This window comes from Lygodium microphyllum, chromosome 2, assembly GCF_053477565.2.
Source record: "Lygodium microphyllum isolate KBCC chromosome 2, Lygodium_microphyllum_v1.1.10, whole genome shotgun sequence".
NCBI lineage: Eukaryota > Viridiplantae > Streptophyta > Polypodiopsida > Schizaeales > Lygodiaceae > Lygodium > Lygodium microphyllum.
In genome coordinates this window covers 101,549,912-101,838,269 of record NC_141136.1, presented here as the reverse complement: position 1 = coordinate 101,838,269, position 288,358 = coordinate 101,549,912, and the positions used below count along the sequence as shown (strand labels likewise).

The 288,358-nt window shown below is 42.4% G+C and overlaps 2 protein-coding genes across 3 annotated transcripts; one reads left to right on the top strand and one right to left on the bottom strand.

Annotated features, from left to right (window-relative positions):
• Positions 1-80,545: 80,545 nt before the first annotated feature.
• Positions 80,546-257,402, top strand: LOC148040101 (uncharacterized). Of its 2 annotated transcripts, none has more exons than XM_087696621.1 (17): positions 80,546-80,698; positions 134,065-134,199; positions 162,199-162,279; positions 162,365-162,587; positions 163,009-163,140; positions 163,222-163,324; positions 163,443-163,548; positions 167,246-167,332; positions 185,747-185,926; positions 225,456-225,553; positions 225,690-225,801; positions 254,613-254,774; positions 254,881-255,009; positions 255,903-256,025; positions 256,112-256,300; positions 256,570-256,659; positions 256,925-257,402. In XM_087696621.1, the coding sequence occupies exons 1-17, from the start codon at positions 80,606-80,608 to the stop codon at positions 256,976-256,978; spliced, it is 2,097 nt and encodes a 698-aa protein (XP_087552747.1). In that variant the 5' UTR covers positions 80,546-80,605; the 3' UTR covers positions 256,979-257,402. The 2 variants fall into 2 exon arrangements, with proteins under 2 accessions (XP_087552747.1, XP_087552746.1); XM_087696620.1 differs by having other exon boundaries at positions 225,654-225,801.
• On the bottom strand, positions 198,862-208,095 carry LOC148040102 (uncharacterized). The gene is made up of 4 exons (XM_087689944.1): positions 208,000-208,095; positions 207,802-207,890; positions 205,525-205,730; positions 198,862-199,910 (listed from the first exon to the last, which is right to left on the bottom strand). Exons 1-4 carry the CDS (start codon positions 208,093-208,095, stop codon positions 198,862-198,864), a joined length of 1,440 nt encoding a protein of 479 aa, XP_087546070.1.
• Positions 257,403-288,358: the final 30,956 nt, after the last annotated feature.

Here is a 288,358-nt window from a genome sequence, read left to right as displayed (position 1 = left end):
GTGGTACTGAGTGATGTGAGCACATGTAATCACCTTATATACCCTAAATTCGAAAGTGAAACTTTTATTTCACATGTTGTATACCACTTGGAGGTTCATAGTCTTCTTAGCCTACATATTCTTGGTTCTATGTCTAATGGTGCATATTTGACCTACAAAGCTAGGACAACACGAGGGCCAGGCCTCAAGATTTTAGAACCCCCTCCTCTAGGTTCCACGCAATGTGAGGGGGGGCCACTACAAAATCTTCAGGCCTTGCCCTCATGTTGTGCAAGTCCAAGATTCCACACACTACAAGGTTGGGGGGGGGGGGGGGTTTCCAAAATCTCAATGCTTGTGTGTGATGATGTGGTACTGAGTGATGTGAGTGCATGTAATCACCTTATATAGCCTAAATTCAAAAGTGAAACTTTTATTTCACATGTTGTATACCACTTGGAGGTACATAGTCTTCCTTGCCTACATATTCTTGGTTCTATGTCTAATTGTGCATATTTGACCTATGAAGCTAGGACAACTCGAGGGCCATGCCTTGAGATTTTAGACCCCCCTCCTCTAGGGTCCACACAATGTGAGGGGGGGGGGGGGGGCACTACAAAATCTTTAGGCCTTTCCCTCATGTTGTGCAAGTCTAAGACCAACACACTACAAGGTTGGGGGGGGGGGGGGGGGGGTTGTGCACGACTTGAACCCACACAATGTGATGGGGGGACCAATGTAAAATCTTGAGGTGCCACTCATAAATTGTGTCCAGACCCACACAATGCAAGGGTGGGGCGTTGAGATTTTGTAGCGGGCTCTCCTTGCATTGTGTGGATCCATACCCTCTAGACTCACACAACACCAGGTGGAAGCCTTGATATTTTGTGTACCCAAGTAGACCGACCACTACTACTCCTCCCAAATCCTATGCACATATCTCTTCTATCACTCACATTAGAGGAGATTTGGACTTAAATTGGGCCTTTTAGATTTAGAGAGAGAATGCCCTCCAACCAATAAAGGGAGAGCTACTGTTATGGTACAAATGTGATTTTCTAATTTTCAAGTCCTTTATCTCATTTGAAAATATTTTCTAAATAAATAATTTTTAGATATTGGTTGGGACACAAATTTATGGAGGCATAGAAAGAAAAAGACACTGGTACAATTTAGAATACTGAATGGATGCATTTCTTGTTAGTCTTGCACAATCGTGTGGTCTCTTAATGGGTTTCTTAAAATTCTTGAATAATATACCAGTACAATTCCCCTCAATTGTAGTATCCCTATCTTTTTCCCAAAAATCTCAAATGGTCCAAAAAAGTGTATTTCCTCCCTCAAATTTGTAGAGGATTCATTATTCTCTCTTTTCATTCAACATCTTATTCTGTTTCATCTTTTGTTTCAATGGAAGCTTCAGATCCATGATGCCAACAAAAGTCAAACATTGGATATTTTTTGACTTTGTATGGTGTTGCAATCCCATGGATGTCTCATTTGCAAAAAAGCATGGCATTATCTATCATCCCATAAACTTTCTCACTAGGAATCTAGCCTCCAAGAAGTTTCCACATTGCAGGGAGTTGATGGGCATTGGGTGTTGAGGGTACCTCATGTGTATTTGTCTCATGTATTCTATTATTCTTTTACCTCCCTTAAAGGCACATTGGCCTCTTAAGTGGGAGGTTGTTGGGCTAAAGGCCAATGTGGCCTGCCATCCATCTTACTCAATAACCCTAATTGTATATGTACACACTCACTCTTTATTCTTTGAGGGATAAGGCAATAAGATATTGCTCACAAAAAATCTATTGGAGGCATCACAAACATAGTTCTCTCTCTCTCTCTCTCTCTCATTATCCTTGTAGCTCCATCGAGAACAATGAGACAAACTTATGGATATATTCCAACTTTTTTGGATCTCTTAGGTTTAGTAGTCAATAGAGATAAGATGGAGATTCTTTACTTGGGTTATGATGACCCACCATAATGGCTTTCAAGCTATGGGCTAAAGGCAATACAAAAAGGGGAAGGCAAATATTAGGTATTTCAATGGCTTCAAAATAAGGTTTCTTTGAAATTAAAGAGGCAGAGCCAAGAAGCAATTACTTTTGAGGAAAGGATTGTAGTACTAGATAAAATGCTAGTAGTAGTGTTCACTTTTATGGTAAACTTTTTAGCCTTTAGCAAATCTTATTGGAATGATATAGATAAGATTTTTAGGAGGTTCTTGTGATCTAGCAAGAAAGTCAAAGGTGGCACTCCATCTCATGGGATGTAATCACAATAGAGAAGAGAGAGGGTAGACTTGGAATCGAGCCGCTCCAAGTTAAGGCAAACAGATTGCTCTTGAGACTGTAGGATAGGCTATACCCAAATTAGCCATGGGCCATCATTAGTGGACATGTGATCTCCAATTGCTCAATAAAAGAAGGCCAATCGATTGGATTAAATTGGCATGGCATGAACCTCAACAGTGCAGTTAACATCAAAGTCAAAGTTTCAAAGATTTTTAATGGCTTGGTGAAAGTATGGAAAACAATAACTAGAGAAGTTGATTGGGCTCAATCTAATGATGGCGAGGGGGGTCCCTCACTTAAGTAATCAATGTGGATTCATGATAGAGCTTATGATAAAATTTTTGTGCTTATTGATGTCAACCCTAAAGTGTCTAAGAGCTTGAGTCAAGTCCAGTGGGTAGAAGAGGAGAAAATAGTTCACAAGTGGAGAGTGGATAACAAAGAAAAGTTTTGGCTAAGAGAGGTGATGACTAGGAAAAAGGACACATGGCCCATTTTCTACATAGTTAAACCCACATCATTGCTCAAATGTTTGAAGTCCAAAGTGAGTAAGAGATTGTTTAATCCTAGAAAGAGGAAGGATTTTAAATCTTACCAAGGCTATGTTTTTCTTAAAATCATGGATTATTGGAAGAAGAAGTATCCAAGAATGAAGAATCAAACTTGGAAGTGAAAGCTTATACAAGTATGGAAAGAGACACCATCTGGCAGACTCAACTTAACTTTATGGAAAGGCTTGACTAGTAAATTGGCCACATGAAAAAGGCTGCATAAGTCAAGGTCGCTATTGTCAATGCGCTTAGTTTTTCAAAAAGAGAAGGAAAATATCGTCACTTTATTCTTTATTCTTTTAGTGACAGTTTGAATAAAGGAAGGCTCGGTCACACATTGTGACTGTTGGAGTTCCCATTTCTTGTCTCTCTCTCTTTCTTGCTCTTGCTCTCTTGCCATAGCTCTCGCGTGCAAGCTTTGATCCTTCTCACCTTTCAACTGGTATTAGAGCTCGACTTCTCGACTCTTGAGCTTGGCTCGTGGCATTCTCAGCTTCCCATCGACTCCCCACTCGCATTGGGTCTCCTTCCCGGCAGCCATAGCTCATTCTCTTGAGCTCCCGTCACTCCTCGGCTTCTTCTTCCCGGCCTATTGAGGCATCATCAGGGCATTGACATTGACGTATTGCTTCATTATTTCAGAGATTTATTTCAGTCCACATGTCTAGGTAAACAGGGCAGCCACCATTGAAGCTTCCAATCTTCATATCTCTTTGCCACTGGTTGTGGGCTGCTAGAGGCTTGTTCCAAGGCCTCTTTAGCTCATGTTTGAGCCTCCAATCTCTCCAGACCTGCCACGTGGACCAACAGGAGCAGCATCATCATCACGCTGATCTGCGCCTGATTTTGGACAGATTTCATTCAGCCACACACTAGTTACTTCAGCTCCAGCTTGGCATTAAGCACTTGTTTGGGCTCCATTTCAGGTTTTTTTTGCACATGTATTGACACTTGGCATTGATCCTTTGAGATTAGGCATTGGTTTGGTGGCTAAAAACAATGTTTCAAGACTGTTATAAACAATCTATAGACATTTGATGCTAGTGCTACATTCACAGTTTATGCCTATGCTTGTTTGGGCATGATTACATAATCGGTTTGATGCCTATTGCATCCCGATTGATTGGGGGATTGAAGCTACATGTCATGCTATGATTTTGGCCTGATTGTGGGACTAGAAATACACAGTTTATAACATTAAATGCATGTTGAATACTCTTGGGCTGAAGCTATCTTTCATGCTTTGACATATGCCTATTGGTTTCGGGTGTATGTCTTGGGTTATGCTATGATGTATTGATCATCGAGGGACGACTTCGAGCTTGTCATTGGATCCGGATGCTTTTGGAAGCTTGAGCTTATTTCAGCCCGCACTTATTGATATCGATCTATGCTTGACAGTGGTCAGTGCTTTGACAGTTATATGCTCTTTGGGTACATGCTTACTCGAGGCCTACCACTTGATACATTTGTCTCGGCACAGTGTACCATGTACTTGTTGAGCTTTATTGCTCTCTGAAGACTTGGCTTGGATTCTCATTTGCTATTTTGGAATTTTGTATTGGATGTCATTTTGGTTGTCAAAGATCTTTATTGGGATGTATGTCTTGCTCATGGATGCTATCTACAGTTGCTTTGTAGCCGTCATGCTCTTGGGATGCTATTGAGGCATTGTCTTGGTTACATGTCTTTGGTACTTTGATTTGGTTTGATTGAGCTGTTGACCTCATTTATCCACCTTTTGTGCCAGTGGGAGCATCTTGTATGCTTGACCGACATTGAGCAGGAGGTTTATGCTATTTGAGCATTTTGCAAATACTTGAGACTTTGGGATCTCTTACACTTAAATGTTGCATGGTTCATGCATTGATATCTTGGAGTTGCTTTTGACATGAGCTTGGGATTTACACTCTTGTGAGCATACACCTACTGGTGTCAGGTCTTGCCAGTGTTATGTATACTTTGCCCTACTATCTAGGGGGTATGCCTACTCTGACGGATGCTTTGGTGACATGTTTGGGTGTTTGCTCAGGGTCTTGATGACTGTTTGGTGTTGATTTATGCCCGTTTATGGCTGGTCATGTCTTGGCTATCATTAATTGACTTGGTGCAGTGAGTTGGTCAGCAATTGACTCTCACAGTACCTTGCTGTCATTTATTAAAGCAAGCATATAACTCCGGACTGACATGGATTTTTCATGCTGAAATATTCTAAAATGATGTACTTTCACTAGTACTTGGTGGGCAACAGCTTTGGTTACACTTTTCTCGCTATTTTCTCTTGATTTTGGTGATTTTTTGGTCATTTTTTGCAGTAAACAACAAGCAATTTTGAACTGTCTGCAGTCTTCCAGCCTGCATTATGGCGAGTTCATCCACCGATCATGTTATTTTCAACATCACTAAGCTTGATGGTACAAATTACTCTTATTGGAAGAGCCAAGTTTGGCAGGTGTTGGTGCAGAAATCGCAGATCAAACCATTGAGGTTGAGCGGGGAGCCGCCTACAACTATGCTAGATGAGGAATGGGTTGAGCTTGATGAGTTATGCAAGTCCACTATTGTATTATCTCTCACAGAACATGTTTATTACAATGTATTTGAGGAAGAATAGAGTACATGGCAGTTGTGGGATAAAATCAAGAATCTCTATGATAAGAAAAGTCTAGCGAGTTAGATGTATTGGCTGAAGTAGCTTATGGATCTGCGCATGAATGAGAATGTGACTATGTCTGCTTACTTGAGCCAGTTCCATGCTATACTCAAGAACTTGACTTCGCAGGACATCACTTTTGCAGAGGATGTCACTCCTCTTTTCTTGCTCGGTACTCTTAATGAGTCATGTGATGTATTCCGCACTGCATTATGTGCCTCTGCTGCTACCTTGAAATTATCTGATGTTGAGAGTGCTCTTTTGTAGGAAGAGGTTAATCGTAAGAATTTGGATGCCTCTCGTGTGTCGCATGCTATGATAGTTAGAGGCATGAATGATGGATGGTAGTGGCAGTGGCCGTGGACGGGATTGTCAGAAATCTCGGTCCAAGTCTCATGGGAAGTCATGTAGCAAATCTCGTGGCAGGAATGCAGATGTTACTTGTCACCATTATGGGAAAAAGGGCCATATTAGGCCATAGTGCCATGAACTACGCAATGAAAGGTGCAAAGATAAGGGGAAAGACAAAGTGTAGGATAAGTCTTTTGATCGCAGCATAGTGCTTGCAAAGTCCAGTGTTAAAATTGAAGAGATCAATGTTATGAAGCCTGAGGATGTTGATGATGATTATATCCTTGCATCTTCTTCTAGTGCTTCGCAGATGACAGAGATACACTCTATGTATGCACAGTGTTGGCTCTTGGACTCAAGTGCGTCCTTTCATGTGACACCTTGCCGAGAGTGGTTTCATTCATACCGTACTGTTTCGGGTTCTGTGTGCTTGGGTGATGACAGGTCTCTTGATATTGTGGGCATTGGTGATGTTAGGCTGTAGTTTCCTTCTGGCAGCAGTTTTGTTATGCAGGATGTATGTCATGTACCTGCTTTGACACACAGTCTCATGTCAGCTAGACAGCTTGATGATGCAGGTTATCATGTATCTTTTGGAGACTCTGCATGGAAGATCACTTGTGGCAGACTTGTGATTGCGAGAGGTGCCAAGGCTGGCAGCCTCTATCCCTTGATTGTATCCGCTTCTTCCCTTGATTATGTTTTGTCTGTGGGTTCTATCCCACACGTATCTCTTTGGCATGCCCGTTTGGGCCATATGTCTTTGAAGGGAATGAAAATGCTTTCTGGTTTGCAGTACTTACCGCCCCTTGATTATGCATGCTTTGATTCATGTGAGCATTGTCTTTATAGCAGACAGACTAGGTCTACACATAAGAAGTCTGGTAGGCCACGCATGAGTGAGCCCTTGGCATTGGTACATTCGGATGTCTGTGGGCCCGTGCCTTGTTAGTATATGGGTGGTGCAAAGTATTTTGTTACTTTCATAGATGTTTTTTCACGGAAAGTTTGGGCTTATCCCATTAAGCTGAAATCCGATGTCTTGGTTGTGTTTCAGAGATGGCTTGCATTGGTTGAGAATCAGTTTGGGTATAGGCTAAAATGCCTAAGGACAGATAATGGGGGTGAGTATGTCTCATGTGCTTTTGAGCAGTTATGTGATGAGAGGGGTATTAAGCATCAGTTGACCGCCCTCTACACCCCCCTCGAGAATGGTTTGACTGAGCGGATGAATAGAACCATCCAGGAGTGTGTGCACATTATGCTTAGCCATGCAGGCCTACCATAGAGCTTTTGGGCTGAGGCAATTAGTACAACTGTGCATCTCATAAACATATCACCTTCTAGTGGTTTGGATTTCCAGGTTATAGAGGAGGTATGGACTGGAAAACCTCCATCTTATGCACATCTCTGTGTCTTTGGATGTGAGGCATTTTGCCATGTGCCTAGGGACAAGAGAAGTAAGTTGGATCCTAAGAGTGTCAAATGCATTTTCCTTGGTTATGGGGATGCATGCGAGATGGGTTACCGTCTATGGGATCCGTAGGCGCTGAAAGTCATCCGCAGTCATGATGTAGTCTTCCATGAAGACAAGATGCATAGGCAGCGTGAGAGAGTTGTTGAGATCCGCAGGGTCATATTTCAGGAGGAGCTGAGAGCTCCCATATAGCTAATTGGACAGCCTACAGCTGCAGCAGATGCTCATGATTAGGGTGCTGGACAAGCAGCTGGGCAGGCAGTAGAGCTTGCCATGAGACAATTTTCTAGAGACAGACATCCACCTGATAGATTTTAGCCCTTGATCCATTATGTCTTGGTTACAGATGCAGGAGAGCCTTTCACTTATGATGAGGCTATGCACATGGGTGACAGTCACTCTTGGGAGAGGGCTATGTAGTCTGAGATAGACTCTTTACATTAGAATGAGACTTGGGGTTTGGTTTCCTTGCCTAAGGGTAAGAAGGCTTTGCCATGCAAGTGGGTGTACAAGCTGAAAAGTACCCCTGGACACCCCAAGCCGGCATACAAGGCTAGATTGGTAGCAAAGGATTTTAAGCAGGAGCATGGTGTGGACTTTGATGAGATCTTTTCTCCTGTGGTTAAGATGACCACCCTGTGCTTAGTCTTGGCTTTGGTTGCTCAGCTTGACTTGGATTTATACCAGATGGATGTCAAGACGGCTTTCTTACATGGGGACTTGCATGATGAGATTTATATGGAGCAGCCTAAGGGCTTTGCAGAACCTGGCAGGGAGCACCTAGTGTGCAAATTGAAGAAAAGTATTTATGGCTTGAAGCAGGCACCTAGGGAGTGGTATCATAAGTTTGATGCCTTTATGCAGTCACAGGGCTACAACAGGAGTGCTATGGATCCGTGTCTTTACACGAAGAAAGCCCATGATGGTTCTTTATTGATTTTGGTACTCTATGTTGATGATATGCTGATAGGAGGGAAAGCTCATGATGAGCTAGATGTTCTTAAGGCTCAACTCAATAAGAGCTTTGAGGTGAAAGATTTGGGATAGGCCTCTCACATACTTGGTATACGCATTAGATGCGATAGGCATCAGGGACTCCTCTACTTGTCACAGAGGGAGTACATTCATAAAGTCCTTGAGTGCTTCCGCATGCAGGACATAAAGCCTATTGGCTATCCATTGCCTTCTTATGTGAAGGTATCACAGGCTGATTGTCCGCAGACAGATGAGCAGAGGGCCGAGATGGCCAAGATTCCCTATGCATCCGCAATGGGCAGTCTTATGTATGCCATGATAGCCACTCGTCTAGATATTGCCTTTGCAATTGGTGTTGTGGCACGCTATATGGCTACACCTGGCAAGAAGCATTGGGATGCCGTGAAGGGTATCATGAGGTACCTAAAGGGCACTGCAGATATGTGCATATGCTATGGTAGCCAGGATACAAGAGTCATGGGGTAGACTGACTCTGATTATGTAGGACATGCAGATAGTAGGAAGTCCACTTCCGGCTATGTATTCACCTATGTTGGAGGTGCTGTTTCTTGGATGTCCAGGGTTTAGAAATGCATGGCCCTTTCTACTACAGAGGTCGAGTATGTTGCAGCCATTGAGGCTTGCAAGGAGGCCATTTGGTTGGGTCATTTGGTTGCTGACCTTGGTATTGATGCTATCCCTACACTGCATTTGGATTCTATGAGTGCTATTTAGTTAGCCAAGAATCCAGTCTTCCATGCAAAGACGAAACACATTGAGGTGAGGTATCACTTCATACGTGGGGTCATTGAGGAAAAATCTGTTAACCTTGTCAAGATCTCGACTGACCAGAATCCTGTAGATTTGCTCACGAAAAGCCTCTCTATAGAGCGCTTTGCCTTCCTCAGGAGGTTGATGGGCATGGGATGAGATGACGTCTTTCCTCATCCTGTTGTACATGTGTACATGTTGTACTGTCTTTTTTCTTTTTTCTTTTCACTACTCACTAAGGAAGATTTGCCTTTAAGTGGGAGGTTGTTGGGGGTAAAGGCGCCTCCGCCTAGCCGCCCGTGTATTACTACACTGACAATCACCGCCACCACTGCACACTACAGGTGGCGGGTGTCACTTTATTCTTTATTCTTTTAGTGACAGTTTGAATAAAGGAAGGCCCGGTCACACATTGTGAGTGTTGGAGTTCCCATTTCTTGTCTCTCTCTCTTTCTTGCTCTTGCTCTCCCGCCATAGCTCTTGCGTGCAAGAACTCTATTCCCTTTGGGGATTGTCATGTTTTTCCTCTATCAGTGCCATAGCTTATAAAGAGGAGACTTTGATAGCCTTTAGAACTTTAGGGAAAAAGGACTTGATGTTTAGAGTTGTCCTCAAGTTTTTGAAGGAAAATAGCTAAACATGGCTTTGTGTCATTGCCCATTGTGGGATGATGTAAATATTTACTCCTACTAATACAAAATTGCATTACATTAAAAAAATAATTTGATTAGAGTGCAAGCTTGAGAAGTATATAAACACATGCAAGAGAGCTTTTGGATGATGGTATCTCAGATGCTTTCTCCATTCTCTTAGGTCACTATTTACATGGCACACATTCTAAACAAGTTAACATTGACATAATATCACAAAGACACAATAACCACCTTTTAAGGAAATGTATTGTGGAGAATGTGTGATTTCCCAACTAATATGAAAGTTTTATGTTCAAGGATTTTTTAAGTGTACAAAAGTATGCTTTAAGAGTCATACAAAAAATTATATTCTATACTAATAATTAATTCATGATTTCTACATAAATATGTTTTATGAGTTTAAAGAATGCTATAAGGGTAGTAAAATAATTAAAGTAGTGATTTATATGTTATATCTTCCAAAGAAGTTCATCATAATTAAAGAATGCTTTAAGTGTAGTAAAATAATGAAAGTAATGATTTATATGCCATATTTTCCAAGGAAGTTAATCATATTCTCAGTCATCATCCCATCTTGAAATATTTCTAAGTACTTCCCATGTATGGAGGGTTTAAATAATTAAAATAGTGATTTCTATGTCATATATTTCAAGGAATATAATCATCATTCTCAACTATCACAGAAACTACACCATCTATATCATCCATTTCTAAAAGCTTCCTATTCATCCTTATCATTAGAGCATTACTCTTTTGCAACATTATGAGTAGCTTGTCCAAGTGGATTATGCATGCTTGTGGATGCCATTTTTCTTGCCTAAGACACAATGCAAGTAGGATATTTAAGAAGTGCATATTAGCATACACATACACTACATTAGAAAACTATAATGCTTTGTCTCTTATATCTTTTAATATGTAGAGAATCAAATGATGTTCAATTTTTCTCACTGCTTCCAAACTAAGCATAAAAACTAACAAGGTTTTGGGGAAATCAAACAAGGACTTGACTCCTAAATCCTTGTAGATCGGCAAATCAACCATTCAAATATGGAGTGATGAGTTGTTGGTTTCAAAGAAGAATCAAAAGTTTTGCGTCAAACTATGTTAATTTGGATAGCATATTGATTTTCATAAGAATTTTGCTATAATTCACTAAGAATATTGCTATTTTTAGATTATTATATACTAGGATAGGTTCATTGGTCATGTAGTTGGCAAATAGAAGGGAGGTTCCTTGGAGGGCATTCTATTAGATGGAATACCTAGAAAATAATGTCGTTGGAAAAGTAGATATCTTTACAAATTTTTGATCAAGGCCCTGGTTTCCTCATATGACATGGCAAATACCAATCAATGTATGCATCCTTTGGCTTAATGTGTAGGATCAAGGATCCAAATTTTCTTGTAGAAAGTGGAAAAAGACACCTACTTAGAACTATATCAATTCCAATAATTGAGCAACATTCATTAGAAGAACTAGAGCCATAATCATTAAAACAATTACATGATGAAGCCGAGCCACCTTCAAAGAGGCCATAAGTAGAGAAGTAAGCTATTGTATTGTCACTTTGCTAAGAAACAATGTGAGATTTATTTTACTTTCTAAGGATCTTTATAAAAATTGATAAGCATTGTGTCAAGACTTCCACAAAACTCATCAAGGATTTCCTTGTGTATGGGCTTGTGAGGAACTGTTGGTTGTGGGCATCCAAGCCTTGTCTTTGTTTGGTTTGTACCATATAGTATGTTTCATTGCTACATTGGAAATTTCCGAATATTCTTTTCTTCATATATTGTTTTCTCAAATGACAAAATCATATGATTAGAACATGGGAAAATATTTGTAATGCAATGAGTCAGTACAAAAAGTTAAAATTTCTATTCCTTTCATTCTATTTCAATCAATTTCCTATTCTCACTACAAAAAGGTTAAATCATACAATTTTAACGTAGAAAAATATTTGCAATGCAGTGAGTCACTACAAAAAGGTAAAATCCCTATTCCTTTCATTCTATTTCAGTCAATTTACTATTGTCACTTGTATCTCATTGAAAGAAACAATTGTTTATTTCTACATTTGCATTTCACGACTATTTCCTAAGTGTAGTATGCCATTACTATGCTACAATGCTCATGAGGAAAAGTGGAAGCTCGGTGAATTGTGAGCCAAAAGAGAGGTGGCCCTTCCTCATAATGAAGATCTCGAAGGGATGCACAACCTAGCTTGGGAAAGAAAATTTACACACCCCCCAAATCTCGGAGTCCATGTAGGTGCCCATTGTGCTATGTTATACGATGGTAGTGATGTTGGTCTCATTTTGGCATCCCTATAGTTATCCTCAACACCATTACAAGATTTATAGTACTATTTACAAGGGTATGATAAATAGGTACATGCACTTGTAGGTGGTATTTATCCTTTATAGTTGAACGTGGATAAACATTGAATTTGAAATAAGAATTTAGACTTGTACATGTACTTGTAGGTGTTTTCTCCACTCTTGGAGTGGTATTATAGGTCATACACGTACCCTACATGTATACTTTAGGGTTTATTCAAAGTTTGGTGTGAATAGGGCATATACAAGTGTCTAAATTATTCTAGAGAAATAGCTAAATTCAGTTTCAAGATTAAAAAAATACATTGTAATGAAAAATACTATCCATAGGTGATTTGGGCACTTTATTACCAAGGGTTTAAGACAAAAATCACTTTTTTTGGACCTTGCAAATCAAAATATATTGCATATTTTCTGTTTGTTGGTCACTAAAACAACATAAGTATCATGGCTTAAAACAAGAAGAAAGACCCTATTTTGGAGACAATTCAAGAAGAGCTTAGGAATTATAACCAAGATCGTCACTCAGTCAAGATCTTGAAAAAGGAAAGTTAAGTGCTACAAATGGTTGGAGATTACATAAGGTTAATGCCCAAATGTCATAAAAGGTGAACCATGTTGTGTGATAAATGTCAATCATGCCTCATTAAATACAAATAGTTATCAACAAATATCTACTAATATCAAGGGTCTTAAGAATACAATTTTTTACCTCATCACCATGAACCTTGATTCCAAGTTAGACAAGTTCCTTGAAGTTCCCAGCATGGGACTTAATTCCAAGTCTGATAAGATGATAACCTTGTTGAGTGAAAGGTTGGTTCCTACATGAACCCCAATGTGCAAGATTCTCCTATTTTAGAAAATCCAACCCCAATAACTAATGCTAAGCAAATGGGAGTTAATTTTGAGATTGGGGATCCCTCCAAAGTCAAGGAATTTAGCCAGTCATATCAGTCAAAGTATAAGCAAAAGGGTCCTATTAATTCAAGATCTAATGACCAATTTGAAGGAATCCATGGAAGTCAAAGGCAAGATGAAAACTTTCATGGGTCTGACCCTTTTACAAATCTTTTTATGGGCAACATGGACAACAATCAAATACCCCTAGAAGAGTTGATTCTAATCATCAATATCCACATGAGGAAATACATAAAGAAAGAAGATTATCCCATGGGCACTCTAATGGACAACAACACATGTTTAGACATCAATACCCTCTTGGCAATGATCATGGAAATGGAGTAAATTCTTTTGGACAATAGTTGTCCCATGCTAATGTACATCCATATAGTCCACCACATGCTCAAGACAATACTTTTAATCATTTTGGACAACTACCTATGCCACACACTGATTTTGGAAAGAAATAAGTCTATGTTGAAGTAAATCAATCATTGCGATAGCCAACTCATGCTCAAGGATCATGGAGAAATGATATGAATAGGCCACATCATACAAGGATGTCTAACAATGCACCAAATGTCAAACATGGTCAACCCCACCATTGTGATAAGGAATATAGAGACAAGATTAACATTACCAACTTCAAAGAAGATAATCCATCACCTATGGAGCTTGAAGAGTGATTTGGTAAGCTAGAGATGTACTTTAATCTTTATCCATAGGGCTAAAGAAGCAAACATATGTTATGTATATAGCCTTTCATTTGGAGAGGTACGCTCATATGTGGTAGTGGTATATGATAAAAATAGGGCAAATATTTTTGAATTGGGATGCATTGAAAAGAACTATGATAAAAGTCTTCATCTCATCATTCAAAAAGGAAACATGAGAAATACAATTTTATTATTCACAACAAAAGGGGCAATCCATTAGAGAGCATTCCAACCACCCTCAATTTTCCCATATATGTAGATGGAGTTTTAGATGGAGCAAAGCTTAATAAATATGACTTTGGTCTTGATCCATTCGTCTTGATCCAGTCCTATCTTCTAAAGTTGGAGCTATGAATCCTACTTCAATACATGAAGCTATTTAGTCAATAGAAAGGTACATCTTGAAACATAGAAGTTTTTAGCCTAAAATAGGGGGGATGAGTATATAAAATAGCTTTTCCCATTGAGAGGGGTCTCCATCATTTCTTTGTGATACCTTTCTGATTATCCAATGCTCTTGCTACCTTCAAGGCTTTGATAAATAAGATACTACATCCTTTCCTTTACAAAACATCCATTGTATTTTTTGATGATATCTTGACTCATAGCAAGAACAAGGAGGAGCACTTGCAGCATTTTAGAGAAGTCTTTGAGCTTTTAAGATAGCCTAGATTATTTGCAAAAGAGTCCAAGTGCACTTTTATGGTGAAGGAAGTGCTTAGGCCATATTATTAGTGGGCCGTAGGGTATTACACTGGACTCTAAGAAAGTGCAATATATAAAGGATTCACTACTCCAATCAACACTACTTCATTACATGAATTTCTTGGGATATCTTATTTCTACCATTGGTTTATTTAGGATTATGCCTATGTTGTAGTGCCTCTTACCACGACATATTAGAGAAAAAAGCCTTCTTTTGTAATGCTATAATAAAGATGAGCTTCAATGAGCTGAAATCTCTACTTATTTGAGCATGTATTTTGGTTTGCCGAGACTTTTCTAAAGCATTTACTATATGTGCTTATGTAAGTGGTTGAGGCATTAGGATAATTTGGTTCAAAACGATGGATTTATTGCTTATGAAAGTCAAAAGTTGGATGAAAAGGAGAGGACCCTACATGTTTATGAGCAGGAGATGTTAGCAATACTCCATGTTGTCAAGAAGCGGTACCATTATCTTTATTGTAGTCATTTCAAAGTGAAAAGTGACCATTAGGTGTCGATGTACTTCCTCTCATAGCCTACAATATCCCCAAAGCAAAGAAGATGGTTGGACATCCTTCAAAATTATGATTTTGAGACCTCTTACATGGATGGAAAGGATAATATTGTTGACGCTCTTTTACGCATGTGGGTATGCTTATTATCAACCATCTCCAATATTACAAAGATTGGATTGATGATATTCAAAAAGAGTATTTGTTGGACGAGCATGCAGCCATTGTTATGTAGAAATTACAACAAGGAGATGAGGGTTCCCCAATTATAATCGGCATAATGGTCTTTTATGGTTCAAAAGTTGGGTATACTTGATTCCTTTGTCTAACTTCAAGCAAAAGATCCTTCAAGAGATGAACTCTTATCCAATGGTAGGGCATTTGGGCCTTTTCAAGACATTTGATAAGAGTCATAAGGGTTTCTATTGGAAAGGGTTTGCATAGATGATGAAGGATTTTGTTTCGTAGTGATTAGAGTATCAATAAAATAAGGATTTTTCTCTCTTGCCTAGTGGATTATTATAGGCATTACCCATTTCTATTGGAAAATGGACTAATATATCCATGGATTATATTATAGGACTTTCAACTACTAAACATGGTTGAAATAGTATTTTTGTTATTGTTGGCCGACTTATAAATTTTTGTCACTTTCTTCCAACTAAGACCCATAATTTAGCTCAACAAGTGGCATAGATCAACTTATGGAGGGAATTTTAAAATTGTATGGTATGCCCATGAAGATTATTTCTGACAGAGATTCCAAGTTTATGGGTAGCTTTTGGAAGAATGTTTAACTCTATGGGCATTGTACTCACTCCTAGTACCTCCTACCATCCCCAAATATATGGATAGATGGAGAGAGTGAATAAATGGCTTGAAGTTTATTTGAGACACTATTGCCATGATATGTAGCCTAGTTGGGACCATTGGCTTCACCTGGCCGAGTTTTGCTATGATAATACTAATCACTTGAGCATTAGGATGTCACCCTTCGAGGCTCTATATGGATATAAGATCTAAGTACCTCTAGTACTATTTCATGATGATATTAATCCTCAAGCTAAAGATGAACTTCTGCGCATGGAGTCTCTTATCAAACAATGCCAAGATCATATTAGAAAAGCCCAATCCATAATTAAGTCTTATGCGAATGATAAGAGAAGGCATGTGGATTTCCAAGTTGGAGATTGGGTATTTCTAAAAGTATCTAATCCTTATTATGCATCACTCAAAGGAGGTCACAATAAATTAGCCCATTACTTCTATAAACCATATAAAGTGCTTCAAAGGATTGCAGATCTTTCTTAAAGGCTTCAGCTACCCATTACTACCTCCATACGTGATGTTTTTCACATTTCTCATTTGCAGCTTGATGTTGGACCTAAAATTCAAGTGCTTTAGGAATTACCACCCATTAACGAGGACAGGTTAATCATCTATGAACTCGAAAATATTATTGGAAAGCATGTGAAGATTCTTTGCAATCATTCTCTTCTTGAATATCTCATCAAATGGAAGGGTTTACCATTGAAGAAGTCTATTTGACAGCCATCCACTTATTTTGATAATTTTCCATGGCTTATTCAAGTGGACTCTTGGATACAAGATAGGAAAAACATTTTATTGTATAAAATTTTTGTAGTGCAAATAATTGGCCTAAATTCATCAAATTTGATTTTTTAATGGACTATTATGGAGTGTCTTTTATCTTTAGACATCTCATTTTTTTGATTCAGAGTTGTGCAAAGTTGTGGCCATTTTTCTCTTGTAGCCCTATTTTGGATGCACTTGGACATTTTTATAGATTGCCATATTTATGACTCTTGATTTCTTGGAGAATACTTCACCATCCCTAATTTTATTCAATAGACTTCTTTGTATTCTAGATTTGATGAGATTCCATTGGTTCTATTATTTCATCCAAGCTTTGAGGACAAAGCTACTTCAAGAAGGGATTGCCTGTAATGAAAGAAATTTGCTTGCCAAGGATTATTTGGAGGACCGTTACAAATTAAAAGGGAGATAATTGTGCTTAGTGAGAGAGAAATGCAACAAAGAAAAGAACACATAGCTACGTGAGTTTTAAAAATGATATCCTCACTTGCAGCCTTGCATCCTTACTTGTACCATAGCCAAAACTTGAGTATAGTATTATTGTTTGAATATGCCACTTTGGTAAATCCTTTAATGAGCTTCGTCATCTTGGGACTCACTTGATGTGCATCCAGATTGATTCGATGTTAGTAGTGGTCATCTTTCATCGACCATGGACAGTTGGACATACAGTGAGTTCAAGACGAGGAGGGGAAAAGTGGAAAAGCATGGCCTCAGTTGCATATTATTACCACTATAGATAAAAACATGTGGTCAGTTCAACAATCCCATGGGCCACAAATGCATCACCATATAACCCACACACACACACACACACACTCTCTCTCTATATATATGTGTGTGTGTGTGTGTGTGTGTGTGTGTGTGTGTGTGTGTGTGTGTGTGTGTGTGTGTGTGTGTGTGTGTGTGTGTGTGTGTGTGTGTGTGTGTGTGTGTGTGTGTGTGTGTGTGTGTGTGTGTGTGTGTGTGTGTGTGTGTGTGTGTGTGTGTGTGTGTGTGTGTGTGTGTGTGTGTGTGTGTGTGTGTGTGTGTGTGTGTGTGTGTGTGTGTGTGTGTGTGTGTGTGTGTGTGTGTGTGTGTGTGTGTGTGTGTGTGTGTGTGTGTGCGTGCGCGCGCGCGCGCGAGTATGGCTCTTGATTGGACTTCGAATATAGCATAGCTAGCCAGAGAGAGACAGAGACAAATGCAAAGAGAGAGAGATGGCGACATGTTCATGGGGTGACTTGCTCCCATACAAGAAGGCAACATGAGCACAAGACCTAATATCTATTCTTTAGGTATGTGTGCATGCATGCCTAATAGACCTATGTGCCCTTCAAACGTGTGTCTTGAAGATCTAGGGCATATGCACACAGACCTAATATCTATTCTTCAGGTCTGTGTGCATGCATGCCTAATAGACCTACGTGCCCTTCAAGCATGTGTGCCTTGAAGATCTAGGGTGTACGTAGACACAATGAGGATGCATGTTATGTTGTAGCTTGAGTTTGACTCTCTTCCCCATAGCCAATGATAGGTGAACCTATATGCATTGTAACATGCATGAAATCAATTACATTACTAAAGAAGCCTTGAAGCAAAAGATCCTTAGTAGTAGCCACACAATTTTTAGCTAATCACCTAGTTATCATTTTGGACTCTAGCTAAAGGTTGATTAAACAATTTATACCTACCAATTGACATAGTGGATTACTCGAATGTGAATGAACAAGCTTCGTAGATAGGATCCAAAATAGCATTCCTTCAACCTCTTTCTACATGACTTACCCTTTTGGTTCAAATATTTACTCTTTGAATATGCCATACGCAATAGCAGCTACCACAACCGATCTAGCACAAATGGCAATGCTATAAGAAGCACCTTCAACAAAAGTAACATGTTTTTGTTTGATTTTGTCAATCAATGGATCAAGTGGATCATTATCCTATGTGGCTAGCTCTAGTCTTCTTGCTTGAAATTCCTTGCCCAAAAAAAGTGTGTAAGAAGTAAATTTTCACATGCAGGCTCATATCATATTGTTTGGAACCATACATATGATGACATAAAGATTTAATTCCATAGAGATTTAAGGCACAATGGAATGTTTATTCTTTGAAGAAACTCAACAACATAGATGAATATGCAAAATAACATAGGCTATGGTGGAAACAAATTTATGCAATTGAAAGATTGAGGAGTAACCTTATTGCCAGGTCAAGTATGCCAAAACTACAATAAAAATGCAAAGTTGCAAATCTAGATCTAGGACATGACTAGTAGACCTATGTCTCTTGCAGTCTATCAACCTTCTTGCTACATGTGAATCTATACTCCATAAAGAGAGAGAGGATTGACGCAGTAAGAGAGGGTGACAACGTAGGTAGCTTTAGATTCAGGAAGCATGGTTGTATTCGAACAAGAAAGAAGTATCAAATACATTGATGGCAATAGAGCCGTATTCATTGCTAGTCGACCACGAGAAAAATGTTGCAGCAACTTCTTCAAAACCAAAGTGATGTAAGGGGCTAAAATCACCCATATATTGATGAGTGTTGCATATTATTTTTTTAAAAAGGTCTCTATAATAACATAAAATCCATAAAACCTAGTAGCTAAAAAGAAGAAGATCCAATGCATTGGTTATGGTTTTGGTAAATGCATTGTACCATATTTCTTTCTTAATAAAAAAGATGTTTCTAATTAAACTATTTATAAGATTGGGACAAATTCATTGGTTATGGTTTCAATAAATGCATTTGCTATGTTTTTTATAAATTCACGGGTGTTGTTCAAATCATAAAGCCTACAATGGTGGAAACCCTGCTATAGCCACCATGGTGAGTTGAGATTGAGAAAGTGAGAAATATAGAACAAAAAAAGAAGATGGATTGTATAGTTTCATCAAGCTTTGTGATAGAGAGAGAGAGAGAGAGAGAGAGAGAGAGAGAGAGAGAGAGAGAGAGAGAGAGAGAGAGAGAGAGAGAGAGAGAGAGAGAGAGAGAGAGAGAGAGAGAGAGAGAGAGAGAGAGAGAGAGAGAGAGAGAGAGAGAGAGAGAGAGAGAGAGAGAGAGAGAGAGAGAGAGAGAGAGAGAGAGAGAGAGAGAGAGAGAGAGAGAGAGAGAGAGAGAGTGTGTGTGTGTGTGTGTTAACACTCCAACTCATGCCATGCACTTTAATGCAAAGAGCCTAAGGGGAGAGAGAAAGATACATATCCATGTTTGGAAGCACTATAGGAATCCCACAAAGGTTTGGTATTAGGTTTGAGAGATTGCTCAATTATAAGTTATATAGATGAGAGGAATAGATCTATGATTAGGAAGAAAGGTGATAAGAGGAAGATTTCTCTCAACAAACTCGCCAAGCATCCACTTGTTGAAAGGAACATTTATGCTAACGGTATACATGGTGATACTCACGTGACACTTTTGATTCGAAATTTCTAGATGCATAAGTTACTTAGAAATGTCATGGCCCTAACCTAGAACATTAGGATATGACAAATAAAAAATTGGACTATATATCTATTCTAAAATAGATTAAGGCTAACTTCATCACCATGCAAGAAATAAACCTTAGAAGTGAGGTAATGGATGTGGAGGTCTTAGGTAAAATAGCTTTTCTAACCTTAGGTTTTGAGGGAAAGGACTTATGATTATTGTTGTTAAGGATGAGCTCAAGTTCATGTTGGAGAAGATAAATGGGATAGCATACATGGTGGTTTTCAAAATATGCATACATGATGGTGAACCATTATTGATTGGCTCTAACATCTCTACAAAGAGTCACACAAGTGAATGCTACATCATTCCAAAAAAAAAATAAAAAAATCCATCCCATGCTACTTGCTTTCCCTTCACCATTTTTTTCCCTTACACAAGCATAAGAGTCCCACATGGAGGGCTACGCAATTGGATAAATTTATGTTTCCCACAATGACCTGTGAATTGTCCTTAAAGTCAATTTTCATGCTTTTTAGGCTATGCTCCTTTAGAATCATTGTCACATGCTCTTCTCCTTTATCTCCCTCTTCAAGATAAGCACTAGATTTCTTAAAGATAAGGACTATCGTGATTTGATTCTAGAAGCTAGCATGAGTAATCCAAAGGCTTGTTGGGTGGAAATAAAAATTGCTTCACTAAGATGAAGGAGTGCAACAAGGCACACATTGATGGGAGAAGGATAGTCTTGTGCAAGGCTACTAAGCACATGAGTAATCTTCTCAATACTCTTGTGCAAGGCTACTAAGCGCATGAGTGATCTTCTCAATACTCTTGCTTACTTTCATGTTCCTATTCTATTGTCATAGCTCCTATGGATGACTAAAGATAACATTAAGGATTGAGAAGATCCTAGAATTGATGGTAACAAAGTATAATTAAGGGTTACTTGGGACCTCAGTGGTGATGCCCTCACTAAAGTTTACTTTGATGTACTCAAAGACAAGTAAGAAAAGAAACCATTATCTTTATTGTAGATGATATCAATAAGATATTGGATTTGGGCTAAAGACATTGCTCGATTTTGCTAAAGACATTGCTCGATTGTTTTAGTCTCATACTAATTTTATAATTGGTAGTGAGTATGTGGTGTATGATTCTTGTATTGCTCAACTCAAATAATCCCTTGCATGCATGGGGGGGAAATTCCATGGAAGTTTTGCTCTTTTATTCGATCACCTTTTTTTATAGATGAGCTTAAGTTGGTAGCCTCAAAGATGAAGAAGGGAAAAGTTGAAGGGCATAATGCTCTCACTATCAATTTCTTTCAAGTGAATTGGAAGGTATATAGTAATGGTTTATGTAGTTTCCTCAATAATTGTGTTGTTCCTGAAGATATGCGTACACATCTAAATGAGGGGTTTAATCCAACTAATCTCCTAGTGCCTGAGAGGAGAAAAGTAAGCCACTAGAGTCCCCTAACTATGTCAAATGAGGTTCCAGTTTTAATGATGAAGGAATAGAGCAAAGCTTTTATATACGCTCAAAGTTGCCTTAATGCTTGAGAGAATAAGCTTGAGATGCTTAGAAATGCTTTAGAGATGAAGTATTTAGTTATTGTCTAAAATCTCAAACAAAGGAGAGAGATATCTTCATTACTAACCTCATGAGGCTTGAAAAAGGCTCAAATCTTGATGATCCATCATTCTAGAGTGTGGAAGCAACCATTTGAATCATGTTGTGAAGCATACAAGGGAGATTAAGCCTACTAAAGACTACATGTTCCAATTTGTAAAAAGCAGTGTGATTTGCACTAAGGCTTTAGTTGTATATGTGGCACATCGAATAATAGATATGGTTCTTATCTTCTAGCTAGTGACCTCATGAATAAAGCTCTATAGCCATTCTCAACATCAAGAAGCATGGGAAGAAGATTTGAGCTCCATGGAGCTTGAGAAAACTTGAAGAAGAAGAGAAAAGTATGGGTTTCCTCTCGCCAAGCATAATTATGTCCCTTCTAATTAATCATGGTCCTCCAAATAATCCTTACCAATAATTTTTTTTCATTACATCTCTCTATGCAAGGCAACATGGACGAGGGTGCTTGATAAAATAAGCATCCCCTCTCTCTCTCTCTCTCTCTCTCTCTCTCTCTCTCTCTCTCTCTCTCTCTCTCTCTCTCTCTCTCTCTCTCTCTCTCTCTCTCTCTCTCTCACTAAGGCACAATATCAGCTTGGAGGTTGGAAGGTGCGCATGAAATTAAAAAAGTATATCTCCTTTTCTCACTCTCTATCTAGCCTATTCTTCTAAGGTTGTGAAAAAATGTGAGCTATAGGAAAAATGGAGGCCTTGGCAAATATGTGCTACATGGGGCTACCATATGTGTTTTTGTGAGAGTCCTCTCTCTCTCTCTCTCTATGCATGTGTGGGGATAGCTTCGATGAGTTAGAGGTTGGAGGATGCACTGATATGAAAGTTTGGAGGGAATTTGGACAATGTATAAGAAAGGGGTACAGAGATCGAGATAGATGGACATGATTAGGACCTCCAAACAATAATGTAATAAATCCATTAGACATGGTTAATTTCATAGCCTCTAAAGAGAGAGAGAGAGAGAGAGAGAGAGAGAGAGAGAGAGAGAGAGAGAGAGAGAGAGAGAGAGAGAGAGAGAGAGAGAGAGAGAGAGAGAGAGAGAGAGAGAGAGCCTAAGTCCTTATGAGTAGAACATAATTGATATAATGGTTTTGTTAGCACATGCCCACACACATGCTCCTTACATGTGTAGAAGGAGAGGAGTCAATTGCCATTGTGTTTCACCCTAGTAGTCATGTCTATAACGGCTATACCTCTCATGATTAATACATGGAGGACTCTTGTAGATAGAGTTGACTTGGAGTCTAACCTTTGAATCCCTCTCTCTGTGTGAGGCCTTCTATCCATTCTAGATGGACGTTTATGCTGCTCAAAACCACACATTGCCATGCACTACTATAAAGCTTTGACCTTTGGTTCTCTCTCTTTGTGTGAAAGGCCTCTACTCCATTCTAGATATACCTTTATGCTTAAAACCAAACATTGCCACATGCTAATCTAGAGCTTTTCCAAAGGCTTCGATGATCCATTGTTGATAGACCTTAATACTCAATGTCATAGATTGCCATGCATTAGTATGAAGGTGAGAACCCATGCATGTGATTAATGTTGCCTACATTGATGATCCCCATATGATTTACACGTGCATTGCTCTTGAATGTGGTAGCAAACCTTTTGGTCGAGGGAAAAAGGTCATGTTGAATTATTGGACAGGTGACTATTAAAACTAGAAGTGGGAGATGGCTTAAAGCCCTTTTGGCAAGCCTTAGATTGTTCAATCTCTCATGCATCATATTATTTCATGTAAATTTCTAGGTGAATTTAAGATACAAGATGTTATAATTCAATTCTATAACGAAATTTGAGAGAAATAAAAAGTTGGAAATTACTTATTTCATTTCAATGGGTTTTATAGGTACACTCCTTAGGGTAGGCACAAATGAGTGTGTTTAGGGTTCAAATCCCCTTACGTTTAGATCAAAATGTGTATTCAAAAATAATAATTCTTTCTAGTTTCTGATAGTGCTAGTGTTTTCCCCATGCAATAAAGGTTAAGTTTCTATTCAATCTCATGGACAAATCTAGGGTCTTGATGCATGATGAAGCCGCATGTTCAATGATTTGATAGGGGCTTTATCAAGGAAGCCCCAAAGGGTTTTTTATGCATAATGAAAGCATGGGTTCAATGACATGATAGGGGCTTTATCAAGAAAGCCCCAAAGTTTGATGCAAGTGCAATGTAGACTATGTTTATGGCAATATCTAGGCATGTGAAGTCTCCCATTTGTATCATGTAGCCTAATCATACATTAATAATGCAAGGTATGATTAGGTTTAGGTGCATACTTTTGTAACTATAGAAAATACAAGCATGAATCTTGCTATCATATGTCTAATAGAGCATTTTAACTTCAATGTGCATAGTAAATATTGAAAAACACTCCTAATATTTATCTAAAAGCACCCCTAACAAGCACACCCAACAAATTGTTCAACCTAGGGTAATAAAAAATGATTAATAAAATGGAGTGAATATTCAACTTTGATACATTTTATGCAGCAGGAGGATTTTATATATACTCACATAGGTCTTATCAAGGAGTGTTAGGACTCTCAAGGAATGCTTTAGTTTCAAATTAAAATGATTTTAATTGATTATTTTATAGAGTTACAATTTGAACCATTAGAAGGTGTGTTCTTTTGGCATTGAGAAAAAAATATATTTTATAATTGATATTTGTTTCTTAGTATAGTTATTTTATCCCTTGTGAAGTATGGTATTGATCCTTTTTTTGTGAGATAAGGTAAGCAATCATGTGAGAAATGCAAAGCAAAAGAGGCATAGCCTTGCAAGCTTTGCAATGACGTCAAGGCGGGCCTCACCAAGTAGCGTTTCTTATTTCTCTTGTCATGCAAATGCTCATTAGAGCCATTGGAGTCATTGTGTTTTTTAGAGGTCAACAAGTCATCCTATGTAGAATCTCCTTTGAGCACTTTCTTGGACTCAGTGCTACTATCATTTTGAGCCTCAAAACTTGGGTGAGAGAGGTCTCTTGGGCTAGCCTCTGCCTTGCATGTATGAAAGGGGATGAAAAGCTATGCCTAAACAATCAATAGCAACAACAAATGCACTAATGACCATGTGCACTTAGGTGCTTGTACCAATCCTTCCTTTTGCTTCTCTTGCTTTGAGCTAAGCAAGAATCTCATTCTATTGGTGGATAAGTCAATTTTGCCTAATCAAATCTCAAAACAAGAATTTCATTCCATGGGTTGGTAGGTTAGGCTTTAATGATCTTTTCCATTTCAGCTTGCAAATCCTCATAAAGCCCTACAATCTCTTCGTTGTGTCTTTGCAGGTGTCTTATGGCTTCAGTTTCTTCGTCCAATCTTGCCCGCCATTCGGCTTCTACTTCGTCTTTAGCCTGCAGCTGTTCTTTGAGCTCACCGATCTCCCTTTGGGCCATGGCTATTTGGCGGGTTTTCTCAACTAGCTGAAATGTGGCCATGGCCTCCTTTTTTGTTTCTAGCTCTGCCAATGCTGTGATTTTTTTCTCTTCCTTGACTTTCTCTAGTTGAGAGAGAAGCTCCTTGACATATTCATCGTGCTCCACAGGTGGCATCTTTGTTGCAGGGACATAGGTTGTAGAGGTTGCCACATTTTGCTTCTTTGGGTCTTGTTTAGACTCGGCATCTACTATTGCCAGTCTTTTGGTTCCTACTAGAGGGGTCCCTTGTCCTGCTCCATGGCTCGTTTCCTTATTCACAAAGTATTGGACCTAGGCCATTAAGATGCTGGCATCCACATGGGTCGTAGAACTAGGTGTGGATATGGTGGTGGTAGTGGCAGGCACCAGTAGAGTAGGAATGGGGGTGATTGGGGCCTTGCCCTTGCCTTCTTGCATTGTAGAGGTGGCAAAGTTCCGGTACATGGGCAGTTGAGCTTAGCCCTTCATCTCTAAGCGGGCTCATGGGCTCCGGCTTGTCCTACCTGGACTGCTGCTCAATGGACCTGCACATTGCAAGGGCTATGTCTTCCTCCTCTTCTCAACTCCTTCTCCTCCTCTTCCTCCTTTCTCTTTCTTTCCTCCTCGGCCTTTTTGGAATCCCTGCGAGCCTCCGCTTTCTCTTTTTTCCTCCTCTCCTCTTCTTGCTTTTCCTATGTAATTTTCTTCTTCGTCTTCTTTGCCTCTCCCTGGCTAGATTGCTCTTCCTGTTCCCTATTTTCTTCATCCTGAGTTAGTGTCCTTTTGCTGGATTGTGCCTCTTGTTCCTGGTGATGTGGCAACCTTCTTGGTGTCTCATCAACTCCTTCTCCTCTTCCCTACCCTTGCTCCAAGGCTTCTTTAATGATGGCAGTAAGGACCCCACCGAATCCAATGGTTGAGACCTTTGAAGATGAAGCTTTCCTTTTAGCCTTGGTGGAAGGGGACTCTCCTCTGGCAGGCCGTCCTCCTATTGCCAAAGCCTTTTTCGAGGTCTCGATGGTCTTTCTCACAAAACCGTTGAGGTTCACCTCATCTAGCGACTGTGCTGCATTGCTCTCTAGCAAGGGGACATTAATGTGGCTCATGATTGTGTTATATCTCTGACTAGAGAACAATGCCTACACCATCTTGGCTTGGAGTTGGATTTCGAGGTCTGAAATATTTGCCAAGCTGATGTCATCATTGGTGTGGACCTTCACCTTGTCCATTCCCAGCATGGTGTATACATCTCTCTTTGGCTTTCTCTCTACTTTTTTTGCCAAGCACAATGCTCTTTCTACCAACTCCGGGTCAATTCAATCTGCACCCGACAAGTTTATTCTCCCTCTCGCACAGTCATGATGCCTTGGTTCCTATGAAAAGTTCGCAGAACTCTATGTAATGGATGTAATCCACCCCTTGGCCCACTGCTTCCATGTATTTCTGCAGGTTGCGCTGCTCAATAATCTGCCTCATGGGGCTCATTCTTCGATGGCTATATCCTCTAGGTTGAAGCTATGACGACGGAACTTAAACTGATTGAAAGCCCTCATCTCCACTGAGACGCCATATTTTGCCTGTTCTTCTTCCAAGAAAGGAAATATGCCAGTCTTTTCCTGGCCTACCATGATGGTTTCTTGTCATGAAGCCATATTCGCCATTAGTACTTTTCAAAAGAATTACTCCACAAAACAAGAGACTCCATGCTTCGTGACTTGAGATGCTTAAGCACATTATTAGATTTTTTTCTTCAAGCAATCCCTCCATTCAAAGATTTCATGACATTTTTCCTCAATTTACAAATTAATTTTTTATCTATATTGGGCATTGACTGAGGCTTTTTAGTTTTCCTTGCACATTTTATTCACATTACCTATTTGATTTTACCTTTTGATTTCACCTTACCCCCTCACCCCTTGAGAATGAGAAGGATCCTTTCTAGGATTAGAGGTTAAAGGGTTAAGAGCATTCAATGCGCCTGTGCACGGTGCTTCACTTTTGCATGAGCCAAGCATAGAATTTTGGATTATATTCCATTTTAGCATAGTGGTCCATGCCAATAGGTCCAATGCCTACGTGAGTGATATAGGTAAGGACATTCATTAGGAAGTCACTGGAGTCAATTCAGCTAGCAATGTGTAACTCATCCTCAGTTAGAATATGATCCAAAGACGGATGGGTCAGGAGGTGCTCTTCTAGGGGTTTGTTATGAATTGTTGTCAAAACCCTATAGGACATTGGAGCTACATAAGTGGGGTCATACTCTGAGGTTTTGATAGCACGTCTCTATCCAACATTAGTCATGATTTGATAGCCCTCAAATTCCCATTGAAGTCAAAGAGTGTACCATTTCCTCAAGAAGGAAGAGGCGTTGTCAAGTGAGTTGCTTCAACTCTTCGGTTTCTTGGTCGGTGGCGAATGCAATGCGCTTGCCATATGATGTGATGAGGCATCGTTTTTTTGCTTGAGAATGGAAAATCTCAATGGCGATTAACTCCTTAGCTGCTTTGGTAGTCTTAACGAAGAAAAATTGGGATTCTTCCCATGAGCAAGGTAGCATACACACCTCCATTGTGAAAGGCTCTTCCAAAAGGTCTAAGTCCAAGCAGTCATAGCTTTTAGCAAGTGATTGAAAAGTGGCATCTAAGAGTCTAAGGCAAGCAACCAAATCATCCCCTGTGTTCTCAGCAAAGTTTGCAAGGCCAAGGCTAGAATTGATCTCCATTCATAAGAGGGTCTAAGGGTTGCATGTGGCTGGGGCTTGAACTAGAGAGTTCAACAGTTGATTGTTGTGGCTCTAGTTGCTTTGACAGTTATGGTTTGGCCTCTTGTTCAATAGGTTGGTGGGCTGTGGTTGCTAAGGGTGCTTTTGAGATTTGAGGGGCACTAGTAGGTCCAAGCTGAGATAGTTTGTTACTAGTGGGCTGTAGTTTAGGCATATATATTGTTTTAGATAGATTCTACAACCCTCTCCTTAGACTTGACGGTGGGTTTTTCTATCGGTGGCTTTGCGGACTTTGAAGGAGTCGCGTAGCCCTTGTTGAAAGCAGTGACTATACGCATGTTGCCTATGGTGAAGTGAATGCACTGGGACTCGTAGTCAACATTGCAATGAGCTTACTTTTTAAACGTGCATCCTAATAGTGATTGCGTACCTACATCTTTAGTGTTTGGCAACACATAAAATATCATGGGCATGCTCTCGGACTTGATAGAGATTACTAGTTTGAACTTTCCCAAGAGTGCATATGATCAGCCCCCAAATGGGTTAAGTTTGGCATTAGTGGGCCATAACTATGGTTTGCCAAATTGGGTCCAATGCTCATGCGTTAGGACATTAAAGTTAGCTCCCTCATTGATCAGTGAGGATGGTCGTGTGTTTGGCAATGACCATTATGCTTAGGTAAGTTGGTTCTATTGTTTCCTCGTTCTCATCTTTAATCTTCATAATTGTGGCCACTCGTATGTTAAGAGGGGACTCCAGCATTGGAGGCTCATGTAATGGGTGCGTGGGAGGGTAGCACTTCTTGATGCGACTCCCATTGAAGAAGCCTATGCCCTCTCCTTCTAGGGTTTCGAGTTCCACATCACCAATTTTGTTGATGGCACGGACCGTGAAAGGCCCTAGCCCTTTGAACTTCATCTTCTATTTATGACCCTTGATAGAGTACAAGAGTATGAAGTCTCCCCATTCGAAATTTTGCTACTTGACATGCTTGTCAAACCAATTTCTGTGACTTGCCTTCTTGAATATTAGCCCATGCGTGGCTAGAAGTCGAGTTTTCGATAGGCGTTCTAGCTCAACTAGGCACTCTGTCCATGCCTCCTTTCCATCCCACCTCTCTTGATGAGCGATTCTCAGGCTAGGAAATGAAGAACTCTATAGATAGAATTGTTTCCATGAGTTTGCTAACATCCCAGTCGTCGCATGAAGTAGAGACTACTTCGTTCAAGACGTTTACTAGAATTTTATTCGTAGACTCAGTCTGGTCGTTAGCTTGAGGGTAGTACAATGATGAATTTTTATGAATGATTAGAAAGGTGGATAGGAGATGAGCGATCACTTCATTGATGAAGTGTGTGCCTTGGTTGCTAACAAGTTCAATGGGCAGTCAAATCTTGAGGTTACTTGCTCCCAAAGGAACTTGGCACTGGTCCAAGTATCATTCTTTCTTGTAGCTCGTGCTTCTACCCACTTCGTGAGATAGTCTATGGCAACAATAATGTATTTCACTTATGAGTATTGTGCGACAGGATTGATTGGCCCAATGAAGTTGATTCCCCATTTCTTGAATGGTTGCCTTGCAATGATTGGACTCAACTCCATTTTGTCCTTGAGAGCTAGTACCTTTGTCCTTTGGAACTCATCACACAGTGCTTTACGAATCGTGCTGCATCTCGAAAAAGAGTAGGCCCTAATGGCCTCTTCAAACACCCTCATAAGCGCGACTCACTATAAACTCGAGTTATCAGCCCAAGACCTTGTAGAGCTTTTCACTTCGTATTCCATTAATGAATACTATGGACACTGCTCTCTCGGTTGGTCTCTCACCGGTTGGGATTCTCTTGAAGAGACTCCTCACGTGGGTCACATAATCTTGGATATCTTTCTTATCCCTCTGCTTGACATTCATCAGCCGCACTAGCAGGTTGTCTGAGTACCTAGTCTTCGAGAATCTCTTAATGAAGAGATTCTTGAGGTCATTGAAGTCATTGCCCTCTGCAGCATCTAGACTGGTGTACTAAGTTCTTTCCTTGTCACCTAAGCATAAGTCTAAGGCTTACAATCGTCATGCTGAGCAAGATCAGTGAGGCTGTTGGCTTCATCGACCTACTCAAATTGCTCCACAAAGCTATAAGGGTCATTGTCTGGCTGGTATTTATATAATTGCTTCATGACTACATGGATTTTAGACTAGCTCTTGGAGCCCTGAGTAACCCCCTAATCCAGCAAGCAAAGAGGTTACCATTGTAGTGGCACTTCGCTCAATGGAAGCATTGTCTAACATTTGCTTCATGACAAGCTCATTTAGCGTAAGATCTCCTTCTAGCACTCTTTCCCTCTCGACATCAGGGCATGTCCTATTCCTGTTTGCTAGTGCTACCACCCGCTAAATTTCACACACCTTCGTGTTCTGTCACAAGCTCCTGGCTTGCTACTCTTGATTGTAGGTCACTAGGCTTTGCAAGGCTCTCATGGTGCTAGTCTCCTCTCCTCTCCTAGGTCTGCTATGACATCTTCGAAAGTCCTACCATGGTGAACTATTCGGGCCTATAGATCGTAATTGGTGACCAGCCACAGGATTTCTGTTAGGAGACCACAAAGGTCGAGCTCCTTATCCTGTCCGTGGTTAATGCTTGTCTCTGTCATGTTCGTGGTCTCATGCTCCAAGTTGTCGATGAGATTGATTAGGTCGAGTATATCCACTTCTTGGATGGAGTTTGTCCTTGCTGTGCCTGGCTTCTCTGTTGTGTTTTCAGCTGGAACCTACGCTTGGGGTTTCAATCACTCAGCTAAGTCTCAGGGTCGTCACCTACTAGTAGATTCCTTTAGGTTATTGCATCTGTGTGAGTTCCTTGTTAATTACGGGCAATTCTCAAATTATAGTTACTCAATGTGTGTGTGTGTGTGTGTGTGTACTCTTTTCTGTGTAGCGCAATTAGGCTTTCAGCTTTTATTAAGTGTACTTCAAGTGTTGGAAGACAATACGAGTGCAAAGAAAATATGACTATTCATCTTTCGCACTCTCTCTTGTGTTTATGGCTTGATGGGGCTCTAAGCTTGGTTCCTGGCCTTTCTTGCTGCTTGCTAGGGTCTCTGCCATATCGTTCAATTCGTTCAGGGTCAATTTGGGGTCTATTGGTTAGCCTATGGTCCTAAGCATGTCAAATTTGCTACTAAGTGCATCAGCATTGTTCTCGATCGTTCAATCACAATTTCTAGGTCTAAAACTACCTATAAGGCATTTGATGGATTCTCCTAGGTGCGGGTTGTGCTCTATGTTGTCCGGGACGTGTCAGATTCCCAAATTTGTCAATCGATATGTGTCCTATTTTGCAAATCGGATGTTCGATTTACTTGTGGTCTGTGATCCGATTTAGGTATATCTAATTGTTAAAATCAAACACATAGTGTCTGGTTATCAAAATCGGATTGGGTACATTTGATCAGACGGGGTGGCTAGTTCGCTTTGGATGTGTCTGATTTCACGAATCGGATGGGTTGAGAGTTCGATTAGTCGGGTAGTGAGTCCGATTCGCATCTCTCTGATTCTCGGAATGGGACAAGACATGGTGGTCCGATTGATGATGTGGCAGGGTCCAATATTAGTAGTCCAATTTTCAAATCGGACAAAGTCTTTGGTTCGAGCATCCAATTCCATGAAATCGGATGTCCAATTTTGGGAATTGGACACTAGTAAGAATATCCGATTCCACCGATTGGTCGAAACACGCGTTCAACTATGATTTGGTAAAAATCTCCCAACTCAGACAACGACCACTTGTTGCAAGAGCTTCCAGAACTCAACTATGGGTGTAGAATAAGGGTCTCATATACCTGAATCTCACAGTAAACTCTAGCATGCTCCGATCGATTCGATGTAAGCTCGTGGCTTGCAAGCTCTCTCTCTCTCTCTCTCTCTCTCTCTCTCTCTCAAAGCTAAGACTGCAAATGAGGCTTTCCCTTGCCTCCCGGGGTCTTAAACCATTGGTGGGCACTTTGGGCCTGTTTTACAACAGTAAAGCCCTAAGCTTCCCACTCCGATTTCTCGATCCTAACCTACTCTGATTGCAACAAAAATCAAAATAAAACTACTAAAATGATTTCTCCCACTCAACTAATCATTGAAAATAAAAAATGCTTGCTTGTAGCACATATTAAGACCCAAAATCTCCTATCTAACTCAAGCTCCAATTTGGGGATGAAACCCTTACTTCGATGCTCAATTTGAGCTACGCAAGCACTCAAGCTTGAATCAATGGTCGCAGCAATGGAACCAAAATGTAGTGGTGAGCTCAAGCTCAACTGCCAAGACCCATGGACCACTTATTATTTCAAGCATTTTAAGCAAGCACTATGGCTATCTCTCACCTAACTAGCCAATGTGCCTTTGATCTTGTCAGGGTGGTGTAGTGAGCTTACCTTGATGCCCAAATGAGTTATCTCCTCCCTCAAGCACTCCGGTAGCTCCACAATTCATGATGCAAGCTCAAGCATCCTCAAGCCTCTTCCTCCAAGCTCCATCCTCCATAGCCTATCAATGCCTAGTTTAGAACAAAGTGTCAATAGTACCATGTGTGCCCTATGAAGCACTGAACTCCCTTATAGTTGGTTGGTGGTACAAGTTGACAATAGCCCTGATATTTGAGAAGTCAATGATGGCAAATCCATTCTCTTGGACACCACATACCATTCTCTTGGACACCACATGCCCCAAGATGCATCCATGTTTCACCCAGAATTGGCACTTTAGGGGGTTTAAAGAGAGACTATATAGCCTACATCATCCAAAGACTGTGTGAAGCTTATCTAGGTGCTCTTCCTAGCTGGAGTGCATGCATAGATCATCAACAAATACTTCTAGATCTCGCCTAAGCATGTCCTTAAAGATGGTGCACATTAGACATTGAAAGGTAGTAAGAGCATTTATCAGCCCGAACAACATGACTATGTATGCAAACACTCCACACTGCATGGAGAATGCGATCTTTTGCTTGTCATTGGGGTGTGCTTGAACTTGGTTGTAACTTGAGAAGCGGCACAAGAAACTGTAGGCATCTTCTCCTACTACTCTCTCAAGCATGTGCTTCGTGTAAGGCAACGGGTAATTTTCTCTCTTTGTTGCGGCTTTGACTTTCTTGTTGTTTACACACACTTAGATTTTTCCATTCTTCTTAAGATGATCACAATGGGGGACACCCAATCTATGTGCTCAATCTTGTAGATGAATCATGCCTTAAATAGCCTATCAGTCTTCTCCTTTGCAGTGTGAGCATGCTTTGGATTCATTAGATAAGGTTGTTGCTTCATTGGAATTGCGTCACAGGAGTCATTGGGGATGTTATGTATTACAACCCTCAGATCTATTCCTTTAAGTTTGTCAAAAGGAACATGTGAATGAATCTACATACTCTCACAAGAGAGAAATAAGATTGGCCTCCTCTTGCTCGGTTGGGCCGTCATGTATAGCGAGACTTCTCCCCTTTCCTAGCCAAGACGACTTCCCTGAGTTTGGCGGGTCCTTCTATTGGTTCACTAGTTTGTCCTTGTCTTTTTGCGCCTAAAAATATCACTACCCTACCCCCTTTCTTGACTTTAGTCAAAAGCTTTGGTAGGACGTGGGGCTTCTTTTGATGTTCGACTTCCATCCCTTTTGGTTGTCCTCCCCTTCCCTCCTTTAACCAATAGCGCCTTAGCTGGACCAGCAAGTCCCCTTTGGTGCGTCTGGTTTTAGGTGGTTGGGGTGTCTATGGGTCACTCTTAGAGCTTACCTTTGATTTCAAGTTGAACTCACAACCCTTGCCAGAGAATGGAGTTTCCCCTGGTGGTTTCAACTCTGAAGCTAACTTCATCCTAAAAAGAGACATGACGCTTGGTTGGATTAGCCCTTCTTGTTAATAGTCCATCACACCTAAATGATCCAACCAAGTGCAATGGCCCTTAATTCTGAAGGCTCCTCTTTCGATTCTAAATGCATTGGGTCTCTACTCCTTGGAGTCTACTTTTATTTGTTTGATCACTCAGCTGTTAGTGTCGTACTCTATTGTCTTGACCTCTTCTTCGCTACTTCCATTCGAGGGATAACAGTCCCCATACTCACTATCTGAATTGCTTCTTCCTGACTACTCATCGTCATATATAGGTCTCTATTCTCGACTCTCCCTTTGTCCATGTGATCAATGCCCAATTGTATCTAAGGTTTAGGCTGTGCACTTTGGCCCATCACCATTTCGTTTTATCCATGAGATCTTGGAGCGACTTGAGACTAGCAGTTCGGTGACTAGATAGCTCCCGTGTTAGGTACTCAAGAATCCCCTAGAGCTCAAGTTTGTTAATTGGGACATGGAAAAGGGGTGGACATTTGTTGTCTGTTAGGGTTTCCAGCCATCATAAAGAGGGTTACTGATTTTAGGGTCTCACTCTCTAGAGGTTTGAGGTGCGGTAGCTTTATGGGACTCCTCCTCTTTTCATGCAGCTTGCTTATAATCTTCTTCCTCATCCGAAAATGGCAAGTTGATGGTGGCTAGTACATGCGTCTAGTCCCACTCATCTTTAAGCAAGGAATGTACTTCATCAATGGTCCACTTGAATTCCTAGCTCGAGTGTCTCCTTTCAAGATAGAGGAGATGGCATCTAAGTTGATCGATGTGGTCATCCAAGTATCCATTTCAACTCTCATTGCCTCCTTCTATTTGTTGCCTAGGAATATGAGGCCATTTCCCCAGTCCTCGATCACTGGCACATTTCTCATCCACGACCGGCCTTGCCCTGTGCGACAAAAAGTAAGGTGTATGCCTTTTGAACTAAGGGATAGACTATTCGAGGAGTTGACAAAACTATAGAAAGGTGGCATGATATTTCCAATTCAACACACAGAGTGGTGTTCATTGGACGTTATCATGAAGAAGAAGAATAATCAGATTTGGCTTTGTATAGATTTCAGAGAGCATAATAAGTAGACAGTTAAGGATTACTATCAGTTACCATTTATTGATCAAAATTTTAGATCAATTAGTAGGTAGGAAAATCTATTTACTTATGGATTGCTTTGCTAGATACAACCAAATGGCTATTGCAGAGGAAGATAAGCTAAAAATTGACTTTTATCACTGTCTTCGATACCTTGGCATATCATGTGATAGCCTTTGGGTTATATAATGTGCTAGATTCTTGGCAATGTACAACTGATAAGACTTTTGGTGACATCTCCCTAGAGGAGTTAAAAGTCTTCATTGATGATCTGGGGGCAGTCACCATAAGGGGGCAAGATGTCGTAGTCTACTCCCTTCTAAGACACTTGCTATCTTCAAGGGCTAGTCCTTCAATACTCCAAATGGCTTGACTTTCATGCCATTAGCTAGTGTGACATTAAACCTTGTGGTTTCCAGTGGCGGGTTACCCCAAACCTGTAGAACTGCATGGCTAAGTACACTGACTCCCGCTCCCATGTCGACAATCCCCTTTCTCGTGACATCTCGTAGTGCTACCACTATTTGAAAGGTGAGAAGGATCGAAGCTTGCACGCGAGCTATGGCGGGAGAGCAAGAACAAGAAAGAGAGAGACAAGAAATGGGAACTCCAACAGTCACAATGTGTGACTGGGCCTTCCCTTATTTACTAGTCACTAAAATGAATGTAAAGAATAAAGTGACGTGACGGGCGCCCGCCACTTGCAGTGTCCAGTGCGGGTACTGTCAGTGTAGTAATACACGGGGTGGCACGGCAGAGGAGCCTTTACCCCAACAACCTCCCACTTAAAGGCGAATCTGCCCTAGTGAGAGAGAAAAGAAAAGAAAAAGACAGTACAACTGTACATAGGTACAAGGGATGAGGAAAGGCAACATCTCATCCAATGCCCATCAATCTCCTGAGGAAGGCAAAGCGCTCAGTAGTGAGGCTTTTCGTGAGCAGATCTACAGGATTCTCGTCATTGGAGATCTTGACAAGGTCAACAGACTTGTCCTCCACGACACCACGTATGAAGTGATACCTCACCTCAATGTGTTTCGTCTTCGCATGGAAGACCGGATTCTTAGTCAACTGAATGGTACTCATAGAATCCGAATGCAGTGTAGGTATAGCATCAATCCCAAGGTCAGCAACTATGCGGCCTAGCCATATGGCCTCCTTGCAAGCCTCAGTGGTGGCTGCAACATACTCGGCCTCATTGGTAGACAAAGCCGTACACTTCTGAACCCTGGACATCCAAGAGACAACACCTCCAGCATAGGTGAATACATAGCCAGAAGTGGACTTCCTACTATCTGCATGTCCTGTATAATTGGAGTCAGTGTACCCCACGACCCCTGTATCCTGGCTGCCATAGCAAATACACATATCTGTTGTGCCCTTCAGGTACCTCATGATACCCTTTACGGCATCCCAATGTTTCCTGCCAGGTGTAGCCATATAGCATGCCACAACACCAACTGCAAAGGCAATATCTGGACGAGTGGCTATCATGGCATACATCAAACTACCCACGGTTGAAACATAAGGGATCTGGGCCATCTCAGCCCTCTGCTCATCTGTCTGCGGACAATCGACCTGTGATACCTTCACATAAGAAGGCAATGGACAGCCAATAGGGTTTACGTCTTGCATGCGGAAGCGCTCAAGGACTTTATGAATATACTCCCTCTGTGACAAGTAGAGGAGTCCCTGATGCCTGTCGCGTCTAATGCGCATACCAAGTATGTGAGAGGCATGTCCCAAATCCTTCATCTCAAAGCTCTTCTTTAGCTGAGATTTAAGAGCATCTAGCTCATCATGAGCTTTCCTTGCTATTAGCATATCATCCACATAGAGTACCAAAATAAGCAATGAACCATCACAGGCTTTCTTCGTGTAAAGACACGGATCCATAGCACTCCTGTGCTGTAGCCCTGTGACTGCATAAAGGCATCAAACTTATGATACCATTCCCTAGGTGCTTGCTTCAAGCCATAAAGACTTTTCTTCAACTTGCACACTAGGTGCTCCTTGCCAGGTTCTGCAAAGCCCTTAGGCTGCTCCATATAGATCTCATCATGCAAGTCCCCATGTAAGAAAGCCGTCTTGACATCCATCTGATATAGATCTAAGTCAAGTTGAGCAACCAAAGCCAAGACCAAGCGCAGGGTGGTCATCTTAACCACAGGAGAGAATAGCTCATCAAAGTCTACACCATGCTCCTGCTTAAAACCCTTTGCTACCAATCTAGCCTTGTATGCCAGCTTGGGGTGTCCAGGGGTACTTTTCAGCTTGTACACCCACTTGCATGGCAAAGCCTTCTTGCCCTTAGGCAAGGCAACCAAATCCCAAGTCTCATTTTTATGCAAGGAGTCAATCTCAGACTGCATAGCCCTCTCCCAGGAGTGACTGTCACCCGTGCGCATAGCCTCATCATAAGTGAAAGGCTCTCCTGCATTTGTAACCAAAACATAATGCATAGAGGGCTGAAATCTATCAGGTGGACGTCTGTCTCTAGCAGACCGTCATTGCAGGCTCTGCTGCCTGCCCAGCTGCCTGTCCAACACCTTGGCCATGAGCATCTGTTGCAGCTGTAGGCTGTCCAATTGGCTGTGCAGGAGCTCTAGGCTCCTCCTGAAAGATCACTCTGCAGATCTCAACCACCTTCTCAGGCTGCATGTGCATCTTGTCTTCATGGAAGACTACATCATGGCTGCGTACTATTTTCCGCGCCTGCGGATCCCATAGGCGATAGCCTATCTCTCCTGAATCACCATAACCAAGAAAGATGCATTTAATGCTCTTTGGATCCAACTTACTCCTCTTGTCCTTGGGCACATGGCAGAATGCCTCACATCCAAAGACACGGAGATGCGCATAAGAGGGTGGCTTACCAGCCCAAACTTCCTCTGCAACTTGCAAAGCCAATCCACTAGAAGGTGATCGGTTTATGACATGCACTGCCGTACTAACTGCCTCAGCCCAAAAGCTCTGTGGTAGGCCTGCATGACTAAGCATAGGGCGGACACGCTCCTGAATAGTCCTGTTCATGCACTCAGCCAAACCATTCTGGGCGGGGGTGTAAGGGGCAGTCAACTGATGCTTAATACCCTGTCATCACAAAACTGCTCAAAAGCATGTGAGACATATTCTCCCCCATTGTCAATCCTAAGGCATTTCAGCCTATACCCAGTCTAGTTCTCAACAAGAGCAAGCCAACGCTGAAAGATTGCTAAGACATTGGACTTTTGCTTTATGGGATAAGCCCACACTTTCCTAGAAAAATCATCAATGAAGGTAACAAAGTACTTCGTGCCACCCACCATAGACATACACGGCATGGGCCCACAAACATCTGAATGCACCAAAGCCAAGGGCTCACTCATGCATGGCCTACCCGATTTCTTATGCATAGACCTATTCTGCTTACCATAAAGACAATGATCACACGAGTCAAAACATACATAGTCCAAAGGCGAAAGATACTGCAAACCAGATAACATTTTCATTCCCTTCAAAGACATATGCCCCAAATAGGCATGCCAAAGTGATACATGTGGGATAGAGCCCACTGCCAAAACATAGTCTACAGAAGACCTAGATACAACAAGAGGATAGAGGCTGCTAGCCTTGGCGCCTCTAGTAAGCACAAGTCTGCCTCTGGTAATCTTCCAGCAGAATTTCCAAAACAGACATGAAACCCTACATCATCCAACTGTCCTGCAGACATAAGACTGCGCGTAAGCGCAGGTACATGACGTACATCCCTGAGCAAAAAGGAACTGCCAGTGGAAAACTGCAACTGAATATCTCCACAGCCCACAATATCAAGAGACCTGTCATCTCCAAGTCTGACTGATCCAGATACAGTATGGTAAGAGTGAAACCACTCACGGTAAGGTGTCACATGGAAGGACGCACCTGAATCCAATAACCAGCACTGTGCATACATACTAGGTGTCTCAGTCAAGTGTGAGGCATCAGAAGAACTAGCTGCAAGTATGAACTCATCACTACCATCGGAATCCTCGGTCTGCGTGACATTAATTTCTTCAATCTTGATGCTAGACTTCGCAGGTACTATGCTGCGATCAAAGGACTTCTCCTGCACTTTCTCTTTTCCCTTATCCTTGTGCTTCTCATTGCGCAACTCATGACACTATGGTCTGATATGGCCCTTTTTCCCACAATGATGACAAGTGACATTAGCATTGCGCCCACGCGACTTACTACGCGACTTTCCACGAGATTTAGACCAACCCTTCTGTGAGTCACGGCCATGGCCATGACCACGATCATTCCTATCATTCCTGCCTCTAACTGTCAAAGCATGTGAAACACGAGAGGCATCCAAGTTTTTGCAATTAACCTCTTCCTGCAAAAGAGCACTCTCAACATCATTCAGTTTCAGAGTAGCACTAGAGGCACATAGGGCAGTGTGGAATACATCCCATGACTCTTTCAAAGTCCCAAGCAAGAAAAGAGGAGTCACTTCCTCTCCAAAGGTGATATCCTACGAAGTCAAGTTCTTCAGTATAGCATGGAACTGGCCCAAGTGAGCAGACATAAGTCGCATTATCCTTCATGCGCAGATCCATAAGCTGCTTCAACCAGTACATCTGACTCGCCGGACTTTTCTTATCATAAAGATTCTTGATCTTATTCCATAGATCCCATGCACTCTGTGCTTCCTCAAATACATTATAATGTACCTGTTCAGTGAGAGACGATACAATCGTGGACTTGCATAGCTCATCAAGTTCAAGCTAGTCGTCATTGTCCATAGTTTCAGGTTGCTCCCCGCTCAACCGAAGTGGCTTAATCTGAGATTTCTGCACCAAGGCCTGCCAAATTTGACTCTTCCAATAAGAGTAGTTGGTACCATCCAACTTTGTGATGTTAAATATGGCATTATCAGTCGAAGAGGACGCCATAATGCAGGCTGGAAATGCACAAACAATGTAAAACTGTTGGCTGTTTTACTGCAAAAAATGCCCAAAATCCACAGAAATGAGCTCTAAATGGCAAGAAAAGTGTGCCAAAAGATGCTGCCCACTTAGTACTAGGTGCGGTACATCAAATTATGATATTTCAGCATAAAAATACTGCTCAGTCCACCAATAAATGCTTGTTGTAATAAATATCAGAATTGCAATAATGAGAGCAAACTGTCCCAAAACTGGATCTAATGTCAACTAAACAATGCTAGGTCCAAAGCCGGCATAAAAAGGACAAAGCAAAGCCAAATGACAGTGAAAATACATGAGCATAACACCCAGAGATGTCAAATAGCATCTGCCAGTAAGAGGCACACCCCTAGACAATCTAGGCAAAATGTACCTGCAACTGCCAAAACCTGACACAAATAGGTGTCTGCTCAAAAGAAAGCGGATCCAAAAGTGAGACTCAACTCATAAGCATCCTGTGAACCAAGACATATACTCAATGCAACATCCAATTGTCGGAGTATAATCCCAAAGTCTCAATACATTTGTAATTGCTCAATGACATAGACTGCTCCAATACATGTAACTGCTCCAATAGCATGTAATCCCTGCTCAAGGTCAAGTAAGCATGCAAGATGCTCCCACTGGCACAAAAGGCGTACAAATGAGCTCAAGGGCTCAAGCAACCCAAGACAAAGTACCAGTGACAACTGACCAAGTCAATGCGTCATACGCATCCCAAGAGTATGACATACATGAAGCAACTGATGGAAGCAACCAACGAGCAATACATAATCCCAAAATAAGATCTCTGTCAACTCAATGACATCCGATAGCAACCAAGTAAATGATCAAACTGAGTCAGAAATGCTCAAATACATCCAAGGCAAAGCTCCCAATGTTGGTAAAGCATAGGCGAACCAAGTAGCATATATCATGAACCAAAGCATGTAATGTATGAAGCCTAACTGTCAAGCATAGACATGAGGCATAAGCGGTCCAAGAGCATGCCAAGTCGGTCCAAATGCCAGTGAATACCAACCAAGACGGAGCTTATGCATAGCTCAAATACATTCCATAGATTCAAACATGAGCTCAAAGTCATCCCCAAATGTCAGATACATGATGGCAAATCCCAAAGCATACATTCGGTACCAATAGGTAAGTGACAAAGCATCCAAATTACCTTCAGCCCACTGTTATTACAACCAAGTTTGACTGTCAAAATTGAGAAATTTCAACCAATATTTCAGGCCAAAATCATGGCATAATCATGTGCATACATTCCCAAGGCATTCGGGCATCAAGTAGACCGCATACGGGCATCAAATATCACAACCGGAATGGAGTGTAAGCAACAAATGCTAATGCCAATGGTGCTGCCCTATTTTCAGCCTATTATGATAGTTTATGACAGTCCCAAATCTGAAGAAATCAGCCTCGAATGATCAAGACCAATTCCCAAAGCTTGAATGACATAAAACATGAAGTCTAATAGCCCTCTTGATCAAGGTAGAGAGCAAGAAGCAATGGCCAAGTGTGGAGCTGAAGTAGACGAGTGCTAACAGCCTGAAAAAAATGGCGCAATCTGCCCTGTTGGTGCTGAACTTGCTGTTGCTCCACATGGGCTGAAAGGGGGTAATGGGGGGCTCAAGAAGGGCCTATCAAAGGCCTATGACAAACCTCTTTGAGCCTTGATAAGTGTAAGGCACAATATGAGGGGAATAAGCTTCAAGGGTTTGAAGCCATGGCTGCCCTTGCTGTTTGCAACCTATAGACTGAAATAAAACCCTGAAAGAATGATCAAATACCTCAGTACCAATGCCTTGAAGGTGCCTCAATAGGCCGGGAAGGTGCTCGGGAAGCCGGGGAGTGACGGGAGCTCGGGGAGATCGGATATGGCTGCCGAGATGGAGATCCAATGCGTGAAGGGAGTCAATGCGAAGGTAGAGAAGCACCAAGTTGAGCTCGAGAAAGAGGAAGCCAAGCTCTGATACCAGTTGAAAGGTGAGAAGGATCAAAGCTTGCACGCGAGCTATGGCGGGAGAGCAAGAGCAAGAAAGAGAGAGACAAGAAATGGGAACTCCAACAGTCACAATGTGTGACCGGGCCTTCCTTTATTTACTAGTCACTAAAATAAATGTAAAGAATAAAGTGACATGACGGGCGCTCACCACCTGCAGTGTGTAGTGGCCGGTACTGTCAGTGTAGTAATACATGGGGCGGCACGGCGGAGGCGCTTTTACCCCAACACTATTGGTAGGACCACATGCATCTCCGTGCATTCCCACAAAGCATTCACACGCAAGGACTTAGGCACTGAGTTCAATGTAAGGTAGTGGATCTACATGGCAATATCATTCTCATGCAAGTCAGCTACTTGTGGTCCGTTAGATCCCTCTATCCATTGCTTTAATTCTTTCCATAATGAAGATATTTGCCTAAGCAAATCCCCCATTACCAACATTAGAGGAGCTTATAGCAATGTTGTAAGCAAGCCATTGGCCGTTTATCTCTCGTTTTGCCCTACACTCGCTTGCCACTGGTCTCTTGAGCCGCTTGCCTACCACTGGTGTCTAAGCCTTGTCGTCATGGTTCTAAATGAAGTGTGGGTGCATCTCTTGAGTTTATGTGTGTCGAAAAGATGCGCATGCTCACACTGTAGAACTCTTCGATCTCATCTTCGTAGATGCGCTTGGCATCTTTTAGATGCTCTTTGGCTTCTCTCACCCACCTCTTAACCTTGTTGACTATTTCCAATTGGCACTTTGGATCAAGGTATTCCCCAACCTTGGCACTCCCCTTCTCTATGGTTTTAGGTACTGAAGTCTCAGCCTCTACATTTTTCACTTGCTTCTCTCTTGTTAATGTGGCCACACTATCTGTTTTTAGCATCACTTTGGCATCGACCCTCTTTTTCTTTTGATGGTGGGCCTTCTTTCCTATTAAGGCTGCATCTAGTTTACTGGGTCTTGGCAATGAAATGCCATCCTGCTTCGTTTGTGCCCTAGTCATGATGTTCAATAAGATGGGAGTGGCCTCACCATCCATTATTTCGACTCCAACTAGCCCCAATGGATCCTAAGGTATGATGGCTGAGATAGTAGATGGTTCTTGCCTAGGACATCCGGCATATAAGTGAGTGATTCCACACTCAGGGCATCTCAAGTCAGTCTTTTCTTAGTTAGCTTGCCCCCGTTCGGGGCAACGATATGAGATATGTGAAAGGGATGCAGGAAACACGAGAGAGAAGAGCACACGCAATGTAGGTGCTATCAACAATGTTATGATAGCCTTATTGCACTTTCATATATATGTGAATAAAGAATATGGGCAGTCACTGTACACGGGCAGGCCCAAGGGCCTTTTACCCCAACAACCTCCCACTAAAAGGCCAATGGGCCAGGAAGTGAAAAAGCAAAACAAAAGAAAAGAGACAGGGTGAGGAATCATGACATCCCACCCAACGCCCAATCGAAAAGTGAGCTGTGCAATAAGTGTCGGGAATCTCCAAGTCCAAGACATCCTGGAGGCAAGTGATCTTGCAGCTCCATACAATAGAGCAATCCAGCACAACTCATGAGTGAAAGGCTATACATCATCATCATCAGAGTAGCGCATAGCATCAGTGTGGCACATACAAGACAGCGGAGAGCATCCAAACTCTCCAAAGTCAATCACTGAAAGAGGGTTAGCATCCCAGACACAAGCTAGACGGGGTCTCAAGATAGTATGCGGCCTCAACGAAGCGGAAGACTGACATACTATTGTAGAATTAGCCATAAAGCGCACTGAACATGCATCAAGAGGCCTGAGAGGTGTTTGCATCTCATAAAAGACAGCATGATAGCTGCGTACAACCTGCTGGGCATCTAAATCCCAAAACTTGTAAGCCGTAAAGTCACCATCTCCATAACCAAGAAGTATGCATCTGTATGACATAGGCTCATGTGGCACACTGGCAGATGCCTGGTAGCCAAACATCCTCAAGTGATCATAGGAGGGTCTCATGCCATTCCATGGGGTGTAATACCATCCAAGGTTAAGCATGGCATCCTGTTAACCAAATAGACTGCCGTCATAAGGGCCTCAACCCAAAAGCCACAAGACAACCCAGCTATGGTAAGCATAGAAGCAACCTTTGCCTGTAAGGTCAGGCACATGCCATGAGCAATCCCATAATACCGTGGGCACAAGAAATCAATGCCATACTGTTGACAAGAGATCTGAAAGCTGGGAGAGAGAACTTGACTCTCATAATCCATTTGCAAGCACCTAGGCATGCTACAAGCAGAATCCATAAACCTGTCAAGTATAACTGTAGCATCCTCAATCTGCACCAAGGGAAAAGCCCAAACATGGTGGGTAGCATGATCAACAAATGCCACAAAGTACGATACTGCACCAAGTGACTGGGAAGGCATAGGTCCATATACTGCACAAGGGACAAGATCTAGAGGAAGACACCTCATACGATCACCATAAGCCAAGGGGGCTCTACAAGGACCAAGAGTACAATCAGGGCAAACACCAAGATCTGTAATTGACATAGGAGGCAGCAATGAGTCGGAACGAGACAAGATGTCCATCTCTTTGTGGTGCATATGGCCTAGGTGATAATGCCATAACAATGCGTATGGTATCCGAATAACTCCAACCATAGAATCTCCCACATGAGAGACATGCACTAGGTAATGAGAACCAACTCGAGAACCTCTAGCCAAAACCAAGCAACCACAACAGATCTTCCATGACCTATCCTAAAGAGAAATAAAGTAACCTGGATCATGCAACTGACAGACAGAAATCAAGCTCTTACTGAGCATGGGAACATGTAAAACATCCATGAGTATAAGAGAAGTCCCATTAGGCAAAGCTATGTGTATGTCCCCTGTACCAACAATAGCATAAGTCTGCTCAAGGCCCAGATCAAGACATCCATCGACCTCCCTGTAAGAAGAGAACCATGCTCTATGAGGGGTAACATGACAAGATGCCATAGAGTTGAAAAACCAATCAAAGGTATGGACCTGATCATTGAGCAAGTAAACTGTAGGGAAACTACATGATAGGAGTGCATGCTCAACTGCATCATCATGGGTAACAACATGTACCTCACCACTAGTAAGATTGGTAACACCTGCTACCTCTGTTGTATCTCTGAGTCTCTGTTCATGTCGAGTCCGTCTCTGTCTCTTCTGCTCTCTAATATGTCTAAAGCATTTTCTTTGAACATGCCCAAGCTTCCCACAATGGAACCAAACAATATCTGAAGTAGAAGAACCTATAGAAGATGACAAGGAATCCAAGTCATCATGAATAGGGCTATCCATAGCATCCACGGAGCTCAAGCAATCGAGGGCTGTCCCAACATAGGGAACCTACTCATAAAGACAATCATCTACTAGTACAACAATGGTAGAAGCATGATGCAAATGCTCATGAAACCTCAATGGATGGGAGGACATAAAGGCATCAATCAAGGATGCAAAAGCTCCCACATGAAGAAGAGTCGTAGCCAATTGCATTACATAACCAACCAGAGTACGGTAAAGCATAAGACATATGTCATAAGAGCATATGATATTCAGCCATGAAATTAGCCCATAACCATATGCATACGCATAGCTTTGTAGTACATCATACCATGTAGGAACATCCAAGTCAAGTAAAGACTGACAAGTGGCAAAGAATCATGCAAGAGTCAAGCTCCAGGAGAAGCCCAAACATCTATACAACAACATCCAAATGAGTGGCTCTATAAGGTATACAATAGTAGACCATGTGCATAGACGGGTAAGCATACATAGATCCGCTCTCTAACATGGACGGGCAATAGTAGCCCAACTAGCATAGAAGCTAAACAATAGAGGAGCAAGAACTGTTTGCCAATCCGAAGCACTGTAAAGTCCACTGATCAACCAGATATCCCGCAAATCAAATGCAAAGGAGCAATTACAACTCAATAGGCAACTGCCAAAACAAAGGAGCACTTCACTGCTCAATACTTGTAAGTGCATCTAAGTAATAGCCAAGATCCATAATCAGAGCATCAAATCCCATATAGCATCCAAGGTTGTAATGGAAAAAGCCAAGTCATAACAGAAAAAGCCAAGTCAATGTCCAACTGCTCAAGGGAATACTCAAATGAATGTCGAGACGAGCTCAAACAACTGCCATCCACAGCCAAAGCATAAAGCATTCACAAAGACATCATAACTCGTACTAGGTAGCCTAAGCATAAACCATGTCATAAATGAAACGCCAGCTACAAAGAAGTGACAATCAAACCCAAATCGAGCTCTAATCTCAGTTGAAAGCATTCCGGAGCATAAACAAGACATGTGGCATAGTCCAAATACATCATGACATCATATCGAGTAGCCGGGAGCACCCCTTGACCAATAGGCATAACCCAACTGTAACATAAATAGCTTCAGCCCTGAATTTTCTAGTAGCAAATAACAGTCCAAAATTGAGAAAAATAATGCTCAAACCAAGCTCAAATCAAGTTCCAACTCACAGGCATACATTCTTGTATGTATAGGCACCAACCAGGCATAATCGGGCATCAAATGCCAAGACCTATAAGCATAAAATTGAAGTAATGGGTGGCTGCCCTGTTTTGGACAGATCTGGGACTGTTCAAAATAGTCAATGGCTGAGCTAAATCAGCTCCAAATGCGTCTCACATAAGAGGCATAACATCCACAAGTGATCCGGTATCAATAGACATCAGTAGAAGCATCACATAAGCCATAGGCATATAAATACATGATGTCTCAGACCTGAAATCTATTGTAGAATGTTTTTTCATTAGAATTTGGCGAATCAGACATCACCATCACGTCCGGAGTGTGCCAAAACCCCAACTTAGACTCTTACCTTGCCTAAATCGGGTTCTGAATGCCCGAGATATGACAAAAAGAGTGATTTTTAGGCCATTTTTGCAAATGTGCGCAACTAAAACGTGAGCATTCTCCTGTGCTTGAGGGGCCAAATCAAGGTGGGTAGGGGATAAGGAAGAGCCCAATGAAGGCCTACAATAGGTCTACATAAGCCTAGGACAAGTCCAAGCAAGAGATGAAGAGAACAAGCTTCAATGATGGAAGCTATGGCTGTCTCTTCATGAAGCCTTGTTGTTCATGTCAAAGAATGACTGAGAACTGAGTGAGAAGCAAGCTCTCACACCTCGTGTAGATGTCGGGGAACGCCGGGAAGTACTCACGAAGGACATACTCTAATATCAGTTGAAAGGAATATAGGAGACGCGAGAGAGAAGAGCACACGCAATGTAGGTGCTGTCAACAATGTTATGATAGCCTTATTGCACTTTCATATATATATGAATAAAGAATATGAGTGGTCACTGTACATGGGCAGGCCCAAGGGCCTTTTACCCCAACAATATGCCCTAGGTAGCCACAAGTCTAGTATGAGATTGGGTCCTGGCTCTACCCTTCTAGGCTTCTACCCCTTGCCTGACCTAATATCATCATCGATACTGGTCTAAAATCCATAAAGATGGGATTTTCCTCATCATTGTACGAGATGTAAGGGTTGACGTATGCCTTGTCCTCATTCGGCTCCTCGAGGTAATGTATTGGAGCATCACTTAGTGGATGGGTCATAAAGGGTCCAGGTAGTCTAAATATGCATGTATGGTTGATGTCCATTCTGGGGACAACCATCTTGGCATTATTAGGGCATTAGGAGAGCTAATGGAGCTCCCATTTCAAATTACAACGATCTATTCCCCAAGTAGTATGGTTGGATGTAAAGTTGCAGATATGGTAATTGCCTTGGTAATTGACAATGCCTGACATTGTGATTGGACCTACTACAGTTGGCACAAGGTCTAGATCTAGGATTTGTGCACTCAGCCAAAAGATGGTTCCCTCCATAATCGACACATTGCATGTGAGGTCCTGGAGGTCTTCTAATAATTTCTTGGAGATTGGCTAGTTGCATCTTTACGTCCACCAATTCTTGGCTCAAGTCAACACTTTTCCTTTTCTCTTGGTTACCCTAGCTAAATCTCTCGCTACTAGGTGGCAATAACTCTCTCTGAAGTTCCAGAGGCTACACTATCTCGGCTCATGGCTCTAGAGCTCCTCTCCTTGAGCAAATCGTCTACACGTATTGCTCCCTCAAAGACCCTAGTTAGCACATCCCTTTGTAGATTCGAGTTGCCTACCAAGGCCTTGTATAGCTCTTCACTTCTAATTCTATTTATGAAGACGGTAGAGACCCCTTGCTCACTAGGTCGCTCTATGGTTGGGATTCTTTTTAAGAGACTCCGCACATGGGTGAGGTAATCTCTAATGTCCTCCTTGTCCTTTTGACTGACATTCACCAGTTGAACGATGAGGTTGTCTAGATATCTTGCCCTAGAGAATCTCTTGGACGAAGAGACTCTTGAGAGTGAAAGTATTGCATTCGATGTCATCTAGACTAGTGCACCATGTCCGTCTATCTCCAAGACAAAGACCGATGGCTTGTGCACATTGAGTAGGGTCCCTTAGGTCGTTGGCCTCACACACCTACTCAAACTACTTTATGAAGCTATAGGGTCGTTGTCGGTTGCGTTGCCTGGCAACTAGAGTATCTTTGGTTGGTTCCCTACTGAATTTAGCACGATTCCTAGTCTTGCTAGCAATGAAGTTGCTAGGGCCTCTCCGCTCTACTCCTCTGTGCCCGTGTTGTCTATGAGTCGCTTAGTAAGAAACTCGCTCAATGTGAGGTCAGCTTGTAGCGCTCTTTCCCTCTCTGTATCGGGTCTTGTCCTATTCCAATTAACAATCACTAAAACTCGTTGGACCTCTCACATTTCTATTTCCTACCTCAAAATTTGAGCTTGTTGCTCTTGGTTGTGGGCAATTATGCCTTGCAATGCTGTCTTAGCCAATCTCCACTCTTCCTCAAGGTTAGCTATGATATCCTCAATTGGTCTACAATGATGCACCATGTTGGTTTGTAAGTCATAATGATTGATCATTTGTGGATGTCGACTGGGAATTCTCCCAAATCGAGCTAGTCACTATCATGGCTGGTGGAGCTTGGTCGTGACATCTTGTTGACCTCTTCGTCCTATAGGTTGTCGATCAAACTGGTTGACTGAGGTAAGGTTGAATCCCTAATTGCATCGATCTTCTTTCTTTTTTGTAGTTTGAGGGTCTTCTCCTACTAGTGCATTCATTCAGGTCCCTTGTCTTTTGTGTGAGTTCCTTATTATTAGTTCAGTCAGTCCTCAAATTTGACTACAATCAAGTGTCTATGGGGTGCTTCTTTTTGTGCGCAGTGCGAAATCAAGTTTTCTACTTTCTAAGTGCATATTAAGTGGTTTTTCAAGCAGTGAGTACTATGAGACAAAAACAATGTAACACAACACACTTTTCTAGTTCACTCCCTCAGATGGTCACTCAAATGGGTTCAGTGGGGTCTTTTAAAGCGTTTTGACGGATGGATTATTCGAGGGCTTGTTTGAGGTCGCTTCCTATGTAACTAAGTCTTGATCTTGAGGTCTAGAGGCTCTATGAGATGTTCAACATGTCTAGATGCCCACAAGGGTGTTGCCTTACCTCGAGTTGAGCTCCACCTAGCCTAGGGTGTGCTAGATTAGTCAGTTTTTAGGTTCTGGTTACTGTGTCCGATTCTCAAAGTATCCAAGCCTAGGCATGTTCGATTGTGAAAATCGAATGGTTCGTGTTCAGCTTGGGTGTCTGAAAATCTGACGATTCGTGTCCAGCCTAGGTGTCTGAATTGGTCCTCTGACTTGGCTGTTCGACTCGGACAGTCTGATCCTAGTTGTTCACGAGTTCATTTTGGAAACCGACTAATGTTGTCTGATCGGAGAAAGTATTGTGATGTCCGAGTCCAAGCATCCAACTCTGGAAATTGAACTCTCCGAGATGAGTGCCCGATTCCAGTGGCACAAAGGGCTCGTGAGGCACGATTTCACTTTGTCTGACCTTTGTAGTTAATGCCCAATGCTAGAAACTTCCAAAATCAATGCTTAGATGCAAAGGAAGGTTTGTGTATACTTGGAATAGCCAAAAACATCTGAATCGATGCACTCGATCTCTTCTTTGCCCTGGAGCTCCAACACACACACACACACACACACACACACACACACACACACACACACATTCTCTCCAACACTCACTTCCCCCTTTCCCCTTCCTTTGGGTTTTAGACCCCCTCTCCAACACTCCTTGCATGTCTTTTCGTCTTCTCTTCCAGATTACAACCCTGCTTTCCTTCGATTTAGATATGTTGTTACACAAAACCCTAATGTGGTTTTCTTTCTCTTCCCCTATTTTTTCCTACCTAAATGCCTACAAATCCCTACAAATCACAAGCAAATGCTAATGCTAACCAAGCCAACCAACTCATTCAAACTTTAAAAATCCAAAACACTTACTTGTAACAAAGATCAAATGCTTTTTCTTCCTACCTATCTACCTCAAGCACCAATTTGGGAGAAACCCTCCGATGCTTGATTTAGAGTGTGCAAGCACTCAAGGCTCAAATCCGTAGTCCTAGTAATGGAACCAAAATATGGAAGCTTTTGCTCAACCGCCAAGGCCCACTGAGTACTTATTGCTAAAGTGTTTCAAGACGAATGCTAACTACTACCTCTCATATAGCCATACATGCTCTCAAGCCTATGAGTGTAGTGAGCTTAGCTTAATGCTAATTGCTACCTCTCATATAGCGGTATACGGTCTCAAGCGTATGAGTGTAGTAAGCTCACCTTAATGCTTGATCGAGTACCCTCCTCTCTCATGCATATTGATAGCTCCATGATTTGTGATGCAAGCTCAATTCTCCTCCTTCAAGCTCCACACTGCATACCTATGCGTGCGAGACAAGAGAAGAGAAGAGAAGAAGAAGAGAGGAGAAGATGGAGAGCTTCTCCACCACGGTCCCTCACCCTCACATACTCACTCCCTTATGCTTTCACACACACTCTCTCTCAAGCATAAGCACAAGCAAGCAAGCAAGAAGAAGAAGAAGAAGAAGAAGAAGAAGAAGAAGAAGAAGAAGAAGAGCCACTTTTGCCACACACCAAGAATGAGCTTTTCTATTCACTTTTTGGCTTTTATACATGCCCTCATCCCCTTGGGCACCCATCCCCTTTTTTACATGATCGGCCATCTTGCCAAGGTCCTCTTTTTCTATTCCCTTCTACTTACATTATGCCTTCACCTATGCATGTCTACTCTTTACAACTTGCACAGGATGGAGCATGGCACCCTTTTACAAAAATTTGGGGGCGCTTTTACATTTTAAAATGCACCTTTGCATTCATCTTGACTTTCAAGGCTGCCCTTATACTTTTGGCCTTTTCTTCTCTTATTCTTCAGTCGAGCCACCCTTTTCCGCCTTGTTCCACATTTTTGGGTTTTCTTGAATTTTTTTTTGCTTCCTTTTTCTCTGTCTTGCGCTAGGGTTAACAACATAACATCTCAATTGTATCTTGTTATAGTTTTTAATATTCACATAGATAAACCTTGGTAATGTTTTGGGTATATCTTGGAGCAAGACCTTAGCATTGGATTTTCAAAATATTTTTCTTATGACAAGAAGAAACCATTATTTATTAAAAGAGAGAAATTTTTTTGTATTGGTTACCGTTAAGCTAAATACACAATAATCGAGACACTGGATGGAGGCATTCCTATGTCCACTCATTTGAACTCTCAAAGTTGGTTCCACGACTAAGCAATACAATCAAATGCCATCACTTCTTTGAATCTACCACCAAGTTCATTCATGATGAGATAAAAAGATAGAGCAAACGAAGGAGCAAAACAAGATAGAGAAAAACTTAACCTTGTTGGATTCCTCACTCTCTTGCAATCTCATAACCCCACACATAACTTTAAACTTAACCCTCTTACCATGGATGGGAAGAAGAAGAAGATAAGCAAGAAAATGATACATAGAGATTCTCTATCTCAAGTTCCTTACTCAAACAAAACTCTCATACTCTCTCTCCCTAACTATCAATAATGGTGATAAGATGATAGAATAAAAGAAGCGAATGAATGCTCAATAATTATATTGATAGAGCTTTTGTAGCATGGATGTATACAATGGGTGATTACAATAGAGACATCCTAACTATTAACCCTCAGACAAACAAGGTGAAAAATCAGAAAAATCTAAAGCAAAAGATAAAACCAAGGCAAAAGTGAAACGGGAGATGAAGCCACACCAGGGAAAATATGGAAACACAATAAGTGCAGAAAAGTCTTGAATCAAGGAGAAAGGCGCACAAGAAAAAGTGCAAGTCAATGGTTTTGTAAAAGAACGCAAGGTGCACCACAATTTATTTTAAGAGTGCCGGCATGCAAATTGTAAAGGTAGATGGACGGTAGGAAGGAAGCTAAGAAGATAGGAGGACAATGGAAAAAAGGGCCTAGGCTATGGTCAGCCATGTAAGAAGGGGATGATTGCCCAAATGGGATTTAGGGATTGTATATAAAGTTCAAAAGATGAATGAGAGCTCATTCTTGTGTGTGGCCAAAAGTGGCTCTCTTCTTCTTATTCTTCTTCTTCTTGCTTGCTTGAGCTTGTGCTTGAGAGAGGGAGTGTAAGAGTGTGAGGGAGTGAGTGCATGAGGGTGAGGGACCATGGTAGAGAAGCTCTCCATCTTCTCCTCTCTTCTTCTCTTCTCTTCTCTTCTTTTGTCTTGCTCGTGACAATGGAGCTTGGAGCGTGGAGCTTGAGGATGGAGCTTGCTTGAAGATTTCGCTTGGATCGTGGAGCTACCGGAGAGCTCGAGAGAGGAGGCAACTCGATCGGGCATGTAGGTAAGCTCACTATAGTCATAGAGATAGACAGCGTGTCGGCTAAGTGAGAGGTAGTCATTAGTGCTTGGCTTGGAACGCTTGAAACTGTAAGTGGTCCCTGGGTCTCGACGGTTGATCGCCCCTACATTTTGGTTTCGTTGTTGGGACAAACATTTCCAAGCTTGAGTGCTTGTGCACTTCAAATCAAGCATCAAAGTAAGGGTTTCATCCCCGAACCAGAGCTTGAGATAGATAGGACATTTAGGCATGTTAATCGTAAAAAACAAGTAAGTATTTTTGGGTTTGGATGTGTGGATGAGTAAGTTAAAGAAGTATGAATGTATTTGGTGATTTTTTAATTGCATTAGATAGGATATGATTAAAACAATGTGAGCACACAATAGGGTTTTGGTGCTATATAATAGGTTGAAATAAGGAAAGGAAGGGCAAAAAACAAAACCCTAGGTTAAATACCGGTAAGAGAAGCAAGATTAAGGTGAATGAAGACTGGGCAATACAATAAGAGGCCAGGAGTGGCAAGGAAGATTTCATTTCGCATTAGAGAGAGAGAGAGACATGCTGATCACAGAGGACATCACACGCTTTGATTCTGGTATTTTCGAGTGATCCAGGTACGTAAGGATCTTCTTTATATGCCATTGATGTGATCGGGAAGGTATGACAGGGACTGTGACGAGTGTTAGGAGAAATCAGCCCAAAATCATCGCGTTGCATGCCATAGGGTTTGCAATCAGACCAATGTATCTTGGTCCTGACTCCCAAAGTTGGACAGTCGGACCGTTAGACTGGGAGCGTTGGACCATCCAACTCCATGTCGGACTGCCACCCTAGGTTCGATCGGACAACCTGAACAATCAAACACCCCATTTTTCCAGTTGAATGAGCACAACAATCGGATCACTCCATAATCGGACCACAGAATGAGACCAATAGCCTTGTTCGATCGGACATACCCCATAATTGAATATCTGATTCCCAAAATCGGACGCACAAAAATCGGACCAACCCATAATCGGATAATTACCCCCCGCAATAGGACCATTCGACTGGTCTAGCGGACAACCCAGTCAGACCATCCAGGCAATCGGACCAAACTTAGAGTTGGACTAGCTCCACCTAGTTGGATCGTTCGACTACTAGATTCAGGACCACCTAGGATTGGATCGTTCAATTCTAGGAATCAGACTAGTTGGGTAGAAGACAGAAGAACTAGGAGTAGGACTACCCCTAGGGCAGGACCTATTGGGACACATTCCCAAACATGTCGGGAAACCCACCATGGATCGCCAAAGCCTGAAACTAAAGGAAACCATGACTATGCCACTTAAAGGTAGACTCTAAGAGCTTGGTCGCATAGCCGACTAGGCTTGTAGCCCAAGGATTGACCTCTAGACTGTAACCCACCCTTCATAGAGCATAGAGGGACTGGCTTAGACCCCATACTACCCTCAAGAGTGACTAGAGACCATGCGTAGAGCAATATTAGGTCATAGACATGAAAGGGGGATAACTAGAATTGCATAATCATGTCATAGATGCACCCCACACAATGATTTCTTCCACAAAAGTGCACTAGAAAAGGACAGAAAGCCTTTTTTTGCACCATGCACAATGGAACACCCAACATTGAGTGTACGTAAGTTGAGGACTTTTTTCAATAATAAGGAATGCAATGAGGCTTAATAACTCAAGGAACACACCAATAAGAGGGACCTCATAACATAGTCGGATGCTTTGGAGCCCCATCAATAGGACCTTCAAAAACGGTAATGGGACCAAAAGGACAACAAGATTGAGGGCAAAGCGCTACCAGAGCTGCTAGGACTGATTGACAACCTCATGGAGCGAGAAGCAGGAACGATATCAGGAGCAATCACAGACTAAGGAGACGTGGGTATGTGCAAGAATGGGTGAAAGGCCGCATGTGACCAAGCGATAAAAGATGCGATGGAGTGGTGGAAAGATCTTGCGTTGGAGTGCTCCGGATGTGCATACTAGACGAGTAGCAGCGACAAGGGTGTGACCGGTTGTAGATGCAGAGATGACAAAGACACGTGCCTCTTTTGTATCATTGAAAGGATTAATTATTGTACACGTACTTAAGTATATTAAAATATAATAATTATAATTAATATATCACAATTACTCCCAATATTAATAATGTATAAATGATAATTTGAAAATAATAATAATAATAAATATATCAACATATAGGCATGATACCATATATATATATATATATATATTAGTTACTATATACGTATACATTATACATCTTTCATTAATAATTAGTTGGCATATTAATAGTTTAATAGTTAATATATAATCAATTGTATTACTTTATGTATATATATATATATATATATATATATATATATATATATATATATATGAATTAACATACAATTATATCATATATATCAATATTATACACATTAAATATAGTAACATGTATAATTATAATTATATTTATCATGATATCTTTTATAGATATGATAATAATACATTCTTATTGTGTGTGTGATATAGACACATTCATATGTGTATGTGTGAATGAATCACACACACACACACACACACACACATTTTTGTTTTTTCCTCTTCATGTTTATAATATGCTCTCTCTCTCTCTCTCTCTCTCTCTCTCTCTCTCTCTCTCTCTCTCTCTCTCTCTCTCTCTCTCTCTCTCATATGTTTATGTGTGTGTGAATATGTAGGCTTATATGCATACATGTGTGTACATACATACATACATACATACATACATACATACATACATACATACATATATATATATATATATATATATATATATATATATATATATATATATGCATATATTGTTCATGTATTTTTTATAGTATATGTACAATTGTGTATGGTTTTAGAGTTTACATACATTGTACAAACATGTTTAACCATTAAAATTATTATCTCATTCCATATGTTCAATTAAGAAATTTATTGGAGATTCAAGGCCACTTAGGCCCCTACATTTACTTGTAACACTTGTGCACTATTTGTGGTGAGCACCCATCACTGTTACTTTATTATTTATTCTTTTAGTCACAAATAGAATAAGGGAAGGTAGATCACACAATGTGACTTGGAATTCCCACGCACCGGTCTCTCTCTTCTTGCTTGAATCTCCATATAGCTCTTGCACTCTTCTTGCTTCTACTTGTGTTTCCATCCTTTGCTTACCTTTCAATTGGTATTAGAGCGGGCATTCAAGCTTTACCGTAATTCACTTTAGCCTGAGAAGAAAGCTTCTTCCATAACTTCCATGGCAACCACTCATTGAGGTATGCATCAATCCCATTGCTTCACCACTCACTTCCACCCTTTCCAACATTGATCAAGGCCTTTCTATGAAATTTTTTAGCTTTTCCAAGTGAGCAATGAGCTCAGTTTTAGTAGCATAGATAACCAATAGTCATCATGGCGATCTGCACCTAATTTGTTGCTTCCATTTTCTAACCTTTTTCACCTCTTCCATCTCTCGATGTTCACTCTATGCAAGACAAATTTGTTGTTTAAACATGTTGTTCACTCTATACAGAAGGATAAACCTAATGTTCCAACCTACTATTTGCTTTGTATAGGGCAAACTTATCCTTCAGTGTGTTGTAGGATAGACCTGTTATTCAATATATTGTAGATAGACATGTTGTTCACTACACTGAGGATAGATCTATTGTTCATTGTGTTCAAGACAAACCTGTTGCTCATTACTATTCAAGACAACCTTCTATCAATACCATTCTGGGGTGGGATGTATGGGGTGGTCAACTAATGCTTAATACCTTTGTCATCACATAGCTACTCAAAAGCCTTAGATACATATTTACCCCCATTATCAGACCATAGGCATTTTATCCTATACCCAAACAGTTTCTCAACCATGGTGAGAAAGCATTGAAATGTAGGCAAAATATTTGATTTTTACTTTATGGGATAGGCCCAAACCTTAGGTGAAAAATCATCTATAAACATAACAAAATACTTTGCACCACCCAAGGACTAACATGACATAGGGCCATAAACATCAAAATGCACAAGAGCCAACGACTCACTTATATGCATAGAACCAAAATTCTTATGCGAATTATGAGTTTGTCAAGTAGGCTTATTGTTACACTTTTGGGTTGAGGTAGTTACTACTATTGTGAATCTCATTTTTTATCCCCATGCACTACTCTTGGTGGTAGAGTTGGAAAGGAGGTATAGTCTAGAAACCTCCATTGTATGCATACTTATGAGTCTTTGGATGTGAGGCTTTCTACCATATTCCCAAAGAGAAATGCAATAAGTTGGATCCAAAGTTTGTCAAATGTATCTTTCTTGGATATGGGGATGGATGTGAGATAGGCTATCATCTTTGGGATCTGCAAGCTCAAAAGGTTATCCACAACCATGATATTATCTTCCATGAGGATAAGATACATATGAGACTAGAGCACATGATAGAGATATGCATGGTAATCTTTCAAAAGGAGCCTCTTGTTAAAGTAAAACCAACCCGAGTGAGATAGCATGCTACCATTGTTGATGATGTAGGGGCCGAGGATCTGTCTATTGTACAAGATCATGATGTTGAATAGAGAGGACAATCCATACATGCCCCACAACACGTTTTGAGACATTTTGCTAGAGCTTCATGTCCTCTTGATGGCTATGAGCCCTCTTTGGATTATACCATGGTGATAGGCTTTGGTGAGCCACTTACCTATGAGGAGACTATGGGCAGAGGTGATTCTCATTATTGGGAGAGGGCTATACAATCTAAGTTTGATTTGTTTGATGGAAAGCATGCATTGACATACGAGTGTACAAGTTGAAAAGTATTCATTGTCACCCTAAGCTAACATAAAGGCCCGATTGTTTGCTTAGGGCTTTAAGTAAGAAAAGAAAGTTAATTTTGATGAGATCTTCTCTCTTGTGGTCAAGATGGCCACCCTATGCTTGGTATAATTTTGATGAGATCTTCTCTCTTGTGGTCAAGATGGCCACCCTATGCTTGGTATTGGCCTTGGTTGTTCAATTGGATTTGGATCTTTATCAGATGGATGTTAATATAGATTTTCTATATGGGGACCTACATGGGGATATTTATATACATCAGCCTAAGGGCTTTGTGGAAAGAGGCAGGGAACATCTAGCGTATAAATTGAAGAAAAGTCTTTAATGGACTTAAGCTAGCACCTTGAGAGTGGTACCATATGTTTGATGCTTTTATGCACTTTGAAATGTATTTTCATAGTGATATGGATCTATGCCTACATACAAAGAAGGCCTACAATAATAGCCTATTTATCTTGTGCTTTATGTTGATGATATGCTTGGAGCTAGGAGTGCTCATGTTGAGCTAGATGCTTCAAAGACTTAGCTCAAGAAGAGCTTTGAGATATAGAACATGGGACAAGCCTTGCACATACTTTATATGTAGATTACAAGCAATCGCTCAGTCTAAGGGACTTCTCTACTTGTCTTAAAATGAGTATATACACATAGTGTTTAAGTGATTCCATATCCGAGATGGTAAGCCTATTGGCATTCTTTACCTTCCCATGTGAGGTTACCAATTGTTCATAGTTAGATTATGAGAGTGTTGAGATTACCAAGGTTTCATATGTATTAGTAGAGCGTTGTTTGATGTATGCCATGATAGCCACTCGGCCTAACATAGCATTTTGTAGTGGGTGTTGTGACACCTTAAAAAACTAGATTTGGCAAGTGACATTGGGATGTCGTGAAGGGTATCATATGATACCTTAAAGTCACTATAAATATGTGCATTTACTAGCTATGATACAAGAGTCATGGGTTACACTAACTCAGATTATGCAGAACATGTAGACAGTAAGAAGTCCACATCTTGGTATATCTCTGCCTATGCTAGAGGTGCTATCTCTTATATGTAGAGGGTGCAGAAATGCATGGTATTGTCTACTACCAAGGCTGAGTACATTATAGCCATTGAGACTTGCAAGGAGGCCCTATGCTTAGGTTATGTAGTTGTAAATCTTGGTATGACTATGACTTCTACATTACATTTAGATTCAATGAGTGTCATTCACTTAGCTAGTAATATGGTCTTCCATGCAAAGACAAAGCATATTGAGGTATGATTTATCAGAGAGGTGGTAGAAGATAAATCCATTGAGTTTGTCAACATATCTATGAATATAAATCTTGAAAAGTTTCCTAGTAGAATGATATGCCTTCCTTAGGAGGTTAATGGGCATAGGATGAGATAATAACTTTTCTTGTCCTCTTGTACTCTATGTACATGTTATATTTTTTCTCATTTTTTCTTTAACTCCTCATTGAGGCATGTTCACCTTTAAGTGGAGTTTGTTGGGGATTAAAGGTCATCTATGTCTAGCCATTGACATTTACTTATATACATACTCGCATAGCTGTACGCTGCAAGTGGTAGGTGCCCATCACTGTCACTTTATTCTTTTTTTTAAAATGATAAATAGAATAAGAGAAGCAAGTATACAATGTGATTATTGGAGTTCCTAACACCAATCTCTCTCTTCTTGCTTGAACATCCATAGCTCTTGCACTCTTCTTGCTTCCACCTTCCACTTACCTTTCAAAAATTCAACTCTTTCTTGATAGTATATGTGCATTTGTGGGTGTTTTTAGAGTATGTACACATTGCATGACACGCATATTCAATCATTAAAATATCATATGATATCATATGTGTAATTACAAAATAAATTCATATCTATCTCGAGGAAAAGGGTAGAAGGAGAGAGCAACATACACTTTTTCAAAGAATCACCTTTCCTCTTTCTTTAATAGAGAGAGAGAGAGAGAGAGAGAGAGAGAGAGAGAGAGAGAGAGAGAGAGATGAAATAATTATAACCCCAACTTACCCTTCAGGAAAAAGCCCTCTCTATTTCTTGAATACCAATCTTCTCCTCCTTGTACCACATAGGCTTAGGAGCCTTTGGGTTGGTTCTAGATCCTCAAGACAAACATCTAAGTAATATTTAGAATAGATACTTAACCCCTTCAAGATGTAAGTCCATTCTAAAAATAAACTTTTGGTGATTTGTAGTCCTTCCTTCCCTGAACATGTGTTGGGGGTAAAGGCGCCTCTGCCTAGCCGCCCCTGTATTACTACACTGACAGTCACCGCCACTGTACACTGTAGGTGGCGGGCACCCGTCACCGTTACTTTATTCTTTATTCTTTTAGTGACAGTTTAAATAAAGAAAGGCCAGGTCACACATTGTGACTGTTGGAGTTCCCATTTCTAGTCTCTCCCTTTCTTGCTCTTGCTCTCCCGCCATAGCTCTCGAGTCCAACCTTCGATCCGTCGCTCCCTTTCAACTGGTATCAGAGCTTTGCTTTCTGACTCTTAAGCTTGGTTCATGGCATTCTCAGCGTCCCATCGACTCCCTACTTGCATTGGGTCTCCTTCCTGACAGCTATATTCAACTCCTTCAAGCTCCCGTCACTCCCCAACTTCCCAAGCACCTTCCCGGCATTGTTGGGCACCTTCAGGGCATTACATCAGAGGTATTTGATCATTTTCTTCAGGGTTTACTTCAGTTCTCAAGTCTCACAGGCTGTAAACAAGATTGGGCCAGCCACCATTGAAGCTCCCTTACTTCATATCTCACTTGCCTTTGAACAAGACTTGCTGGAGCTTGCTTGAGGGCTTCCTTGGCTTTAACCGGACCCCTCCAAAGCTTGGCCACCATTTTTTGCAGCCCCAAGACCAGCATCTACAATTGGCTGAATCACACAGCCCTCCCATATGTGTCTTCAGCATTGACAGTCACAACAGCAGCTCTCCCCCTCCATTGGCACTTGGAAAGGCTCCATTTCATGCATATAAACATGCTTTGATGCTTGGTTTTGATGGTTGATGTGTTGCATAGCATTTGCCCTGATTTAACACTATTTTGGGATTGTCATAATAGTCCATAGGTAGTTTATGACAGTGTTACATTGACATTTGATGCTACAACTTGTTTGGCATTGTCATTTGATGCCCGGTTGATCCCATTTGATGCTCGGATGTTAGGGGAATGTATGCCTATTGTTTGGCAACCATTTGGAGCTGATTTTGGTGCTGAAATTCTCAGTTTTGAACAGCAAATCACTATTGTACACAGTTGGGCTGAAGTCATTTTACTCATGTATACTTATGCCTATGCTTTTTGGGCTATGTTTTGAGCATATATGGTGATGTATTGACACTTCGGGCTCGACATAGAGCTTGGTTTTAATTCGAGATTGTTGGTTGAGCTTGAGCTCGCTTTGCAAAGCATTTGGATGCTCTGTTTTGGATGTATTTATGGCATGTATATTGCTTATGTCTGACCAGTCTTGACATGCTTAGCCTATGCCATTACTACATGCTAGTTACATTGTTTGGAGCCTATTGCTGCTGGAGCTCGGTCTTGGCTTGACCTTGAATTCTTGGAGCTTACTTGAGCTATTTATTGGCTTGCCAGAGTTGTATCTTGGGATGTACTTGATGTCTTACATGCTTATGGATGCTACATGCGGATGCTCTACCGCCTACATGTTCGAGATGTACTATTGATGTATTGTCTTGGACTTATGTCATTGGCACTGTGTCTTGCGTTGGCTTGAGCTCTTGAGCTCGTACACAAGGCTTTTGTGCCAGTGGGAGCATTCTTGAATTCTTATCAGACATTGAGCAGGTGGTACTTTTATGCATTGAGCCATTACATGCTATTGAGCAATTACATACACTAAAGACTTCGGGACTTCTTACCTTTTGGGATGATACATCATATGTCTTGGTTCACTGTATGCTTATGAGTTAAGTCTCAGTTTTGGATCCGTATCTTTGTGAACTAACACCTACTTGTGTCAAGTTTTGGTAGTGGCGCACGAACACTTTGCCCCGTTGCCTGGGGGGTGTGCCTACTCACTGGCAGATGTTTGTATGACATAATTGGGTGTTGGATTCATGCTTATCAACCATCATATGCTTATGCTATGCCCGCATGATGCTGCCTTTGGTCTTGGCAATATCTAATTGCCTTGGGATCCGATTTTGGCACTCTTAGCTCTCTTTTACTAAAATCTAAAATTTATTACAGCAAGCATATATGTATGGACGGACATGGATTTTTCATACGAAAACACTCTGAAATGATGTACTTTCACTAGTACTTGGTGGGCAGTAGCTTTGGTTCCACTTTCTTCGCCATTTTTCCTCGATTTTTGTGATTTTTTTGTCATTTTCTGCAGTAAACAGCAAGCAGTTTTAAACTGTCTACAGTCTTCCAGCCTACATTATGGTGAGTTCGTCCACTGATCATGCTATTTTCAACATCAGCAAGCTTGATGGTACAAATTACTCTTATTGGAAGAGCCAGATTTGGCAAGTGTTGGTGCAGAAATCGTAGATCAAACCTTTGAGGTTAAGCGAGCATTCGCCTGCAACTATGTCAGATGAGGAATGGCTTGAGCTTGATGAGTTATGCAAGTTCACTATTGTATTGTCTCTCACAGAACAGGTTCACTATAATGTCTTTGAGGAAGAACAAAGTGCATGGCAGTTGTGGGAAAAGATAAAAAATCTCTATGACAAGAAAAGTCCAGCGAGTCAGATGTATTGGGTGAAGCAGCTTATGGATCTGCGCATGAAGGAGAATGTGACTATGTCTACTCACTTGAGCCAGTTCCATGCTATACTCAAGAACTTGACTTCGCAGGACATCACTTTTACAGAGGATGTCACTCCTCTTTTCTTGCTTTGTACTCTTAATAAGTCATGGGATGTATTCCGCACTGCATTATGTGCCTCTACTGGTACCTTGAAATTATTTGATGTTGAGAGTGCTCTTCTGTAGAAAGAGGTTAACCGTAAGAACTTGGATGCCTCTCATGTGTCTCATGCTATGATAGTTAGAGGCAGGAATGATGGATATGAAAAGCATGGCAGTGGTAGTGGCCGTGGACGGGATTCTTAGAAATCTCGGTCCAAATCTCGTGGAAAGTCACATAGCAAATCCCGTGGCAGGAATGCAGATGTTACTTGTCACCACTGTGGGAAAAAGGGCCATATTCGGCCACAATGCCATGAATTGCGCAATGAAAGGCGCAAAGATAAGGGGAAAGACAAAGTGCAGGATAAGTCTTATGATCGTAGCATAGTACCTACAAAGTCAAGTGTTAAAATTGAAGAGATCAATGTTATGCAGCTTGAGAATGTTGATGATGATGATTATATCCTAGTAGCTTCTTCTAGTGCTTCGCAAATGACAGAGATGCACTCTATGTATGCATAGTGTTGGCTCTTGGACTCAGGTGCATCCTTTCATGTGACACCTTGCCAAGAGTGGTTTCATTCATACCATACTGTTTCGGGTTCTGTGCGCTTGGGTGATGTCAACTCTCTTGATATTGTGGGCATTGGTGATGTTAGCCTGCAGTTTCCTTCTGGCAGCAGTTTTGTTATGCAGGATGTATGTCATGTACCTGCTTTGACACACAGTCTCATGTCAACTGTACAGCTTGATGCCACAAGATATCATGTATATTTTGGAGACTCTGCATGGAAGATCACTCGTGGCAGACTTGTGATTGCGAGAGGTGCCAAGGTTGGCAGTCTCTACCCCTTGATTGTATCAGCTTCTTCCCTTGATCATGTTTTGTTTGTGGATTCTATCCCATGTGCTTGGGTGATGTCAACTCTCTTGATATTGTGGGCATTGGTGATGTTAGCCTGCAATTTCCTTCTGGCAGCAATTTTGTTATGCAGGATGTACGTCATGTACCTGCTTTGACACGCAGTCTCATGTCAACTGTACAGCTTGATGCCACAAGATATCATGTATGTTTTGGAGACTCTGCATGGAAGATCACTCATGGCAGACTTGTGATTGCGAGAGGTGCCAAGGTTGGCAGTCTCTACCCCTTGATTGTATCAGCTTCTTCCCTTGATCTTGTTTTGTTTGTGGATTCTATCCCACATGTATCTCTTTGGCATGCCCGTTTGGGCCATATGTCTTTGAAGGGAATGAAAATGCTTTTTGGTTTGCAGTACTTACCACCCCTTGATTATGCATGTTTTGATTCATGTGAGCATTGCCTTTATGGCTGGCAGACTAGGTCTACGCATAAGAAGTCTGTTAGGCCACGCATGAGTGAGCCCTTGGCATTGGTACATTCGGATGTCTGTGGGCCCATGCCTTATCAGTCTACGGGTGGTGCAAAGTATTTTGTTACGTTCATAGATGATTTTTCACAGAAAGTTTGGGCTTATCCCATTAAGCTGAAATCCGATGTCTTGGCTGTGTTTCAGAGATGGCTTGCATTGGTTGAGAACCAATCTGGGTATAGGCTAAAATGCCTAAGGACAAATAATGGGGGTGAGTATGTCTCACATGCTTTTGAGCAGTTATGTGATGAGAGGGGTATTAAGTGTCAATTGACCACCCCCTACAACCCCCCCAGAATGGTTTGGCTGAGCGGATGAATAAAACCATCCAGGAGCGTGTACGCAGTATGCTTAGCCATGCAGGTCTACCACAAAGATTTTGGGCTGAGGCAGTTAGTATAGCTGTGCAGATTTCCAGGTTGCAGAGGAGGTATGGATTGGAAACCTCCTTCTTATGCGCATCTCCATGTCTTTGGATGTGAGGCATTTTGCCATGTGCCCAAGGACAAGAGAAGTAAGTTGGATCCCAAGAGTGTCAAATGCATTTTCCTTGGTTATGGGGATGCAGGTGAGATGGGTTACCGGATCCGCAGGCGCGAAAAGTCATCCCCATCCATGATGTAGTCTTCCATGAAGACAAAATGCATAGGGAGCTTGATAGAGTTGTTGAGATCAACCAGGTCATATTCCAGGAGGAGCTGAGAGCTCCTGCATAGCTAGTTGGACAGCCTACAGCTGCAATAGATGCTCATGGTCAGGGTGTTGGACAGGCAGCTGGGCAGGCAGCAGAGCCTGCCGTGAGACGGTCTACTAGAGACAGACGTCCACCTGATAGATTTCAACCCTCGATGCATTATGTCTTGGTCACAGATGCAGGAGAGCCTTTCACCTATGATGAAGCTATGCGTGGGGGTCACAATCACTCCTTGGAGAGGGCTATGCAGTCTGAGATAGACTCGCTGCATAAGAATGACACTTGGGATTTGGTTTCCTTGCCTACGGGCAAGAAGGCTTTGCCATGCAAGTGGGTGTACAAGCTAAAAAGTACCCCTGGACATCCCAAGCCGGCATACAAAGCTAGATTTGTAGCAAAGGGTTTTAAGCAGGAGCATGGTGTGGACTTTGACGAGGTCTTTTCTCCTGTGGTTAAGATGACCACCCTGTGCTTAGTCTTGGCTTTGGTTGCTTAGCTTGACTTGGACTTATACCAGATGGATGTCAAGATGGCTTTCTTACATGGGGACTTGCATAATGAGATTTATATGGAGCAGCCTAAGGGCTTTGCAGAACCTGGCAGGCAGCACCTAGTGTGCAAATTGAAGAAAAGTCTTTATGGCTTGAAACAGATACCTAAGGAGTGGTATCATAAGTTTGATGCCTTTATGCAGTCACAGGGCTACAGCCGGGGTGCTATGGATCCGTGTCTTTACACGAAGAAAGCCCGTGATGGTTCTTTATTGATTTTGGTACACTATGTGGATGATATGCTGATAGCAAGGAAAGCTCATGATGAGCTAGATGCTCTTAAGGCTCAGCTCAAGAAGAGCTTTGAGATGAAAGATCTGGGGCAGGTCGCTCACATACTTGGTATGCGCATTAGACGCGACAGACATCAGGGACTCCTCTACTTGTCATAGAGGGAGTACATTCATAAAGTCCTTGAGCGATTCCGCATGTAGGACGTAAAGCCTATTGGCTGTCCATTGCCTTCTTATGTAAAGGTATCATAGGCTGATTGTCTGTAGACAAAAATGAGTAGAGGGCCGAGATGGCCAAGATTCCCTATGCATCTGCAGTGGGCAGTCTTATATATGCCATCAATGATAGCCACTTGTCCAGATATTGCCTTTGCAGTTGGTGTTGTGGCACGCTATATGGCTACACCTGGCAAGAAGCATTGGGATGTCGTGAAGGTATCATGAGGTACCTGAAGGGCACTGCAGATATGTGCATATGCTATGGCAGCCAGGATACAGGAGTCATGGGGTACATTGACTAAGATTATGCAGGACATGTAGATAGTAGAAAGTCCACTTCCGGCTATGTATTTACCTATGCTGGAGGTGCTATTTCTTGGATGTCCAGGGTGCAGAAATGCACTGCCCTTTCTACTACAGAGGCCGAGTATGTTGCAGCCACTGAGGCTTGCAAGGAGGACATTTGGTTGGGTCGTTTAGTTGCTAACCTTGGTATTGATTCTATCCCTACAGTGCATTCGGATTATATGAGTGCTATTCAATTAGCCAAGAATCCGGTCTTCCATGCAAAGATGAAACACATTGAGGTGAGGTATCACTTCATATGTGGGGTCGTTGAGTACAAGTCTGTTGATCTTGTCAAGATCTCGACTGACCAGAATCCTGTAGATTTTCTCACAAAAAGCCTCTCTACAGAGCGCTTTGCCTTCCTTAGGAGGTTGATGGGCGTAGGATGAGATGACGTCTTTCCTCATCCTGTTGTACATGTGTACATGTTGTACTGTCTTTTTTCTTTTTCTTTTTACTCCTCACTGGGGCAAATTCGCCTTTAAGTGGGAGGTTGTTGGGGGTAAAGGCGACCCTGCTTAGCCGCCCGTGTATTACTACATTGATAGTCACCGCCACTACACATTGCAGGTGGCGGGCGCCCGTCACCGTCACTTTATTCTTTATTCTTTTAGTGACAGTTTGAATAAAGGAAGGCGCGGTCACACATTGTGACTGTTGGAGTTCCCATTTCTAGTCTCTCCCTTTCTTGCTCTTGATCTCCCGCCATAGCTCTCGGCTCGAACCTTCGATTCGTCACTCCCTTTCAACATGTACACCATTGGTCATTCATGGCAAGTGTGTGCATGAACAAGTCTCAATCATGTTTGTGCCCAAGCTAGAAAAAGTTTGTGTTTTCAGAGTTTTACTTTTTTGCTCACCTTCTTTTTTCCAATGCACTACCATCAATGAACGATGCATGTATAATCTACAATATTGCCACACAAGATGTCCAAACAAGAAGAGTTGGAGTTTTGTGTTTTGAGTTTTTTTGTGTTTTTCTATTTGAGTTTGTGTTTTGTATTTTATCCTACTCTAATAAATCCAATCTTTCTAATCTTAATCCCAAAGTGCCAAAAAATAATTCATGCACTTTGACTTTGACTTTTCATTGACTTCCTTTTTACTTTGCCTTCCACATTTAGTATTGATAATTACAAATCTAAGTGTAATAACTAGGAATCAAATCACCCCTCTCTCTTCTTGGATATTAGCCACTCAAAGCTTTGAACCATAATAGTACCTAATCCAATAAGGGAGCCAACTTATCTCAACACCTAACCTTTGGTTATGTTTTTATACTCCAAAGGGACTATAGCATTGGAATCATAATGCAAAAGGAATTTTGTTTTCTTTTTCATAGTGGTGAAGCATGAGAGAACAACAAACTCCTCATAAATGTTGCATCTCTTCAATGGAATCAATAGGTGTAATGTCTATTATTGTTGGCAAACATTTGGGATGTAAATGTTTGGCCAATTGGAATCCCCTAATGAGACATTGTCAGGTTTTCTAGTTTATATTATGTAAAAGTGGCTAGGTGTCCAAAGTAAATAATAGAGATTCCAAGGGGTAACCTTAGTGTGTGGACCTTTTGAGTTCACAGGCAACAACATGATGGCTATTGATACTAATGATAGTAGAGAAATTGTTAAACAAGGCACTTACCATATTGTAAAATATCATTTCGAAGCTGCAATAATGCAAAGCTTTGATGATGAAATCCCATCTCACTCTATCATATACATTATCCAAATCAATGTTGATAAAATACAATCTCCATCGTTATCAAGAACATGGTCAATGCTAAATAATAAGTTGAGAATGGCACCATGAACTTGACATGTATAAAGCCTCACTTCCTTCCATTCAAGATCGTAGGAAAGAATAAAGTTTATCCTAAGGGCCATAGCTTTCATCATCAACTTGTTTTGAACATTTAGCGTGGTCAAAAGGTGATAGTGTGTTGGCTTCATCTTGAGCCCATTCTTTGGTATAAGCTTAATGGTTTGTAAAATATCAATGCTTATGAAGGAGTTTATAGGACTTCACATGTTGTTTCCACATGTATTCTAGGGTTGCACCTAGAGAAACTTCACTACATATTTTAACATACATTGTGCTCAAGACATTCACCACCCTTCTTTCATAGCCTTCCACCATCTAGAGAGAGGATCCTATAATAAAATGACAAGTGCTTTTAGAAGACAGTCATGATGCCTTTCTCATCTCTCACTAGGAGACCATTGTCATTTTCAATTGCCAAAATTATAAATCTTTCTTGTTTGTCCTTTATTCTCTTTAAGAACATTTGATGAGAGGATTCACCATCTAGAATATCCCATGATCTTAGTTGAATCTTTCTAGCTAAAATTTGTTTAGCTTCTTGAGCAAGTCTTAATTAAACATTTGGTGTTTTGCACGATGAATAGAAGAAGCCCATCCCCCATGATAAAGAAAAATGAAATCAAGAATATTGCCTCTAAATAGCACATGTGAATTGAGAATAGATCTCCTTGTTGCATTTTTATGGTTCCCATGGCTCTTGTAGCACTTAATGGAAAGATACAACACCTCCCATTTGCATCAAGCTTCAAGTTAAGCATAGAAGATCTTACAAAAAGGAAGTGTTGAATTTAAAAGTGGAGAGAATTCTAAAGCTTCTTCTTGCATAGACTAGCATGCATGACATTAGTACCAGAACATGGTCAGAATTTGAAATATCCCTACAAACATACTTCATCTCAAAGGACAACCACCCAATAGGACCACACATAGAATTGGTCAAATTTGGCTTCCCATTACATGTCTTTGAAGTGGTTATTATGCCAAATATGATTGCCAATTGATTATGCACATCCACTAAATTTGGCTTAATGATAATTAATTACTAGTTGTTCTTTTCAATCTTTCATACCATTGATTCCATACCACCTATTAGATGGACACTCAATCATGTACTAGCCTCCATATAGGATCGCTTCCCTCCAATCAACATTGCTGGTAACACAAACAAAATAAGCCTACCTCACACCAAACAATTTGGGTGCATCAACTAAAAACCAACAAATTATTATTCATCTAAAGCCATGTTAGTTGCAAAGACATTACCACTATCATCTATGTAAAAGAGTAGGAGTGGAAAAGGTTTCTGTTGTGGTTAGGGTGTCTCCTTTCCCTCTATACTTGGTGTTAAGAAATACTTGTAGACTAAATCATACTTCTCTTTCAAGAACCTCCTATAAGCCTTTTGTTCTTTCGTATTAAAGGGGATAGACATTCCAGCTAATAATTGTGTCCTTCCAAAACATCCAAATCGTAGAGTGCAATATTTGCATATTAGTGTATAAATGTCCTAAGGGTGCATAGATGTTAGTGAAATTATGCACCCTTCTAGTCAACTTCATAAGGGAGGTGTGATGTTCTTTGTTACCAACATCCTCTCGAGAGAATTATTTGCCTTGTGCTCATGCTAGTATTACCCATAGGGTTGACATTCTCTTTGTCATTTTAGAAAGCCCTTGCAATATATGGTGGTAGATGGTTGATATGGGTGATGCAAAGAGTAGCCGAGATCAATCTACCGTTTAAGACCCTTCCTAGCCTTTGGCAGTTTACTCTTAACCCAAGTCTCCTTAGCCAAAATTTGCATGTCAAGGTTGTCCTCAACACCACCTACTCATAAGGGGATTGGATTTCCTTACCCTTTAGAGCCTCTCCCTTACCACCCCCTCTAACTTTGGATTCTTTTTTATACTTTTTCCTAGTAAAGGATCAAGCAAAGTGGGCAAACTTGTAGCACAAATAGCAGTGTCTCAAAAGGGCAAATGTACTTCATAGATAATCCCAATCCCTCTATTATTATGCAACTCCAAAACTTTTGAAGGCTCATCCATGTGATTCTAGAGGATGCACTCTTTTCTCTCACCCTTAGGATTGGAAGAGAGAGGTGGAACATGTAGGACCTTTCCAAGAGAAGTTGCATTGCTTTGAAACTTTATTTCAAAATATGGCATGCAAATTCAAGAATGGGACCCAAACATGACATTATGTAAGAAGAACATCCTTAGGCAAAAACTTTGTTGAGAATAATAAGTAGTGAACCAATTTACCTCTAAAACAAAGTGAGTAGGAAAGCACTCCATATCTCATGCTACAACCTTAGAAGAACGTGATAAACACCCTTCCAAACCAACTTGTGATATATTAATGAGTAATGAGCTTGGTTAGGTTCTACCAAACGATTTTTTGAATTCTTTGCTAGAGGATATGCATGAAGTAAAATAGTAAACAAGAAGCAGCACATACTTTTGTGAGCCAAGAAGCACTAGCTTCTTGGCATCATTGATCTTCTGTATATTAACCCCACTATATAGATAGTCTTCATACATAAAGAGACGCATGCCTTATGCACATACTTTTGTGAACCAAGATGCACTAGCTTCTTGGCATCATTGATCTTTTGTATATCAACCCCACTAGCAACACCTTGGCAAGAGTTGAAAACACCATAGATCTCCATGTTGCATGAGCTACATAGCTCTTTACCTCCATAGCCTCACCTTAATTGAACATTAGTACTTTGGGGATAGTACCATGAGCCTTCTCCTACTCATTCCCTTCTCTTTCATACTACATGTAGTACAAGGTCTAGTAGAAAACTCTCACCACTTGCTCGATCTTTCCCTCTAGACCCAGACAAGTATTCACAAGTTGTCACGAATCCATATGATTATTGAATGCCATCTATCCATCCTTCTGTCTCTTTCTCTCTTACCTCGTTTATTTTTTGTGTCTCTATGTTTTCTTCTCATTTACTTATTATAAAAACTATGTCTCCTTATAGTACTTTTCAACATTTACATGGACTCAATAACATCTGCAAACTGCTTATATACACACATCTATGCATATCTACCTTGTTTTCTTATGTGCACATTTGCATATGTTTGAACACATAAACATCCTAAATCACATATAGTGACATGCATATGTGCAATGTTGACACAACAATATATATACATGTTATGATAATTTCTATGAAAATGAGATTATTTTTATTTATTCTTTTTGGTGGATTTTCATTTGTATATCTATTGCATGAAAGTGGCTTGTTATATGCGGTGTCTCATGTAGCACTAGTCGCATTGTGCCTGTTCATAGATGGAACAAAACTAATGTTATGTTGATTATTGTTATTATTATTATTGGTGGGTGCTCCTATAGCATGGAGCTTTTTATGATTACATGTGTGCATGTGAAAAATTATTTATTTAGTTTGCAACCTCTGTATTCAAGGCTAAGTATTAGACAATTATTTTTGTTACCTTAGACTAGTTTAATTAGGTAGGAGTTAGAAATTAATAGGCTAAAAGCATACTTTTGAAGCAAAGTAAGTAAAAAGACTCATAAATAGATATACAAATATACAAAAGCACTATTACTATACATGTCATTTAAATTTATACTCCCTTGGTAGTCACGTGTGTATGCATGTGCGCACACACATCTAGCTCACAAAGGAGACCTCTATTGGTAAAGAAGCCTAATAGTTGTAGGCTCTTCTTGGAGCTCTCTAAAGAACACCAAGATCATTAGGAAAGTATTGTAAGAAAATTTACCTTATGTCATCAAGAAGCAACATCTTCATCATTATTTCTTCATTACAACTAGAAGGAGAGCAAAATAAATACATAAAAATGCTAAATTCATAAAAGGAATCTCATAGCATTTCATTTATTGTCTTCATTGAGGACTTCGTTATCATGGTCTTACAATTGCTCTCACAAAGAGATAATGTAATAATCACTAGTTCACACATGCTCTCTCATGCAAAACATAGAATGACATACAAAACTCCTTTGGTCATGGATTCTCCTCCAAGAGGCATGTCTTAGTGTAAAAGGTCACTAAGATCACTACATTACCCCACTCACATTGTCGCTTGTGTCTTTGAGAAACTTCTTCTTCAACTTCGCTAGCTAGAAAATACTAAATCTGCCACTTTCAAGGATTAAAAACACTCTTTACATCCCTCCTCCTCATACATAATCATAGAATAGGCATACAATAACATACAAAAGCATATCATAGGCTTACAAAACCAAGCGATTTTGGCAAAAGTCATCATAACCAAATCCTCCATAGAAAATAGAACCTCACAAAAGCAATTATAGAACCATATAGAACAAATCAAGACTCAATAGAATACTAGAGTAGCATACAAAATCAATCTCTAAGACCAAATGAGCTTCCACTATAAACCAAAAACATCTCCAATCATCCCATAGACATTCAATAATGTCGAATACCAATGAAAATGATCTCGAAGGTTGAAGTATCCTTAAAACACATTTTTAGCTAAAAACCAATAAAAAATCATCGAAAAGTCAATTCCATCATGCGCTCAACACTTCTCCAAATAGGTAAGTTTGGTTGAGATATTGTTTGCAAACCTAGTTGTTTACCTCTATCTTCTTAGGGATGATATCTTGGCTACCTAGCTATATATACCTAGTTGTATGTAGTTTTGGTCAAGATAAGTAGTAAAAGAAAGTAAGCTCCTCAAGGATGAGATTTTAGATATGTTTAGAGACAAGTGATGAAATTATCTCTAGTTTATAAGATGGCATCAAAGAAGCTTAAGAAAGCTATTGCCCCCGTTGCCCCTTTTTCAAGAGAAATATCTTTAAAAATACATGAGAGCATATTTTGCACTAGAAGAGAGACTAATCAAGCTCTTTATATAGCACTTGCCATCTTAATAAGTACTAGGAATGTGATGGCTTTTAAGTTTTATCCTAGCCATTTTATAGGTATATTGCTTTAGTATGACAATTTTTACTTTGGTTATTTTGTTTTCCATTATGCTTCACTATGCAAACTTGACTTCTAGCTATTATGTTTGCATTGGATTTGTTTCTATTTGCTAGTATCTTCCCATTATTAGGCCTTTGAATCTAACATTTACTTTTACCTTGGGAGGCTTTTATGATCATGTCACATTGTTATTAATATCACACATAGACACTTTGTGGGTGTGCCCATGTGTGTGATTTAGCTATCAATAGTTTTTCATTTACATGAAATGCACTTATATAAATACCTAGATATACATCCATTTTCCAATCCTCTTACATAAAATGACATCAAGATAGGCTTTAATAAAACCTACATGCATGAAGATACACCAACTTTCATAGTCTTATCGGGAACAACCTTCTTACTAGCATATGTATCATAATACAAGTTTACATTTTGATAATATCAATACTGCATTGCAAAAAAAAAAAGTTAGCAATTTGAATATCACTATTTATGTAAAGAGAGCTTGTATTTTTTATACTACACATACATGCACATATATATGTGTAGAAATACATAATAATTACAAAATGTATATACACAAGCACTTGTCAAATCACTCTGCCTTCTTTATGTTTATACAAAGAATGTGCAAGCACGCACATGAGCCAAAGGCCCATCACACTTATTGATCCTCCATAATATTTATCACATTTGTTTTGGTATTATGCCCACATAGAGTAAAATTGAACTATTCATCTTTCAATATGCACTTGACATTGAAAATACGTACTTGCTTTGGCATGTGTAATTCCATACACATCTAGCTTGGAGGGGTGTATTCGGTTGCCCAAACTACGTACTTTCAAACATGAAGCAAGATTTAAATGATCTTAACATATACACTACTCTTACCTTTTATAATCGTAGCTTCTTTTTAGCTTTCCTTTCACCTCCCCCCTCTTTTAATTTAGCTAGGATGTCTTGAAACTTTATTTTGAGTAGGTTCTAGAAAAGCTATGTTATTATTTTTGTGATCCACTTTATCCATGACTAAATGTTCCCTAGAATCTTTGAACCTTGCTCTACTCTTATCTTAGCAAACCCTTATGATACATCACTTTGTTGGCTTACCAAAGACAAAGGGCATTACCATCTTGATTGAGAGGCTTGAGTTTTTCTACAAAGAAAAATAAAGGGTAGTGCGATCTTGAATGAGAGGCTTCAATTCTTCTACATTCAAGAATATGACAAGAGGCTAGATAATGATGACCTTGTGTCTTGTCTTCTCTTTATGTGTGTGTATGTGGTCCAACCACATCTTTTAGTAATTTCAAGTACTTACCTCATTCGTGTATTGTGTCTTTAAAGAGTCCATACATTTTCTTCCTCCTTACAAAGTGCATAGTACATAATGTCTTAGCTATGCCTTAGTATATTTTTTAGCATTCATGTGGATAAAGTTTGGTAACTTTTGTTACAAGAGGCTAATGACTATTTAGTAACACATACATGCTTGCATGCATGGATGCATACATATATAGAGATACAAATACACATACCTCTACGTACACACACATGCACATTTACATATAATTATGATCAATATGGAGGGATTGAATCCTTAGTACTAGGGTCTTTTATTATCTTAGGGACAACTCTATAATCACTTAAGTAGATTAATGTCTTCCTCTTCCTCCCCCTATTAGCCATGATCCTACAATAGTGGTGGAGTTTCAATCTCTTGTAAGTGCATGGGACCCATGCCATTTATATTGCTTGAATCATGTATCCTGGGTGCTATCATTTTTGCACTTGACCTTTTTCTTGGGACAACTTCTAAAATATTTAATCAATTTCGTGTCTCACTATAATTACACAAGGAAAGCATTATCAATATGTTCCATTAATTAGTTGCTTGATTGAACCAAGCCTTTGAAGCTCTTGGATCTTTTTATTGATTCGTTTACCACCCCAAATCCAGATGGATAACCCTCCATTGTAGGGGGACCCTTCCTAAGACTTGGACTCAATGAAAGTTTCTTACCTTGTATAGCTCAAGCTATTTTCATGAGACATGCGAGCGATTTCAACAAATATGATAATGCTCTAGCTTTGACTCAAGCATGGACAAAAAAAGTTGAGACAAATTGCTTATTTTCAAAAATTTGAGATGCTTGTTAAATAGTTTGCATCGAATGTCAAACTATTCACTTAATTTATTACAAAAAACACATTTTCTCATAAGTATCGGAGCAACACATATCTCCTCTTCTTATGGACAACATATTTTACATTGATATTTCATAAGGTCAAAATTACTCAGGTTTTTCAAAGACACCAACATTATTTTTGTCAGGAACAATCATCAAGTGCAAAGAGATTGTCTTGTTCCATTCTTAGGTTATTGAAATTTTCTACATTTGATTTAAGCTATGGCCACCTTTGATGTCTTGCCTATGGCTATGATTGATTTTTAAATTTTTTCTATGATTGCTCTAAGCCATGGCTCCCCTTACATGTTCTACTATGTAGCTTATGTTCTTTTTGACATTGACAAAGCCATGAGTTAGGCCAAAAGTCTGAATGCACTCTTGTCTAGACCTCATTATGGAGCTCAAATATCCTAGGGGAGCATGCCATCTAAAAGCCATGATTCTTGAAGGGGAAGCTCCTCAAGTCTTAGACACAATACTATTTACGTTAATTGAATGTCATTGCTTACACTAAGACTTGTAATTGAGAGAGGTCCAGACTCTTAATTATCAACTCAACATGTAGTCCTATTAGAATGTCCATATTGGAACCAACTAAGTGAAGCCATAATCTCTTGTTATATTATACAATGTACCTTTTGCCTCATTTTGAGTGAGAATGGAACCCATGACCTTCATTTTAACACACCATCTCACTACCACTTGAGCTTTTTTGGGGGGGGGAAGGGTTCTTATCAAAGCCCCTGAAAACTTTTTTTTCTCCCTACACGATATAGAATATATATATTATGAGCAAAATGAGAATTTACAAGGCCTCATAGGAAAATGAGGTAGTTGGCAAGCAATTAGCTTAAGTCTTGGACAAAACTTTCCAAAATACCTTCAAACACTTTCTAGATCTCTTAAGAACCGTAAGAATTTACAAGATTTTGGCTTTTAACCTAGATCACATGTCTCTAGGTAGCAAAGGATAGTTCAACCTCCCAAACAACCTGACATTCCTTAAGTTGCAAATTTCCTACATGGTAATTGCTTTGAGAATATTCCAAAGGGTCAACGTGTCAAGCCTACATTGATCTCCAAATAGCACTACTTTGTAGTCCAAAAGGTCATTAAAACTTGCTTTCCTCACCCAACTCTGGAGTTACTTCCAACGAGATCTAATTTCCTTACAATCCCATAACAAATGCTTAATTGTTTTGACTTCTCTTTTGTAGAAAACACAAAAATGAGAGATCGAGAAGACTTTACTTAGTCTCTCATGCATGGCCAACTTGTTCATGCATACCTTCCAAAGAACAAAATTGAGTCTCCTAGAAGGTGTACACTTCCATATCCTTCAGAATCTCATTTTCGAAGACCTATTTTTTGTGTAGGGGAACCATTTACACTAGTAGTTCATTGTCTTCAACAAAAACTTATTGTCCTTAGGAACCAAGTCTCATTGTCTCTTGCATTTCAACATAGGCTTTCCGGTTTGGATGGTACCTATTGGAAGTGAAGGCATGAAGCATCCCACACATCTAGATTCCTAGCAAGAAACCCCTTTCTTCATCAATCTTTTTACCATTATGGGTTGGGACAAGCCAAGTGTGTAAGGTGGGTTAAAGGTATGTTTAAAGTACCATATATTTTCTTGAGAGAAGGATCCCCCCTCCTATTCTACGTTCCACTTCAAGAGGCATTCTTAACCACAATCTGCCATGCTTGGACCAAATTGTTACCCACTTGAGATTGGGGGAGTTTTACAACCTGAAAATAGAGGAGAGTACGAGGCACAACTAGGTATGTCATGCTTCCTTTGACCAACATCCATTAGCCATGACTCAATAATAAATATTTAGGGCCAAGTTGCATGAATTCTTTTAAGCATACCAAACATATAATGCAATGGCTTTGACGCTTAGTTTTCTGACACCTAAGCCTCCACTCCAACTCACTTAAAGCTATCTGCTCCTAAGAAAAGGCTCTCCACCCTCTGACCTTGTTCTTTACCCCATAACGAACTTGAAAAAATCCTTTCTATTTTAGACCAAGTTGCTCTACTGAAGTTGGGTACCATTGTAAGAAATGTAGTAGTAGAGGCTAGCATAACTTTGATGACCACCGCCTTACCTAGGGATGATAGTTGCATGCCACTCCAAGAGTCTACCTTATTTTTAATACTCTCTATCATCCAAAACAATTTGTTTGCTTCATTAATACCCCTGCCCCTAATAGGCAACCAAGATATCAAAAGATTTTGCCATGTTTGACAATCTTGAAATTGATATCCAGGACCCACCTAGGGGGACTCATCCGTACCCAAATAAAACTAGTTCAGATTTGGCAGCACTAGGTCATTAGTCCCTAGTAGTTCCCACATAGACTATTATTCAGCACCAACCAGATTTGAGTTGTCATTAGCAAAGCATTAAGCTACAAAATGATTGCCTCCAGGTAAAGGAAAACCTTTGATGAGTCCATGCTTCACCTTAAGATCTAGGTTTCCCAACACAGGGTCAGCAATGATGGCAAAGAGTAGGGGGGCTAGAGGGCACCCTTGCCTACTTGATCTTTTTATGTCAAACGAACTAGGACATACCCCATTAACTTGAAAAACAATAGATGCATTAGCAAACAAAGCTTTAATCATCTTAATGAAGCCTTGACCAAAACCCATTGCATCCATCACTTCCAGGATGTGCCAACTGACCCTATCATAGGCTTTGTCAAAATCCATATTAATCAAAACAAAGTCTGACCTAGATGACAATGCTAAATCCATATACATGATTAAATTTAGAATTGTGTCATGAATTCTCTTGCCTTGAACAAAACCATGGTGTTGGGAGTGCAAAAACCTACCAAAACTGAACTTGATCCTAATGGCCAATGTCTTGACATAAACCTTGTAAACCGCACTAAGCATGGTAAATGGTATCTAACTGCTCATCTTGATCCTATCCAAGGATTTAGAAATGAGCTTGATCAACCCCTAGTTTAGTTTTGTAGGGAATTCACCAACATGTCTAATGTGATTAAAAAAAGCGACACATGTCATTGACGCATTCATCCTAGATAGCTTGGAACACCTCCACATGTACACCACTTATACCAGGAGCTTTCCCCCTTGCCATCTTGTTAGCTAAAAACTTAAGTTCAGCCACCATAGAGAAAGGCCTTCATAGCAAGATTGCTTCATTCATCTTGACCAAGTTCTTCCCTTCATTTAAGAACTCCTTCAACTTTACATGATAACCATTAACCTACTCCAGAAACATAGCCCACAATGGAGGAGAAGTGCTTTGTGAAAGATCTTGCAATATCCTAGTCATCCTTTAAAATATGACCTTCACCATTGTCTATCATAGTGATTTTCTCCTTGTACTTCTTAACCTTCAAAGCTTTAAGGAAAGCATTGTTAGGTGTATCTCCATTTAAATACCAATGTCCTTGTAGTTGAATCTTCTTAGCCTCCAATTGACACTCCAAAAGACCCTCTAAGAACACCTCTGTGTCATTCAACAACTCATGCAAAATTCCATCTTGAGGGAATATTTTGAGAGCTTCCAGCACTGCATCATTAAAGACTAAGGAGCTATCCTAAATTTCCCTTCTAATTTGTGCTTTGTTGCCAACCAAATTGCTTTGCTTCATTAGTGATAAACTTAATGCATTTCAACCAACTATGTAGTGGGCGACCAAAAGGGTTCCTACAACCCTTCCAAACTTATTTGAGCTTTCTCTCTTCAAGAAAGATAGGTTAAATCTAAAGAGAGGAGGGCCATCAATGTAGTCATTATGATCATTCAATCTAAGGGACATGATCCGAGATGGCATATTCAACAAGAAGAGAAAAATTGACATCTGGTTGGATCCATCAAGAACCCCTATTTAGATAGATCCTATCAAGGTGTGCTACCCTCCAATATTTTCATGATTGTTTGTTATGGCAAGTGTATTTAGGGAGCTTACCACCACCAAAAGCAATTGCTAAATCAACTAGTTCTTGCAACACTTCAAGCTCATGCTACATTTCTCTGTCTAAGTATATCATTGAGTTGGTCTCATGTGATTTTTCCCCCTCTTGTAGTGTCATATTCCAATCCCCTAGGAATATAGCATTGTTATCCAAATAAAAACTTTGAACTTGGGCCCAGAGTGATGCCCTTTTAGTAGAAGCATTTGGCTCCTCATATACAAAAAAAATGAAGCAATTTCCCCTACCTAGTTCCATAGACACCCCCAACCAAGCTACCACTGCCCTTTCTAAAGAATGCATAAGGGTTCAAAGATTCTCTCAGAATCAACAAAGTGCCTCTTTTCCCTTGCCTAGAATAGTCCCCAATCAAGACATAACCTCTACAAACAAACTCTTTAGCTTCTTCACCGCCTAGCTTTATCTCCTGCAATGCAAGAACATCAGATCTTCACTTCCTCAGTAGAGCATGACATGCATCTTTCTTGAAAAATCCACCCAATCCCCTGATATTATAGGTCACGTGTAAGTTTTTGCTAGTCCATATCAATGATGTTTGATTATATCACCCACAACTTCTCCCTCGCCACACAACATAACATAAATGTTTATGTGCACGAGAGGCATGCATGCCAAATTCTAGAGAGAGACTCTCTTTATCTTATCAGGGCTGTGCTTGCCACCACGTGTTGCCTTTGTTGAGGATTCAACAGCATGGCCTTTCTAGCTCTCAGAATTGCTAGCCTTCAGCTTCCCAGTAGGGACAATCACATCCTTTTGATCCTCATTGTTACCAATCTTACCTTCACCCTTAATATCCACCACTACGTCTTGATTTTTATTCTTTGCACACGGACTTGCAATGACCTTCGGTTCTTGATTAGCATTACCCTACATTTTCTTCTCTTCAAGACCTTCTATGCATGGGCAATCCTTTCTACAATTGGTCGAGGCCCTTGCAAATGAAACATGTGTTAGGGAACAATGCAAACTAGACATCAACCAATAGTTCCAAACCATAGGAATCAACCGCTTCCATAAAGTTTGAAATCCACTTCTGCCTATCCCATAGGATACATATGCATTTCTTTGCCTTAAGGGCTTCATTGCCCGTTGCCATAGAAGGCACATAAAGAACCCTACGAAGCGTCCGTACCAACACATAAACCTCCTCGTCAAGCCATGCACAAGGAGACCTAGAAAATTGATCCACATTGGACACTTGGTATGGAGGACCTCCTTTGGGTTGAAGTCTACCCTCCATGGCAGAGAAAAAACCAGATTTCCTTTAAACCCAATTGCAGGTCCCAAATTGAAATCCCTCTCAACCTTCGAGAAAATAATGGTAAGGAAAAAGCCTCTCCCAACAAACATGTATTGCTTGATTGACACCTAGAGTTGAAAGTCACCCAGAACCACCTAGTGAATTCATCCTCCGTGGGTGGCTTACACATGAAGTATAGGTGCACTCCATAGATGGAGTATTCAGCATACCTTTGGTGCACACGGTCCAGAGCAAAAGAGAGAGAAGTGCGATACACATTCTTTCCAACCACCCTAGACGCTCTTTTGTTCTGGTTATAGTCTTCCTGATCTTTTGTTGACACCTCTCCACCTCTCTAGCATCAATACTAGCTAAAACCACCCCAATATAATTGAAGTCCATCTCCTTAGCATCGCCAAAGCCATCTTGGGCTCGTTTGGACGTGTGCAGGGGTTCAATTGCACATGTTAGAATGCGATATATGCTCTTTAGTGCTCTTTAATGCACCCATTTCAGTATCAATCTCTCTCAACTAGTGGAAGCCCAAGTTAAGTTGCAAATCTAAAGCCCCTCAAATCTTGATTAATTGCACAAATAAATAGCAAGGCGAGCGTGAGGTAGGACTCAAAAGGGCTCGGATAAGGTATTAAAGATATATTATCATTATCATTATCATTATCATTATTATTATTAAAATCTTTGGAGTTTACAGGAATTGTCGACGGTGCAGCGAAATGGCTATGGCAATAATCGCGTTATCACCTTCATGGACGTGCTCGTCCCGCACCCGTTCTGGGTGTCCAGCCTCTCTGACGTTCTCCATACAGGTAGGAGCGAGAACTGCACAATGGCAATCCGTGCATTAGCACTGTTTTTATGGCAAATAGTCGCCAATCAGGTATCGATAATTGAAACATCATGCCGAGAGCCGGCCTCAGATTGGCTTCTGCTAGGTTTTTGGTTTAACGTAAGGAGTTCTGCAGCTGTTCCGAGTTTGAAACTCTAGAGATTTCTATCCGCTTTTGCTCGGACGTTGCAAATGTAACCACACAGTAGTAAAATCAACCATCTCAACCACGGCTTGAATCGATAATATCCGTCTTTTTTCATTTCTTAACATCATGGTACAGTCCCTTGCCTCATGTTAGAGTCCGTTCGGAGAGACCTCATACAGTGGGAACCCCTTAGAGGACATTATCAGCAGCCGAGACTAGCGTGGTCATTGGGGGAGGATGACAGACACAGTCTAGAAATGGCACAAACGTTTTATGCACAGCAAAAGGTGATAATGGTTAAATGTAGCCTGTTAAAGGCATGACATCGAGTTCAGTACCTTCTTTTGTATAAAGATTTGTGGGATAAGTGGAGACTACCTTGGATTACTACTGGTCAAACGATACAGAGATCTCAAATTCTGAAGGAGATGCCCAGAGGGTGTATCCAAGATTGCTAGACTACTTAAAGATAGTCGACCAAATTCATCTTTATTTGCTGCTGACAGGAATCAGATAGGGGAGGCTTAGGGGCCAAAGATTTAACAAGCTATGAAGAGGTTAAAGGAGGGAGTATTTAAATGATGCGGATGCAAGCTTCCTAAGTGGAAAAGGCTGGATAGAAATTGGACTTTGCCTCCTTGTACGAAGATTGGCAGAGACTTGTTTATAGCTACCAAATTCAAATGACTTAGCATGTTCTCATGGAAACTGAATCTTAGTGACTTTGTTATTCATGTAAATGGGTTTTTTTCTCTTTTGCTATCTCTCTACTTTCTTTTCCTCCCACTTCATTTAGTGTTATTGGACAGACTCTAATGTTTAGCGGTAGATGTATGGATGGTCTCAACTTTCTTTTGTTTGGGATTTAGAAATTGGAAGTTGGGCCAAAGAATTCCAATATGTATTTATTTCATGAGTCATGTTAATGCCTACTAGTGGCTAAAATGACTTATGAATCCAGTGATGAATACAAGTGATCCATGGTATGTCTTAACCTAGGTGAACAAAGAAAACTAGGATGAAAATAAGAAAGGGATGGTATGATTAATATGTATAGGAGCACTTGGCTCTCCTACTATCTATAATTATCCCTCACAACGTTATCCCAGAGGGACTTCAACTCCTTTATGATAGATTGGAAGTAGTGAATCTCCTTGAGAACACGTGACAATGGTGAGAGATGATAGCCTGATCCTCAGATAGTCTCGTGTGTGTTGTTTGGCTTGGGGATGAGGTATCTGAGTTTTGTATTTCTCAGTCCCTCTACTTATAGTTGCCTTGGATAGTCCTCCATTGAGTGGAGTTGATATTGGTGCTCGAGTCTGTGATGCTAGTGCTATGACTTGTTCTTCATGCTATGACCCTAAAGAAGTCCACGACCTATCTATATTTGGTGTCTCATGTCTTACATACCTTGACTGGGATGTCTATGTTAAGCAAAAAACAGTTGATTAACATCTAATCACCTTTTTTCAACTCATTAAGCATCCCCAAAACTCAAATGTTGAATGTACCTGAAGTGTTCGGGTGCAGTTTGAGAGTGCTCAAATGCAACCCAAGAGTGCGCGGGTGCAACTGAAGAGTGTCTAGGGCACTTTGAGACATTCGGTTGGCTCATGCATCTATAAATAGGAGATTTGTCTAGCCACTCGACATCCCACATAGTTGCTACCCATCACCTTGCTCATTCCTACTTGCTGCATTTTGCAGTTTTGGACCTCTCCTCTAGCAGTGCTGCATTTATAGTCTTGAGCTCTTCATCAGTGTCCAGCACTAGATTGGCTGTGATTCCTCGTATAGACAAGCTGGCCAGCTGTCATCTATTGTGCTGCCATCTTTTAGTGTGTTTACATCATCATTCATTGAACCATGTTTGCATTTGTGCTGTTGGTCTCTCTACATTGCTGCCATCTTCATTAGAGCAGCTTTTCTTTGTCATCAGCAGCTCCAGGACTGCATTACACTCCCTCTACTACAATCATTTTGTTGCGTCATTTAGGAGATATTGATATTCCTTCTCCCTTCCACCCTTACTTCACAGTTTGACATATTGGTGCTATGGCTTCTACAAAGGCGGAAGCATGGACCATTGGTTGCACCTACTATGACAAAAACCGTAAATGGTTGCTTCAAGCGATCTGCATGAGTTGTAGCCTTTCCATCCGGATCCATGGGAGTAGAGATGGTTCGATACTCTTGCATCTCAAAGGTGATCGAGCTCCTGCACATACTGTTGTGCTGGGAGAAAGATCCCCCTCTCAGTCTGCCATATCTCGTGACCTAAGAAGTAATGAAGAAGCCCCATATTTGTCATCTCAAACTTCTCATGTAGTGCTTTCTTAGTCTACTTGATCATTTGGGCACGATCACTTGTTAGAGTGAGATCTGTCCACATAAAGCATAAACACTGCGTGCTTGCCCTAAAGCTAATTGTGGACGTACAAATTGTTAGCCTGCCTATTTTGAGTCATGTCAGTCTGTCATCTCTTGGTTGTGAGCTCCTCTTAGAGTTTGACGGAGACATGGGAGCTCTAGCAGTTTTAGGTACATTTCCCATCTTTTCTTGGTGTTTGCACATATTAGTGTGCATTTCCTAGGTTCTCTAGGTTTGTGACAGTGTCTGCTATTTTCTGTGCCACACATGTGGGTTGCCACATCAGTAGAATACACATTTATTGATGTTGGACTGCACAGGAGCAGTCGGCCAGCATTTATTGCCTCTCCTAGGAGCAGTTGGCTAGATTTAGGGCATATTTCTAAATCGGCCAGTTTTGGTGGGAGTTGGCTATATATAGCAGCCCTCCCTCACTTGGCAGATCACTTGTCTTTTGCAAGCTTTGCACTCTCTGTCTCCAACACTCTTCGACTTTGGTGCTGCCATCATCTCAACATGATTTGGTGCCCTCATTGACATTTAGGACTGCGTGTAGGGACTAATTAGACCTCATCATTATATTCAGCATTCTTTTTTAGTCAATGCACTCTTTCTTCCTTCATCTTTTTCTCCATGTATGTGTGTGTGTGTGTTCCTTCCGTTGCGCACTCTCACATGGTATCATGGCCTATGTGAGAACACAGTGTTGAGATTTGTTGCAAAGAGCTTCCCCGTTGCCAAAATGTAGGACGTCTACTTTGCGTTTGCTGCAAACGCAGCCACATTTAGAGGATTTCAGCAGAGGTGATCCTCTTTGGTGACCAATCATCAGCTTTCTTATGTAGGTGCAGCTTTTCTTCATTAGGTGGCAGCATTCATTGTGTCCACGTTAGCTTTTGCGGCCAATTGCCGTCTTCTAGAGGCGCCAGCATCTTCTGTGGCAAATTTCAGGGTGATTGTAGGTTTGAAAGATGTCTTACTAGAACTAGTTTCTTGGCTTTGATGACTCAGACGAGGAGCTTTTGTCTAGGCGCTCTTCTGAGCAGAGATGTGATGATAGGGAGTTCGTGACTATCGTCGTCAGGAGGAGTCTCCTTGAATGCACCTCTCTTTTGCCCATGTATCACAAAGGGCCCCATTTGAAGTAAAGGCTCCATCTGAAGTGAAGATGCCTTCCTTGATACCATCTATTCAGGTGCCTATTCTACCTTGCCTAAAGATGACAAATTGGATGGTTTCAACTATTCATTGTGGTCGTGTAAGGTAGAGTGGATACTTGACACCTTCGATCTTTGGGAGCTAGTTTTTGCCTCTATTCCCTGTCCCAAGGAGGATCTAGCCAGATAGGCCTTCCATGGACTGTGCAACCTTATGGGATCGGCCCAACTCTCGAGCCAGATCCTCTCTCTTTATGAGTTTGTTGGATTATCCTTGTGCATGTTCGCAGGTTGAAGATTGTAGTGGAAGCGTGGAGTAAGCTTGCATCTTTGTATTAGCACAAGATGTTTGCCCACAAGATCTCCCTTTATTAGAAGAAGTTGGGGATGCTCAATCTTGATGACTCTCCTTCCATGAAGGAGCACATCTCGAAGATGGAGGATATGAGGGGTGAGCTTGCCTCTCTTGGACGGAGGATCTCTTCTGAGGACATGGCTATGATTCTTTTGACCCAGTTGCCATCTCCCCGGCTTGATGTCTCTTACACTAGCCTTGTCACTTGGAGGACTTGTGAGAAAGCATATGAAAGGAGCTTTCATTGCTTGTCTTGGAACATGATGAGCGACTTCGAGCAATGGGGGCTAGTGGATCTGGCTTCACCAAGGCATTTATTGTAGGTATAGGTGGAGGGAAGAATAAAAAGAAGGAGAAGGCCAAGGACAAGAAGGAAGAGGACAATACTTGTAGGTCATGTGAGAAGAAGCCCCACTATCCATGAGCCAAGGCTTCTATGTAGAAGAAGTAAGAGTTGTATCCTCCTTGGCAAATACATGCACAAAGACAAACTGTTGAAGCTAGGGTCGCCTTCGAATCCTTTGAATTTGGCTTGAAATGGGGATACTTTTGCCAACACTTCTCCTTGGAGTGAGTATCCTTCCCATAATGTGGGCACTTGGGCTTTTGGCGTTAGGACATGAGTTTCCAAGGGGGCATTGTCATGATTGGTGACAACTCTGCTGTTTCCGTTCAAGGAGTAAGAACTATTACTTTATTGCCAGACAGGCCGTTATCTCAATCTTTCGTGTCTTTAGGTCATAGAGCCGATATCCTTTTGTGGTAGTGCTATATCCCACGAAGATGAGCTTCCTTGACTTCGAGTCAAGCTTCATCTTCCTCTTCTTCTTGTCCACATGGACAAATGCATCACACCCAGAGATGCGAAAATGAGACACGGAATGCTTCTGTGATCTGCAATAGCCACCGCCTCACCCCAATGGGAATGAGGAAGACCCTGTTAGCAGATATTAGTCAGCTGATGGTGTGAGTCTGTGTGCAGAGGCTGGGCATTTTATGTAGCATTTTATGCACTATTTTATGGCACATTTTTGTGGCCATTTATGATGTACTTTTAGCATTTATTGTTGGCCGACCAGCATTAAATGCTGGCCGACCTGCATTTTATGCTCCCCACTTTTGTGGCTATTTATAGGGCTCCTCCTCCACAGTCTGTGGTACTTCAGCCATCAGTGGAGATCCTTCTGGGAGAGAGGAGCCGGTGCTGAGGAGCCCACGCAGCCAGTGACTCACCGTTGTATGCTGCTGTCTCGTGTTCGATATGGATTCCATTTCCCGAGCATACATCTGAGTTCTCATCTGTCTACTGTGTTCATTCTTTCTTCTGTCTTGTGTTTCAGCATTTATTTCAGCATATTCTTTACGCTTCCATTGCTGCACCACTTCTGACATGGTATCAGATTTCAGGCTGCAACCTATTTGTGCTGTGTTTTCTTGCTGATTTCAGGATTTACACCCTTCTTGCTGATCAGCCAGCTGTCCTGCCTGCTGGCGACTGCTGATTTGCTGCTGGCGACAGTGTTTCAGCATTTGCGTTTTGCGTTTTTCTGGACAGATTTGCGTTTACTGCTGTTCCACTCTTTGCTGCCCATGTTTCCTTCATCAAACTGCTGGCAACAGTCTTTAGCCCCTGTTTCTTCAGTTTGCAGCCTGCGTTTTGCTGTTTACAGCATTATTTTTGCCTGTTTTTCTGATTATTCAGGCCGTTTTTGCTGTTTTTGGCAGTTTTTGACTGATTTTTTCACTTTGTGCAGCAGCTTTTGGCTTATTCTGGTCAGCCTTTGGGTTATATTGCATGTGAACTCACTATTTTTGGTGTTTTTGGTTGCGTTTTGGCTGTGCTCACTCTCCAAACGACCTTCTTTTCTTCTACTTCTCTTTTCTACCTCCTCCAGATGGCCCCTCCGTGCACCTCAAGTGAAGATAAGTTACATGGACCTGATTATCTCACATGGAGTGCTGTCATGAAAGCTTGGTTTGTGCAGAAGCGGCTATGGTACATCGTCTGTGGAGCTCTTGCTCAACCTCTCCGTCCTTTTCCTCTTCCTGAAGACTTTGATGAGGACAACCATGAGAAAGCGGTGCTCACATGGGACTCGGACGATGCCCGTGCTTACTCCGCGTTGCTTCGGTGTATTTCTAAAGCGGTCTTACCGGCGGTTACCTCCTGTAGGACGTCTCCTGAAGTATGGCAGAAGTTGCAGCAGATGTACGAGGCACCTTCCACCATGCGGGCCGTCACACTTTATGGCCAGCTCCAGCAGATGAAGTTTGAGCCGAAAGATACTATTCAGTCTTTTCTTCTTCGTGTTACATAGGTACAGGACCCGCTTTGGCACATGTAATCTGATTATAAAGAAGAGGACAATTATAAATGGTTTGTCTAGTTGTTGGAAATTTATAATCGTTATTTTTAGCATCCATGTTGTCATCTATATAGTTTACATCAATTTGCTGCAAGAGAGAGAATATATAGTTTGTAATTAGCCAAAGCAATAAAGATCATTATTTGACAACGTGTGGATATTATTGAAGATCTAGATTCTTCATCACGTGGCCTTAATAAGGGAAAGTGAACTTAAAAAACAAGAAAAGTACCCAAGGATAGCAAGGAGAAGAGGTCCAAAAGAGCCAAGGAGAGTGTAAAGGGCACATAGAAAGTATTAAACTCCCAAGGAAAACCCTAGGAGGACACTATACAAGAAGGTAATAGATTAGATATCTCCTAGGAGGACCCTAGAAGGACATTGATAAAGAATCGTTGATTGCGGGCGCAGACATCATCGACTCCTGTCAGTTTTACACATATGACCTCGATGCTTCTTGAGCATGAGGCATCCTTGAGATTACAGGGGCGGCTTCCGGCACATTATGGAGGTGAGGCTTATGTAGCTTTAGAGAGGGGTGACGGGAAGAAGAAGTCGAAGGCCCAGTGTTACCACTGTGGCAAGAAGGGACATTTGCGGAAGGACTGCAAGAAGTTAGCGGCTTCCAGGAAGAAGGAGCAGAAGACGAAGCGGGATGCTGACTCTATCGATGAGTCCTCTCCTTCATCAGACTCCGACTCCGATCCTCCGACCAAGGGGAAGTCCAAGGCGCGGAAGGGATCCTCTTCTTCGGATCGCGGGAAGGGCTTGGTGGCCCCTTCCTCGGCTGCTTTCTAGTGGTGGTGATGCGGACATCCCTCACGACTCTCTTATGCCAGAGAGGGAGTGTGAGCGGGTGTTGGTGGGGCTGCAGTGCCTCATCTATATTTTGATATAGATGCACAGGATCCAGAGAGGGATGTCCCTGACGCATCGACGGTATCTGGCAGTGAAATCCTAGAGACTGGTGTTGATTTCTGGGTTCATGATGAGCTGTTCTTCTTGACAGAGAGCGAGAGGCTTTCGTCTGGAGCTCACATGAGGGGACACTTTGGTGGTTTGGCCAAAGGCCGGGAATCCATGGTCACATGTTCAGAGACATGTTTGGTAGATTGGCTTTGTCTGTCCTGAGTGACATAGGTGACATTACACAGAGAGCTGCTATGAGTCTTCTCTATTTTCAGGTGTTGTTGGTATGATCGACATCGACATCAGATACTCTCCGAGGCATCTTGGTGGTGGGCTGGCCACTCACCGCTTGGACATCCGTGGTCCTTCTGGTGTTTCTTTGTTGTGTAGTTTATGATTCTCCATCATTGTACTATTTTATTGTATCAGATCACACATGATCTGAGAGAGGGTGTTAGCAGATATTAGTCAGCTGATGGTGTGAGTCTGTGTGCAGAGGCTGGGCATTTTATGTAGCATTTTATGCACTATTTTATGGCACATTTTTGTGGCCATTTATGATGTACTTTTAGCATTTATTGCTGGCCGACCAGCATTAAATGCTGGCCGACCTGCATTTTATGTTCCCCACTTTTGTGGCTATTTATAGGGCTCCTCCTCCACAGTCTGTGGTACTTCAGCCATCAGTGGAGATCCTTCTGGGAGAGAGGAGCCGGTGCTGAGGAGCCCACGCAGCCAGTGACTCACCGTTGTATGCTGCTGTCTCGTGTTCGATATGGATTCCATTTCCCGAGCATACATCTAAGTTCTCATCTGTCTACTGTGTTCATTCTTTCTTCTGTCTTGTGTTTCAGCATTTATTTCAGCATATTCTTTACACTTCCATTGCTGCACCATTTCTGACAGACCCCTATGCTTCAACATCGATCGGCCATCTCTAGCATGGTCTAATTCACACACTCCACTACACCATTCTCTGATGGTGTGTTTGGACGAGAATACTCCACCTGAATGCTGTGATCCTTGTAAAACTGAGAAAAGAGGTGAGAAGTAAACTCACCACCATGATCTACTCATATACCACAGACTTTGGAAGTAGTTTGTGTCTCTGCAAACACCTTTCACTTGCAAATTTTGGGAGTATGCCTTGCTATTGTACTCCAAAATATAAGGCCATATATAACGATTGAAGTCGTTTACAATCAGCATTAGATACTTGGCCTTCTCAAGGGAGGTTGTGCCCATAGGTCCGCAAAGGTCGGTGTGCACCAACTCCAACAGTATAGAATCACTCCTAGTGGCAACTTGTGGATATGGCTGCCTATGCTGCTTACCCCTCAAGTAGCTAGGTCACAAAGTGTGAATAGGAGGAGCAACCCTCCCTAACTTGGCAGATCACTTGTCTTTTGTGGGCTTTGTACTCTCGGTCTCCGACACTCTTTGACTTTAGTGCTGCCATCATTATCTCAGCCTAATCTGGTGCCCTCATTGATGCTTAGGGCTGCATGCAAGGAGTTATTAGTCCTCATCATTGTATTCAACATTCTTCTTTAGTTAGTTAAGTCTTTCTTCCTTCATCTTTTGCTCTCTCTTTGTGTGTGTGTGTGTGTGTGTGTGTGTGTGTGTGTGTGTGTTCGTGTTCCTTCTTCCGTTGCACGTTCTCACACAAATTTGGATTGGAGGTAGATCTGAATACCCCAACTTGTCTTGGAAGGAATGAGTCTATCTTCTCATTCCAAGCATAAGAAGCTTGTTTGAGGTCATAGAGGGCCTTATTTAACGGGTACACCTTACCATTTGAGGTAGAAAAGCCAAGAGGTTGCCCACATAGATCTCCTGCTTCAAGTTACCATTCATGCACGTGGACTTGACATCCAATTGGTAAATTGGCCATCTCTTACGGTTGGCAAGAGTAAGTACTGTTCGAATGATGGCTATACGAACTCTAGGGGCAAAAGTATCATGGAAGTGAACACCTTGCTGTTGTGCAAAGCCTTTGGCAACCAATTGTGCCTTATGCTTGTTGAGTGTGCCATCACTGAGATACTTGGTATTAAAAACCCACTCGACTACAATTACCTTCCGATGAGCGGGCCAAGACACAAGGTACAAAGTGCCATTCTACTCAATGGACTCCAACTCTTGCTCTATGGGCTTCTTCCAATGATCAAATTGTAATGCCTTCTTTATCAATGTCAGCTTCCTATTTTGCATGGCATGGGCTATCAAACCATAGTGTAAACAAGCTTGGTGGAGTGCGCCTCGTTCCTCCAAGATTGCCTTGGGTCATCTTGTGATTGCCACTCCTCGGGAAGCCCCTCAATTTGTGCACCATGGAGTGTCTCACAAGCCCAATGAAGAGGATGTGGAGATATGGGAGGGTTTGCAAAAGAAAACATCGAGTGTACGACCATGATTGAAACACAAAGGACTCAAATACAAATGCAAAAACGCAAGACGCAAACTTAAACACAAATACAAACTTGGAAGAAGGATAATTTTGTGAATGAATGAAAAACACAAACACAAACAGAGAAGAAATATAACTTTGAAGTGAATGAATGAATGTTATAAGTGAAGGAAAGAGTGTACAAGATGCTCAAGGGTAGAGCTGTCCAACAGCCCATGGCTCTTGTGGAAGCAGGCTAAGGGAACAGTCGAAGTGTGACGTCCACTAGAGATGGATCTGTAGTGCTGTAACCACTAGTCAGAGTTGTGATGATGTAAAAAATGAAAGATTGGTATGCTAGAAGCCAAAACACAATAGTCTTTGGGGGTGAAGGTCACAACGATGTAAAATCTTATTGCTTTGTTTAGCATTTGATTAAAAAGTCAATTGTTTCACAGTGTGGGACCTAGGACCTAGAGATATCAGTTGGTGCCAAAGGCAAAAGTTGTAATAAGTTATGCCTGATAGGTACTAGGTGGTATCTGATGTTAGATTTTGGCCCAGACCAATTTATTGGCCATTAATGCCAATGGTGACATTAGAGACTAGGCATTAATTAATTAATTAATTAATGCTAGTCTAAGAGTCAATAATTGCTTAGGGATACTTAGAAGACGAATTGGCCTAGCCAATTTAATAATTGACTGGTGAAATTAATTTTTTGAGTGCTAGAATAAATATTGAATTGATTTTTAGAATTAATATTTTGAAAATCAATTTAATAAGCTGGATAATGCTGGAAAATGGGATTACAAGGCTGCCATTTGGCTAAATTTGTCCATGTAAGTGGGATAAACGTTTTTAGGGACTAGTGGAAGTCTATTTTAGTCATTGTGAGAGAGATGGAGGTTGTTAGAGAGCAAGGAGAGGTTGCTGATGTGATTTGCAGCCATCAAGGATCAGTCCTACAGCAAGTGACAACCGTTTGGAGTCCTCTAGGAGTAGGTGACAACAGCCCAAGGTCCTTCTAGTGCAGATGAAAAAATACAGGAGGAGGTAATAGTCTTTGTGGTGGTTCTAAGCTGTAGATGACAGCTTCCATTGCTGTTTGAGCAGGGCAGTAGGAGTTTTTTAGTGTTTCTTATGATGAAACTTTGAAATTTCTCTCTCTATAATATTCTCTCTCATTTCCTAGCCATCTCTCAAGTTATCTGAGTATGTTCTAGCAGTTTAAGCTATCTGAGGAAGAGATTTCAGTCAATCTCTGTTGTACACCCTAATTTATAGTAGAAATTAGGGTTTTGATAGAGGTGCCTTGGGATGTGTACTCAGAAAGAGTTTGGCTAACCCCAAGTAAACCAAGGGGCAAATTGGTTTGGAGGCTTGCTGGTTAGTTTTGATAGTAGAGGCACTTGGATTAGCGGAGGATTGAGAGGATCTCAATTATACTCCTTCCATTTGCAATATAAGATAAATAAATATTAAAAGAGGCATTGATTTTGGGGCCAATAGGGTGTCCAATGTCCAAGATTAAAGTGGTAAAGTATGCATTTTCAGTTTACGTGAATTTTATGCTTGGTGTAATTAGTGCTTGATTAGGTTATTTACCACCCTATTTGAGGAGGAAGGTTGGTTTTAGTGGAATTGGTATCTGCAAGATAGAAAGCTGTTGTAGCTTCAAGTCAAGAGATAATCGATGCCCAAACGTTTGGAACTGGAAGAGAGATACCAATCTCCTCCAAACCTCTGCAACGGTGCAGATACGTTGAACGTGCATGAGCACAGAATGTGTACAACTCATAAGGAGAAAGAGCGAGCTCTAGCATTCAACCAATTCCATAAAGCTACCAAATCTGCAGTCACACCATCATGAGGATCTATAGTAGGTCAAGGTAAAGGGACAATAACAAAATCCCAAAGGTCATAGTAGTTAAGGAGATGTTCCATGTGGCACAATCATAGAGGGTAGTTTGTCCCATCTAGCTTGTGGGATGTAGATAGAGAGAGTAGGATTGGCACGTGCTCAGGAGATGCCATCAATGCCAATCGGGGATTGGAAGTCTCGAAAGAATATCACAAGAAAGAGAGATAGGATGGTGGTCAGCGTGAATGATCTTGGAGCACATTATTCCCCAAAGCATACACACTAGCCATAGATGTCGTTAAATAAATACTTGCAAGAAAACAAAGAAGATGCTGCCACGGGGATATTCTCCACTTCGGTGTCTGTTGATCTGTAGGTTAACAAAAGATGTATTCGCAATAGTCTATACGGTCCAAGGTGAGAGAGACGACTTGATGCTGAGCAGAAAGGGGCAGATCTGCAAAATGAAAATGTGGCTGTAATAAATACAGTCAAACATGTCCAAAAACTTGTCACTTAGCTAGAAAAGGGGCCGCATGGCAAAGAAAGTGACCATCCTAGTAAAAATAGCAAAGAAATAAATTTGTCGGCCTAAAAATAGGCCGCCCAGCAGGGAACAGTGTCGCTGAGCATAGAAGAGCTGCTACCCGGCTGAGAAGAGTTGCCGCCTAGCCTTAAAGGTTGCCACCCAATAGAAAGGAGGTTGCCAAGCAGCAAAATGCAAATTCGCCTCAGGGGTGGGGAAGGCTGCTTGCAGAAAACGCAGGCCTGACCTAGCTAATAGAATGGCCGCCCAACTTGTCAAAAGCCTCTTAGGTGCATGCCCCCTAGCTTGTGAAAAGCTGCCCGAGGTAAAAAAGGAAAATCTGCCTTGGTAACCATAGCAATAAAGGGTTGGCAACACACCACCTTGCCGTGTTTGACTCCAAATGCAAGGTTTGGAGTACAAGAGGATGACACTTGGTAAGTTTCATCGTGGACAGCATGTCAGAGTGCAGCGGTGCGGAAGCGTAGGACTGAGAGAGAGAGAACGCAGAGAGAGAAGAGAGAGAAAGAGACAGTGGAAGATGAAGATCTGCTGTATAAAGTGTGCTGAATACAAAGATATGCAGATATATACACGGGCGCAGTGCGCTAGACTGCGTGTCTCCACCTCGACGATGCAACCTGCTGTTCACCTCGAAGTCCGCTGCAGTCTGTACTGTCTCCTGTCTGAAATCTGCGAACAGAGACGGAATCTGCGCGTGTCACCGGTCTGTAATCTGCGAGCAGAGAAGTGTGGGAGATTGCTGGGAATGTCGGCTATTTATAGCCAAAATCTGCCAGAAAATAGGGCTCCAGAAATACCCAGTCGGCTGCCTGCACAGGTCCGACTGCCACGTGGCAGTCCGACTGTGCAGTCCGACTGCACTCTGCCACCGTACCTGCCCTGCTGCCCCTGATCAGGCTGTGATCTCTAACACCCCCTCTCAGAGCCTGGGCAGGGCAGAAGCTTGAGGGATCTGGAATGTCTCCGAAGTAGAGCCTGGGGAAGTGCCTTCGTAAACAAATCCACAAGATTGTCCTCCGTCTTGCAGTACTCCACAGTGATGGTCTCATCCAGAAGCTTCTCTCTGATGAAGTGGTACTGGATCTCTATGTGCTTCGTCCGGGCATGAAAAACAGGGTTCCGTGCCAAGGCAATGCAACTCTCATTGTCACATTGCAGCAAAGTAGGACGAGTCTGGGGGCACCCAAGCTCCTCCAATAATCTCCGAAGCCACACAGCCTCACATGTGGAGGAAGACGCGGCCCGATACTCCGCCTTAGTAGACGAAAAGGCTACCGTGGGCTGCTTCTTGCTACTCCATGACCTGTAGTAGACCGCCTGTGGTCCACATCACCGGCCCAATCCGAGTCGCTCCAACCTGCAAGTACAAGATCTGAACCATCTGTCCCTGCGGGGTAATGAATCCCTAAATCAGACGTCCCCCTCAAATACCGAAGTATCCTCTGAGCAGCCTGCCAATGCACCGTCTTAGGTTGCAGCTGATGAGGGTGCAGCCACCGCTCCAGAATCCTTGGTGTCCTTCTTGTCTTTGTCAGGGCAATCCTTCTTCCAATGGCCAGTCTTTCCACAAATATGGCATGTGGAGTCTTTGTCCTTGTCCTTCTTGGACTTGTTATTCCCCTTCTTATTCTTTTGGTCCTTCCCCTTCTTCTGAGAGGCTTGACCTGTCAGCGCCTCCGTCTTGGAAGCATTCTGTCCCTTTAACTGTTTCTCTTGGTCCAAGACCATAGGAACCAACTCTTCCCACCGAAGAGTAGACTCTCGCCCCGAAGCAATAAGGGCAGAGTAAAATGTACCGAATCGTGGCGGCAACTGGGACAAAAGTGTGATCGCCATGTCTTCGGAGGAAATCGGCTTCCCCGCATTCTGAACCTGCATCTGAAGCTGCCTTAGCTTGTTAATGTGCTCCCGCAGCGAAGAAGACTTGTTTACGGACAAGGTCCGTATCTGTACCTCCAAAGAAACCCGCTTCATAAGGGTCATCCGATTGTACATCTGATCAAGCTCCAGCCAGATCTCCCGAGCTACCGTCAAGTGCTCGATGTGAGCGATCACGGCTATAGTACATGATAGAAAGAGAAAGGAACGAATCCTGGCATTCGGTTTGTCCCAATGAGACTAAGCCTTGGCCAACTCCGCACGAGCATCGGAAGAGAGTTTAGACTCATCTCGTACCGAGGGCCGGTCGATCTCCTCCTGTACCAGCTCCGCTAAAGCATAGGACTCAAGGATGGCCAACATCATGACGTGCCAAATGCGGTAGTTGTCGCCGTCGAGCTTCTGATCTGCAGGAAGAGTAGGTAAGACAGGCACCTTCCGGTCCATAATCGACTGGAATTCCAAGTCAATCTCTGTAGACATCTTCACCTGTAATGCCTTCACAAACGCAAAAGCAGCCCCCTCTGACTGGGAAAACTTAGCCTGCTAAGGCTCTTCCGCGTCCTGAACCTTCTTCACCCGCTGGAGGCGATGAAAAAGCAAAACCTGCACTTGTAGGCTGAAAACTCAAACTTCCTCCGCGTCAAACAGCAGTAAACAGCAGCAAATCCACCACCTGGACTCCTTTCCTGCGCGCCCACACTCGCTTCAGCCTTGTTCCAAGGCGCAGCCCTCTTGTCTGCCCTTAAACGCAAAAAACGCAAATTTGTGTCGCGATGGAAACTCCTCTTCAGGTTGATTCTGCGCTCAGTCAGCCCTCTAACACTGCTCTGATACCATGTCAGAGTGCAGCGGTGCGGAAGCGTAGGACTGAGAGAGAGAGAACGCAGAGAGAGAAGAGAGAGAAAGAGACAGTGGAAGATGAAGATCTGCTGTATAAAGTGTGCTGAATACAAAGATATGCAGATATATACACGGGCGCAGTGCGCTGGACTGCGTGTCTCCACCTCGACGATGCAACCTGCTGTTCACCTCGAAGTCCGCTGCAGTCTGCACTGACTCCTGTCTGAAATCTGCGAACAGAGATGGAATCTGCGCGTGTCACCGGTCTGTAATCTGCGAGCAGAGAAGTGTGGGAGACTGCTGGGAATGTCGGCTATTTATAGCCAGAATCTGCCAGAAAATAGGGCGCCAGAAATACCCAGTCGGCTGCATTAAACTGCATTAAAAATGCAGCCGATTGCCTGCACAGGTCGGACTGCCACGTGGCAGTCCGACTGCACACCTGTCCGACTGCACTCTGCCACCGTACCTGCCCTGCTGCCCCTGATCAGGCTGTGATCTCTAACACAGCATGCTCCTCTTCAAGATCTTCGGCTCCCATGTATGGTTTTGATACCACGTGAGAGTGCACAACGGAAAGTGGAAAGTGAACATGGAGAGGAGACAAAGAGAGAATACAGGAGATAGAAGAAACAATGTGAATGTGTTTATTGAAGGTTCAAGGTTGCAACAGTCAGCCCCAACATATAGCTCTATGCGTTAGTGTGGATGCCAGAACGGTAGTAGGGGGATGAGAGGATGAGAAGGGCTGGCTGAACACAAAGGATCGATGATGGATAATGGATGGTGAATGTGGGAGGGTAGATTGCCTATGTATAGGCAAAAAAGAGGCAAAACCCTAAACATAGTCAAATCCCTTAAAATGGCCAAAAGTGCCCAAAAGGAAATGCACTAATGTGCCCTCCTAATGTCAGAGCTCGTAATATCCTCTTCTGATTTAGATTGAGGCTCATAAGTAGGAGATGACCTCACAAGATACACATGAATGCTAACAGTCGGAGATTGGGGGATAGCTATAGGAGGAAGATTTAATGCAGAATGAGCTTGCATTGCAATAAATGCAAGCTGTATGATGCTTGGGAAGAGGCTAGATAGGATGGCGATAGCAATGTAAGGGCTTCAGGGGCAGCTGATGATGTGGCAACAATTGGGATGGCTTGGATAGCCATGGGAGGGAGAGTTGATGGCTGAAACTTGCAAGACAAGGGATGGGCTGAATGATAGATAGCCTATCTATTCATAGATGTAGAAGGATCCTCACAAATTAGGGTTTTGCTTATGGGATACAAAAACTCTCTAGGACCATGCAATGTTTAATGAACCTTTTGGTAATTATATATTTTGGGGCTGCTTTGAAGAGCTGATAAATTTATAATGCATTTTTACTCAACATCCCCTCCTAAGCCAAAAATTGGAACAAATAATTGATTGGAAGAAAAGCTTAAGTCCCAAGGTGTGCCACCCCGAAGCAGCCACGGCATCAAGACAAAGGTATTTATGTGTGGTGGGAATGTGGTGAAAGAGCTACAAGAGTAAACAACTCAGAATCCACCCAGCGGCACCCTACACAATGAGATGCAAAGAATAATGCTATATGATGACAATGCACATGTAGTAGGTGCCATGGGATAGTGTCTCTCATGGAAAATTGTCCACTTGTCCAAGCACCCTTAAACAAAGATGATGATCATGCAATGCAAATGGGAAGTACAACAGGGAATGGACAATGTTAAAAACAAATGCCGCGATCTATAGATCTAAGTGAAGGGTAAGAACCCCTCCCCCCCCGCCCCCCCTTGTAAGGGCTTTGTAGCTATACCATGCCGTTATCACCGGAAACACCTATATAGGGAGTAGTAGTGACTCAAAGGCCTGCCTTGTTTCCACTCTACGTGTGATTCCCTATACCCAGTGGTGAACCCTCTTATGTGCGGCGTCACGAGGGTGTAGTCGTGGGATATGCCTATGTTGTACCGCTCCTTTGATCGAATAATACAAGAGTATACCTTGATCTCACATATCATGTTACCTTTTTGTGCCGTGTTGAGTGCGTAACGAGTGCACATGCATCACACTTGGTATCATAGCAACTCTTGCTTGAAGTGAAGGAGTGCTCATGGAAGTAGGAGAGAAGATCTAGTGCCCCGAAGAGAACGGAGTCGTAATGACCCACGTCGTGACGCCCCGCGTCACGTCGGCCCCGGCATGACGTCACGACCCCGACACCACTCACCATCTGAAGACGTGACGTGGCTTCCCCGCAGCATGAACACCACTACCAAAGGCGAGATGCGGCTTCCCCGTGCCGACAACACCACCGACCACAATGTGGCTTCCCCGCGCCGACAACACTACCAACCACATGGAGGATGAGAGGGAGAATGTCACCCTCCTAACAATGGAGGAGAGGAAGAAGAGTAGAGGGCAATAATGGAGAGTAGCTCAAGAAGAGAAGGTAGCCGGATTAGAAAGGTAGTTGGAGGGCATGTTAGGCATGCTGGAGTCAATTTGGAGGAACATGCAGATGAAGGAAGAGGAAGGGGAAAGAAGGAGGAAACTAGAGGTGGAGTAGAGCTATAGAGATTGGGTGTTACAACAACAAGAAGAGAAGAAAAGACACAAAATGCAAGAGAAGATGGATAGAATGGGTAGAGAAGAGACGTCTAGGAGGGCGCAAGATATAAGAAAAGAAAAGGAGAAGGTAGTAGAAGCAGGAAACGAGAAGAAGGATAAGAAAAAGGATAAGAAGTACAACCGAAGGGAAGAGGAAGACAGTGATAGTTCAAAAGATGAGTATGGAAAATTCAAGATGCCCCAACCTGCCAAGTACAAAGGAGAGAGAGACGGGCTTGTCCTGAAGAAGTGGATTGCAAATGTGAACAGATACTTGAAGTATACCCGAATAACCGAAGATAGGAAGGCAGAAGTGACAACCATTTACTTGGAGGAGGACGCTGCTAGTTGGTACTTGCTAGAGCAAGAGCAGGGCTACACCATCTTTTCATGGGAAGAACTCTCTTTTCATGGGAAGAACTCCAGGGAGAACTCAAAGACTACTTCATTCCAAAGATGGAGAAATTCAAAGTGAGAGACGAATGGAGGAACCTCAAACAAACACAAGGGAAGATGAAGGAATATGTCAGCAAATATAGGCAGATTATGCTGCAACTACGAAACATGGATACTGACACCAAATTACATGGATTTTTGTTTGGGATGCAAGAATGGACTAGAAGGGATGTGGAGAGTCAGGAGCCAACAAGCCTAGTAGAAGCCATGAGAATGGCCGAAAGACTAGTGGACTTGGAGGGTAGGAGAACGGCCTAGGGGAACCAAAATAGATTCAACACCAACCTCAACAACAATTCATGGACCCCGAGGGACAATGCCCCGAAGAGGGTCATTCACAGACACGCGGAGCCAATCCCCCAATACCACATTGGTCACGTCGCAATCTGCATTGGTACCAAGAGGAGCAGTAGGAAGATGGGGAAACAACCATTACACGCCAACTCCGAGTGCATCGTATGGATCCGCAGGATCAAATACAACATGGTGGAGACCCCAGGTCCATCCATCGGGATCAGATGCTTCAGATGCGGGGGTCCACACTACCAAAATAGATGCCCCGTGGAAGATATAGCCTCATCAAGCGGGTTGAGGGTGAACGCCACTAGCGCGTATGGAGGAGAAGAACCACAACCACCGCGTATCCAAGAAATCCCAAGCGGAAGTGATGAAAGCATGGATTACCCAAGGGTAGGGACAGTTAGTGCTCGACCCCAATGCATGGCGGCCCGAGTAGCAGCAGTCCACCATCTATACATCAAAGGCAGAGTGAGCGAAGGAAATCAAGCCATCATGGTGGATATAGGGGCCACCCATGCACAACTTCATTACCCCAGAGTGTATAGCCAAACATGGATTGAAACTATCTAAGGTCCCAGAAGGATTAACAGTAACATTCGCACAAGGAGAGGCCAAAGAAGTGAAACAAGTCTTTGTAGTGCAAGTAGAAGCTGGAAAATGGAAAGCAAAACTCAACTTCTTAGTAATTCCCATGGATGATTTTGAAGTGATCCTAGGCTTGGAATTCTATGACAAATATGTCATTGCAATATTTGGGAAAGGGGTAAACGAGATGATGCTAGATATGCAAGGAGAAGGCGTCAGAATACCCTGCAAAAGAATGCAATTACGTGGCAGGATCCCAATCAAAGTGCAAATGAAGGAGAATAAGCCAGGAGTCTCATGCCAAACAGTGAAGCCAAGTGCAAATCAACCAAGAGGTTCAACCCAAGCAACACCGGTCCAAGGGACCATTATCAGGCCACGCATCATGACTTGCAGTGCCAAGCAGGTAGAGAAATCAGTCAAGCAAGGAGATATGGTCTACTTGTGTATGATCCGACCCATTGGGCAAGAAGACAGCAAGAAGCCCAATCATCAGAGCAACAACACAGAAGTGGTAGAGATACTTCAAGAATTCAAAGATGTAATGCCAACGGAGCTAACCAAGGGCCTACCACCCAGACGAGATGTGGATCATAAGATTGAATTGATTCCAAGATCCGCCCCACCAGCTCGAGCACGCTACTGCATGAACCACACCGAGCTCATGGAGCTGAAGAAGTAGTTGTATGAATTAGAGGAACAAGGTTTCATCTGCCCCAGTAAATCCTTCTTTGGTGCCCCAGTGTTATTTGTCAAGAAGAAGGATGGGGAACTTAGACTGTGTAGATTATAGGGCCCTTAACAAAATCACCATAAAAAACAAATACCCGATGTCCCTAGTGGAGAACCTCCTAGATAGATTACACAGAACCAAGTACTTTAGCTGCATAGACCTTAGATCAGGTTACCACCAGATCCGGATAGCAGAAGAAGATATCCCTAAAACAGCCTTTGGCACCCGCTATGGTAGTTTTGAGTGGTTAGTCTTAGGATTCGGCCTAAGTAATGGACTAGGCACATTTTGCGGCCTCATGGATGGAGTCTTTAGACCCGAGATAGATGTCTTTGTCATTATCTACATTGATGATCTACTAGTCTATAGCAAAACCTTAGAGGAGCACAAGCAACACTTACGCTTAGTCTTTGAGAAACTGCGGCAATATCAATTATATGCCAAACCTGAAAAATGTGAGTTTGCAGTAAAAGAGTTGGAATTTTTAGGTTTCATTGTAGGAGTAGCTGGTATCAAAGTGGATCCTAAGAAAGTGGAAGCTGTCCAAAGATGGCCTGTATTGAAAACTGTAAGAGAAGTGCGGGAGTTCCTCGGCTTCATAGTATTTTGTCGAAGGTTCATCAAGGATTACAGTCTCATCATTGCCCCCCTCTCCCACCTCACCAAAGAAGATAACTCTTTTACATGGGGGAGTGCGCAACAGGAAGCTTTTGAGCAGATGAAGAAATGCATGAGTCAAACTCCCGTCTTGAAGGTACCAAATTTCACCAAACCCTTCGAGTTCTCCACATATTCATCCGATTATGGCATTGGAGGTGTACCGGTGCAAGAAGGCCACCCTATAGCTTATGAGTCCAAGAAATTTACAGATGCTGAAACAAGGTGGAGTACACATGAGAAAGAGATGCTTGCAGCCATCCACTACCTCAGAAAATGGAAGCACTATGTTCAAGTCAAGTACACAGTAGTCTTCACAGACAATATCTCCCTCAAATACTTCCAATCACAACCCAAGCTATTAGCAAAGCCAGCTCGCTGGCTAGACTTTCTAGCATAATTTGACCTGGAGATTGAACACAAGCCCGGCTCCACCAACAAGATAGCAGATGCCTTGAACCGTAAAGCTGACTTGAAAGCCGTCAGTGTGGTCAGCAGCAACTTTATGGAGTTAGTCAAGGAGGCCTTGAAACAGGACCACGAGATGCACAAAATTATCCAAGATGTGGAAACATGAAATACATGATGGCAAACTTGGAGGACACAAAGGACAAAGCAAAACCTTGGAGGCCCTTAGGAAGCAGTTCTTTTGGCCCAACATGAAGGAGGAAGTCATCGACTACATCAAAACCTGCCCCACTTGCCAACTTGTAAAAGCACCCTGCTCAAAGCCAGCAGGATTACTTCAGCCATTGCCCATACCAAACCGCCCATGGGATGTCATCAGTATGGATTTCATTGTAGAACTTCCCGAATCCCATGGGTACACAATCATCTTTGTAGTGGTGGACTATTTCTCCAAGCAAGCTCACTTCATCCCGGCCAAACCACCACTGAACGCTAAGGAGGTAGCCCGCCTCTTCTTCACATATGTATTCAAACTCCATGGTTTTCCCTTGGGTATAGTATCAGATAGAGATGGAAGATTCATGAGCGACATGTGGAAGGAACTCGTCAAGACACTGGAAACACAGTTGAGATTCTCCTCCTCCTTCCACCCTGAAACAGATGGACAAACAGAACGAGTCAACCAAGGCATTGAAGATTACCTCAGAAGCTATGCCCGAGTGGATCAAAAAGATTGGGCCTTGTACCTTGATGTCTTGGAATTCCACTACAACAACTCCATCCACTCAGCCATGTGTTACACGCCCTTTGAATTGGCCACAGGAAAAGAAGTCATTACCCCATTGGCCTTAGTATCAGGAGTGGCCAAAGCAAAAGATCAAGATGTAGAGTTCCTGAAGAAATGGAGAGACCAGAATGCGATGGCTAAGCAGAGCTTAGAACAAAGCAATCACCATGACTGAGCAAGCCAACAAAAAGAGGAAGGCGGTACTATTCACCAAAGGAGACATGGTCCTAGTCAGCTCTAAGAATATGTCACTTTCCAAGAACATGACTCCCAAGTTTAACCACCGCTACTATGGACCCTACCGAATCACTCAAGTGCTGAATGAAGTCACCTACAAACTTGACCTGCTAGACAGTGTATGTGTCCATAATGCTTTTTATGCTCGTCTTCTGCGCAGGTTCTATCCCAACAACCAATGGGGACAGCGCGTACCAATGCTCCATTCCAAGGGTCCCTTTGAAGTAGAAGCATTCCTCTGACACCGGGAACAAAGAGGATACCCTGCGTACCTCACCAAGTGGCGCGGGCATCCCCTCAAGGAAGCCACTTGGATTTCAGAAGCAGAGGCTCGTGAGCGCGGCAAAGACGCCTTCGCCCTTCTGCTCAAGGAGAACCCTAGTACTCCTTCCAATGCCCCTTGAGCTTCTCCAAACAAAGAAGCGGTTCTCAATCATAGGCCCAAAACGCCTCCACTCCTCAAATGTAATTGAGTCGAGGGTGGATTCTCATGGTAATCCCAATGCCAATAAATCCAACAGAGCCCTAAACAAGTCTAGATAGGCAGACACTGACCAGGTTCCTAGAAACGGCTGTGTTAAGACCCCCAAGTCCTAGTGCGGCAGACACTGACTAGTTTGATAGTATAGATTGTGTTAAGACCACGCAGTCATATAGACCGGCAGACATTGACCAGCTTGATAGGAAAAGCTGTGTTAAGACCCCGGATGAGTTAAATAAGCGCTACCCTTAGATTGCTGAGGACATCAATCCAGTAAGTGGGGGTGAGTGTAAGGGCTTTGTAGCTATACTATGCCGTTATCACCGGAACCACCTATATAGGGAGTAGTAGTGACTCAAAGCCTTGCCTTGTTTCCACTTTACGTGTGATTCCCTATATCCAATGCAAACCCTCTTATGTGCGGCACCACGAGGGTGTAGCCGTGGGATGTGCCTATGTTGTACTGCTCCTTTGATTGAATAATACAAGACTATGTGGGTACGTGGAACATGCCCGTACTTGATATTGGAAGAGGGCTGTTGTATTGACCAAGTGGTGTAGGCAAGCTTGAATCTCAAGCTCAGGAGAGGGATCTGTGCTAGTAAAGAAGTGCTAGGGTAGTAGTCCACAATGCAAATGCATCTAATGGATAAAGAAAGGCCTAACACTCCCCAATGGAAAGAGTGGGGGAAGAGTTAGCCACCAAAGTAGTCGGGATGTGCTCATACTCAATCTCAGGAGATGGGTCCAATATTGACCAAGTATCATAGGCATGCTTGAAACTTAACCTTGTGACATGGCTCCTATGCCAATGAAGAATCCAATGGCACAACCACCAAGGTAGTAGTCCATTGTCATGAAAAAAATAAATTAGAAGTGTAGAAGTTGATGGTTAAATGATAAATAAACCTCAATTGAAAGGATAAAAATGGATGCCAAGATAAGGAAAAAGAATGCCCAAGGACCGATCTTAAGAGAGAAGATTCTATCTTTATCTCCATGCTAATGGAGGCAATACTTACTGAGGCAAGAATCGAAAAACCTAACCTTCAGCTGAGGTAGGACCGGCAAAATACTTGCAATATTAATCCTAACTGAAATATAGAACCTAGCATGAAAGGGTCAAGAAAGAAACTTGGATTAATATTGCAAAATACTTGCAATATTAATCCTAACTGAAATACAGAACCTAGCATGAAAGGGTCAAGAAAGAAACTTGGATACCAGATGTTTCATATTGAGATTCTTTGGATGCCATGTTAGATGAAAAAGAGAGCTAAATGAGTGTTAGATACAATAGAAGTAAATGAAAGAAGGAAGTGTGCAATAGAAGACTTGAAAAAGTGCAGCTAAGTCTAAATGAAACTAGCCTAATATTCCTAAGGATGGCCTAGGATGCCTAAGAAACTAGCCTAGGGGAAGATAATGACTAGACTAGCCAGAGATGCCATGAGGCACTAATTGAGGGGGAGATCTAGGATCCACTACACCAACCAATGGTCGACCACTGATGAACACAGATACTAGGGGGTGGAGAAACTGCGTTACCTCTTTAGAGAAGACTCTCTCTCAACTTCCTTGGTGTGGTACTACCACCACCGAAAGGGGTTGAGGTTGGTTTGGTAGATAGAGTGGTGTCCTTAAAGTAAAGACCACAGTGCCTCAACAAAGCTTCCATTGAAGGAGTAGCTTGAGAAAGCATTAGAGGATTCAAAGATGTAGTTTGAGCGATTGTAAATGAAAACATGATGTATAGTGTAATTAGGAATAAAACAAGTGATCCACAATAGCCCAGGTAACTCTTTAGCAGAGCATCGGTTTTGATACCATGTAGAGATATGCTAGATTTTGCAAAAGAAAACATTGTGTATGACCACGACTGAAAGATAGAGAACTAAAATACAAACACAAAAAATGCAAAATGCAAAACGCAAAACGTGAAAACACAAAATGCAAAATGCAAAATGCAAACTCAAACACAATTAAAGAAGAAAGATAACTCTAAAGTGAATGAATGAATGAATGGTGTAAATGAAGGAGAGATTGTACAAGATGCTTAAGGATAGAGTTGTCCAATAGCTGATGGCTCTTGTGGGTGTGGGCTGAGGGAGTAGTCGGATTGTGATGTCCACTGGAGACGGATCATGAGTGTTGTAACTATTAGAGTGAAGTAGTATGGAAGCATATGACCAAGACAAAAAGTGAACAAAGAGAGAAGAGAGAGAGAGAAAGAGACAGTGAAACATAGAATATCTTCAGTGAAGAATGTTGTATAAAGATGCAGATATGTACACGGGTGTAGAGAGTATGTCTACGCATGTCTCCACCTCGAAGATCTTACACTTTGTGAACCTCGAGGGTAGTCTCCACGATCAGCAGCTTGGAGACCTGAGATTAGAACTGAGGAAGTGTGTGGAGATTGGGGCCAATAAATAGCCAACAAAAAACGCAGGAAGTAATGCAGGTCGGCTGCATTGCTGTCTGACTTGCACTTGTCCCCGACCTGCCACGTGGCACTTGCCTTGTTTGCCTCCTGCTGTACGGACTGCTTGCTACATGGCATGCCTAGTTAGATTGCAGAAAACTGCAGAACTTCTTGTCCAAGGAATGCCAATCTCTAACACCCCCTCTCAGATCCGGGACAAGGTACAAGGCTAAGGGATTTGGAGTGCTGTCGAAGTAAAGCTTGGGGAAGCGCCTTCGTAAACAAGTCTACAAAGCTATCCTCTGTCATGTAGTAGACTAGGGCAATAGTTCATCCAAAACCTTCTCCTGAGTGAAATGGTGTTGGATCTCAATGTGCTTCGTCCAAGCATGAAAGATAGGGTTCTTGGCCAAGGCAATGCAACTCTCATTATCGCACTGAAGAACAGTAGGACCTGTTTGTGGGCAGCCAAGCTTCTCAAGAGCCTGCGAAGCCATATTGTCTTACATGTGGTAGAAGGCGCCACTCAATACTCCGCTTGAGTCAAAGATAGGGCAACTGTGGGTGAAACCAGCCTTCCTCCTCAGATAGGATTGTAAATAACCAGATTGAGCACTATTTACAGCAATTAACAAATTCACAAAATCGAAATGTACACTTTACCATATAATCTTGGACATTGAACACCTTGTTAGTCCCAAAATTGGCGCCCCTTTCTGTATTTATTTAACTTAATTAAAAAAGAAGTTGATGTACAATGGGATTCTCCCAATCCCTTTTTGTATTTCAACTCCCCTTTCTGTCCAAAATGACTAGCAAGTCTTCAATCTTATTTACCCCTTGATTCGGGTAGTCACTTGGCCTTCACTTGCTTTGATGGAGATGGAAAATGCCCCAAATTCATTGATTTGCGTGTCCCTCCACCTGAATTTGACTGACACTTGAATAGGCTAAAAATAGTTTCAGCCCTGGTGAATCCAAGTCTTGGAGCTTTCAATTTTTGGCATGCTTCCCAAGGCTGTTGCTAAACCCTAATTTGTGCTACAGATTAGGGTTTACAATAGAGAAATCTGAAATTTCTCAGCCTCCAAGGCTCCAAATGTTGAGATCTTTGGATCAAAGCTGTGAAATGGCTGGGAGATGAGAGGAAAGTTGTAGAGATAGAAAATTCAAAGTTTTGTCGTGAAGAATGATTGAAAATCAGTCAAATGCAGCTGCTGCTGCCCTGCCACAGCAGCATGTAGATGCAAAGAATTGAAGAAAATCAGTCATTTACTGCTGCTGCCTTGTCTCAATAGCCTGTAGATGCTATCTCTTCATGTTGATTGGTCTTCTCACGCCCTTGGCAGCCTCAGAAGGTCCTCCAATGGCTGCAAATCAGACCAATAGCCTCTCCTCCGTCTCTCTTGCAAGCTGAATTTATAAAAATGCCTCTCTCCATATTCTAAAGACGTTTTTTAGTCTTGCATGGGCATTTTTGACAAGTGGCAGCTTTCCCAAATGGTTTTTCCAACATTTTTCATAATTAAATATTAATTTTTAACCTTTTATACTGAAAATTAATCTAATAATTATTTCGGTGCCCTGAAAAATAATATGACTAGCCAATAATTAAACTAGCTAGGTAGCTTCCATTCCAGAGTGTCTTTGTGCCATCTTTGACCATTAGATTGGCGTTAGGTACCATTAAACACCACTTCTCTAGTGTTACCAACTGACACTTATGGCCAAATGGATGACCTAGGCCAACAACTGGCACCAGATACCACCAAGTACCTGTGCGGCTCGTAAATTTAACCTCAGTTGTTCCTCACATGTGCAACATTTACTTAATCATGTGATTAAAAATTAATCCACATGTTAAGTGAGGTTTCAAAAATACATGTTCTCATAATAGCTCTCCCCCTTGAAATCCTTGCGATCATTCTCGATTGCTTTGCCAAATGCATCAAAAGCAAAGTACTACACTGGAATTTCCATAGGGCATCATAGTTAGCATAACATTGCGGAATGTTGTTCAACCATTCCTATGCCCAGTATATGCCGAAAATTACTAGCCAACATAACATAGCATAAAACTCACAAAGAATCTCAATAACATTGCTAGTTTATCATGTGACATCTCCATTTCTCATGAGCTCAACTCATTTGGCAAAATCAAACCTTAGTATAGCGAAAACCAAGCATAAACCATAGCTAAAACATCAATGGCATCATAACATTTGTTGTTGTCCACAGAACTAGATGTAAACCATTGAAAACTGAGCATAATCTGATCATAAATTGATCACATGCTGATCTGAGAATTGATCACAAACTGCTGCACATGTGACCCCAAACTGATCACAAACTCATTGCAAAAATTGACCAGCAATTAGTGCAAAAACTGATGTATAACTGATATAAAAAGTGACCATAAACAGTTCTCAAGCTGATTAAAAACTGAGCTGAAACTGATCAGAATTTTGTCTCAAATTCGAGGCCAAAATTCATGCTAAATTGATCATGAGCTGATGCAAAAGTATAGTTCTAGTGCCCAGGTGAAATTCATACTCATCTGCATACATCTCACAGTGACTAGTACACTAAGTAGTGACCTCATGGCAAACATACTATCAGCGCAATACCTTTGATATATGCTGAATACATCCGAGATCCACTACATGCGAGAGCTGTCCCTAACTGGAGAAGTGGAAGTGCTACCTTCCCCTTGAGCATTAGGTAATACCTCGGACCCTTGCTCTGTTGAACCTGACGGAGCCCGAACTAAAGTTGACTCTAACTGAAAGGCATCTAGGTAAAGTTGCAACAATTGAGGATGGTCTGCAACAAGTCATCCTCTTCCATCCATTTGGCATCCATTGGCGAATAAATCTGAAATTTCAGCAAGTATCTCCTGGAAACTTTATCTTGAACTTTCTTTCCTTATGTGCCAAAATCTGCTCATGTACCAAAATCTCATCTAGCTCCTCAATTTCAGATTGAATTTCAGCAGACATATCCCTTGGCACATCACTACAAAAAGGCCTCAACAAACTGACATGAAAGGCATTGTGTATCCGCCAATGTGGAGTTAATTTCAGCCGATATGCCACATCGTTGATTTTCTCTAACACCTGGAAGGGCCCATAGTATCTCATACTCAACTTCGTACAATCTTTCTATTCCTTTCATCTTTTTCAGCCTTGCCTTTTCAAAATGCAGCAATACATAATCACCCTCTGCACACTGCAAAGCACGTTTGTGGCGATCAGCTACCCTTTTTTGCTTTTCTTGCGATCTCTGAAGTGCATACTTTATCTTTGTATAGGCTATATCCAAGTTTTCCACATAACGATTAACCTTAAAGATCTTATCCTTTGTTTGTAGAATAGGTGGTACCTTCTTGCCACCCTCAACCACCTGAAATGAAGCTTTCTCGTAGAACTATGCACTTTGTTGTTGTAAGAAAACTCAACCAGGGGCAAATACTGCTTCCATTGTGTCTTATGGTTTGAAACATAACACCTCTAAAGATCTAACACTGTGGAATTTGCTTCCTCAGAGTGACCATTTGTCTGCAGATGGAAGGATGATGAGAATTTTAGTGTGGTATCCATATTCTCAAACAAGCCCTTCCAAAATAAATTGGTCATCTGGGGATCTCGATCACTAATGATCGACTCTGGCATACCATGATACTTAAAGATGTGCTGCTAAAACAATCGTACCATATGATCAGCCTTTATTTTCTTCCTCACCGGAATGAAATGGGCTTGTTTGCTAAACCTGCAAATGATAGTCCATATTCCATCATTCCCTGTAGGTGTCTTAGGAAGCTAAAAAATAAAGTCCATTGCAATGCTCTGCCAAGGTCTATCTGGAATAGGCAAGGACTGCAATAAACTCGGCATCTTTTGCCTATCATGCTTTACCTTCTGGCATATGATGCATGTCTTAAGAAACTATTCTACATCATGCCTAAAAGCTGGCTCATAAAAGAAATGCTCCACTGCCTCGACCGTGGTATCAATACCTCAGTGTCTTGCATACGGAGGAACATGACTTTTAGAGATAACTCTAGGCCTTAATTGCTTTGTGACACATAGTTGTCCATGCATCATAATAAATTCATCTCTTAGCACAAAGTGTTCATGCCTTTGGCCATTGCAAAGTTGATCATAAATATTAGCAAAGTCCGAATCAACAACATATTGCTATTTTATGGCATCCAACTTAGTGTGATAAACCATGCTGACGGCTGAAATTTGTGGCTTACGTGACAATGCATCAGCCGCAACATTCTTTTTACCATCAATATGTACAATTTGAAAATGAAACATAGAGAGAAAATTTACCCATCTCATATACTTCTTTGGTAATTTTGTTTGCGTTAGAAAGTACCTCAAAGTTTGATGGTCTGTCTGTACTGTAAAATCAGCCCCCAACAAATAATGTTTCCACGTAGACAGTGCATGAATTACAGCCAATAGCTCTTTCTCATAGACTTGCAAATTCTTTTTTGCACCGTGGAGAATTCGGCTCTCACAAGCCACTACTTGGCCGTCTTGCATAAGAACAACCCCAATGCTGTTACACATGCATCACATTGAACTATGAATGGCTTTCTTAGATTGGGCAATAGAAGCACAGGATTTGAAGTCATCTTTCCTTCAGCTTTTCAAATGCTAAAATTTCCACTACTGTCCATCTAAATGGCACATCTTTCTTTTGCAAAGCATGCAATGGAGATGCAATTTCAACAAACCCGTGTATATACTTCTTGTAGTAAGAACATAAACCCATGAAGTTGTGGATCTCATGCACATTCCTCAAAGGTGGCCATGATCGTATTGCTTCAACCTTTGCAGGGTCCATGTGAATACCATTAGCTGATACAATATGCCGCAAAAAGTGGATTTCATGCAAGAAGAATTCACTTTTCTTGTCATTGATAATCAACCTATGGTCACGCACCTCATTGAACACAATATCCAAGTGTCTTCTATGCTTTGGCCATGATCGTATTGCTTCAACCTTTGCAGGGTCCATGTGAATACCATTAGTTGATACAATATGCCGCAAAAAGTGGATTTCATGCAAGAAGAATTCACTTTTCTTGTCATTGATAATCAACCTATGGTCACACACCTCATTGAAAACAATATCCAAGTGTCTTCTATGCTTTGTCTCGTTCTTTGAATAGACAATCGCGTCATCAAAGAAAGTGCCCACAAATTCTCTATGTGGCTTGAAGATACAATCCATCATCGGATTAAAAGTGATAGGAGCATTTGTAAGTCCAAAAGGCATAACAAGAAACTCATACAATCCAAAAGATGTCCTAAAAGCTGTCTTAGGCACATCTTCTGGTCTAATGCATTTCTAATTATACCCACTTTTCAAATCTATACAGCTAAATATGACTACCTCTTGCTATCTATCCATAACATCATCGATCCGAGGAATCGAAAATCGATTTTTTATTGTGATCTTGTTCAGAGCACGATAATCAATGCACATACGCCATGAACCATCCTTTTTGTGCATCAAAAGCACTGAAGAACAAAAAGGAGATGAGATGGACTGAATCAACCCTTTTTCTAACAGCTCATTTACTTGACTCATAATCTCCTCTTGTTGGGCTGCACTAACTCTGTAGGGTGGCTTATTAGGTGGGCTACTTCCAGGATGAGATCTATGCCATGATTTTCTGGCCTTTCAGGCGGTAGCTGCCTTGGAAGTGACTAAAAGAAGCAATCAGCATACAATTTTAGAAATGACATGCAATGCTTCTCTAACTTAGACATGTTCATTCTCACTATCATCTTTATCCTTAGTAAAAACCTAGGACGTCGAAAGACGAATTTTCATTACTTTAGAAATGACAGCTGCAAATACAACAGGGACAAATTCACCTTTCTACTTTACATCAAGTGTGAGTACCTTTCCCTTATGCTGAATAGTGATCTTTTTTGCAGAGAGTATGTTTGCGTGTGTCTCCACCTCGAAGATCTCACACTTTGTGAACCCCGAGGGCAGTCTCCATGATCAGCAGCTTGGAAACCTGAGATCAGAATTGAAGAAGTGTGTGGAGAGTGGGGCCAATAAATAGGCAACAAAAAACACAAAAAATAATTCAGGTCGGTTGCATTAAATGCAGCCGACTGTACAGCTGCTGTCCGACTTGCAGAAAGCTGTCTGACCTGCCATGTGGCACCTGCTCTGCCTGCCACCTGCTGTACTGACTCTCTGCCACATGGCCTGCTACCTGGTATGACTGCAGAAAACTGCTCAGAACTGCTTTTCCAGGGAATGCCAATCTCTACCAGTAGCCACGTGTTGGAGTTGAGATGGTGTAGAATATGGAAGGGTAGTAGGCTGGAAACCAAGACATAGCAGTCTCTTGGGCTGGAACTGGTAAATGTAGCAATGTAACCACTTGAAGATAATGGCAGCGGATCACCAATAACAATGGGAGGTTGGGCAATAGGTATAGGAGGAAGATCAAATGCAGATTGAGCCTGCACTGCAGTAAATGCGAGCTGTATGATGCATGGGAAGAGGCTGGACAGCAGGGCTGCTGTAGTGCATAGGGTGCCAAGGGCTGTGGTGGATGATGTGGCAGAAGCCACGATTGTCTGGATAGCCTGTCGAGGTAGAGCTAATAGCTGAAACGTGTGAGACAAGGGGTGGTAAAAAACTCAACTTTAGTTTGGTGGAAAGAACACTTTTCCAGCTTTGCATGCAAGCCTGCTTTTATGTATTATATTTAAGACTATTTTGATGTGATGCTCATGCTTCTCTTGGTTCTTGGAAAATATAAAGTTGTCATCTAAATAGATCACAATAAAGTCGTCTAAGTATTCTTGAAAGGTATCATTCATCATATGCCGGAAAACTGCTAGAGCATTTGTAAGGCCAAATGGCATAACAACATATTCAAAATGCCTATACCTTGTACCAAAAGCTATCTTCCATTCATCACCTTCCTTTATCCTGACAAGATTGTAAGTGCCACGAAGATCTATCTTAGTGAAGACTTTGGCTTTTCCAAGTCGTTCAAGGAGTTCTAGAATCAAGGGAAGAGGGTAGCGATTCTTGATAGTAATCCATAGACATATGGAGGGATCCATATTTTTTCTTGACGAATAGAATTGGAGCACCCGTTGGAGATTTTGAATGACGTATGAATCCGTTGGCAACATTCTCATCAACATATTTCTTGAGCCCTGCTAATTCTTCTTGGGATAGCTTATAGATTGTGCCGAAATAAGGTTGAGCTCTTTCTTGTAAATCTATTACACAACCATAAGGTTGGTGTTTCGGTAGCATATTCATATTCTTCTTTTCAAACACATACTTGAACTTTACATATTGCGTTGGGAGTGTGTCTAGGCTTTTATCCTTTAGCTTCTCCATTGGAATTGCATAAATAAAAAATGATGGATTTTTCTTTGCTTGATGTATGAATACCTTTGCCCCAATGTATATTGGTTGAGAATTCTTTTAGTATTTTGCACTGCTAGCCTTGGTTCAACCATTTTAGACCTTCAACTGATATAAGAGTTATGTAATTCTGGCTAGGGTAGCTCAATAACAATGAGATTATTTGGGCAATGGATGATGTTAAATTTTTGAGAAACTTCGCTCTTGCTAGTAATATTTGATTAATTTAATAATTAAATGTACAAGTGTGTGCCAAAGCCAAAAGTTGTAACAAGTTATGTTAGCTAGGTTCTAGGTGAAGGTTGGTGTTAGTTTGGCCCTTGGACAATTAATTGGCTCATAAGTGTTAGGGGTGACACTAGGGACTAGGCATTAATTAATTAATTTATGCCTATCCATGGGCTAAGTAAGGTTAGAGATCACTTGGGGTTGCAAATGGCCTAGCCAATTAATTTGTGGATGGACACATCTAATTTTGGGCATGGTCAAAAGGGATGAAATAATTTTCAGAATTAATTAATTTTGAAAATTAGTCAAATGACTGAAATGTTGGAAAATGGGATTAGAAGGCTGCCACTTGGCAAAAACGCCTAGGCAATGGGGAAGAAGGCTGTTTGGGGTTGGAGAGACTGATTTAGTGTGTTTAGCTTGAGAGAGGGGGAGGGAGAGAGAGGAGGAGTTGCTGATTAGTTTTGCTGTTGTGGGAGACATTCAAGAGGTTGCCAACTGGAGTAGGAAACCCTAGAGATGTGGGCGATAGCATTTATGATGCATATAGATGCAGCTGACAGCATTTAATGCAGGCAACCATAGTTTGATACCTTTTTGGCAGAAGGCAACACATTTGAGGCTAATCAGAGCAGACAACAGTCAACTTCAGGGGTTTTTGTGCGTGAAAATTGAAAAAAATTTCTCTTCTCAACATTCTCTTATCTTCTCCACTCCATTCTTTGATTATCTTAGAAAATCTCAGACACTTCAAGGAGTTCTTAGCCAGATGTTGTTGGCAACTATGAAATTTTTGCAATAAGCCCTAATTTACAGCAGAAATTAGGGTTTACCAACCACCTTGGGATCCGTGCCAGCAATTGAAGGCATAGTGCACTAAAATCAGCAGCTGAAATTCAAGGAACTGCTAGGGATTTGAGATGCTAGCCCATTCCATTTGATTTGGGGCAACATTTGACCAGTCAAGGGTCCAATTCGTACAGGTCCTAGGCGAGGGTTAAGGGGCGCAATACAAGTTAAAGAAATATTGCAAGGGGTGCTAGTTTTGGGCCAATAGGGTGTTCAATGTCCAAGATTGTAGTGGTAAAGTGTACATTTTAGTTTATTGAATTTGCTAATTGATGTAACAAGTGCCATGAATTCTCATCCTCCCTTCGTTAGGACAATATTTAGTTGTGTTCTGACTGGCCAAAATAAAAATAATCCATGAATGCACCGCCTTCAATTTTGTTGAGTTCTCAATGGCTTGAACCGTGCCGTATCAATTGGCATAGGCTTTGCCTCAAATACTTGGTCTTCTTGGCCGGTTGGGCCTTCAAAAGGCTTTCAATTTAAGGCGGCTCCTCGATGTCTTTCTTGTCTTGTCTCAAATAGGTGGTTGTGACATTCAATTGCCTAAGAGAAATTTACTAAGTATATGCACCTTTTGCATAGTGAGCAAAATATCTTTAACATCATCTTTCAGTCTCCAAAGGAATTGACTAATAAAATAATCCTCATGTCATGGTAAATTGCATGTGAGTTGCTGAAATTTTGATACATATGGAAGGTAGGTCTCAACCCTTGGCGTAAATTTCGAATCTTTGTTTCAGCTACTCTTCCTCCGCCTACTTCACTTGAAATTATCCTTTCTTCTTGGATAGGGTGGTAGATAACCTAATTAAATACTAAATTACAACAAGTAACAAATTCACAAAACTAAAATGCACACTTATCATACAATCTTGGACATTGGACAGCTTGTTGGTCCTAAAACTGGCGTCCCTTTTAGTATTTTTTAATCTTATATTGCAAATGGAAGAAGTACAACCGAGATCTTATGATCTCGTCTACCAATCCAAGTGCCTCTTGTTATCAAAACTGACCCGTAAGCCTCCAAACCAATTTGCCCCATAGTTTGCTTGGGGATCGGCCTTCATTGTGCTCCTTGAAAGATAAATTCAGCCCCAAATTTGATATTACTTGACTGGCCTTTTGAATCTCTTTGAAATTCCTTAATTTTAATTTGTGTAATTTAAGTCCTAGGGTCTCAATTTTGAGCACGTATCTCGAGGTGGCTATCAAAACTCTGATTTTTGCTGTAAATTAGGGTTTACAGCTGAGATTGACTGAAATCTCTTCCTCGAATAGCTCAAATTGGTGGAAAATGGTTCAGATAACTTGAGAGATGGCTGGGGGATGAGAGAGAATGGTGTAGAAATAGAAATTTCAGAGTTTCATTGCAAGAAACACTGAAAAACTGCTGTTGCCTTGCTTAAACAACTATGAAGTTGTCACCTACAACTTAGGACCACTAGAAAGACTGCTGCCCCCTCTTGTATGCTGTCATCTACACTAGAAGGACCTTGGGCTGCTGTCACATGCTCTTGGAGGGCTCCAAACTACTATCACTTGTTGTAGGACTGATCCTTGATGGCGGCAAATCACTTCAACAACCTCTCCTTGCTCTCTAACAGTCTTCTTCTCTCTTACAATGGTTGGAATAGACTTCCTTCAGCTCCTAAAAACGTTTTTTCCACTTGCAAGGGCAAGTTTTGCCAATGGCAGCCTTCGAATCCCATTTTCTAGCATTATTCAACTTATTAAGGCAATGTTAAACATGATGACGATGATATGTAATGACTCGTGAGGGCTCAAGATTTTGAATGAGTTATTGGACTTTGTCAATCTAGTATCTATTCTTGCCCTGAGATTTGAACATTATACGACTTTAGTCTCATTTATGAGTTATTTCTAATATATTACGATTCTTTCTTGATTTTGACATTTTGTTAGTTTGTTTTGAAATGAGAATTATGATCTTGCAACTTGACTTAGTCCATATTATAGATAGGCTATTTACATGTTAATTTTAATTTTATTTGTATGATATGTATGAATCATAATTTTTGAGTTCTAAACCATAGTATAGCTTGTTCAAAGACGAACTTTGACATAAGTGACAAGTCAATAATGGATCATGGATATGTAGCATATAATGTATTATTCTCAATTGACTCTATTATCACTCAAGCTCAATTAGCCATTCTTTGTTTAAGAGAGAGTTTCATAAAGGTTTAGAACCTCTTTCCCCAGTCAAAACTATTAAAAATTCCTACTCTTGAAAGAAACTTACGAAACACGTTTCTAACATTTCGTTTCTAAAAGTTCGTGACGTTTCTAGCTGACATCATTAGTTTCTAAAGACCTAGAAGGATCCACATTTTAGTCTAAACCAACATTATGAGCTTGTTGTACATGCTGCATGCCTTATCCAAGATCAGGTATATTGGGAATAAAGGGCCATCGCGCCTTTTATACGTGCATGGGTGTGAACACACCCTTAGCACATTTGTACTTTCTTATATATCTATCTAAAACCTAAAGAGGTACACTAGTCATTGAACCGAATATCAAAGGTGTCGTGCTCACTCTCCTTTCAACTGCTCTCTACTCTCTGTGTGTGTTATCCGTCACGTCCACTCTCAGCTCTGTTAGGCTTTGTCAAAGTGGTATCAGAGCTCACAAGTTGTGCACGTTTTCTGAAGTCAGTAACAGTCGTCAGGTTGAGTGACAAACGAGCATTAGCTCAAGTGTTGAATGTTCCACCAGTCGTGCAGGAGTCGGGACGGCAGAGTCAGAGATGCGGCGGGCTGCAAAACGTGTGGGGCTAGGCATCACATTGACGAATGTATGCATGCGTGACATGCAGGTCACGCAATGACTAGGCGTGCAGGCGACTGAGAGTTGCAGTTGACGGGCGACCAAGCCAGTGACCTGCGTCTAGCGCGGGTGAGACTAAGCGGGCAGGCGGAGGTGGACCAGGTACGTGCGTGATGACGAGACTCCAAGCATCGGTAGGCGTGACAGCCGCGACGGGCTAGGGTCAACAGACCCCCCTCCCTGTCATATTTTTTTTCTAGAAATCAGGTTTTTTCTTTAAAAATACCTTTTACCCCCTTTCCTTTGATGGGCGTTTGTGCGCGCAAGCACAGTTCAGAATTTTGGGCAGATTTGTGCCAAAAATTTGGGGATTTGTGTAGATTTGATGCGAGCAAGACACAACAATGATATTTGTCTCAAAAATTGCAGGAATTTGTGACATTTTGCCTCCGACATTTGGGGCTTTTCATGTACATGCAAGAATTGGGCTGAAATTTACCCAATTTCTCAACATTGATGCACATTGGACCCCGTGCAATTTGGGGCTTTTGCTATTTGGGCGAAATTTGTGCGCCATTTGGTCATTTTATGTACATGTGAGTTTAATTCCATGCAATTTGGACATCTAGCACTTGGAAACATTTGGGGGTTTTGTTGAAATAGCTCCATTTTGGCAAAATTCGCCTATTCTATGCATGTCAGAGACAGTGCAGATGTATGGTTGATGCTTTGAGCACAAAAATTTTGGGGCTTTTGACCGTGCGTGTCAAATTTTCTGCCCGTGGATACATGTACAACAGAAATTGCAGCTAAAATTTGGGACTTCTCATGTAATGTGATGTATTTGTCCTTGGAAGAGCTGTAATCAGTTGTGGAGTGCTGTAGCACAAGGTTTAGTGCTTCTGAAAATTTATTTGCAGATCTGAAATTTCTGCATTGTGGTTATTTATTGCTAGTTGGTACTTGTTTGTACCATGGTCACGTGTATGACAGTTTGGGCGTGCATTTGCTGAAGTTTTTGGTCACATTTGGGCTGAAAATCATGGCTGGCAGCAGTGACAATAGTCATCTCATGCATATTAAGAAGCTTGAAGGAGCACATAACTTTGCAGTCTGGCAAAAAGAGTGCTATAATATCCTATTGGAGAAGAAGTAGGCAAGGCCGATTAAGACCAAAGGGGCAAAGCCTGTAGATATGGAACAAGAAGACTGGGATGAGTTAAATGAGCTTGCACGCTCAACCATTGAGCTATCAATTTGTGATGCCTTACTGTTTAACATTGAAGGTTTGGATTCTGCCTACGCTATTTGGACTTGACTGGAAGAACTCTATGCCCAGAATAGTGCCACAAGCAAAATTTACTGGCTGAAAAAGCTTATGGATTTGCGTTTCAAAGAGGATACATCAATGTCTACTCGCTTGAGTGAGTTTAACTCCATTTACAGCCAGTTGGTTGTCTTGAAGTTCATGATTGATGAAGAATTTAAGGCTATGTTCTTGCTTTGCACTCTGCCAGAGAGTTGGGATAGATTCAGGATTGCTATGAGCAATTCTAATGCGATACTTTTATATGTTGATGTAGAGAGTGCTCTACTCATGGAAGAAATAAATCAGCAGAACAAGGCATCCAGTAAGTCTTCCAGTGCTTTGCATACTAGAGATAGACCATAGCAGAAAGGCAAATCTAATAGCAAGGGATGCAGTAAATCACGTGGTAAGGATGTTGAATGCCATCTTTGTGGCAAGAAGGGTCACTTTAAACATGACTCCTACAAATTGAAGAAAGAGAAAGGAAAGGGCAAGAAGATAGATGATAGCAAGGAAGAGAAGAAAGAGAGTCAGCGTAAGAAGAGCAGTGTCAAAATTAAAGAGGTGAATATAGTCACTCATGACAGTGACAGTGGGAATGACGTACTCTTTGTCTCTTCACGCTTTAGTACACATGCTTTACTTGCAGATACGGATGATGACATGCACACTTGGATTCTAGATTCAGGTGCTTCCTTTCATGTCACCCCTCATCGTGAGTGGTTTTCTGACTATAAAGGGGGTCGACATGGTGGTGTCCATCTCGGGGACAACTATGCATGTGACATTGCAAGTATTGGCAATGTGCAGTTGCACTTTCAGCATGGTTCTGTCTTCACACTTCAGCATGTACGGCATGTACCTTAGCTCAAGAAGAGCTTGATTAGCACAGGGCAACTAGATAACGATGGATTTCATACCACCCTTGGTGATGGGAAACGGAAGATCTAAGGGATCTAGAGTGATTGCCAGAGGTTGTAAAAGTGATACCTTGTATCCTCTCCATATATCTAGTGTGTGTAATCATGTTGATGCCGTGACTGTGCAACCAAGTGTTTCTTTGTAGCATGGCCGGTTGGGACACATGAGTCAAACTAGAATGAAAGTGCTTTCTCGTTTGGGTTACTTGCCTTGTCTTCATTATGTTGATTTTGAGCATTGTGATTATTGTGTTTATGGTAAACATGCACAGATGTCTCATAAAAAGTCTCTTTTGTTGAAATCTTCTCCTCTAAAGTTAGTACATTCCAATGTATGCCAGATGCTAGGGCTATCTTTAGGGGGAAAGAAATACTTTGTCACCTTTGTCGATGATGCTACATGGAAGGTATGGGTTTACGCTATTTGTAGCAAGGACGAAGTGCTTTCTTGTTTGGGTTACTTGCCTTGTCTTCGTTATGCTGATTTTGAGCATTGTGATCATTGTGTTTATGGTAAACATGCGCAAACGTCTTATAAGATGTCTTCTTCACTGAAATCTTCTCCTCTAGAGTTAGTACATTCCAATGTGTGTCAGATGCCAGGGTTATCTTTAGGGGGAAATAAATACTTTGTCACCTTATGATGCTACACGGAAGGTATGGGTTTATCCTATTCGTAGCAAGGACGAAGTGCTTCAAAAATTCTTGGCATTGGTTGAGAATTAGACTGATAAGACACTTAAGTGTCTTTGCTCTGACAATGGTGGGGAATATGTGTCCAATTCCTTTCAGGCATTTTGTGACAGCAAAGGGATAAAGAGGGAGCTCACTGCCCCTTATAATCCACCCCAAAATGGAGTTGCAGATCGTATGAATCGGACTATACAGGATAAGGTCCATACAATGCTGTCACATGTTGCTTTACCGCATGGTTTTGGGCAGAGGCTGTTATGACAGCCGTACACTTGATTAATCGGTCACCAAACAGGTCTTTGGGGGGGGGGGGAGTTCCCCAAGAAGCGTGGGTGGGCAAGCCACCTTCGTATGTACACTTGAAAGTAATTGGCTGTGAAGCATTTGTGCATATACTTAAGGAAGAACGCAACAAACTTGAGCCAAATTCCTGTAAATGTATTTTTCTAGGATATGGTGATGAAGGTGAAATGGGATATAGATTATGGGATCCTGAGAGAAGAAAAGTAGTACGCAGCAATGATATTATCTTCCGGGAAAACATCGCATACACAAACATCCCGAAAGAACAGAGAAAGTCCGTAGGGTTGTATTTCGGGAATAAATACCTTTTGGACAACAAAATGTGCGTGCTGTACAATAGCAAAGACTTGCTGTAAATGAATCTGCAAATGTAGAAAATAATGCTGGAAATGATTAGCCAACTGTGAGGGGGTGAGAGGATCGAGGTGCAGCTGAGAGTGCAGTAGACAGTGTGAGAGTGAGAGAGACAGAGTGAAGCACGACACCCAATCCAATAGACTGAAAGAGTGTAACATGAAAGTACAAAGTACAATCCTTAAACCTTAGGGTTGTAGGGGGTGTTCACACCCGACACACGGTAAGTGCCTATAAGTGTGTAACATAAGTACATAAGCACATACGAAAATAAGACTATAAGTCAGGGGGAAAAACCTCTCCTACCGAGAGTAAAAAGTGCCCTAGTGTTCTACTGATCATCGACACTCCCATATGAGCGTAGGCGTAAGTGAGGCGTGAGTCAAATACCCAACAAACCCCCCTGGAGTGAAGAGTGATCAAGAGTACAAGGATCATCCGCTACCAAAGGATATCAAATTTAAAGCATCGTGAAATGCTTCAAATTTGTCACAAGGAAGAGCTTTGGTGAAGATGTCTGCCACATTACTGGTGGTAGGACAATAGACAAGGCTGATATCACCTGCATGTAGCCTCTCTCTGACAAAGCGATAATGGATCTCAATGTGTTTGGTGCGGGCATGAAACACTAGGTTCCGTGCCACTGCAATGGCACTCTGACTGTCAGTGAACAAAGGAGTAGGCTCCGTAACAGATACATCCAGATCAGCTAGCAAACGTCTAAGCCATACGCATTCAACTGTGGTAGTGAAAGCTGCCTTGATTCAGCTTCACATGACGATGTGGCAATAGTGGATTGTTTCTTGCTAAGCCAAGAAATGCAAGACGAGCCAAGAAAGAAACAATTGCCACTAGTGGAGTGACGTGTATCATAATCACCAGCCCAATGAGAATCACTGTAAGCATGTAACTGCAGTGGTCCCCCCTTGGCATAAAGCAACCCAAGAGATCGAGTACCCTGCAAGTAACGAAAAACATGCTTGACAGCTTGCCAATGTGACATACGTGGCTGATGCATATACCTGCTCAAAGCTGAAACTGCAAACTGTATGTCCGGCCTAGTGTTGCATAGGTAGATAAAACATCCAACTGTAGGAGCATATGTATGTATATCAAACAAATCACTGTCATCATGTAATGACAGTTTGAGTCTAGGTTCCATGGGGGTACAAACTGGCTTGCAATCCTGTAAGCCAAACTTCTCAAGAAGCTGGCCAATATACCTTGACTGTGATAGCCCAATACCTCGAGCATCATGTATGAACTGGATGCCCAAGTAGTAATGCAAAACTCCCAAGTCAGACATGTCAAAAGTTTGCTGCAAATTTTATTTGAATGCTGAAATCTGATCAGCATGTGTTCCAGTGAGCAAAAGGTCATCAACATAAAGACATATAATAAGCATAGATCCCCCTTCTTTACATACGTAAAGGGTAGACTCAGATGAGCTGTTTAGAAACCCCTGACCAAGCAAGAAAGCATCTATTTTTGCATACCAAGCTCTAGGAGCTTGTTTCAAACCATATAGTGCCTTTTTGAGCTTGCATACCAAATGTTCTGAGCCTTCAACTGCAAAACCAATGGGCTGCTGTACATAAACTTCCTCGTGAAGTTCCCCATGTAAAAATGCAGTCTTGATATCCAGCTGATGCACTGTCCATCCATAATGTGCAGCCAAAGCAATCATAGACCTGATGGTCGTCATACGGGAAGTAGGAGCATATGTCTCCTCATAGTCAATGCCCTTTTTCTGTGCGTAGCCTTTAGCTACAAGCCGTGCCTTGTATTTATCAATGGATCCATTTGCTTTCCTTTTTAGTTTGTAGACCCATTTCGTTCCAATGGCTTTTTTCCCAAATGGCAAAGACAACAAATCCCAAGTTTGATTCTTAGTGATAGAATCTAATTCAGCTTGCATTGCTGCCATCCAATGCACACTGTGTTGTGCATCCTCAAAACATTCAGGTTCTTCATTATCAAAAGTACTTGCTGCCATAACAAACTCCATGGTATGTGCTGAATTATGCAAACGAGTTTGCCTTCTAGTACGACTGGCCATGGGTGCATCCAAAGGACTGTCTTGCATAGTCTGCAAATACCATCTAGGTAACTGTCTAGCTTCCTTACTGTGTGCAAGCTCTTGCTGAATTTCAGTTTCAGCATTATGCTGAATATTCCGATCAGCCAATGGCTGAATTTCTGCACTTTCCATAGGAGCAGGTGGCTGAACATTAGGTTCATTTTTTGAAGCTCCAGCTAAATCACCAAAAGTAATGGGCAGCGGCCCTTCAAAAACATCATGGGCAGCCTGATATGTGTCCAAACCAGCCAAGGATAATTCTGATTTTTCATCAAAAACAACATCCCTGCTGACAAAAACCTTCTTTGTAACGGGATCATAGAGTCTGTAGCCTTTGCTCTCACTGCTATATCCCATAAAAATGCACTTAACAGCCTTGTTGTCCAACTTTTTTCTAAGTACCTATGGAATATGGGCATAGGCAAGACACCCAAAGGTACGGAAGTGGCCAACAGAAGGTTTACGGCTGTTCCAAGCCTCAAAAGGTGTGATGGTCTTCAAGGCTTTGGTAGGGCATCTGCTCAAAATATGGCAAGCACACATGACTGCTTCCATCCAAAAACTATGAGGCAAGCTCTTTGCCTTCAGCATACATCTGGCCATCTCCATAAGTGACCGATTCTTCCTCTCTGCTACCCCATTCTGCTGTGGAGTATAGGCAGTAGTGTACTGATGGACTATGCCTTTCTGCTTCAAAAAAGAATTCAGCATAGAGGACATGTATTCCCCCCCTCGGTCGGAACGGAGAGTCTTAATTTTGCATCCAGATTGATTTTCAACAAGTGTACTGAAAGCCAAAAATGCATCATACACTTTCTGACTTCTTTTTCAAACAGTAGACCCAGCAAAAACGTGTAAAGTCATCAATGAATGTCACAAAATAATAACAACCGCCCAATGACATCGTTTGCATAGGCCCACAAACATCTGAATGCACCAACTGCAATCTGGTTGTTGCTCTGAAAGCAACATCACGGGGAAATGAGAAACGATGCATTTTCCCCAAAATGCATCCCTGGCATAAGTGTTCAGGAGGTCTCTCCAAGAGAGGTAAGCCATCCAGCATCTGAGTATGCTGCAAAAGCATCAAGGTGCCAAAGTTTACATGCCCCAAACGAGCATGCCATAACTCCGCCTGTATCATAGCAGGAGTAAGAGTGGATGTCAAGTATGCCGACTGATCTACTGAAAGAGCATCCAACTCATATAAACCATGACACAAAGATCCTGTCAAGACCAAAGTCATGCGTTCTTTATCTCTAACCATGCAACGGTCATCATCAAATGTGACCTGCAAACCACAACGTGCCAAAGAAGAAATAGATAGCAAATTCTTCTTGATCCCAGGCACAAACAAAGCATCCTGTAGGCGGAGAATAGAGCCATCAATGGCTGTGAGCTGAATCTCCCCAATACCACGAACAGGGTATGATGCATTATTGGCACACTGTACAGATTTCCCAACGGGAGATGCACTAACTGAAGCAAACAAATCTCTGCGAGATGTAATATATCTAGAAGCACCACTGTCAAAGAACCAAGTGTCAGCATCCTCTGTAGAGCTAAGTGCTCTATCAGCCCAAGAGATGTCATAACTGCAAGTGAAAGTGAAAAAACAATAGTCCTTGTCTACAACAAAGGACGCGGACTCACTAGCAGTGAAAGGAGTAGTAGAAACAGACATTCCTGACTCCTCTTATTCTCTTTGGCAATGCGCTTCCTGCACTCAGTGATATAGTGGCCTGGCTTCTTACAATAATGACATTTTCCCTTTTTAGCTTGCGTCCCCCCTTGTGTCTGATTTTGTGATGTGCCAGAAGTACTAGAACTCTGTGGAGCATTTTTCACCTTGTTGTTTTTGCATTTTTGTCTTGCCACAAAAGCCTGCTCAGAGACTATAGCATCCACACCACTATTTTTTCTTGTTTGCTCCTCCTCTAGAAGCAAACTAACCAGCTGAATAAAAGTGAGTGGGTGCTCGGCAATCCTCATGGTGAGGTTCAATGCAGTATGAAAAGACAAGTACGAAGGAGGTAAGGAATTCAAGGTGGTGGATATCAACTGTGCATCCGAAAAGTACTCATCTACATTCATGAGCTGCTCCTGCAAGTCTTGAATCTTATTCAAGTGATCCTGCATAGAATCACCCTCATTCATCTTCAAAGTCTCTAACTCTTTCTTCAAGAAAGAGATTCGAGTCTCATTCTTTCCTATAAACATATGCTCCAAAGTCAGCCATGTATCTCGTGAAGAAGATGCTGAACAAATGTGAGGGATGATGGACCGTTGAACTGCCAAAGCAATCAGCGACAAAGCCTGTGCATCAAAGTATCCCAAGCTTTTTGAGCTACAGTTCTTGGAGGAAGTGGCTGAGGTGGAGCGGGCTGAGGTCCCCGTTGTCCACGTGCCCTTGAGGAGGAGGAATAACGGGAGCTACAACTCCGGGTCGAGTTTCCTCTCCACTGACATAATTCCATAAATTCTTAGCCACTAATACATTCTTCATCATGAATGACCATAGCGAATAATTGTTTCCGTCCAATCTGTATTCTTTGGATACATACGTAAATACATCACCTCCCTAATTTGCCATGATGACAAATTTCCAAAGACAAATGAGCAATGTCAAAGCAGTAAGGATTGGAAATCTGCAAATTTTCAGAAATTGCAGCAAGCATACTTCTGCAATTAATGTGCAAGGGTGTACTCTGTCAAAAACTGTCTTTAATGCATGCTTCCCAAGGTGCAAACAGTGCTCAGGAATACTGTAATATCAAAATCCCCAAAATTTCTGCCTCAAATGTGTTCAAAACAGTCTTTTTGTGACTGTAACTGCAGTTCATATGCAATTGTCCTCAAAATACATAAAAGCCCTAAAATTTCTGATGAATGTGCCCAGAAATTTGCATCAGCCGTGTCCCAGACACGTATCCTGAATTCTATGCGTGCTTGCGTAGGAACCCCCTCTGCCAGAAATTTATTCTGGAATAAAAGGATAATTTAAAAAAAAAACCTGACGTGGAGAGGACAGATGCTGGTTAGGTCACAGGCAGGCAGGACAGTTGGGTGGGTACTGATGAGCGGTTCTCAGGCGTGGAGCTGACGAGTGACACGCGGCGCAGCAGTAGACGTGGCAGGTACAGGTGGCGCCTCCAGTGGACAGGTGAGGCGGCACCCAGGCCTGGTGGTGACTGCGCCTGCAGTTGGCGGAACTAGAGTAGGCGGTGCTGGCGGGTAGATGTGCTGGAGGACCTGTTGCGTGAGCTACAAGCTGGGCGCTGTAGGCGACAACACAGGCAGTTGAGGGCGGACATGCAGGCGGCTGAAGCTGTCGATGTGGAGCTGCGTGCTGGCGACTCTGCGCAGGGAGGTTGCGTAGGTACAGGTGGCGTCTTCAGTTGACAGTCGACTGCAGACTGGCGACTCTGGGGCAGAAATGGCGGGGGCTTTAGAACTGACGGGGGCTACAGACAGTGGGGGCTACAGTCTGCAGACTGCTTTGATACCAAATGTGAGGGGGTGAGAGGATCGAGGTGCAACTGAGAGTGCAGTAGACAGTGTGAGAGTAAGAGAGACAGAGTGAAGCACAACACCCAATCCAATAGACTGAAAGAGTGTAACATGAAAGTACAAAGTACAACCCTTAAACCTTAGGGTTGTAGGGGGTGTTCACACTCAACACACGGTATGTGCCCATAAGTGTGTAACATAAGCACATAAGCACATATGAAAATAAGACTATAAGTCAGGGGGAAAAAACCTCTCCTACCAAGAGTAAAAATTCCCCCAGTGTCACTCCCATATGAGCGTAGGCGTAAGTGAGGCGTGAGTCAAATACCCAACAAACCCCCCTGGAGTGAAGAGTGATCAAGAGTACAAGGATCATCCGCCACCAAAGGATATCAAATTTAAAGCATCGCGAAATGCTTCAAATTTGTCACGAGGAAGAGCTTTGGTGAAGATGTCTGCCACATTACTGGTGGTAGGACAATAGACAAGGCTGATATCACCTGCATGTAGCCTCTCTCTGACAAAGTGATAATGGATCTCAATGTGTTTGGTGCGGGCATGAAACACTGGGTTCCGTGCCACTGCAATGGCACTTTGACTGTCAGTGAACAAAGGAGTAGGCTCCGTAACAGATATATCCAGATCAGCTAGCAAACGTCTAAGCCATACGCATTCAACTGTGGTAGTGAAAGCTGCCTTGTATTCAGCTTCACATGACGATGTGGCAACAGTAGATTGTTTCTTGCTAAGCCAAGAAATGCAAGACGAGCCAAGAAAGAAACAATTGTTACTAGTGGAGTGACATGTATCATAATCACCAGCCCAATGAGAATCACTGTAAGCATGTAACTGCAGTGGTTCCCTCTTGGCATAAAGCAACCCAAGAGATCGAGTACCCTGCAAGTAACGAAAAACATGCTTGACAGCTTGCCAATGTGACATACGTGGCTGATGCATATACCTGCTCAAAGCTGAAACTGCAAATTGTATGTCCGGCCTAGTGTTGCATAGGTAGATAAGACATCCAACTGCAGGAGCATATGTATGTATATCAAATAAATCACTGTCATCATGTAATGACAGTTTCAGTCCAGTTTCCATGGGGGTCTCATGAAGGGTCTTCCAGCAGAGCGGTTTGCTCATTGCCGACAGATGATGGGAGTTGGATAGGTGTGTATATTTCAGCTTTGTACATACCTAGACTTAGCTGATTCTTTTCTCCTCTTAAGGCGCATTGCCTTTAGGTGCGAGGTTGTTGGGAATAAAGGGCCATTGTACCTTTCATATGTGCATGGGTGTGAACATACCCTTAGCTTATTTGTACTTTCATATATTTCTATCCAAAACCTAAAGAGGTACACTAATCATTGTACCGAATATCAAAGGTGTTGTGCTCACTCTCCTTTCGACTGCTCTCTACTCTCTGTGTGTGTTATCCGTTGTGTCCACTCTTAGCTTTGTCAAGCTCCGTGAAGGTATTGCATTTTGCCCAACACTTTGTGAATTTTCAGATTGAGAGGCATCATCCTTGCTTGATTCCATGTCACTATCTGAAGATATTCTTGTTGTAATGTTCAATTGAATACAATTTCAGCACTAGAGTAAAGCTTTTGACCTTCAATCAAGTGTTTGGGGCCTACCAATTCGAGGGAATTGATGGTATTGTGGTGATAGAACCATTAAAACAGCCTTCCTTCTCGGATAGGGTGGTAAATAACCTAATTAAGCACTTAATTACAACGATTAACAAATTCAAAAAATTGAAATGCACACGTTACCATACAATCTTGGACATTGGACAACCTGTTGGTCCCAAAACTGGTGCCCCTTCTAGCATTTCTTTAACTTTTGTTGCAAATGGATGGAGCACAATTGAGATTCTCTTACCTCCACTGCTAATCCAATTATCTCTTCTTGTTAAAATCGACCAGCAAGCCTCCAAACCAATTTTCCTCTTGGTTTGCTTGTGGATTGGCTTTGACAGTACTCCTTGAAAGACAAATTGAGCCCCAAATGTGATATTGGTTGGCTGACGTCTTGAATCTTCCTGAAATTCTTGAATTTTAGCCATTGGAATTGAAGTCCTAGGCCCTCAATTTTGAGCACACATCCCAAGGCAGCTGTCAAAACCCTAATTTTTGGTGTAAATTAGGATTTATAGCAAAGATTGATTGAAATCTCTTCCTTTGATGGTTGAAATTGCTGAAAAATATTGAGATAACTCGAGAAATGGGTGGGGATGAGAGAGAATACTGTAGAGAGAGAAATTTCAGAGTTTCATAATGAAAAATGCTGAAAAGCTATTGCTGCCCTGCTCAAACAGCCATGGAAGCTGTCACCTACAGCTTAGGACCACCAAAAACACTACTGCCTCATCTTGTATGTTGTCATCTATACCTGATGGACCTTGGGCTGCTATCACTTGTTGCTGGAGGGCTCCAAATTGTTGTCACATGCTGTAGAAGTGATCCTTGATGGTTGCAAATCACATCAGCAGTCTCTTCTTGCTCTCTAATAGCCTCCTCTTTTATCGCACAATGGTCGGAATAGACTTCCACTAGCCCCTAAAAACGTTTTTCCATGTGTATGGGCAAGTTTTATCAAATGGCAGCCTTCTAATGCCTTTTTCTAGCATTATTCATCTTATTAAATTAATTTTCAGAATATTAATTTTGAAAATAAATGCAATAATTATTATAGTACTCGGAAAATTAATTTCACCGGCTAATAATGAAATTGGCTATGTTAATTTCTCTTCCAAGTATCCCTAAGAAGTTATTGACCCTTAGACTAGCATTAATTATTGACCCTTAGATCGTGGAAGGAGAGTCTTACCAAATTGTTATGGGCATGGCAAGTGCTCTTCGAGAGGGAGGAGATTGCTCTCACAACTTACAAGAGAAGAACTTGAAAGAGAAATCGAACTAGAACTTGATTGTGAGATAGTTGGATTACAAGAGAACTCGATTATAAGAGAATGTTGACAAGAGCGTGGCTAGATTACGAGACAAGACTAGAACAATACTAAAACTTGAAGAGAACTTACCTCGTACGAGCCTCACAATTGGTGTTGGTAAGACTGAAGGGCTTGTAGCCCATGACCCCTATTTATACTATAGTCTAGGGAGGTTAAGGGGACACATGTTGGATGAACATTCTCAATTATCTCCAAATAGTGAAAGGTGGCCAATGAAGGAGCAACCATCACTTCTGAGTTCTTTGTAGTCTTCTCCTTCGTGGTGTCCTTCCACTCCTTGTTGGGGCAATCCTTTTTGCAATGGCTTGTCTTGCCATAGATGTTACAAGTAAACTCCTTGGCTTTATTTTGCTTGGATTTGTCTTTCTTTTTCTTGTTGTTGTTATTCTTCCCCTTCTATTGGGAAGATTGCTATGTCAATGCCTTTGACTTGGAAGCATTTTAACCTTTGAGTTGTTCCTCTTGGTCCAAGACCATCGGAACCAACTCCTCCCACTTAAGGGTATCTCTTTGACTTGAAGCAATCAAGGTGGAATGAAATGCACTAAATCAGGGCGGTAATTGAGAAAGAAGTGGTATTGCCATGTCCTCCAAGGTAATCACCTTCCTTGCATTTTGGAGTTGCATGTGAAATTGCCAAAGCCTATTGACATGCTCGCACAAGACTTGTTCGGACTCAAAATGCACATTTGAATCTCCAGAGACACCCGCTTCATACCGGTTATCTAATTGTACCTTTGATCCAATTCCAGCCATATCTCTCGAGCCATGGTTAAGTGCTTGATGTGAGTAATAACACTTGGAGTGCAAGAGAGAAAGAGGAAAGAGCGGATGCGGGTATTCTATTTATCCCAATGTGTGTGTACCTTCAACTTAGCTTTTTCATCTATAGAAAGTTGGGAGGCATCACGGATTGTAGAGCGGTTTGTAGCCTTAGTCATGAGCTCCACCAAATCATAGGACTCCAAGATGGCAAGCATCATAGCTTGCTAGATGTGGTAATTCTTCCCATCAAGCTTCTGATTTGAAGAAAGAGCCTGTAACGTGGGGACCTTACAGTCCATAATAGTCTCAAACTTGGCAGAGGGTGCTTGCTAGGGCTTCCTCCACTCAAACCTAATGAGTTTCAATGGCAGGGAGCGATGAAAACTCAAAATTTGCTCCAAGAGGCTGTAAACACAGCCTTTTCACCATCACCAACAGCAAAAACCTTCAAAAAACAGCAACTTTGCTCCTTTCCTGTGCTTCACCTGTTCACCTCAGCCTCCAAATACTGAAATCACAAACTTTTGTCACAAAGAATTCTCCAATTTAGGTCTGATCAGTCAACCCTTCTATGCTACTTTAGTACCATGTTAGAGTGCAGCAAATGTGGGGGCATATGGACAAGACTGAAAGATAATGAACACAAAAGAAGTGGGAGAGAGAAAAGAGAAAGTTGAACGCAGAAATGTGCAGTAAATGAATGCTGAAATGAAGAAGGCAGATATACAAATGGGTTGTCAAAGTATTTGCTTCAGCTGATCTCTCTTATCACCTGAAAACAATAAGTGAATGTGGGCTGGTAGAAGGCTGGAAATAAATAGCCCAAAAAATGTGCTGCTTGCCCATAAACTGTCTAACCTGCCGGAAATAAGCTGCTCACTATTGATGATTGTTGAAAATGTCCAAACTAGTAGGAAATGCATAACTATGCTTGAGAGAACTAATTGTACCATGGTAGCCTAACAATGCTAGTCCAAGGGATGACTAAAGCTTTAACAAAGGGGTGGGACCACCCATGTCGAGCATGGGTAGCAAGTATTGAAAAACTAGGTGATTGATCAGCTTGTTCAATACGTTTGCAAAATTGTGTGATGAAGGCATAAACTCTAGGTGAATGGACCTAGCTCAACTTGCTCTTTAGTATTAAAAAAAAAAGTGGGCTCCTATGTGCTTTGTCGTTGGATTGATGATGGGGTTATCAGCTAATGCTATGGCACTTTGGTTTTTGGATGACGCTCAGAATGCCACATGGGAATTGAAGTGCCGCCAGTATGCTCCTCAAGTACAAAGTCGCCTTGGAGTGAAAAGGCAAATGATTTGGTGTTTGTTAGTGCTAACTTGAGGATGCTTTGCGAAAGTGTTACATCATAGGGTGATCCATTTACCTCATGGAAGATGGAGTAGGAGGGAGGAGCATGCTTGTTTTCTGGACCCTATTCTCGGCACCTATGATCATGAGGCCAGCACTTTGAGAGGTGTAGATGCTCATTTTCCCACATGATGATGCTTCCCTCTAGATTTGGGCTTAATCCTTGCTGAAGTGTCATTTTTAATGTTGCTTTATGGCTGGTTACAGCCTAGCAGCCAATTGTCTATCTGATGCCATGACCTATTGCCAATAGCTACATTTACTATGCAGTCTTTTTTACATTTGTTTTTAGTTCCCGTCTTTGAAGTTTGGATTGTTGAGTTTTCATGTCACATGCATTATGGCAGTGGACATATACTCTTTTGTAATACATCAATCTTTAAAGTTTATCCATATGGTTCATTATTGGTCATTTGCTCAGCTTGTCTTCATTATGCAATATGCTAATAAAATAGAATTAGAAGCATCAAGAATTCCAGTATTTTCAGTGAAATTTTTAGGCATGAAAATTGGCGTTTTTAAAGCTTAAAATGTGCTTCTTTATGTATTTCATTTTAGTAAAGTCCAATGCGATGAAATAGTTTCATATGTGAAAATGCATTTTTGTAAATATGGCATCCCACCCCTCCGTCCCTGTTTCCTGGTTTTGGCAGCCCCTGCCTCCAACCCTATTCTTGTTCCCCATCCCATGTAGAGCGTCACTGAACTACTGATTGAGCTGTTGTAGTGGGGTGTTAAGATCTGCGTTATACAATAATCTGAAGATCTTTGCCGAGTAGATATCCCCGGTCTCTTAAAAGAAATAGAGGAGCCTATCCTTGGATAGACTAGAGATCTATCGTAATAATAAGTAGGCATGATCAATTATGACTCCAATGAGGTGTGGTGAGATTGCAAGATCTTGAATGAGGTATAAGCAAGAGAGGGGCCAGTATACAATCCACTGCATTGGCAGCATGTCAATGGGAATAGCATGTGAAGGCCCCTGATTGAGGATATCTGGCAAGTCCATTAAGTTTGACTAGTTCTTGTACCATACCCATCTGCCCAGGTATCTTCTATACTTGTAACTTCTCCCATATCATGTGAGCTTCCTTCCATCTCCTCCACCTCCTGTTCTTGGAGAATCTCCTTAGATGTATCATATAAGGATATCTGATGGTTAGCTTTCTTGGCATTAAAATCACCTAGTAGGATAATATCTCCTTCTCTCGAGAACTCCCATATATCCTCATCTAGATCCATGTGGGGTGCTTGCCCCTTGCGCAAGGCTTATCTGGAAGTCATAGGAGGGAAGTAGCATATAACAATGTATAGAGCTTGTTCTTTGCCTCGTACTCTCACCCACATGCACGTGGCCTTGACTACCTGGATCATGTGATATAGGTCTTCCAGAGATAACATTGCCACTCATCTTGAGCCCAACCTGCTATGATTAGTGTGTGCCTCCCTCCTATATGCTGACTCCCATCTGTAACCTACTACTTGTGGGGTTGTGGTGTGTAGTCCCTGGTGTGTCTCTAAGCAGAAGACTATGTCTCTCTCTCTGAATGTCTCCTCAAATGCTCCTACATCCAAACGTAAAGCTTTGTTATAGTTCCACACCACGACCACTAAGCTGGTCCCACAGGTCTCACACCATCATTTATTGCGCCTTTCCATGGTCAGAGCTCTCTCACCTCTATAGAAAGCCATATTGCCTTCCTCTTTAGCTGCTTTAATCCTAGGCATACATTCCTGCATTTGGGCTAGCGGAGTCTGTGTAAGATCATCTCCCAAAAATGCACTCGTGCATTCTGTACATAATGGTGCCTTTTCCTGGGTTTTGGGTAAGTGTTCAATGCTAGGTTCGGAATTCCTTCTTGGTCTCCATGGTGGTGAACTTGGCAGCTTTATGCATGGTGTCCTTGATGTTCATCACGGTATAAAGCTCCTTAGTCTCTTCTTCCATGCTGTCATGTATTTTCAGCCTAGTTACTCGAATGTGAAGTGCTCTCACTTCCTTTTTTGTTCTTCTTTCAGATTCATTAATGATAGCTGTGGTAGATGTGTGTGCTGGTTGCTTCCCTTTCTTGACCACTTCAATCCACTGTTCTCTCTCTTCCACTTGCTTTGAGTGTTTTGGAGTGTGGCAGCCCAAGAAGTGGTTTCCTTTGTTGTCTATTCCTCTTTCTTTTGGAGCTGCTGGACCACTTTGTTAATCTGGCCTCTTCTTAAGAGTTGCAATTTCCTCATCTTGGGCTTCGATTCTTTGTTCAAGTTTCTTGATTCTATCATTCAGCTGCCTGTAGACGGTGTTTAGTGCATTGTCCGAATTCTTCTTGGCTTTGTTGATTGCAGCACCGACCAGCTGTTTGATTTCAACTGGTTACATTTATGGTTGAAATAATGCTGATTGAGCCTGTTTGGCTGTGCAGTTCAGCAGAAAAAGTCAAGAGAGAGAGAGAAGGCTGCAGGAATTATTGGCTGGGATGAGGATGGGAGTCACAGATTGGTTGGGTTTAGGTGTTGGATCAGTTGGGTTGGGGTGGTGGCGACGGGCCTGGAGGAGGAGGCTCAAGAGTTTACTCCGATTAATTGTGCTTAAGATCTTTCTGCTAATTAGATTGATTCAGATTTGAAAGCAGTGATGAATGAAGCATGGTACTATCAAAATAACTGTAAAAGCTGTAAGTTGATGAGTGCTGAAGGCATTTACTTTTGGAAAGGGTCATCCTATTTGGTTGAAACTTGGAAAAAGCAGGCTGAAATAGGGGTCCAGCGAGAGTTGTAAGCTCTGGGGCAGTAATGCCAAGACTGAGTTGTAGTTCAAGACCATCGATGAATCAAAGCATTTTATATCTCTCTTCAGTGTCTCTTACATATAAAAATTCCGGGAGTTTTTTGCATATTTTCTCAGAATATTGTTGAACTCATTATAACCATGGCTTGTGAATTATCTAGAGGAGTGCTTCCTTGCATACACAAGTTTTTCCACTGAAGTTTTGTTGAACAGATTGTCCTTCTAAGCATATGGGTGCTTGCATCGTCTATATAATCAATTCTGTTCATTTTATTACTTTTCTGACTGATTTGGTGGACAGCCTATGTTAAAGAAACAGAGGCTCACAATTAATCACATTTTGTATTATATTTCCAACTTGGTTTTAAATGATGCTGTAATGAATGGGGCACATTCTGCAATTTATCTTGCTTGTTGCATGTTGCCATATGTGGAAAGTAGAGAATCATTTATCTTTAAATTGGACTGCAGAAAGGCAGAAACTGTTGGATCAAAAGAAATGGTGGCCACTATGCTGTCCAAAAGTTATCAATAGAGGCCTCAAGTGACTCAATTAGCACTGTTACTCTTACATCCCCTGATCAAACTCAAACGGTGCTTAGAAAGGTTGGGTAAAGCACATTATTGTTTATTTGTGTTTCATCCCTCAATGTTATTTTTGTTTTATTAATTTCTGCTGCTGACTAATGAAGCTATACATGTGATCCAATATCCTTCAAGCACACTCCAGTTTTACCCTGCTGTCATATGCGTGGAAGATATAATATGATTGAATGTCATATGGTGAAGAAACTTAAACAGAAAGTGTAAACTCATATTACCAAGCATATCAAGATAAATAAAGGATCACAAAGAGATTTCAAACCTGATCACATCTATGTAATAAAGATAGCCATGCGTTTCAAATTGGTATATCTTTTGCTAGCTTCTATTCTCTACTAACTCTCTTAGTATCTTTGATACCTTTTATTTCACTCACTTTTCAAGACAAGATATCCTTTTGCGCAATGGCAAACACTCTTACGCCTTGTACCCCATAGTCTCAGTCCTGTTTTTAAAAAGCCCCTCCTCAACTTTCAAGCTCTTAGAGATGGCATGTACATATACCTTCCCATAAATGGTCTAACAGTTAAGTTTTAAAAAAACAATCACAAGTTTCTGTGCATTCTTCTTGATCTTCTGTCTTCATCTTTGCTTTGTAAAGATACAAAGGTTGTCTCTCTTCTAATGAGGAGTCTTTCCATCTTCTACCTACAAACTTGCACTCCTGCACATTTAAATACTTCGTCTCCATGCTCTCCAGAATTACAAGACTTCAATTTATAGCATTAGGAGGAGATAATGTTCTTTTTTAGATGTGTATGATATTTTGAGTCTTGACCATGCTCTAGAACTTTGGTTGTCCTACGTTATTATTTTCTTTCAAACTCCTATATTCTTTCACATAATTGCATTCGTGAACCAAGACATCAGTTTCCCTCATTTTAGGGATATTTTTGTGCATCTAAAGTACTTCTCATCTAGATTCAAGATCTATCAGAAAATCAATTGACTTGTGCTTGTTGATTTTTTTCCAGTTGCCATGTAAGACACTTTTGTCCAGCATCACAATGTCATCCTCCCCATACAATTCTGAATCATCTGCATACTATGTCTAGAATCTTTATCTCATTCTGCGCTGGCAGCTTGAGGCACCTCAGCCTTGTGGCTTGAGATCCTAAGAAGTGTGAGATTGGCTTTGCATATAGAAGGAATAAGTAGGGAGCCTTAGGATAGCCATGCTTGATTGATCTATTTGATTTCTTCACCCTTCTATTCAACAATAATCACTGTGCTGCTAGCCAATCCATACAGTGGTGAAACACCACCGACAAACTGTTGAGGAAAGCCTAATCAGGCCATTGTACCTCCAAAAGGTCCCATCGATGGTGTTGTAGGCTTTCTTGAAGTTAGAAATAGCACTACCATGCCTTGACTACTATGCTTGGTCCACAAACCACGAATCACAATGTCCTCCTGAAGGGGTGTGAGGGTAGTGGAGAGGTTGGAGAGAAAAGGTGACGGACAGAATGAATCAGCCACCGTAAGGAATGAATGAGAGAGTGACCTATAAATAGGCATAGTGAGTCTAGGGTGGCGTCCCTTTTTGGGGCTGCAAACCCTAAACGCAAAACGTAGAAATGCAAAACGTAGAAATGCAAAAATGCAAACTGTGGGTGAAGGGCATCTCAACACTGCCTCTCAAGCCCAAAAAGGGGAACAAGAGAAGAGTGAGGTGGAGATGCAATGCTACATGCTGAAGAATGCTCATGCAGCAAGTGCCACTTCATCAGTGTTCCGCTTGGGGAAATTGTTTACTTGCCCAAGCACCCTAGTACAAAGATGATGAAAACATGCAATGCATATAGGAGGAATGTCGGACTTTGTGTGGTGCCGAGAACCATAAGGATATGCCCATACTTGATCTCGAGAGTTGGCTCCATCCTGACCAAGGGACGAAGAAGATCCACCTTGTAATTGGAGAATACCACTTGAAAGGAGACCTTTGAAGATAGTCAGGAGACTGGATGAGTTGTAGAACCAGAAACTCAACCTTGGGAGAGAAGCCACTAGCTCCGTGACTCCATGCTAGAAGGAATATGAAGGCCTAGTCACCAAGTCACTGCGAAAGACCCAAGGGCCCCGATCTAGGTAGATCCTCTAGATCCTGGGTAAGAGTAGAGGAAATGACTGCTCAGGAAAAGGCCCAGTTTTGGAGGTGGAAGTTTTCTGCATGCACTCAGGAAAAGGCCCAGTTTTATGCTGTGCGACCACTGTTCTACAGGTCGGTGAAAAGTTACTGTAGAAATTGCATCGTATACCTGTGCGCAGAGACATTGGGAGTTACAGAATCATCCTTGTTGCCTGTTGATGCAAAATTGTCACTAGGAAGTGACTGTGTGGTCAAATACCACATTCGTCAGTTTTGCAGATTTGCCCTTGTGAGGTTGAAGCTGTGTTCTTTGCAGTGACAGAATTTTTTGCAGTGTTCTGTAATGGCGTCTGATTCTCTTTCACAGATTGTCACTGAAAAACTTGACAAGAACAACTTCCAAGCATGGAAGTTTAGAATGACGAATTTCCTTATGGGAAAAGGATATTGAGAATTTGTTGCAGGAAATGAAGAAGAACCAGTTTTTCTTAATGTTCCCAATCAACAGCAAATGCAGGCATTTAAAGCATGGCATGAGAGAGCCAAGAAAGTTATGTACTGGCTGTCTATCAGCATTTCAGACTCTATGATTGTGCATATTCAAGATGCAAGTACGCCAAAGGAGGCATGGGATACTTTGTCAAAAATGTATAGCACAAATACACAAGCCAGAAAAATGTAGCTCAAGCAAGAGTTGCATAATGTGCAAAGAGAAAATATGAGCATTAATGACTACCATATGAAGGTGAAGAAGATTGCAGATGCACTTGCTTCCATTGGGTCGCCAGTGGAAGATGATGATTTAGTTTCTGTGACCTTGAATGTTCTAGGAAAGGATTATGCGCAGTTTCGGACATCCATTTCAGTTCGTGAAAGATTTCTTGATTTTGAGAAGTTGATTGCTAGAGTAGAGAAATGGTGGTGCATCTTCTTCAGGAGGAACTTCAAAAGAAGCTGTCTTCTACTCAAATGCTGGAAGAGGTAGAGGCAAAGGTAGAGGAGGCCGATCTGGAGGCCGTGATAGAAATCAGAATATGCAGCAGACTCAAGAAAACCAGTCCTATGGAGGAGGACGTGGTAACTCTAAAAGAGGTCGTGGTGGATGGCAAAGAGGGCAAAATGCTAACAGCAATGTTGAATGCTACTACTGTGGTAAAATGAGTCATATGGCTCAAGACTGCTATAAAAAGCAGAATGATATCATGAATGGAAAATTGCAATAAGGGAATTATGCATCTTCTAGTAGACAGGGTGATGACAGAAATGAGCATTTGTTTATGGTGCAGCACATGACCAATTCTGTGACAAGTGTAGAAGAAAGTAACGATGTGTGGTATGTTGACTCAGGTGCATCAAACCACATGACAGGTCATGCAGAATGGATACAAGATGCAAGGAAAATGGAAAAACCAGGATTTGTGGAGACTGGTGATGATACTGCACATCCTATTGTGCAGATTGGAAATATTCCTTTGTTTATGCAGGATGGGAAAAGAAATACTTGTCGGATGTATTTCATGTTTCGAATATCACCAAGAACCTGGTTTCTGTTGGTCAAATGGTTGAGCAGGGCTTGCAGGTCAGATTTAATTCCCATGGATGCTTTGTTGAGGATATGAAAAATAGAGGTCGCTTGATAGCAAAAGGAAAGAAGAAGGACAGAATGTTTACATTGGATGCAGACATGCCTGAATGGAGTGCAGCAATGTTTGCACATGGGACCAGTGTAGTTGCAGACATTGATATCTGGCATAAACGCATTGGTCATGTTAATGTACAGCGACTTAAATCAATGCAGGCCCAAAATATTGTTGCAGGATTGTCAAAATTCAAGGTTGTAGAAATGCATAAGGTATGTAAAGCCTGTCAGTTTGGAAAACAGGCAAGGAAACCATTTCTTAGACATGTTCAAGAGAGTAAGAAGCCATTGGAATTAATCCACTCTGATGTGTGGACTACTAAAGTTGCATCTCTTGGAGGCTGTCATTATTTTGTCACTTTTATTGATGACTATAACAGAAAAGTTTGGGTGTATTTTATGAAAAAAAAAAGTGAAGTTTTTGGGCATTTCAAAACTCTTAAAGCTATGGTTGAAAAAAAAACAAGCCTGCAAATAAAATGCCTAAGGTCAGATGGAGGGGTAGAGTACCTCTCAAATGAGTTTGCAAGGTTCCTGCAGGAGCATGGTATAAAGCAACAATATTCATGCAGTCATACCCCACAACAAAATGGAATTGCAGAAATGAAAAACAGGCATATTGGAGAGGTATCTCGTGCCATGCTCAATGAAAAAGACTTGCCAGATTTTTATTGGGCTGAGGCAGTTGCTACAGCAGTCTACATAATGAACAGAACTCCCACTGCAGCAATACATGGGATGACTCCAGAGGAGAGGTATACTGGTAGGAAACCAGATATTTCTCATTTGAAAATTTTTGGTTGCATTGCCTATGTTCATGTGCCAGATGAGTTGAGATCCAAGTTGGATCCAAAAGTTGAGAAGTGCATTTTTATTGGTTACTCTTTGCAACAGAAAGGGTATAGATACTATAACCCTTCTACTCGTAAGTTTACAGTGAGCAGAGATGTTTTTGCTGAGATGAGTAGCTGGTATAAACCGGTAAATATGATTGATAATGTAGATACACAAAATGGTAATGCTGCACAGAATTCACAGAAGCAGTCATAAGATATTAGTGGACCTGGAGCGTCCTCTAGTAGTGGTTCACATTCTTCGCCATGGACAGGCAGATTAAGATCAGGAGAATCTTCTCAAAGCAATGCAGATAGTGGTATGCAGGTATCACGAAAAGGAAAAGAGAAGGTAGATCAGTTCATGTTTGATGTGAATGCATGTCACTCTTATGTGGATGGTGAATCCAGTGGCTCAGAATAGAGCATTGATGATGAGTTAGGTATTCCTTCCATTGTTATACCTGGAGTAAGGAAGACCAGGGATGTTTTGAGAGCACCTGGGAGTGAACCTACTTTGCGCAGGTCTACTAGAGCTAGGTATCCTGTGGATAGGTTGAAATATGATGGATTTACAGCCATTCACTATGCCTATATGGTCAAGGTGATATAAAAACCAGAACCCACTTCTTTTGAGCAAGCCATGGGAAAAGAAAAATGGGAGAAAGCCATGGATGAAGAAATGGATGCCTTGGAAGCAAATGCTACATGGGAATTGGTACCTTTACCTAAAGGTAAGAATGCAATTGGCTGTAAGTGGGTTTATAAGATGAAGCACAATGCAGATGGTTCTGTAAACAGATACAAGGCAAGATTAGTAGTCAAGGGGTATGCACAAACATATGGCATTGATTATGAAGAAACATTCAGTCCGGTTGCAAGGATGGCAACCGTAAGAGCAGTCATTGCTATGGCTGCATCAAAGGAATGGTCTTTACATCAGATGGATGTAAAGAATGCCTTCTTGCATGGTGATTTGCAAGAAGAGGTCTATATGAAGCAGCCACCAGGATATGTGCATGCTGTTCATCCTGAGTTTGTTTGCAGGTTGAAGAAAGCATTGTATGGCTTGAAGCAAGCACCTAGAGCATGGTCTGACAAGATAGGACAATATCTTGTTACTATTGGCTTTCAGATTTCCAAGGCAGATTTCTCACTTTATGTGAGAAAAACAGAGAAAGATATTATGCTACTTGTCATTTATGTTGATGATTTGATTATGACAGGTGACACTGATGAAGATATCCTTCATGTGAAAATGCTATTGAAGCAGAAGTTTGAGATGAAGGATTTGGGAGAGCTGCGTTATTTCTTGGGCATTGAGGTGATTAGATCACCAAGTGGGATATGGCTCTTGCAGAGGCAGTATGGATTGGACATGCTGTCCAAATATGGGATGACAGGCTGTAAGCCTATTTCAGTTCCTTTGGAGCAGAATGTGAAGCTGAGCGCAGATGCTAGTGAGCTTTTGGAAGACCCTACTATGTACAGACGCATAGTAGGAAGTTTGATTTATATGACTATTACCAGGCCAGATTTGAGCTATACTGTTGGATTGGTAAGTCAGTTTATGCAGGCTCCAAGGAAACCGCATTCGGATGCGGCTAGACGCATACTCAGGTATATGAAGTCTACATTGCAGTATGGACTACTTTATGAGACTGGGGTTCAGATACAGTTGCATGGATACACTGATGCTAATTGGGCTGGTAGTATTTCTGATAGACGATCTACCAGTAGATATGTGTTCTCTTTTGGGAGTGCTGCAGTCACTTGGAGCAGCAAGAAACAACCTACAGTTGCCTTGTTGAGCACAGAGGCCGAGTACAGGGGTGCAGCAATGGCTGCATGTGAGGTAGCTTGGTTGCATAAGCTACTTTATGATATGCATCAGTCTAGAGATGGGTCAGTTGTCATTTATTGTGACAACATGAGTAGTATACACTTGGCAAATAACCCAGTCTATCATGCTAAAACAAAGCACATTGGGGTGCATTATCACTATGTGCGGGAGAGGGTTTTACTAGGTCTTATTGATCTAGTTTATGTCAGCACAGAGGATCAGGTAGCTGACATATTCACGAAGGCATGGGGTGTAGAGAAGCTGCGCAAGTTCAGAGACCTGCTTGGTGTGCAGGAATTGGGATTGAGCTCGAGGGGGAGTGTTGAGATATCGAGCTCCGCTCGTGATATGCCAAGGTGACTGTTGTGTATTTATGTCACCGACTTGTCAGTTGCAGATGCGGTTGGTACACCGCCCATGAATGATAGCTAGATGACAGCTATTCTTATCTACTCTAGTTCGTGGCTCAGTTAGTATGCCACCTTAGTTAGTTGAGTTTGGTTTGAGACCCATATATAGGGTTCTTCTATTTCTATGTACTTGAGTTCTTTTTGGCTTACACAACTAAGAAGAGGAAAAGTGTTTTCAGCCTCCACCTTTGTGTGTATTCCCCCATTGTGCAAGCAAGAAAGCTACAAGTGAGACTCATTCCTTCTCTCCCACAATCTTGACAGGAACGAGGGTGCCGTAGCACAAGGAAGACGACAAAAATAGCCACGAACCACGAACCCCAATGTCCTCCTGAAGGGGTGTAAGGGTAGTGGAGAGGCTGGAGAGAAGAGGTGACGTACTGAATGAATTAGCCGTAAGGAATGAATGAGAGAGTGGCCTATAAATAGGCACAGTCAGTCTAGGGCAGCGCCCCTTTTTGGGGTTGCAAATCCTAAACGCAAAAACGCAAATTGCGGGTGAAGGGTTTCTCAACATTCACCTCCTCTAGAAAAGTGAAGGAGGAGGTCTTGGAAAGGCCATCATTTTGGGGGCTTCTACTCATCCCGAAGCCGAAAAGATTTCAAACAACTCTTGTTTTTTGGAAGGCTCCAAGAAAGAAAGAAAGAAAGAAAAAAAGAAAGATATATTAACATCTTTTGAGGCCAAAATCAGCCAATGAGAAAAAACCATGTACAATGCTGGTTGTCACTAGATATCAAAGTGTGACATGCTAAAAGATGGTTAGTGATTTGCAATGAAGAGAAGCTAAGGTGATGTACAAAACAAAGTAGTGCTGATATAAGGATATGACAGAAGGATGAGGTAGTACATGTCTAGCTGTGTGGCTGAATGATATCTCTATATCTAGTTCCACCCGGTCAGGATGAGTGGATAGAGTATGCCATACATCCTGGATAAAATAGTATGAGGGTGGTATCTAGATTGGGCCCTCAACTCTGTTAGCTACTGCTCATGTCGCTAGTGGATCTCCCTCATCTCTCTCTAATGTAGCATTTGTTTTTGGTACCCTTGTATCCGCGGGCGATGTGTTACTCTGATCTCCTCTGCTCTTTGGATTGTCACCCCTCTTTGTGAGGGTGCTTTGTGTGTGGTGATTGGCTGGAAGAAATCACTGAGTTGTGACTGACACCCCCCTCTCTGTGTAGTGCTAGCCTGTAGTAGTGATGTGCGGAGCCTTTGAATCTTGACTAGGAACTAGCCCAGGTGTGCTGGTGTGGGGACTTCATAATTAGTTTGAGGGAGATGTCTCCTCCAAATAGGAAGGGATACCTAGCTCGGATTGCACTATAGGCTTTGCATCTGCAGATGTAGTGCTCCTTGGTCTCCACCTCCTCCTGGCATAGCCTGCAAGTTCACCTAGCTCTAAGAATGTGGGTTGCCCTCTCGGTCTCGATCTCAAGCTGGTGATGAGAGGATACCCTAATTTGGCCAATGGCTACTTGCCTCTCATATGGCATGCATACATTCAGATATCTAGGTCTCTCAATGAAGCCATCCGTTGTAGTCTTTGTGAAGTGGTCTCTAGAGTATGAGATCTTTGGGGAAAGGGGCTACTTGGGTGAAATCCATGTATTCTCTATGTACAATTAGTAAAGGTCCTTGTGCATGATCAAGTTCCTCTTTGTGTTGAAGAGGTGTATGAAGGAAGAGTCCACGTTATACTGAAAGGGGAGGAGATGGTCCATGTCGATCCCATGTCTCATAAGCCATTGCGCGACTTGTGCATACCATGAAGTCACTTGTCTTGCCTCAGCTAGTTGCCTAGAGGCATTCAAGACTCTCCTAGGTAGTCTATCTCACGTGCTTTGTGAAGTTCATGGTTTGAAAAAGGGCCTCCATCATCATGGGGGGTGCAGCCAGGGTTGTCTGTGTATATAGTATGGACTGATCCATACGGTAGGGTACGGTACGTATTCGTACGATTTAGTACAAAAAAATGGGCACTTTTTGGCCACTCTCCTTTAAGTCTACAACTTTCTTTTTTTCTTTCACCTTTCTTTTTTTTTTCTTCTAGTTCTTTCTTTCTTATTTCTCCCCCAGCCTCTCTCTCTCTCTCAAGCTTCTCACACCCTCTTTTTCTCTCAAGCCTCTCCTCTCTCTCTTTCTCTCTCTCTCAACCTTCTCTTTCTCTCTCTCTCTAGCCTCTTCCTCTCTCTCAAGTTGTAGCAAACTTGACTCTAATAATGTCATGCGGTACTGATGGTTAGTTACAGATCATCTGTGAGAGCATGATGATTTGTGATCTCTCGATTTGTTTCCATAGGTACGTAGCAATGCCAGGGGTTCAAACAGGTTCACAAGACATCATAGCTGGTGTGACTAGTGTGTCAAATAGCCACCTCCATGTGTGAGGCTCCTTGAAGTGTGCTTGGTGGCACTGTCTCTCCATCATGGCTAATGCCACGTATCCTTGTGTGAGTTTGTGTCTAGCCGCCTGTGCTATTGTGAATCTCCCAGCAAATGTAGTGAAATTGGCCCTAGGTAGACATATGAGTCCACAACCTCCACCTATCCAGCTCCTTGGGTGAAGATCGATCTCCTCCTCACTAGAGTTTGGGGCTGATGTGTGGAAGATTCGAATCTTGGTTTCCCCAAAATTAACTGTCAATCCATGCTGTGTACAAAAGTCATGAAGGGCATGATAGTTGGTGATCATCTTCTTCCTCTTTGACAGCATCAGAAGATCACACTTTGCTCCCTAGACAGCTGTCCTTCATTCTTAGGTTACTTTGACAGCCCACTACCCAGAGGACTGTGTTTCACTCCATTCACTGTGCTGAGTCCCACAGGTGCTGCTACCTAATTCAGATAGGACAGTGCAGTCACCGTTTGAGCTTTTGTTCTTTTGTGTTTTTTGAGGTTCTCTTCTCTCGCAATGTTTGTCATAACAGTCCGCGTTTCTCCCTGCAAACCCTGCTATCTCTCTGAATTGTCACATATTTTGACATGGTACCGAGCATACTTGTTATTCTAACAGAGTCCCTAGGGGGCCAATATGCTCAAATTGTTTGAGCCCATCATATGTGTGATGGCTGTATATGTCAGCTAGTTCATGCCTAAAATAGAAAGTGGTGGACTAGGTATGGGTAGTGGCTGGAATCTGTGGGTGTGGGGAAGATATGGGGAGGTACAAGTAGGTATGATGTGCTCCAATGGGTAAGGGAGGATGGTGAAGGATCTGACTAGTTCCATCGTCCTGATGGAACCTATTACATAGTCTACCGTGCTGGAGCTTGTATGCTGGAAGCAAGTTAGCGCTCCAGATCCAGGCCACTTCTTCATCTGGTTGTAAATAACAAGATGGTGTTGGGACCCTAGTTGTAGTAGGTACTGGTCGTAGTGAGTACCATCTCCTCTAGTATGATAGTCATGTATTTTGATAAGATGATTAATATAGGTAATAGGGATCACTGCATTGATGATGTCAAGATGGTTTTGGAGGAGTTTTAAAGTGTGGGTGAGCTGCAATAGTTTTTAAACATTGAGGTTGTGAGACATGATAAAAGGATTTGGATTATTTAGAGGCTATCTAGGCTGGATATGGGGTCGAAAAATGGGATGGCCTCTTTTAAGCCAATAGCATTTTCAGGGGAGGAAAATGCAAAATTGACTGCTGATACAGGAAAGTTATTGGAAGGACCTGCTATGTATAGGCGGATAGTAGGGAGTCTGATTTACAAGACCATCAATAGGCCAAGTTTAAGGGCTAGTAAGCCAATTTTGGCTAATTTTCCTCTGAATTCCTTAAATGCCACTAACTGTTTGTAAACGCCCCGAACAACGTAGTATGCTTAACAATTATGATATTCGCTTGTTTTCAAGATTTAATATAAAAGAGAATGAACACTTAAAGCTAAAAATGAAAATTACTCACAAAATTATAGCCATGAAAATGTAAAAGTAATGGAGACAAGATTGAGGGTTGAAGATGGGCAACCCCCCCCGAAGGAATGTATTTCTGCTCAACCCAAGTCCCTTAGGGAAGAGCTCAGTTACAATCAACCTGAGAGTGAGAAAAAGGTAATTCTCACTCTCACAAGATCATGCAAAGATGTACAAACACACATGCATTATCTATTATGCAATGATAAGAACCGATTTCTTTACAGTATGAGAGAAGAAAAAGGGGAAATCAGCCTCTCTCCATCGTTGATCAGGAGTACATGGATAGGGCTTGCTTCTTGTTGCTAAAATGGAAGAAAAAGCTCGAGAAGGAGGTGCTGTGATGAATTTACAGGCTTTCTGTCCTGTAAACAGCAGTGATAGAAGAGGGCATATGGAGGAATTTGATAATGGAGAAGTGGGGGATGATGATGGGGATGGATGGGACCAGTTTCTGGCTATCTGTGGGTGCTGTACATGAGTTTACAGCAAAGAAAAATGATGATGAATGAAGAAAAACGAGCTCTTATTTATAGGAGAGGGGAGAGCTAGTACAAAAGGGGAAAGTGGAGTAGCACAAGACAAGTGTCCAGCCACATGTCATGAGATGTGACAAGTGGTGGGACACTTGGAAACTTGTGTGACAAGTGTCTTGACACTTGTCTCTTCTCTATGGCCTTCCTTTTTGGGTTGAATACTGTCAAGAATAGAAACAACCAAATTTAGTAAGCACAGTCAGAGTACAGAACTTACTATTTTGAGAATGACATCCCTATTTTTTTAGGACTAGCATTTTTAGGCTAATTCGAGGCTCCTAAAATTTAGGGACCTCCTAAAATTTAGGGATCTCCTAAAATTTAGGGATCCCCCCAATATGGGTATCATATGAAAGCTTTTTCCGTGTACATCGCAAAAATGGTATCCGAATCTTCATGTGACTTTCCTATGCAAAGAAATGTGCATTTCAAGCTTTCAGCCCACACATGCACATTATACAAGCATTTCATGATCATGCCATCTTGTTGATTGTAACTGTCTGTTCTGGTGGATCTAGCCCACACTTCAAGGCATCAATCCTTTCTGTGTGCGAGTCTAATCCTGATATGCGTGAGTTCTAGTCACAGGCGCCCAATCGGGTCATATAGGTGGAAGTGTGAACTATCTTTTCTCTAACCCACCGCGTGGGTCCACCATAACCTGTGACCACTCATCAGTGGCCAGCTCCAATGCACTTTTCTTTATATCTAATTAGTGCAAAGGAAATAAATTTAATAAATCATTACATAGACAAATTAATGAAAAAGGATACAAATTCTGTTTCTATAGAGTTGTGACAGCCCTCTGGCTTTTATTCAGCTGTCCTCAGCTGAAAAGCTTCTTAATATTGCTGTAGAATATTTGGGTAATCCTTCATGAATTTTTCATCTACCCACTGTGCATCTGTTGTGGGTAGATTTTTGAATTTTAGTAAGAATTTTCGTGTCACAAGGCCACTTCTCGTGGTTCGATCCTTGAGAAACAAAATCTTTTCAGGTTCCAAGAGTTGCTCTGTTTCTTCAACTTCTGGGGGATCTTCAGTAATGGGTTCCTTTGGTTCTGGTCCTATGTAAGGTTTTAGCAAACTTACATGAAAAGCATTGTGTATTTTCCAATGAGCAGGAAGCTCAAGTCGATAAGAAACTTCATTTATTTTCTCAATCACTTTGAAGGGTCCAAAGTATCTACTGGAGAGCTTTGGAAAATATGAATTTTGACCAGAACCTTGTTTGAGCCTGCTTTTATCAAACTTTAGCAAGACATATTGACATTTTTTAAAAGCCAAAGGTCTTCTTCGTTTATCTGCTTGCTTCTTTTGTCGCTCTTGGGAAACTTTGATAGTGGCTCGAACTTGATCTATTGTGGTTTTTAAATCTGAAGCAAACTCATCAGCAGCAAAAATCTTATCTTTAGTGCGAATAATTGGAGGAGGAATCACTTTACCCTGTACTATTTCATTTGGAGCTTTCCCTGTGGATGAGTGCACTGTATTGTTGTAAGCAAACTCCAATAATGAAAGATATTTCTCCCATTGTGACTTATGTTCACTAACATAAGCTTTCAACATATCCAAAAGAGTGAGATTCATCACCTCTGTTTGGCCGTCAGTTTGAGGATGAAAAGCTGAGGAATACTTTAAAGTGGTTCCCAAATTCTCAAATAAAGCACGCCAAAAGTTACTTGTGAATTTGGAGTCTCTATCTGAAATGATCTCAGAAGGCATACCATGTAATCTGAAGATATGTTGAATGAAAAGTCTTGCAGCTTGTGCGGATTTCAATGTTTTATGACATGGAATAAAATGTGATTGTTTGCTGAATCTATCAATTATGACCCAAATCATATCATGACCTTGAGGTGTTCTTGGAATACCTGAGATGAAATCCATTGTGATAGATTCCCATAGATCTTTGGGCACTGGAAGAGGTTGTAACAATCCTGGAATCTTCTGCCTATCATATTTGGATTTTTGGCATACCAGACAAGCCTCAATGAAGTTATGTGTATCTTTTCGTAATGTTGGCCAATAAAAGTAGCGCTCAATTGCACTTAGAGTGGCTGCCCTCCCTCTATGCCCTGCATAAGGGGGTTCATGACTTTCTTTAAGCACCTTTTGTCGAACAGGAAGAGTGACACAAAGGCGATTGTTCATGAGAAGGTAACCGTCTTTGATGGAATAATCTGGATGAGAACCTCCTTGCTGTAAATTTGACCAAATTGCTGCAAAATCAGTATCTTCATCATAAGTATTCTTCATCGTTTGAAAATCTTCATGATGAGCCACTGTAATAGTTGCAATGCGAGGCACTCTAGAAAGTGCATCAGCAACTACATTTTGTTTTCCTGGAGTGTACATAATTTGAAAATGAAACATAGACAAGAAATTTTCCCATCTTGCATGTTTCTCCTGCAAATGCTTTTGAGTCTTGAAATACTTCAAGCTTTGATGATCGGTTTTAATAAGGAATTCATTGCCTAAAAGATAATGTTTCCATATCTTTAAAGCATGAACCACTGCTAAGAGCTCCTTTTCATAAATGTCATACCTTTTCTCCACATCATTTAGACGGCGGCTTTCAAAGGCTACGGCATGGCCTTCTTGATTTAGCACTGCACCAATACAATCACCACAAGCATCTGCTTCCACCACAAATGGTTTTACCAGATCTGGAATGATAAGAACAGGTCCAGAAGTAAGAGCTGTATTATGACCCAAATCATATCATGACCTTGAGGTGTTCTTGGAATACCTGAGATGAAATCTATTGTGATAGATTCCCATAGATCTTTGGGCATTGGAAGAGGTTGTAACAATCCTGGAATCTTCTGTCTATCATATTTGGATTTTTGGCATACCAGACAAGGCTCAATGAAGTTATGTGTATCTTTTCGTAATGTTGGCCAATAAAAGTAGCGCTCAATTGCACTTAGAGTGGCTGCCCTCCCTCTATGCCCTGCATAAGGGGGTTCATGACTTTCTTTAAGCACCTTTTGTCGAACCGGAAGAGTGACACAAAGGCGATTGTTCATGAGAAGGTAACCGTCTTTGATGGAATAATCTGGATGAGAACCTCCTTGCTGTAAATTTGACCAAATTGCTGCAAAATCAGTATCTTCATCATAAGTATTCTTCATCGTTTGAAAATCTTCATGATGAGCCACTGTAATAGTTGCAATGCGAGGCACTCTAGAAAGTGCATCAGCAACTACATTTTGTTTCCCTGGAGTGTACATAATTTGAAAATGAAACATAGACAAGAAATTTTCCCATCTTGCATGTTTCTCCTGCAAATGCTTTTGAGTCTTGAAATACTTCAAGCTTTGATGATCGGTTTTAATAAGGAATTCATTGCCTAAAAGATAATGTTTTCATATCTTTAAAGCATGAACCACTGCTAAGAGCTCCTTTTTATAAATGTCATACCTTTTCTCCACATCATTTAGACGGCGGCTTTCAAAGGCTACGGCATGGCCTTCTTGATTTAGCACTGCACCAATACAATCACCACAAGCATCTGCTTCCACCACAAATGGTTTTACCAGATCTGGAATGATAAGAACAGGTCCAGAAGTAAGAGCTGTTTTCAGCCTTGTGAAGGCTGCCTTCTCTTTTTCCTTCCATTGGAAAGAGATCTTCTTCTTTGTAAGGTCATGAAGTGGAGAAGCCATATGTGCAAAATGCTTGATGAAGCGGCGGTAATAAGAACATAAGCCAAGAAACGATCGCACCTCATGTACATCACGAAGATGAGGCCATTCTTGGATTATCCTGATCTTTTCAGGATCCATCTGAATCCCTTCAGAAGAGATGACATGCCCAAGGTAATTTATTTTATGCATGAAAAATTCACTCTTTTTACCATTTACCAAGAGTTGATTTTGTTGTAGTAATTGTAGAACAATTTCCAAGTGTTGATGATGCTCCTCTTCATTCTTGCTAAAGACAAGAATATCATCAAAGAAAGTACCGACATATTGTCGATGCTCTCTAAAGATGCGCTTCATCATTCGATTAAAGGTGGCTGGTGCATTGGTTAATCCGAAAGGAACCACCAAGAATTCATAAAGACCGTATGAAGTGCGGAAAGCAGTTTTGTGTACATCTTGTGGTATTACCCTAATTTGATGGTAACCACTCTTTAGATCAATGCGGCTGAAAACCTTTGAGCCTCCTAGACGATCCAAAATGTCGTCAATTCTGGGAATAGGAAACCGATTCTTCACGGTGATTTTGTTGAGGGCTCGATAATCAATGCACATCCTGAATGTGCCATCTTTCTTTTGAACAAGAAGAACTGGTGAACAAAATGGTGAGCTACTTGGCCTAATTAGCCCACGGTTGAGTAGGTCTTCGACTTGCTTTCTGATTTCTTCTTGTTGAGGACGGCTCACACGGTATGGTGCTATATTAGGAGGAGAACTGCCCGGGATAATATCAATATGATGGTCTTCTGGCCTTTCTCGGGGAAGCTGATAAGGAAGATCTTCCAAAAAACAATCTTTATACTTTTCCAAGAGCTGAAGTTGCTCTTGGTTTTCAGCATTCATATTATCTTTTACATCAGTGACATAAAGCAGACAACATTGAACACAATCCTTAATTGCTCTAGAGACTTGCATATGGCTTACCATAGGTATGGTGTCTCCAGAAACTCCAGCTTGGATCTCGTACTTCTTGCCTTTGTTGGTGAGTTCTACCTTCTTTTTCTGAGAGAAGATGGTTGAATCTACTCTATGATTCCAGGGCATGCCAAGAATCACATCGCAACCATCAAGGTCTCCGATACAGAAGGTATCTTCGTCACTGTAGCCTTGAATTTGAAACTTGAGCTTGCCAATGTAGGGTATCACAGTCTTCACTGTGTCACTTTCATCAGCATTTAAAGCTTGGCGAACTTCTGCCGGAGTGTCCATCTCTTCGTTCTTTAATCCAAGCTCTTTAGCTAATTGCAAGGAAATGATATTTTCATTCGCCCCAAGATCTATCAAGAATAGTGCTTGCTTACCTTGTAACTGTCCCCAAGCTTTTAATAATTTGCGCGTCTCTGGAGTGTGAGTTGTGTTTGCAACTACATCACTGATAGCATTGATTTTCACTGGTGACTTAGGCTTGTTGTCAGAAACCTGGCTTTGTCCCTTGTTTGGACATTGCTTCTCTATGTGGCCTGTCTGTCCACATTTAAAACACTTCCCTTCTTTCATGAAGCGTTGCTTTTCTTCTTCGGAAAGTTGCTTTGCTTGTGGGTATAGATTGGAGCGAAATTGAGGAGCATTAGGAGGTGCATAGGGCTTCATCCTCTTTTGATTTGATGGTGGCTGCTTTTGCCACTGTTTTTGTCCTTTATTTGGGGCTGAATACTCCTCATCATCAGCTACTCTCTTCTTATCATTCTTTTGGAATGATTTGTTGCCATTGTGCTCCATTTCCCATGTCTCAGCATGGTCAATGAGTTCCCTGAGACTAGAACAATGATAATGATTAAGAGCAGTACGAAGTTTAAAATGCAAACCTCCTTGAAACTTCCTAAGCTTTTCCGAACTGCTGATCTTCTTGAAATGTTGGACCTTCAAAAGTAGCTCCCAAAATCTCTTGGTATAGTCACCAAGTGACTCATTTTTCCTTTGCCAAAGCCGATCCCATTCCATTTTTACATCTCTTTTGAAATGAACAGGAAGAAATTGGCTTTGTATCAGGCGAACAAAGGACCGCCATGATTTTGGGGCAGCATGATCATATTCCAAACCCGTCCACCAAGTATGGGCTAAGTCGGTTAAATGTAAAGCTGCAAACTTAATCTTTTCTTTTTCTTTATACTTGTCACGACTATACAAAATTTGAAATTGACGAATAAATTTCAGAAGAAGATCAGGATTTCGGGAACCATCATACATACTGAACTTGATCTTCTTTTCAAGTTGAGATAGTGACTTAGTCTTCTTCTTTTTCTTATGCCTTCGTCCATGCTCGGATCTTGAGGTTGAAGATGATGAAGTGCTTGATGGGGATGAAGATGGAGACGAGGGTGAAGAATGTCGATGTCTTTGACGATGATGAGGTCTTCCACGAGAAGGGTGTGACTCTTCATTACTAGAAGAGGATCCATCAGAATAGGCGCCAGATGACTTTGAAGAAGTGGATGAGCTTCGACGCGATCTCTTTCTTTGTCTTGAAGCAGAATGGGACTGCCTCTTAGAAGTAGTTGGACTTCTTGATCGGCTCCTTCCATTGGTATGGCTTTGTCTCCTTGAAGTAGATGGGCTTCTTTCCTTGAATTCTTTGGGATTCTCAACTTTTTCTAGTTTGAGAAGTTGCTCACGAATTTGCTGATTCTCCTCTCTAAGACTTTGAATGGCTTGAAGGATAGCACTCGATTGATCCATTGAGAACTAAAGAAAAAAAATATATGCTCAAGGACTCAATGCAAGGGCTGAAAACAAACAAACTTATAGTTGTAAGCACTACCAGTGTTGGGGGTGAGGACCGAGCCAAAGCTCTGATACCACTGTAAACGCCCCGAACAACGTAGTATGCTTAACAATTATGATATTCGCTTGTTTTCAACATTTAATATAAAAGAGAATGAACACTTAAAGCTAAAAATGAAAATTACTCACAAAATTATAGCCATGAAAATGTAAAAGTAATGGAGACAAGATTGAGGGTTGAAGATGGGCAACCCCCCCCCGAAGGAATGTATTTCTGCTCAACCCAAGTCCCTTAGGGAAGAGCTCAGTTACAATCAACCTGAGAGTGAGAAAAAGGTAATTCTCACTCTCACAAGATCATGCAAAGATGTACAAACACACATGCATTATCTATTATGTAATGATAAGAACCGATTTCTTTACAGTATGAGAGAAGAAAAAGGGGAAATCAGCCTTTCTCCATCGTTGATCAGGAGTACATGGATAGGGCTTGCTTCTTGTTGCTAAAATGGAAGAAAAAGCTCGAGAAGGAGGTGCTGTGATGAATTTACAGGCTTTCTGTCCTGTAAACAGCAGTGATAGAAGAGGGCATATGGAGGAATTTGATAATGGAGAAGTGGGGGATGATGATGGGGATGGATGGGACCAGTTTCTGGCTATCTGTGGGTGCTGTACATGAGTTTACAGCAAAGAAAAATGATGATGAATGAAGAAAAACGAGCTCTTATTTATAGGAGAGGGGAGAGCTAGTACAAAAGGGGAAAGTGGAGTAGCACAAGACAAGTGTCCAGCCACATGTCATGAGATGTGACAAGTGGTGGGACACTTGGAAACTTGTGTGACAAGTGTCTTGACACTTGTCTCTTCTCTATGGCCTTCCTTTTTGGGTTGAATACTGTCAAGAATAGAAACAACCAAATTTAGTAAGCACAGTCAGAGTACAGAACTTACTATTTTGAGAATGACATCCCTATTTTTTAGGACTAGCATTTTTAGGCTAATTCGAGGCTCCTAAAATTTAGGGATCTCCTAAAATTTAGGGACCCCCCCAATATGGGTATCATATGAAAGCTTTTTCCGTGTACATCGCAAAAATGGTATCCGAATCTTCATGTGACTTTCCTATGCAAAGAAATGTGCATTTCAAGCTTTCAGCCCACACATACACATTATACAAGCATTTCATGATCATGCCATCTTGTTGATTGTAACTGTCTGTTCTGGTGGATCTAGCCCACACTTCAAGGCATCAATCCTTTCTGTGTGCGAGTCTAACCCTGATATGCATGAGTTCTAGTCACAGGCGCCCAATCGGGTCATATAGGTGGAAGTGTGAACTATCTTTTCTCTAACCCACCGCGTGGGTCCACCATAACCTGTGACCACTCATCAGTGGCCAGCTCCAATGCACTTTTCTTTATATCTAATTAGTGCAAAGGAAATAAATTTAATAAATCATTACATAGACAAATTAATGAAAAAGGATACAAATTCTGTTTCTATAGAGTTGTGACACTGTTTGCAATGTTTTCTTTATTCTTGAAGTAAATTCAGATGGCATCAAGTGAAGTCCTGTACAATACACAACCCATCTTGGCACCATCATTTAAGACGAGATGCCCCAAATAATAAACCTATACTAAGAAGAATTTGCTCTTTTTGGCATTAATGTGCAGCTTTTGAATTCTCAATTCCTTAATTGCCACATCCAAATTTGGCAATGTTCTTCTTCATTCTTTGCTTTTAATAAAGCATGTGTGAATAGTCTGAAAATCTTGTCCAGCACATGATGAATGTAGTAGATGTCAAACCAAAAGGCATTATAGGGGACTTAGTACAATCCAAAGGAAGCTTTGAAAGCCTCAAGCATCCCATATATTTGATGATATTCACTTGTTAACTTAATGTGGCGGAATACAATTGCACAAGACTAATTATCTCCAGTTTGTTTGTTTACTTCGTGCCAGGGTAGTAGAGGGCCGAGATAGCTCAGCAACCATCACGTTGCAAGCTTCCCCTCCCCCTCCTCCCCCCTCGTGATTGATCCCCCCACCCTCTAGTTGTTCCCTCTATCTGCAGCAACTCCCCCCCCCCACCAGGTAGCACCGTGACGTAATTGGTTGTTCTCGCAGAAGGGACGCGCAATGGAAACCTCTGGTCAGACGCCGGCGCACTTAGCGAGTGCCCGCCAATCAAACACCTTGCGCGTCGTCCTCTCTGAGGAGCAGCTCTTAGCCGTCTGAGCTAAGCAGTTGGAGCTAAAGGAAACAATGATTTATGGTTAGGTAGTAGGACATTCTCCAGCCAGGGCCTAGCTTCGGGACTGGCTTTACTCCACGTTGTGTATCGGCATAGTGCAGATCGTGGAGGCAGTCCTACACTGGGCCAAGGGATTTTCATGGTCCGGCTCAATTCGGCAGACACAGCTCGCGAGTTACTTGCCAGTTCACCATATGCGTCCACGAAGGGGGTCATATACATGGTCCCCTAGTACAGTGGCTTTACTGTGGAGACATTTGCAATCCATAACAGGTTTTTGCGGCACCCGGTCACCCTTCTTTTCCCCAGCGTGGCGATAGAGTATCTCTAGCTCATGGAAGATTTTGGACGTCTCTTCGGCACTGTCCTTCCCGCATCTTTCACGGATGCAGTGACAGCGACAGGAATCCCAAAGATAAGGGTGGCAGTGAAAGAGATAAAGAATATCCCACAGTTCTTAGAGATTGAGGCAGGCGGACACTCCTTTAGGCAGCAGGTCATTGTGACAGGGCAACCAAGGCAGTGTCTGCGCTGCCACGACTTTGGGCATCAGGCAACAATTTGTACACGCTTCGGTGCTGCCAAGGCGGCTCTGCCGACTGGTTCGCAGGTGGATGTTGACGGCTTCATATGGGTCCAGAGATGACAGAGAGGGAGACGGCAAGGGGGGCGCAGCCAGCTCCTTAGACCCAGCCTCGGTAGCAAGGAGGAGGTGGGCGTGCGACGCCCCCTCGGCAGAGCACGCCACAACCCGCCCCACCTGGTAGGACTGCAGCCCCCCACATCCACCACCCACACCATAGACTGCCTCGCTTGAGGTCCCACAGCCCTCACACCACCACACCCACACACATCCCCCCCTCCCTCTCCCTCCCCCCCCTCCCCTCCCCCCCCAACAATGACCCTAGCCTAGAGCCCCCCCTTTTCAGGGCTAGTAGCCCCCGCCCCGGCCCCCCACCTCCCTCCCCACCCGCTATACACTACCGTCCATGCTACCATCACTTGATCTTACTCCCCCCCACCATCTCCCCTACCGAGCACTCCCCCTGACCCGCACCCGTTTCAGGTGACCTCCCTGAGACCCACTCCCCTTCCTCCCACAGGTGGTGATGAGCCACAAATGCCTACATCCTCCTCGCACCAGTAGTCTTTCCCCTCCCACACAGCTACCAGCTCATCCGCCCTTGCCGCCTATCACACTTTCTCGAGACAGGTACAGTTGGTGCCACAAGAGTTCTTCCGCAGTGGCCCATGGTTCTACTTGAGAGTTGTGGAGCGTGGAGTGTTTCCACTGCCGCTAGAGGTGGGGATCTTCGTGGTTCGTAAGTCAAGGAGGGGCAAGGTCCATCTACTAGCACCATCGGATGGACCAAACTATGCCTTTTTTCTTCAATCCTCTCACTCAGGGGAGTGGACGACTACATAGGTAGAGGAGGAGTTAAAGAGTCAGGTGGCGGACCACATCTCCTAGTGGATGGGAGAAGAAGGACTAGCATTGTTTGCACAACAGTGGCCTGTTTGCATGATGGACATTAACTGGTGGGCTGGCGCTGAGGTCCCTCACTTGAGCATCATCTTTCGAGCCCCTCCTCAATGGAGAGCTCGGAAGGATGTGATCGAGTGGCCCCTAGCACAAGCGGTCTGTTCTATTAGTGTACAGATTCACGACTCTCAGCATTGCTAATAGATGCATTGATAGTACCACCTGGAGCATCTATCACCCCTATGGTCTGGCCGAGGGCCACCATGGGGGATTGGAGCTCACCGTCCAGACCGGCGGCAAAGCGTCCTTGCATGCCTCATAGTTCCTTCTCCTCATCAGCTGCCTCCACACCAAACAGATGTCTGTTCGGTCAGTCACAGGTTTCCCCATGAGCCTACACCTTGCATCTTGGAATGTGAATAGTCTCCACTACAGTGGGGCACGTGGTTCTAGGAAGTTGATTGTTCGGCAGGAGCTGCAACTTGCCCTTGCTGGACCGGATCGACATCTTACTCCTACAGGAGCACAAGCTCACCCCCACCCAAGCTCAGCGGGTAGGGAAGGTATTTCCGGGCAGCTCACACACTTACTGGGAGCATGCTATAGGTGCCCATGGTAGGAGTGGAGGCGTATGTATCTCTATTGGCCCGAGTCTCACTGCCTGTGTACGAGGCCACAAGACGATAGTGGCAAGGAGGGTTCTTTGGATCAGACTGGATATTGGGGACTCGTGCCTTGGAGTCCTCAATGTCTATGTCCCTACGGAGGTTAGGGCATGCAGCAGGTTTTGGGTGGAGATCGCGGATGGACTCCCAGAGGTGGACTCCTGGATTGTTGGAGGAGACTTCAACAACTTGGAGGCTTTGGAGGACCAGCAGGGCAGAGGTGGAAACTACGAAGGCATGGCCGGGAAGGAGCAGGAGGCATGGGAGGTCTTTTTGCTGGCGGTAGGAGCACGTGACGCCTAGAGAGACCCTGCTTTCCACAGGAGGGAGAGGTCGTTGGATTTCTCTTGGGGATACAGGCGGCTTGGAAGAGTCTTGCTGCAGCGGTTGGATAGGTTCTTTGTGGGAGAGTGGGGAGGCTCTCATGGAGGCTAGATTGAGTAGTTGGCAGGCACCACGTTGAACGATCATTGCCTACGGATCATTGCCCAGTCCTTCTGACACTTGATCCCCTAGCATCTGCCTTAGATGCACGCTCCTATCGGATCCCTGACTCGATATATAGGAGGAAGGAGGTGACGAGACAGATAGAGCAGATTTGGACCAAAGAGTGGGGCAGGAGGGACTAGATAGCAGAGGTCCTAGCCAAGTTGAGCAGAATCTGCCAAGAGGCAGCCATATAGGCCAGGCAGCAGACCTAGGAGGAGGAGAGAGCACTCCGGTGGGACATTGCAGCCACACAAAGACTATTACAGGAGGCACCAGGGGATCCCACCCTCCACGCGCAAGAGGTGCGCGTGCAAGCAACCATTGTTGGCCTAGAGGACGTGCTCAAAGTTCTCTTTCCGAACCTCAGTAGCTTTTTGGGCGCGGAAGGAGGACACGATGTGCAGGGAGTTCTTTCAAGTGCACTAGCCTTGCACTGCAGGAGAGCAGATATGCAGCCTTTAGGATCAGTATGGGAGGACTCGTTCTAGCCTAGAGGAGGTGATGGAGATTGCCACCGACTACTACACGCACCTCTTCCAGCAGGAGAGAGCCTCAGCTAGAGGACAGAGGTGTAGACAGCAGGTCTGGGATCACACGCGTCCCTCGTCACAGAGGAGATGGGACGCTCCCTCCTAGCCCCCTTCATAGAGAAGGAACTAGAGGAGGCTTTCTACACACAGGATGGGCAGAAATGCCCGGGGGAGGATGGCCTATCTAAGGCCTTCTTCACTACCTACTCAGAAGTGGTGAAGGACCGCCTATTGTCGGATTTCCAAGAGATTTTCACTTCAGGACAGATGCCTGAGAGTCTCTCGGCAGGCCTTATTAGCCTTCTCCCCAAAGGGGGAGACCGGCTGGAGCTTTCCCAGTGGAGACCGATCACCTTGTTGTCAGTGGCCTATAAGGCACTGGCAAAGATGATTGGTAGGCGACTACGCCCCGTACTTCCAGACATCATCTACAACACATAGAGAGGCTTTGTCTAGGATAGGAGTATCCTAGACAATGTATTTACCTTCTTTGAGGCAACTGAGTGGGCTCAGCACAGTGGGCAGAGACTGGCCGTACTACTCCTGGATTTCGAGAAAGCTTATGACAGGGTGGACTGGGATTTCCTAGAGGGCACCATGGTGAGGCTAGGATTCCCTCAGGTTTGGATTCGCGGGGTCTCTGCCCTTTACAGATCGGCCACCAACAGGGTTTTCATAGGCAGAAGTCGAGGGGATGAGTTTTGGCTGGAGAGATCGGTTCGATAGGGCTGCCCCTTGGCCCCATACCTATTTCTACTCTTTGCAGAGGCGATGTCTCACTTCCTCAAATCACGTGTGAGCGGACTACATGGCCTTTGACTTGCAGTGAGAGAGGAGACTGAGTTGTTAGACTCAGAGTATATAGATGACACAACACTCTACATAGAGTATGCAGATGACACAACACTCTACATAGAGAACGATGAATTGATGCTGGAGAGAGTGAGGCTAGCTCTTGACGTGTTCTGTTCAGCAGCGGGAGCGAAAATCAACTGGTGAAAGTCAGTTGGTTTCCTCATAGACCCGGACTCTAGCACGGAGTGGGGCATCCACTTGGGATTTAAATGGGTGAGCAGAGGGCAGACTACCCGTATCTTGGGTTCCAGGTGGGACTCGACATCACTCCTGCCCAGCAGTTTCTTCCTGTCCTTGATTCTATTTGAAGGAAATTGACCTACTGGAGCACGGCTCGCCTCTCACTAGCCGGCCGAGCCCTGGTGGTCAACCAAGTACTTCTAGCGATGGCCTGGTACATCGCCTCGTGTTGGTGCTTCTCCTCATCTTGCGTAGCGCAACTCTGCCACCTAGTGCGGGATTTTCTCTGGTCATGGTCAGATGGTTCCAAGGACTCCGGGGTTAGATGGTTCCAGGGACTCTAGGGCCAAGGTGGCGTGGGCGACCATCATACGGCATCAGTCAGAGGGAGGGCTCGGGATCATAGACCCAGAATATCAGAGTATGGCCCTCTTGGGCAAGCTAGTTGTACGTGGCCTCACACCAGGCGGGCAGACCTGGAAGGTCTTATTGCAGGAGGGCTTTCAGGATTGTAGACCGAGGCTTGGCGGTGAGTGGAGGCCATCCTTGAGATGGATTTTCACGTCAGCCCAGATCACCCCCCTCAGATCACCTTTCCTACGCAGCCTACTCCTTGTGTGGCAGGGCCTTCACAAGGCCCTAACACAGAGCCCTCCAGGCTGCCAGGAGGAGATAGACCATCAGCCAGTGATTTGGAACCCCCACGTCAAAGATCGGGAAGGAGCACAGATCGGCGAGCATATCCACATCCAGTGGGTTGGTTGGGAGGCCGGCCTGGCTTGTACCATCAGGATATGGCAGGAGGTGTACAGGATGGCGGAAGAGGAGGTGTTGCAGAGAGCATCAGGCTGTCAGAGGCAAGTGGAGTTGAGGAGAAGGGAGATAGACGCAGTAATACCTCTGGAGTGGCTTGCTTCCCCAATACGAGAGCCGATAGAGCTTGGGGAGGTATGGGCAGCTAGGTTCTCACCAGCAGGCATCCCCCTACAGGTGGCAGGAAGAGTTGGTGGCACCCCACACAGGACTTTCTTTGCAATGCCTGAGGGGGGACATCTGGCCCTAGACAGAGGGCAGCAGGATGAGGGGATAGCCGCCCTCTTGTGGAGAAGGATTCGGATGGTGGGCCTTTAGGGGAAGACATGGCGATTGGACCCCTGTGTCTTTTGGGAGGAGCTCAGGGAGTGGCGCCTTTGGATCTGGAAGGGCAGGCCACTTGATGAGCTAGAGTGGGATCTAGGAGAGTGGCTATGGCTGGCCATGGCGGTTGCCAAAAAGCCACCCATGTTCTTTGAGTACATTGCCAGGATTGGCAGACATGTACTGATGCAAGAGGATATGGAGTGGGCACCATCACGTAGCAGGCACTGGGCGGAGCACAACATCACGGAGCCTTTCCGACTGTCCTTCTGGCGCCGCCTATGGGATAGCTGGAGGCCGAGGAGGGTGTCATATTTCTTATGGCTGGTGGCACATGGAGGCTTGGCGGTGGGAAGTTGGCTTGCCCAGATGCAAGAGGGAGGTTGTAAGCACTGCACACAACAGCCTTTGGAAACCCCAAAGCACTGCCTTTGGTCATGTGAGGAGGCGCAGCTCGTGTGGAGGAGCTTGGCGTATCCTTCGCCGTATAGCACCCAGCCTTGGATGTATCTCATGGGGAGCCTTCTGTTGGCGGGCAGTCAGCCAGGGCCGTCACTGTTTGTATGAGGCCGGGATGCAAGACACGATATTCATTATTGAGGTAGGGTCGTGCGCAGTGGTCAGTTTGGAGGCTCTACCCATCCGACAGGTACTAGAGCCAACAGCAGACCGCTCGGAGGGATGGGAGATCATAGGGAGCCTTACTGGATGCCATATCTGGAAGGCGCATTGTCAGGAGGTTTTCGGCGGAGAGAGATTTAGTAAAGGCGCCCTTAGCAGAGCTTTGGACCTCCATCATTCACTCCCTCCGCGGCCGATGGGATCAGGTGCAGGGCGAGTCGAGGGCTCGTCAAGAGCTCTGTGGTCATTTCCTGTGCACTTGGGGCTGCCAGGACCTGTTTTTCGTGATCAGGCAGGCAGCCTTAGTTGGCATTACACCCCCCCCATGGCTTCTTGACCCCATCCCCCCCCCCAGACCGCCTTGAGAGGCTTGTATACATGATGTATTTGTGACTTTGCATCAGCTCCAGCTTGTGTGTTGAGCATGAACATTCCATTGTAATCAGTTTTTTTTTTGAGTAATATAATCAGCCACATTTTACTTGGAAGAAATTATCTCCAGTTTGTTAAATTGCCTCACTATTTGATTGCCACATGGTGCATACACATGCATCAGTAAGTTTCTGAAAAATATGGAGTGCCATAATTCTATGTTAGAGCAACTCTCTATTTACAACATGTTCCCTCTGACTAGCGAAGTGTCAACAATTTTTATAATTAATGGTCAGTGGTATGGTTAACCTTTTTCCTTAGGGCTCTGAAAATTAGTCATACTTGCATAATATATTTTAGTAATGAACTTACCATATGCATAACCTCAGTTTTTATGCGAACGCATTACACAACTTAAAATTGTTATTTGAGTGGTCAACTCTTATGGCTTGAGTCATCAGAGTGTATTCTCAATAAATTTTATGAAGTGCATGAAAATAAACACAGACTTATCAATGGCGATTTGAAATGTTTCCTTGGGGATTGTTGTTTGCCATACTCTTGGTCAGCTTTCTTACTTTGTCATATGGTTATAGCCAAATTCTTAGAATCACATCTTGTCATAGCTTTCACTTGAGTGATTTATTTGTGCACTTGCCATTAGTCGTATAGCTAGTGGGCAGCTGTCACACTACATTTCATTTCTCTTAACATTTCCAGCCTCACTTTCATCTTCACATGAGGTACATGTGAATTATCATCATGGGTCACACATGGAAGCCTCTTCATGTCATACATTATATGTCAAATCATACTGCATGAGAGGTCATACATCACATCATTCTCTGCATTAGTACTTATTAGGCTAGGGTTTTTGATTCATAGTAGGGTTAGGGTTTCTCATTTAATGTATGACATGTACATCCAACCCTAGTCTATACATAGTAAATGCTAATGCATTCAGAGTGGTCACATGTTATTGTTTAATTGTGCAGTGCAATCAGGGAGCTGCCATAAATGGCACACATCTGCTCCATCATGTTGCAGTATGTTGCATCAAATGCCACCGATCTGCTCCATTGTCTTGCAGGTTGTCACACAAAGGGTGAACCCAATGCAAGCACCAAAACTCTGATAAAAAAGTACAAGAGACTGTCGGGGGGGGGGGGGGGGGGGTGCGGTGGGGGGTAGATATAAATTGTTCATACATGAGCTCTCCTCTTTTACATTTAGAGGTGCTGCCAACAATTTCAATTCTAAGATGGTTCTTACTCTAAACGATAAACATAATTATTATGAGCAATGAGTCAAGTTCCCATCAAACATCTTGTTTGGGGAGCTCTTAACACACTTTTCTAATGATGAAACAGGCATCTACCTACTAGAGAGGACTATTATTACCTAAGTGAAGCACACAAGTTGTTTTGCCTGAATAATTGAGTTGCTTTTTCTGCTGTTCTACTGCCTTTTGACCTCTGCTTCTCAAGGCATTGTGTTTGGCTGGTTTACCTATCAGTATTTTTACTCTTTTGGCATGTGCCCCCTGGTGGTTTTGTTTAGTTATGGCATTCCAAATCGTAGATGTGCTGAAGAAAAGTGTGTTTACAGAAGAGTTATTGTTTATCTGTTGCTATTATAACAATGATGTATTGGAAGTTCAAACAGGATTGAGAGTAATCTCCTATATGTTTGTGGTTCTCTTTTTGCAGGATTTGAGAGTTGAGATTGTAGATATTACCAATGATACATTAAGTCTGCGAGGACGTAGTGCTGAAAGGCTCAAATTTGAGGTAACAATTTTGCCTCTCGTACGAGGCTAGCGTTCTCATCTGACATGGACCTGAGGATGTAAGCATAATTTTGTGGAAAATCCAGGTTGAATATGGATTGAAACGTGGAACCACTGACAACTCTTACATAGTTAAAGGGGCTGATGTGGCTCTGATTGATATACCCGATGAGAATTTCAAGGAACTGTTCATAGGAACACTTCAGCAAGCTATTGACATCAAAACAATAAAGCATATCATTCTTGGACATATAAGCCCGAAGAGGGTGAAAAGTTTGATTTCCTTATGCGAACAGTTCAAGGATCATGGTAAAGTCTGACACTCTGGACATGGGTAATAAATACCTTCTTCATTTTGAAATTTGTCCTAAGAAGTATCACATAGAGTCTGAGCCAGTCATATAGATCCCTTTTGTTGTGTTATAATTTTGTAGTTTGATAAATGCTATAAGTGAGACAATTGTGGTTTGCAACTCTTCATAATTTTAGCATACAAAGTTTGGACATTCTATGTACCTTAAGTCTTTGACACAGTTCCACTTGATGCTTGGAAGACAAATAAATGTACCCAAAATTTTTAGATCCTTTATTAATGAAGGTGGCTTTTGGTAATCTGACCTTTTTTGTACCCATTCCTGCTAATTTTCCTTCTTTGACTTCCATCTTTCATGGATGTGTTCCTTGTACTTTGCTGAACCAGTTGTCTCTCATTGTGACATTATGTCTTTAGGGCTAGAAGTGCAGGTGCATTGCTCAAATCCAGCTGCACAGCTTTTGTCATCCTCACTTCCTGAAAACCTTAAAGCTGAGACTGTGAAGCTGAGAGTCGTGCGAAATGGTGACTATCTTGACTTAGGAAGAGGTAGGAAACTACTTTTATGTACTTGAATCTTGTCTACATGTTATTTGGGTTGAGATTATATCTCTAATTTTTGGCCTACAGATCACAAACTTGAGTTCATTCTGACTTCAACACCAAGGTGGCCGGATGGGATGTGCACTTATGACCCTTGTACACAGTTACTATTTAGCAATAAGCTGTTTAGGTATTCTGGAAAGGCAGTTGCAACAGTTTATCTTGTATCCCTTTAATTATTTATAGTGCTTCTATTAAATGCCAGTTTGCATAATTCATTACTTGGCTGATTCAGTGTGCCGCTTCAGTGCACATGTATGCAGTGACAGCCATCTTGATATTGGCGGCTGGGATGCATATGGGGAAGACTGGAAATATTTCTTTGACTGCATGCTGTCACCTGTACCCCGTCAGGTTGTTCTTTCACATTAAGCATTCCAATCATTCATTTTCTGTAATTTCACAAGAAATGGCTTCTGGCATAAGCTTGGTTTCATGATCAACTTCTCTTTGAGGTGGAAGTTCAGTCAATTTTTTGGGGAATATGTCTATTTATTCCTTCAATCAGGATGGCTCTTTCTCAATCTCATAACCTTGCTTAACTAGTTTGATTAAGTAGACATGCAACATTTTTGTTAACCCTTTAACTATGGGAGAAGCTTTTTCTAGCTGGATGTTTGGTTTTGTTGCTTCTCCCTACGTGGTTAGTTATTTACCCTTTAGATCCTGAAATCTGATTTGGACCTTCCCATAATGGATATGAGCATCATTGGGGATCAATTAGCCCCATTTCTAGCAAGCACTCATAAGCTTCTAAGTTCATTTATTTAAAACCCATGTTGGAAAGATTTCCTCCTAAGTTAAATTCCATTTTGCTAGTTTAATGAGTAGAAAGTACTTCTTTTCCATTTGCTAATTCCTTAAGTAACTTTGATGTAGGTTAGCTCCTTGTGTTCCTTACTACCGCCAACTTTGGGCTTCAGTGAGTATACTTTATGCAACTTTGCCAACATGACCCAAGAGATTTAGTTATTTGAGAGGAACCTTGTTACAATTGAGACGTATGAATTCTGGCATAGATGAATGGATTTCTCTGAATATACTAATTTTCGATTGAGTACTTATAGCTATGGAGCCCTTATAGTTCTGTTGAAACAGTGAGAGCTGGTCTCATTTCCATGCAAGTTGTAATATCACCCTCGGTTAAACTATATACCTCTGATTGATGAAGAGGTTGTAGGAAACTCTACTTGCCTTTACCTCAATACTGTGTTCACAACACCCAAAGTGGAATGTAAAAAGGACTGGTTATATGTGAAAAAGGGGTAGAGGGCCCAAGCTAAAGTGAAAACTCTAACCCTAATGTATACAATGTGTAAAAGTAAATAGAGAGGTCATTCTTGTGTGTGCAAACTATTGAGAGCCTCTTCCTCTCTATCTTCTCTATCTTCTTGCTTGCTTCACTAGCTTGAGAGTGAGGGACTCAAGGAAAAGAAGCCACGCATAATCGTCATCATTATTATTTCCATTTTGCTATCTAAATTGTGAGAGTATGAGAGCGAGGAAGAGAGTGAGAGAAATTGACATTGACTCTCTCTCTTGGGAGGACTTGTTATAGGACTCAAGGTCCTATTATGCATATAATTGTGTGATCACTAGTTTTGGACTCTTGGCCCGTAGGCAAACACATTCGCATTGCGGGAAGGTGGTATGGGATGCTAACTCTTGAGACACAGTGCAACAAATCGTCATTATGGTAGGATTTGACTACTAGTTTCACTAGGGAACTCTTAGCCTGTGCCTATTGGGTAATATGGATGATTGTCATTATGGTAGGATTTGACTACTAGTTTCACTAGGGAACTCTTAGTCTGTGCCTATTGGGTAATATGGACTCTTGTAAGTTGGCTATCAAGAGAAAGATAGTGCAAAGTATTCCATCAGCTATAGATTACCTTAAAGGCAAAGTTGTTTTGCTGTTTATAAGGATGTCCACAAGGCATGTGTGTTATGCACCTAGTGCTGGACACTAGAAAACACCAAATGTTGGCCTTGGACAGTTGATATTTGTATTGGTTGCACATGGCATCCTTTGCAAATGCATATGTGTGCAAGCCATTGTATCAGCTTCATGAAGCTGAACGACCCAAATAGGTTGGGCACCTACATCCCTTAACTTGATAGCTTTGTATATCATGGATTTTGGTAGGATTACCTTGTATAGCCTTTGTTATGATGTGATTTGGGACTTATGGACCGATGACCTTTGATGCCCATTTCATCATTGCTAGACAAATTGTGAAAAGCCACAAATTGACTCATTTGCTATCAAGCCTATGTTTACTCACTGAAATCAGCAATGACCATCCGTTTGCTATTGTTTCCAGTAATTAGTTTTCTAGCAATGAGAGACCCATTTGTTTTTTTGGTTTTCCCATTGAAATAGTTAGCACAACTGTAGTACATCAGCCTTTCCTAGCACATGGATTTTGTGTCGCTGAAGTCCCTTATGTCTTTTCCGTCCTTAGAAAATCTTAAGTTGGATTGACAGATCCCAGAGCATAAGCGATTCTTGCTGTATATGCCTCGTGCATGTGTCTCCCATTGTCAATCTAATTGGAAGCATTGTCTTCCATAGACAAGATTCCATTTTGCTCCTATTAGTATTAAGCCCTTGGCTATTGGATCCATTTACGAGGGAAGGCCATTGGTTGCCCTAGAATTCACCTCAATAGTTTACTTTTCTACATAATATGCAAGAGATGGGGACGATTACTAGCCATCATTGTAATTCTTTTGAGCTTCCTAAGGCTTTTGGATGCACTTGAATTGGCCAAAGGACTATGAATGTACACCGCCATGCATTGTAACTACCTTATAGCTATTGCTGGTTAGTCCAAAATACCTAGAAGATTAGACAGGTATCTTGCCACATGGTTACCTTTGGATATTTGCGCTCATCTAGTGTCCCATGTAAGCCGTTTGAAAGAATGCATGGGGCAAGGTGCATTGTTGGTCTCGATTGAGGAAGCCCCCATCCTCTGTTACTTTTCATCCTCTATGGCTTGTGTGGAGTTATCTGTGCAGGTTGGAGATCTATGTGGGGGTTTCACCCAGGTTTGGCTTAGATCCAGCTTGTTTGGCTTAGGCACAAAAATTAAATTGTAGTACTTAGGGCTTGCTCGTAAGAAAACAATAACTATTGTGTTGGTATTCACATTAGAGATTTGGCTTGTGATATTGCAAACTATCTGATAGAGGTGCTTCATTTCTACCATTTCAATGCAAAATAGTTACCTGTTGCTCTACCATTGTTGAGATATTTTGGAATTCATCGTTGAGCATTGCATTATGATTACCCTAATATTATATGAGGCTTCAATGTTTCAAAATATTGCTTAGAAGGTAGATTAATTATGTTTGCAAAGAATGTTATCCTACAAGCTTGTTATGTATGTTAGGACTAGCACAAGTATCTAGGCTCTAACACATGCTGGTCCTAAGGTGGTAGTTAGATTACAGTGGCAGAACACTAAAACTTGGCAAAAGGCCACTTAGCACAAGTGGTAGGGTCTAGTTATGTAACAACACCTACTGACAAGTCTTCAAGCAATGGTAGGTACATCTCATTCGTCTATAAGACTAAAATATATTTAAGTTTGCATGAAAAACCATGTTTGTAGTTTAGAATAAGTTTGATGTTGTAACTTGCATAAACATGATAGCCCAAGAACAAGAAATATAGCACATTGACAAGTGTATCTATATACGTTCAATATTCTTGGTGACTTTGATTATGAAATGTACTATGCATCTTTTGATTGGTTGTGTGGAATCAGCTCACACTCTAAGGTGAGAGTCCCTTCCACACATGCCAACATTGTTTTATTGTATGAGCTTGACATTCTGCCACTTAGTGTAGCTTACTCTTGTGCATGAGTCCATCGAAGGAAATGAGTTTCTCTCTCAATTTGTTTCCAAGTATGTTATTGTTAAAACGATTTTAAGGGAAGTGTCCAAATGGGTATAAAGAATCATGTATGGTGAGTTGTGATAAGGTACAAAGGAGGTAGGGAGCTGGACAAATGTATTCATTAACTTCTATTCACAGGCTAGCGCAGCATTGGATAGATTGCCAATAATCTCTCAGTTTGCCAAACCAAGCTACATGGGGAAAACAGGGATGGATGTAATAAAGGTGCAACATTTATCTTGTACATGTGTTCTTTTGAAGGTTGTATCATAGGGAAGGTTCAATCATAGGAAATGTATATTAAGCTTACCTTTGCCTTTGGTTGTTTAATTTTGCATGCATAGCCATTTAGTAGTTCAATTAAACTTAAGGACATGCTCAAACGTGCTAGAAAATTCTATGCTGATATTAATAGAAAAGTTGGATCTTTGTTGTTAGTTCCTCTTTTATGATGTCTATGTGTCGAATACGTGTAAGTGCATATCTTGGAACCAATACCTTACTGTGTAACTGTGTCTTGTGCATGTTTCTACTGAAAAGTTGTGTGTGGTATATGATTAACTCCATCTTTAACTATGAGAAGGTAGACATAAAAAATCGGGCTCAATAGACAGTCAGAAAAGAGAGGAGAGTTGTTTTTTGCTTTTTGTAGCATGTCTCTACCAATCAAAGCCCATTAATACTGATCCAACTCACAAACCCCCACGTCCCATTCCCACCCACCACATACCCCAAAACTACTACCACCCTGCACGCTGCCTTGCTCAAAGATAAGCCTTATAAGGGTGTATAGGAAAATTGGAGGAGAACCATATACATTTTAGGTGTTAATAGTCTTGTTCTAAAGAGAAGATGTTCTCCCTTTGGTGATGCCAATCAGCCTCAAAGATCTTTTCATTCTCAATCAAAAAGGATGATAGACTCATATGGTTCTTAGGATTGAATTGACTTCTAGAGAGAGGATATTCTCTCTTTCATGATGCCAATTGGTGATCTAAGATCTTCTCATTCTTGATTCAAAAGGAAGATAGACATATAGGGGAAGAGATTGAAATTGACAACTTATTCAGGCTGTGCTCCTCAAAGAATTAATGTGGCAGCCCTCTGCCATTAAGTGGCATGTTGATTCAATTGAACCACTTGTTTACAACCTACAAGAAGGACAGATATGTTGGGCATATGAGAGGAGACCCTTGTAGAGACTTGATTGGATCTAGGAGAGTGGGTTTGCAAAGATCCCTTTTTGAAGAGGTCCGACATCCCCTTTTTCCATTGCATAATCAGAGTATAGAGGAGGATTTAGTCAAGTAGAAATGTTGACTCCAATACTTCTCAATATTAGTATAGATAGGGTTCAGCGAGATTTCTGGAGGAAACTAGAGAAGAGCTTCAGGCATGTTCAATTGGCCTTTTTGTTCACTCATGACAATGGTAGTATGCACTCAGCTTTGCTATTATAGAGCTTTAGTCTCATGCTTGAGATTTGGAGCAACCCAAGAGACATGGAGACAGGGATTGCCCAAGAAACCATAAGGTTTGGAGAAGAGCTCTCAAGTCCTCTTCAAGGTACATAAGGAGAGATGATGTGAACTAGTGAGTTGTGCTCTTGGTGGGAGTCAAAGAATCAACCTGTGGATATCAAGATTTTGAGGGGAGCATAAACATCAATACCAACAATATTGGACACACTTTGAAATTCGATCACATCAAGTGAACTCCAGGAAATCACCATACACAGGGCTTATTGTTAACAGAGGCATAGGGACAATTACCATATCGGTTCAGAAACACTGGGAATGCTGGTTTCTTGTTGGTTCCCTATTTGATGTAACTCTATAGGCGAGGAATGACATTTTGTGGCAGTTTGCATTTCGTGTTTCTCCTTTCCTTGTCCCTACCTATATACCAAAAAATGCCCTATTGCAAGCCTTGATTTGGTAGTTTCACATTTAACCTTTGGAAGTCTGCCATTTTAAAGGTTGTGCCCATGTCTTGTAGTGCTAATGTAATGTCTATCATGCCCAAGGCCTAGAGCAAGTTTACATGCTTGTAACATACTCCCTATCTTGAAAATGGCAAGTGGCTTTCATTGTGTACCAACAGCATCCAGAAAGGAAAACCAAATATATGTGGTGAAAAATAAGCCAAGCAACATTCACTACTACTGCTGCCATATGCATGCCCCAACATGTATTGCAAACTAGAGTTGTCCATATGATATGTAGTACTGTGGTAAGTACTAAGTAGTCATACACAATAGTAGGCGCTAAGTGTCTAGAACATTGATCATAGAAGTACCAAAGTAGATATATTGTCAGCAAAACAATACCTCACATAAATATACAATGTCACCTAGTGACCTCTAGATATTAGAACCAAGGGGGTGGAGATGCTATCACCCTCACTCCCCTCAAATGGAAATGCCCCTAGCTAAAGTTGGGACAATCGATGTGAATGTGTTAAGTCACCCTCCTCCATCCACTTCATGCATTCATCATTGAATAATTCTTGCACTTCACCAAATAATGATGGAAAACTTTAACTTTCTTATCCTTGTGTGTGAATATGTTCAAGAACCCAGATCTTATCAAGTTTCTCAACGATATTTTGTGGCACATCCCCACAAAAAGGTCCTAGAAGACTCGTATATGATGCATTATGAATTTTTAATGATCAGGTAACTCCAACCTCTAAGCCATGTTTGTGATCCTGTACAAAAACTCTAAATGCCCATACTTTTTTTTTTGCAAATAAAGTGTGGCTAATTATATTACTTAAAAAAAAAGCCTGGATACAAAGAAGTGCTCATGCTCAACAAACTAGCTGGAGCTGATGATAAGTCACTCATATATCAAGTGTACAAGCCTCTCACGGCGGTCTAGGGGGGATGGGGGCAAGAAGCCATGGAGGGGGGGTGTATTGCCATTTGGGGCTGCCTGTTTGCATCGTGAAGAACAGGTCCTATTTGCCCCAAGTGCGCATGAAGTGAGAACGAAGCTGTTGATGAGCTCGAGACTCGCCCTGCACCTGGTCCCATCGGCCGCAGAGGGAGTGGATGATGGAGGTCCAGAGCTCTTTCAAAGTCGCCTGTACTAAAAGTCTCTCCCTTCCGAAAACCTCTTGACACCGCGCCTTCCAGATGTGGCATCGAGTAAGATTCCCTACGATCTCCCATACCTCAGAGCGGTCTACTGTGGGCTCTAGTACCTAGTGGATGGGTAGAGCCTCCAAGCCGACCACTGTGCATGACCCAACCTCAATGATGAAGATCGTGTCCTACATTCGAGCCTAATACAAAAGGTGATGGCCCTAGTTGTTTGCCTGCCATTAGAAAGCACCCCATGAGATACATCCAAGGCTGGGTGCTATACGGCGGAGAATGCGGCATGCTCCTCGCCACACGAGCTACGCCGCCAGGCAATGCTTTGGAGTTTCGAGAGATTGCTATGGGCAGCGTTTACAACCTCCATCCTTTTGCATTTGGGCTAACTAGTTCCCCACTTCTAGGCCTCCATGTGCCAACAGCCATAAGAAATACGATACCCTCCGCCTCCAGTTGTCTCATAGACAGCGCTAGAAAATCCGTCGGAAAGCATCCGTGATGCTATGCTCCACCTAGTATCTGCTACGTAAGGGTGCCAAGTCCATGTCCTCGTGTATCAGGATGTGTTTGCCAATCTTGGCTATGTATTCCAGGAAGCTCGGTGGCTTCTTGGCAACCGCATTGGCCGGCCATAGCTACTCTCCAGGATCCCACTCCAGCTCATCAAGTGGCCTGCTCTCCCATATCCAAAGGCGCCACTCCTGGAACTCCTCCTAGAACACATAAGGGTCCAGAGGCCATGTCTTCCCGTGAAGGCCAACCACCCGAATCCTCCTCCATGGAAGGACAACTATGCTCTCATTGTGCTGCCCTTTGTCAAGAACTAGACGCCCCTCCTGTACGGTAAAGAAAGTCCCATGTGGGGCGCCGCCCACTCTACCTGCTACCTGTAGGGGAATACCTATTGGTGAAAACCTAGCGGCCCATATCTCACCAGGCTCTACCGGCTCTCGTAACAGGGGGTCAAGCCACTCGTGGAGTATTGCATCGTCAATCTCCCTTCTCCTCAACTCAGCTCCTCTCTGGCATCCTGATGCTCGCTGCAACACCTCTTGGTCCGGCATCCTATACACCTCTTGCCACATCTTGATGTTACGAGCCGAGCCAGCCTCCCAACCAGCCCTCTTGATGTGGGGGCGCTTGCCAATCTGTACCCCCTCCCGATCTCTAATCTGGGGGTTCTAGATCACTGGCTGGCGGTCTATCTCCTCATGGCAACCTGGGGGGCTCTGAATAAGGGCCTTACGGAGGCCCTGCCACACACAAAGTAGGTTGTAGAGGAAAGAGGATTTGGGGGGTGTGATCTGGGCCGTCGTGAAGATCCATCTCAAGGATGGCTTCCAATCACCGCCAAGCCTCGGTCTACACTCTTGGAGGCCCTTCTGCAATAGGACCTTCCATGTTAAGGATGGCCTCCAATCTCAAGGATCCAATCACCGCCAAGCCTTCGTCTACACTCCTGGAAGCCCTTCTGCAATAGGATCTTCCATGTCAAGGACAGCCTCCAATCTCAAGGATCCAATCACTGCCAAGCCTTGTTCTGCACTCCTGGAGGCTCTCCTACATTAAGGCCTTCCATGTCAAGGACGGCCTTCAATAAGATCCATCTCAAGGACGGCCTTCGATCATCGCCAAGCCTCGATTTGCACTCCTAGAGGCCCTCCTGCAATAGGACCTTCCAATCACGGCCAAGCCTCGGTTTGCACTCTTGGTGGCCTCTTGCAATAGGACCTTCCATATGTGCCCTCCTGGTGTGAGACCGTGGACTACTAGCTTGTTCAGAAGGGACAGACTTTGATACTCTGGGCCTATGATCCCATGCCCTCCCTCTGACCAATGCCGGATGATGGTCACCGACGCCACCTTGGCCCGGGAGTCCCTGGAACCGTTGGACCCAGCCTAGAGAAAATTCTGCACTAGACGGTGAAGCTAAACTACATATGACGAGGAAAAGCACCAACACGAGGCAATGTACCAGGCCGTCGCTAGGAGGACCTGGTTAACCACCAAGGCCTACTGGCTTGCTAGGGAAAGGTGAGCAGTACTCCAGTAAGTCAGGTTCCACTGAATAGAGCGGAGGTCCAGAAGAAACTATTGGGTGGGAGTGATGTCGAGTCCCACCTAGAACCCTAAGTAACAGACGGTTTGCCCTCTGCACACCCATCTAAATCCCAAGTGGACGCCCCACTCCATGCTAGAGTCTGGTTTCGTAAGGAAACCAATCGACTTTCGCCAGTTGATTTTTGCTCCCGCCGTAGTGCAAAACACCTCGAGAGCTAGTCTCACTCTTTCGAGCATCAACTCATCGTCCTCTATATAGAGTGATGTATCGTCCTCTATATAGAGTGATGTATCGTCTGCATACTCTGAGTCTAGCAGCTTCGTCTCCTCTCTCATCGGAAGTTGGAAGCCACGTAATCCACTCACACGTGACTTGAGGAAGTAGGACATCGCCTCTGCAAAGAATAGGAACGGTTACGGGGCCAGAGGGCAGCCCTGTCGGACCGATCTCTCTAGCGGAAACTCCTCCCCTCGCCTGTCACCTATGAGAACCTTGCTGGTAGCCGATTTGTAAAGTGCAAAGGCCCCGTAGATCCATGCTTGGGGGAAGCCCAACCTCACCATGGTGCCCTCTAAGAAGTCCCAGTCAACCTTTTTATAGGCTTTCTCGAAATCCAAGAGTAGTACCGCCAATCCCTGACCACTGTGCTGAGCCCACTCTGTCGCCTCAAAGAAGGTGAAGACATTGTCTAGGATGCTCCTATCCTGGACAAAGCTTGTCTGTGTGTCATGAATGATATCTAGAAGTATAGGGTGGAATCACCTACCAATCATCTTAGCTAGTTCCTTATAGGTCACTAACAACATGGTGATCGATCTCCACTGGTCCAACCGGTCTCCCCCTTTGTGGAGGAGACTGATAAGACTTGCCGATAGACTCCTTGGCATGCGCCTTGAACTGAAGATTCTTTGAATGCCAGCAGTAGAGGGTCCTTTACCCCCTCTCAATAGGTAGTGAAGAAGGCCTTGGAAAGGCCATCCTCTCCGAGGCATTTTTGCCTGTCCTGTGCATGGAAAGCCTCCTCTAGTTTCTTCTATGTGAAGGGGTCTAGAAGGGAGCGTCCCATCTCCTTTGTGATGAGGAGGGAGGGGATGTGATCCTAGACCTGTTGTCTGCATCACTGTCCTCTGGCTGAGATTGTCTCCTACTGGAAAAGGCGTATGTAGTAGTCAGTGGCAATCTCCATCACCTCATCTGGGCTAGAGCAAATCCTCCCATACTGATCTCGGAGGCTACGTATCTGCTCTCCTGAGGTGTGGGGCTGATGCACTTGGAAGAACTCCTTGCATATTGTGTCTCTCTTCCACGCCCAAAAAGCTGTTGAGGTGTAGAATGAAAACTCCGAGCCTCTATCCTCTAGGCCAGCAAGGGCCGCTCGTGCGCGCACCTCTTGTGCGTGGTGGATGGGATCCCCTGGTGCCTCCTATAGGAGTCTTTGTGTGGTTGCTAGGTCCTGCCGGAGTGCTCTCTCCTCCTCTTAGATCTACTACCTGGCCTCTAGGCCTGTCTTCTGGTAGATACTACTCGACTTGGCTAGGGCCTTTGGAACCTCCTCTGCGATCTGGTCCTGCCCCACTCCCTAGTCCAAATCTGCTCAATCAGTCTCTTCATCTCCTCTCTCGTGTAAGTTGTGTCAGGGATCCAACAGGATCGTGTGTCTAGGGCAGAGGCTGGGGCATCAAGTGTCAGGAGAACCGGGTAGTGATTAGACAAAGTGGTGCTTGCCAACTACTCTACCTGGCCTTTGCAAGAGCATCCCCACTCTCCCACATAAAACCTGTCCAACCGCTCTAGCAAAACTCTGCCTAGCCACCTGTATCCCTAAGAGAAGTCCAGCGACCTCTCCTTGCTGTGGAAAGCAGGGTCTCTCCAAGTATCGCGTGCTCCTACTACCAGTAGGAGGACCTCCCATGCCTCCTGCTCCTCCCTAGCCATGCCCTAGTAGTTTCTACCTCTACCTCTGCCCTGCTGGTCCTTTAGGGACTCCAAGTTGTTGAAATCTCCTCCAACAATCTAGGAGTCCACCTTTGGGAGTCCTGCTGTGATCTCCACTCAGAACGTGCTGCATGCCCTAACCTTAGTAGGGGCATAGACATTGAGGACTCCAAGGCATGAGTCCCCAATGTCCAATTTGATTCATTGAACCTTCCCTGTCATAATCGTCTTGTGATCTCGTACACAGGTGGTGAGGCTCGGGCCAATAAAGGTGCATATGCCTCCACTCCTATCGTGGGCACTGATGGCGTGCTCCCAGTAAGTGTGTGAATTGCCTGGGAGTACCTTTCCTACCCGTTGGGCTTGGGAGGGAGTGAGCTTGTGCTCTTGTAGAAGTAGGATGTCGATCCATCTGGTGAGGGCAGGCTGCAGCTCCTGCTGAACAATCAACTTCCTGGAACCACATGCCCCACTGTAGTGGAGGTTGTTCACATTCCAGGATGCAAGATGTAAACTCATGGGGAAACCTGCAGCTGACCGAACAGGCATTTGTTCGGTGTGGAAGCTGTTGACGAAGAAGAAGAGCTATGGGCCATGCCGATACGCTTTCCTGTAGACCTGGATGGTGAACTCCATTCCCCCATGGTAGCCCTTGGCTGGACCATGGGGGTGATAGATGTATGTGGTGGTACCACCAGAGCATCTATTAGCCAGGCCGAGAGGCGTGACTCTATACATTGGTAGAACGGGCTGCTTGTACCAGGGTCCACTCGATTACATCCATTAAAACTCTCCACCGCGGAGGGGCTCGAAAGATAATGCTCAGATGTGGGACCTGAATCTTGGTCCACCAATTTATGTCCATCATACAACCTAGCCATTGCTGGGAGAAGAGTTCTAATCCTCCTTCTCCCATCCACTGGGAGATGTGATCTGCCACCTGATTCTTCACCTCCTCCTCTGTCTGTGTCATCGTCTAGTCTTGTGTATGAGAGGTTTGAAGAAAGAATGCCTAGTTTGGTCCATCCAGTGGTGCTAGTAGATGGACCTTGCAACTCCTTGACTTGCGTACCACAAAGATTTTCACCTCCACAAGTAGTGGGAACTCTACGCGCTCCGCAACTCTTAGGTAAGACCATGGACCACTGCGAAAAAACTCATGTGGTAACAGCTGTGCTTGTCTCGGGAAAGTGTGACGGGCGGCATGGGCAGATGAGCTGGTGGCTGCGTGGGGAGGGGGGGGAGGGCTAGGCTGCTGGTGAGTGGAGGATGTCGGTGTATGGGGCTACTCACCTCCTGTGGGGGGGAGGGGGGGTCAACTGTACTGGGTGGGGATCAGGGGGATTCATTGGGGGGGGGGGGGGGAGGGGATGGTGGGGAGGAGGGATGAGGGGTGGTTGTCGGTCAATGATACAAGGCGGGTGTGGGGGGGGAGCCAATGGCTCTAGAGAGGGAGGGGGCTGTGGGCTAGAGTCGGAGGGGGGGAGGGTGTGGGGGATGTGGGCCCTCGGGTGAGGTGGCCTGTGACGCCTCCATGGGAGGTGGATGTCGAGGCCTGTGGTCTTGTCGGGTGGGACCAGGAGGGGGGGACGCTCACCCTCCTACTCCTTGCTGCCGTGGTTGTGTTTGAGGGGTTGACTGTGGCCCCTCATGCCGTCTCTCTCTCTCTCTCTGTCGTCTTTGGACCCGTGTAGAGCTGTCCGCGTCCACCTGTGGGCCTGTCAGCGAAGCCGCCTTGGCTCTGAAGCGTGTGCAATCTGCTGCCTAATACCCAAAGTCGTGGCAACGCAGGCACTACCCTGGCTGCCCGATCACAATAACCTCCTGCTTGAAGGAGTGTCCACTTGCCTTTAATCTCCAGAAACTGTGGTATACTCTTCGTCTCTTTCACTGCAACCCGTACCTTTGGGACTCCTGCGGTTGTCATTGTGTTCGTGAAGGAGGCAGGAACGACAGTGCCAAAGAGCTGGCCAAAGTCCTCCGCTAACTGGTGATACTCTATCACCGGTCCAGGGAAAAGTAGGGTGACCGGATGTCTAAGGAACTTGTTGTGGAGTGCGAATGCCTTTGGGACTCTTGCGGCTGTCATTGTGTCCGTGAAGGAGGCAGGAACGACAGTGCCAAAGAGCTGGCCAAAGTCCTCCACTAACTGGTGATACTCTATCACCGGTCCAGGGAAAAGTAGTTTGACCGGATGTCTAAGGAACTTGTTGTGGAGTGCGAATGCCTCCACTATGAAACCATCGTACCAGGGAACCATGTAGATGACCCCCTTCGTGGAAGCATAGGGTAAGCTGCAAGCTCACGGGCTGCATCTTTTGAGGTGAGTCGTGCCATGAAGATCCCTTGCCCCATGAGAATCGCCTCCACGATCTGCGCTGTGCCAATGTGCAGTGTGGAGTGAAACCAATCGCGAAGCTGGGCCCTGGATGGGGAATGTCCTACGACCTGACCAAAGATCGCTTTTTCTTTTAGCTCGAGCTCTGGCATGGACGGCAAAGAGCTATTCCTTAGAGAGGACAACATGCAAGGTGTTTGATTGGGGGGCACTCGTAGAATGCACCGGCCTCTGACTAGAGGTTTCCATTGCGTATCCCTACTGAGAACCTACCAATCACACTACTGTACTGTTGGAGGGGGGGGTGTTGCTGCAAATGGAGGGAGAAATTGGAGAGGAGGGGTGGCGAGGAAGGGGGGGGGGGGGGGGGATTCTGTTTTCTAACGGCGATAGAGGCGTCGGGCGCCATGGATGATGGTGTGGGGGGCTTGCAGGCAGGTGGCCGTAGGGTGAAGGAGATTGGGGATAGTGCGGGGGAGATACCAAGGCGGGGGCCCCGGGGGGGGGGGGGGGATGACTAGGCGTGGGGCAGGTACCAAGGCATGGGGGCCGGGGGGATACTAGGGCGGGGGGTGACCAGGGAGGGGAGACGTGCCAGAGCAGTGGGGAGGTACTAGGATGGGGCGCGGGGGGGGAGGGGGGGGGGAGGGTGACCAAGCATGGGGGAGCAACAGGTGGAGGGGGTGACCAGGCGTGGGGGGGAGGGTGGGGGAGGCAGCGCGATGAAACAGAGAGCTGGCGAGAGAGAGAGGTGCAGCGCGCCGCGTGGAGGGGCAGGCGGGAGGAACGGGGGGCGTGATGGCAGGTTGGCGGTGCGACAAGCGGGAGCTTGTACTCCCTTGATAGTTGTCCTTCACCTTTGAGTGATTTCTTTGCCCATACTATCTAAACTTAGCTTATGGTATGTAAACGCCCCGAACAACGTAGTATGCTTAACAATTATGATATTCGCTTGTTTTCGAGATTTAATTTAAAAGAGAATGAACGCTTAAAGCTGAAAATGAAAATTACTCACAAAATTACAGCCATGAAAATGTAAAAGTAATGGAGACAAGATTGAGGATTGAAGATGGGTGACTCCCCTTGAAGGAATGTATTTCTGCTCAACCCAAGTCCCTTAGGGAAGAGCTCAGTTACAATCAACCTGAGAGTGAGGAGAAGTAATTCTCACTCTCACAAGATCATGCAAAGATGTACAAACACACATGCATTATCTATTATGCAATGATAAGAACTAATTTCTTTACAATATGAGAGAAGAAAGAGGGGAAATCAGCCTTTCTCCATTGTTGATCAGCAGTATATGGATAGGGCTTGCTTCTTGTTGCTAAAATGGAAGAAAGAGCTTGAGAAGGAGGTGCTGTAATGAATTTACAGGCTTGCTGTCCTGTAAAACAGCAGTGATAGAAGAGGGAATATGGAGGAATTTGATAATGGAGAAGTGGGGGATGATGATGGGGATGGATGGGGCCAGTTTCTGGCTATCTGTGGGTGTTGTACATTAGTTTTCAGAAAAAAAAATGATGCTGAATGAAGAAAAACGAGCTCTTATTTATAGGAGAGGGAAGAGCTAGTACAAAAGGGGAAAGTGGAGTAGCACAAGACAAGTGTCCAGCCACATGTCATGAGATGTGACAAGTGGTGGGACACTTGGAAACTTGTGTGACAAGTGTCTTGACACTTGTCTCTTCTCTATGGCCTTCCTTTTTGGGTTGAATATTGTCAAGAATAGAAACAACCAAATTTAGTTAGTACAATCAGAGTACAGAATTTACTATTTTTAGAATGACATCCCTATTTTTTAGGACTAGCATTTTTAGGCTAATTCGAGGCTCCTAAAATTTAGGGACCCCCCAATATGTGTGTCATATGAAAGCTTTTTCCGTGTACATCGCAAAAACGGTATCAGAATCAACTCTCCATCTGATTGTGGATCGAAAAAAGATGTGAACTTTGAGGTAGTGTCTATATTCTCAAAAATGCTCTCAAGAACTTTGTTTAAAAAGAAAAAGAAAATTTCTTTTAATGAATCTTGTTGGGACAAAGTGTCTGAAGGCAAATTATAAGAATAACCTTGTAAGAGACTTTGGAAATGAGAAATATACAAGAAGGTGAAAGGCTCACAAGGCCTGAGTGAATTACCCAACCAGGAGGTCTATAGTTCCAAACCATGTGTCATTGATAGGGAAGAAAGTGCCAGAATCCCAAGTCCTTAGAAAAGCACAGAGTATGAAGAATTTCTATTCAAATCCTGGAGAGTCTCTACAATACATGTGTTCAATAGACCTATTACTTGACTACATTTGCTGGTCCAAATGTACTAAGCAATGATGCCAGCTGTGAGCTCCAATTTGTGGCAATGCCCTGGAGTTCACATTGACTTTGAAAATTTTAAGGTGGCAATCATGCTCAAGAGCTGATCCAAAATGAAATAAGCACGACTACTTTGTGTATACTCCTATCCATAGGCTGTTGAGCCTCTATTTGTGACCTCTAAAACGGTCCCGCATGTTAGACTCATAAACTTTGCTAAGCTGTGAAATGCTATCTTACACACTCGTCTTTATGTCTCATGGGCCCTAGGGCAATCCTAGAAGTGTTTTGGTCTCTCTGGCTCTCCATATCTAACACAAGTGATTGGATCTTTGCTATTTTTCAGCCAAGTGCCAATTGCTAGGTCTCTATGTGCTAGTAACAACCAAAAGAGAGATCTTTTTGGTCTAAAGCTATCCTCCAATATCCTCTAGGAGACACATGAGGAAAGGCCATGGGGATATCTCTGGGTGCCTTTATAGGTGGGTCTCTCCAAACCTGTTTTCCAAGGTTCCATGGTAACCTTTGAAGAGGCTGCCTCCTATTTAGTCAATACTTCCAACCATCCATCATGTAGTTGTAGGGGCCGGGTCTGTCCTATCACAATGAGCCACAACTGTAATCCTCTGATGAAAGCATCCTGTGATTCTCTTCACTTGACTAGGTGCATGACCTAGACAATAAGAAGTAATATACTACATTGTGGCAAGCAGAACCTGGTTAGCCACCAGTACCCTCCCTACTTGAGTAGTCTTGCCATACTCTAGTAGCTTTTGCTTGATGCTCAAGAGTGTGTGCTAGTTGTTGCTTTGTGGTAATGTCAATGCCCACATTGCAATGAAGGTATCTCATTGAAATGTTGTAGGGGACCTAAATGAAATTCTTATGCAGTCTTCAGTCTGGCTGTTTAGTGTTATGAGCTCAAAATCCATAAGAGTTGTTGATAAGAATCCTTGAGGCTCTACAAAAAGTCTCAGTAGCCACTACAAAGGCCCTGAAGTTCCTCTCATTTCCATCTAAATACACAGCTATTTTCATATGCAAACACTGTCCAAAAGCTCTTCAAACTTTAGGATGGACAACTTTATGTCACAGATACTTGCAGTTTTGTCCCTCACATATGAGCTAATGGCTTCTATTACAAACCATGGCTGAACCATCCTGAGCATGGTGCCTTCGAGGAACTCCCAATTGACTTTGCCATGAGCCTTCTGGAAGTAATATAACAAGTTATGTTACTTCCCAAAGTCAGGAAGTATAATTCAAGGTCCTGTCTCCTGGAGTGTGCAAGAGCTGTGGATTCACAGAAGGAAAAGGTGTCTACGATACTTTCCTCCTGAATAAAACCTATTTGGGTAGGCTTCTAATGAGTAGAGTGAGTGTGTGTGATCACAGTGGATGCGAATAACAAAATGAACTGCATCAAGTTGATAGTAGAGCTGTTCTAAAATAGGCAAGTACAAAGGCTAATATTCGGGGTTCCATCTTGGGATACTCTTGCTGTAACAGTGTGCTATGGATAAATGCGCTCCCATCCACCTAGTAGGAGGTGGTTTGCATGTCCTAGGTTGGCCAAGGTTGAGACAATGTCTATAGACCCTCCATGGTTCAGAATTTGCTAAACAAATGTCAAATCAAAGAAATAATATACTAGTTAACCTCTTATCAAAAACTTTGGCACATAATGAAATTTATAGTTTAGCTCTTACGAATTGCTGAGCAACCAAAAAAGTAGTTATTCCTTATCGGGAAAAAAAAGGTTTTGCCAAAACAAAAGTCAAATTATAAAAATCATAATAGGATTTTTAAGAAGGCATAGCCTTGTGCATATACAACAAGTCAACGTTTTCTGTCTTGTACATATACAACAATTCAACGTTTTCTTTGTCATTGCTGTATCGAAGTTAGTAAAATCAGTATTCTTCTTTGGAGACTGGTCCTATGATTAGTTTTCCCACTTGTCTTGCAATGGTCTTTCAAATAGCACTGCATAAACTGTACCGTCCTTGTATGATGTATGTTGGGAATAAAGGCCCATCGTGCCTTTTATATGTGCACGGGTGTGAACACACCCTTAGCACATTTGTACTTTCATATATATCTATCTAAAATCTAAAGAGGTACACACAACAAATTGTACCCAAGAACATCGTTTATCTCTCTCTCTAACTCTGACTCTCTACTCTTGCTCACGTTTTGCTCTCTACTTGACAGTTTCATCACCGGACATTGCATCGCCACTGCACATCACTCACTTCAAACTGGTATCATAGCTGCACCTAAGGTGTTCATGCTTCTTGGACTCCGTGCAGGTCAGCTCAACATTGTTCTTTCAGTGGAGATAGACAGGCGACAGCTGCGACAGCTCGTGCAGTTATGCGCAGGTCAACAGGCGACGTTTTCCGGTCAGGCGACAGTTCGAGGATGCACGCAGGTCAAAATCATCATTTCTTGGTCAGACGCAGTCACGCCCACATCACACACTTTAGGCGTAGGTCAAAACGTCGTTTCTAGGTCACTAGCAGGCGACGGGCTGGTAGCCATAAACCGGGCAAATTCGTCACTTTTCCTTTGCAAAATTTTTCAATTTTCAAATGTTCCATGCAAGCAAGCCCTTTGCTCATTGATAGGTGTTCGTGCGTGTAAGCACAACTTAGAATTTTGCGCAGATTTGTGCCAAAAATTTGCGGATTTGTCCAGATTTGATGCGAGCAAGACACAATAGTGATATTTGTCTCAAAAATTGCAGGAATTTATAACATTCTGCATCTGACATTTGGGGCTTTTCATGTACATGTAAGAATTGGGCTGAAATTTACCTAATTTCTCAACATTGATGCACACTGGACCCCATGCAATTTGGGGCTTTTGCTGTTTGGGTGAAATTGTGCGCCATTTGGTCATTTTATGTACATGCAGGTTTAGTTCCATGCAATTCGGACATCTAGCACTGGGAAAAATTTGGGGGTTTTGCTGAAATTACTCTATTTTGGCAAAATTAACCTATTCTATGCATGTTAGAGATAGTGCAGATGTATGCTTGATGCTTTGAGCATAAAAATTTTGGGGCTTTTGACCGTGCGTGTCAAATTTTGTGCCCGTGGGTACATGTACAACAGAAATTGCAACTAAAATTTGGGACTTCTCATGTAATGTGATGTATTTGTCCTTGGAACAGCTGTAAGTAGTTGTGGAGTGCTGTTGCACAAGGTTTAGTGCTTCTGAAAATTTATTTGCAGATCTGAAATTTCTGCTTTTACATGGTTATTTATTGCTGGTTGGTACTTGTTTGTACCTTGGTGACTTGTGTGACAGTTTGGGCGTGCATTTGCTGAATTTGTTGGTCACATTTGGGCTGAAAATCATGGCTGGCAGCAGTGACAACAGTCATCTCATGCACATTAAGAAGCTGGAAGGAGCACATAACTTTGTAGACTAGCAAAAACAGTGCTATAATATCCTGTTGCAGAAGAAGCAGGCAAGGCCGATTAAGACCAAAGGGGCAAAGCCCGCAGATATGGAACATGAAGACTTGGATGCGTTAAATGAGCTTGCATGCTCAACTATTGAGCTATCGATTTCTGATTCCTTGCTATTTAACATTGAAGGTTTGGATTCTGCCTATGCTATTTGGTCTCGATTGGAAGAACTGTATGCCAAAAAGAGCAATGTCTACTCACTTGAGCGAGTTTAACTCCATTTTCAGCCAGTTGGTTACCTTGGAGTTCAAGATTGATGAACAATTTAAGGCTTTGTTCTTGCTTTGCACTCTGCCAAAGAGTTGGGATAGATTCAAGACTACTATGAGCAATTCTAATGCGATACTTTTGTATGCTGATGTAGAGAGTGCTCTACACATGGAAGAAATGAATCGACAGAACAATGCATCCAATAAGTCTTCCAGTTCTTTGCATACTAGGGGCAGATCACAGTAGAAAGGCAAATCTGATTGCAAGGGACATAGTAAATCATGTGGTAAGGATGTTGAATGCCATCATTGTGGCAAGAAGGGTCACTTTAAACATGACTGCTACAAATGGAAGAAAGAGAAAGGAAAGGGCAAGAAGACAGATGATAGCAAGGAAGAGAAGAAAGAGAGTCAACGTAAGAAGAGCAGTGTGAAATTTGAAGAGGTGAATGTAGTCACTCATGACAATGACAGTGGGAATGACATACTCTTTGTCTCTTCACACTTTAGTACACATGCTTTACTTGCAGATACGGATGATGACATACACACTTGGATTCTAGATTCGGGTGCTTCCTTTCATATCACCCCTTATCGTGAGTGGTTTTTTGACTATATAGGGGGTCGACATGGTTTTGTCCATCTTGGGGACAACTATGCTTGTGACATTGCAGGTATTGGCAATGTGCAGTTGCAGTTTCAGCATGGTTCTATCTTCACACTTCAGCATGTACGGCATGCACCTTAGCTCAAGAAGAGCTTGATTAGCATAGGGCAACTAGATGACATTGGATTTCATACCACCCTTGGTGATGGGAAATGGAAGATCTATAAGGGATCTAGAGTGATTGCCAGAGGTTGTAAAAGTGATACCTTGTATCCTCTCCATATATCTAGTGTGTGTAACCATGTTGTTGCCATGACTGTGCAGCCAAGTGTTTCTTTGTGGCATGGCTGGTGCGGACACATGAGTCAAACTAGAATGAAAGTGCTTTCTCGTTTGGGTTACTTGCCTTGTCTTCGATATGTTGATTTTGAGCATTGTGATCATTGTGTTTATGGTAAACATGCACAGACGTCTCATAAAAAGTCTCTTTGTTGAAATCTTCTCCTCTAAAGTTAGTGCATTTCGATGTATGTTAGATGCCAGGGCTATCTTTAGGGGAAAAGAAATACTTTGTCATCTTTGTCGATGATGCTACACGGAAGGTATGAGTTTACCCTATTCATAGCAAGGACGAAGTGTTTGACAAGTTCCAAAAATTCTTGGCATTGGTTGAAAATCAGACTGATAAGACACTGAAGTGTCTTCGCTCTTACAATGGTGGAGAATATGTGTGCAAGGTCTTTTGAGGCATTTTGTCATAGCAAAGGGATAAAGAGGGGTGGTTTCGCAGATATATAGCAAACCCTGGTAAAAAGCATTGGGAAGCAGTGAAATGTATTATGAGATACCTTAAGGGCACAAAGGATTTGTGCATCTCTTTTGGAAAGCAAAAGACATATGTCGTTGGCTTTACTGATGCAGACTATGCTAGTCATGCGGACTGCAGAAAGTCCACTTCTAGGTATGTGTTTACCTTCGTAGGAGGAGCAATCTCTTGGATCTCCAGGCCACAAAATTGTGTTGCATTGTCTACTACAGAGGTAGAGTATGTGGCTGCCGGTGAGATATACAAAGAGGCTTTATGGCTTTCACGTCTAGTGGGAGAGCTTGGCATTACAGAGTTACCTGTTCTCCATTGTGATAGTTAGAGTGCTATCAAGCTAGCACGGAATCCCATCTTTTATGCAAAGACAAAGCACATATAGGTGAAGTATGATGTATCACTTCATTAGAGATGTACTTCAGAGCAAGAGCATTGAGCTTGTCAAAGTGCGTACAGATGATAATCCTGTAGATCTTCTCACGAAGGGTCTTCTAGCAGAGCGGTTTGCTCATTGCCGACAGATGATGGGAGTTGGATAGGTGTGTGTATTTCAGCTTTGTACATACCTAGACTTAGCTGATTCTTTTCTCCTCTTAAGGCACATTGCCTTTAGGTGGGAGGTTGTTGGGAATAAAGGGCCATTGTGCCTTTTATATGTGCACGGGTGTGAACACACCCTTAGCACATTTGTACTTTCATATATATATATATCTATTTAAAACCTAAAGAGGTACACAAGAAATTGTACCTAAGAACATTGTGCATCTCTCTCTCTGACTCTCACTCTCTACTCTTGCTCACGTTTTGTGCTCTACCTAACATTTTCATCGCCGGACATTGCATCGCCACTGCGCATCACTCACTTCAATATACTTGTGAAACTCCTTTCTTCTTGTTTAATGAGTCTACTCTGGATGCATCGCCCTAACTTGATCTCATATATTGTTTGTAGTTTACCTGTTATGAATTGCCAAGCATAGAAAAAAGGAGTGATTCCTGATATGAAAAGAGGTGTTTCCAGAACAGAAGTCCAACTTAAACAGTCACAATAGGAAGTTTTTAGAAGGCATATGCAGGGTTTGTAGGGTTCCTTTCTGTTATATTAGACTGCATAAATTGTATCACCGTAATGATGTATCTTCAAACTCCTTTCTTCTTGTTAAATGAGTGTACTTGGGATGCATGGACCTAACATGCTCTCTTATATATAAGCCATGTTCGAACAATGGGTATTGCACTGGTCCTCTACACCTGATAACTCCAGTGCTTGGATTCCATTGATGCCAGCACTTGCATCTATAGTCACATCAAAGTTAGCTTCCAATGGCCATTTGGTAGGCTATCCCATCCTGGGTTCTTTTGACAGGGGAAAGTAGACATCAATTTTTTCTTTGAAATCTGCATCCGTACATGTCATCCACACTTGATTATGAACTGAATCCAGCACATGTTTGATTTGCAATGATAGAATCATACTCATGGGCCAATGTTTGAGCATGCTGACTGAACATGGGCCAAGCATGTACGGCCCCAGATTTGTTTCCATGACACATGAAGGTCATTCTTGCATGCATAAATCATATTCAAACAAGCCCAAATCTACCTAGGTTGTGTTCACTAGTCTTATGGAGAAAATACATATTATGGTTATGCAGAAAAGGAGATTGCAGTTAAAGCTTTTTTATTGTACAATAATGTTTACTTGGATGTTTGCATCTGTTTATCTGAAATTTCAGATTCTAATAAAATTTAATACATTTTTGTTTTTAGGCAGATGTAAAATTTATACTATCAACAGTTTTCAATACATTAAATTTACCAATCAACAAGGCAGTTCGCTTGGCAGAGAGTCGAAAGTCTGAGGGACTACTTGTTACATCAGCATTGTGCCCTATGCATGGCCCTGTTGTGCGAAATACTCTCACAGAACTTGTGCGAGAGTACCGTATGGTAATACTAATCTTGATGCCTTCAACTACTTTTGTTCATGTAACTTGCTGTTATGAAATCTTTGTTTGTCTTAATAGGATTTCTTTTCCTTTGGAACATTTTCTTTTTTCCTAGTTTTGCATTGTATGAAATTTCTCAAAGCCAAGATTTGTTATGCTCAAGAGTCAGAATTGTGCTGGGAAAAGAACAGATCTGATGGTGTTCTTCATAATATACCTGCAAAGTTCCGTCTAATGATCTTGACCTTGGCTTCTGTACATTTCCTGCATCATCTGAAATTGTTTCTGATTGCATTTTGGACTGGAAGAAGGTACAACCAATTTGGGGAATGGTAGGAAAATATTTCTGCCTGTCTACCTAAAGAACCTGTGTCTTTTAAAATCCAGCACCCTATGAGAGAGATTTTGGGAGGATGACCATAGTTCACAGCATGCATATGCCAGACTTGCACTTCTATCGGTACGACTAGCTTGATGATATGATTTTAAAATTTCTTTCACTTTCCTCATCTTTTCTTAAAGTAGAAGGATTCTACAGTTGTCTTACTTTTTTTTCAGAGGAGAAAAAAGTCTATTAAGATTCCTCAGAATAAAATATGCTTGGTACATCTGGATAGCCAGATGTAGCCAGGCTGTTGATTTTTTGGGCATATTTACTGTAGAGACTCTCCCCAGGATCTGGACAGAGATTGTGCATACTCTTCATGGGAGATGGGAGAGAATACAGGGCAGTTTTGAGACTATGAGGAAGAGAAGAGATGCTTTTCTCAGAACATGGGATTCTGGCACGTTTTTCCTCTTCCAGACCCACATGGTCTGGCATTATAGACATCTTGACTAGCTTTTCACTCAAGCTTTGTGATATACTTCCTCTTGTTGCATATTTTTGAAGATGGAAGCCCCTTACGGGGCTGCTTTGTACTTGGTTTTTTGCCTTGGGGCACTTCGTTCCAAGGTTTGTTAATAGGATTTTTTCTTTCCTTTGAAAAAAAAAACAAGGCAAAATTTCAAATTTTGAAAGCAGCCCTGTAAGGGACTTCCATATCCAAAAATATGTAACAAGGAGAAGTCTGTTACAAAGCTTGGATGAATAGCCAGTCGGGAGGCCTATAATACCAGACCATGTCGGTTTGAAAAAGAAAGTGCTGGAATCCCATGTCTTGAGAAAAGCATCTCTCCTCCTCATAGTCTCTGAAATGCCTTGCAGTCTCCCATCTCCTGCATAGAATATGTATAATATCTGTCGAAATCCTAGAGAGAGTCACCATAGTAGATATGCCCAAAACATCAATAGTCTAGCTAGTTCTAGTCGTCCATATGTACCAAGCAATAATGCTAGCTACAAGCTCCTATTTGTGACAATGCCCATGAGTCCACACTATGTGTGAGAAATTTGGCATGATAATCATGTTCACAAGCTGCCCCAAAACAAGAGAGACATGACAGCCTCGTACATCCTCATATCCACAAGTTGGCCCTCTATTTGTGGCCCAAGCAACTCTCCCCCACATAGCAATCATAGAGTCTGTAGTGATATGAAATACCATCCTAAGGGCCCTTTTCTAGAACTCTTAAGCCCTCGGGCAATCCCATATGTAGTGCCTTTGTGTCTCATGTAGTGTAAGGGATATGGTCTCTACCATAACCAAGCCATGTAACAAGTGCTAAATCCTTGTATGCTAGTACCCAAAGAAAGAGCGAAATGTTTTTTGTCTAAACCTGTCCTCAAACAAAGTAATCTTCTAGTAAAAATTTAGAAGACTTACCTGGAGCTTCTATAGTATTTATCGAAGCCTTTGAAGTAGACTTTGCCTTCTTTGAGGATACTCTATATCACCACGAAAGTACCCCCTCTCATGGCAGACAAAGTAGTGACCCTTAGAGCGATCCTCACTATGAGTTACTTTGTGCTTAGGATTCTTCTTCTTGCGTACCTCTGGGGGCAATTAATGAGTTGTTGCTGGGATATAAGGTTTCTTTGGCTTGAAGGTTGAGGTAGCTCATTGGGACCCACCTGACGTGACTAGCTGCCCCTATTTGTAGCCAAAGCATTATCAAAATTTTTGGCATACCTATAGATGTCTTCTAGTGAATGTAATGGATTATGGACCACCTCATTCTAGTAGTTGGGTGGTAATCCAAAAATGTAATGCATATAGAGTAATGCCCGAGGATGATCAAAAGTCTTTATTTTGTGAAGAAGATCTAAATTCTAAATACATGTCCAAGGTCATCTTCCCATGTGAAGCTCAAATAATTTGAAAAAATATTCAATTTGTGTAAATTTCAATTTGTGTTAGAAAATCAGAATGAGCAATGGAGGAGAGAGAAACGAGATAATGACAGTGAGTGAGGTGAAGCTAGAGAGAAGAGTGTACTTGCTGAACTGAAAGATAGAGTGAAAGTACAACTCTAGTTTAGGTTATCGGTCGTCCTAACTAGCCTTCCACCAACTAACTAGAGTTAGGTTTATTTCCTCTTGAGCCTAGTGTCACTACTTTAAGTTCCTAAGACACTAGGTGTACACTCTCTACATTGACACTTTATTAAGTGTCCACACCACATGAATTACATTGGACATTGTTGAGAATGGACAAATTCTAACATCCCCTTGTAGTGCCAATGTCATGAAGTACAAGGATAATCAATCACAAAGGTTAATAGGGTGAAGGACTTTTGAAAAGTCTCAAACTTCTCATGTGGTAATGCTTTGGTGAAAATATCTGCAACATTTTCTTGTATGGGCATATACATCAAGTTGATCTCTCTTGCATAACATCTTTCTCTAAGGTAATATAATGCACCTCAATGTGTTTCATGTGAGCGTGAAACATAGGATTTCGTGTTATTGCAATAGCACACACTCTTAGAAAGAATGTGTATAGGACCCTCCAATGGTAAATGTAGATCTGCTAACAATCTACACAACAATACACATTCCACTGTTGTTGTGAAGGCTGCCCTGTACTCAGCCTCACAAGATGAGATAGACACTATAGGCTATTTTTGCCTTAGCCATGAAATACATAAATGAGCTAGAAAGAAATAGTGTCCACTAGTACACTACCTAGTGTTTGCATCACTAGCCCAATCTGAATCACTATAAGCTTATAAGTGCAAGTCTCTCTCCTCGGGAAATAATGATGCATGTAACTAAGTACTTGCAAATATTTTGAAGATTCGCCTAATAGCTTGCCAATATACAGTCCATGGGCTATGCATATAACTGCTCACGTGAGATACTGCATACTGAATGTCAGGACATGTGTTGCAAAGGTAAATAAGACAACCAAAAACCTAGCTGTAAATTGCAACATCATGTATAAACAGCTTTAAGTCTAACTCCATAGGAGTGCACATAGGTTTGCAATCTTGCATATTAAACCCGTATAACAACTTATCCACATACCGTGATAGTGACATGGGGATACCATGCTGATTTTGTATGAACTAAATCCCCAATAGAAGTGTAGGTAGCCCATATCTGAAATGGCAAATGCATGTTTCAATTTAGCCTTGAAATATGCAATTTTATCCTTTTTAGGTCGAGGGAGCAACATGTCATCTACATCAATAATGATAGGCAACAAGTCCCCCCCTTCATTCTTAATGTATAGAGTGGGAGCAGTTGGACTTTTTTTAAACCCTTTGCTGGCCAAATAAGCATCAATTTTAGAGTATCATGCACAAGGGGCTTGTTTGAGACCATAAAGAGCTTTACCTAGCTTGCATACCATGTGCTCTTTTCTTTTAACCACAAACCTTGGAGGTTGTGACACATAAACATCCTCATGGAAATCCCCATTTAAAAATGCTGTCTTAATGTCCAATTGATGTACTTTCAGCCATAATTTGCAGCCATAGCAATCACACATCTCACTGTATTCATACCTTTGGCTAATGAGATGGCTGTTATAGACTCTCCAGGAGAGTAAATTGGATGCTTCTTTACCTCAGTGCACTAGAAGGGCTGTGAGACATGCAACATATGATGTAGGGGGGCACATTTGGCTGATAGTACGGAAGTAGATGATTGTGATGAGCATGTGCTTATGAGTTCACTATTGGATGATGATGAATCTACTTTTCTTGGATGAAGCTCAGCAAGATGTACATTGGATACATGCTATACTGGATGAGCTAGATTCTATTGCCACTAAATTCACCGAAGATAGATCTTGAGTGTAGTAACCACCAATTGGAGTAGAAGCTAATGGAGAAAGGTGTTGAAAATATAAAAACGACTTGTTGTAGATGCAAATGCAAATCTGGCCAATGTTGGAAATGGAAAGGTAGGAAGCTCGAAACTAGAACGCATTAGTCTTTGGGGTTGGAACTGGTTAATGTAGCAACATGGCCGCTTGAAGATGATGGTAGGGTTGGACAACTAGTGGATGAGGGCTGATGGTCGAAACTTGCAAGACAAGGATGGAGATGAATAGTGGACAATTTGTTTATTTACAAATGCAAAAAGATCCTCCCAAATTAGGGTTTTACATGTGGGACACAAAGACTTTCTCGAATTGCTCCCCATTTAATAAAGCTTTTGGTAATTTACATATTTTGGGGCCATTTTAAAGAGCTAATCAGTATTTAATACTTTTTAAGCTCAACACATTGCTTAGTGCAAGGATCCTAGAATAGTGCTTGAGAACACATCTTCTCCAACAACCCCAATGTTGTAAAGTGTATATCTAGGTGTCAGTCCAGTTTGTGTTGTCTCTCTCAGAGAGAAAGTGGACCCTATGAACAAGACACCCAGATTTATACAAGAATCTACATACTCTATCCCTTGTTGCCTAGAAGTTAAGCTTAGTGCCGACCTCTTAAACCATTGTGGTGTGGTATTAACTGCTATGACTTTGGTTTTAGCAAGGTTGACTAAGAGTTCACTATCTTGTGGAAAGAACCACGGTTCATCCAAATGCCTCTTAGCCTTGTGGAGAATCAACTAATATCAACACAATATCATTTGCATATAGCAAGAGGGATATTCGTGTAGCGGCTAGTTAGGAACCTCGATCTTTTTCCTTGAAAATATAGTGAGAGATCTCATCAATGTATAATCCAAAACATGTTGGTGAGAGAGGAGATTCTTGCTTCACTCGAATGATGGAGTGAATAGTAGCTTATAGACTCGTTAGGTGTCTATATTGTGCCATACACGTTCGCATTCAATGCTAGAAGGCCCTATGAACTCTCTAGGTATTGCCATGCCACATGACTTATGCATCAATTTGGCCCTCATGAGTGTATCAAAAGCTTTGTAGAAGTCCATAAAGTAGCAATTGATATGTCTAGTATGGGCTCTACCCTCCTCAACAATGGCTTTAAGTGTGAAAATATGGTCCAATGTTGACTTCTATGTACATGGGCTCTACCCTAAACAATGGCTCTAAGTGTGAAGACATGGTTCAACCTTGAAAAGTCTCTCCCAAGTCCAACTTTTCCTTGTGCTATAAAGTGGACTCTCTTTGGCCATGGACTCAACCCCGTGAGGAGTTAAGTTGGATACAAGACAAGTCAAACAAGACTAGATTCGATATAAGACTTGAATTGTATAGGACCTTGTAGGAGCCTCATAACAAGTGTTGGCAAGATTGAGGGGCTTGTAGCCCGACCCCTATTTATCTAGAGTCTAGGGAGGTTTCAAGGGAAGCTTCTAGGGTAGTGCTGACAAATGGATGACAGAAGCATCAATGAAATAAGCAACGATTAAACCTTGATGACAGTAGCAATAACATTGGCAATGTGTACATAAGCGATGATATGAGCATTGACATAAGTGATGACACAAGCAATCTCCTAGAAATTTTTTAAGAAGCTTCTTGAAACTTCTAGTAACTTTAAGAAAAAACCAAGCCTTATCAAGCTTGAGCATTTGTGGCAAAAGTGGGCAGACTTTATGAATGCTGATATCATTGAGGTAGAGGCTGAGGATGTCTTGTCCCATCTTCCACGTTGGAAAAGCTCCAGATGGGGTGGCTTGCCAAATGAACTATTCTCAGCTTATGTTGATAAGCTCAAGATCCACTTGCTTGATTTTTCAGCAAGTTTAGAGAACAGGCTAGATGTCAGCTGGTTGGAGACCCATTTGTGTTTTGGGATCTTTGTATATAATCTTCTCCAAGATCATTGTTAATAGTTTTCAAAAAAAATTTCCAGAGTCGTTTTTTTTCCAGAGAATAGAAATTCTATTAGGACTCCTCTTAGTAACGGATCTCGAGGTAAAATTTTCTAGAGTTCATTCACACCATCCAATATAGTTTCATTATGGGACATTATATTATGTGCAACATTTTGGATGTTCAATTAGGAATAGATTATGCTAAAGCTTCTTGTCAAGAGGATGTTATGATTCAGCTAGATATTGGAAAAGCTTTTGACCATGTGAGATGGTTCTTTCTTTGACAATTAATCTCTTCCATGGTTTTGGCTCTTGAATGACTTCTCTATTGATACAATCAGGTCTAATGGAGTGGCATGCATAGTACTCAATGGGGGGTAATTGAAACAATTGCTCATTCTCAATCCCTTCATTAGGGATGCCTGTTGAGCCACCAAATTTAGGGTTTTCTTTAATCCATAAGTAGGCCTCTCTAAATCAGCCCCAGAAGCTGACACAATCAGGTCTAATGGAGTGGCATGCATAGTACTCAATGGGGGGTAATTGAAACAATTGCTCATTCTCAATCCCTTCATTAGGGATGCCTGTTGAGCCACCAAATTTAGGGTTTTCTTTATTCCATAAGTAAGCCTCTCTAAACCAGCCCCAGAAGCACATTAATGCTTATTTAATATTATTAGTGCTAGGTCAAGTGCACCCCAATGCTCTGCAAATAGGAGCCTATGTGAGTGCATCTCATTCCTGCCAGCTATCGTCAGCCCTCTCCATGCCCACTGCTGTCTAGACCCTTCTCCCATGGATACCTCACTTTGTGGTGCTTTCCTGAGTGCTGCCTCAGCTGTTGACGCAGCCTATCAGCAAGGCAATCTGATTCGGGCAGTCTTTTCAACTTCTATATCATCCCTATCACCTTGCCCAGCTGGCTTTGCATCTTCCTCAACCAGGCGACCTTTATCTGATCACTTATCAGCTGCGTTTTCATCTTTTGCCAGGTGTGTGGGATCATTCAGCAGTCTGCCCTCTCCAGAAACTTTGCATTTGGTGCTGATCAGGCAGCCTCAGGCTGCTCAGCACCTAGTGACCATCCTCCAGCTGTTGCCTACTGTCAGCAGCCTTGTGTTTGTTGTTTGGAGGTCATTGACACCTTATTTCCATTTGGTGTTTTCAGCCAAGCAGGCTGCCTTGCTGCCATGCAATTTGCTACTGCCCCTCCAATGGACTGATGCTATGTCAACTCAGCCAGATCTGCTTTTAGAGCTGTTAGAATTTGTCAATTTTGGCCAGTGCCCATGTTATTCATGTGGTGTGGACACTTAAATAATAAGTGCCAATGTAGTGTGTGTGTACCTAGTGTCCTTTGACATTAAACTAGTGACACTAGCGACAAGAGTAAGTTAGCCTAACTCTAATTAGTTGGTGGAAGGCTGGTTACATCAACACATGACCTAAAGTAGTGTTGTCTCTTCGCTCTATCTTTCAATTCAGCAAGTATGCTCTAGTCTGTTATTTCTCTCTTCCATAGCTGGTGCATTTCTCACATTTGGTATCAAGCCAGCTCCCATATAGGTTTTGTTCAGGTAGCATACGAAGGTGCTGCTCCACCCAAGGTCCTGCTGCCACCAGCCTTCATATGCACGAGGAAGAGAAGGAGAGCTAAGAGCTACTCAGCTTAGTAAAGGTTGTGTTGAAGCCGCTGCCTCCAGGTCGAAGAGTGCCATCAAACTCACTCTGTTAGCACCATTGGTGGTGTTGTCCCGCCTCAACCACAAGCCTCCGGGCTGCTCCCACTGCGGTGTCCATGAGGTGAAGTTTAGCGGCTATCTCCTTCAGCTCAGCAGCCACTACCTAGCTTCCTCAGCAACCCCATGAGGAGTGCCACCTTGCACTAGGCTACTAGCAGCACAGATTGTGCCACCTTCTACGCTTGTGCACAATGCTCAATCCGTTCTGCCCCTTGTCTCCTACGCTTTGCCTACCCACCTAAGCACAACCTACCTAAAGCACCCACTCAGCCCCTCCATAGGTGCAGCCACTTGTGCTCTGCTTGCGAGTGGCTGCACTCTGCTATTGCTTGGAGTGCTGCCTGCTTGAGTGCCATGTGTGAAACTAGCCTTTCTTCTCGGATAGGGTGGTTTAACCTGATTAAGCACTTAATTACAGCAATTAGCAAATGAACATAAACTGAAATGCTCACTTTACCTTCATAAACTTGGACAGTGGACACTTGTTGGCCCCAAAACTGGCGCCCCTTTTGGTATTTCTTTAATTTCAATTGCTGATGGATAAATTACAAGCTGAGATTTCATAATCTCCTTGGCTTATTCAAAAGCCCCTTGCTGTTCCAATAATCAGCAAAGCATTCGGGCAAATTGCCCCTTGATTTTCACCCAGGACTTGCTCTAATGAAACCCCAACTGGTCAAATGCTGCCCCAAATTCACAATAGATGGGCTGGCATCTGATGAAATCCTCACAATTCCATGAATTCCGGTGCTGATTTCAGTGTACAATGCCTTTGACTGATGGCATGGGTCCCAAGGTGGCTACTAAACCCTAATTACTGCTGTAATTTAGGGTTTACAGCAGTAAACTCTCTGCTGTCCACCAAATTTGGTTGTACTCTGCTACCCATGGCTGAAAATTGCTGAGAATACTTGAGCATAGACTGGAGGAGATGAGAGAATGCTGTAGAAAGAGAGAAAATCAGCTGAAATGTATCTTCTGATTCGTAGCTCTGATGACAAATCTGATAGCACCAACAGCTTCAAAAGGGGGGTAAAACACTAGCTTGGCTAGCGAGCCCTCCTCTCCTACCGCCGTCTCTCTTGAGGCGGAAGAGAAAACCTACTGCCCCGTCCTGTCGCGGCACGCGATCAGTCGTCGTTGCCTCTCAAAGCCAAATTTGATCACCTCCTCTCCCTCCATCAAGCTCCGAATGGCTACCATTCAGCTTCCACCACCCTTCAACAGCCTTCTCCCTAGTTGCATGGGAAAGTTTTGCCAAGTGGCAGCCTTCCTAATGCATTTTCAATCATTAAATTAATTTTTCAAAATTAATTAATTCTGAAAATTAATTTTAGCCCTTTTGACCCTGTCCAAAATTAAACATGCCCATTTGGAATGAAATTGGCTAGGCCATTTGCAACTTGGAGCGGTTCCCAACCTCTGTTGACCCTTAGACTAGCATTAATAAATTAATTAATGCTAGTTCCTAGTGTCACCACTGACACTTAATGGTCAAACAATTGTCCTAGGGTCCAACTTGGCACCAAGTGACCCCAAAACCCAGTTGGCATACTTAACACAACTTTTGCCTTTAACACCCACTGCATCCTCGAGGTCCGTGGCCCGGTCCCATGAAATAATTGCCATGTGCATCACATGTGCTAAACAACCTTGCACATTTGATTAGTAACTTAATCAAATATTACTAGCAAGATTAAAGCATCTCAAAATTTCACATCCCCGTGACAAACCTCCGCCTTGAAAACCTTGCAATTGTCCTCGATTGCACTGCATTGGGCCAAAGCAAAAGTATATTGCATTGGAATTTCAATTTGGCATGACAATCACCACAACATTGGCCACTATTGTCAAACTGTTGCATATGCGCAAAACTTATTGAAAATTTCCAGGCAGCAAAACATAATAGAAAATTGAAAAACAGTCCAAAACTGTTGCTAGAAACCATTGGATGCATCCATAACTCATGTTTCTCAACCGTTTTGACTTCGAAACCATAGTAAAGCATATTCTCATTATGAACCATGGCTGAAACTTCCAATGACATTCGTTTACATGTGGCTGTCCATGGAATCAGCTGTCAACCATTAAAAACTGAGCATGACCTGATCATAAACTGATCATGGACTGATAAGAGAACTAATCACAAATGGTTGCAAATGTGACTCCAAACTGATCACAAGCTGATGGTTAAAAAAAAACTGATGCAAAACTGATCCCAAAGTGATCATAAACGGTTCTCAAACTGATCAAAAACTGAGCTAAAACTAATAAAAAATTAATCTCAAAATTGAGGCAAAAACTCATGCCAAACTGGTCCAAAAACTCATGCATAAGTATAGTCTTAGAGCCGCGGTGACAACCATACTCATATACATGTATCTCACAATGACTAGTACACCGAGTAGTGACCTCATGGCAAACACACTGTCAGTACAATACCTTGGATGCATGCTAAATACATCCGAGATCCACTATATACAAGAGCTGTCCAAACCGGTGGAGTGGAAGTGCTACCTCCCCCTTGAGCATCAGGCAATGCTCCGGACGCCCGCTCTGCTGAACTTGAGTAAACTCGATCCAAAGTCAGCTCTAACTGAAAGGTATCGAGATAAAGTTGCAACAATTGAGGATGGTCTGCCAAGTCATCCTCTTCCATTCATTTTGCATCCATTAGTGAATAATTTTGAAACTTCACCAAATATCTTCTGGAAACTTTACCTCTGACCTTCCTTTCCTTATGTGCCAAAATCTGCTCGGGTACCAAAATCTCATCTAGTTCCTCAACCTCTGGCTGAATTTCAGCAGATACATCTTCTGGTACATCACCACGAAAAGGTCTCAACAAACTGACATGAAAGGCATTGTGTATCCGCCAATGTGGAGATAATTTCAGCCGATATGCAACATCGCTAACCTTTTCCAACACTTGAAAGGGCCCATAGTATCTTATGCTTAACTTTAGATACAACCTTTCTCTTCCCTTTATCTTTTTCAACCTTGCCTTTTCGAAACGCAGTAATACATAATCGCCCTCTGCAAACTGCAAAGCACGCTATGGCGATCAGCTGCCCGCTTTTGCTTGTCCTGTGACCTCTGAAGTGCATACTTTATCTTTGCATAGGCTGCATCCAAGCTTTCCACAAAGCGATCAGTCTCAAAGATCTTATCCTTAGTGTGCAAAATAGGTGGAACCTTCTTGCCACCCTCAACCACCTCAAATGGAGTCTTGTCAGTGGAACTATGCACCATATTATTGTATGCAAACTCAACCAATGGCAAATACTGCTCTCACTCTGTCTTGTGGTCTGAAACATAGCACCTCAAAAGATCCAACACTATGGAATTTGCTTCCTCAGACTGATCATCTGTTTGCGGATGGAAGGATAATGAGAATTTCAGCGTGGTACCCATATTTTCAAACAACCCCTTCCAGAATAGACTGGTCATCCGAGGGTCTCGATCACTGATGATCGACTCAGGTATACCATGATACTTGAAAATGTGCTGTATAAATAATTGTGCCATATGATCAGCCTTTATCTTCTTCCTCACCGGAATGAAATGGGCTTGTTTGCTAAACCTGCAAATAATAGTCCATATTCCATCATTCCCTGTAGGTGTCCTAGGAAGCTCAAAGATAAAGTCCATAGCAATGCTTTGCCAAGGCCTATCTGGAATAGGCAAGGGCTGGAACAAGCCCGACATCTTTTGCCTATGATGCTTTACCTTTTGATATAAGATGCATGCCCTAACAAACTGCTCTACATCATGCCTCAAAGCTGGCCAATAAAAAAAATGCTCCATTGCCTTGACTGTGGCATCAATACCTCTGTGTCCTGCATACGGAGGAGCATAACTTTCAATGATCACTCTAGGCCTCATTTGCTTTGTGACATAGAGTCGTCCATGTATCAACAGAAATCCATCTCTTAGCATAAAATGATCATGCCTTTGGCCATTGCAAAGCTGATCATAAACATTGGCAAAGTCCGAATCAGCAACGTATTGCTCTTTCATGGCATCCAACTCAGGGTGATAAACCATAGTGACTGCTGAAATTTGTGGCTTACGTGACAATGCATCAGCCACAACATTCTTTTTACTATCAATGTGTACAATCTGAAAATGAAACATAGAGAGAAAATTTGCCCATCTCATATGCTTCTCTGACAACTTTGTTTGCATCAGAAAGTACCTCAAAGTTTGATGGTCTGTCTGCACTGTAAAATCAGTCCCCAACAAATAATGTTTTCACATAGACAGTGCATGAATTACAGCCAAGAGCTCTTTCTCATAAACCTGTAAATTTCTCTGTGTACCGTGGAGAATTCGGCTCTTATAAGCCACAACTTGGCGATCTTGCATAAGGACAGTCCCAATGCTGTTACCACATGCATCACACTGAACCACAATTAACTTCCTTAGATCAGGCAACACAAGCACAGGATCTGAAGTCATCTTTTCCTTCAACTTTTCAAATGCTGAAATTTCCACTACTGTCTATCTAAATGGCACATTTTTCTTTTGCAAAGCATGCAATGGAGATGCAATTTCAGCAAACCCGCGTACATACTTTCTATAGTAAGAACATAAACCCAAGAAGCTACGGATCTCATGAACATTCTTCAAAGCTGGCCATGAACGTATTGCTTCAACCTTAGCAGGGTCCATATGAATATCATCAGCCGATACAATATGTCCCAAGAAGTGGATTTCATGCAAAAAGAATTCACTCTTCTCGTCATTGATAACCAGCCTATGCTTACGTAGCTCATTGAAAACAATGTCCAAGTGCTTTCTATGCTCCGTCTCATTCTTTCAATAGACAATCATATCATCAAAGAAAGTACCCACAAATGCTCTATGTGGCCGAAAGATGCGATCCATCCTCTGATTAAAAGTGACAGGAGCATTCGTAAGTCCAAAAGCCATGACAAGAAATTCATATAGCCCAAAAGATGTCCTAAAAGCTGTCTTAGGCACATCCTCTGGTCTAATGCGTATCTGATAAAAGCTGTCTTAGGCACATTCTCCGGTCTAATGCGTATTTGATGATCCTCCGGTCTAATTCGTAAGTCCAAAAGGCATGATAAGAAATTCATATAGCCCAAAAGATGTCCTAAAAGCTGTCTTAGGCACATCCTCCAGTCTAATGCGTATCTGATGATACCCACTTTTCAAATCTATACGGCTGAATATTGCTGCCCCCTGCAATCTATCCATAACATCATCGATCCAAGGGATCGGAAAGCGGTTCTTTATCGTGATCTTGTTCAAAGCACGATAGTCAATGCACATACGCCATGAACCATCCTTTTTCTGCACCAAAAGCACTGGAGAACAAAAAGGAGATGAGCTGGGCTGAATCAGCCCTTTTTCTAACATCTCATTTACCTGACTCATAATCTCCTCCTGTTGGGCTGCACTGACTCTATAGGGTGGTTTATTAGGAGGGCTACTTCCAGGGATAAGGTCTATGCCATGATCTTCAGGTCTTTCAGGTGGTAGCTGCCCTGGAAGTGACTGAGAGAAGCAATCAACATACATTTTCAGAAATGACATGCAATCCTTCTCTAATTTAGACATATTCCCAACATTCTCACTATCATCCTTATCCTTAGCAAAAACTAAATACGCTGAAAGATGATTTTTCATTACTTTAGAAATAGCAGCTGCAGATACAACAGGGATAGATTTCCCTTTCAACTTTACATCAAGTGTGAGTGTCTTTCCTTTATGTTGAATAGTGATCTCTTTTGCATATGAATCAATCACTGCATGCATACGGTGGCACCATGGCATACCAAGTAACACATCACAACCCTCAAGTGGAGCAATGTAAAACTCTTCGCTGTCCACATATCCCTGTATGTGCAACCAAAGCTTTCCAATGAGTGGTGTGAGAGGTTCTGCATGACCCTTACATGCCATTCCAACTTCCCCCATGGCTCCCATCTCATCCTCTTTGATGCCTAGACGGGCTGCCATGTCAGTAGAGATGAAGTTGGCTCGTGCGCCATTATCAAAAAAGATCAATGCATGCTGATCCCTAATTTTTCCCCATGCTCTGGACAACTCAGTACCATCATCATTGGGCTGATCACTAACATCACCTTTCAAAGTGCATAAGTATCAAATTAATTTGAAATCCTAGAGCCAATATTAGCATCTCACTCTCTATGGCTGCTCTCTCTCTCTCTCTCTCTCTCTCTCTCTCTCTCTCTCTCTCTCGTAAAGATAATTGAATTAAGTAGTAAATATTTTACATCAGACCATTAGGTCGGCTTAGAACAAATGAAAAAAAACGGTCACAAAGGAAAGTCTACACAGACTCTAACACAGAACTATCACACTGAAAGCACAGTTGATGTGGAGCGAATAGTGATTAAATGTTCATCTTTCTATTTAAAGGTTTCCAATGGCTAGAATGCTCTATAATTATACTTGGATTGTCATTGATGAGATACCCAAAAGAAATTAAAAGTTTAGTTAGATGGTCAGATTGACGAGAAAGCTCAGATGACTAAGACTTTTACACTCACATTGACTAGAAGCCCATATAATGAATGATTTGAAAAAGTGAAACCAGATGCTCATGATCGAATAAGTGAAGCATGGACCAGTGAACCTACATAATGAGCTCTCCAAAAGCTAAATTTGGCGACTCCTAAAATCTAGGAGGTTTTTGTTGGAACTGGAAGGACACAGCTGAGAGAGTTTGAGATCGAGCAAGAGTGTTGGTGTACACAGAATAAAATGTATTTATACTTAGGGCACGTAAAGGGTGCATTCACATGTACAGTGTGAGTTTACTATATACACGGAGGTCACTGGGCCTTTATATTCCAACAACCTCCCACTTAAAGGTCCGATATGAACCTCTAGCTAACCAACTTTCACTAGTCAAATGCAATGCTTGTGCTGAGCTCTGCTTAGACTTTTAGTAAGAACATCTCCAGGGTTATCTTGTGTTTTAATCTTGGTCAATGTGATTTGACCATCTTTCAGAGTCTGTCTGATGAAGTGATATCGCACATCTATATGCTTTGTGCGTGAATGATACATGGCATTCTTAGCCAAATACACAGCACTGGCTATCACATCCCAAAATTGCAGTACCCATAGACATGCTGAGATCATCTGCAAGTCTGCTTAACCATATAGCTTCCTTAGAAGTTTCAGTAGCTGATATGTATTCAGCTTCAGTGGTACTCAGTGCAACAATGTTTTGCAACGTGGAACACCAAGAAACAGCCCCACCAGCAATTGTAAAGACATATCCGCTGGTGGACCTACTAGTGTCCAAGTCACCTATCATGTCTGCATCACAATAACCCTACAAACTAAGTGCACCCTACCCATAACAAATACTTTTTCTTTGTGTACCCTTAAGGTATCGAAGAATACACTTGACAGCCTCCCAATGTGCTTTGCCAGGATTTGACATAAACCTACTAACAACTCCCACTGCATGAGCAATGTCTGGACGAGTAGCAACCATAGCATACATAAGAGAGCCACAAGCTGATGCATAAGGAACTCCCTTCATAGCATTTGCTTCCACGTCATCTTTCGGGGTGTTGGCTTTGCTAAGCTTGAGATAAGGAGGTAAGGGTATCCCAAAAGGCTTAGCTTCAACCATGTTAAATCTGTCCAGAACCTTTCCAATGTACTTCTCTTGAGATAAAAACAGCAATTTCTGCATTCTATCTCTACGAATCCTCATACCCAAAATATGCTATGCATTCCCCAAATCTTTCATGGAGAAAGCTGATTTCAGCTAATTTTTGACAGCATCCAAGCTAGTCTTTCTTTTCCTAGCTAGTAACATATCATCCACATACAAAACAAGTATTATGGGGCTGCCATCTGTATCCTTTTTCATGTACAAGCAATGATCTGCATGGCTATGTGTAAACTCATGAGATAGCATAAAAGTATCAAACTTTTTGTACCACTGCCGTGGTGCTTGCTTCAGCCCATACAGGCTGCATTTTAGCTTACACACCACCTTCTTTTTTCCAAGAACTACAAAGCCCTCGGGCTGTTTCATGTAGATTTCCTCATCAATGTCACCATGCAAGAAAGTTGTTTTTACATCCATTTGATACAACTCTAAATGCAAAACAACAATAAGAGCAAAAAGCACACGTAAAGTGGTCATCTTCACAACAGGTGAGAAGACCTCTTGGAAGTCAATCCCTTCCTTTTGTGCATAACCTTTGGCAACTAGCCTTGCCTTGTACTTGGGTTTCCCTTCAACTGTCTTGACTTTGTACACCCATTTGTTTGGAAGTGGCTTCCTTCACTTTGGTAATGACACAAGATCCCAAGCATCATTTGCATATAGAGATTTAATCTCTTCTTGCATAGCTAGCTGCCACTTACTGCTGAACTCTCATGACTTCGCCTCTTTGTATGTAAGAGGCTCACCCTCATCTGTAAGCATCACATAATGCAAGGAGGGGTCAAACCTATGTGGTTGCCTTCTTATGCGTGTAGACCTGCGTACCCAATGATCAACATTGCCAGGAATTGGATCTACATCAGGAGGTATATTATTTTCAGCATTCATTTGCTGCTATAAACCATTTTCAGCATGCTGTTCATGCTGTACAGCACCTTCATTTTCATTTCCAGCACCGGCATTTTCATACTCAGCAAGCCTATCTTGCTGTTCATGACCTCCTTGTGCTTCTATTTGCTGTCCATCATCATCTGGCTCAAAAGTAACCGGCTGATCATCAGTTTCAGCTTGTGGTACAGCACCTTGAGGCTCATTTTCTGAAGTTATGGGTGGCTGCAAACTCTGAAACTTCACCTTTTTCAGATCTTCATTAGAGGCTAAAGAGCCCTTCAGCAATTTCGCCTCATTAAACACAACATTACGACTGCAAATAATTTTCTTGGACTGAGGTAACCACACTCTGTAGCCAAATTCACCCTCATCACCATAGCCCATGAAAATGCCTTTGGTGGATTTTGGGTCAAGTTTGCTCCTCAGCTCATCCCTAACATGTACAAAAGCATCACAGCCAGATATACGTAAATGGTCATATGAGGCCGATTTGCCAAACCAAACCTCCTCAGGGATGCCATTATTTAAGGACCTATTTGAAGAGCGGTTGCAAATGTGAACCGCGGTTTTGAGTGCCTCTCCCCAAAATGCATGAGGGAGATTGGCAGTGGACAACATGCACCGCACTCTTTCACATAAAGTCTTGTTATATCTTTCAGCCACCCCATTTGAAGAAGGGCTGTAAGGGGTTGTAAGCTCCCTCTTAATACCATGTAAGTCACAAAATGACTTGAATTCAGTCGATGTGAACTCACCCCCATGATCAGTTCTCAAGCATTTCACCTTTCCATCTATCTGAGTGGTCACAAATGCATGAAAAGTTTTAAAACAACAAACACTTCACTTTTCTTTTTCAGCAAGTACACCCAAATCTTCTTGGAACAATCATCAATAAAGGAGACAAAATATGCAGCACCACCCAATGATTTCACGGGCATACTACATACGTCAGAATGCACTAAGTCCAAGACATTCGACTTACGAGAGTTACCAGAGTAAAAGGAATTTTTTAGTTGCTTTCCAAACTGACACTCATTACAAAAATCAAGTTTAGAGCCTTTTCCATCAAGCCTCTTCAGAGAGGTAAGAACATCAAGTCCTTTTTGGCTCATATGGCCTAATCTGTTATGCCATAACTCCAAATGACTGCAAATTTCATCAACTGCAAGAAACTTGCCATTTAAGGCTTTACAATGCAAACAATACAATGTGTCCTTCTTGGTTCCTTTTGCAACCAGCATGGAACCCTTTTTTACTTTTCCACAAACCACCACCAAACAGTGTGGTATAGCCATGCCAGTTAAGCTGACCAACAGATAGTAAACTCTTTTTAATGCCAGGCACATATCTGACATCTTTCAACACAAGCTCTTGACCATTGTCTAAAGACAAGTGTATGATGCCAATCCCATCAATGCTGCAAGCATGGTTATTTCCAAGGTACGCCTTTCCATAATTGCCTGCATTAAACATAGCAAAACACTCCAAGCAAGGAGCTACATAGAAAGAGGCACCAGAGTCTACAATCCAAGTCTGAGTGACACCATCATCAACTGATAAGAGTGCATCAATCACATCAGCCTTGGTAATCTGCATATCTTGCATGTGACATACAAGGGCATCATAATCAACTGCACACAATACATCAGCCTCTATATCTAAAAGCTCCTCTATGACCACACTAGAGGCCACATTGGCATTTTCTTTGCCTTTGGATGTCTCCAATGCATCTGTCTTTTCTTCCTTCTTCTTTTTATCTCCTACATTCTTTTTTCTCTCTTGTTCCTTCTTGTAATACCTGCAATGAGGTTTCTTGTGGCCCTTCCGACCACAATGATAGCAAGTAATGTCACTCTTATCCTTTCCTTTGCTCTTGCTCTTGTTTCTTTGCCCTGCATATGCATTTTTCTTTTTAGCCCTGCCTCTTACATTATAAGCTGAGTTGCTGCCTTCTCCACTAGACATACGTCTAATTTCTTCATTTAAGATAGAACCCCTCGCCCCATCATATGAGAGATTGGGGTTATTGCTGAGTGAAACCACCAAGGTTTCCCACGAGTCGGCAGTGTCATGATCAAAAAGATCGCCCTCAACTTATTATCAAAGTCCATGTTTGCAACTTTGAGCTGATTTGGAATCCCTATAAAAGTGCTCAGCTACAGGCTTTGTCTCATCCAGTCGCATATTCACCAACTTGCACATTAAATGCACCCGATTAACATGTGTGGTGATCTCATAAGTAGTCTTCAGCTTCTCTCATATTGCATAACCTGTGTCTAAACCCTTAATGTCTGTTAGAATGTCATCAGTGACACCCATCTTTATGTAAGTCACAGCCTTTTTATTCACTCTGGCCCAATCTGCATCAGACATTAGTGTGGGTTTATCTTCCTGCAAAGCATCCTCACAATCCTTCAGGAACAAAATGCCCTGCATATGGTCTTTCCAAAGGTCAAAGCCATGACCATCAAACTGTTTGATCTCCATCAAACTCTTGATATCTGAACTGGAAGAAGTTGCAACCATTTTATCACAAACACAAGAGTAAATGCACTAATCTGTAGAAGCACAAGCTGAACCAGCCAAATACCCTGCTGTTTTTTCCTCAACCAGAAATAAATCTCTGTTGTTTATACATTAACCAGCCACTGAATGGGCAAAAGATGCAGAAATTTACCAAAATTTTGCGCAAATCCCCAAAATTTCAAGTCCAAAATTGCATGAATGTCAGTCAATCTGACCCAACTGAGTAAAGCTTTGCCAATACATGAAAAGCCCCAAATTTCTGGGATCCAATGTTACAAAATTTTACCCAAAAATTTCAAAATTTTGACAAAATTTGCAAAATCCCCAATTTAATTGAGGTCACCGCTCGCGATGTTTGCAATTTCTGACTCAAAAGTCAATGATAGGCATGAATTATATCAAATCTGGGAAAAGCCCCAAATTTCTGGCTGAAATCCTCATAGATCTGTGATTATGTGCTTCTGGTGTGTGAACTACCGTCAGTGGCAAGTGGTAATGAGGGGATTAGAGAAAATTTTGATTTGTTTTTGAAAAAACAAAGAAACTAACACGGCGGGGTCCGTTGACCCTCGTCACGTCACGTCGCTCGCCTGTCCACATCGCCCACCTGTCCAGTCGCGAACCATCACGCGACCCCATCACGTCTGACGCTTGCTTGCCAGCCGCCTGCTTGTCGCCCGTTACGCGACGTCTGACACTTGCCTTTTCGCTGGTTCCGTCCGCCAATGCTGGTGCCTGTCGCCCATCACGTCTGACCAGACTTGTCAATCTTGGGAAGTGTGCGGGACCTTTGGCTCTGATACCAGTTGTTGGAACTGGAAGGACACAACTGAGAGAGTTTCAGATCGAGCAAGAGTGAGCGTATGAGTGTGACGGCTAGAGTGAGTGTGAGCAGAGGGAAGTACGAGAGGATAAGAGTGTACCAACAATGTATTGGTACACAAAGAATAAAATCTATTTATACTTAGGGCACGTAAAGGGTGTGTTTACATGTACAGTGTGCATATACTATATATATGGAGGTCACTGGGCCTTTATATCCGAACAATTACTCTTTTTGGAAGTTGTTGAAATAGAAATTTTGTTCATCTCAAAAGCTCTAGAATTTCGCAATGAACAATTTTGTCTTTAGAAACTATCTCAAATTCTTAACCATCTGAGAGATTTTTAGAGTAGAAGGTTTGAAAGCTTTTTTCTCTAGAAAAGTGGCATGTGGCATCTAGAAGAGGACATGTGTCATTTTGAAGGGACAAGTATCTCTACACTTGTCATTTGTAATCTCTACTTTTCACTTTTGAGTACTCAAGTCCCACACCTATCTATTGGAGATCTCTCTCTTCATTTGAAACAAGCTTTCATATTGAGATTTTAGTCCCATACTTTGTACTCTCCTATATATCTCTCATCCAAGACGTACTTTCTATTTAACTTGATCTAATCCAAGCAGTTAAAGAAGAGAATCAATTGACTGCTCGAAGATTGCACAAATTAGGATTTCAAAATCCTAATTTTCAGAATTGCAGCAAGTCAGCCTTTTTGTATATGGTTTAAGCACTTGGTGCGCGTGATTTTGTTTCAATAAATTCCTCTCAAGGGCAAGGGACCGGTTCCTCTCTCAACATGGTGTCGACTCCTCTCTCTCTCACCTCCACACCCCCCTAATTTTCATGGTGATAATTAATTCTCATGATACTTTTCACCACTTCCGAATACTTTCTACCAAGATGTGTCATGTACCTGCTAACCACTTTCGACGCAAATGCTATGTTAGGACGTGTAGCAACCATAGCATACATCAAGCTACCCATAGCTAAAGCATACGGGATCTTGGCCATTTAGCCTTTTTATCATAAAACGTAGGGCGATCCTCTACATTGAGTTTCACATATAGAGGCAATGGTACTACAAATTCTTTCCCCCCCCCCTCCCCCTCCATATTCAAATGTTACAAAATCTTAGATACATACTCTTGCTGTGATAAATAAAGGCCTTTCAATCTGTCCGTGAGTATACGCATGCCAAGAATATGATTTGCTTCACCAAGATCCTTCATATCAAAGTTGCTATGTACGTTTTGCTTCAATGTGTCTAACACATGAATATCCCTACTACCAATCAGCATGTCATCCACATAAAAAATGAGTATAATAAGGCTGCGGTCTGCCGCCTTCTTGGTATACAAGTAGTGATTCACTTGACTTCTCTTAAATCCTTGAGATTGCATGAATGTATCGAACTTATGATACCATTAACGTGGTGCTTGTTTCAGCCCATACAAGCCTTTGTTGAGTTTACATACTATCTTTTCTTGCCCCTTAGCCACAAAACCTTCTGGCTATTGCATATATATGTCCTCATGCAGATCACCATGTAAGAAAGCAATCTTTACAACCATGTGTATGAGTTTCATATCCTCATATACAACCAATCACAATATGGTTCGCAAAGTAGTCATTTTGACTACAAGAGAAAAGATCTCATCAGAGTCAATCCCATGTTCTTGCTTGTATCCTTTGGCAACAAGCTGTGCTTTGTACTTTGGTGAGGAACCAGAGGTAACCTTTATCTTATAAACTCACTTGCATGGTAGGATTTTTTGTCACTTAGGAAAATGCACCAAATCCCAAGTACCATTTTTCGTTAGAGATTTCTTTCTGACAGCATAGCTTTATGTCATTTCTTGCTGTCCTCTGTGTCCATTGCTTCCTTGAAGCATGACAATTCACCACAACTATCAACATGACATAATCAACAACATAATTCGCACTAGGAACAAATCTATCTGGCTGTTTGATATTTATGGACGACCTATGGACCCAATGATCAGTGTTTGGTAGTTGTTTAGCCTACAAATCTGCATTAACAGCTTGCTGTTCAAAAGGTTCAGCATTTTTTCCTACCTGTTCCGGCTGTTCCAATGGCACAATTTCTTATTGAAATTGTAGTATATAATGGACAACTTCTTGTTGATAAATTTCAACATCATTCCCTGCATTTATAGGGTCATTTATAATAGGTATTTGTTATTATACAGCTGATACTTTTTACTCTCCTACAGGTATTTCTTCTCGAAACACAACCCTTCTCACTTCCTCTACCTTTTCGGGTTGTTTCTGCATGCGATCTTCCTTAAATATTGCATCATTGCCACGTACAATTTTTCCTTTTACAGGATCCCATAACTTAAACCCCATTTCTCCCTCATCACCATATCCAAGAAAAATGCATTTACAATACTTTGGCTCCAAGTTGCTGTGTTGTTCTTTGTGTATGTGTGCAAATGCCTCGCAGCCAAACACTCTCAAGTGTGTATACGAAGGTGGCTTGCCTGACCATACTTCTTTAGGGGACTCTCCTCCCCAAAGACCTATTTGGTGATGGATTTATCAAGTGTATGACTGTCATAACAGCCTCTGCCCAAAATCCATGAGGTACTGCAACATGAGACAGCATGGTATGGACCTTCTTCTAAATAGTCCTATTTATACACTTTGCGACACCATTTTGGGGCAGATTATAAGAGGCAATGAGCTTTCTTTCTATTCCTTTGGTGTCACAAAAGACTTGAAAGGCTTTGGACACATATTCCCCACCATTTTACACTTTAATGTCTTGCTGATCATATTTTCAGTAATTGCTAGAACTTTTTAAAACTTATCCAACACCTCATCTTTACAATGGATTGGATAAACCCATGCTTTGCGTATGGCATCATCAACAAAAGTGATAAAATATTTCTTTCCTTCTAGAGACAACCTTGGTATCTCACATACATTTGAATGTGCCAACTCTTAAGGGTGAAAATTTGAATGAAAGAGACTTTTTATGTGATGCTTGAGCATGCTTGCCAAAAATACAATGATCACAATGGTCAAATTCAGCATACCTCCAACATGGCAAATAACCCAAACGAGAAACCACTTTCATTCCAATTTGACTCATGTGTCCCAACCCGCTATGCCACAAAGACACACTTGGCTGCTTGGTTATGGTGACAACATGCACACTAGATACATGTAATGGATACAAAGTATCACTTTTAAAGCCTTTAGCAATAATCCTAGAGCCTTTACATAACTTTTATTTATCATCCCCAAAAGTGATATAATAGCCTTCATCATCTAGCTACCCTATGCTTATCAAGCTCTTCTTGAGTTGGGGTATATACCTCATATTATGCAACGTGAACAGTGAACCATACTCAAATGCCAACTATACACTGCCAATCACCGCAATGTCAACTAGAGTGTAAATGAATAGATTTGTGCAATGTTCTCTGCCCGTTGCGTCGCGTGGGCTACCCCGGCCCCGGCTGTTTCGCGGCGCCACCATCGCTTGGTCAATCGCACCCGCCCGCCTATTCCCTCTCCGTTGCCAACGCCAGAGCCCTCTCCCCCCCACCCTTGCCTACGGCCCACTCCCCTATCCGGTGGCAGTTGCCCCTGTCGCTTGTCTTGTTGTCCCCCTGCCTGCACCCCTACCTACCTGGCAACTACCCTACTCGTCCCCCCTTGCCTGTGCCCTTGTCTGCAGCCAGCTATACCTGACTTGCCTTCCCCCCCACCTGCGGCTCAGTGGCGCGCTTGCCCTGCCAAGGGTGGACCTTTAATGAATGAGGGAAGAGGCTTAAAGAACCAAGATGCCATGGCTATCCTGATTGCAAAGCTGAGATATTAAAGGAGACTTTAAAGGACCCCCTACGCTGCCCCTGTCTTGCAGCACACAGCCCTGTCTGGCAGATCCACTACCTATACTTTTCCCCCCTCTAGTTGCTCCCCTCCTTTGCAGCAACTTCCCCACACCAGTAGCAAAGCAACATGATAGGTAGATTCTCAGCAGGGACACACAATGGAAACCTTTGGTCAGATGTGGTGCATTTTGCAAGTGCCCCCCAGTCAAACACCTTGTGCATCATCCTCTTTGAGAAACAGCTCTTAGCCGTCCGTGCCACAAAGCTGGAGTTGAAAGAAACAACAATCTTTGGTCAGGTCGTTGGACACTCCCCATTGAGGGCTCAGCTTCGGGATTGGCTGCACTCCATGCTGTGCATTGGCACAGCGCAAATCACGGAGACAGTCCTCATAGGCCAAGGGATCTTCATGGTTCAACTCACCTCTGCAGATGTAGCTCATGAGTTAGTGGAGAGCTCACCCTATGCCTTCACGAAGGGGGTCATTTACATGGTTCCTTGGTACAACGGGTTCAAAATGGAGACATTTGCGCTCCATAACAGGTTTCTCAAACATCTAGTTACTTTACTTTTCCTCAGATTGGCAGTAGAGTACCGCCAGTTAGTAGAGGACTTTGGGGGGCTCTTCGCCACAGTTCTTCCGGCCTCCTTCACAGATGCAGTGAAAACTATAAAAGTCCCAAAGATACGAGTGGCTGTGTGAAAGACACAAAGAGTATATCAAAGTTCTTTGAGATTGAGGCAAGAGGTCACTCCTTTAGGCAACAGGTCATTGTGACTGGGCAACCAGGGCAGTGCCTGCGCTGCCACGATTGTGGTAATCAGACAGCAGATTGCATGCATTTCGGAGCCAAGGTGGCTCTGCCGACAAGCCCGCAGGTGGTTGTTGACTGTTTTACACGAGTCCAAAGACGACAGAGAGGGAGACGGCTGCCCACTGTCAGCTCCTCAGACACAGGCACGGTAGCAAGGAGCAGGAGGGCTAGCGACGGTACCCAAGTAGAGCACCCCGCAGCCCACCCCACCCGGTAGGAGTGCAATCCCCCACACCCACCACTTGTGCCACAAGCTACCTCACCTGAGATCCCACAGCCCCCTCCCCCCGCTCCCATGGATCCCCCACTGACCCTAGCCCGCAGCCCCCCCCCCCTTCCAGGGCCACCAACCCCCCCCACACCCACCATGTACCTCCGACCACCCCACCATTTCTCGATCTTCTCCCCTCCCCCTTCCCCTCCCCCCCCCCCCCCCCCCGGCCCACCCCCCCTCTTCCCACAGGAGATGATGAGCCACACACACTTACATCCTCCTCTCACCAGTTGTCTTGCCCTCCACCTCCCCACATAGCCACCAGTTCATCAGTCCCTACCGCCCGTCACACTTTCCCGAGACAGGTGCAGTTGTTACCACATTTCTTCCACAATGGCCCATGGTCCTACCTAAGAGTTGCAAGGTCCATCTACCTTTGGAGGTGGGGATCTTCGTGGTACACAAGTCAAGGAGTGGCAAGGTCCATCTACTAGCACCATTGGATGGATCAAACTACGCCTTCTTCCTTCAGTCCTCTCACTCAGGGGACTGGACGACAACACAGATAGAGGTGAAGAGTCAGGTGGCGGATCACGTCTCCCACTGGATGGGAGAAGAAGGACTAGCATTGTTTGCACATCAGTCGCTAGTTTGCATGATGGACAGTAACTAGTAGGTTGGTGCCGAGGTCCCACACTTGAGCATTATCTTTCGAGCCCCTTCAAAATGGAGATCTCCGATGGATGTGATCGAGTGGCCCCTGGCACAGGCGGACTGTTACATTAATGAATGTAACTTATGGCGAAATAGGACGAGAGATGAACGTTTGGGAGCCTTGTGCGCCCGTACAGGGTTTGAGGGGCTTAAGAATGAAAGTGGGAACAAGGCAATTCGAAAGAGAGTTATTAATTAATATAACTCCTGAAAAATCAAGAGTTGGTAACATGCTAGACACGCACAGTTCCTGAATCCTCCTAAGCGTGGTTGGGTGGAGAACGAAGGGATCTCTCTCGTATCTTGTGCTTCCATAGTGTGACATTGGTATCAGAGCTATCACCAAGTAAGAATTAAGACCTAGGATGTTCCTAAGACGGCATTTCGTACTAGATAAGAGCATTATGATTTTTTGGTGATGCATTTTGGTCTCACTAATGCACCAGCTTCTTTTATGAAGTTGATGAATAGTGTGTTACGGCCCTATCTAGGACACTTTATAGTAGTCTTCTTGGATGATATCTTGATCTTTTAGTAAATCAAGAGAAGAACATTTGGAACACTTACGGTTAGTATTCCAATTGTTAAGAACCCATTCCCTTTATGCGAAGAAAACTAAATGTGAATTCTTCGCACAAGAGGTCAAATATTTAGAGCATATTATCTCGAAAGAGGGAATCAAGATGGATCCAGAAAAAGTAAGGGTAATTATTGAATGGCCATCTCCAAGGAACCTGGAAGAGCTACAAATCTTCCTAGGTTTATCTGGATTTTATCGTAGATTCATTCAAGATTATGCCAAGATAGCTGTTCCAATGACAGACCAACTTAAAGGGAAAGGGAAGAGCTTTAATTGGGGAATAGACCAAAATGAAAGTTTTCAAAAACTTAAGGTAGCTATTGCTACAGCTCCAGTATTATTAATTGTGGATCCCAATAAACCATTTGTGGTTGAAGCTGATGCCAGTGATAGGGTAGTAGACACGGTCTTATTACAAGAGGGTGGACCGGTTGCTTTTGAAAGCAAGAAATTAGACCGTGCAAAACGGAATTATTCCGTTTATGAGAGGGAGCTGTATGCAATAGTACATGCAATGAAGAAATTGAGGCATTATTTGTACGGTGTCAAACTTTTGATCTTGTCAGATCATGAAAGCATTAAGTGGCTTAATGACCAACCGGATCTACAAGGGCGTAAAGCAAGATGGGCTGAACTTCTCCAAGAGTTCGACTATGAGATAAGGTACAGAAAAGGAAAGTACAATATAGTGGCCGATGCAGTCAGCAGAATGCCCATCATAAATGAATAGAGTTTTATTCAATTCTCTTCCGATTTGCTTCAATCCTTGAAAGGGAAATGCTAAGTTGATCCGGCATATTCCAACATATGGGAAGCAATTATAAATGGGGATCAAAATGGAAGGGCCTCCACTAAGGAAGGAACATCTGAGGATGTTCAACAAGGAAACGGAGCATCAAGGATTGCTCAAATGGGATTCAAGTGGAAAAATTTTACCATTGATAATGGTTATTTACTCTACAAGGGTAGGGTATTTGTCCCAAAAGATGAGGAAATAAGATGCCAAATACTCTTTGAGTGTCATGATATCCCAAGTGTGGGACTTCCAGGAGTTAATAAGACTTATAGTCTTATTAAAAGGCGGTTCTATTGGCTTGGAATGAATAAGGACGTCCTTGACTATGTGGTCAAATGTAACAAATGCCAATTTACTAAAGCTGAAAGATTGAAAATGGGAGGACTTCTCCACTCATTAGAGATTCCTTCGGGAAAATGGGAGAGTATCTCCATGGACTTTATTGTCGCGTTACCCAGAACACAAAGGGGGCACGAATCTGTGTGGGTGATTGTGGATAGGTTAACAAAAATGGCTAGGTTTATTCCAACTTCAACTAATGTTAAAACACCAAAATTGGCTAGATTATTCACAGAGAACATATTTCGATTATATGGCCTTCCGGCAAATATAGTTTCTGATCGGGATAGAAAATTTGGTAGTCATTTTTTGCGTGCAATATTTAGGAAGTTGGATACTAAACTTAGCATGAATACAGCGGAGCATCCGCAAACTGATGGGCAAACTGAAAGGGTTAACCAAATCCTTGAAGATATGTTGAGAGCATATGTAAGTAAAAGGCAAACTAATTGGGAAGATTATTTACCGATAGCAGAGTTTGCATATAATAGTGCCAAACACTCTTCCACTGGATATAGTCCATTTATGCTAATGTATGGGTTTCAGCCCAGAGCTCCTCATGCAGTAGGACTGCATAAGGAAAAGGTTTAGACAACAAAGGATTTTTTGAGGATATGAATAGTATGTTAAAATTTGCTCAAGAAAATATTAAGAAAGCTCAAGACCAAGTTAGAGCTTATGCAGATTCTCACGGCAGAGACATCTCCTTTGAGGAAGGGGAATTGGTCTATCTTAAAGTGCCTGAACAAACTAAAACCATGAAAACCGGATGATGTCCAAAGCTTTCACCCAGGTATTGTGGTCCTTTGACAATACTTAAAAGGGTGGGGAAACAGGCTTACAAGCTCCAACTACCTACTGGTAGTAAAACACATCCAGTTGTCCATGTAAGCAAGCTAAGAAAGAAGTTGGGTGATATGGATAATCTAATCTTAAATGATAGCATTGAGGAGCTATTAGATGACCAATCTATTCCACATGAACCAGAAAGAATTTTAATTGTTCGTAAGAGACAAACAAGACATACTATTTATCAAGAATTTCTGGTGAAATGGAAAGATTGTTCGGAAGAAAGCTCAACATGGAAGCGAGTAAGTACTTCAAGAAAAATGTTTCCCAATTTATAGTTAGACATCCCAAGTATCGTTTTCGAGGACGAAACCGATTCTTAAGGGGGAGGAAATGTTACATTAATGAATGTAACTTATGAGGAAACAGCACGAGAGATGATCGTCCAGGAGCCTTGGGCGCCCGTACGGGGTTCGAGGGGCTTAGGAATGAAAGTGGAAACAAGGCAATTCGAAAGAGAGTTATTAATTAGTATAACTCGTGACAAATCGACAGCTAGCAAGATGCTAGACATGCACGTTTCCTGAATCCTCCTAAGCGTGGCTGGGTGGAGAACGAAGGGATATTTCTCGTATCTTGTGCTTCCGTAGTGTGACACGGCCCATTTCTACCAGTGTACAGAGTCACGACTCTCAACCTGACTGATAGATGCATTGGTGGTACCACCTAAAGCATCTATCTCCCCCATGGTCCACCCGAGGGCCACCATGGGGGAGTGGAGTTCTCACCATCTAGGCCTGCAACAAAGCATATTCGCATGCCCCATAGTTCTTCCTCTTCATCAACAGTTTCCACACCGAACAGATACCTATTCGGTCAGTCATAGTTTTCCCATGAGTTTAAATCTTGCATCCTAGAATGTGAATAGCCCCCACTATAGTGAAGCACGTGGTTTCAAGAAGTTGATTGTTTGGCAAGAGCTGTAGCCTGCCCTTGCCAAACAGATCCACATCTTACTTCTACAAGAACACAAGCTCACTCCCGCCTAGGCCCTGCAGGTAGAGAAAGGTCTCTTGGGCAGTTCACACCCTTACTGGGAGCTTGTCATCAGTGCCTACAGCAGGAGTGGAGGCACATGCACCTCTATTGGTCCAAGTCTCACCTCCTGTTTACGAGACCATGGAACAATAGTGGCAAGGAGGGTTCTATGGATCAAATTGGATATTGGGGACTCGTGCCTTGGAGTCCTCAATGTCTATGCTCCTACTTAGATTAGGGCATGCAACAGGTTCTAGATAGAGATCGGAGCAGGACTCCCAAAGGTGGACTCCTGGATTGTTGGAGGAGACTTCAACAACCTGGAGGCTCTAGAGGACCAACAGGATAGAGGCAGAAACTACCAGGACATGACTGGGAAGGAGGAGGAGGCATGGGAGGTCTTTCTACTGGCAATAGGAGCACGCTATGCTTGGAGAGACCCTGCCTTCCACAGGAGGGAGAGGTCGCTAGACTTCTCTTGGGGATACAGGCGGCTAGGTGGAGTCCTACTGGAGCGGTTGGACAGATTCTAAGCAGATCTAGACCAGGGAGTGGGGCAAGAGGGACTAGATCGCAGAGGAGGTGGCAGAGGTCCTAGCCGAGTCGAGCAGTATCTGCCAGGAGGTAGCCCTACAGGCTAGACAATAGAGCTGGGAGGAGGAGAGAACACTCTGGCGAGACCTTGCAGCCACGGAGAGATTACTACAGGAGGCACCAGAGGATCCGCTCCACGCACAAGAGGTGCCCGTGTGAGCAACCATCGCCGGTCTAGAGGACAGGCGCTCGAAGTTCTTATTCCACGCCTCAGCTATCTTTTGGGCGTGGAAGAGGGACACAATGTCTAGGGAGTTTTTCCAAGTGCACCAGCCCCGCGCCTTAGGAGAGCAGATACACAGCCTTCGAGATCAGTATGGGAGGACTTGTTCCAACCCAAACAAGGTGATGGAGATTACCACCGGCTACTACAAATGCCTTTTCCAAAAAGAGACAGCCTCAGCTAGAGGACAACGATGTAGATAGCAGGTCTGGAATCACATCCCATCCCTCGTCACAGAGGAGATTGGACATTGCCTCCTATCTCCCTTCATAGAGAAGGAACTAGAAGAGGCTCTCCATACATAGAACGGGCAGAAATGCCCAAGAGAGAATGGTCTCTCTAAGGCCTTTTTCACTACCTATTGGGAGAATGTGAAGGTCCCCTTACTGCTAGCCTTCTAGGAGATTTTCGCTTCAGGACAAATGCCAGGGAGCCTTTTGGCATGCCTCATCAGTCTCCTTCCCAAAGGGGGAGACCGATTGGAGCTATCCCAGTGGAGACCGATCACCTTATTGTCAGTGGCCTATAAGGCACTAGCAAAGATGATTCCAAACATCATTCATGACACACAGACAAGCTTTGTCCAGGATAGGAGCATCCTAGACAATGTATTCACCTTCTTTGAGGTGACAGTGTGGGCTCAACACAGTGGGTAGGGAGTGGTCGTACTACTCCTGGACTTCGAGAAAGCCTATGGCAGGGTGGACTGGGACTTCTTGGAAGGCACCATGTTGAGGTTGGGCTTCTCCCAAGCATGGATCCGCGGGGCTCCGCACTTTACAGATCGGCTACCAGCAGAGTTCTCAAAGGTGGTAGGCGAGGGGTGGAGTTTCGGCTGGAGAGATCAGTCCATCGGCAGGGCTGTCCTGGCCCTGTTATGCGGCCTCCGACTTCCAGTGAAAGAGGAGACGAAGCTGTTAGATTCAGAGTATCCAGATGATACAACACTCTACATAGAGGACGATGAGTTGATGCTGGAAATAGTGAGACTGGCTCTTGAGGTGTTCTGTACTACAGTAGGAGAAAAAATCAACTAGCAAAAGTTGGTCGGATTCCTACAAACCCGAACTCTAGCATAGAGTGGGACATCCACCTGGGATTTAGATTGATATGCAAAGGGCAATCGTCCGTTACTTAGGGTTCCAGGTGGAACTCGACATCACTCCCACCGAGCAGTTTCTTCCAGTCCTTAACTCTATTCGGAGGAAGCTGACCTGTTGAAGTATTGCTCGCCTCTCCCTAGCAAACCGAGCCCTGGTGGTTAACGAGGTCCTCCTAGCAATGGCTTGGTACATCGCCGTGTGTTGGTACTTCTCCTCATCCTGCGTAGTTCAGCTGCGCTGCCTAGTGCGGAACTTTCTTTGGTCCGGGTCTAACAGTTCCAGGGATTCCCTGGCCAAGGTGGCGTGGGCAACCATCGTCCGCCATCGGCCAGAGGGAGGGCTTGGGATCATAGATCGAGAGTATCAGAGTATGGCTCTCTTGGGCAAGTTAGTAGTCCGCGGTCTCACACAAGGAGGGCAGACGTGAATGGTCCTATTGCAAGAGGGTCTCCAAGATTGTAGACCGAGACTTGGTGGTGATTGGAGGCCGTCCTTGAGATGGATCTTCACGACGGCCCAGATCAACCCCCCCTCCCCCCCCAGATTCCCCTTCCTACAGAGCCTATTTCATGTGTGACAGGGCTTCCTAATTGAGAGCCCCCCAGGCTACCAGAAGGAGATAGACTGTCAACCAGTGATCTGAAACCCCCAAGTCAAAGATCGGGATGGGGTACAAATTGGCGAGCGCCCCCACATCCAATGGGTTGGCCCAACTCGCACAATTAGGAAATGGCGGAAGGTGTCCAGGATGGTGGACGAGGAGGTGCTGCAGCGAGCATCAGGTTGCCAAAGAGGAGTTGATTTGAAAAGAAGGGAGATAGACGCAACAATATCTCAGGGGTGACTTGCCTCCTTGATACGAGAGCCAGTAGAGCCCGAGGAGGTATGGGCCGCTAGGTTTTCACTAACACGTATCCCCCTATAGGTGGCAAGTAGAGTGGGCGGCGCTCCACATGGGACCTTCTTTGCGATACAGGAGGGGAGCCGTCTCGCCCTTAATAGAGGGCAGCAGGATGGGGGGATAGTTGTCCTTTCATGGAGGAGGATTCAAGTTGTTGGCCTTCACAGGAAGACATGGCGGTTGGACCCTTATGTCTTCTGGGAGGAGCTCAGGGAGTGGCCCCTGTGGATCTAGGAGGGCAGGCCACTTGATGAGCTCCTCCATGAGTAAAGAGCTCTCCGTATTTGAATATAGTAGCATAGCATTAGAATTACTCATTGTTGTCCTAAAAGTGTCCCAACTTTTAGGCAAAGTGCATAGCAAAAAGATTGCCTTGAACTCCTCATCAATGTGAATTTCCAAAGCAATTAGCTGGCTGAAAATAGAGTTAAACTCATTCAAATGTGTAAACATGGATGTACCTTCCTTCATACCAAGGTCCATCAAAATTTTCAACCAATAAACCTTGCTAACTGCACTTTTCTGAGCATATAACTCTTCAAGTCTTTGCCACATATCATAAGCAAAATTCAGTTTCTCTATGTTAAATAGTAGTGTCTGACATTGAAAGCTTTATGGTAGAGCATGCAAGCCCATCTAACTCATCCCACTCATATGGATCCATGGTTGCTAGTTTTACCCCTTTTGTCTTTATAGGCTTCACTTGTTTCTTTTGCACCAAGACATTATAGGACTACTTTTGTCATATAGCACTCAAGCTTCTTAATGTGCAAAAGATAGCTACTATCATTTCTGCCAGCTATGATTTACAACTCAAAAGTGACTCAAATGTCAACAAATGTGAGCCCAACTCTCACACAAATGACCAAGGTATGAAGCAAATACCAACCAGCAATGAAAATTCAAGTAATTGCAGAAGTTTCAGATCTGCAAATCAATTTTCAAAGGTACAAAATGTGTGTTATAGGATCACCACAAGCATTGCAGCCATATCACGGGCTAATGCATCAACTTCATGAAAAAGGCCCAAAATTTAGCTGCAATTTTTGCTCCAAACACATCCACGGGCACAAATTTGACTTCCATATTCAAAAGCCCCAAAATTTCTCTATTCAAACTGCTCAAATGACATCAAACATAGCTCCTGAATGGACTGCATAAGCCAATTTTACATACCAAGACCATATTTGACCCAAACTTTCTAAATTTTGCAAAAGCCCTAAATTGTACAAGGTCCAATGTGTTGAAATTTCAAGAATTGTGTCTATGCCAGTGCAATTTCTGGTACATGAAAAGGCCCAATTTTTGAGACTCAAAGAGTGTGCAAGAATCCACAAATTTACTCACTCAAGTAAAATCTTCTTGTATACGTCAAAATCGCCAAATTCTGATGGTAGATGCATGCCCAATCTTTGAGATTTGTTGAGCTGTGCTTATGCACGTGTGAAAGCCCACAAAGTACCTAGGAAAGAAGGAAAGAAGAAGAAAAAAAATCGTTTTAAAAAAAACCACCTGTCCGCAGGTCAGGCAGCACATGACCTTCAACTCTCCTCCTTGCGTCACTTGCCTGCATCACCTATCCCTTACACGCCCCTTGTGCTGATACCACCTACCTATGCCTGCACTGTCAGTCTCGTGTGCTTGTGCTTACGCTGATGCCACCTGCTTGCAACCTGCTCTTGATTGTTGAACGGTCCGGTGACCTGATGTGTCACAGTTCCGACAAGCTGTGAAAGCTAAGTCGGGATGGCCCTCAGCTCTAATACGAGTTTGTGGTGGCCTATCGGCAGTGAAGGTTCAATGTTGAGTAGCTGGCAATGGCAATGGTGGAGAGAGAGAGAGAGAGAGAGAGAGAGAGATGCATTATGTGGGTACAAAGAGTTGTACCTCTCTTAGGTTTTTTGTGATAGTTATATGTAAAGTACTAAGGGTTTGTAAAGTATAAGTGCTAAGGGTTTGTTCACACTCAAGCACGTATAAAAGGCACAGTGGCCTTGTATTCCCAATAGATACCTAATTTTCACATATATCCATAGTTCTAGAGGAGCATCTATGTCAAATCTGCTAGCAAGAGATGATTGAAGAGCATTATATTTGTTGTTGCTTGGCTCACTATGACGGTGACACTTCCACTATTTATTCAAGGATGAGATTAGGTTGTTGTCACGACTCATGGACTACACAGATCAAAGGTGCATTGATCGTTTTCTTCTAGATATACGAGGATTGAGGGAGACCATCTTGAGAGATAGAGCATCAATTTGTCGAGGGCCCATCGAGAGACATCTCTTAGATGTCTTCATGAGGAGTACCTAGTCAGCAGCCTGAGATCGGTCTATGTCTACATCGAAAAGGAGTATTGAAGAATTCCCTACACTAGTTTAGCTTATATCTACCTAAGGGACATAGATCGATTGAGCAGTTCAGTTTAGTCAATTTTGGCATCTATGACCGATGTCGTATGATAGTCGCCCATGCCACCTTGGCCCTAGAATCTCTGGAGCCGTCTGACCTAAACCAAAGGAAGTTCCGCACTAGGTGGTGAAGCTGCACTATGCAGGATGAGAAGCACCAACACGAGGCAATGTACTAGGCCGTCGCTAGGACCGGGTTAACCACCAGGGCTCGGCGTGCTAGTGAGAAGCGAGCCGTGCTCCAGTAGGTCAACTTCCTCCGAATAGAATCGAGGACTAGAAGAAATTGTTGGGCGGGAGTGATGTCGAGTCCCACCTGGAACCCTAGGTAACGGAGGGTCTGCCCTCTGCTCACCCATCTAAATCCCAAGTAGACGTACCACTCCATGCTAAAGTCTGCATCTGTGAGGAAACCAACCGACTTTCGCCAGTTGATTTTCACTCCCACTACAGAACAGAGCACCTAAAGAGCCAACCTCACTCTCTCCAACATCAACTCATCGTCCTCTATGTAGAGTGTTGTATTATCTGCATACTCTGAGTCTAACAACTTAGTCTCCTCTCTCACTAGAAATCAAAGGCTGCGTAATCTACTCACTCATGACCTGAGAAAGTGAGACATCGCCTCTGCAAAGAGTAGGAATAGGTACGGGACCAGGGGACAACCCTTCCGGATCGATCCCTCCAGCCGAAACTCCTCCCCTTGCCTACCACCTATGAGAACCCTGCCAGTGGCCGATCTATAAAGTGCAAAGACCCCACGAATCCAAGCCTGGAGGAAACCCAACCTCACCACGGTGCCCTCTAGGAAATCCGAGTCTACCCTGTCATAAGCTTTCTCAAAATCCAAGAGTAGTACGGCCAGTCTCTGCCCACTGTGCTGAGCCCAGTCTGTCACCTCAAAGAAGGTGAATACATTGTCTAGGATGCTCCTATCCTGGACAAAGCCTGTCTATGTGTCATGGATGATGTCTGAAAGCACGGAGTGTAGTGGCCTACCAATCATCTTTGCTAGTGCCTTATAGGCCACTGACAATAAGGTGATCGGTCTCCACAATGAAAGCTCCAACCAGTCTCCCCCTTTGGTGAGAAGACTGATAAGGCTTGCCGAAAGACTCCCTGACATCTGTCCTAAAGTGAAAATCTCCTGGAAGGCCATCAGTAGGGGGTCCTTCACCACCTTCCAATAGGTACTAAAGAAGGCCTTAGAGAGGCCATCCTCTCTCGAGCATTTCTGCCTGTCCTGTGTATGGAGAGCCTCCTCTAGTTCCTTCTCTGTGAAGGGGGCTAGGAGGGAGCGTCCCATCTCCTTTGTGACGTGGGACGGGATGTGATCCCAGACCTGTTGTCTACATCGTTGTCCTGTAGCTGATACTGTATCCTGCTGGAAAAGGCGTCTGTAGTAGTTGGTGGCAATTTCCATCACCTCGTCTGGGCTAGAACGAGTCCTCCTATACTAATCTCGAAGGCTGCATATCTGCTCTCCTGAGGTGCGAGGCTGGTGCACCTGGAAAAACTCCTTGCTCATCATGTCCCCCTTCCACGCCGAGAAAGCTGCTAAGGTGCAGAAAGAGAACTCCGAGTGCTTGTCCTCTAGGCCAGCAATGGTTGCTCGCACACACACCTCCTATGCGTGGAGGGTGGGATCCCCTAGTGCCTCCTATAATAATCCCTACGTGGCTGCAAGGTCCCACCGGAGTGCCCTTTCCTCCTGTGCGTGGAGGGTGGGACCTTGCAGCCATGTAGAGATTATTATAGGAGGCACTAGGGGATCCCACCCTCCTCTTGTGCGTGGAGGGTGGGATCCCCTAGTGCCTCCTATAATAATCTCTACGTGGCTGCAAGGTCCCACCGGAGTGCCCTCTTCTCCTCCCAACTCTGCTGCATCGCCTGTATGGCTCCCTCTTGACAGATACTACTCGACTCAGCTAGGACCTCTGCAACCTCCTCTACGATCCGGTTGCTCCTGCCCCATTTCGTGGTCGAAATTTGTTCAATCTATCTCGTCACCTCCTCCCTCCTATAGAATGAGTTAGGGATCAGACGGGATCATGTATCTAGGGCAGATGCTGGGGGATCAAGCGTCAAGAGAACCGGGCAATGATCCAACAACGTGGTGCTCGCCTACTACCCGATTTGGCCTCCACGAGAGTCTCTCCACTCTCCCACAAAAAACTTGTCCAACTGCTCCAGCAAGACTCCACCTAGCCGCCTGTATCCCCAAGAGAAGTCCAACGACCTCTCCCTCCTGTGGAAGGCAAGGTCTCTCCAAGCATTGCGTGCTCCTACTGCCAGTAAAAAGACCTCAGCCCCGGCCCACCAGTTGATGACCACCATGCAACCCGGCCACTACTGGGAGAAAAGTGCCAATCCACCTTCTCCCATCCACTGAGAGATGTGGTCTACCACCTAGCTCTTCACCTCCTCTTTCTGAGTTGTCGTCCAATCTCCTGCGTCAGAGGTCTGAAGGAAGAAGGTGTAGTTTGGTCCACCAGTGGTGCTAGTAGATGGACCTTGCCGCTCCTAGACTTGCGTACCACAAAGATTTCCACCTCCAAGGATAGTGGGAACACTCCGCGCTCCGCAACTCTCAAGTAAGACCACGGCCCGCTACGAAAAAACTCTTGTGGTAGCAGTTTTTTTTGACTCGGGAAAGTGTGACAAGCGGCATGGATGGATGAACTGGTGGCTATGTGGGAGGGGGGGAGGGGGGGCTAGACTGCCAGTGGGTGGAGGATGTCAACATTTGGGGCTCCTCAGCTCCTGTGGGAAGGGGGAAAATGGGTGGGAGAATGGTCATCTAAACTGGGTGGGGATCAAGTGGGGGGGACCCTTGGGCCCTCAGGTAAAATGGCCTTTGACGCCTCTGTGGGGGATGGATGGGTAGACCTATGGACTTGTCGAGTAGGGCAAGAAGGGGGGACAACGCTCACCCTCCTGCTCCCTGTCGTGGTTGTGCACCTGCCTGCGGGCCCCCCTGCCTTCTCCCTCTCTGTCGTCTCTGTACTCATGTGAAACCCTCCGCATCCACCTATGGGCCTGTCGACGAAGCCGCCCTAGCTCCGAAGCGCGTGCATTGTGCTGCCTGGTGTCCAAAGTCATGGCATCGCAAGCACTGCCCCGGCTGCCTAGTCACAATGACCTACTACTTGAAGGAGTGTCCACCTGCCTCAATCTCTAGGAACTGTGGAATATTCTTGGTCTCTTTTACTACCATCCGTACCTCTAAGACTCCTGCGGCTGCCACTACGTCTGCGAAAGAGGGGGGAAGGACAATGCTGAAGAGCCGTCCAAAGTCTTCCACCAATTGGCAATACTATATCGCCAATTTGGGGAAGAGAAGGGTAACCGGGTGTCTAAGGAACTTGTTGTGGACCGCAAATGCCTCCACTGTGAAGCCACTGTACCAAGTGACCCCCTTCATGGAAGCATAGGGTAAATTGGCCAATAACTCACGGGCTGCATCACCTGAGGTGAGTCGAACCATGAAGATCCCTTGACCCATTAGAACCGCCTCCTCTATCTGCTCTATGCCGATGCGTAGCGTGGATTGAAGCCAATCCCGAAGCTGGGTTGGGGAGTGACCTACTATCATGATCAAAGATCGTTGTTTCTTTAAGCTCCAGCTCTATGGCACGGACAGCTAAGAGCTGTTCTGCAAAGAGGACGACATGCAAGGTGTTTGATTGGGAGGCACTCACAAAATGCACCGACGTCTGACTAAAGGTTTCCATTCCGTGTCCCTGCTGAGAACCTACCAAACGCGCTGTTGTGTTGCTGCAGAGGGAGGGAGCAACTGGACTGGGGGGGGCGGGGGGGAGGTGTTGGGCACCCAAGTAAGCCAGCTCGCAATGGCCACAGTGCGGGTGTTGGGCCTGTTGGACGGGGCTGGGCTGTAGTACGAAAGAGGCGGACGAGGCGGGGTTTCAGGCCTTCAGTCAGGGGGCAGGGCGAGTTCACGCAGGGGGGAGGTCGCGCCAAGGGACAGGTGGAGCAGCGGCGGAAGGAGGTGGGGTCTTATGTCTCATGGAGCTATAGAGGCATTGAGAAGAGCTTCTACATACGCAAAGCTAGACATCCTAGCCATAAATCACCAGCTTTTCTCACCACGGCACCATGTCCCCATCCTCCTCTATCTTCCACATCTTAGTAGGGCTTGCAATACAAAGAACCTCAGATATCTGGGCTACTGAGAGACAAAGAGAAAGTGGATGTGGACCACCACTCCCACGTAAGGCAATTGATTGCTTAGATCTAGCTATGACATTATAGAAATGCAGAGGAGAGATCACTATGCTTATGAGAGGGTGGAGTAGATATGAGAGCCCTTGTTGCTTCCTGCTGCATGTATGGCGTATTACATCCTGACCTGTGAATGGTGTAGAAGATCATTCATTAGTCATTACACCATGACCTTTGTAATCCCATAGGCTGTTAGAGAGGGACAAGACATGGGATGCATCTGACAGGAATTAGTTTCCTTTCAGTTTATATGAAACCCCAGACATGTACATTGATTTGTCTCAGTAGCCAATTTTTCCACAATCATATGTTGATTCGTTCTTTTTCCTTTTTTCCTCCTCTTCCTTCCCCTTCCCTTCCTCCTCCCCTCTTCGCCTTTTTCTCCTCTTTCTCTATCTGATCACTCTCTTTGCCTTAGGATGAGCTCATGTTATACCTACAAATCATGCATATTGATTCTTACTCGTAGGCTTTGTTCACATGTCTGGGCTACTGAGAGACAAAGAGAAAGTGGATGTGGACCACCACTCCCACGTAAGACAATTGATTGCTTAGATCTAGGTATGACATCATAGAAATGCAGAGGAGAGATCACTATGCCTATGAGAGGGTGGAGTAGATATGAGAGCCCTTGTTGCTTCCTGCTGCATGTATGGCGTATTACATCCTGCCCTGTGAATGGTGTAGAAGATTATTCATTAGTCATTATACCATGACCTTTGTAACCCCATAGGCTGTTAGAGAGGGACAAGACATGGGATGCATCTAACAGGAATTAGTTTCCTTTCAGTTTATATGAAACCCCAGACATGTACATTGATTTGTCTCAGTAGCCAATTTTTCCACAATCATATGTTAATTTATTCTTTTTCCTTTTTTCCTCCTCTTCCTTCCCCTTCCCTTCCTCCTCCCCTCTTCGCTTTTTTCTCTTCTCTTTCTCTATCTGATCACCCTCCTTGCCTTAGGATGAGCTCATGTTATACCTACAAATCATGCATATTGATTCTTGCTTGCATGCTAGAGGTTTTAGAAGGCGGGGATTCTCTATCAATGGGAGATGTCCAGGTTTCTTTTAAGAATGACACTATTTCTGTGTTTCCAGTGGACAAGTGAGCGGCTGAAGCAGGTAGATGAGTCAACTATTGCAGTCATCTATGCTTCTGCCTATGGAAACACAGCTGCCCTTGCACAAGCCATCAGGTATTTGTGTATTTGTGAAGTTTTAAATAGAAATGTTTTTACTAAAAGCTGTAGAATAGCTTATGTAAATTATGGACAATAACTGAATACTGATGTGTAGTCGAGGAATTTCAAAAGCTGGTGTTGGAGTGGAAAGTTTGAATGCAGAGCAAAGTTCAAGTGCAGAGGTAGCCTCTTTGGTGGATCATTGTTGTGGATTTGTTGTGGGAAGCCCAACCTTAGGTGGGCACATGCCCACACCTATACAGGTAATCCATATGGCATGATGTATGCTCACGGAAGCCTTTCACACAATAGGTCTGTTTAAGAAGATTTGTTTTAGATCTTTTGATGACATTAGTAGATTTTTCATGCTATAAAAGAGCTGCATGAGATATCACCGAGCTATTGTAGCACTATAGTCTCACTGAGCCATAGTAGCAGGGCAACCCCCTTCCTTTCAAGAATGACACCATGTGTTAATGTTTCCCATTTCCTCATTCCCCCAAAGTTCAAACTACATTAGCTAAATAATTAAGGAAATAATCAAGCCCAAGAACTGGTTCTTAGACACAAAGGGGAAGAAGAACTCAACCAAAATAATGTTGTCTCAAATCCCATGTTAGTCAGTATTCAGATATGTGCAGTAGTATGGAAAATGACATAAGATTATTTATGGTGACAAAACATGAATAAGAACTTGTATAATGATGCGCTTCGGAATGATAATTGAACCTCTAGAGAAGTAGAAACATGACATTGCTGCATATGGGTGTATATATTTTAGGCAGTAAGTTCAACTTTTCAAGCTGCATATGAATTTATAATCTGTCTTATGTGCCACTCTGGATATGGCTACATGTTTTGTCCCAAGTACACTTTCAAATCATTGATTATCCAGTATGGATGTTTATACTCAGGTCTTCAGTACAATTAATAAAGTGAGATCTATTGTCATCCTGAGGTGATTGTGACTTACCTGCTTATGAATTGCATTGCAACTTATTGCTAATTGGTAGACTGTTTACCTTTGCTTTGGGGTAACTCTTGTGTGTTCTTCATCATTATGGAGCTGCTTTCCATTTGTCCTGATTGCTCTTGTTGATGCTTCACATAATCTTGTGATAAGTGTGATTTTGTTATGCTGCACACGTGTGCGCACGCACACACATTGTGTGTGTGTGTGTGCGTGTGTGTGTTCCACAAGCCCCACACACGGAGGTGGTTATTTGACACATTGGTCACAATAGCCATGATGTATGGTGCACCTATTTGGGACTCGGGACTCTAGCCTACCTACATAACTAGGGACATTGATTGAGAGACCACAGATTATCATGCTCTCGCGGATGATGTGCAACAAACCATCAGTACCACATGAGTTCATTAGAGCAGAGTTTGTTGCACCTCCCATGATGACAAGGGCCCTCTTTTGGACTATGACCCTCATACCCAAATTATGAGGGATGCATGAAGATGCATTGCTAGGAGAGCTTTTGAGGCTTCGAGGTAACTAGCATGCATAGGATGAGAGAGCTTCTGGTATGCATAGGTCAAATAGTGGCTTACAAGATATGGGATCAACATGGACCATCTTCCCCCCCTCCCAATATGATCCTTACTCCCCCTCCATACACCTCTCTCACATTGAGAGGAGCATGGTCATGCTCTAGGATCTCTATAGATCACACATATAGCATACATGGATCTAACCCCAACAACCCCTTCCCTCGAAGATGTCATACTATAGGGATCACTTTATGAGGACTTATTACACTTATGGTGTTCCTCTTAAATTCTGGTGTGAATGCTCCCTTATCCACATGCACTTTTTACCTTCTAGCTAGAGAAGGGTTAATGCCCTATGTTAGCACTTGTTAGAGGGTGTGGTACGTAGTACCTTAGGGATTGTATTGTAACATGATTCTCACATAGTGGATGTGACCTTCCAGCACACTTCTCCCTTGCTATTCCCTTGTTCACTGTGGGGGGATGTGCATGTGTGTGCTTGCAAACTGCTAAATCCTAACCTAAAAATGGTATCAGAGCATTCCTCTTCTCAGTCCTCACCACTGTCCCTACTACCATTGAGCCTCACACTCAGCTACCCTCTCACATATAGTGGCTGCTGTTCCAGCCTGTCAAACAGCACTCTTCAATCCCATCAAATCTACTACCTGTGACATCTGTATGCCTTTCACCTACATCTGTTTGTTTGTCGTGTTCTCTCTAGACTTGGTCCATCCGACATGCTACAAGCTGCAATCAAATCTTGACCAGCCACCTGGTTCACCTCATCTTGGGACAGCCTCAAAATCTGCCCTGTCAGGCAGCTTGATAGGTGTGTTGACAGCCAATGTGTCTTTTGACTGGTCAATGGACAGTCTTCTTTGCTTGCACACATGTTTCTGTGACGCCTGACAGTTAAAATGTTAAATTATTATTTCTCCCAGCCTTAATCATCAATTACTGCAATCTCCACTGATGCTTGTTCATGCACTGCCCCCATTAAAGTATAGTTATGGGGATTTTTGTAGCAGACATCAATTTCATCCCAATTTCATCCAAGAAATTGGGGCCTTTGCATTAAAACCCAAAGCTTCACCAAAATTTTGGGGATTTTGTGTTCAGTGCACAAAAATTCCCAGTTTTGTGCCAAAAACTTGGGGCTTTTCACATTCTAGCCCAAACTTAAACTTTCAGCAAATTAATTTTAGGTTTTGTGAAGCTTCCCAAAATTCATCCACATTGATCAATTACAACTTCTACATTGACATCAGCAGATATGGGAAGCTTTTCAGTTGCCAATTCTTCCTCATCATCATCAATTTGTGAAAAATTGTAAGCTTTTTTACCTTTTCTTTGCTTTATTTTTGTGCTGCCCTTGCATTTGTACTTTGGAGAGCAACTAGTCACAAATGCCAGCAATTTGCAGCAAGAAATTGCAGGGGAAAATGATTTGCTTAATATGTTTGGGACTCTATTAAATTGGATGACACTAATTATTCCTTGTGGGCATATATGATGAAGCATGTCTTAGTTGCTAAGCAGCTCTGGGATTATGTATGTGGTTCAGAGGTCAGGCTTGTAGGGCTAGCTACACAAAATGCTGCAGGTTCATCTAGCTCGTCCACTGTCACTAGTGGATCTTTTGCTCCTACCCTTGTTGCACCTTCCACTACGGATCAATTGAGATGGGATGCGTGTGATGCCCAAGCTCATGCTTTGATTGCACTCTTATGCACAGCACTGGTTATCCCACATATTCGATGATGCACAACAGTCAAGGATATTTTGGATAAGCTTGTTTTGTCATATGATCTGCACAATGAGGCTCGTGTAGCTTACTTGTACAAATAGCTTGAGATGGAGCACATGATAGAGAGTGATTTTGTGGATGCATACATTACACGTATCGAGGATATCATGGAGTAGCTTGCAAATATTGATAAAACAATTCCCAATGCCTCTTTTGTATCTACAGTCTTGGTTGGTCTACTCGATACTTTAACGAGTTTTACCACTACACTTCACTTGCAAAAGGAGATGCCAGGGCATACAGATTTGATGCGTCGTTGTCATAGGTATTGCAAGAAGAGTAATCACGGGTGAATCGCTCAAACCTAAGTATGGATGACCAAGCATTTGCACCTAGCCATCAGAACAAAGGGAAGTCATGGCAGCCCTCAAACTCAAAGAGTAAAGGCGAAACTTCTTCTTCCATGGACTCTTCAAGCACCAAGTATAAGCATGCTAAGAAAAAGCAATGCAATTATTACAAAAAGAATTGGGCATGTTATTGAAGAATGTAGAAATAGGATGGCAAGTGAAAAGAGCAAACAATCGGATATGAGTATTGTTGAAATTTAGCAAGTGCGAAGGATCAACAACACATTTAGGAATCTTGGACATTGGTCAATCTTATACTTTTGTTGTACGTTGTTTGTATGATCTTTCTTCACATGCACATGGTCTATCAGTGGCCGAAAACAACAACACATGGTATTTTGATAGTAGAGCTCAGGGTTATTTCCCTATGTAGTATGGACTCATCCATATGGTACGGTACGCATTCATTCGATTTAGTACGAAAAAACAGGCACTTTTTGGCCTCTCCTTCAAGCCTACAACTTTTTTCTTTCTTTCTCCTTTCTTCATTTTTCTTCTTTCTTTCTTCTTTGCCTCTCTCTCTCTCTCTCTCTCTCTCTCTCTCTCTCTCTCTCTCTCTCTCTTTCGTAAAAGGTAATTGTATTAATTACGAAAAAAAGGTACAAGATTACATGATTACATGATTACAAGAGACACGGGGGCCCTAGGCCAACGTGTGGGAAATCCCCGTACTAATGCACGAAAAAGGTTACACCAATCATGGCAACGACCCAGAGGCAATTGCCATATGCCAGGGAAGCAAATCCTCCCGAGGGAGCAAGTAGGAGTGCCGGATGAGATCTATCTGCCAATGCAAGAGCCCTTTAAGCCTGGCAATATGTCTCGGTACATTAGAGGCCGAATCAAAGAGAAAAGCATTGCGCGTGGTCCAAATGTGCCAGCATCCCCAGTATTTGAAAAAGTGAAACAAGATCTTCATATGTAACTGTGGCGGTGTGGGGTACTCCGCTTCTGATCATACTCTCTCTCTCTCTCTCTCTCCTCTCTCTCTCTCTCTCCATTAAATTCTCTCTCTCTCTCTCTCTCTCTCTCTCTCTCTCTCTCTCTCAAAGCCTTTACTAGCAATTGTGCAGTGAAACCATCAAGGTGATCCACATTTGTGCAACATTCCTCGTCTCAACCAATTCTCTCTCTCTCTCTCTCTCTCTCAAGCCTACACTTCTCTTATTTGTATGATCATTCATGTATTAGTATCCACTCCCATCTATGTAGTTGTAAGTTGTACATAGCAATAGCACATGTTACGCATGCAGCATCAAGTTTTGGCATTTCCCCACCCCCCCCTTCTAGTAGTATATTCTCCCCCCCTTCTATGTGCCTTAAGAGGAGAAAAGAATCAGCTAAGTCTAGGTATGTACAAAGCTGAAATACATATACCTATCCAACTCCCATCATTTGTCGGCAATGAGCAAACCGCTATGCTGGAAGACCCTTCGTGAGAAGATCTACATGATTATCATTTGTATGCACTTTGACAAGCTCAATGCTCTAGTGTCAAGTACATCTCTAATGAAGTGATACTTCACCTGTATGTGCTTCATCCTTGCATGAAAGATGGGATTCCGTACTAGCATGATAGCACTCTGACTATCACAATGAAGAACAGGACTCTCTAATGCCAAGCTCTCCCACCAGACGTGAAAGCCATAAAGCCTCCTTGCATGCCTCAACGGCAAGCACATACTCTACCTCTGTAGTAGACAATGCAACACACTTTTGTAGCCTGGAGATCCAAGAGACTGCTCCTCCTGTGAAGGTAAACAATACCAAGGTACAAACAAGTATCAACCAATAAATAACCACAATGCAGAAATTTCAGATCTGTAAATAAAATTTCAGAAGCACTAGACCTTGTGCTACAGCACTCCACAACTGATTACAGTTGTTCCAAGGACAAATACATCACATTACATGAGAAGTCCCAAATTTTAGCTGCAATTTCCGTTGTACATGTACCCACTTGCACAAAATTTGACACTCACGGTCAAAAGCCCCAAAACTTTTGTGCTCAAAGCATCAACCATACATCTACAGTCTTTGACATGCATAGGATAAGCCAATTTTGCCAAAATAGAGCAATTTCAGCAAAACCCCCAAATTTTTCCAAGTGCTAGATGTCCAAATTGCATGGAATTAAACCCACATGTACATAAAATGACCAAAGAGCAAAATCCCCAAATTGCACGGGGTCCAATGTGCATCAATGTCAAGAGATTGGGTAAATTTCAGCCCAATTCTTGCATGTACATGAAAAGCCCCAAATGTTAGAGGCAAAATGTCACAAATTCCTGCAATTTCTGAGACAAATATCATTGTTGTATCTTACTCGCATTAAATTTGGACAAATCCCCAAATTTTTGGCACAAATCTGCCCAAAATTCTGAACTTTGCTTACACGCACGAACGCCTGCAAAGGAAAGGGAGCAAATGGGATTTTAAGAAAAAAAAATTGCTTTTTTCAAAAAAAAAAAATGGGGAGGGATGTTCCGTTGACCCGCCAACCTGGTATATGCCCATGCAGCTGGCAGCCGCCACATGCTAGACCCGTCTCCTCACTCGAGCCTCACGCGGCGCCTAATTGTCGTTGTTCGTCAACTGGTCGTCATGCTTGCTTGGTCCTTGTTGCTCATCGACTGGTCGTCACGCAGTTGACACTGTCGCCGATGGACTGTCCACGCCTGCTTCTAACTCATGCTATCGCCTTGTGCAAAACCAGTAGCCTGCTCTACTAGCCAGTTGCCGCTTGGTCCTGGTCTCTCCCTACACGCAACCATTGTACCTGCCCACTTGCTCTCCAACAGCAACTGTCGTCTGCCCACCCAATTCTCGCTTGACGTCTCGAGAAGCGTGAACACCTTAACCATAGCTTTGATACCAATTTGTTATGATAGACAGTGCAGGGATCGAGACACGCAATGCTTTCTCACAGCAAAGAGAGAGAGAGAGAGAGAGTGTGTGTGTGTGTGTGTGTGTGCAGAGTAGAGAGGAGAGTGAGCACAACACTTGATGTTTGCTACAATGATGAGTGTCCCTCTTTAGGTTTTAGATAGATATATATAAAAGTACAAATGTGCTAAGGGTGTGTTCACACCCGTGCACATATAAAAGGCACGATGGCCCTTTATTCCCAACACCTTTGCCATATCTCCACCCTACCTCCACTTTCAAGCTCTCCATCAGCCATCCTCTCTATCCTCTTGGTGTAAAGTCTCTAAATGTTTAAAGTGTATTATTTTGAGTTTCAACATTAAATATAGGCATTAAAATTATATGTACAATTTGTTTTATCGGATATAGGTCCAAGATTTATTAGTCCAATTAGTACCATACTAGTATTGGATGTTACTAATTGGATGCCCTTGGACGTGACAATCCTGTACACATCACTGTACTATGCCTTACACACCTCAACAATACATTGTGGCTAAAAGGAAAAATTGCACTATGATGGAGATGGCACATTGTATGCTTTCACACAATAAGCCACCTCCAAAGTTTTGACTTGATCCTATTATGTGTGCATTGTATGTGCTGAATGATAGCTTGATTAAAACATAGGCCGAATGTACACCTAATGAGGCTTGGAATGGTTGGAAACCAATGGCGTCACATATTTGTGTCTTTGGTTGTTTGGCATATTTTGGTGCCACAATCATGAAGACATAAATTACAAGACAAGGCTATCAAATACATTTTTATTGGTTGCAGCATAGAAAGTAAACAGTATCACTTGTACCAACTCTCCCCAAACAAGATTTTTGTTAGTAGAGACATGGTATCCGCGGAACATGCTGGCCAACCCTTCATGAAATGCAAAAATCAGCACAATGTGGGGCCTAAGGACATGTTTGACAGTTTGTTGCCATTTTTTCAGCAAAATGCACTTGATTTGGTCAATTTCAACAACCTATTGGTGGTTTACAGCATCAAAATCGGCAACCTATTGGTAATTTATAGCATCAAAATCAGCAGCAAAAACATACTGAACAGCAACCTGATTTTCAATCCAGGCATTGCTGATGAGAGGGCTGCGATTCAGGAAGCTAAAACAATCCCTAGATGGTTTTTAGATACATTACAAGACAGTAAACAGTCTACTCTAGTTCCTAGTAGAACTAGAGTAGCCACTGGCCATACATAGGGTAACTTGGTTGCATAGGCACTTATAGCTATTGCATACAATGAGGAACCTATCTTTGTACATGATGTTTTACAAGATGAACATTGGATGGCAGCTATGCAATCAAAAATGGACTCTATTCATAAAAATAACACATGAGAGTTATATGACTTGTCTATTCGCTAGCATGCTATAGGCACAAAGTGGGTTTAGAAATTAAAATGTGGATTTGATGATAGCATTGATCGCCACAAGGGCATGTCTTGTTGCCAAAGTGTATGCCCAATAGCATGGGATTGACTATGATGAGATATTTGCACCCACTTCACGTATTGCCACTATTCGCAATGTCATTGCTTTGGCTGCCCATTTTGATTGGCATGTGCATCAGTTGGATGTAAGATTTCTTTTTTGAATGGTGATCTTCATGAGAAGGTTTATGTCACACAACCTCATGGCTTTGTTCAGAAAGGGTGTACCAATTTCATAAGGCCCTCTATGGTTTAGAGCATGCATCTAGGGCATGGTATGAAAAAATACATGCATATTTGATTGCTCTTGGCTTTAGCAATTCACACACTGAAAGTACGCTTTATGTCCGCAAAGATGGGTTTAACTTCTTGCTTCTCATTCTTTATGTGGATGATGTGCCGTTGACTAGACCTCATGAGACACAGATATCTCCTTAAAAGCTGAATTGCAGCATGCTCTTGTTTTGATAGGTCTTGGCTAGGTGCACTTTCTATCTTGGCATACAATTTACTACAATTGAGGGGAGACACATTTCATTGGGAAGCTCCTTCAGCATTTTCAAATGCAAGACTGCAAGCCTATCTCTGCTCCAATTGAGACAAGTCACAGGTTTACATAGGAGATCCATTTGATGCTTCTCTTCATCAGCAAGCTGTTGGTTGTCTCTCTATTTGTGTAATATATGACCGCATATTTAGTTTAGGGTTTCTTAGTCAATACCCTTATGCAAAGCCCTAGGCTCTAGCACTACACATTAGCAAGCAGTTAAACATGTCTTTCATGATCTCAAAGGCACTTAGAAATTGGACCTTTTTTATCCTAAAGGCACTTACTCTTTACTTGCATGCATTCACAGATTGTGATTGGGTTGGTTGTTTTGGCATGCGGGTGTCCATTAGTGGTAATTGTTTTATGTTTGGTGATTTATGGATTTCTTGGTTAAGCAAGTAGTGTATAGTGGCCACATGCAGCTATGAAGTTGAATACAGTGCAGCATTTATAGCTACAGTGAAATGTGTATGGCTCAAACGCCTTTTGGTTGAGATCTTAGTGTGGACAGCAATCACCCACTCCTATCTACACGGATAGTTTGAGTGCCATGGCAGTTGCTGGGAATCCACTTTTTCATGCTTGCACTAAGCACATTGAGGTGCATTATCATTCTGTCAGAGAGAGGCTCCATATAGGAGAGATTGACTTGGTTTATATCCCTATACATGACAACTTTGTAGATGTGTTTACAAAAGCTCTCTCTAGAGAGAAGTTTAAAGCCTTTTGCAAGGTATTAGGCTTGATACCATTTGGGGATTAATCTGCCTATTCCCTGTATACGTTCGCATCATCACTGGAGGGGGGTTTATTATACTTATTATATTTCTCCTAAGTTCTGGTGTGAACGCTCTATTATCCACATGCACTTTTTACTTTTAAGCTAGAGAACAGTTTTTTCCCTGTGTGAATACGTGTTAGTGGGTGAGGTACTTAGTACCTTAGGGATTGTACTCTCACATCATTCTCACATAGTGGACATGACCTTCTAGCACTTTCTTCTCTCTTGTCATTCACTTGTTCACCGCAAGTGTGTGTATGTGTGTGCGCGCACGCATGTGCAAGTTGTTGAATCCTATTTGAACAAGACTATGACAAATGGTTGCATTGGGAGACCTACATACCTAGCGATATACATGTTGCATGAGATGCGAGTAGCCACTAGTCTGCTCAAGGTCTTCTCTCATGAGCTCGAGATTGAGATAGGGAGGATAGCCCACATCCCTAGAGCTAGGATAATCTACACACTATGTGAGAAAGAGATGGAGAGTGAGGAGCACTACATTTGCAAATGCAGGGTGTACAATATGGTGTGGGCTACATATCCCACATTTTTCAAAGGAGACACCCCCCCTCAAATTAGTCATGGAGTCTCCAAACTAGTGATGCTTGGGCTAGTTGAACTTTAGATTCCGAGGCTTCAAACATCACTACTCCAAGCAAGGGCCCTATAGAGGGGGCAAATAGTTGCAACTCATGAATCCATGAATTTTTTCTAGATAGTGACCACACACTGCACTTGCACCTACATAAGAGGGATGACATTCCAAAGGTCTCGAGATCAGAGCAGCACGTTGATTGAGGATGAAGGGGTACAAGACATAGAGGTTACCCTATGGAGACATGAGGGACATCTATTGGGGACGAGCAATAGTTGACAAAGTTGAGGGATCAATCAAGATGATACCCACATAGAATCTTGTCATGAATGCACAACGTACTATATCCACGAGCCCTAACTAGATGGAGCTAGTTATTAATATAGCATTATTCAATCTCACAAGCTACCTTTTGGTTGGATCCCTATATCAACATTGTATTCATTCTACCCCACTTTATATTACTTTGCATTGCATATTACTAATTATCATTTCACACATTACACTTTAATATCTAGTGACAATTATCATTGTATATGGTTGCCTCATAGACCATTTTCGGTCTCAATAGATATATGTATATATATATATTCATAAAGAGTAATTATTTTCAACTGAGGAAAGTGTTGTATGATAGGAGACTAAATCCTCTTGAGGGAGGAGGTTTGGGTGTTGAGCAAGATCCAACTGCCAATGCAGAAGACCTTTCGATCTTGCAACATGACTTTGAACACCATAACTAGAATTAAAAATAGAAGTATTGCGAGGGACCCAGTAATGCTAGCAACCTTGGGGTCTGAGAAAATGGAACATTATCTTCATGTGTGGCTGGGTAGGAGTAGGAAATTTAGCCTTTTCAAAAACACCGAATTAGAGGGATGCATAAGAGGTTCCACTACTTTTTGTCAAATCTCATGGGAAACGCCTCCCCCCCCCCAAAGAGAGAAGAGTAGATTTTTGAGTATTAATATGAAGACCCAATGCCAAAGCAAAAAGATTCCACGCCACCATTGCCCGATTAATATTAGTGCGATCCACCTTGAGAGACATAAAAGAATCATCTGGCAAAGATTGACCCATAAGTTGGTTACCACAGGGAAGAGACAAGCCAACTATCTCACCTTGATCAGCCAACGTATCCAACAATGAGAACATCAAGTGAGTGACTAAAGCAAACAACAAAGGGCTAAGAGGGCAGCCTTGCCAAAGAGATTGGGATAAGGCAATTTGCTCCGTGATCCCTCCATTAAGTGCAATACGAGCCACAGCACCCTGACTATTGGTATCTACCAGAGAAATCATGCGAGGACCGAATCCCATTGTAGACATTAATTGTCGCAAAAAAGACCAGCTAGCATGATCAAATGCCTTCTCAATATCAAGCTAAAGCATAACCACCTGCCAGCTTGAAGCTTTGGCATAGTCAATTCCCAGTTGAACATTCAAAATGTTGTGCATTATATTTCGGCCTTTAATGAAGCTGTAAAGACATGGATGAACAAGGTGGGGAAATACCTTCTGCAATCTATTGGCAATGATTTTGGAAAATATCTTATATAAAGAACCCATAACAGAAATAGGTCTCCATTGTTTCAAAGAGGTTGGAGAGGGAACCTTGGGCAACAACCTAATGACAGCAATCTTCCAGTCTAAATGCATCATACCAGAATTCCACACTTGCTGACATAGGCGAGTTAATGGGCCCTTAAGCTACTCCACATGGGCTGAAAACAGCTCATTAGGCAGTCCATCCCAGACTGGACTTTTCCTTGGAGGCAAGGGGGACAGTACTTCTTCCACTTCATCTTCTGAAATATTAGCCTCCATTAAATCCACCCATTTAGGTTTGACTTGATTACTATTCAACCCGCAAATATATCGGCGAGCAGAATGAATAGCATTAGAAAGAATCTCTTGCGGACCCAATAAGGATCTATAAAAGTCAACGCTCATCCAAATTATGGAAACAAGATCAATCACCATAACACCTTGTCCATCCATTAAACGCACTATATTTTCGCGGGCATATTTCTGGTGCAGACGAGCAAAAAATTGATGGGATTGAATGTTGTTGTCATGTAAAGCTTCAGTCCTAGCCAGCAATTTGCATTTTGCATATTCCTCTTTCTGAAGAGATTGAACCCTACCTTTCAACCATTCAATGCATGTGAGCAAGTCATCATTGTAATCTCCTGCCTGACATAGTGACAATGAATGAGCCAATAAAGATTGAGTATGCTGCAATTCAGCTTGTAAAGAGGAAGCATACTAAATATCATATTGTCTAGAAAACACTCGGGCATTGTCCCTAAAAACTGTCCATGCATCCATCCCTCCAAATAGGACCCTCAAGCTAAAAGAAGTGATCAGTTGCTAGACACTAGCCTAAAACTGATTTTTTTGCAGAAAAGATTGGTTAAAACAAAGAGACAAATGAGCAAGGAGAGCCTTAAAAGCATTAACAGGTCTGTGACTCATTTCCAAGACCGAAGGGTAATGATCCAATAAGACATGTTGTCTTTCCACCCACATGTTAATGAGTGCAGGAAGAAAAGAATCAGACTGGCAAATGTAGATTCTATACAATCTGACCCAGGTATTTGGATGCTGATAAGAACGATAAGTATATCCTGATTGGGATGGATACATTTAGGACCACATGTCCTGTTTCAAAGACACAGCTGCAAGAGCATCCCAAGCCTGTCTCTCATGGGCATCCATGACTAAATTCAGAGAAGTCGCCTAATCCCCAGAAACACATGCATTAAAATCACCCATGACAAAGCCTTCACGAGCCATGGCAAGGCAGTGCAAGTCATCCCAAAGCTGACAACGTTCTCTTGCAGTAGAATGTGCATATACGCCCACCAACCACAAAACCTCTCCCTCATAAAGTATTTCCAGAATCAGAAATCGGCTGCGAGGGTCCTAAGAAACCAACGATGGTTGCAAGGAAGATTTAACAGCCAGCATAACTCTAGATTTATGTGGAGCTCGACCACTAAAAAAGACCGCATAATCCTTGTAAACATAAGAAGAGCCAATCAAAGTGTGTTGTTTATGCTCCGCAACACAAAAGACATCCCAATTTCCAGCTAACACAACTTTCCACAACCGACACTGCTTATTGCCCGAAGAAATACCTTTCACATTCCACAAGGCAATTTGCATGATAAATCACAAATGAGACAAACTACTGAACCACCGCTTTGCCTTTCCCTTTTACATCAATCGCTGCTGCCTGGAATCTCTCCATTTCACTTTGAACGGAGAATATCTCCAGGAGGCGCAAGCCTCCCACGCGCATCAAGGCATAAAGCAAGATCAGAAGACCTTTTATCATCCACTGCCGGTGTACGCAAAGATTGAGGTTTCATATAAAACTCCTTGCCTCTGCATTTGAAAGGTCTAAGTGATTGGATGTGGTGGTGGATGGGTAGGAGTGGGTAGGAGTCGAACGAGAATCCTGTCTGGCGTCACGTCTAACCACAGTGATGGAAGAATCCTTCTGAGGGGACAAATTCTGCCCGACCACAAGCGACGCACGCTCCACACCAACTTGGGGAACATCCTTTTTCCCAACATCGCGACCATATTGGGGAAGCTGCTCAAGATCAACTTTTGGCTGCTGAAGCATGTGTTGAGGATGTGGTCTTGCATAACCATGTTAGGATCCATAGAGCACTACAACACCTCAGGATTTTTATCGCATTCAGAAATGAAATGGCCCAATTGGCCACATCTGAAGCAATGTCCAACAAAAGTACCCCATTTCAACTCATACACCAACGTTTGCAACCCTGGAACCTCAAAGTGAATTTTGGTCAAGCGAGGTTTCCCTGTATCCCAAAGCATACATGCCCTATTCCTATTGCGGGAAGCCAGCCAAGGTTCCACCAAAACCTCGCCAAGGGTTCTCAAAACCAAAGGGAGGAGTCTCCAAAGATGTGAAGGAAAATCAACCACCTCCACCCAAATCGGGCATGCCTGCCTCAGCACCTCCTGAAACTCGGCCATAGGCCTCCAAGGGACCATATGAACTAGCTGCCCATCCATAAACAAAGGAATGCGTTGCATAATGAGAGCCCGCACTTCCGAGGAACGAAAGAGAACCTCAAAGAACCCCCTCGGTCCATCGTAAATCTCTTCAACAAGAGAGCTTGCATATGCCCTGAAACATCATCATGGCAGTGTTCAACACTGACTAGCATGGACTGCAGCCAAGCACGAATTCTGGTGATCAAGGGAGTCCTAGTAAAGTGAAAGATGGCTGCCCTCTCATGGAAAGCAGCAATCTACTGTAAGACCAGGTCCGTTCCCATGACTGCAACTACATGATCCCCATCCAGTAAAGAGTTAGCTTTACCCTCATTAGCATGGACATAATCAGACATAAGATGATTGGCAGTGGCCAGCATGAACTGAAGAGACCCATCAGTCTGTGAGCAAGAAACATGGACGTCTGGCTGAGGCTTTTTTTTTTTGGGGGGGGGGGGGGGGGGGGGGGGGGAGGGGGGAGTTGTTAAGACCAGTTCTTCAACCGACATCCTACAACATTTGCCCATCTCATCCCCATCCATCAATGGCCATGGGTCTTCAGCCGACATATCACTATCCGAACCCTCCAGATCTTTGTTATTCCCTTGACCTATATGCTGATCGAGGAAGGCCATGTCGATACCATTTGATTCCTGCAGATTCACTATAGCAGAACTAGATGCTGATCACAAACGTCTTTTTGAACCCTGACTAAGTAAGTCCAATCAGATGTGAGGTGACTCCCTGCATGAAAACTCTTTGTGAACAGTCTATTCTGCAGGCAGACTGTCACCTGTTGCAGATTGGCAAACCACAGGCCTGCTTGATCTCTCGCCTTCTCACTCTCTCTGTCGTTCAGTCAGATGCCACGGGAAGGAAGGAGGACAATGTACAAGTCGTCGAGTATATTCAGGGGTAGGTTGCATTTAGCAGGCAGGGCAGTTGTGACTCTCTGCAGGAATGAAAGGAGGAAGGAAGACTGCTCACGACCCTCCTGCCACAGCCCCAGCAAAACAGGGCACTGAAACAGTTAATGGTCAAGGCTTCTTTTGTATCTCACTGATGTTGAGACAATGGAGGATCACAGACCTGCGGCCAGTGCCGCAGAATGGGACACTCATGCGCACACCTGGTGAACAGAAGAATATGCAAATGCTCGCTCTCTCTCTCTCTCTTTTTTTTTCGTAAAAGGTAATTGTATTAATTACGAAAAAAAATACAAGATTACTTGATTACAAGATATATGACGACAATCCAAGCCATCATGTGAAGAGGTGCTAAGTACTACAAGTTACAATTTCATGGCAAGGATGCGGAGGAAATCGCCATATGCCAAGGACGGAAGTCCTCCGTAGAGAGCAAATCAGAACGATGGAGAAGAGCTAACTGCCAATACAAGAGGCCCTTAAGCCTCACAATATGCCGCTGAACATTATGGGCGGAATCAAACAGAAAAGCATTCCGAATGGTCCAGTTATGCCAACAGCCCCAGTATCGAAGAAAGTGATACATGAGCTTCATATGTGGCTATGCAGGAGTAGGGTATTTGGGCTGACCCAAAACCCAATCAAAGGGGCGCAGTGTGATACCAACCACCTCTCGCCAAACGGCCGACAAAAATAACCAGACTTTCTTAGCGACGGGGCAAGAAATAAATCGGTGGCGGGCGGATTCCATAGTAGTGGTGCAAAAGAAATAGGTGCCATTGGAGATTCGTCGCTTAGAAAGAGCCGAAGCAAGTGGAAGACCCCCAATCATCACTCTCCAAAGAAAGACTTTGTATTTAAAGGGTGTCTTGTTGACCCAGCCCTCCATCACAGTTGCCCTCCACCATGACCGGGATTTGCGCAATCCCCATAAAGCATTCGCTTTAGTAACTAGCCATTGATTATCTTTAATCAGAAGATGATACACTTGGTTGGCAGAAGCTTTGCTCAAATGCAGCCGGCCTTGTAGGTCCCAATCCTGCCAAGGATGATCCGAAGCAAGAGCAGGAAAGGGTTGTCTGCTCTGGATCACCGTCAATAGCTGTTCCCATAAAGGCCTATATCCACGAGGGATCCTGAAAAGCCGCCTAGCAGTACGAAACGATATAAGCACATTGCGACTGGCAAGGGTGGCATCCGCAACTGAAGACAAGCCCAAACGTGCCATTCGGTTGAATTGTGGTCTAAGCTCATGTTTACCTTCCCACGAGAGTAAACGCGAGACTGCCAGTAATTTCAATTGAAAAGAGTTAGTAGCCAAGCGATCCTCCGGTGGGTGCCATTGAGCCTTTTGAAGGACCTGTTTCCAGGAAGACACCAAATGAGTAAGCAGCGATGAAGAAGAACTGGAAAACCGCGAATCAGCATTCAGAACATGCCACCAAGAACTCCGGAGTTGGGTATTGCCATGCCGAAGCCCATGGCCCTCGAGGAAATACCAGGCGATAGCGACCCACGGATGATGATCATCCGAGCACATGGCGCGGAAAAGGGACCAACGAAGTGCCTGCATGTGAGTTTGGGCATCTAAAATAGCTCCGCCACCCATGCGTTTGGGGGTGCACACATGCGACCAGGAGATCCAGGAATTACCTGCATGCAATGAGTCCTTCTTCCATAGCATGAAGCGAATAGACTGAGTGAGAGCATTCAGAGTCGTAGGAGTCCAGGGCAACAATGGCAAGAAATATGTGAGCATTGGCAACATAATGATCTAGGCTACTTTGAGGCGAACATGAAAAGGCCAGGCCTGAGACTTCCAATACATAAACTTGGCCACCATTTTCTGAGAAATCCACTGCAAAAGCTGCTTTGGGGGAACATCAACACCCAAAGGGTATCCAAGATGCCTGACAATGGAACCTCGAGGAACAACCAGACCCTGCCAGTCCAAGGACTGCAAATTCAACTCCGTGCAGCTTAGAATGGCTGATTTGAGTGCATTGATACGAAGGCTTGACGCCTGGCCAAAGAGACCCCAAACATCCAATGCTTTTCGAAGGTTATCCTTGTCGGCACACAAGATCATAAAAGTATCATCCGCCAGGGATTGGCTAATGAAGTGTTGTCCTGTAGGAAGCGACAGTCCGGCCAACTGGGAGGAGGCGGCCATATGTGATAACATGGAAAGAACAGGATGTGTCGCAAGGGCAAAGAATAAAGGGCTCAAAGGGCACCCCTGTCGGACAGAACGGGCAAGGACAAATGGCTCAGTAACACCTCCGTTCAGCATGACTCTCGAAGATGCCGCAGCACTAATGGTGTAGATCAGACGAGACATCCGAGCACCAAAGCCCAAAGCAGACATAAGGTCAGCAACAAAAGACCAGTCCAGATAGTCAAAAGCCTTTTCCAGGTCCAATTGAATCAGTACCACCTCCTGATTAGAATGTCGGGCATAATCAATGGCCAATTGGGCATTCAAAACATTGTGTAGAATATTTCGGCCCTTAATGAAACCATACTGGAGAGGGTGCACAAGGGCAGGGAGATGCTTATGGAGCCGATTCCCCATTACTTTGGAAAAGATTTTGTACATTGAACCCATCAAAGAAATGGGGCGCCACTGTGTCAACTTAGATGGCGAAGGAACTTTTGGAAGCAGTTTAACAAGTCCTTGTTTCCATAAGGGAGGCATGATCCCCGTTTCCCACACCTGCTGAAACAAGGCCTGCAATGGTTTCACGAGTTGGGTAGCGAAAGCTTCAAAGAACTCATTGGTGAGACCATCCCAACCCGGACTTTTATCTTTGGGCAAGTGTAACAAGACATCCATAACCTCTGCTTCACCAATATCTGACTCCAGAGTAGCTTGCATGTCCTGCTGAAGCTGATTGCGGACCAGGTCATAAAAAACCGAACGGGCCTGAGTAATTTGGGCGGAAGGTGGAGAAGCGGAACCGAGAAGGTCACAGAAATAATTCCTGCACATATGCACAATAGTCTGTGGATCCAGGATAAGGTGGCCTTGTGCATCCTCGAGTCTGGTCATATTCTCTCGAGCAGGAGAGGCATGGAGAGCTCGAAAGAACTTATGGGTCTGACATGCACTATCTTGCAAAGTCTCTGTCAGATGTTGCAATTTGGCCTGCTGATACGATTTTAACTGGAATTCTTTAATAAGATCGGCCACCCGCATGGCCAGTGCAAGCAGAAATGCATCATCCGGAGTGTCCATCAGCAGGGAGCGAACCAAAACCAGCAGGTCCTGCGGTGCCTGTCGACGGCGCCGACAAAGAGAGGCATGATGGATCCGCTGCACATTAGAGAGCAATCTTTCAAATGACGCAATGCCCTGAGAGGAAAAGTCCAAGAAGAATCTGTCAAGCAATTGCTGCATATAGCCCTGGAAAATTGTATGCTTTAAGTAGGACGAGTTGAAACGCAAAGGGAGTCTCTCCAGAAATTGCTTGAAGGGGGCAATGGGTTGTGCAAGCAACTCGAACTGCAGAGGGAAATGGTCCGATAAGACATATTGCTGCAACACTTTTATTTCGAGCATCTCAGGCAGAAAATCATCATTCTGCATGATATATATACGGTCCAACCACGACCATGTTGTGGCATACTGGGCCGAATGGAAAGTAAAGCCTGGAGAAGACGGGTGTAGCCAAGACCAAAGATCTTGCTTAAGAACAGCAAGAGCCAACTCTTGCCACATACGACTTTCCGGCGCATCCATGACCGAGTGTTCCGATGTAGACTGGGAAGAATCAACACACATATTGAAATCCCCCATGAAGAAGCCCCGTCTGCCAAGCGACAAGGAAGTCTGCAAAGTCTGCCAAAGCTCCCGGCGAGATAACGAATCATTCGGAGCATAGAGGCCAAGTAACCATAGGATTTCCCCTTCGAATAAGATTTCAATCACCAAAAAGCGGCCATGAACATCATTTTTAATAAGAACAGGCTGATATTTGGCATGTACAATCATGAGCACACCCGAGTAATGCATGGCTTGTGTTCCTGCATAGAACAAACGAAAGCCATGGCAATCCACAACTTTACTGGCATCACCGTGACTCTTGTGCTCAACAACGCACAGGACATCCCACTGATTCTCATACAATGCAGCCCACATGGCATGTTGCTTGTGGCGAGAACAAATTCCTCGCACATTCCACGTGGCTATTTTCATGTGTCTACAAAACACAATCAGGTACGAGGCACAGCTTGCCTCGATTTGACTTTGTCGGCGAGAATGTCCAGGACTCCCTCATCCAAGAAATCCACCAACACCACAAAAGAGTTTTGAGGACCAGATTTGGAAGTAGACGGCATATCTGCTTGCTTGGGGTTGGAACGTGGGTAACGACGGTCCCACGGAGTAATGACGTTGCCTCTGGTATCAAAAGCCAGCTGGGCAGGTGGACCCTTTAGACGATCCGAATACATTTTCCTGGCGGGCTGATGACGGGAAGCTGAAGAAACCATAACAGGAGCAGAGCGCTCGGAAGACATCATTTCCTTCCTGCGCATATAGGTTCGCATGGAATCTTGTGAGGTAGGAGGCACAGTACTCTCCATGCCAGCACCAATCCTGTTGCCTTTTTTGGGACGAACTTCAACCCAATCAGTGGCACGGGAATCCAGACTCGAAACCTGTTGTTTGCCTTTGGTCCGAACTTGGGGCGGGTGGATAGTATCCAACGACGGAGCATCACACACCATATCTTCTATGGGCGGAGCAACATGACCCGCATCTGAAACGTGTTGTTGCTCCGGGCTTTCAGCCATAAAGTGCCCCAACTGTCCACAGGAAAAGAAATGGCCTGCAAAATTGGCCCATTTCAAACGAAAGTGTAACGGATGCATACCAAAGCAATTGAGGCGTAGCCACGCAGGCCGTTTCCTTGCAGTATCCCATAACATGCACAAGCGGTTGCGATTCACAGCCCTGAGACTAGGAGGGACCAGAACCGTGCCCACAGCAGCCATAGCATCCTTCAATAGCGGCCAATAAACAGCCGGACAATTTTCCACTTTTACCCACACAGGGCATTCACGTTGCAGGAGGCGCTGGAAATCTGCCATCGGGCGCCAAGGAACCACATGAACCAACCGACGATCAAAAAACAAAGGCAGTTTAGATAAAAGAGCAGCACAGTGCATCTCTGTTTTCAAGAGGACCTCAAAAAAACCTCGGGATCCAACCAAAATCTCTTCAACACATTCCCCTTGTAGCAGACTCTGCAGCCATTGGCGAATACGGGAAAGCAACGAGATGCGACCAGTGAAGAAGAGTATCACCGCGCGATCATAAAATACCGAAAAGGAGCGTAGGACAGTTTTTGGGTCAACGGTAGCTTCCAGAACATCGTCTGGAGCAGAGTCAGAGAAGGCTTCCTGATTATGTTGAACATATTCACCAAGCAGAGTGTTGGCAAATTCCAACAGATGCTCCCAGTCCACCTCCTGAGAGTCCACAGAATCCGAAGCAACTTGCGCATAAGAACGATCCGGAATAACACCTATCTCTTCCGGGGTATGCTTGGTACGTTTACCCGCAGGCTGGATGTCAGGACCCGGGGGCAATTCTTCAGGGCACGGAACCATATCCTCCAGTTCCTCAGCATTAGAGTCCTGGCCAAGTGCTGCCACCGTTTGGTCGATGAAATCCAGATCCAAACCAGCCATCGTGTACGACGAGCTGATCTCGAAGAAGGACTGACCGACAGTGCAGATCAGTGTCAGCTGCGTTAGAAAGCTGCACCCCCCTATAAGTTGGTTGCGCACACGGTGGAGGACGACCCGCAGGACGTCACACGGACAGGTTGCAGGCGGTAAAAGTCTGGGACGACCACCACGGTGGCTGACAGGCGAGGGCAGCGTCTCTCTTTCTCTCGCTCTCTCTCTCGCGCCTTCTCAGGCAAAACAGGACAGGCACTGGAGAAGCGGCTTCAGGCGTAGCCTATCCCAATATCGCGAGTGACAGGGCACAACCCTGACAGTGCACGTGCAAGCGGACGAACCACAGGGGGGGCAGAGGACGGCAGGGCTGGAGAGGCGACGAACGAAGGCAGGGGCGGCGACTGTCAACAGGGCCCAGGTTCGACTGCAGGACGGGCGAGGCAGCAACGGCGCAGGGCAGGGGTCGGGCGCGGGCAGAAACCCTGACGCGCAGGGCCAGACGGGCGCAGGAGAGCTAGACAGGTGCAGGGCCAGACTGGCGCAGGAGGGCCAGACGGGCACGCAGGGCCAGACGGGCGCAAGAGGAAGCAGAGGGCGGAACGTGACAGGTCAGACGACCTTCTGCAGGGCGGCAGAAACAGGCGGGGCCATCGCTCTCTCTTTTTTTTTTCATAAAAGGTAATTGTATTAATTACGAAAAAAATACAAGATTACTTGATTACAAGATACATGACGACAATGCAAGTCATCATGCAAAGAGGTGCCAAGTACTACAAGTTACAATTTTATGGCAAGGATGCGGAGGAAATTGCCATATGCCAAGGACGGAAGTCCTCCGTAGAGAGCAATTTAGAACGATGGAGAAGAGCTAACTGCCAATACAAGAGGCCCTTAAGCCTCACAATATGCCGCTGAACATTATGGGCGGAGTCAAACAAAAAAGCATTCCGAATGGTCCAGTTATGCCAACCGCCCCAGTATCGAAGAAAGTGATACATGAGCTTCATATGTGGCTGTGCGGGAGTAGGGTATTTGGGCTGGCCCAAAACCCAATCAAAGGGGCGCAGTGTGATACCAACCACCCCTCACCAATTGGCCGACAAAAATAACCAGACTTTCTTAGCGATGGGGCAGGAAATAAATCGGTGGCGGGCGGATTCCATTGTAGTGGTGCAAAAGAAACAGGTGCCATTGGAGATTCGTCGCTTGGAAAGAGCCGAAGCAAGCGAAGACCCCCAATTATCACTCTCCAAAGAAAGACTTTGTATTTAAAGGGTGTCTTGTTGACCCAGCCCTCCATCACAGTGACCCTCCACCACGAGCGGGATTTACGCAATCCCCATAAAGCATTCGCTTTAGTAACTAGCCATGATTATCTTTAATCAGGAGATGATACACTTGATTAGAAGAAGCTTTGCTCAAAGGCAGCCGGCCTTGTAGGTCCCAATCCTGCCAGGGATGATCCAAAGCAAGAGCAGGAAAGGGTTGTCTGCTCTGGAGCACCATCACGAGCTGTTCCCATAAAGGCCTATATCCACGAGGGATCCGGAAAATCCTCCTAGCAGTACGAAACGAGATAAGCACATTGCGACTGGCAAGGGTGGCATCCGCAACTGAAGACAAGCCCAAACGTGCCATCCGGTTGAATTGTGGTCTAAGCTCATGTTTGCCTTCCCACGAAAGTAGACGCGAGACTACCAGTAATTCCAATTGAAAAGAGTTAGTAGCCAGGCGATCCTCCTTTGGGTGCCATTGAGCCTTTCGAAGGACGTGTTTCCAGGAACACACCAAATGAGTAAGCAGCAATGAAGAAGAACTGGAAAACCGCGAATCCACATTAAGAACGTGCCACCAAGAACTCCGGAGTCGGGTATTGCCATGCCGAAGCCCATGACCCTCAAGGAAAGAACGGACGATAGCGACCCACGGATGATGATCATCCGAGCACATGGCGCGGAAAAGGGACCAACGGAGTGCCTGCATGTGAGTTTGGGCATCTAAAATAGCTCCGCCACCCATGCTTTTGGGGGTGCACGCATGCGACCATGAGATCCAGGAAATACCTGCATGCAATGAGTCCTTCTTCCAGAGCATGAATCGAATAGACTGAGTGACAGCATTCAGAGTCGTAGGAGTCCAGGGCAACAAAGGCAAGAAATATGTGATCATTGGCAACATAATTATCTGGGCTACTTTGAGGCGAACATGAAAAGGCCAGGCCTGAGACTTCCAGTACATAAACTTGGCCACCATCTTCTGAGAAATCCACTGCAGAAGCTGCTTTGGGGGAACATCAACACCCAATGGGTATCCAAGATACCTGACAATGGAACCTCGAGGAACAACCAGACCCTGCCAGTCCAAGGACTGCTAATCCGACTCCATGCAGCTTAGAATGGTTGATTTGAGCAGATTGATACGAAGGCCTGACGCCTGGCCAAAGAGACCCCAAACATCCAATGCTTTTCGAAGGTTATCCTTGTCCGCACGCAAAATCATAAAAGTATCATCCGCCAGGGATTGGCTAATGAAATGTTGTCCTGTAGGAAGCGACAGTCCGGCCAACTGGGAAGAGGCGGCCATATGTGATAACATGGAAAGAACTGGATGTGTCGCAAGGGCAAAGAATAAAGGGCTCAAAGGGCACCCCTGTCGGACAGAATGGGCAAGGACAAATGGCTCAATAACACCTCCGTTCAGCATGACTCGCGAAGACGCCGCAGCACTAATGATGTAGATCAGACGAGACATCCGAGCACCAAAGCCCATAGCGGACATAAGGTCAGCAACAAAAGACCAGTCCAGATAGTCAAAAGCCTTTTCCAGGTCCAGTTGAATCAACACCACCTCCTGATTAGAATGCCGGGCATAATCAATGGCCAATTGGGCATTCAAGACATTGTGTAGAATATTTCGGCCCTTAATGAAACCGTACTGGAGAGGGTGCACAAGGGCAGGGAGATGCTTATGGAGCCGATTCGCCATTACTTTGGAAAAGATTTTGTACATAGAACCCATCAAAGAAATGGGGCGCCAGTGTGTCAACTTAGATGGCGAAGGAACTTTTGGAAGCAGTTTAATAAGTCCTTGTTTCCTTGAGGGAGGCATAATCCCCGTTTCCCACACCTGCTGAAACAGAGCCTGCAATGGTTTCGCGAGTTGGGTAGCGAAAGCTTCAAAGAACTCATTGGTGAGACCATCTCAACCCGGACTTTTATCTTTGGGCAAGTGTAACAAGACATCCATAACCTCTGCTTCACCAATATCTGACTCCAGAGTAGCTTGCATGTCCTGCGGTAGCTGATTGCAGACCAGGTCATAAAAGACCGAACGAGCGTGAGTAATTTGGGCTGAAGGCGGAGAAGCGGAACCGAGAAGGTCACGGAAATAATTTCTGCACGTATGCACAATAGTCTGTGGATCCAGGATAAGGTGGCCTTGTGCATCCTCGAGTCTGGTCAAATTCTCTCGAGCAGGAGAGGCATGGAGAGCTCGAAAGAACTTATGGGTCTGACATGGACTATCTTGCAAAGTCTCTATTAGATGTTGCAATTTGGCCTGCTGATACGATTTTAACTGAAATTCTTTAACAAGATCGGCCACCCGCAGGGCCAGTGCAAGCAGAAATGCATCATCCGGAGTGTCCATCAGCAGGGAGCGAACCAAAAGCAGTAGGTCCTCCGCTGCCTGTCGACGGCGCCGACAAAGAGAGGCATGATAGATCCCATATTGCCGTGCAACCCGCTGCACATTAGAGAGCAATCGGTCAAATGACGCAATGCCCTGAGAAGAAAAGTCCAAGGAGAATCTGTCAAGCAATTGATGCATATAGCCCTGAAAAATTGTATGCTTTAAGTAGGAGGAGTTGAAACGCAAAGGGAGTCTCTCCAGAAATTGCTTGAAGGGGGCAATGGGTTGTGCAAGCAACTCGAACTGCAGAGGGAAATGGTCCGATAAGACATATTGCTGCAACACTTTTATTTCGAGCATCTCAGGCAGAAAATCATCATTCTGCATGATATATATGCAGTCCAACCGCGACCATGTTGTGGCATACTGGGCCGAATGGAAAGTAAAGCCTGGAGAAGACGGGTGTAGCCAAGACCAAAGATCTTGCTTAAGAACAGCAAGAGCCAAGTCGTGCCACATACGACTTTCCGGCACATCCATGACCGAGTGCTCCGATGTAGACTGGGAAGAATCAACACACATATTGAAATCCCCCATGAAGAAGCCGCGTCTGCCAAGTGACAAGGAAGTCTGCAAAGTCTGCCAAAGCTCCCGGCGAGATAACGAATCATTCGGAGCATAGAGGCCAAGTAACCATAGGATTTCCCCTTCGAATAAGATTTCAACCACCAAAAAGCGGCCATGAACATCATTTTTAATAAGAACAGGCTGATATTTGGCATATACAATCATGAGCACACCCGAATAATGCATGGCCTGTGTTCCTGCATAGAACAAACGAAAGCCATGGCAATCCACAACTTTACCGGCGTCACTGTGACTCTTGTGCTCAACAGCACACAAGACATCCCACTGATTCTCATACAATGCAGTCCACATGGCATGTTGCTTGTGACGAGAACAAATTCCTCGCACATTCCACGTGGCTATTTTCATGTGTATACAAAACACAATCAGGTACGAGGCACAGCTTGCCTCGATTTGACTTTGTCGGCGAGAATGTCCAGGACTCCCTCATCCAAGAAATCTGCCAACACCGCAAAAGAGTTCTGAGGACCAGATTTGGAAGTTGACGGCATATCAGCTGGCTTGGGGTTGGAACGTGGGTAACGACGGTCCCACGGAGTAATGGCGTTGCCTCTGGTATCAAAAGCCAGCTGTGCAGATGGACCCTTGAGACGATCCGAATACATTTTCCTGGCGGGCTGATGACGGGGAGCTGAAGAAACCATAGCAGGAGCAAAGCGCTCGGACGACATCATTTCCTTCCTGTGCATATATGTTCGCATGGAATCGTGTGAGGTAGTAGGCCCAGTACTCTCCATGCCAGCACCAATCTTGTTGCCTTTTTTGGCACGTACTTCAACCCAATCAGTAGCACGGGAATCCAGACCCGAAACCTGTTGTTTACCTTTGGCCAGAACTTGGGGCGGGTGGGTAGGATCCAGCGACGGAGCATCACACACCATATCTTCCATGAGCGGAGCAACATGAGCTGCATCTGAAACGTGTTGTTGCTCCGGGCATTCAGCCATAAAGTGCCCCAACTGTCCACAGGAAAAGCAATGGCCAACAAAATTGCCCCATTTCAAACGAAAGTGTAACGGATGCATGCCAGAGCAATTTAGGCGTAACCATGCAGGCCGTTTCCGTGCAGTATCCCATAACATGCACAAGCGGTTGCGATTCACAGCCCTGAGACTGGGAGGGACCAGAACCGTGCCCACAGCGGCCATAGCATCCTTTAATAGCGGCCAATAAACAACCGGACAATTTTCCACTTCTACCCACACAGGGCATTCACGTTGCAGGAGGCGCTGGAAATCTGCCATCAGGCGCCATGGAACCACATGAACCAACCGACGATCAAAAAACAAAGGCAGCTTAGATAGAAGAGCAGCACGGTGCGTCTCTGTTTTCAAGAGGACCTCAAAAAAACCCCGGGATCCAACAAAAATCTCTTCAACACATTCCCCTTGTAGCAGACTCTGCAGCCATTGGCGAATATGGGAAAGCAGCGGGATGTGACCAGTGAAGAAGAGTATCACCGCGCGATCATAAAATACCGAAAAGGAGCGTAGGACAGTTTTTGGCTCGACGGTAGCTTCCAGAACATCATCTGGAGCAGAGGCAGAGAAGGCTTCCTAGTTATGTTGAACATATTCACCAAGCAGAGTGTTGGCAAATTCCAACAGATGCTCCCAGTCCACCTCTTGAGAGTCCACCAGATCCGAAGCAACCTGCGCATAGGAACGATCCGGAGTAACGCCTATTTCTTCCGGGGTGTGCTTGGTACGTTTGCCTGCAGGCTGGATGTCAGGACCCGGGGGCAATTCTTCAGTGCACGGAACCATATCCTCGGGTTCCTCAGCATCAGAGTCCGGGCCAAGTGCTGCCACCGTTTGGTCTAGGAAATCCAGATCCAAACCAGCCATCGTGTATGACGAACCGATCTCACAGAAGGACTGACCGACACTCTCTCTCTCTCTCTCTCTCTCTCTCTCTCTCTCTCTCTCTGTGTACAGAGCAGAGGGCACGCGATCCCGGACGCTGCCTCTCTGACGAAGGTCAGGTTTAGGGTTTCACAGGAGCTGTGCGCCTCTGCACGAAAGGAGGAGCACACGCAGGCGGCGCCTCGAACCGCGGCAGAGGTGAAGTTGACAGGGCGGCTGCAGACGATTCCGCGAGACAGGCAGGAGAAAAAACACGGCGGATCCGCTGACTCTCGGCGTCAGGGGTAGGTTACCGTGGATAGGGCGGCAGAAACAGGGCGTCTGGACAGCTCCGGGAGCAGGCGCAACAGTCAGCAACAGGCGTCGATGCAGCCCTCAACGATGGTGGACAAACGCGACGACTGGGCTGGCGCGAACGGGGGGTGACGTCTGGCAGGGCGTCAGGCGGCGACGACGCAGACGAGGACAACAGCCCGGCGCGCCAGATCATGCGATGGCAGGGCGGCACGACGCAGGAGCACCATCGCAACCCTCCTCTCTCTCATGTAGACCGCCATCACTCTCTCTCTCTCTCTCTCTCTCTCTCTCTCTCTCTCTCTCTACACACACACACACACACAATGCAACAAACCAACCAGTTCTTTTTTAAATTGGATAGTAGTAGAGAAGGAAATTTATCTTTTTTTGATGGTTGATGAGCAGTATATCGGTGTGGCTTTCTTGATGAGCCTAAAGTCAAAGAAGAGAAATAGAAATGCTTCAAAAAGAGGTGCTGAACGTGAATTTATAGGTTTATTGTTCTGAAAATAGCACTAAGAGAACAGGGACATTTAATGATGTAGAGGTGCAAGCTGAAAAGGGAGATGGTTGTGTCCAGCTTTGGGACTATCCTCGACTGCTGTATACAAATACAGCAAAGAAACTTGGTGTGGAATGATAGTGGAAGCGCTCTGTTCTAGACAAAAAGTAGTCTTAAGTGCAAAGATGGTTGTCTTCTCCATAAGGCTTTTCTTCCTCGGCTGAAAAGTGTCAGAGATAGTAAACAGTTTCTAGTTCAAGAACATTATCCAAATCTCCTAAAGATTAGGGGACCCCAAATAGGTATCATATGAAAGCCCTTTGGTGCATAATATAAAAACAATTTGATCTCACATGAAAACTATTTAAACTAATTAAGTATGCAGGTCTTATAAAATGTTAAGTTCTTTTTCATCAAGTTGTGAAATAGCTTTTGATCATGGGAGGATAAAGTCTTGGACAAGCTTCCATGGAGTGGTGTTGGCCAGTCTAGTGAGCCTTGGACAAGCTGTCGTATTTTGATGTGGAATGATGGTAATTGGATGTCCTCTAGGAGTAAAGTTGGATGGTCTCAACATTGCAAAGCCATCAAGTAGGCCTTTTGAAAGCGACCTGTACAAGGTGACTAAGGAGGGCATCCTCTTTCTGAGGGCTAGTTGCCCATGGCGGCCCAATAGTTGGCACTTGGCTAACAGAGATTCAAAAGGACAAGGTTTGTTAGAGATGCCCAAGGCTTTACTTGGCGACACTGAAACACTGTCTTTGGGCATGTAAGGAGGCTCAAGTGGTTTGGAGAGGGAGTTGCAAGCACAGTCGCTGATGTCTATGCATTTGATGAGTGAGTATTTATATGTCTGCTCAGAGTCAAGAACTTGCGGTGAGAAGTTGAGAAGAACAAGCTGTGACTGCCATTGTAACCAAGAAGAAAGACTTTTAGATGAGATATAAAGACAAAAAGAGAGAAATGGAAACACAATTTTTTACTGCTTTAATGCTTGCTGATGGGCTCATTATAGATGTCAATGATAACTACGGGGGGTAGGACTTAGGTCCCCCCTACTTCACTGTTGACCTTGTCTCTCTTGATTAAGAGTCTCCATGAATGTCATCCAATAGTCAAGTCTTCACATGTTGACACCATTTCTTGGGGAAAAGTTGGTGAAATGAAGTTTTGAGAATCTGCAGAGCTTTTCACATTAAAGGTTGGTGAATGAAAGTTTGGAAAATCTGCAGAGCTTTTCACATCAAAAGTTGGTGAATGAAAGTTTTGAAAATCTGCAGAGCTATCATATTGCTGTTCCGATTTTTCTTCGTTACATTTCACAAATTCTTCTTTGTTTCGCTGTTCTTCTATGTTTTGCTTTCAGAATATATTGTGGATCCAGGCTTATAAGTTTTATTGAGAGTGTGTGTTTCAGTAGTAATTTCAATGTATACTGGGTAAACTTGTGACATCAGATTCAGAGGATGCAACTGCCTTTTAGGCATTTATTCCAATTTAAATGGGAAATGCAGGATGCATTAGGTGTTATATTGAGGGACAGTAATGCAAGGAGCAAACCATGTGGAGTATTTGGCTCATTTGGATGGAGTGGAGAGGCTGTGGATGAGATAGAATGCCGTCTTAAAGATGCTGGATTTTCACTTTCTTTTCCAACAATTCGCTGCAAGTTTAAGGTGAGATTGTGAAACTTCTAACTGAATAGGGTATTACAATAATGTCAAAATCAGGTTTACTGAATCGAATTTATGTCTCTTACTATCATCTAATGTATCTGAACAGCCTACAGAGTCAATGCTACAAATATGTGAAGAAAGTGGTACAGATCTGGCTCAAGCTGTGAAGCGCTTGAAGTTGAAAGAGAGAAGCAAAACATCTCCTCAGTTTGTGGCTGCATCAAATGTTGAACAGGTGCCACTTTGACTTCTCTGCATTAACAAGTTAAGCCGTTGGGATTGATAGGTCAATGCTAGTTTACAGTTTCTGCTGTAACTGATGGTGTTTTACTGAACGTGTGCTGAAAGCTTAAGTTGAACACCACGAGAACATTAAACTAGGGCTGTGAAGTTCTGCCTGCTCTTCTTTATTCCAGTGCTTCACAACTAAGTCTTTTCTGACACTGTTGAAATCGGATATCCTCTTTTACTTGCACACTGGGCACTAATTTGTTGGCTTGCTAGTGATCTGGCACCAAGTAAACATAGACAATGATAACTCCTATTAGTAAAATTGACCCCAGTAATTATGGACTGGCACAGAGTATTATGGCTTGGCACTAGTCCAGTGATTGAGATTGTTAGCCACATAAGCTCCCTAATGTTTTTAATATGGCAGCTATTGATTGAATAATGCAAAGAATCCATGTGAATAACAGGGGAGCTGGATTGGACAAGCATCCTCCTGATCTCACCAAGGAGAACCAAACTCAAACCTCATAATTATGAGCCCCAGACTCAATCACTAGGCTCAATTGCTTGCCAAAATTTGTGTTTTGATCTTGGAATATTTCATGTTCTGGCTGTTTGCTTTCAATTGTGCTTGTGTTTTGCGATTTCAATGCCCTAGCTCTCACATTGTCTGGAACCCTTCTCAAGTCCCAATACAGCAAGCATGTCACAACCATATATGGACATTCTTGTGACTCGTCAATCCTTGTATAAACTGTCAGCTGCAGCTAGAGAGCTCCTTTTGCATTTACTATAGGCACTAGCCTCATCTAATCATATAATTCCTGAGATTGTGCACATACTTGAATTTGTGATTCGCTGGTGTACCTTGTGGCGCTTATAAAATTTTACTTGCAGGCTGTTGGCAGAGTGGTTGGGTCGCTGTGTGTGGTCTCAGCAAAGGAAGGTGATGCAGAGAGCGCAATGCTGGCATCTTGGGTCAGCCAAGCCAGCTTTGTACCACCAGGGTTGACAATCGCTGTGAGTAAAACATAAAGTTTAGACAGTGTCAAGATGTGTTGAGATTCACATGTATGGATCTTGATGATGCAATGCCATTCAAGCAGGTAGCAAAAGACAGAGCTGTGGAGAGCCTCCTTTTACCAGGTGGTAGATTTGTTCTGAATGTGCTCGGCCAGGGGAAAGTTGCTCCAGTCACTAAGCAGCTTCTTAAGCCATTCAACCCAGGGGAGCCTCGCTTTGAGGGGCTAGAGACCAAGGTGGCAAGCAATGGTTGCCGCATTCTGCTAGATGCTGTAAGGAGTATTAATCATCCCATCTCACGCAGTTCATCATCTTTTTCTTTTGGGGGAAATAAAATTCTATTAGCAACACCTCGGAGGGAATCCCCCTGAGGTGAAACACTAAGTACAAGGAACTTTGTAAAGAGTATGTAAGTATATCACAAACACGATGGTTGGGTGAACAATCAATTTGATGGCAATCCGAGGGGCCATACGGGGAAAAAAGTAATTTTTTTTCTTGGAACTGACAAATTTGTTGTTTTGATTGAATTATGAACCAGATCTCGTGGATGGAGTGCACAGTGAAGAGTCGGTTGGAAACTGGAGATCACTGGGTAATCTATGCTACCGTGGAGGATGGTCAACTACAGGTGCTCCAGCATTGTGATTTATTTTAGCTTTAATTAAGCCAAACCGTCCAGTTGAGTCAGATTCCTTTGTGTTTGTCTCTATTTCTCATCTTGCTCGATTGTGTCAGATCAATTTCTTGTCAGATGTCTGCATTCTTGTCTCTGTTTCTCAGCCTGCTCAAATTGTGCCGTATCAGTTCCTTGTTATTGCAGGAGGGGACTCTTCACAGTTTTGGAATGAGCCTATTTTTCCAACCTCAACTTGTGGGCTGTTTCTGATTGGCAGGATGATAAAGCTCTCTCTGCAATTCACTATCGAAAGACGGGTGCGCGCTATTGAGTCTCTGGTCAGTGCCAATATGGATTTCTGTGCAGCATGCTGCATGGTTGAGCAAGCGCATGATTGTATAATATGGATTTGGGTGAATGGCCGCCCGAGATCCGCCAGACAACGTTGCTGCTTTACTAAAGCTTTTTGGTAAAAGGGCTGGAAATATGCACTGCAATACAGCATCCGATTAGATCATATTGCTGTGATGTGATGTGATGAAAGATCACGGACTTGATCGAAGACTCCCCATACAAGGGAACACAGTTCTTGCTCCTGCTCATAAGAGTGGCAAATCTAATCATGTGGCAACCTCTTATGCCTTAAATAAATAACATTGTAGAGCCATGCGTGTGGGCTTGTAAATTCCTACGAATAAAAATACTTTTAAGCTCTTATTCATTTCAATAATAAGGCTGAATATCAATCTGTCATGTATGTTGATTTTAAATTGCTATGAGAAATGTACCTCTCTTTAATGTGCCATCGTCGAGCAATCGTGCTTTATCACATTTGTCAAGTTAAAAAGATGGCATAGGAAGCTCATGTCACCAACTTGATTGTGCACAATATCAATAAACTAGACTACATGCATCTATGCAACATGACTCTAAAGAACAAGGTTGCCAATCTAGTTTCAGGAAAATTTGAAAACTAAATGCTTCTATTCACACAATGAAGCAAAAAACCACAAGAAAGACAAGCATAAACCATTGGGCTTCTCAAAACGAGTGCTAATAGTTGAAAGTGGACATTGGAATGTTCCATGGCATGCACGCACTTCCATGAAATTTACATGTGCTAACAAACAAAAGCAAAAACAATCATTGCTAGTACTAACATTTCATGAGGCTCTCCCTCCCCTCAACTATTGTCATGTGGAGAATTATCGTAAAGCAAACAAACAATAACTGCAAAACCCTAGAAACAAAAAATCTTCTTGATTATCCTTAATACATGTTGGAATTGAAACTCTTTGTATACCTCAAGAGTCAATGTTTATGCAAGTTGAGCCATTTGCTAAACAAGCATTTAGGGTGATAAAATGAACACACCTTGGAGTTTATTAATTAGTATGATAGGTGTCTTGGTTACCTTTTGTTTTTGAGTGAGATTACATACTCAAATAAAGTTATATGTTGTCATAGAGCTTTGTATTAATTTTAGATCCTTGTAATGACTTATATTTATTGATATTATTAAGTTTAAAACAAAAAGTAATGTTTCCACATACATCTCTCTCTCTCTCTCTCTCTCTCTCTCTCTCTCTCTCTCTCTCTCTCTCTCTCTCTCGCATATGTAAGGGTTTTGCATGCAAAGACATATTGAGCATTTTTCAACCTAGAGGTGAGGACTAGATCTGAAGATCTAGCCCTAATAGTGAGATCACCTTGATAATCTTGGCATCACCCCCAAGCCAAATCAAGAGTTGAATCTATGGGAGGAATCATGAAGCAAGGAAAGCATCAAGCAACTTTGGAGTTGAGGTATGGAAGATAAAGGTGAAGTATCAAGACAATCTATTTTAAGAAAACTAAGTTATGGATTGGAAGTGAACTCACCTCAACATTGCTCGATCTAATGAAATTACCAAGATGAAGATAGCTTGAAAGCATGGAAACTTGATAGTTTATCAAGGTGGCAAAGTCATCCAACAAGATTTCTAAAACCCCAAGCACTAACTTATTTTTGGGTCATGATGTCTGTTGTAACTTTAGTAGTTGGTTATCTTTTGTGTTAATGGCACCTTGGCTTTTTTTTTTATACCCATGACATTCAAGAGTGGATTGTCATTGACAGCTATGATGTACACCACACCTTTGAGGTGTTTAAAAGGGTGTTACCAATCACGACATCTTAGGCCTCCACCTAGACGACGACACCTTCATAGGCGGATATAGGTGATTAATGAAATGTACCATCACACATGTTTGTAACTCATGGTCTCATAGGTTATTTTGGCCTTTTGCAGATATTAATATATCATTCTCTCTCTCTCTCTCTCTCTCTCTCTCCACATCTAAGAAAAAACCTCTCCATAAACCTTATGAATGTTTAGGAGGAATTAGGGTTGTTGAGGCAAGTACATCTTTCAAGTTACATTTACACCATGGTTCAGGAGGAATTGGGGTTGTTGAGGGAAGTACATCTTTCAACTTACATTTACACCATGGTTTCTTTTTTATCATAGATATGGGTTGCATGCCCATAACCATTATCTTTACTATTTTCAAACTTAAATACATATATTTATCTCTTTTATATACCTTTACATAGAAAAAGAACATGATTTTTGGTTTTATTTTTATAGTTGTAGTTGCATTATTATTCTTATTACTCTCCTTGAATGGTCGTCTCTTGAGTGAATGGATTATGCAATCTATTTTTCCTATATTAGGTGAATCACTATCATAATATTTTTGCTAGAAATTTTTCTCCTGAGTGTTAATGACAATGTATATAGGTCAAGTTGATCTCATTTGTTAAGCATTGCTCTCATACATAATGACAATGTACATCCATGTACTTTGTGTATGGAAGGCTAGGTTCCACACAATTGCTTAAGCAATATACTATGCATAAGTTAAGCACTCTAACTAGTATACATAAGTGGCAAGAAATTCTTGATCAATGTTCAAGTTAGTAACAAGCTATGTAAGTCATCTCACACTTGGCTTTTGAGCTAGAAGTAAGCATAGTAGATTATTGTATGCTCAAGTAAGACTTACTTAAAGCACCAAGGAAAAAAGCAAAGCTTACTATAGTGGACACTTTGCATGACAACTTGCCTAGTTAAAATGACTTAACAACATGCAATAGATCATCACCATATGGATCAAATGAAGCACAAACTTGTGGTCTTTATAAGTGGCAAAAGATTTATTTACATTTCACAATGCTTTGAATTTTGATTGTGCATAGAAACTCACACATGAAATATTGGATTTAGGGTTGCATGAATATACATAGCTTGAAGATGAAGCTTAGGAGTACACAACAAAAATGTATTAAGAAGTATTAATGTAAAAGATTTATAAGAGTAAGTTTTCCCTAGAGTGAATGGACCTCAACGGTCCTAAGTGTGTTCACATGCATCATTATGAAAATATTGTAGGCAAGTCTCCAATGGGAGTGATTATGTGAACAAGAGTTGTCAGTCTCATGAGCATGATCTATCCACAAAGGCATGTAAGCTAAAATCATGATAAAAAGCTTTGAACTTCTCATGATACGAAGGATTTGTTAAAATATCTACAACTTGTCATGTGTTGGCACACAGACTAAGCTCACCTCTTTTGCAAAGAGTCTCTTATTGACATAATGATAATTGACATAATGATAATGCACATCCATGTGCTTAGTGTGAGCATGAAACACTAGGTTTCATATAAATGTCAACGCACTACAACTATCAATGAAGATACTGGTGGCAAGAACCAAGGTGGAACCAAGTAATGTCTTCATCACACAACTTAAACTAATTGCCTAAAATAATAATGTAATAAGCCTAAATCTGACATGTCAAAAGCCAAGTTCAAATCAACCTTAAAATCAAGAATATGTGACTAATTAGGACTACTATAAGTATTATGTCATCAACATAAACCAACGATTAGAGGGACATCATTATCATGTCTTAGCAATATGAGACTCATTAGGACTAGTGTAAGTAGTATGTTGACAACATAAACCAACGATTAGATGTACATCAATCTCATGTCTGACATATTGTTTTCTTAGTTGGACTAATTTGAAAACCATTTGTAGCCAAGTATGCATGGATTCTTGTACCAAGTCCAAGGTTACTTGCTTTAGATTGTATGATGTTTTCTTTAAACTCTATACCCTTTGCATTGATAACCTTTTTGAGAAAAACCATGAGACTAAAGTGTGTATACTTTCACATGCAAACCACCATTCAATTATGAGTTCTTAATACACAAATGCCATAAATTGTAGTCATACATCAAATGGGAGAAAAGGTCTTGTCAAAGCTAATGCCCTCCTATTGAGCATAATCCTTTGCACCAAGTCTTAGGCTTATATTGATCAATACTCCAATCTTCAACTTGTATCCACTTATAATACTAATTGCCTTTTTGCTAGGAGACAAGTCACACTAGAATCAAGTGTCATTTATGGCACTAACATTGTACTCAAATTGCATAGCAATTATCCAATTTTATGAATTTTGTGTATCTTCAAAATATACAAGCTCATCTTCATCACACATGCAAAAAACAAGTAAATAATAATCTAATACATAAAACACATTTTGGGAGCAAAACAAGTAAGACTAGACAAAAATCCATCCAATTTATTGTCAAGTAATGTCTGTGTCACACATTTTAGCATAGTCTTACATCCATCAATCTCTACTCCCTCATTAACAGTTGCATTATTTGCATTCACATCAGAAAGAGGTTGATCTGTGGACTCGTTGAAACTACATAAGTTGACAAATTGGCACAAAAAAGAGGCAACAAAGTATCATATATGTCTTGTGAGTGTTCATCTCTATGCTTTTTACATAAAAGTAAAGGTTCCATAGCATCTTAAAGAATAAAGAAAATATCACAAGTGAGCAAAATACGCTTAGTGTGTGGATGATATAACCTATAATGTTTGCTTTCAAATTTGTGAATAATAAAGGTACATTTCGCAAGCTTATTGTCCAATTTTTTGTAGTATGCCACATGTACTAATGCGTAGGCCATGGTAACCAAACTAACATAAGTGAGCAACATTTGACTTTTTGCTATGCCAACCCTAGAGTGACAAGCTGCAATGCTTTGGTGGGACTCTTGTGCATGGCAACAATGAAACATGTTTTAGTCTCTATGAAATGCGAAACACATTGCACTAATAAAATGTTTTAGTGTGCAGCATTTTACTTACCCATTTTCTTCCCAAAAAAAAAACAATTTCTATTAAAATATGTTGAACATGTATCATTCTATGATTTCATGTGGGATTTCACATAGGACCTACCCAAGGGTGCAATATTTTACAGTGAATTTTAATATTTCAATGGTGAAACATTTCAAGGATAAAAAGTTTTGCAATTAGTTTTCTCTTATTTAGTACATAGTCTCAAGTCAAAAGTCATGTGTCAATGCTTGACTTTGGATCATACATCATGCTCAAAGACAATGTTCACATCAAATTGGGATTCTACAAGCAACATGAACTAACAAAATTCAAATGTCTAAAACATCCAATCTCAAAGTTTTGCATTTGAAACATCCATGATTTTGCAACTGCACATACCATATATTTCATATATTTTCCGTAACTGTTGGGTGTGTAACCCATAATCTAGAAAACTAGATGCAAACAATTGCATCACCATATAAGAGGCCATGAAGAGTACGTCTATCGTCCACAAATTTGACAATCAATCCAATCTTACCAAATATAGAAATTAACATGAAAGTATTGTCATAAGTAGTAATCAACCAATTTTTCAGCTTCTTTAACATGATAAAAGGATTTATTAGCACAGATGATAGTGTAGACTTAGGGATAAAACTCAAGAGAAGCAAACAAACTATATTCGAAAGTAATGTACTCAATGGCACCACTACCAAAGTACCACACATCTGAATCCACAATTAGACATGTAAGAATCGTATAATAAAGGGTCATAAGTGTTTTCCATGCTAAATGTACATAACACAAAATATATTGAGAGTATAATTGTAGAAGCTTTATGAGACTAAGCTTGCCCTAGAATGAATGTGCATATATGCAAAGTAGGAGAAAGAGAACCTCCTAGTGATCAAAATATGTGCTCGATGGTTCCAAGTGTATTCATATACATCACTACCAAAGATATGATAATATGATAATTTACAATCAAGATCATGTAGTTCTTAACTCCCCAAAAATTCATCAATTCTTGAATAGTAATGTTTTGTGTCATTGATCATGGTTATCATTGATCAATATTCCTCAATATTTCCTTCCTTTAAATTGATTTGGTTGTTGTGATTTGATGAGAATCTCTTTCCCATGGTGCAATGAACTTCCTATGCTCTATTTTTTGGACAACTTCTTTACATGTTTTTTTTCTTGTACTTAATAAATGCTATATGACAAAAGTTACTAGTATATTATCCTTCATGAATTTAGGCCCATTTTGGGGTTTCTAGAAGAGGGCCTAAGTTTTTTTTTATCCATGTCCTTTTCATGACTAAATACCATGTTTTCTAGCAATTAAGATGGGGCTTTTAAGGGCAATTTGTACTATATAATAAAACATTATCCAACGTACAAATATGAACTACAATGGTTTCAAATACCCAACCTAGGCATGTTAGCCTTCACATAAGTGTGCTTCCATATATATTTAAAATATGGAGTCAAATCATCAAAAGAGTGGTTAATCTCACACTATCGTATGTATGGAATGTATCCATCTAATGTGGTAATGTGGATGTACTAATATCTTTCTTAGTAATGAACCGTCAACAATCTTAGCTAAATCATCTTATATGTTTCTTGAATTATTAACAATGTGAGAAATAAGTAAAAATGTATCAGCTTTTGTTTTTTAATCCACATTTTTTAAGTTCTTAGGGAGCCTTTTATAACATGATAATATTTCCATCTTGATTGTATATGCCAATTCTCTTTGTTGGGGGTAAAGGTGCCTCTTCCTATGCCACCCATGTATTCAATACACTTACAATACTACAGTCCCCAAATCTTGAATCTCTCTCTCTTGCGCTCTTGCTCCATCCTCCATAGCTCGCACCTCCCTTACCTTCTTGCTTGTGCTCCCACTCTCAAACTTCTCCCTTCAACTAGTATGAGAGCTGAGATCGAGGAGATTCACCCATCATTGCTTCATCAGCCTAGATTTGAAACCTACAGCTCACTATTCTTGGCAGCCATGGCTTCTTCCCTCAATGTATGCATTTGATGCTCCCCTTCTTCCTAGTTGATGAGGGCTTTTCAAGGTGTTGTAAGGGCTTTTCTTGAGCTTTCCTTGAGCTTCAAGTGTGCTTGATCTACCCCATTCGCAACAACTACAAGAATTGTACCTGTTGGTATTGCCCCCATTCCTGATCAATTTGACTTCTCCTTGAGCTCTTAGACACTCCTAGCTGCCTTGGTAGTCATTGTGCCACTTTCTTGACATTGGCATTGCAACTTTGGGCACCATTTGATCTCCCTACTCTCTATTATATGCTATATATAGCAGTAGATCTATTGTAATACAAATTTGAGAGGGTTTACTTCAATGCTTGGAGATCGTATATGTGTCAAGTGATGCTCGTATGCACATGCCTTGATGCTCAGATGTTTGACAAATGTCTTGAGGTGTTCTTGGACTAATTTGAGCTACCATAGCTTAGTTTATGTAGAGTATTTCACTACTTTAATATAGTGGGCAGCAAGCTATTTGATAGTGAACGTTTATGCCTATTACCATTTAATGCTATTTGGGTACTTCCTTTGATGTATTGATGTATGATATTGATGCTATACACCCAGACATGCTCTCCCCAATTCCTGATCAATTTGACTTCTCCTTGAGCTCCAAGACACTCCTAGCTACCTTGGCAGTCATTGTGCCACTTTCTTAACATACACATGGGAATTTTGGGCACCATTTTATCTCCCTACTCTCTATTATATGCTATATATAGTAATAGATCTATTGTAATACAAATTTGAGAGGGTTTACTACAATGCTTGGAGCTCGTATATGTGTCAAGTGATGGTCGTATGCACATGCCTTAATGCTGGGATGTTTGAGAAATGTCTTGAGGTGCTCTTGGACTGATTTGAGCTACTATAGCTTAGTTTATGTAGGGTATATCACTACTTTAATACAGTGGGCAGCAAGTTATTTGATACACTACAAGCGGTGAGCACCCATCATTGTCACTTCATTCTTTATTCTTTCAGTGACATTTGAATAAAGGGAAGGCCAGTCACACATTGTGACTGTTGGAGTTCCAACATTGTGTCTCTCTCTCTCTTGCTCTTGCTCCTTCCACCATAGCTCTTGCTCTCGCCTATGCTTCCACTTCAAGGCTCACCTCCCTTCAATTGGTATCAAAGCCTTCTTCTTCGTGAGTCCGGCTCAGCTTCCATTTGAATACCTACACCAGTCATCTCTTTGTTGGCAACCATAGCCACTGCGTTCGACGAGCTTCCTATCGATTGCATTCTTCTTGGTGAGCCTTCTCGAGAAAGTTTGAGCAGTCCCCCCATAGCCCTCACCCTGCTAGTGTAGCATCACGTTGTGTGAAACATGACCTTTTTTAAGTAGATGCTCACGTTTTTCATCTCCAACAATATATCTTCTTCATTGGGCAGCTATAAAACCCATTATACACTTGGTTTTAATGCTTGGCATTGATCCTTCCACTCTTGGCATTCAATTTGAGTGCTAAGCTTTAGTTTTGGACTATTATAACAATCCATAGACTATCATAAAATAGGGTAGCTGTTATCTTTGATGTCTACACTCATTGCCGTTGGTTGGATGATGCACGGTTATGCCCGATTGATGCTTATATATTCGAGGATGCTATGTCATTTCTTGGAGTTGATTTTGGACCGATCTAACCACTTCATTTAATCTTTTTGGCTGAGGTTTGTTAGCTAGAAATCCAGGGTAGCATTCTATTTAATGCTTTTATGGTCAACTTTGTCGATCTTATGATGCCCAGTTATGTTGGGGTGATGTCTACATGTATGAGAATGCTATGCCCGTGTTATGGGTTGGATTTCGAGCTAATTTTGGTACTAAAATAGCTTGGTTTGATAGTGTATTCACTGTTGTATATAGAAAGGCTAAACCTCTTTTAACATGGATTTTATATGCCTATTGCTTCTCTAGCTATGATTTGTGTGTTCTATATGCACTACTAATGTGTGCCATTTATGCTAGTACATTGGTTTATCATATGTCCATGATTTAAGGGGGATTTGAGCTTGATTTGAGGACCGATTTACTTAGTTTTGATAGTGAATTTACTGCTAGAATAACCAGGGCTAAAGCCTATTTGGTCAGTGTATGCTTTACTTATTGGTCACGGGTGCTTCCCATGTGACTCATGACTACATGGATGTATACGAAGGTTGGCACATGTCTTGTATTGCTCTAGAATGCCTTTTGAGCTTCTTAGTCTTGGTTGGCATTTGATTGACGTTGGTCTACAGTGGCAAGCTTTGTGACAGTCATTATGCCTATAGTCTATGCTTGACCCTTCGGTACATGCTTTGATGCATATGTCAGAAATGCATGCTCCTTACATTATTTGTGTTTGATTGCCACTTGGAGTTTTATTTGGGCTTTCATTTGCATACTTTGGACACATTTGGGTGTTTGGCTCATGGTTCTTGGCCTATAGTGTTTGTTACATGCCCGCTTCATGCAGGATCTGACATGGCAATCATACTTGACTTTGGATCACTGTTAGCCCACTCTGCTCTCTTTTCTCACTGCTATGATTTATTACTACAAGCTATTTTATGTGGACTGTGATGTATTTATTGAGCTTAATCATGTCATTTTGATGTGCTTTTGGTACTATTTGGTGGGCATCTTGTCATTTTAGTAGTTTCTCTTATTTTTAGTGGTTTTGGCATGTTTTTTGCATAGTCTACTTCTGTTTGCTAACTCATTATATGACGAGTCATCTCGAAGATACGGCTTTATTTAACATTGCTAAGTTGGATGGCACCACAACTGTGGCTACTGGAAGTCTCAAATATGGCAGGTTTTGGTGCAAAAATTGCAAATTAAGTCACTCGGAAACAAAGGTATTAAACCTAAGAACATGGATGATGATGACTGGGCTGATTTAGATGCACTATGCAAGTCCAATATCATTTTATCACTCTTTGAAGAGGTTCACCATAATTTTGTTGAAGATGAAGTTCAAAGTGCATGGAATCTATGGGAAAATATTCAAGAACTTTATGTAAAGTAAAGGCTTGCTTCGCAAATGTATTGGCTTAAACAGTTGATGGATCTCCGCATAAAGTAGGGGACCCCATTGTCTACTCACTTTACCCTGTTTCATTCTATCATGAAGAATCTGCTTCAACAAGGCATTGAGTTTCATGATAATCTGCATCCTTTGTTTCTGCTTGGCACTTTACTCAAGTCTTGGGATGTATTTCGCTACAATATGTACCAACAAACTTGATGGGCTAAAATTGAAAGATGTAGAGAGTGCTCTTTTGACTGCAGAAATTAACAGGAAAAACAATAATGCTTCCTACAGTTCACATGCTTTATCCACCATAAGAGGTGGGAGAAGTGGCAAGAAAGATAATGATCGTCATGGGAAGGACTCTTAGAAGTTCCGATGTAAGTCTCATGGACGTAAGTCTAATCTTACATGCCATTATTGTGGAAAAGTAGGACACATACAACTGTAGTGCCATAAGATGCGCGACGACAAGCACAAAGAAAAGGGGAAAGAAAAAGTGCAAGAGAAATCCAATTATCCTAGTATTATACCTACAAAGTCTAGTATAAAGATTGAGAAGATAAATGTCATGCAGCCTAAGGAGTCTGATGGTAACTACATCTTAGCAGCCACTTTATGTGATGCCTCTTATAGTTGATCGAGGCTCAATCTATGCATGCACAATATTGGCTCTTGGATTTGGGTGTGTCTTTTCATATGACCCCCTATCGTGAGTGGTTTCATACCTATCGCAGTGTATCTAGTACTATGCACTTAGGTGATGATCAGTCTCTTGCTATTGTTGGCATTGGTGATGTCATTCTATAGTTTCCCTCTAGTAGCACTTTTGTTTCGCATAAAGTACGACATGTATCCACACTAACTAAAAGTCTTATGTCTACTGGGCAGCTTGATGATGGAGGTTATCATATATGCTTTGGTGATTTTGCATGGAAGATAACTCGTGGTAGGTTTGTTCTTGCAAGAAGTGCCAAGTATGGCAACCTTTACCCCTTGGTTGTATCTGGTACTATTGAGCATGTTTTGTCAGTGGGTTCTATCACACATGTATCTCTCTAGCATGCTCGTCTTGGGCATATGTCGCTTAAGGGAATGAAAATGCTTAGTGCTTTTGTAGTTGACTACTGGCATTTTGAGACATATGATCATTGTTTATATGGCAGGCAGACTAGGAATTCACATAAAAAGTCCGGTATTCCATGCATGGGTGAGCCTTTGGCTCTTGAGGATTCAAATGTATGTGGACCCATGCCTTGTCAGTCATTAGGGGTTGCAAAGTACTTTGCCACATATGATGATTATTCATGTAAGGTTTGGGCTTATCCCATAAAGTAGAAACCTAATGACTTGGCAATCTTTCGGCATTGGCTTACTTTAGCAAAGAACCAGTCTAGGCATAGGCTAAAATGCCTAAGGACCGATAACGAGGGTGAGTACGTCTCATGTGCCTTTGAGCAATTTTGTGACAAGCGGGGTATTAAGCATCAGTTGACCGCCCCTTACACCCCTACATAGAATGGTATGGCTAAGTGTATGAATAGAACTATCCATGAGAGTTTCCGCAGTATGCTTAGCCAAGCAAGCTTACCACAACATTTTTGGGTTGAGATAGTCTCTACTAACGTGCATCTCATTAATAGGTCACCTTGCAGTGGCATTGACTTCCAGGTTGCAAAGGAGGTATGGACAGGAAAGCCTCCCTCTTTGGATATGAGGCCTTCTACCATGTGCCCAAGGACAAACACAATAAGCTAGATCCTAAAAGTGTGAAATGCATTTTCCTTGGCTATGGAGATATAGGTGAGATGAGATATCGTCTTTGGGATTCGCAAGCGCGAAAAGTGATCCACAACCGTGATTTTGTGTTCTATGAGGAAAAAATGCATATGCAGCATGAGAAAGTTATTGAGATACACATGTTTATCTTTCAACAAGAGTCCCCCCTTCTCCCACACAACCAACTAGACAGCCTACACCCAACAATTGATCCTTATGTCCAAAATGCTAGACAGGATGTTAGTCAGGATGTTGGACAGGCGGCACAGCTTCCATTGAGGCATTCCACTAGAGATAGACGACCTCATGACCATTATGAGCCCTCCATAAATTATCTCTTGGTTATAGATGCAAGAGAGCCTCTCACCTATGATGAGGCTATGCATAGGGGTAACAATCACTCATGGGAGAGGGCTATGCAGTCCGAGATTAACTCGTTACATAAGAATCGTACATGGGATTTGGTTTCCTTGCCTAATGGCAAGAGGGCTTTGCCTTGCAAGTGGGTGTACAAGTTGAAAAGTACCCCTGGACACCCTAGGTTGGCATACAAGGTCAAATTGGTAGCAATGGGTTTTAAGCAGGAGCATGATGCTGACTTTAATGAGATCTTCTCTCATATGGTTAAGATGGCCACTTTGCACTTAGACTTTGTTTTGGTTGTCTAGCTTGATTTGGACTTGTATCAATTGGATATCAAGACGACTTTCTTGCATGGGGACTTGCATGATGAGATATACATGGAGCAGCCTAAGGGCTTTGCAAGCCTAGACCTATTGTGCATATTGAGAAAGAGTCTTTGTGGCTTAAAGCAGGCACCTAGGGAATGGTACCACAAATTTGATGCATTCATGCAATCACAGGGCTATAGCCATAGTGATATGGATATGTGCTTGTACACGAAGAAAGCCCACAATGGTTCATTACTGATTTTGGTACTCTATGTGGATGACATGCTTTTAGTAGGGAAAGTTCATGATGAGCTAGATGATCTTAAGGCTCGGCTCAAGAAAGAAGAGCTTTGAGATGAAAGATCTAGGATAGGCCTCTCATATACTTGGTATGCGCATTATGCGTGATAGGTCTCAAGGACTACTCTATTTGTCTCACAGAAGGAGTATATCCATAAAGTCCTTGAGCGCTTCCATATGCAAGATGTGAAGCCTATTGGTTGTCCATTGCCCTCTCATGGGAAGGTATCATAGGTTTTTTTTGAGCATCTTTGAAACCTTGTCCTCTTTTTCATTGGCCCCTAATCACTAGAACCCAATTTTCCCCTGTAGACATATCCTTAGGGTACTACCTATGAAGATGCCTAGAGGGTTGGTTTTCCACCCCCTTGAACCTCTTTCAGGCTAGTCATGACCATTGTAGCTAGTACACAATGGATTGGAAGAACACTAGGTAGTCATAGGCAAAGGCTTAACCAACTGTGAGCACCAAAGAGCATTCTAGACCTTGCATGAGTGCCATCAAGTGGTCCATTCAAACCTTGAAGATCTTGAGTACACTTAGACCCAACTAAAGACCTTCAACAACCAAGTGAGGTGGTAAGCCAAAAGAGAGGTGACCATCCTTACCACTTAAGAACCTAAAAGGGTGCACAACTCGACCCAAGGGAAACTTTGTCCACCTCCTCATGATCCAAAGCCAATGCAAGTGTAGGTACATTCCATGGTCACCCCATTCCCAATGAAATATCCTTATTTGGACACACTTTCAGTGATCAAGGTACCCATGTATGACACTTGATATGTATGCGGTCAAAGGAGATATATGACACTTAAACCTACTTATGCAGTGATGGTAGAGCAAATGGATATGCCAATATTCTTGGGATTATGCTCAGTATGCTCAAGATGTTGCTAATGATGATGCTTAGGCCCCTTAATCCATGAGCCATTCATACAATAACAGGACACCCTAACAAAGCTAGTAAAAGGGCCTACACCTATTGTGCCAAGCTCAAAAGGAGTTCTGCTAGAGAAGGACCCTTAGAATTGGTCCAAGAAAAGTGACCTAGACCATAAAAGACCAAGAAGCCCAATACTTGACCTTGCATCCTATCAAAACTAGGTCCAATAATGGAAGCATGAGAATTTGCTATAATAGAATACACAAACACAAGAAAGAATAGAAACAATATGAAGAAAGAAAAACATTGCAAAAGAACTTAGAAGAGAAATGCTTGAAAAATGGAATCCATAAACTAGATAAGATACAATACAAACTAGATAAGACACAATACAATACAGAGTACAATATTTTCTCCTAGTCCAAGGTCACATGAGGGGAGACTTTGGCCCTTAGGTGAAGGCATGGAATCCATATTCACATATGCTACTATTTTCTCCTAGTCCAAGGTCACATGAGGGGAGACTTTGGCCCTTAGGTGAAGGCATGGAATCCATATTCACATATGCTACTATAGAATACAGAGTACAATACAAACTAGATAAGACACAATACAATACAGAGTACAATATTTTCTCCTAGTCCAAGGTCACATGAACGGAGACTTTGGCCCTTAGGTGAAGGCATGGAATCCATATTCACATATGCTACTATAGAAGCATTGTTGAAAAAATGTTCATGTATGCTATTGAGTTTGTATTGTGTCTTATCTAGTTTATGGATTTTGTCTTGAAGATGATGCATAATTTTATTGCTACATTTTTCCATTGCAAATGTCATCCTTCTTATCAAAATAGTGGATTGCAATATGAGTTGTTCTTCCATAGTAATAGCAGACGGCACAAGAATAGCTAGAACCTTTTTTTTGCCATCAACCTCTTCCTCTAGAGCTCCCTTTACCTCTAGAATTAACATGATCTCTTGAAATCTAAATACTACTAAGTTGTTGATTTGATTTGTTTTATTGGTTACTGCCAGCATGACCCATACCATAACCTCTTGAAGAGAATCTACCACATCCTCTTTTTGGACTACTCAAGTAAAATGCTCAGATCTATTCACCACTTCTTTCAAACGATTCACCCTATGTGTTGATCTCTTTAATGATCATGAGAGAGATTAACTCATTAAAATTTGGAAACGTCTTATGTACATGCATAGAAGTAACAAAATATTTCCAAGCCTTATTATTATTATGGCCATCCAAAAGTAGATGAAAAACCAAGCAATATTTTTTAGGCATTGCATCAATAGCTACTAATCCATCTACAAATGCTCCTCACCTTCAAAACATACTCATTTATATAATATTTCCTTTCTTCAAAGTATTCAAATCTTGCTTGAGTTGAATATTTTGTGCCTTTGTATTTACTGAAAATATATTCTCAAAGGTTATCCAAGGTTGCATGTGAATTTTTTGCATTTTTGATATACCTTGACATAGTATTATCAATGATTGTAGACAACCAATACATTGTTTACTTTTCTTTTACATTCCTTTACAAGATATACATAGTAAAATGAACCAACGAGTCCTTTTCATTAATTGCTCAATAATACATACAATTTGTGTAAGAAAACCTTGTATTTGATTTTTGATAAACACTTTAGAACTTATAGATTTAAAATATATAAATAGTGTACCTGAAAATGATCAATATAGACAAAACTATAATATACCTTGAAACTGTTGTGATTGTAACATTGTGGGGTTAAAATGAGACTTAAAATGACCTCAAATGGCCAGAAACACAATGGGTAAGCTTTGTAGAGATTACTTCTAGAATATACACAGTTTTGCTCGCACCTCAAATCTCACAGAAATTTGAGATTTTTGCTTCACTCTACTTCTTGTGCTTCCATAGGCACTATCCAAGGAAAATAGAGAGAGAACGGAAGAGCTTTTTAGGGGTTGCTTTGTTGCTTGAATTCTTGCTTCTTCTCCTTCACATTAGTTTTTAAAACCACCCTCTCTTTGTAGTGCCACTCTGATACTATGTCACAAATCATGTAGTAGAGATCACTTGCTTGAACTATTTATTGAACACATAATATACACAAGAGGAAGCTCACTTAAGAACATAAGAAGAGAGATGGAGGCCAAAACATTTTCTTACTAGTTTTTCTTCCTTCTTCTACTCATAATTTAATGTACATGAACTATAGATAAGATACAATATAAAGAAAGTGGCCTACTAAGTTAAACAATGCATAATTGACTATACTAATTGATTGGCGCTATATAACTATGCCAACAACTACTGTAGGTAGGCATAACTAACCTAATATAATAAGTGATAAGTTACTAGCCATGTGAGAATCATAATGACCACATCAATGTGGTAATTGTAGATATGCAGACTTATCTAACCAAGTAGTCCATCATCAATGTTCACATGTGTTGAGCTTGCCATATCAACACCACATAGACCAATGTTTGATAGAACCTTCTCAATGGCCATGATAGTATCATCCATGGCCTTTGCAGTTGTAATATCCATGCAAATCCAATGTAAATTTGCATATTTTTCTCAATTATTCTACACAATGCATACAATGTGTGCATGTGGACATTTGTTAAAGGGGTGCCTGCAACAACTTGAAAGTTTGGATCTTTGATATATCAATTAGGGGCCTTATTTCAACTAGGAGCATTGCACTCTTTGGTGATGGGTGGACATGCAGTAAATACAAAGACTCTTAGCAATCATATCTTTTGACACATTATACATGTACTTTAGTATATTTAAATCTATAACAATGTGCCACTCCACTTTATATTGTCCAAACCCTTCTGTGCTTAGTATATTTAAATCTACAACAATGTGCCACTCCACTTTATATTGTCCAAACCCTTCTGTGCTTAGTCTCTCCCCTGCTTATTGAGAACTTATCACCTCAGGCATAGAAGTTGATTGAAACACCTAGTCTAACACATCAACATCTTCTGTTCAACTTGAAACAATCCCAATTACCAAATGTCTTACTTTGATTGCACACTAAAGTTCATTGAGCCCTCCATGTCTTCATACCCCTCACCACTTAGCTGAAGAGTCCTATTCCTCAAGGTGATAGAACCTCTCTCCATTTTCTTACCCATCACAATCTCAATTTCATCTAGCTTAATAATAAAAATGGTAATTCCATTTGCTATTGTATGCTCTAGCCTATAAAACCTAATCATAGCTCTTTTTATAGAGTCCTTGGGTTAAAGAATATTATTATTACAATTGTCATACTTTAGCAGTCTCTTCTTTCAAGGATAGATATCTATGATGTAAAAGGGCTCATCAATGGCTTTCAAGACTCTTTGGTTGATGTTGCGTCTTGTTTGTTAAACTAAAGATAGCTTTAGAAGGAAAGACCCCTTTACCATTTTCTTATTCAATGTCTCTTGCATAACTTTAAAGAGTTGAGTGTAGCTTTGTGTACTAATCCCCACTTTGCCCCAGGGTGCTTTGGATGTCCTCTCTATCAAGGATTTACATTTTCAAGAACTTTTAAACACATTGTTTCTTGGCCTTCCTAAACCTCCTCTTGGTACCATCCTTCCTATAGCTTTGGGAGGAATGATGTTGTTGTAGGATTGCAATGCTCTCTCCACATTCCTTATTTATTTGTTTGGATGAAGAATGACCTTATCAATTACAAAAAGAATGACCACATATATAAGCATGGATTGCATTCACAGAATAAATACTTACTTTGGACTTGATGCTCCCAAAACTGAATAGAAGAATACAACTACTTTAAGCTAAGTGACTAACTATTACCATATTGTTGTTATTTTTCTCTAGCAACCTCCACTTATCGGCTTAAGTGACCAATTATTATCACATTGTTGTTATTCTTCTCTCCCAGCCTCTCCTTCTAGGCTCAAGTGTCTTGATATTCTTTAGACTTCTTTGCCTTTCACTTGATCCGAGCATCTTTCCTTTTGCTTAGCTATATGTACTTGAGCTTAGAGGCTCATTATTTTTCCTTGGCTCTCTACAATTGTTTCCTCATTATATCTCTTTCCTAGCGTAACCACTAGTTCTCCAATGTCAAAAATATTTAAATGGCCTACTAGATTCTATGTATAAACTAGAAGCCCTTGATGACCATCTCTGAAAGACCTTAGCAATGAGGAATAAGAAGAGAATGGAAGGGTGCTTTTTGTTGTAGGATCCATAGGATACGACCTACTATTAGTTCATGTATTGATATTTTTTCTATCCTCTGGTCTCATTGGTTCCATCATACTTGATGTGTTAATAGACACCTTATTTCTTTTACAAATACGCTCATACTCTTCATTTAGATCAATATGGAGGTGGTATAGATGTTATTTATGATCATCCATGCTTACAATTGAGTTGCCAAAAAGTGATCTATACTTGTAATATGGATGTGGTTTAGAGTCCCTCGAAAACAAGAATTTGAAAATGAAGAGGGAAGATTTTGTGAAAGTCATTAAAGGGAAGTTTTTAAGTCTTCGAAGATTTTAATCACAATGAATGATAGATAATGAAAGTACCAAGGTACAACAATAATGTTTTTTTATAAGTTAAATCATACTTTCTCTCTCTTCAGTTTCTTATAGGGCCAAAAAAGACCACAAATCTCCCCTCATGTAATCATGGACTATGAACTATTTCATCACCATATCCACCCTCTACATATTCTTTTGAATCTTCTATTTTAACTTAGTAACAACATTGATTACCTATCATTGTGATTATCTAGGATTGCCTTGATCCTATGGATAGTGACACTTTAGTCATAGCCTAAAAAATTTGGCATTGCTTGATGTATTTAGACATGGCCAGCTAGAGTGCCACGATCCCTTGGTCTCGTTGAGACTTAAAAACTTGCAATGTTTCTTAATAGTGACTTTCATTCTTGTGGATTGATTGCATTATTTGATTCCCATCTATTTTCTATAAAGGCATAATAGCCCTACCTTGGATTTTTTTGGCAATCCTACCAAGAATGGCCATCATGTTATGGGGTAGCTGGTCTTCTTCCATACCTATGCTACATAGGTGCATATGCACCCTAACTATGTCTCTCACCTAACATGACATTGGGAATCTATGCCTCTGCATAACAGGACATCATTCAATCAACATTCCATGCCTTCTTTCTATTTGCAATTATGCATGGCATATTGTAAGCCACTCATAGCCCACAAAAGCAACTATAGGATCTGTTATATCATGTGATGTTAGAAAATATTCTCATTACATGACATAACGTGGTTTAACCATGGAAACACAACTTTTAGCCTTTTAAACAATAAATTGTTATGTCCATGCTATGGCTTGAGCTTGAAGGGATGTGGAAATTCCAACAACAACTTACCATAATGCTACACATTTTGTGAGACTTCATAGGATGAATGTAAGGGGTCAAGGGCATTATACATATGGATTAGCATAGGATTACATAAATTGTAAACCTCTTTTATAGTCCTTTCCATCAATTGCATGTCAATTGTAATGCAAATGTATGCTTAACATAGATTCATCATCTAGCAAGCCCTATTAGTGCTACCCTACCATGCTATGACTTATGACGTAGGGATACTATCAAATAACCAGCCCACTATCCAAAACATTTTGAACCATTAATGAATCCATTTAGCCCCTGTAGCATCCTATATGTATTGCCTTTGATGTACTCAAATAACCCTACTTGAGTACTCTATAGAAGGACTATGGACTCATCTAATGGCCTTCCTCCCTGACTTTCTCCAATGTGTATATACATAAAAATATTCACTTGATCCCCTCCTCAACCCTCCTTTCTTTGTTGGGACACCTTCCAAGCACCAGAACCTCCTTGCCTTTCGAACTACTCATAGTTGTCACCAAGAGCCACACTCTCGGCCTGCAAACAACTACTTGCAATATACCATGGACTCCACAAAGATAATATATTATATGGGTTGAAAAGGATGGTAACTAGGAGGGAATGTTGAAGCCTATGATATATAGGCATGTTTATTGGTTCTTACTAATATATGGGTCTGTTCAAACCATAGGTAACAGTTCATTTCTCTACCCTTATCTCGACATACCTTTTTGGATCACATACTATGTACTTTGGCAATTATTAATAAAAATACATTTGTATACAATCTTTCCTTTCATGTGTTTATGGTTATGGTTATGTTCTCTTGATAAAATTTCTCTATTGTGTACAATCATAATACAACATGCATCTATCTCCTTTAATTGATTCTATGCCACAACCATCTTGCAAAGTACTTTCATTTTTGTCTTTTTGTAACACATGCACATACATAGTGTCCAATGTAGTATTTTAAGCCCAAGATCCATTCATCAAGGGGGGTAAGGATGTGCTATCAAGGGTTTGTAGCACCACTTCTCCATCAAAATGTATATTCGTGACTTTGCATAGACCTTCCTAACCAAGAACTAATTTGGACTTCTTAGCGAGGTATCTAACATTGTACACAAGGACCAAGTTGTCAATGTGAAAGTTTGGGTTTCAAAGGTGCTGATCATGCTAGCTTTCCATTGTTGTTGGATTGCATTGATGGTTTACTTAACGTGCCCTCTAGAAAGTACAAACATAACAAAGGCTTAGAAAATAGGGCCACAATGTCAAGATCTTGAAGAAGATGATGTGTAAGTGTGGCAATTTTGATTGACACGATCCGTTTTAGGCCAAATGCTAGCTGAGAGGATGTGTTGCTTGTCATCATCTTATGGGTTGTGTGGTATGCCCATAAACAACCAAGGAAAGCCTAATCCCAATGCGGATATGTGTGATGTGTGAAGGAGGAGATGACATAATATTTTGTTGGTGCTTTGTACTTGGCTATTGGCACAAGGATAGTATGCACAAGATTTTCAATGAAAAATTTTGTAACGACCAAGGTCATTGACAAGAGCATTATTGGAATGTGTGCCATGATCTATCTGAGCCTTGAGAGGGAAACCATGAAGGGAGAACATGTGAGAGTAAAGGAATTTGTCAACATGGAGGAGATGGATCTTTAGAGGGAAGTGCTTTAGCCCAATAAAGTTATTGGCAACCAATATATACTTCTTTCTCTTTTTAGAGGTTGGTGAGATTGGCCTATCCAAGCCCCATTTAGAAAAGGGCCATTGCCCATGGAAGATGTCATGGGAGATGTGAAGTGATAGTAATTACTCATAGTAGCCTTTGGTCCACGTCTTTAATAAGAATCATAGCTCTAGACACATTTCTTGTTGCAAGATTCTTACAACAAGGTAGGTCACCAAAGATCAAATTTGTAAGATTTTAAAAGCTCTATCACTGGTTGAACCATGGTTGCCTTTATAATCAAAATGGAAAGAGATCACTAGATCTTCAAGTTCATGGGGGTGCACACATCTTTGGAGAATCATGATTGCGACTTGATGGTAAAGGTGTCCTCCATATGACTGATATGGTCAACTCTTGAATAGAAGATGATGCTTGCCTATTATAAAAGCTTAGGGTAGGAGCAAGCCATGTGTTAATAGGTTTGTGATATCCTTGTACCAAGTTGATAGTGCCTCCACTTAAAGGAGCAAGCAAGCAACATTGAAGAACTTACTATCTAGGAAACTAGGGTTGAGATCTTTGAGCAATGGTGCCTCTTTGCTCTAGTGATGTGACTTACACGGTCAACCATGTTATGATGTTCTCTTGGAAAGATCCATAACTTAAAATCAAAATCTTGCAAAAGTAGAAACCATCTCTAAAGATGACCAAAAGCTAAGATTTATTATGTAAATATTTTAAATCTTTATGATTTGAAAAAAATGATGAAATGGGTTTTGAGAAGGTAATTGATAAATTTCAAACAAGCATAAGAAATAGATATGCTCAGTTGTGGAGTAGTTGTGTTTGGCCTTATTAAGCAAATGACTAGCATAATAGATACTATGATTGATGTTAGAAGAGATATTAGGTTCTGTGAGGGTGGTCTCTATTATTGGCATCCATGCAAACATCGAAGGTCTTGGTTCAATAAGGGGTGATTAAGATTGATGCTTGAGTAAGGCAGCACCTACAATATCGGAATGCTCCATTAGCATTCGAGGACCATTGGAAGGGGTGGAAAGGACTAAAGAGTTGGGAAAGAGGATGGGCAATGTATGCATACAACTTAAATGAACTAGTAGGGCTATCCCATGTGACCTCAAAATGATTAGATTACCTTGGTTGATATTGGGTAGGCATCTTGACTACACTGATGACTTTATGTGGATCGGGGGTGATGTTGTCAGCTAAAATAATGTGTCCAACAAAGGTTCCCTTGGCTATAATGAAGTGACTTACCTCAATTGATTCTTAGAATAGTTTCCTTGCATCATTTATATACTTTCCAAGTTGCTAAAGATGTAATTCCAATACTTCTAGCAGTGTTATGCCCTTTTCACCTAAGAAGCTAGAAAAATCATCCAAAAACATTTAAAGGAAAACATTATGAAATGGCTAGAAAATTATCATCTTGTCACATTGAAATGTATTAAGAGTTGTTTCCAACCAAAAAGTAGGCTTGTTGTATTGGAATGTTCCCCATTGTATGAAAAAGGAAGTCTTTGCACAATCATTTGGATGTATGTCCACATGGTTGTAGACCCGAAAGCCATCCATGAAACTATAAAGAGTCTAGCTAGCCACTACTTGTAATACTCTAAGGCAAAGAAAAATTGTTGCTAATAGTGGCCTTCTTAAATTCACAAAAATCAACACAAATTCAAATTTAGTCATTCTTTTTAGTAACAATTATAATAAGTGAAATCCATTTTGAGTTCTCTTATGGGCATGATGATATTTGCGTCAAGAAATTTATAGACTCTAATGCATATGCATGGCTAAGCTTATATGCTTGTCCATGTACTTGATCAGCATCACTATGGAGTGGAATATGGTGTTGGCCATATTGAGGGTGAATGATTAGAAGATCCTTGTAATGTCCATGCAAAAATATCATAGAAGGAGAAGAATAAAGACATTACCTTTTGAAGATGTTAATGAATTTTCATATCCATGCTACTAGCAATATGGGTTTTGGCACTTCCATGTTGCTAGTGTTGTATTCTCGTATCATGTCTTGGAAGCATTCAAGTTCCAACATGTGTCCTTCTTTTGCTACATGTATGAGAACTACTGGATCATGGATGGAAGACATTCATTCATGTTATAATGGTGTCTCAAAGCCAAGATGCTGGTAAGTTACCACATTTGTTAGTATGTCTAGTGTTCTAGGTTATTATGAGGAAGGCTTGGCTAGTTTACGGGAAAGTGGTTTTTTCTTCCTTTGATGTGTTTTGAGCAAGGGGTGGTATCCATGCCATTGTGATGGTGATCAAGATGAAGAGTCTATAGGTGTCAAAGATTAGGTTGCCTAAAATTCAAGGAATTTGTTCATTGGGAACCATGTTTGCCTCTACTTAAAGGTTTTGTAAATCCTTGAGGCACCCCTTGTTCACTAGGCCCTTATCATCCTCTAAGTGATTGTTTGCCTTGACTTTTCGAGGCTTGTAGCAAGTTTGTTTGTTTTGTCAAGCTCTAGCTTGTAAGAGACATCTACATTAATATTTATTTTGTGAGAATGGTTTTTCGATTTTTAGGGCTTAAGGTGTTTTGCAAACTAATGGTTCACCTTAGTTGCCTTTGCCAAAGTCTTGAGTTGGTTGTTCTTTTGCATTTGGTAGAGTTTTTTTTTGGGGAGGGGGGGAGGCTCACTTATTTGTACCATATTGCATGAGAATGTCCCTAGCCAGTCTACTCATAAATATGTAAATATATTACGCGGGTTCAAAAGAAGGGATCTTTAAGTTATCACTTTTACAAAATTTTTACATATAGAAGGATGCCATATAAAGGGTTATTTACAAATTGAATAGAAAAGGGTGTACTCTATTTAGTGAAAATTCACAAATAAGAGTATTTTTATATAGACCTTGAATGCATGCAATACAAAGGATTTACATATAATTTACCCCTTCAGATGAGTATCATGATAGAAGAAGAGTCTAGCCCCTTCTCTAATTGTAGTGATGCTAGCCCATTTGCGTAGAAGAAGAGTCAGATCCCTTCTTTAATAGTAGTGGTGTCACACCATTTGCATGCTTGATCCATGTCCTAAGCTTGACATACCCTAGCTATGAACAAACACAAATGGCTTATTAGAAATGGGTAGGATCCTTCCATGGTTGAAATGTTTGCTCCAAGGAAGGCCATACAAATTGTTATTTTATGTGCTCTAGAACCCCTTCAACCAATCCCATCGGTTGCACTTGTTGAATATCTGCTAGTCAAATGGCAAAGGGAGTAGATTGAGTAATTGTAAGCCATAATGTTAAAAGTATGGTCGTGGGCATTATGTTAACTCTTGAGCCACCATCCACTATAGCACCCTTAGTGCTATGCCCTTTAATCTCTACTAGATTCATGGGCTACAAGAGTCAACAATGATAGGAATGTACAATATTAAGTGACAATTGTGACAATAGTAGGTATTGAAGTTTTAGTCAAGAAACTTGTGTTGGATTGTAGCCCCTTGACTTGATCTAGGATAGTTTGCATATACTCTTTAACTAGAGGACTTAGAACATGAGTTTCAAGGAGAGAAAGGGCAAGCCACTCACCATTGCAAATTTCTTGGGGGTAAATCTTCACTTGGTGGACGGTCAACATCAAGATCCTTGGTCATCATTGTTGTTGTGCATGGATGATGTAACACTTCATGGGTTTTCCACAAAGCCTCTCCTATAACATTGTAGCCTTCCTATAACCTTGGCACCAAATGGACACGTTCATTGGTAATACCATCAAGAACCTTTCCTGCAAAAGATTGCGAACACTTTTCTATTGTTGAGAATTCCATCATAGAAGTTGGGAGTTGAGGGTTTCATAGAGGAAATTTGTAGTTTTTAGCAAATTTTTTTAGCAAAACTTATGAGTTTTCTATAGAGACAGGGGAAGGGTTATCATAGGAGATTTCAATGGGTGTGGAAGAATTTTTAAGGGCCTCTACTTGTGCTTGTGCTCGTGTGAGAACAACCACCACCAAGGTAGGTGTGCTAGTGGTGGCATGGATGGAGTGATATGGATCAAGCTTTTGTTTGAGGTACTTGTGAATTTTTATTCTTGCGGTAGATTTGAGTCGAGGGGCCCTAAGAACTTGGGAAGAACTAGCATGGGGGTTCCTTCTAGAAGGGTGTAACTACTTTGATAGTGTCCATTTAGCACAAAACTATAGCACAATATCAAGTGCTTAGGGGGATTGTGAGGGGCTCTAGATCCCATGCAAGGAGATTCTAGGGAGGTGGCATATGTGGATGGAAGGAGGGTGGATAGCAAAGGAGGATTGGTAGAGGGTGGAGCACAACTCAAATACTTATTGCATACAAGTGTGAAATACATCTCAAAACTTGTTCCTATGCTACTATTCATAAGCTTCTATGTGATGTTCACATGTGGTCTATAACGAGGTAATATAAAACTTTAGAGATGGTAAAGGGAATAAGGGACACAAAGCAAAAGGCCCAATCAAGCATCAGAAATGATTTGGATATAGATAATTTCTGTGATGTTCATTACACTAATTTAGACACCCTTCATCTATAAGGTGAGATTGCAATTTATTCCATATATTATTTGTAGATGGGAGAATACTCTATTTTTTGTAACATTTTATGACAAACATGTTTATTGCCATGGAAGTTGTAATAGCCAACTACGTGAGAGATAATTGAGCCAATGCAAGTTGAAGTTGTTGAAGGAATCATGTCCCATGGCTGACCACTCATTGAGGCCAACAAATGGGTTCCTTCCAAAATTTCCTTCCTAATTTAATCACATGTGCCTTTTGGATTGACTATGCTTTCTCAAAGGGAGAGCAATAGATCATTCTATCCTCTTCAAGCAATCTTGGCTTCCTATTCGTACATAACATTATGAATATAGGCAAACCAAGAGAGTATAATCCTTCTTTGCAATAACAATGGAATCAAAATGTTGACCTCTATGAGAGGTCAATAAAAAAGGTGGGACTAGAAAATATATTATTTTTGCTAGCTTTCTACTCTTTAAGCTCACAAGCTATATCTCACATAGTCGGCTTGTACATAGGCTCCAAACCAATTGTACTCTTCCTATTCGATATATGAAGAAAAAAGAAAATACAAAGCTCAAACTTTCTAGTTATAGTAGAATAATTAAAACTTACCTATTTCCCATTGTAGTCCAATCCATTGAGAGAGGCTCCACTAGTCTCACAATTTAATTGTATATTGTAGCATCTCATTATTTAGTCTATTCTCCATTATTTACATGAGCAAATCAAAGAGGAGGAAGAAGGTGAAGCATGTGTGTGCGCGCGTGCACACACACACACACACACTCTCTCTCTCTCTCTCTCTCTCTCTCTCTCTCTCTCTCTCTCTCTCTCTCTCTCTCTCTCTCTCTCTCTCTCTCTCTCTCTCTCTCTCTCTCTCTCTCTCTCTCTCTCTCTCTCTCTCTCTCTCTCTCTCTCTCTCTCTCTCTCTCTCTCTCTCTCTCTCTCTCTCTCTTTGTGAACCTAAATAGTCTTCTTCTTTGCTTTTTGAACTTTGAGATGCCTAGTGCAATTTAGCAATCCACCATTTTACTTTGTTGCTATTTTTAGAAATTTTAACATTTTTTTGATGTTTTTTAACTGTAAACTGAACATATGTTTCAATTTGTATCACAAAGCAAACTAAAACCTCACTACCATTCATAATTTCCAACCTTCAATGTCTTCCCACATGCATTCATAGTGGGCAATAGAACCCCAAATTGGAGCTCCAATAGCTCATCCAATTTGTACACCTATTTTGAATTGATTAGATGAGGATTTGTATCAAATTTCATGGTGGTAAGCAAGCTTTGAATCCAATGTAGACCTCAATTCATCACATTTCTCAATCCAATTCTTGACTCTTGCACTCCTACTCTAATACCAACTAAAAGAATTTGGTTTAGATACACAACAAAAGGGAAATGGCAAAAGGTATGGAGGCTCAATCCATTTGCTACTTCTTCATCTTCATTTTTCTCTTTTCACATTAACGCACACTAAGTATCCGCCAATGTGGATATATACTTTGACTTTAGGACAATTTAGGTATAACCTCTTTTTGAATTTAATACAATCGTAGGATATGACTTGACCTATGGTATATTTCTCAACATAGCCTCTCTTGAAGAAAGACTGACAATAATTTGCTTCTTATGTTCTTAACAACATATATCAAATACCACATGAAAGCCAAATAGTTGCTAATGAATGTATTAAATACTAACTAATGATATGGGATATATACAAGCAAGTTGACATTTTATATGAGGCAAATAATTTATACTATAAAACATGACTTAAAAGGAAATACTCATATCTTCTTTATAAACAGGCATGGAGCTAACGTATATGAGTTTGTCCTAAGCAAGAGATTCTCTAATTTTAATCTATGTATGTCAATAAAGCTTTAGCTTATAACTATCAAATGCCAAAAAGGTCAAAAAATTACATCATAAGTGAAATTGCACATGCTACAATGTAATCATGTGTTAATATATCTACTTTGAATGGTGAACAACTTCTATAATCAAACCATAAACATATCTCTATATATGCATGACAACATGATCATAGCAAAAACATATGTAAACAATGAAAGGCTCAATCTAAGGATACACATTGAGCAATCAAGTATACCGATTACACATTATCTAATTACTTTGATAACATGTAGACATATACAAGGTAGTTAATGGCCACTTCATAGTAGGAGTTTAGCTTGCAAACCCTAGCCTCACAAAAGTGATATTATACTACTACTTGAAACAAATAACATAGCTGCTTATCATTTGTTCATCTAGGAATCTTCACAATATTATAGCACTGTAAAATGGGAGTTGTTGATGAGTTAAGTGTCAACAAGGCCCTTGAAATCCACAACATGATGGATAAGAGTGAAGGGAGAAGGCAGCGTGGGAGCACGAGCAAGAAAAAGCAAGCGAGGTGTGAGTTATGGAGGATGGAGCAATAGAGCAAGAGAGAGAGACTCAAGATGTGGGAACTCCAACAATCACAATGTGTGATCGACCTTCCCTTATTCATTAATCAATGAAATAATAAAGAATGAAGTGACAATGATGGGCACTCGCCACTTGGAGTATACAGGTGTGTGGTATTGTAACTGTAGTGAATACATGGGTGGCGTAGGCACAGACGCCTTTACTCCTAATAACCTTCTACTTTAAAGGCAAATGTGCCTCTAGTGAGGAGAGAACAAGAAAAAAGTGACAAAGTACAAATGTACATAGATTATAATACGGTGAGGAATAGATGTCATCTCATCCAACATCCATCATCATCTAAGACATGCAAAATGCTTTGATGAGAGACATTTAGTGAGCAGTTTTACACGATTTTGATCAGTTTGAGATCTTGACAAGCTTAATGGACTTGTCCTCAATGACCTCTTAATAAAGTGTTAACACATTTCAATGTGCTTCGTCTTTGCATACAAGACCAGATTCTTGGCTAATTGAATAGTACTCATAGAATCCAAATCTAGTGTAGGGACCACATCAATGATACCAAGGCCTGCCACTAGAGGGCCTAATCAGAGAGCCTTCTTGTGATCCTTAATGGTTGCAACATACTTTGCCTCTGTAGTAGGTAGGGCCTTGCATTTCTGCACCATGGACATCTAAGAAATGGTGCCTCTTGCAAAGATGAAGACATAGCAAGAGGCAGACTTCCTAATGTCTGTATGTCCTACATAATCAAAGTCAGTGCACCCCATGAATCCTATATTCGAGTGACCATAACATATGCACATATTTGTAGTGCCCAAGGTACCTTGTGATACCCTTCATAGCATCCCAATGCCACTTGCCAAGTGTAGCCATATACCATGCCGCAACTTTCACTACAAATGCTATGTAGGTCAACTGGCTATCATGGTATACATCAAATTTCCCACTACAAATGCATAAGGGATCTTAGCCATCTCGACCTTCTGCTCATTAGACTACTACAAATAATCAACTTGACTAACCTTCACATGAGAAGGTAAATTATAGCCAATAGGCTTAACATCCTACATATGAAACTGCTCAAGAACCTTCTCAATATACTCCTTCTGAGATAAGTAAAGGAGCCTCTTAGAGTGATTGTGCATGATGCACATTCCAAGAATATGTGAGGCTTGTTCCATGTCCTTCATCTCACAACCTTTCTTAAGCTGACTTTTCAAGGCATCCAACTCATCACGAGTACTCCCAGCAATCAACATATTATCCATATAGAGTACCAAAATCATAAGGCTACCATCATGAGTCTTCTTTGTGTATAAACATGGATACATATCATTGTGGGTATATCCTTGTGAATGCATAAAAGTACTAAACTTGTGGTACCATTTCCTAGGTGCCTGCTTAAGGCCATAAAGGCTCTTTCTCAACTTGCACAGCCCTTAGGCTATTGCATATGAATTTCATTTAGCCTTTACATCCATCCAATAAAGGTCTAGATCTAACTGTGAAACCAAGGCCGAAATCAATCGTAGGGTAGTCATCTTAACACACGAGAGAAGACTTCATCAAAGTTAGCACCGTATGTCTGCTTAAAATCCTTAGCAACCAATTTGGTCTTATATGTTGGCTTGGGGGCGTCTAGGGGTACTCTCCAACTTATACATCCACTTGCATGGCAAAGCACACTTTCCGTTAGGCAAAGGAACCAAATCCCATGTATGATTTTTCTACAATGAGTCATACTTTGACTACATGGCCCTCTCCCAAGAGTGACTATTGCCTTTGCACATCATGATCATGGGCCACTAGAGCATCAATTGTTGCAAGTTGTCTAGTTGATTGTATGGGAGTAAGAGGCTCCTCCTAAAATATCACCTTACTAACCTTAACTATTTACTGTGAAGCTTGTGGATCCCATAGGTGATAGCCCATCTCACTTGCATCCCCATAACTAAGAAAGATGCATCTCATTGACTTAAGATTTAGCTTACTGAGCTTGTCCTTAGAAACATGGCAAGAAGACTCACAATCGAAGACATGCAACTGTGCATATGATGAAGGTTTTCCAAACCATATCTCCTCTGCAACCTGATAGCCAATACTAGTGTATGGAGATCTATTAATCAAATGGATGGCATTAGTAACTGCCTTGACCTAGAAATGCTACGGTAAGCCTACTTGGCTAAGCATACTATGAAATCTCTCTTGAATTCTCCTATTCATGCCCTTAGCTATACCATTCTGGCATGGGATGTACGAGGTGGTCAACTGACACTTAACGCCCTTCTCATCACCAAAATACTCAAAGGCTTTAAATATGTACTCACCCTATTCTTAGATCGTAGTCATTTTAGTCTATACCTAGACTAGTTCTCAACAAGAGCAAGCAAACACTGAAATGTAGCCAATAGTTTCGATTTTCTACTTCATGGGATATGCCCACACCTTATGTGAGTAATCATCAATGAAAGTAATGAAATACTTCATGCCATCTAATGACTGATAGGGCATAGGTCCACAAACATTAGAATGAATGACAAGCAAAGGCTCATCTCCCCATGCATGTAATGCCAAACAATTCATTCAATTTTTGAACACGATGTATTACCTTCTTATACAAACTATGTCTGCCTACCCACAAAGTCAATGATCACAAGAATCAAAACATTTATAGTCAAGGGGTGGAAGATAATGAAAATGGGTAAGCATTTTCATTCCCTTTAATGGCATGTGCCCAAGGCGATGGTGCCATAGCGATACATGTGATATTGTAGCCACTCAAAAAATATGGTAGATAGATCCAAATACAAGGGATAAAGAGTGCCAAACTTAGCAACTCGTATGAGGATAAGATTCCCACGTGTAATCTTCCATGAGGAATCACTAAAAGATACAAAATAACCCACATTATCTAACTATCCAATAGAAAGTAAGCTTTTGGTCAAAGCCAGAACATGGCGTGCAAAGTAAGATGCTACCACAAGCAAAATGTAGCCGTACATCTCCAATACCAAAAATACCCTATGCTAAGTCATTATCCAATCTGAAAGATCTTGTCATGTTGCAATAGGAGTGGAACCACTCTCAAGGAGGGATAATATGAAATGAAGCCTTTGAATCAATTAGTCAACACTGAGCATAAGAAAATGAGGTATCAATATTGAAAAACATTAATAGAGGAAGTTGTATGTAATCATCATCCAAATCAATCTATACTACATTAATCTCTTCAATCTTGATGATGGACTTATTGGTTGGGAACAATGTTGCAATCAACATTCTGTCTCAATGGCTTAATCTATAATTTTTGCACCAAAGCTTGCCATATCTATGCCTTCTAGTAGTCGCAATTAGTGACATCAAAGTTCTAAATGTTAAAAATAAGATTTTCATTTGATCCACTATCCATCACGCAACAAATGAAAGCATAGTACAAGAAGATAGGCTGCCCACTAATAACTACCAATAATGTACTATCAAATCAAAGTATGTGCTCTCATAAATAATGCATAAACCTACAATTATAGCATTGTTGCAATAAATGCAATAGTGAATTCAATACCAACTATGGGCAATTAATAAAGAAAAGCCAAGCTCCCACTGCTAGGTACATTTAACAACAAGCGGGATATGTAAGAGTAGTAAGTAGTGAAGATGCGTGTAGTCAGTACCAAGATGTGTTACAACCTCAATGTAT

What these genes read in the sequence shown, in the direction of transcription:
- LOC148040101 (XM_087696620.1), top strand. Translation starts at nt 80,606, where the DNA reads ATGGCTATGGCAATAATCGCGTTATCACCTTCATGGACGTGCTCGTCC. An exon ending in CTCAAACGGTGCTTAGAAAG is followed by an intron (nt 134,200 to 162,198) that starts GTTGGGTAAAGC and finishes CTCTTTTTGCAG; the next exon opens with GATTTGAGAGTTGAGATTGT. An exon ending in CAATTCGCTGCAAGTTTAAG is followed by an intron (nt 254,775 to 254,880) that starts GTGAGATTGTGA and finishes GTATCTGAACAG; the next exon opens with CCTACAGAGTCAATGCTACA.
- LOC148040102 (XM_087689944.1), bottom strand. Translation starts at nt 208,095, where the DNA reads ATGGGGTTTAAGTTATGGGATCCTGTAAAAGGAAAAATTGTACGTGGC. An exon ending in CATTGGAACAGCCGGAACAG is followed by an intron (nt 205,731 to 207,801) that starts GTAGGAAAAAAT and finishes AAACTCTCTCAG; the next exon opens with TTGTGTCCTTCCAGTTCCAA. An exon ending in CGTGATGGGGTCGCGTGATG is followed by an intron (nt 199,911 to 205,524) that starts GTTCGCGACTGG and finishes GCACTTTGAAAG; the next exon opens with GTGATGTTAGTGATCAGCCC.